Source organism: Mustela erminea, chromosome 1 (genome assembly GCF_009829155.1).
Source record: "Mustela erminea isolate mMusErm1 chromosome 1, mMusErm1.Pri, whole genome shotgun sequence".
Lineage (NCBI taxonomy): Eukaryota > Metazoa > Chordata > Mammalia > Carnivora > Mustelidae > Mustela > Mustela erminea.
In genome coordinates this window covers 211,464,983-211,692,418 of record NC_045614.1, presented here as the reverse complement: position 1 = coordinate 211,692,418, position 227,436 = coordinate 211,464,983, and the positions used below count along the sequence as shown (strand labels likewise).

Below are 227,436 nucleotides of genomic sequence, written 5' to 3'. Positions count from 1 at the left end.
CCACCTGTTGCTTTTTTTTTACTGTAATTCATTTTCTTTGTAAAAATTCCGATAATACGGAAATACAAAACACGAAGTTTACCCGGAATCTCTTCACCAGAACATATGAACAATGTGGTATGCATTATTAGTTCAGGCTTACTATATACTAAATATTATTTCCAGTACAGATTGTCTCGCCACTTGCTACAGTTCTACTTAGCATTTGTCAACCTTACCATGGTGCGGAAATGCTACGCATTCAGTAGAAACTGTAATTGGGGGGCCCCTGGGTGGCTCAGTCAGTGAAGAGTCTGCTTTTCGCTCAGGTCATTATCTCGGGGTTCTGGGATGAAGCCCAGCGCTGGGCTCCGTGTTCCGTGGGGAGCCTGCTTCTCCTCCTCCCTCCGTTACCCGACCCAAGCTCGTGTGCTCTCTCTCTCTCTCTCTCCATCTGCACTCTCTCTTTTAAATAAATAAATAAAATCTTTTTTTAAAAAATAACTGTACTTAGAATTTTGGATTTCGCTCTTTTGCTGGTGTGAAAATTAATAAACAGAAATCTCACTAAAGTGGAGTTGGGAGTTTGCACAGGGTGACCTCTCCTGCCCTACCAGTTTCACCAATTGCAGACCCAACAGGAAGAGACGGACTTGACATTACCTGGACTTGACCTTGGTACTACTTTAATATCTCTGGGGGAAAGAAAAAGCACTTACCTTGTCTCTTACAACCCTGAAACACCTCAGCCAAGAAGCCACTACACTTTGAATTCCCAATTTACCGCAGTGGACTTTTTAGTTTAAAACCGTCTTCTCAACCTACGTCTTCTCTCCTTAAGAAAGGTTACCTCCCCTTTATTCCCTTGACCTGACTCTGGATTTTGCTGCAACTTGTTTGTCTCCGATTACAGTTCTCTTTTATTCTTGAGTAAGCCCATTTTTGCTAGTAAAATAACTGGCGGTTTTTATTTTATTTTTAAAATTAGTACTGGGCTAGCAATATCCGGTATGATCCTCTCTCGTGTTCCTGGGTAGCAGTAAGCTGTAGATCCCAATCAGCCATGCTATCAGAATGAACAACCTATATACACTTAGAACCGTCGCACCCAATCTGGTTTTCACTTTCAGACAGTATTTAATAAATTACACAAAATACAGGCTTTGCATTAGATAATTTTGTTGGACTGTGAGCTAACATAAGTGTTCTGAGCACATTTAAGGTGATGCTACGCTAAGCTATGATGTTCAGTATGTTGTATTAAATGCATTTTTTTTCTTTTTTTTTTTTAAGATTTTATCCATCCATTTGACACACAGAGAGAGATCACAAGTAAGCATAGAGGCAGGCAGAGAGAGAGGGGGAAGCAGGCTCCTTGCTGAGCAGAGAGCCCAATGCAGGACTGATCCCAGGACTCTGAGTTCATGACCTAAGCCAAAGGTAGAGGCCCAACCCACTGAATCACCCAGGCGCCCTAAATACATTTTCAACTTAAAATACTTTCAGCTTATGATGGGTCTATTGGAAGGTAACTCCATCGTAATTCGAGGAAGAGCTACATGAATGAGAAAATGTTTAGGGGCGCCTGGGTGGCTCAGTAGGTTATGCATCTGCCTTCAGCTCAGGTCATAACCTCATGGTCCTAGGATCAAGCCCCACATCAGGCTCTTTGCTCAGCGGGGAGTCTGCTTCTTTTTCTCTCTCACTATTGCTCTTGCTCTCTCTCTCAAGGAAATAAATAAAACTTTTTAAAAAAATGTTTTGTTGTCACTTTTGTGACTCACCATTGGGCCAATGACATAATGTGAAATCACCTAAGTCAAAGTGCTGGTTAATACCAATCGTAATGCCCTGGACTGGATAATTTCTTGGTTTCCTCCAGCGTTGAGATTGTTAGGTAAGAAGCTTTGTCATCAATTCTTTTTTTTTTTTTTTAAGATTTATTTATTTATTTATTTATTTGACAGACAGAGATCATAAGTAGGCAGAGAGGCAGGCAGAGAGAGAGAGAGAGGAGGAAGCAGGCTCCCCCCTGAGCAGAGAGCCCGATGCGGGATTCGATCCCTGGACCCCGAGATCATGACCCGAGCCGAAGGCAGCGGCTTAACCCACCGAGCCACCCAGGCGCCCTCTCATCAATTCTTTATTGAGAGCTTTCTTCATGTCTGTCAATATCAGGGCTCTAAGGGCGCAGTGGTGAACAAAATAGAAAACTTAACGATCTCAAGGCTGTGTTTGTTAAATTGTGGCCCATTTGTGAGTTGTGAAATTGATTTGATGAGTCTCTATTACGCTTTGTGAAAATCAAAATAGAATTTTAATAGTATAGTGCAATGTCAGTCTAGGGCTACATCCGGCTTCTTATTAGCTATTCAGTAAATTACTTTCATTTTGAGACGGGATCAAGCCTGGATTTTGTGGATGGGCCCCAGATGCAATCCCAACTGTCTTTATGAAACAAAGGCAGAGGGAGATGGGATCACAGATTATTTGACCTCTGCATCAGAGAGAGACTTGAAGATGTTATGCTGTTGGTTCTGGAAATATAGAAAAGGCCTTGAGCCAAAGAATGCAGTTCTAGAAGCCAGAAAAGATCAGGAAACTCCATTCTAGAGACCCCAGAGTCTACAGAGGAGATAACTTCAGCCCAGTGAAACTTACTTCAAACATCTGGCCTCCAGAACTGGAAGAGAAGCAATTTCTTTTGTTTTAAGCCACTAAGTTTGTGATAGTTTGTTAGAGCAACAAAAGGCATAAACAATATATTCATGTACAAGCAAGTACTACCTAAACATCAACTCTTTGCCCCCTCCCCCTTTTTTTCACACAACTGAACACACTGTGGAATTCTATGTCCTCAGGGCTTACTCATATGGAAAGAAATTTGAGGCAAACATGTATAGGCTAAGCTTACACCAGGTTGGTATAAAAGGGGATTTTATAGGAAACTAAATGCCCCACTACACCCCTCTGGTGATTGTATCAGACAAACCGAAGCTTGCATGGAAATCTTTATTTTAAAAAAGTCAAAGCTGACTTGAGTTGATTTTTTCAAAAGGATTTATTCATTTATTTGAGAGCGAGAGAGAGAGAGCATGACCTCAGCCCAAACCAAGAGTTTGTTGTGTAAGCCACCCAGCCTATGGTATTTCTGTAATAGCAGCCCAAATGGACAAAGGCAGGGAAAGAAATTTTTTAAAGTCCATACCAGGGTTGAAATATTAGCCACCTAAACAAAACCTCCACCTGATCTAAATCAACACAACGTGAAATCTGTTTGTTTTTACCAACTTCTGCTGTTATACATCTTGAGTTTTTCGTACAACAGTGTAAACAGTGTATCATGGAGATCTTTCCTTAACCACATAAAGAGCTTCCTCACATTATTTTGCAACCTCATAACATTCTTTTTTTTTCTTTTAAGTAATCTCTGTGCCCAGTGTGGGTCTCAAACTCACGACGAGATCGAGTCATGTGCTCTGCTGAGCCAGCCAGGCACCCCAATAACATTCCATTTTATTGATGCACTGAAACTTCTTCAGCCAATCCTTCTGCTGGTGGGCACAGATTGTGTTTACACTTTTGTTATTATCAATAAGATGACAATGAAAAACTTAAATCATTTTACACATATGTATGTATATCAAATAAATTCCTAGAAGTAGAACTGTTGAGTCAAAAGATACATCCATTCATAGTTTTTTTTTTTTTTTTTAAAGAATTTATTTATTTATTTGAGAGAGAGACAGTGAGAGAGAGCATGAGAGGTGAGAACGTCAGAGAGAGAAACAGACTCCCCATGGAGTTGGGAGCCTGATGCGGGACTCGATCCCGGGACTCCGGAACCGTGACCTGAGCCGAAGGCAGTTGCTTAACCAACTGAGCCACCCAGGCGCCCTCATTCATAGTTTTGATAGAAACTTTGATAGGAGCCAAATTTCCTCCACAGAGCTTGTAGCAATTTATATTTTTTACAGCAATGTAGAAAGGATCCTATTTCCCCTATTACTAGTATCTGCTGAAATGGTCAGTGAAAAATGTTTCAGAGCAATTTTAATCTTTCCCTCATAGTGTAAGTCCTTTTGTAAATTGGGCACCTTTTTACATGTGTTAAAACCAGTTGTTTTTTCATGTGTGTAGAACTCCCTGTTCATACTTTTTGCCCATTTTACTTTTCTTTTTCTCTTGATAGGAGTTCTTTGAGTATTAGAGAAATTAGCCCTTTGTAATAGGAGTCTCAAATATTTTTCTCAGTCTGCCATTTGTATTTTACTTTGCTCATGATTTTTGTTAAGCAGAATTTTAGAAGATAATGTATATAGTCAAAATTATTGAACTTTCTCTTATGACTTCTGGAATTTATATTCATCTAAGAAAGATCATCTCCATTCTTGGCTTATATAGACGTCTTCTCTTGATTTCTTCTAGTATTTTTATGGTTTTTCCATGTTTTCAATCATTGATCTGTTTGGAATTTATTTTGGTGAAAAATGGGAGGTATACATCCAATTTATTTTCTTTTTTTCTTGGTTACCCAGTTATCTGTATACCATTCATCAAATAAGCCGCCTTTCTTTCCCCCTATTGATTTGAAGTGTCACTTTTATTATATACTAAATTCTTCCTCATATTTGTGTCCATTGAAGGGCTTTCTGTTTTGTTCTATTAATCTTCTGTTCACTTCTGCACTGGTACCAATTATTTGGTGTTACAATATGTTTCAAGATCTACTCAATTTAGTTCTCTTTTTTTTTTTTTCAGAAAATTTATGGCTACTTTTGTCTATTTTTTCCATATAAATTTTATTTTATTTTATTTTATTTTTTTAAAGATTTTATTTATTTATTTGACAGAGAGAAAGTACAAGTACACTGAGAGGCAGGTAGAGAGAGAGAGAGAAGGAAGCAGGCTCCCTGCTGAGCAGAGAGCCCAATGCAGGACTCGATCCCAGGACCCTGAGATCATGACCTGAGCCGAAGGCAGCAGCTTAACCCACTGAGCCACCCAGGCGCCCTTTCCATATAAATTTTAGAATGCGTTTTCCTGGTTCAAAAAAAAAAAAAAAAATCTAAGTGTTGCTTCTGAGGGGATTGCATTACATTTACAGATTAATTTAGAATTCACAACTTGATGTTGTTGGATCTTCCCCTTCAAGACCTAGTAAGCCTTTCCTTTCACTCCCAAGTCTTTACTCCTTTGGAAATTCCAAGGAGTTCTTATAAAGTTTTTTCCCCTGAATATTTTATTTTCATTGTTTTTTTAAGTGGGATTTCATCTATCTCATAACTGGTCATTTAGATAGGTAGATAGATATAGAGATGTTGATCTCAAGAAACTGTCTTATGTGCACATATAGATAAAAATATATAAAATCCTATTTTTAAGTAATCTCTACATCCAATGTGGGGTTCAAACCCACAACCTCAAGATCAAGAGTCACATGCTCTACTAACTGAGCCAGCCAGGCACCCCTTGATTTGTATATATTAACTTTTCATTAAGTTTGATTAGCTTTAGGTTGGTTATGTGCTTCAATTAGCCACAAGCTCCACTTCTCAATCATAGCAGACAATTTGTCTGTTTCCTGAAGGATTTAGATTCTGTGACAATTAGATTGTTAACCTGGCTTAGAATCGGAAACAAACATAAAACAATTACAAGGGTACTGTGGAAGAATAGACAATTGCGTGCTTATTAGTTAAGATGGCCTCTCGACTCTAACACACAACACAAGGAGCTCTCTCCATACAGCTCGGTAGTGCCCAGGCTCAAGTGTTCACCCTCCAGAGAAGACAGTGGTGTTTTGTTGTCAAGGGTCCAGTGAGAATGGAGGATAAGCCCGGTGAAGACAGAAAACGCAGTCTTCACACATTTTTTGGGTGGGTTGGGCTGACTGTATGGAATCAGGCAGTTCAAGGACCTGCGGGGAAGAGTGGGGAAAACAAACCAACCCCAGCATCCTCACGCGCCAATGGCGGGTGGTCAGTGAGACAGCATGAGCCTCAGGGAGGTGGGTACTAGAGCGACGGAGGGTCTGGGTTTTGGGCCAAAAACCCAGTGTTTCCTGAGCCCCCAACTGTCTAGTCCTAGAAATTATTTCACTCAAACTTGGGTTTACTGGCCTTTCTTCCTCCCCCAGCACCATCTTTTTCAGAAAATCAAACTTTTATGTTTTTCATTTAGTTATCTCAGGCCACTTGTATATGCCAGACCCCAAAGGAACTGAAGATACCGGCCCTGTCTCTTCCTCACAAGGGGCGCTGGCCTTGTAGCCGGCGATGGGTTATGTCATCAGTACTCACTTTACTAGGGCCTCGCTGTGACGAAGTGCCTCACTGTGCATGAGGACCCGTGGAAAGGAGCAAGACTGAGGAGTCGGGGTGTCAAAGACTGGCCCCCGCATATTCGTTAAATAAGCGACTTAAGCGGGACTTGTTGGGTGAAAAAAGAGGAGATAGTATCAAGCAGTTGGAACATGATAGAAATGCAAGAGATGAGAAACGCTGAGCGATGGGAGGAGACAGAAGAGAGGCGAGGCCGCCAGGGCCCGAGTCATTACTACAATCTCAATTTAGCGTAACATGTTAGTGACTTCTTTTAGAGCCAAAATGTTGAAGGGCAATCTTCTCCTTAATTTTCCACCTCCCATCTGCTTCTGGTTGACTTTGAGGGGGAAATCCTGAATGAGACAGATGTTTGTTCATTACATAAGAGGGAACCCCAGCTGTCTCCCATGGCTTCACTTTAAACTAACAGTATTTTTGAAGAATTGTACTGTATACAGAACCTAAAATTTACCACTTTAACCCTTTTTTAAGTGTACAATTGGGTGACATTAATTTTACTCACATTGCTGTGTCCCCATTACTACCATCCATCCCTGGAGATTTTTCATCTTTTTTTTTTTTTAAACATTTTACTTATTTATTTGACAGAGAGAGAGAGAGAGAGAGAGAGAGATCACAAGTAGGCAGAGAGGCAGGAAGGGAAGCAGGCTCCCTGCTGAGCAGAGAGCCCAATGCGGGGCTCGATCCCAGGACCCTGGGATCATGACCTGAGCTGAAGGCAGAGGCTTTAACTCACTGAGCCACCCAGGTGCCCCAGTTTTTCATCTTTCAAACTGAAATGCTATACCCATTAAACACTAACTCCCCATCCCCCACCCCCAGCCCCTGGTACACACCATTCTACTTTGTGTCTCTGAATTTGGCTATTTCAGGTCCATCCTGCAAGTGGAATTATACATTCATCCTTTTGGGACTGGTATACTTAACATAATGTCCTCTCAAGGTTTGTCCATGTTATAGTATGTGTGAGAAGTCCTTCCTTTTTAAGGCTGAATAATAATCCATTGTGAGTAGAGACCACATTTTGTTTATCCATTCACCTGTCAATGGACACTTGGGTCATTTCTGAAGGACCCCAGGTCAGAACTATAGTATAGCCTATAAGTTTTAACATTTTTTTTTAAAGATTTTATTTATTTATTTGTCAGAGAGAGAGCGAGCGAGAGCGAGCACAGGCAGACAGAGTGGAAGGCAGAGTCAGAGGGAGAAGCAGGCTCCCTGCGGAGCAAGGAGCCCGATGTGGGACTCGATCCCAGAACACTGGGATCATGACCTGAGCCGAAGGCAGCTGCTTAACCAACTGAGCCACCCAGGCGTCCCTAACATTCTTTTTATAACCAGCTTATGCTAACTAAGAAACTGTGGCCAGCTGACCATAGATAAGGGAGTCAGCAAGCAGCATAACAGGATAACGAATAGCAAAAATCTGTGTTTAACCCAGCTGTTTCTGGCTTCTGTATAATAATGCTTCTAATGCTTTGCTAAGAAATGAAAAATTGCTTAAACCCTCGCTCGCTGTGTAATCAAATAAAGTTATACCCTTCCCCTGTTAAGAATTTCCCCTACTACTAAGTAAAATTGATAAGGGTTGTCTCCCGTACCAAGGCCGGAGACGTGCGGTTCAGCACGTATACAGATAAAGGTTAGAAACGTGCAATTCAACACGTACCCTCTACTGTACACTACCTGAACGGTGACTGGCCAGAATGTATGGTTGGCTACCTGTGTGTAGGCCTTGCTGTAATGCTTTTAAATTACTGGCTAGAAAAGTGAGGGCTCTGATGTAATGGACTGTAAAATTCTATATTAAGTCACTCCCGAAACAGATCGGGGCTCTCAAACACTGACCCATCCCTCGCGGATTTCATGGTCAAGTGTCCCTGGGAGTCCGAGCATGCCCGAATAAAATCCTCTTGCTTATTGCATCCAGTGGTCTGTGAGTGCGTCCTTGGGTGCGGGTCCTCTAGGGTCTTCCAATTTCCACCTCTTGGCTGTTGTGGAAATGCTGTGAACATGGGGGTCCAAGTATCTGATGAGGAGGAGGCAGGAGGCTGGCTGAGGACAAAGCAAAAGCTGGCACCTTGCACCCCCTCTCCACCCGATCCCCTCGGTAATAGCTGTGACATTCCTTAGGCACCCCTGGCTGCCCTAAAAGAAAAACAAAGTTAACTTGCAGAGATCACAACCCTGCAAACAGGAGTCTCCCTCGGTCTACAAATGACCTAGTGATTTACAACAAAGAAGCTTTTTTTTTTTTTTTAAGATTTTTATTTATTTATTTGACAGACAGAGATCACAAGCAGGCAGAGAGAGAGGAAGGGAAGCAGGCTCCCTGCTGAGCAGAGAGCCCAATGCGGGGCTCTATCCCAGGACCCTGGGATCATGACCTGAGCTGAAGGCAGAGGCTTTAACCCACTGAGCCACCCAGGCACCCCCAAAGAAGCTATCTTATCAATAGCCCAATTTCCAGAGACAAATAACTCAGTTCCTCAAGCCCTAATGTCGCCCTCCCCTCCATAAAAACTGAAGGAGGCTGAGGCAGAAGAAAATGTAAATAAAGTTAAATTTCTTCTAAACCTAAATCTCACTAACAAGGACTCTTGATAGGAGAAATGTGAAACTTTATCTCTAAATCTCCAAGATGGTGTCAGCAATCATTCCCAAGCATATGACCCACTGATATACACCTAAAGGGTCTCAAGAGAAGATTCTTATTATTGGTAATAAATAACCTTTTTCCCAGACAACAGCTAGCCCCTCAAGGTCGTGGAGACCTTGCTTCCAAAATTCCTGAGAGACTAACATCATCCCCTTTGTCCTCACCTACCCAACTCCTGTGTATATAATCAGCCCCTCCTCAGGATAGCGGAGCAGCATCTCTGTCTGCCCATGGGTCCTGTCCCCGTGCTTTAATAAGCCATCTTTTTGCACCAGAGACGTCTTGAGAATTCTTAGTCGTTGGCTCTGGACCTCACCCCACTGAACCTCACCTAGGTTCTAGAACTTCATCATCTGAGACCCTGCTTTCAGTTTTTTTTAGTGGCATTTCTGGATCATATGGTAATTCTATTTTTAGCTCTTTGAGGAAGTACCTTATTCTTGTCCCAGACTTACAGTATTTTAAAGTGTATTTCCTTCCCACCTTGGCTTAAAAGTGGACTTCCCTGATTTAGATGGAGAACCACTTGGAAGGAGCTCCCTATATGGGAGTATTAGTAACCTAACAAGCTCAGCTTGCTAGTTTCCTCTTGGCTTCCTTGAAAGTAACTATATTTGTGAATAAACTGCTCTGAAAACTAGTGTTTCTCTGAGAATGGTTCAGGGAGCTTCCTGAAAATTCCTGCGACAAAAACAACTTGTGACACAAGCAAATTCCTGAGTGTCATCCCATCTACTGACCCAGACGCTCTGGGGAGGAGGCTAGGCATTCTGCAAGTTAGCCAGCTCGCCAGGAGGGTCTCCTGCACATCCCAGGGGGAGGACCCCTGCTAAGCATAGTTGCTTTGCTGGATTCCAACTGTAACGGATTGCTGACCTTGGGATACTCATACCCATTCTCAAAAATGCTGGAAAGGGTCCCCTTCACTCTGAACTTCAGAGACAGCACCGAATCTGGCTGAAGAGGATTGGATAGTCTGGAATGATTACTACAGGACTTAACAAAATATGGACACACGATCGCACGCGCACACACACGACACTCCTGTAACAGTCACAGAAGCCCAGCTGTTCCTTCATGTAGAGTGGGGAAACTCCTTAGTTGGTCCGCATCCTGGCCCCAATCATACTTTCTTCTTTGAAGATGTTGGTTTTGCGTGTTCACTGGTTTGCCTCACTGACCTGCAGGTAATACCTTCTTGCAGGTCTCACACCGAAGTATTTTATTCCAGCGGCACAGAATTCTGTCCAGTCTCCTGGGTAATCGGTCAAAACTTTTAGGTACAAACTTCATCAACTACTTCCACAAATCTAGCTACTTGTACTCCTGATTTAAATGGGCATAATGTATACCTAGTGGGCAATAAGGTTCGTTGTCCTCTAAAACACATCTCACCACACCTTCAAAGCTAGGAGTGGTCTTGTACCAGCTGGCTTTACAGGAAGTGATAAATAGGCGGGGTCGTTTCAGAAACTGCCTTCCACACGTTCCCAGAAAGGAGCAGCCACCTCAGGGATTTCCTGTTTCACTTTCTCAGCGCTGAGGTTGAGAACATAGGGCTCTAGAGGGAGACAGACTTAGGTTTTGTTTCACTTAGGTTTTGTTTCCTGGCTCTGCTGAACTTGTAGAATGGGGTAAGCCCCTACTTCCTAAGGAGGTGGTAAGAAAGAAAGAAAAGGGTTTGGGTAACACACTTGGCGCCGTGCCTGGCCCCTGGAAAGCGCCCTAGCAGCGGGGATGCTGTCATCCCCAGGCACACACACGTGCCACTCTCCCATCAACACCCCCTGCGGCTCTGGGTGTCCAACTGTTAGAGCGCCCTTGTGTTCCACTTTGCTGTGGCCGCCCTTGGCAACCCCACCTCTCCCAGCACACTCCCTGCCCTCAGTGCAGTGACTAAGAGCTAAACACAGAGCACCAGCTTCCTCTGGGAGGAATGGAGTCAGTGCATTGGCTCCAAAGTGGGGTGCAGAAGGGCCTCTCTTGGGAGGTAAAAAGAAGATACCCCAACTGTTCATCTTGTTTTTCCTCATGTTTCCAGACATTGGGGTGGGCAGAGTCTACTTTTTTACTGATGCCTGCATGATCAAAACTGTTTATAGATCATAAAGGCAGCCTGGAGATGGTAAGTTGCTATGACCCTAAGATACACTTACAGTCGGTATTCCCATTTTATAGCTGACAAGGCTGAGGCACAAAGTTTTGCCCAAGCTAGTATGTGGGAAAGCTGAGTCACACCCAGGCAAGTTGGCTTTGGAGCTTCCACTGTCAGCTGCTTAGGTACCGCTAACGAAAGACTTAGAGGTACATCATGTTTACGAGACTTTGTCGGTGTTCTAGGAGAAACACAGGGATGTTGTTGAATCCCTGTCTTTTAAGATTTCCATTTAATAAATAAGGATTAAATGACATATATTTTCAGAAACCATTAAGCTCTTTTAGATATAGGGAAGAAAAAAAATGAAAAACAAAATTTGTAAATCTAGGTACAGATACAAGAACTGCCTTCCACAGCATAATAGCTGATGACATTGTTAGTTTTGTTGTAAATTTTGATATATGAACATATGCACTCACCTTGGTGTTAACTATTCATCAGCCGATGGCTATTTCCTCACAATCTGAATTACAGCTCACTCACAGTGTAAATTATGCAGGATTTGGAAGTCTACACTTCAATATTTAAAATTTCAGTGACCAAACTTGCAAGTTTTTAAAGATATCCCCTTAGGTGTAAAAAACCGTAATTTTCACACACATTTGGATGAATACCCATGTTTCCAGTGGTGCTTTTTTTTTTTCTCTTCAGCCCTTATTTAGGTAATCAGACGGATATGTGCTCCCCAAATCCTAGACCGGGGATAATGTTGTGAGCTGCTTTGGCACCGCACACACACCATTAAGTAGAAGAATGTTAGGAGGAACTTAATGTTGGTTGCATCCCAGAACACCCTGGTTTACAGAAAGGATGGACCTGAGAGCACGCACTGGGCCTCGTATGCACCCTCTGGGCGGGAATGAGACTCCACGCAGTGCTCTGGAGGCTGAAACCGGGACATGAGGTAGGCAAGTCTGGAAGGCAAAGCACGCTTGCTGGCAGAGTGGAGGCTCCCACAGCAGAGCAGGGGCGCCAAGCCAGGACTCTGAATAGGGTAGCTGGCAGAAAGACAGAGGCTGGGAAAGAGTGGGGTGACCTGCTGCCAGGCGAGAGGAGTCTGTGCTGAGAAAGGGATTATTTTAATGAAAAGGGATGTCTACAAAGTGGGAAAAAGATCCCAGAAAGGACAGCGTATGAGGGAAGAGTCCAAAGGGTCAGTTTCCCTGACAGTAGCTTCAGGCATTAAAGGCTCCACGATGGAAAGTGCTGGCAAAGCAATTAACTGTATACAACTAAGGTTCCAGCCATTAGAGTTTTGAAAACTATGTATTTCTTTCGAAGCTGGATGCACTGTGATTTTCTCATGTGATTTTAGAAAAAAAGTTCATTTATCATCTCTGTATCCAATGTGGGGCTTGAACGCCTGTAACCCCGAGATCAAGAGTCACATGCTCCACCGACTGAGATAGCTAGGTGCCCCTTAACATGTGATTTTTTTTTTTTTATGATTTTATTTATTTATTTGAGAGAAAGAGAATGTATGCAAGAGCTGGGGGAGGGCAGGCAGAGGGGGAGGGAGACGGAAAGAATCCCAAGCAGACTCTGCTCTAAGTATGAAGCCCGACCTGGGGCTTGAACTCATAACCCTGAGGTCATGATCTGAGCTTAACCAACTTAGCCACCTACCATGTGCTTTTAATGGGAAAGAGTTAAATACACTGTGATATCTTCAAGCCCTCAGCACTGCTGAAGCCAATGGTAATGGCAATTATTATTTTCAGAAAATAACATACTTTGGTTTTAAAATACGGTATGAAAATAAATGCTTTAAAGGACATGAGTGAAAGGTTGAAAGTAATATTCAACAAGTGTAAACTTTTAGGGAAATAGACTGACAGCCCATATATCTACATTGACAAAGAAAACAACTCATTACCTTCACACTTCATATTACAAATTTTGTGCTAGCATCAGATGATATATTATTTTATTTTCTTTACATAAATTGAGGAAGAAACATACAATCAGATCCAAATATATTACAAGGCATTTAGGGAGGTGTGTTTTGTTGCCCCACAGAAAATTATCTGAAATCGACCTTCAAAATTGAAATAAACTTATTTAAAAGCACTATCCCGGCTCTTTTCTTGTTTAGGATATATCCTGGTTTTCACAGCAATATCAGTAAACGGATTTGAAATTCTGTCTTACGTGGTTAACATTCCAGATGTTCCAAAAAATCATACTCAACACATTCTTCTAGTTGTTTCAAGACCCTTGGGCTATCTGTGACAGGAAACTCCAAGACCGGAGGTCCTTGGGTATCAGCAGGCAGTTTACTCTGGGTTTTAAAAGCACAACTGAGAGTCTGGAAGAATGGCACCAGTTGCCTGATGCTGGAAACAGAATGCTGGCGCAGAAGGGGGAATTCATTCTTCATGGTGATCTCATCAGAACTGCCAATTTCCTGCAAAAAACAAACAACAACAAAAAAACACCACCCAACCCTGTAAAGATGATACAGCTTTGCTAAGTGTTAGAGATGCAAGTGAGGTACACGCGGGCTGCAGACCTAAGCAGTGGGTTCTTTAGGAACATTCACTACCAGTACTCATGGCAGTTTCCAAATGAACTCAAATGCTGGTCTTCAACTGACATTTTCCACCCCAGTCAGGCTCCAGACATTTTTCCTACAGGCCTGTCCTCAGCATAATAAAGGGACTCTGTGTATAAAACTTTCACGGATCCCGATCCTGTCATCCAGGATGATTACCTCGGCAACTGGGATGAGAAAGTGACATAAAAATGAGAAAGTAAAGATGGGATTTCTACCACCTCCAAGTTTTAACACTCGGATCAAAGAACTTTAGAAAATTATTCAAAGTCATTCAAGTCAAGCGGCGCGTGAAGGACTTCTCTCGCTGCCTAGATTTGTCCCTTCTGCCACAAATATAAATTGCAAAAAGGAAGACATTTACCCCATATTTTAGTTTTAGAAGTTCCAGAATCCTAACAGTGTGGGGTTTGCATTCTTGGTGACTCTCCTCAAGATCCGACAGGAAGGCAGGGCCCTCTGTGTCCACTTCTGGAACAAATGCCCACCTGTAACTGGACACAAAAACAACAAAACCTTTTTTGGCTCAGAGCCAACTTCAAAAAGATTTTTAAACAGTTTTCTTGAGATACAACTCACACACCGTACGATTCACCCCGCTGAAGTGTATAATTTAGTAGCCTTTCGTTTATTTGCAGAATGGTCTACCCATCACCATAATCAACTTCAGGATGTTTTCATCGCGTCATGAAGAAGCCCTGCTGCTCCCTTTACCATCAGCGCTCCGTCCCTTACGCCCCTTCGTCTAGGCCACCACCCACCTATTTTCTGTCTCTGCATATTTTCTTTTGTTTTTTTTTTTTAATTTTTTTTTTAAAAGATTTTATTTATTTATTTGTCAGGGATAGAGGAAGAGAGAGAGCGAGCGAGCACAGGCAGAGAGGCCTGGAGAGGCAGAGGGAGAAGCAGGCTCCCTGCCGAGCAAGGAGCCCAATGTGGGACTCGATCCCAGGACGCTGGGATCATGACCTGAGCCGAAGGCAGCTGCTTAACCAACTGAGCCACCCAGGCGTCCCTCTGCACATTTTCTTATTGGGGACAGTCATATAAGCAGAATCACAGAACACGTGGTTCTTTGTGACTCCCGTCTTTCGCTTCCCATGATGCTGCCAAGGTCCGTCCATGCTGCAAGGACACGTCCGTACTTCATCTCTTTTTATTGCTGAATATTTCATTGTATGAATACTTATACATCGATGGACTTTAGATTTTCTCCACTTTTTGCTTATTAAGAATAATGCTGCCATGCATACTCATATATATCAGAACCCACTTAAAAAAAAATCTTTCTTCCTTACAGCAGGTTTAGGTTCACAACACAATTGCCTGGAAAGTCCAAAGACTTCCGAACTAGCAAAACCCCCAACAGCCTCCACCAGAATGGTACGTCTGTAACCATCGGGGAACTGACATTGACTCACTGTTATCACCCCAAGTCCCGAGTTCAACTTAGGCCTCACTCTTGGTGCACATTCTCTGGATGTAGATAAATGTCATGACATGTAGCCACTGTTAAGAGTATCAAATAAAGTAGTCTCCCAGGCCTAAAAACCATCTGTGTTCTGATTCCCTCTCTTGTAACCCCTGACCACCTTTTCACTGTCTCCACAGTTTTGCCTTTTCCAGAATGCCACAGAATTGGAATCATACAGTCTACAGCCATTTCAGATTGGCTTCTTTCACTCTGTAGTCTGCTGTAAAGAAGAATCCACATTGTAACCACAAACATTTCTACATGATTACTCTCTCTAGGGGGATAGGACAGAGAGAAGTGGCATCTGGGGCTGGGCATGAAATTAACCATATGAGCAGCTGTGTTAAGCCTACAGGAAATGTAAGCCAACAGATGCAAAGTGAGCTGGAGACAGTGTTCCATCTATTTAATTAGAAACAAACGGATAATGAAATCTACACAAATGCAGTGAGGACCACCATTCCCCAACTCTTATTTTTTTTTTTTTTTAAAGATTTTATTTATTTGACAGAGAGAGATCACAAGTAGAGAGAGGGGCAGGGGGAGGAAGAAGCAGGCTCCCTGCCTAGCAGAGAACCCAATGCGGGACTTGATCCAAGGACCCTGAGATCATGACCTGAGCTGAAGGCAGAGGCTTCAACCCACTGAGCCACCCAGGCAGCCCCCACCTCTTGTTTTATAAACACTCAGTAGTGAAACCTCCTGAACAACCACCCCCCACACACTCCCCGAAACCCATCCATAAACACTACTATGAGCCAAATTCAGGAAACCGCAGGTGCTGTGAGCACTCTGAAACCTGGTCTTCTCCTCAGCCATTAGAAAGCACTACCGGGGCTTCCCATACACGGGTCACAACAAAGTAAAAGTGCTGACAAGGAAAGTCACCATTTCAAAGAGGACACATGGTCTTATCTGACTTACATTTGAAATAACGGCATCTTGTCAGGTGGAAAAGAAAGTGCTGTGTCCAGGAATTTGCAAGCTGATAAATATAAGACCAGTTCACTCGGGGGTATCTCCCCCACGGAGGGCCCATTTCCATCAGCAACTGAAACTTTCATTCTGTTGATTTTATTGCTGTTTCTATAAATTTGCAAAGAAACTCTTGTTACAAATTTGTTCACATACGCTGTAGTCCATCTGCCTGTGCAAGGTCCTTAAGGAGCCCTTTTCCTTCAAGAAATGGTCAAATAGCTGGTCCCTTCCCAAGTACTTCGAGAAAATAACACGGAGTGTTAGATAACTGAGCATCACAAAGTGATGTGCACCACTCACGGATGCACACAGACCCTCGCACAACTCACCTCAACGATTCATCATCGTCTCTCAGATCTTCTTCAAGCTGTATGAATATCTGAATCTTCAAAAGAAAACATAAATACAATTTACTATTTGAGAGAGATTAAACCGAGCTTAATGTTTAGAATGTATATGGCTGGGGCGCCTGGGTGGCTCAGTCAGTCAGGCACCTGCCTTCGGCTCAGGTCATGATCCCAGGGTTCTGGGATCGAGCCCCGAGTTGGGCTCCTTGCTCAGCAGGGTGCCTGGTTCTGCCTCTGCTCACTGTTTTCCCTGCTTATGCTCTCTCTCTTCATCTCTTTCTGACAAATAAGTAAAATCTTAAAAAAAAATAACAAAGCAAAAATATCAGCAACATGAGAAGATAACCTACAGAATGGGGGAAAATATTTACAAACCAAATATCTGATAAGAGGTCAACATCCAAAATATATTTAAAAAGTCATACAACTCAATAACAAAAAAGCAAATAAATTAATGTAAAAATGGGCAAAGGACTTGAATAGACATTTTTCCAAAGAAGATATCATGGCCCACAGGTCCATGAAAAGATGCTCTGCATTATTAACCATCAGGGAAATGCAAGACAAACAAACAAACAAAACCCCAGTGAGATATCACCTCACCCCTGTCAGAATGGCTAGCATCAGAAAACCGAGAAATGACAAGTGTTGGTGAGGATGTGGAGAAAAAGGAACATTTGTGCACCGTGGGCGGGAATGCAAACTGGTGTAACCGCCTTGGGAAGGAGGTTCCTCAAAAAATTTAAAATGGAACTATGCTATGATCCTGCAATTACACTTCTGGGAATGTATCAGAAGGAAAGGCAAACACCGTGTTGACGAGATATCTGCCTCCTCATGTTCACTGCAGTGTTAGTTATAAGACATGGGAAAAACCCAAGTGTCTATTGATGGATGAATGGATAAAGAAAATGTTGTAGATTATAGAGTATAATATTATTCAGCTATAAAAAAGGAGGAAATCCTGCTGTTTGGAACCACATGGATGAGCCTTGACAACATTATAATAAGTGAAATATATTAGACAAAGACAAATACCACATAATCTAATTTATATGTAGAATCTTAAAAACAAACACACCAAATTCATAGAAAAAGAGATCAGATTTGTGGTTATCAAAGGCAGGTGTGGGGGAGGGGAAATGGGATGAAGGTGGTCGAAAAGCACGAGCTTTCATTTTAAGATGAGTTAAGTACCAGGGCATCATATCCAACATGACGCCAACAGTTAAACTGCCGTGGGGTATATATAAAATCATTAAAAGTAAATCTTAAGAGTTCTTATCATAAGGAAGAAACATGTTTTTCTTTTCCTCTTTTTACATCTATGAGATGATCGAGATTAGCTAAACTTACAGTGGTCATCATTTCTCCATATATGTTAGTCAAATCACTTTGTACACCTTAGGGTTATATATTACTGTACGTCAATTATATCTTGGTAAAACTGGAAAAAAACAGTTTAAAAAACAGCAAATAATATCAAACAATTTAAATCAGTGGGAATAAGCTGATGGTTAAGAGATCAAATATGATTACAGAAGATAAAATATTCTCTATTTAACTAAAACCTATGTGCTACCAACTTGAAAATTTTCATATGAAGTTAGATACAGATGAAATAGTACATTATTCCTGAAAGAGAATTTTGAAAATATTCCTAAATATGTGTTCAGAATCTTAAAACATATCTTTATGACTAATTTATAATTAAATGTGAGTAAGGAAGAACTAAAATGTGTGGAGTATTTCAGAAATGCTGCTCTTAAAAGCCTACCCACAAACTTATAATGCTTTCTGAGATTAATGGTTGTTAATAGCCTTCTAAACAGCACTAAGCTTTTAATCTTAAATTTTTTTTGAAGATTTTATTTATTTGATGGAGAGAGGAGAGCTCAAGCAGGGGGAGAGGCAGGCAAAGGGAGAGGGAGAAGCAGACTCCCCGCTGAGCTACGGGGCTCCATCCCAGGACCCCGGGGTTCATGACCTGAGCCAAAGGCAGATGCTCAATGGACTGAGCCACCCTCAACCTTAAATATATCCCTATAAGATTCGGCTTCAAAGAAACTCACAACATAGATACAGTGAGCCTGTTATGGAAATCTATTATCAGTGAATGTGAACATCTGGCCAGGAAGTTCTTCAACGGAAATATGAGGGATTTAGGAAGGATAATTTTTGATTAGGAATCTTTAGTTATGTGAATTCGTGGTATGGTATGGTAGGTCAAGGTATGTGATGGTAATATTTCCAGTCATGGGTGTAAACTCTATAACTTAGAACTTAAAGGATTAATCTGCAGATTATGTAAATAACATCACCATAAATTACAGTTCACACCAGGAGCTCAGAGACATGATGACCTGACGTCTTCCCTCTAATTTGCTTTTGACTTCACTTGAGATGGCCCCTCCAACCAGATACTGGGAGGGCAAGCATTACCAGAAGATGATCTGACCCTCTCTTCACCCTAGAGGGACTAGATCTGAAAGAGCTCGCCTAGGAACTTTCCTTACCATAGTAGCAGGAAGATAGTAACTTACAGAGATTTTTACGTTTCTTGAATTTTACCTTCTTGACCTGTCCAATGGTGGTCAGTTGGTAACGTGTACATGTTACGCACTGTGCCTTAAAGTTTTATACTTTGTTTATACAAACTACAAAATTTCCCAGGGATGCATTAAATGGCTTTGTCTCAAAACAAATTCCCTATTTAACCAAGAGCTGACGATGTGCTACCAGCTTGGCTGAAAATGTCGCAGATAAAATTAAGATATAAATGAAACAGTATATTAATCCTGAAAAAAAGCAAAAAAAACCAAACAAACAAAAACAAAAACAAAAAAACCCTGCTTCAGCCCTGCTTCCAAGAGTAAAGTATTTGTACTTACTAATTCAGAGACCATTATGGGCCACAGTGAAGTCAGATGTTGGGGAGATATTCTTAGCAGCAAAACTCTGAAAAAAAGAAACATCTGAGCAGCAACTATGGATGTCTGTCCAACTCTGAGATTGTCTGTCAGGCGTTCTAAGGAAAGAAGATTTTCAAGATGTCACACAAATATGCAGTTTGAGGTTTCTCACTAGACAAAGAAAAAAAAAAACAAAACTGTATTTGTTTTGACCTTTAACAACAATGCAGCCTAAGAAATGGGTGCTGAGAGAATGTTTCTGCCGGCTCATTGACCAGCAGCCCTCTGCTTTATGAAGTGAAGCGGTTCATGGTAAGGGGAGTGAACCAACTGCGCTTCTGCCCCTGCCACAGCTGACCAAAAAGACATCAACCCCTGACTTAGCCTGGAAATCCACTGGATGACCAATGACCACTAAATGCTCTTCTGAGAATATGAAATATAAGACCCAAGAACAACAGAAGGTCCTTGGTGAGTGATGGTGTTCTAGAATCACAGAGGCTGGCTGGCCACTGACACCATATCTGGGAGTGAGGAGTGGGAAGTGGAGTGAGTGAATGAAAGGGAGAGGTATTCAGTGAAGTTGGTATTTCATGGCCAAGACTTCTTAAAAACTTGAATTCCTGTAGGGGAAGAAGGTGTGAGTTCCTCTAGCCCCTAATAGTCTTCCCACTTCTCCATGGAAGTTGTTTGCAGAAAGTGATTTCCCCCCTGCCATGATAATTTAAGGTTTCTTAGGAACATGATAAAATTGCTACAGCAAACAGCTGAACTACTGTCATGTTAGTTAAGATTAAACTATTTATGTAAGCTAGCTTAAATAGGTTTTTACGTCTTGCTTTTAAAAATACTCTTGACTTGGGCGCCTGGGTGGCTCAGTGGGTTAAAGCCTCTGCCTTTGGCTCAGGTCATGATCTCAGGGTCCTGGGATCGAGCCCCGAATCGGGCTCTCTGCTCAGCAGGGAGCCTGCTTCCACCCCTCTCTGCCTACTTGTGATCTCTGCCTGTCAAATCAATAAATAAAATCTTAAAAAAAAAAAAAACCAACTCTTGGCCGGGGTGCCTGGCTGGCTCAATCAGTACAGTATGTGACTCTTGATCTCAGGGTTTAAGTTCAAGCCGCATATTGGGGGTAGGGATTACTTAAATAGAAAGAAAAAAACACTCTTGACCAAATGAAGGATCAAGCATAACTCAGACACTTGACAGATATGTTGGCATTTTTTGCTTTTAAAATTCTTTTCAAATCATCTCTATGCCCAACATGGATCTTGAACTCGAGATCCCAAGATCAAGAGTCACACATTCTACTGGCTCAGTTAGTAGAATTTTTTAAAGAGTGGCATTTTTAAAGAGTGCTTTGGGTTTCTGGTTCTGGATGAGACGAATAAACAGATTACATCCTATTTCTCTAATAGCAATTAAAAAAAATAAACTGGAACAAAAATACATAAACTGCATCAGAAAACTGAAAAGCGAAGGGAAGGTGACCGGACCGGCTAGGATCCATGGAACTTAAGCAATGACCTGAAGGTGAGTTCCCGAGGGTTTTTAATTTTTTATTTTCTTCTGGCCTGGGCACTTGAGGAGATGGTAAGCTGAACACCAAAGTTTCAACCTGAATGAGAAAAGCCATCAAAAGACACAAATACAGAGATGGTAACAGAGGTTTATCAGGAAAGGATTTCAAAAAGATGTGGTCTAAAAATATTCCAATAATCAATTACGGACATTTGAAACAAATAGAAAATGTCAGCAAAGAAATAGGAGCTACAAAGAAGCGCCAGATGGAAATTTTAGAACTAAAAAGTAAAATAAAATCACTTTACTAGAAAAACCCTCAGTGGTGGGCTCAACAGCACACTGGAGATGACAGAGGACAGAGGGAATTTGAAGACGGAATCTGTGGAAATTACTGAAACTGAACAAAAGAAAGAAAAAAAGTGAGGGGGGTTAAACGAGCAGGCTCAGGGACCAGTGGACAACGAAAGATCTAACGTTTCAGTCACTGGAGTCCCAGAAAGAGGAAAAGGATATAGGCTGGGAAAATATTTGAAGAAATAATGTCCGAAAACATTCCAAATTTGGTAAAAGATGTACATCTACAGATACAAGAAGCTGAGTGAACTCTAGGAAGGATAAAACCAAAGAAATGATGTAACATTCAGTTACATAATAAAACGTGAAAAAGTAAAGATAAAGTCTTGATAGTGGTCAGAGGGAAATGATACATTACAGTAGCCTCCTCCGTCCCCATCTTATCCATGGTCCTGCTTTCTGAGGTTGACCCTGGTTGACTGCCGAAGCAGATGACCCTCCCTCTGACCTATCGTCAGGGGGTCAGTACTGGGCTCACATTAAACATCACATGCCTATGTCATTCACCTCACCTCATCTCACCACATGGCCACCCTTCTGATATTTTGAGGGAGAGAGAGATGACATTCATGCAACTTTCACTATAGTATACTGTAATAATTGTTGCATTATATGTGCCTGATTTATGAATTAAGTTAACCACAGGCATGTATGTACAGCAAAAAGCATAGTATATGTAGTAGTTGGTACTGTCCATGGTTTTAAGTATCCACTAGTAGTCTTGGAATGTACCCCCCTGTAAAAAAGGGGGGCTACTGTAACTAAAAAGGAACAATAATTTGAATGAGAGACATCCCTCAGAAACCATGGAGTCAGAAAAAAGTAGCGTATTTTTCAAGTGCTACTTGAAAAGAACTTCACCCCAGAATTCCATTTCTCATGAAAACATCCTTCTGGGTGTTTGGTCACCCACACCAAAAAGAAGGAAGATGAGATAAACCGTGTCCATGAAGGGAAACAGAGAGAACTTGTGGCCAGCAGACCGGTACTCAAAGAAACATCCAGAAGATATTCTTCAACGAATCAGAAATGGTTGGAGACGTGGAACATCAAGACAAAAGAGCAACTGAAAGAGCATTCCACGAGTAAAAAAGGACATTCTCTATCTTTCTAAACCATGCCGGAGGTTGAAGCGGTTTTGCTAATGGACCGCGCTGTGTGAGGTGTTACCAGAGGGGAAGCAGGGCGCACAGTCACAGGAACGCTTGGTACTGGCTGTGCAGCTGCTTGTCAGTCTTAATCCACTTTGAAATAGAAGGTATTTTTTTAAAGATTTTATTTATTTATTTGACAGACCGAGATCACAAGTAGGCGGGGGGAGTGGAGTGGGGGGGGGGGGAGTTGGGCAGTGGGGGAGGGGGCGGAGCAGGGTCCCTGCTAAGCAGAAAGCTTGATTCCAGGACTCTGGGATCATGACCTGAGCTGAAGGCAGAGGCTTTAACCCACTGAGCCACCGAGGTGTCCCCAAAACAGAAAGTATTATGGAAAAAGTGATTTGTACACATATCTCATATTGGTGCTCCAAAGAAAAGCTAAATTCATGAGATTATTCTTCAGCCAAGATCATCTATTTTAGAATCACGAATGTTCTTCAATCTCTAACCCTCCTTCCTTAGCTGAGTGATCAACCTTACGAACCCAAGGAGTTTCTGTGAGCAGAGAATGGGGGCGAGCCCTGAGCTCCTACTCTCTCTCCCTCTCAGAGTCATGACTTCCTTAGAATTGTTGGACGCTTAGATCCTGCTGTGGTCAAACCACACCACGCTGTTTGAGAAAGGCTCTGGTCTGTTCTTTTCTTGTTCTATACACCCAATACCATCTCTTTGGCTCTCCGGGCCTCAGCCACTTATTTTAAAGGTGTGTGATGGGAGACGGGGGAGAGAATGAACAGGTCTTTGGTCTCAGGGTGGGAAGGCACCAAAAGGACCATGTGATGCACTGGCCTACAGGTTCTCCTTTCTAGTTTCCTCCTCTTGCCTCCACTGAGAGTGGACTCAAGGCTGCCCTTTCAGACAGCGCCGAGCGGCCAGGAGCATACAGACCACAGACGCTGCACAGGCTCTTGAGGACAAGTGATTCCTGGTCTTCTCCTCTCCATGTTTTGTAGGGATGCAGTAAGGCTCGGCTTTGACTCTACATTCACTATCTTTTTTCTTTTTAAATTTAAATCCAATTTAGTTAACATATAGTGTATTATTAGTTTCAGGGGCAGAGCTCAGTGAGTCATCAGTTGCATAGAACACCCAGTGCTCATTCCATCAAATGCCGTCCTTAATAATGTCCATCACCCACTTCTCTCTTCCCCTCCCCGCCTCCCCTCCAGCAGCCCTCAGTTTGTTTCCTAGAGTTAAGAGTGTCTTATGGTCTCTGCACTCAGCCAAAGTCTTTGGAGGGCTGCCATCACCCTTACTGGCAATCCTGGCCACCATCTGCCTGAATCAGCAATACAAGAAAGGATCTGTTGATATCGGAACATTTGCTCTCACGTATTTCAAGTACTCGGGACTTTATTTTTTATTTATTTATTTATTTTTAATATTTTATTTATTTATCTGACAGGCAGAGATCACAAGTAGGCAGAGAGGCAGGCAGAGAGAGAGGAGGAAGCAGGCTCCCCACCGAGCAGAGAGCTCGATGCGGGGCCGATCCCAGGACCCTGAGAACGTGACCCACTGAGCCACTCAGGACTTTATGATGTGAAAATCTCCTTCTGTGTTTCACTGGTTAAAATTATGTCAGTTTTAGTATAAAGATATTTTATTATTACAAACATAAAATATAGTCATAATTAATAATTGTGAGAGCTGTTAATGTTCTGAACTGTAATAATTAAGACCTTTCAAATAGTTAATCAAGTGGGCATGTAAGCTGACAATTACTACTAATATCAAGAGTCACCTGGATGACTTGGGGAAGAGAATTTGTGAGCTGACAGATACATTTATAAATTTCTTTATATTTATATATTTACTTATGTATACATTGATTAATTGTAGGCTCCATGCCCAGTGTGGAGCCCAGTGCAGGTCCTGAACCCCATAACAAGACCTGAGCTGAGATCAAGGGTCAGGCACTTAACCAACTGAGCCACCCAGGTGCCCCAGCTGACAGATATTTATAAACACTTTTTTTTTTAAAGGGCAGAGCAAGAGATTGATGTCATAATTCTACCTGGAAATAACCCGAATGCCCTACACTGGTGAACTGGTGAGCTAGTCACAGAATGGATACCGTTCGGCAATAAAAACCAGTATATGCTGTTGATAAATATGGTATGGACGACTCTCAAAACACATTAGGGAAGTCAAAGAAGCCAGACGCAAAGGCTTGACCCCACCTAATGACATTTAGGATATTCGGGGCAAGAGGAAACTGTGAGAGGAAGGCAGATTAGCACTTGCTAGGGACCAAGGGAAGGGGATGACTTCCAAGGGGCTCCGGGGAACTTTCTGGGGTGATGGAAATGTTCTGCATGTTGGCTATGGTGATGGTTCCACGACTATATGTGCTTATCAAAATTCACAGAACTGTATACCCAAAAAGGTGACTTTTATTATATGTAAATTATACCTTAGTAAACCTGATCCTCAATAAAGAATTTACACCATAATTCTAATATTTGAAAAATTATTTGATATACTAGTTTTCATAATATTAAACAAAGAAATCCTTAAGAACTGTATTAATTTTATTTGATTCCATTCAGGCTATGAGTCTTAAAACACATTTCTATTTGAGAATTCTGTTGTATCTTGGAGAAGGGTGAATTGTGAATTTAGGCAGAATCCCCACTTCACCACCTGCACATTTTATGAGGGGGAAAAAAACCCTTTAAGATCATGTACAATAGCTGCAGTAGTTCATTTTTGAAGCAAAAAATATAGCGAGTACAAAAAAGAGAAAAACTGTTAAGGAAAGGGACTTCTCCTTCACTAGCTTCGGTTGGTGCTGTGACCTCAAATATCCTGACCACAGGTGCATCTAGCAGGAGGCAATGCTAAGAAAGTACTCAGACTTTCAGAAACTACCTAGGAAAAACTAACAGCATTATAATCGTTGATTTTTAAAATAAAGTTTCAGATTCACTGATAAATTTCCAGAGGTCTTCCACAAGCACTCATTTTAACACTCTGCCATCCGGCCCGAGCATGCTGTGGGCCACCCCGGTAGTTGCCTGAGCTGGGTGTCCATCCACGAGGGGGTGTGTGCTGGGGGTGAGGGTGGGTGCCCTTCTTACCTTGTATCAGAGGAAGGTAAAGGTGGTATTGATCAAGTTCTCCACTGAAGACGGCAAAAGCCTGGCGCTTTAGCAGCATGGCTTTCTGCTCAAAACTCGAGAAGAGTTTTAAAGAACTGCTCTGCATGTCTAGAATAAATACAGCCAATACGTTCCATTTAGTGAGAAAACCGCAATCAGAGGTAAGTGACAGGACATTCATAATCGTGTCATTTCTATCCTTCCTGGTGAAAAATCATGGTCCTAAGCAATCATCGTCTTGTGGTTATTACTGACATATTTATTAGGAAACGTAAATACTTCTTGAAGAACATTTAACAACAGAGCATTAGAAGAGGATACGAAGGACAGACAATTGCTCCTCATCAATTATGGTAAACCTATCACTACTTTCAAAGTATTCCCCCTGTGGTAAAGCTGTAGGGAAAGGTTGTCGGGGCCTTCTGGTCAATGCACTGGAACCGGGAGGCTCATTCGTGAGTCCTGACACATTAGGCACGTTACATTATAGTTTGCAGCTTAGATGGCATCGCTGAAGATCTGAGGGGAGTCCTGAGCTATGTGGTAAAGGAGGATTATGAGGGGATCGGGCCTTTAAAAGTGTGATTTATGTGCAAGTAACATGCAACTTACTCATTAGATCTTTAAACATTGTTTTCTCGTGAGTCAGAAGATGGTCAATAATGGACTTCCAACTGGATATTAAAAAAAGCAAAGTTAATTAAATATGTAAGGGATGACAGTCTGATTAGAGGCATCAAGAAAAGAACATGCCCCTTGAGATCTATTAAAACCTGTTTCCTGAAAAGAAGTTAGTGAAAGAAACAGGTTTTAATACAAGGGAAAGCTGAGCAAAAGCTCTTCATTTATAAACTTAATGACACAGGCGATGAATAACAAAGGAAAGAAATAATAATTCCCAGCTTAAGGTAAAAGAGAAACAGTTTTTTCAAGAGTTGCCCTTGTGCTGATGGAAAGTAGGAGCAGTGATATCAAATACGACTAATTTTCCCACTGGGCTCCCCAGAAGAGCAACAGCCTTTCAAGGTGAATGGCGCAGGACTGTGAGGAGTCGGGGGTGGGAGGGCAGCAGGGCAAACTCTGGCCAGTCGCTACCCGCCATCAAGGCCATTGATATATTCTCGTAACCAAAATCTGATGGGGGAGACCCACTGTGTGGTTCTGTTGACCTTCCAGGAAAGGGCGCAGGGAGTTCACCTCACATCTGTATTTCAGCAGCTATGCCGGGCCGGCTGCACAGTCTCAGTGAGAACTTGTGAAGCGTGTGCTGAGACGTGCGATAAGGACAGCACGGCGTCACCAGCAGGCTCTGTCATCTTAGCGCTGGAGTACTCCAGGGGACACTCGAACCCTGGATTGTGTGCTCCGGGGATAACGTGCTCTCGTAACCAAAATCCTTTTGATAAAAAATGCACCTCTATATTTTTAAAGCACCCAACCCCCTGCCATGAATGCGGTTAACACGCGAGCTTGTGACAGGGCCATCCTAGGATCTGGGCTGATGCTAACTGCTCCCATTTCAAGTAGGAGAATTATGTCCACCGAAACATTTTCTCCACTGGAGGATCTGCACCAGCCCTTTGTCAGAACAGCGTCTCTTACTGTGCACAGCAAGTGTCCATCTGAAAGAAAGCAGGGTCCAAGAATAACTCCAGGACTTCTTTCTTCCAGGCTCGCTTCGTATAGGCGTAGCCGCTCAGAGAGCTCAGCAGCTGAGCGCCGGCCCGGAAGCTGGGCGCGTTGTAGGCACTGAACACGGGTGGGGGGGGGAAAGGCTCAAGGTCAAAGAGCGCGCAAAGAAAGCCGCTTGGTGCCTCTCCCATACCCGACTTTGCTCCCTACGGGCAGGACACCAGGAGATGACAGTACCTGTGATTGCGTAAGTAAGGAAACACGTAATAAAGCAGGCGGGAGATCAAGGGCACCGCTTTCTCCTTCTCGTCACTTCGGTAAACCATGTCCAGGAGAGATGCCAGGACCTACCGGAGCAGGATCACAAGGAAACAGAAACCTTCTGAGGCCAGCGACCGTAAGAATTAGTCCTCGAGGGGCACATAACCCAACAAGACAACTCCCCGGGGCAGCTGGAGGCTGGGAGAGCTCCCGAGGCCAGCAGGAGCGGCAGCCAGTACTCGCTGGCCCAAGACCGGAGAGCCTGTGCCAAGCTCCGAGCCGGCCATCACACCACTGAGGGAGGACAGGTCACACGTGCACTGACCTCTGCCAGGAGAGACAGGGCCTGCACGCTGTACACCGACGGCGCAGACGCGGACACCATTGCTGAAGCAGCTGCGGTGGCATCTGCTGACAGAAAGATGCATGTGTGCTTCAGTCATGGCGGATGGGCCACCATTTCTGCCCCTGAGACATCTCACAGATGTGAGCGATGCACCCCAGCCTGCACACTGAGGCTGCACGTAAGTATCCCTTAGGGGTTCCTTTCTGTTGACATGTTCAACTTCAGGAAGAACCTGGGTACTGAGATCGCACAGATCAGCGCTGACTCACCGTCCTCCTCCCCATCCCTCTTCTCAGCATTGTTCTCAGAATGTCCACTTCCCCTCGGATGATCCGTCTTACCCTCTGGGCCTCTGACCCCCCACCTCCTCTCTTCCAGTCATCTCTTACTCTGGGTCACCCACTGTCACCACGACACTCTTGGACTCAGCAATTTCCCAAATCTCCACTTCCGGCCTCCCTCTCTGACTGCATCTTGCCCTTCCCGAACCCTTGCGCAGACCTCCAACCCTTCGGCCTGGCACCCTGACCGCCCACCAACACCTCCGGGTCTGTCCTTCTCGCCTCCCCACCTATACTATGGTCTCCCATCCACCTGGCCAACATCCTTGGCTCTTTTGCTGCTCTCTCCCTCTGAGGAACTCACCTGGAAAAATGCAAAGCTGGCTAAACCCACAGATCAGCCTCTGGAGTTTCTGTGTAGTTGAACGTTCCGGAGAAAACCAAACAACGATGTAACAGATCTCACTTTCCTTCATGACCGTGAATCTCAAAAAGGACCTGATGCTACCACATCGTCCCACCAGCCGTGCCCCGGCGGTGTGCTGGCTTTCCTACTCTGCCGCGTCATTCTTGCAGGCCTTTCCTCAATAACCATCAACACTCCCTTCTCAGCTGATAACCGCACTATTTCACCGAGACAGTTAATGGAAACGAAAGGGAACTCCCTCAGTTTGGCCACATCTCTCTGTTCTCTGCGCTGTCTCCTGTTTTGATGCACATGCTCCTGGCTCCTATGGAAGAACAGTAGTTCCATTTCTGACATCAAGCCTGGCCCCACGGCCATCGAGGGCTTTGCTTTCGAACTGTCCTTTCTCTCTTTGGTATTTATTTTTCTCTCTCTGCTGCACATATCCGTCACATACAAATACGCTCTGGTATACTCCAATTAAAAACAAGAACATAAGGGCTATTCTTTGGCCATTAGTTCTACTCAGTTACTGTCCTATTGACAAGTGAGCTTCAAGGAGTTCTCCGCATTCACGGCCTCCTCCTCCTCCTCTCCTAGCCTCCTCTCCACCCGCTCCAGTGTTCCCTCCCTCCTTGTCCCCAACCTCCATGTTGTCAAGCCCAGTGGGTCTCTGCCGCACCTTCCCGTTTCTCAGCAGCCTCCCACTGTGTTACTCCTCCCTCCGTCTGAAAGCACCCTCCTCTCATGTTTCATGACTCTGTGCTCTCTTGGTTTCTCTCCTACCCCGGTGACCACTTAAGCATCGTTTCTGGCTCCTTCTCTTTTTTTCTGACATCTCAAATGTAATGCTTGCAAAACCAAGCTCAGTTTCCTGTTCCAGAATGTTCTTATTTTGGTCTTCTCCCCCTCGATAAATTGTGTAAGCTAAAACCCAAAGTCATTCTTGATTGCCTTTTTCGTTAACCACCACATGCAGCCCATCAGCAAATCTGCTGGCTCTGCATCTAAGTCAGTCCACCTTTCCATCACCCCTGCCTCCGAGCCAGCAGTCTCTCACCCACACCACTGTGAAGCTAACTGGCCTTCCGTTTTCCTCTCATTTGATACAGCCCTTACTGCTCTTAGCAGCCAAACTGTTGTTTTCTAAAGACGGAGGAAGAGCCCGTCACTGCTTGAAACACTTTAATGGCTGCCACAGCGAGTGGGATGAAATCTAAGCTCCTGACCAGGCTCTCCTTAAGCCCAGCAACCCTCAGTTCCCACTCGGGCCCCTGCCCCCTGCTCAGTAAGCTCCAGCCAGGCTGGTCTCCGGCTTTCTGGCCCACACCCACCGCCAGGACTTGCCATCCCTCTGAGCAGTGCCCTCCAGGTCTTTGTGCAGCTGTCCCCTAACTTCTCACTTCTCGGAGCAACTGTCACCTCCCTGAGGACACACTCTGTAACATCTCCCTGCTCCCAGCTGCTCCTGCTAATCGGACTCTTACTGTCCTTACACGAAGAACCACCTGCAATTCTCAGGGTCATTTACTTCTTCTTTTCATCTTTAAAAAGCTTTCATTTTAAAGAACTTCAGATTTTCAAGAGCTGAAAGGTCCCTTTGTTAACGTGCTTTTTGCTCATCCTCTCCCCTGCTGCCCGTGCGCTGGGTGCCGAAGGGCCCGCACGCGGGACACCCCACCCGCGGACTCGGGGTGAGAAGCCGCACACCGGGGGCACGCACACAAACTTTAAATGGGGACAAACACATTATTTGAAGCCTCACTTTGTTTCATGCTTTCTATGGCCCATATGTATACACGTAATTTGTTTAAGTAAAACAAGGTCATGACCTAAACACTCAGGGTTTTTGGTCCTCTATCATGAGCTAATTAGGTTTTATAGAGAAGCTCCAAAATCACCTCCAGCTTTGGAATTCTCTGATTTCTTTAAACAAAAATAAGGTAATTTTACTCTAGCATTATCTCGAGGTCAAATGAAATCATTGTGCAAAAGCCAGGCCCAGTGACCGTGGTCCGTCCAAGCAGTCAGTCCAGCCACTCTGGTGGAGCAGTTCCAGCTGTACACCAGCACGTGGGGTAGAAATGACCCCGGGGAGTGAGCCCAGCAGAGGCAAGAGCCCCCTCCACAGCTATAAACACAGCCACAGCCTGAAAAGCCTCACTGCTGCTTTATGTCAGCAAATGCCAGGGCACTGCTTGTGGCAGCTTCATTACACAATCAAGGGTAATTATTTTTCTTACGCAAACCACAAAACTAGTTACCAAGCCAATACGGCAGAAGTAGCGGCCGGTGGACCACAGTCTGCCGAGTACGCCATCCTTCCTCCTCTTGGGGAGAGAAGCCCCTTCTGGTGGGGACTCGTTTCTCGAGGCTCCCGTGCACCAGCCCTTCCCTCTCCTCCTCCGGGTCGGCAATGAACCACCCGGGACCTCCGCCATGAGACCTGGTTCACCTGAGCCAAATGCCTGATTCCTGGTATGCCTAGAACTAGACACCAACGAAGGGCTTTTCACTTACAGGAGCCAAAGTGGTTTTGTTCTTTTGTTTCTATTATTTCTGCTACCTGTGAGAGAAAAGAGCCCTGACTTCTTGACTCTCTTTTGGTAAAGATCATAGACGTAGCTTTGAGCTGTTGCTGTAACTGTTGCTAATGACAATGAAAGACCCAGTAAAATATCACAAGACAGCTTTTGAACACTGCCTTTGTGGTGGGTACTGTACTATGTAGTTCCTATTGAACCTAAATGTAATTTTTGCCCTTGTGTTCGTAAAACGAAGAGCAAACTGGTTTACTCGTTTGGTGTAACCTATACTGGGACTGGGCACACGCTCCTGTCCCCTGGTTAAATAATACCGAGAACTAACAAAGACAGTTACTTTCTCCAAGATACACTTAATCCTGAAAGAACCACTGAAAACCGACGAAAACAGTTTACGTATCAAAACAGGCAGCGTGCTCGTCAAGAGGCACTTCAAGACTCTCACCCTGTGCTGTGCCCACCCATCCAAAGCTCTGCCCAATCCTGACCAGTTCCCCACCCTAAAAGATCTGCCACAAAGGACTCGGCCAAGGCCCTGCACCCTACAAAGGTCCTCCCTGAACTCCCCCAATGAGACGCTGCTATGACCCTGCCAAGTCTGTCTCTCCCTGCAGTAGATCTGATCACCTAAGTTCTGCTTCATCGGCAGATCTGTCCGGTGGTCTTCAGGGCACTGGCAATGAACCACCTCCATGGCTGCATTTAAGGCAGACTCCTCCAGAGCACCTGGTTGATCACGGCCCAAGTAGACAGAGGAGTCTCCCCTCAGTGTCTCCTGGCTGCTCTCCTCGGAAGCTGTAACTGAGAGCAAGGCTGGGGTGTGCCGAGCCCATGTGACCTCCACTAGAAAAACCTTCACATCCCGGGCAGTGACGAGGCACAAGGATCACTGAGAGGCATGGGTGTGTTAGTCATAAAGAAAAGACACAATCTAATGACTCTAACCACCTGACGACAGTTCGCTGGTTTACTGAATTTTCTTTCCACAAGTTCCATGAAAGAAAAACATACATCTCCATATTTTTTTATACCCCACGGATTTCTTTCACCTAATCTATGTAGATTATCCTGGGAAGCTACTTTCTTGGATTCTGATCTAGGCTCAGTGAGGGCTGCCATGGTAGCATACGTCACTCGGGGCTCTATCAGTGGAATCCTATTGTTTATTACACACAAATTATGTTGTAAACAGTAAAAACAAACTGTCTGCTTTTTTTTTTTAAAGTAGGTTCAGTGCCCAGCATGGATCCCAGTGCGGGGCTTGAATTCATAACCCTGAGATCAAGACCTGAACTGAGATCAAGAGTCAGATGCTTAACCATGCGAGCAACCCAGGTGTCCCCAGACTGTTTTACTTTTTTTTTTTAATTTTATTTGTTATTGGACAGAGAGAGATCACAAGGAGGCAGAGAGGCAGGCAGAGAGAGAGAGAGGAGGAAGCAGGCTCCCCACTGAGCAGAGAGCCTGATGCGGGGCTCGATCCCAGCACCCTGGGATCATGACCTGAGCCGAAGGCAGAGGCTTAACCCACTGAGCCACCCAGGCGCCCCCAGACTGTTTTACTTTTTTTTTTTTTTTTTTTTTTAAAGATTTTATTTATTAATTTGACAGAGAGAAATCACAAGTAGACGGAGAGGCAGCCAGAGAGAGAGAGAGAGGGAAGCAGGCTCTCTGCTGAGCAGAGAGCCCGATGTGGGACTCGATCTCAGGACTCTGAGATCATGACCTGAGCCGAAGGCAGCGGCTTAACCCACTGAGCCACCCAGGCGCCCCAGACTGTTTTACTTTTAAGGAAAAACCAGACCCCCTTGCAGTAGCAGGCAACAGGCATTGTTTTCTGATTGTCTCTGTACCTACCACACAAATCTTCCTCAGTATCAGATTCTTCTAGAGATATCTGAGGCTGGGCCTTCACTTCCAGGTTTCTGCTTAGCCAGCTGGTTTGTTCCAAGGAAGAGCCAGCAATGCTCCCTACAGCTTCTAGGATTTTTTGTGTGACTTCCTGAGAGTAATGGAGAGAAAGAGGAAAGGAGGTTAGCTCAGAATCTAAAAACGCCTACAACAGCACCAACCAGCAAAAACACAATGCAGGTCACAACTAGAACCACACAGATAAGATGCAGTTTCCAGGAACCACATTAAAAGATCAGAAGAAACAAGCTCCTAATGTTTAACTTCACATATCCAAAATACGATCAATGTGTAATCAATATAAAAATTAATGAGATTTCACACTTTTTTTGCACGAGGCCTTTGAGATCTGATGCCTGTTTTATACTATAGCACATTCAGTTCAGACAGGCCACATTCCCAGTGCTTAATAGCCACATGTGACTACCGGCTTCAGTACTGGCCACTGCGGGCACACCGCAGAGAAACGGCACCTGGGACATTCGTTTTCCAGTTTCTCGAGGACCACGGGTTCTTGCTAGAATTGCATCTTTCAATAACATACAAGAAACACAAAGAAGTAAGTGAAATGGACTCGAGGGCGAAGTGATGAGGGATCCGCATCAGGAGCACAATCAGCAGAGAAGCGGGTCACGTGGCTGTGACAGGGAGAGAAATGCTGAGCCCCTTTCTCAAGCCAGCATCACCAAGTGTCACCAGCGGAGACTGGCCGAAGGTCCTGGACATCTGAGAATCGAACCACCGACTTCCGCTGTGCTGGGTTTAGGCAGGAGGCAAGAGCATGTCCGCCAGCCTGTGGCCGGCAGGGGCGCACTTGAGGGAACTGCCTTGCCCTGAGCTTACGCAGAGGTGTGGTGTGGCTGACGGTGGTGTAAAGAGCAGGAAATGGGACCGAGAGCTCAGAGGAGGTCCCACTTCCCATGCAGTGAGTGATGGGGAAGAAGGGCAGGCGCCGCCTCGAAGCAGGGGTGAGGAGCTGGCATCAGGAGGTTGAGCACTGTGGGACAGAAGCAGCTGCAAATGAGCAGGGGCGAGGGGCACCAGCCATACCAGCTGCGCTAACACCGCGGCCAAAGCTATGCCCAGAATGGACTGAAGGGAGGGGTGTGCTGTGGGCAATGGGCCACAAAGTGGGACCTTGAGTTCGGGAAGTGCCGTCCAGGCACTGGTCACACAGCATCTGGGCTTTAATGATGCTTCTGTTGTGACAGCTGGAGGCTAAAGGAGACCCTGAGTTTCCTAATGACGCCCGACTGTGCTTCAGACAGAGCTCCAGTGGTTCAGCAGTGGGAACTGGACAAACCATTCACCAATGCCCGGGATCGTAAGGATTCGCAGAACTATTGCCAGAGCATAAAGCATACACGTCCCAGCTGAAATTGAAGCCTTGGCTCCCAAAATCCCTGAATCACTGATTCTCACGGTTGCACAATAGTGACTTCCTCACTCCATCGCTCTATTGATTTGTTGCCTTTCTACTCTAAGATTTCCCTTCTCCTAGGGTGAGTTTCACTCTGATTTTTCAGGATTTTTGAGATTTCCTACGAGTACATAGTACTTTAATAATGGGGAAAAGCAATGTTTGCAGGGAAGGCATCAGTATGGATGGAGTTATTAATGTAACGCTGCCGAGGCGGCTCCAGCCGCATCCGGTACCCTGAGGAGTGGGGCACCCTGTCATCCCACAGTGGACTGCTCAGGTCTGACATGAGAACTCAGGCAGGCGACTCTGCCCGGGTCTGTGGAGCCCTCTGAAGACAGTAACAGCGGAAACCAGCTGTGAGGACAAATGCGAATCTAAGAACGATTCTGCCCAGTGTTGCCGATCCACAGGCACGTCCTCTAAAGGTGGACACCGCTCCCGGAACGGGCACGTCTCCTGAACTTCTCACACACAGACCTGCAGGTCCTTCTGGTCCTTCTTGCTTTCCAGGTTGGGAGTTCTCGTCACAAAGTCGTTCAGCATGCTGTTGAGAGACAACCAGCTTCAGACTAAGAACGCCGAAGAAGCGAGGGGTGTCCTGGCAGAAACACACGGTAACATGAACACTGGGTCCCAATACCTGAGAAGCAGAAAGTATCCGGGGGGAGCTAGGTTCAACTGGACAGATTCCTTCAACACGCCCAGCAATGATGGGAAGTTCTCTTGCAAGGCTGTTACTGGGAGCCTGTTTTTTTTTTTTTTAAAAAAAAAAAGGAGAAACAAAACAACAAAAAAAAGAAAGAGGAAAAAATACCCAACTGTGAACAAGTCAAAACACATATTACAAGCACATTTTAGGATTTTAGGTCCGGGCAGTTATAAAGCAGAGGTAAGACAGAGTATCTGACTGACCTGTTTCTTTTTTAGATTAAAATATGCACAAATGAGATTTGTGTACTCGGGCAAGAACCCAGAGTGTGGAGACCAGAAATCCTGCCGCTGACAGGTCAGATGCTCCTGGTTTCCTGTCTATCAAATAAAGGCCTTGAACCAGAGGGCTGTCTGATCCCTTCGGCCTGTCCAGCTCGAGTATCTGGCCTCCCCAGTGCTGCTGGTACTAGTCAGCCCCCAGGTCCCAAGGTCACCCGTCAGGAAGCTCATCTTCGGCAGCTGTCACAGCGAGCCCGAGCTGTACAACATGTAGCAGCTCAGCCGCAGCTCAAGGGCCCTGGGTTCAAGGCCTGGTGCCTGACGTACCACCTCGGGAGTGACCTCAGCAGTGCCTCCTCTGCAAGGGGACGGTAAAATCCGAACCTGCTGCTGCTCCAGCAGCTCACGTATCACTCAGACCGCTGTGGCGGACGCCGCACAGCAGCTACCACCAGGAAAGACGTGACTGGCTCCTCTCTAAATCCCAGAGGAAGGAACTCGAACGATGCTTGGGTGAAGCATCAACAGCTAGTCTGAACTGCACCCCAGGCCCGGGGACTCCTGCCATTCTGATCCCCCTTGATCGAGCCTCCTGCAACCTCAGGATGCGGTGAATTCGAACCACGGAACGGGAACTGTGTTAACCAAGGAGCTCGTATCTGGTCGTCGGGCCACCTGACTGCGTAACTCCTGCCACACATGTGAGGACTGGGTGGCGTCCTTGAGAGAGGGGGCTCTACCCCCCACTTCCCCCTTGTTACTGCAACAGAGATGGCCCCACACAGTGGAGGGGCTGCGAGCTGTACCCAGATGTGCTGTGTAAGACCCGAGCAGCCTGGGAAGCTTGTTTTCCACCCGTGGGAAATCAAAAGCGCTAGTGAGCTCGGGACACCCAGGCAGAAGCCACGGGAAAACACTGAGGACAGCACCCGGAAGAACCATTTCTCCTTTTGCTAAAGGAAGTCTTTAACACATTTAACACTGAACATAAAATGTCTGACCTATAGCACCTGGATTTTATAAAGTCAGATTAGGTCTCTGCGGAAGGAAAAGTAAGATCATCAGGGTGTTCTCACACCTCAGGAGGAAACTAAGACCCTGTCAAGACATTTTCTGAACTAAGGCTCTCCAGCTGTCAGCAAGTACCATCAACGTTCCATTTAGAATCGCTGCGACGGCATGTATCATTGAGACGTGTTTGGGAAGGGCTGCATTACCTTTGGACGAAAGCGTAGCAAAACTGCAACACGGGGATATCCACAAGGGGTGCTTTCTGAAAATAAAAAGTGAAACCAATGACTCCAAGTTGGTAGGAAATGAGGTTAAAAAAAAAAAATTACAATACAAAAAGAAACTGAGTCTACATCCTCACCAAGCAAAGGTTTTTAAGCCAAAGCCTTTCAAATACAGTAACACGCGGGAATGCATCCCGCAGGTGTAACAGAACAAAGCTATGAGGCCCCCAAGCATTACTGACTTTCCTAGCAGACTTCCAGGGCGAGCCCACAGCAGGCTTTTAACAAGTATTCAGGGAAAAGATGGTGTAATAACTGAACCTCCCTGAACAAAAAGGTGGTGGCCGATGCAGACCCTCACCAGTGCGTGCAACTGGCTACAGACAAGAGACGGTAACAAAATTCTAATTCTTAGCTCAAGGAATTTCCTCACACTCAGGCCAGACAGCTTCCCTGAATCCCAAGTGGCTGCAACTGCTTAGAAACTGGTTTTGAAAATACATTTTCCCCTCCCTGCTTATAAGAAGTTATCTGTAGAGGTTATGGAACTTGAATTAATTTAACTAACTACAAAATGTAATTCTGTTATTTGCAGAGCCAAAAACCAGCCAGTCAAGCTAACTGAATTTAAATAAAACAAATAAATAAATAAATAAACCCAAGAGCCATGTGAGACCTAGTGTTTTGTTTGCAGAGGCTCCTCCTGGAGGCAGCCCGCTCTGGGGAGGCAGCCAGCACGACACCCGCAGGAAGGCACCACTAGCACACGGGGTCACTGACATTTGTCACTTGCTCAGGGTTATAAACACAAAGTCACTGCAGATCCGGCCCCTTGTCCCCGCTCCTCTCTTCAGGGTTGATCAATATTTATGTACAAGAGTCAAAGGCAGCAAGACCACCCGGCAGTCGTGGGAGGCCCAACAAAGGCCACGGATGTCTCCCACATGCACTGCACATCTGATTCCTTGTTCCATCCCCTGGCTGCACGGCTGGCCTATCCTCTTTCCTCAACAAGGACACAGCTAACTGGGGGCAGAAATAGTTTCACTACTTAGGATTCCTTACCACCGAAGCACACAGCTGATTTTCAATTTTGGAACAAAGGAAGGGGACCAGGGCCCTGAGCGCAACTGACTCTTTGGAAGCCATGACAGGCCTGCCACGCACGGACGTTTCTGCAGAGGCTCCCCGGTGCCATGTGCCAGGGGCCCTTTCGGAGGTGGCGTCCAAGGGAAGAGCTCTACCCTAAGACAGGGGAAGCTACAAAAACGGCTCAAGAAATTCGCCGTCAGTTTTCTCACTTACAGGTGAGATGTGGATGAAAAGATGGCTGATTCCCAGGTTCAGCTTTTCTTTGCCATCCCCAGTGTGATGACCCTAACATCCAGAGCTGTATTCCTTTTATTCATTATAAAAACTTTATATCGTGGTAAAATATATATACGTGGGGCTCAGACGGTTGAGCACCCAACCCTTGATTTCGGCTCAGGTCATGATCTCAGGGTCTTGGGATCGGGCCCTGCATCAGGAGAGAGTCTGCTTGAGGATTCTCCCTCTCCCTCTGTCCCAACCCCACTCGCACTCTCTCCAAAATAAATAAATCTTTAAAATATACCCCAAATTTGCCATTTTTCAGTGTCCATTTCGGTGGCATTAACATTCATATCATCGCCATCCATTGCGGCAACCATCGCCACCACGCACCTCCAGAACTTCATGTTCCCCAAAGGAAACTGTCCCCATTAGACAGGAACTCCTGTTCCCTCTCCTCCTGCCTCTGGCAACCACCTCGCCCCCTTCTGTAGAAAGTATGTAAGCAACAGGCTACTCCTGAGACTGCAGGTATGTGGAATCACGTTTTTGTGACTGGCCTCACTTGGCATGTCCTCAAGGTTCACCCACTGTTACAGCAGGTGTCAGAATTAACTTCCTTTTTAAGGCTGAATGATATTCCACTGCATGGATAGATCTCGTTCATTTATCCAATCATCCATCAATGGATACTTGGGGTTGCTTCTACCTTTTCACTATTTTGAGTAATTCTACTATAAACACTGGTGTACAAATACCTGTTTGAGTAAAACTCTGTTTTTAAATAATCATCTTGTCCACTCTACCAGTTTTCATTTAGGGAATTATTCTTATTTTTTTCCGAACAATTTTATTTTTAATTTTTTTTTCATTTTTTATTCTATTTTATTTATTTTTAAAGATTATTTATTTATGTGACAGAGAAAGAGAGAGAGAGAGACAGTAAGAGAGAGAATACAAGCAGGGGGAGCAGCAGAGGGAGAGGGAGATGCAAGCACCCCATAGAGCAAGGAGCCCAACATGGGGCTTGATCCCAGGACCCTGGGATCATGACCTGAGTCAAAGGCAGACACTTAACAGCTGAGCCATCCAGGCACCCCTATTTACTTATTTTTTAAAAAATTCTATTTATTTAAGAGTGTGTGCACATAGTGGTGTACATGAGTAGGGAGGAGGGGCAGATGGAGAGGGAGAAGCAGGGTCCCTGCTGCATGGGGAGCTGGACGTGCGGCTTAATCCCAGAACCCTGAGATCATGACCTGAGCCAAAGGCAACTGCTTAACCCTGAAGCCCCTTTCCTGACAATTTTAAATCATGTGATAGGAGGCAATTATTTCAAAGTCAAAATAAATCCCTGGTTTCTATCAAATTAAGTAAGAATAGCTTCTACACTTTCAATGAGGCACACTGCTTTGGTAAACACAAAAAGCTCTGGGGTGCCAGGCTGTCTCAGTCAGTGGAGCGTGTGACTCCTGATCTCAGGGTCATGAGTTCGAGCCCCACATTGGGTGTAGAGATTATTGAAGAATAAAATCTATTTAAAAAAAAAACAAGCTCTAACGGCATAAAAAAATGCTAAACCACAAAGTCCTCTCTGTTTCAAAACCACCCCACATGACTGGCAAAGGCCTCAAGGCAGCAAGGACTCTCTTGGCTGCTGTATAGAAGCGGAGCGGCACAACTCTGGGAGCTTCACGGTTCCATTCTGGTGCCCTTTACCCAGCACTGCTGCCACCGCGGCCACACGAAGCTCTTCCTTCTCAGAATGCCTCGGAGTCCTGTCCCCAGACCTGTACTTTTCACTTTTACATATAAATTATGCAAACTTTTAACCTGCCCTTTGACAAAGATGTTCCTCTTCTCTCTGAGCTCTGGTCAGGGCTCTCTTCTCGACTAGGCCTGTGGGGACTAGGGCTTTCAGCAGGACTGACTCCATGCCCTAACCTGAACAAACAGTGCTGTGGTTCTAGCAGCTCAAGGTGGGGTCCCTCATAATAACCACTGCCCCTTAAAATGCCTGCCCAAGAGAGCTCAAGGCTGCAAAACAATTTGCCATTTGTTGAGTCAACACGGGATAGGATCTTGACCTCCCTTCTCAGAGCATTTATTAAGAAAAGCATTATTATAAATCCTTCCTTTGGGGCGCCTGGGTGGCTCAGTGGGTTAAGCTGCTGCCTTCGGCTCTCAGGGTCCTGGGATCAAGTCCCGCATCGGGCTCTTTGCTCAGCAGGGAGCCTGCTTCCCTCTCTCTCTCTCTGCCTGCCTCTCCGTCTACTTGTGATTTCTCTCTGTTAAATAAATTAAAAAAAAATTTAAATTCTTCCTTTAAGAGGTACATGCATCTCCTACAACAGAAAATGTCTTTCTCAAGGACCTGGGAGACATCCTCGGACATACTGCCACTGAAAGAGACAGGGCCCCTGTGTCCCAGGCTCCTGGAGTGTAGGAGCCTGCCTGCCACCAGCCCCAGTCAGCAAACCCAGATGATCCACTCACAATGACCAAGTCCTCTCCACCCCGCTTTGGAATTTTCCACTCCCTGACTTTGCTGGAGACCCTGCTTGTTCACCCTTCGTGCTCCCCCGTTTTCCAGCTCAAGTACCCTGCTGCCCCTGCACAAACCAGAACTGAGGTCAGCTCTCTCCCCCAATACAGTAGCTACTGAACAAAGTCAGTCTTTGCCACCTCTACGCAGTATCTGGCTCTGCTTCCCCAGGATGCCCTTCAGGCTGCAGGTACTTGGTAAGAACCCATTCCTGGGCAGGGCGTGTCGCAGCCGGGGTGCACAGATGAAAGATGGGCCCGGCCTCCTGCGGCAACCACCTTCAAACAGGTGCACCGAAGCCCATTAGGCACACCTCATGGGGTCTCCCCCAAGCCCAGCAGAACACCTCCGTTCCCCTGCCCCAGGAAATCCAAGTTGCTCCTTCGACCTCTGCTTCCCTTCCAAACACAATTTATAAGGCGTGGAGACAGGCGGGTGCTGCGCGTCCATCCGGAAGATCCCCAGGCTTCCCACCTCATCCCCTCGGATTTGCGGCGGCCTCTTCACCACCTCCTTGGCCAGGTGCAACACCGTGTCTGTCTGCAGGGTGCTGAGTGCACAGATCAGGTCGACAAGGGTCAGCTGGGATGCACTTGCCGCTGGGACAATCTGCCAAGGCAAAAAAATAGCTCCCTTAAAGGTCACAGAGAGAAAACAAAAATAAGAATGGTGCACAGAAAATATTCTACAATAGCGGCCCCATGGAGAAAGAGCTTTAATCTTTTAAGTAAATATTTAAACAAAAATTGGGTAAAGGACTCTACTGGTAGGGATAAAGAGGAAGTTGAGCATTTAATCACAGGAACATAGTCAGCATCTGACATACATTAGGAATAACAGGGGCAGGCGATGATGGGGCAGTGGCAGCGGTATGTTTGAGTGCAGAAAGCATGTCATTTCATTTTTTTTAAAAAGTAATCTCTATACCCATCGTGGGACTCAAATTCACATCCCTTGATTTTAAGAAGTGGATGGTCTACTGACTGAGCCAGCCCAGTGCCCCTCAGAAAGCATTTTAGAAACAGACCCACTTAATTGGAAGGAAGCAGAGTGGCCCTGAAAGATAGCCCTGAAAGTACGAGGGCAGTAAAAGAAAAACCAGATAAACCAGGTTCTCAACAGTTGGTCTTGGCAGGAAAGCCCTGGTATGGGAGGTCCACTCTGGATGACGCAAGTCTGCATAATGTGGTCGCACACACTTGGAAGGATCAAGTTTACCACCAGGGAAGACCCCACAGGTGCTAAGCAGGGTGGCCTGGACCACCGACCTCTCGTGTGTCCTCAGGGACCAGGAGCCTACGCTGGGCACTGAGAAAGTGTCCAGGGGGTGGGACTGACCCTCTGACGGAGGTCTGAGATAGGAAACTAGAGCGTCAAGAGAGAACAAAGGAAGAGACCTATTTTTTTTTTTTATTTTGCAGAAATAAACCATGTCCCTGGAGGATTCAGTGATGGACCATTCGGTGGTTAAAGAACGGGTGAGTTGTGAACTGAAGTTATCTTTGGGAATAGGAATGGGAGGGTGTAAATCAGTAAAAAGCCTATGGAACCTGGTATGTCAATGTAGGTTCATGACTGGAACAAACATACCACTTGGGGGGGGTGCTGATCATGGGGGAGACCATGCACATGTGGGGTAGGGGGCATTTGGGAAATCTCTGTGCTTTCCCCTAAATTTTGCTGTGAACGTTAAGGCTGCTCTTTAAAAAAAAATAGTCTTGGGGAGTCTGGGTGGCTCAGTGGGTTAAGCCTCTGCCTTCGGCTGAGGTCATTATCTCAGGGTCCTGGGACGGAGCCCCACATAGGGCTCTCTGCTCAGCAGGGAGCCTGCTTCCCATCCCCTGCCTGCCTCTCTGCCTACTTGTGAAGTCAAATAAATAAATAAAATCTTTTAAAAATAAATAAAATTAAAAAAATCTTTTGAAAAATTTTAATAAAATCTTTTAAAAAGTTAAAAATTTAAAAAAAATTTTTAAATAGTCTTTAAAATAATAGTTTAAAGAACAGCTGTAAGACGGACTATAAGCAGGGAAGGATCCACAGGTTCTCACAGGAAGGATAAAGTACCATTCCTCGAGCTGGGTGGTGGGTTCACGGTGGTTTCTCTGATCTGTGGCACACACACACACACACACACACACACACACACACTTGTATGTGTGCTAATAATTACCACATTTACAAGGTTAACCAGAAGTACTAGGTATTCATTACACAGAAATCGGAGAGCCAGCCAGGGCGAGCTCCACTCCCCAACCTGGCCCGCCCACGAGCCTCCCCGGAGGCACAGCTGTGTTATCTGTGCATCTGCGTGGAGCGCTGCATGTTACACTCAACAATGAAGCATGGACACTGCATCAAAAACTCACGATGTACTGTATGGAGACTAACGTAACACAATAAAAAAAAAAACAAAAAAAACTAAAAACAGTGAAACCACTCCAGCAGTTTCCCCCGCCTGCCTCTGATGTCACCTTTGATGACAAGCAACTGTGGTATTTCTGGCAGAGTGAGTGAGTTCAAGTACAACTCTAAGTCTTAGACTCTACCTTCATCTTACTGAGACGTTTCAGCTTCTTTCTGCTCCACACTGTCGCGACTGCAGCTGTCAACTGAACCCCAAGATGGGCCGTCAACGGGTTCAAGAAGTCTAAAATTTTTTGTCGTATGGTCTAGAATGTGGGAAAGAGAAGAGTTAGGGCAGAGTAGTACCGGGGCTATCATGTTATACATATATTCCCAAACATGTTTATTTTTGTGGGATAACACACGACGAAAGAAATAATAAAACCACAGAGGAAGTTCTCTCACTTTGGTAGTTTTAAAGTAAACGGAAGAGGATCCCTTCGTGGCTCCAAGGAGATCCACGGGTCTCTTGTGAGTCTCTTCCTTTCTGAGAACATTCCAGAGAAGGGCCATGGTGTTGACAATTCGAGGCAACTCTTCCAGAATGGCATTCTTGGCATTTTTCAAACTGGTAGGATCGCTTACAGCGGTGGTCTAAAATTGAAAATGAATATGAGACTCAGCAGCGTGTGTGGCACTGGGTCCCTTCTCATGAGGCCAGGGCACGGGTGGGGTGGGGTGGGGTGGGGTTCTGGGCCCTAGCACTCCCCTGAGCAAGCCCCATTGGCCATGGTCCAGAAGCAACACGCTTCCTGTGCACATCAACCTGTAGCCTTCCTTTCTGGGCACCTGGGAGTCTGAGGTTCCACGTTAGACTCAAGTCATTCGGCCAAAGCGTTAGTTGCATTCAAAAATTTAATCCCCGAAAGGACAGAGCAACTGACAGCTAAAATGTCTTCAGATTGCAGATTTCACAAACACCGGGAGGTCAAGTAAAATATACACGTGAAAAAAGATGACATCTGGGGGGCGCCTGGGTGGCTCAGTGCGTTGAGCCGCTGCCTTTGGCTTGAGTCATGATCTCAGGGTCCTGGGATCGAGCCCCGCATCGGGCTCTCTGCTCAGCAGGGAGCCTGCTTCCTCCTCTCTCTCTGCCTGCCTCTCTGCCTGCTTGCGATCTCTCTCTGTCAAATAAATAAAATCTTAAAAAAAAAAAAAAAAAAGGCGACATTTTATCCCAAATGGGTTACTAATAAAACAACGGGCCATGGGAAGGCGCCTCAGGGAGTGCCTGAAGAACTAAACTACATCTGCATTACTTTTGCATATTTGTGCACACATATTTGCATACACGCTTGCATCATTTGCAAGCATATATTTCCATATATATTTATGTTCCTTACAAGTGCACGTTTCTTATTTGAACAGGTTATAATCCAATGAAGACAAAACAATATATGAAATTTGTCTGGAACTCACCTGGGGGGAAAAAATCTTACCTTTTTGTTTTGGTTGGGCTGTTCCAAAAGACAAAAATGACTAATGGTTGTCAGACCTTCCAAAAGAGTGAGTGGGTAATCCGGAGAAATGTTCTCCCTCTTGGAGGTTAAACTTTGGTGAAGAAATGAGAAACTCGTTCTGAGAATTTTGAAGAATGAGGCTATCAAGTTTTTAACCCCACCCCTACATGCAGAAACCAGAAAGCAAGCACTATCTTCAATAACCTGGGGCCCTCGTAATGAAATTGTGTTATAATAATGAGGGGCATCTTGTGTGCTACTTCACATTCATACAGTCCCTTTGGAAAAAATGTCTTAGGATGCTTTAGACTTTCTGTGAAGGTGATGCATGCTTTTATTTCTGTTTTGCAAAAGTTACGGAGAGTGGCTGCAACGCTCAGCTAGCCTGGGTATCTGTGTGGAATCAAAAACGAAGGACGGAAGCATTTAGTGCCGGGTTACCCCCTCCTGACAAGGCTAAATCAGCGTCTGATTAGGCTGAAAATTACCTTCCTCCAGGCTTCCCTTGCACACCAGCCACTCATCGCAAACACTGGCCTCAAGGTAGTCGGCACATATCACACGGTTTGCCATACCTGATAGACAGCTTCACGGATTCACTCTCATACTGCTTGACCAGCTCGTCCAAATTTTTGCAGATCTGGACAATGAAAGGAGTCACTGTCCAGCCCAGGGACTTTCCGAAGTATGGTAAGGAATGCGTGACCAGGCTCACCCAGGCCGGGTGCATGCCGTAGCCATAGGCCGGCTGCAGCCCCCGCACCACGGCGGCCACCAGCAGCCCCTGGGAGGTGAGCGGGTGGGGCTGCACGTACTGCACGGCGCTGATGGCCTGCTGGAAGTTCAGGGCCCTCCGCCACTCCCGGGACAGTTCCGGCTGACTGTCGGCCTCCTCTTGGACCTGGCCCAGGTGGTGTTCTAAGACAAAGAGCACCTGCAGCAGCTTCAGCAGCTCGATCTGCAGGGGGTGCTCGCTCCAGATCTGGTCCCGGCCCAGGTTGATGAGACTCTCCTCAAAGAGGCTCTCCTCCTGCGCCGCCCGGCCTCGCTCGGCGGTGGCCAGCCCGTAGCGCTTCTGGCTCGTGTACATGGAGGCGGACAGCGAGAGAAGGACAAACTCCTGAACTTTGCACCTCTGCAGCAAGCTGTGAATGAACTCCACGTTCTTCCCCTCGGCAGACTTGGCCATGGACACCAGCTGCGTCATTATTCTGATCAGCACCTCCACGCTCTTGACCTGCACGTCCCGGTTGCCGAGGACGTCTCGGTGGGAGACCTTCAGGTAACAAGGGTAATAGCTGCGCAGGAAACTGAGGCACAGGTAGGTGAGGAGCTCGATCAGCAGAGAGTGGGGACACACACTGGGGGACTGGGTCTGGAGCTTTCCATAGAAACTCTGGCCAACGAGGGCCTCCTGGTGGCGAGCGAGGAGGTTGGAGATGAGGTTGAGGTGCGCGGTGGAGCTGGTGTCCATGCTGGTCCTGGACACCGCCTCGATGAACTCCTTGGGGTTGGTTTTGAGCACGGCCTCTAACACTGAGAAGGCATAAAGAACTCGCCGGGAGTCGTAGGGCTGCAGGTAGAGCAGAATGTGCTTGAACAAGGCCTCAATGGTCTCCTGCCTCTCGCGCTGCTGCTTCAGCAGCCGGGACGTGCTGAGGGCCTGGAGCTCCAAGTCGGCCTCCTCGTCACTGGAGAACGACTCCGAAGCCTGGGTCTTGTCTGAGTCCACGCGTGTCAGGCTTAACTTGGCACCGGACTTGAAGCCTTCCGCCTGGAAGGCGGCCAGCAAGGCTGAGCGCCTGGGGTGAACCCTGCCGCCCATGGGGATGGGCGCACAGCAGCTCTCTTCGTTGCTCAGCTCCTGCGGGTCGTGGGAGGGGGAGGAGAAGGAGGATGTGTTCTCGCTGTCCGTGTGGGCAGAGCTCGTGTCTGCAGACTCCGTGTGCTCGCTGCTGTCCGGGCCGCTGCAGGCCGTCCTGTCGGGAAGGTCCACGTAGTAGGGAAGGTCATCCTCGCTCAGCTCGCTCCCAGGTGGACACTTCTCTGGTTCCTTCTCCACCTCGGCCCAAATGGCCTCACGGTCCACGGTGGTGAACTGGCTCAGCGGCACGCCTTCTTCGGAGCTGCCTTCCTGAACCTCGGGCGCTCCACAGGGCTCTTTGAAGGGGGTTTTCTTCCTGTTAAACCAACGGTGCAAGTCTTCTGAAAATTACAAAATGACAAATGACTTCAGGACAGAAGAGGGAGCTCTGATAAGTTAATTCTAGAATGATCTTTATCTGAAACCCAGACAGAAAGATCGATGTTAATAAAATTCCCCCATAAAACTACAACGCCAGAGTCTACATCGTATTACGGACAGAGGCAGACCAAGTAAAAGTGAACGGGTCTTTTAAAATGTTCAGGGCATCAGAGAATATTGGCCACACTATCACAGAAAATACAAGTATTGCAACTTTTACGGGGAGGGTGATTTAAAAAAAAAAAAAAGCATATTATGTTGTTCCTTTCAAGAAATGAGTTTCCGGGACGCCTAGGTGGCTCACTCAGTTAAGCCATTGCCTTCAGCTCACGTCATGATCCCTAGCTCCTAGCATCGAGTCCCGCATCCGGCTCCTTGCTCAGCAGGGAGCCTGCTTCTCTCTTTGACTCTGCCTGCTTGGGTGTGCTCTCTCTCTCTATCTCTCTCTCTCTCTCTCTCTCTCTGACAAATAAATAAATAAATAAATAAAATCTTAAAAAAAAGAAAAAAACAAAAAGAAAAAGAAGTGAGTTTCCTTTTAAGAAACATATCCCACAGAAATGTCAGGTTTTCAAAGCAGGAAGGTCCTCGGTGAACCCTCACGTGTGAAGACAAGCTGGCAGGTGAACAAAACGTGACAAGACTGAGACAACTTACAGCACAAGCTTGCCACGGAGGACTACTGGGGTTTTTCAAAGACACATCTGTGTGTACTGAAATGAAGCAATGTGCAGGATGTATTTAGTAAAAGAAGAAAACCCAAGCCACAGAGCCAAGCTGTGCTGAACGAGCTCCCTTAGAGGACAACACCTATAACACGCAGCTCTGAAAAAATCTGGAAGACTGTCCACGAGCCACCAACAGGACCTAGTCCTCTCAGCGAGCACTGCAGGGGACTTCCGTGCGTGGTTTGACCTCCTTATTACTCCAATTGTTAAAATAAGCATGTAAGTACTTCTGTAATCAGAAAATATGCAACACTTTAAAATATTCGGGTCTCCTCAAAACGGAACACCACCCAGAAAGAAGTCTTTGGTAGGTACCACCAACCCGATCTTTACAGGCAGCTCTCTGCAAAACTATTCTGTGAGCGTCAAGCAAGATTAGGGAAGAAAGAAGAACAGACATTAGAAATACATGAGCTGGGGCTCCTGGGTGGCTCAGTGGGTTAAGGCCTCTGCCTTCGGCTCAGGTCATGATCTCAGGATCCTGGGATCGAGCCCCACATCCGGCTCTCTGCTCAGTGGGGAGCCTGCTTCCTCCTCTCTCTGCCTGCCTCTATGCCTACTTGTGATCTCTGTCAAATAAATAAAAAATTAAAAAAAGGAAGAAAGAAAGAAAGAAAAAGAAAGAAAGAAAGAAAGAAATACATGAGCTGCCTAAGGCTCACGGTGATGTTTTCAAAATAGGTATCTACAGGGATAGGGTGGGGGGTAAAGCAGAACTCTTCTGGTAACTTCCAGGGGAAGGACAAGGCAGGGAAAAGACATTTTCTCCTATTAGGGCCACAGCAGGAAACATGGGTTAGAGGAAGCAGCAGGAAGTGCCCTGAGACTTTGAAAACTGGGACGCGCGGTGTTAGGACTTTCTTCTTAACGCAAAGGAACTCTAAAAGAATTTAGCTGCCATAAATGATAGCCAAACTTTGAAGAAGGTGCTTTACTTTCTTGTAACATGGAATAACAGAATGCCTTTTCTTTGAGAAGGCAGCCAACTTTCCTTCCTAAAGGAAAACTAGGGGTTCCAGTTTGGGTCAGGGAACCTTGTAAAGAGAGGAAGTGTCTCAGAAATGACTGCTTATGGGGGTGTTAGGCTACTTCTCCCTGTAAGATAAGACTGGTGCAAACAGAAAATTTACAGCCCGGTGGGCTCAACAAGCTAAGTCAAAACTTGTGAAGTCATCACTGAGAAAACGGCAGGAAGTCATAAAACACCGCTACTGCATTAGACATGTTAGTTCATGAACTGCGCTAGGCGCTAATCACCCACATGTAATGTGCTCATCGGGTTTATTTTAGGCTCGTTTCTCTTCTTCCTGCCTATATTCTACTAATTTGCGCTCAAGATGCCTCTGGGAGTGCCCGGGTGGCTCAGTTGGGTAAGCCTCTGACTCTTGGCTTCAGCTCAGGTCATGACAGAAAAATGAACAGGCAGAAAAGAAACCACTCACCTTGGGTGTCGAACGTTCACTAATAAAAAAGTTATGTTTTAGATACGTATAACTGACCACATGACATGGAAATTTCAACTTCTTGGTCGTTCATAGCTGGAGGCAACCTCAACTACCCCTCGATCTAAGCAGGGATCTGTAGAGAAGTGTCAGCCTAGCCAGAACTGCAACTCTCGTAAGCGGAGGCACACTGGGAGACACTGGGGGGGAGGGTCTGTTATTCTTTCCTTCTGCCTTAGGTGCACTTGAATTGTTTTCAGTAGCAGAAGAATAAAAAATGAGCTATTTTTATTGGAACATGGGTTACTGTATCTTTTTTTATAAAAAAAAAAAAATCTGATTTTTCAGTGAAAACAAACCCACTCCCTAGCATTTCTAAGTGCTGGTTTGTCTGCTCCTCACATTTTAAGAGTCCTTACAACTTTACAAAGTGCCCTCATACTGCCAGTATCCGGCCAAACCACTGAGCAGGGCTAAGTGCCTCGACTGTCCCCCTTGGCAGCTAGGGTCTAGAGCTGGGTCCAGGGGTCCTGGAGCCCCTTCCCTTGCTCCCGCCCAGGGACACTGGGGACACAGTGCTCCCCGGGTGTCCTGAGAGGTGTGCTCACCTGCTGTGTTCTCCTGCTTGAGGCAGTGAATGGAGGTCCTCTGGGTTTTGGGCTGGAGCAGGAGCAGGAGCATGGGTTCCAGGATGCGGGCCACATCCCCCAAGGAGAGTGCGCGCACCAGCCAGCCCTGGGCTGCTGCGCTGATGGCGCCGTCCGTGCAGGCCAGGCTGTCCAGCACGACGAACAGGGATCTGTGGGTGGGAGGGGTATCATGGGGCCAGCATCTGGCCATCCCATGCACCAGGCTGCCCCTGGGGAGCTTCATCCATGCTGGGCCCAGAAGACCCAAGCAGATAAAGACAAGGGGATTTCCACCCTAGAATCACCGGAGGACCTTTTTAAAATCCTGATGCCCAGGCTTCACCCCAAATTGATTAAATTGGCTATGGGGGTGTCCCCCCACCATCAGAATCAGCTGGCATTTCTCTAAGGGTGTGTGTCTGGCCCCACACCTAGTTTTGGAAACAAGGAAGGGGATTTTTTTTTAAGTGCAACAGACTGTACTGCAATAAAATTCACATCTCGAGCACACGGTTGATGACACTCAAGTGCCCACACTCGGTGCAGCTACGGCCCGGATAAAGACCCAGACTACTCCACTTCCCTACGAAGGTCCCTTCACAAGGCACCATCTCAAAGCTGCTCAGGTGATTCTGCTGCATGGGCCTCCTGCCCCAAGACCAAATTTAGAAAATCCCTACTACACATCCACACAAGTCTGGCCTGAAGTCACTCAGGGAATCATGGGAATTGTTTGCTGGGCATCCGGAAAATGGGGTCATGCTATCCATTTCACACGCTTTCCCCTCCCGGCCCAAGACCCCACCCAGGAACCTCGGCAAAGTCTCCTTTGCATTAAGAGTAACGTACCCCTGAGGACCACCTTACCTGTCAAAGGAGCGATTGTGAGATGTCACACGACTGCCCTGGGTCTCTCTCGTCAGGTGCCAGATGACAGAAAACCTAAACAGAGCTTCCAGTCTCGTTCCCTTGATGAGGAAATAAACAGCGTGAGGCACCTACTCCTCTCACAGTGCACTACAGTCACAGCAAACCCGCCTTCAGTAACACACACGACTTAACAGAACGACGGCCACGTCAGCAGCGGTGCTGGGCCCTCGGGGGTCTCACGTGGCCCCGGGGAAAGGAACCGGCACCCTCTCCTCCCGGACATGGTAGAGCACGTTCTCAAGACTCCACATTAGCTCATGTCCAGGGTCAGACCTGGGCCTGTGGTCGAAGATCACAAGACCACGAAGAGCACGGTGTTCTCACATACCTCAGACGTGCCAGGCCCAACTGGCTCAGAGCACAAGGACACAACCACCAAGAATGGCCAGGGTGACATATTCTCTATGACTGCTTACTTCACCAGTAGCTCTAGGATCCCTGCAAACACTCAGGATTCTGCAAACATCATGGGAGTTGGGGGAGATTTCCCTGATGGTCTTAATATGGACACAACCCATATTTTTAGGACTCTAAAGGGGATAGCCAGTCCTTCTGAAGGCCTCCCAATCCTGAGATCCTGTAACACCTCTGCTTCGTGATTAGGATGACCACTGAGCCCCGGAAGGGTTGAATATATGTAAGTCTGCCCCAGGCACGTACAGGGATGGGTGGCCTGGCAGTTGGGATCTTTGCAGGACGGAGATGACAGGCTGCAAAGACCTACCTTGTCAGGGTCCAGGAGGGCATGGCAGATGATGTCTTCACAGATGTTGGCCGTCGGGGCCAGGCAGTGCAGCCGGTAGAACAACTCCACACAGGTGATGTGATGCTCCCGGGTCTCCTTGTTCAGCTGATTCCAAAGCACACGAGCCACCCTCTGGGGCAGAAGGCAGAATGTGTGAACAGAGGCAGCGCCCATGCTTCCTCCTTGTGCCAGTCCAATCCTAGCCCCGAGGAACTGGGTCCTCAATATACAAAGGACTACCACTAACAAACAAAAGGAAGCAAACCAAACCCCAAACCAAACCAAACCCTCACCAGGTGACATTCCAGGTTAAACTTGAAGGTGTCTCTATACCCAATATGGGGCTCAAACTCATGACTCTGGGATCGGGAGTCACATGTTCAACTGACTGAGTTAGCCAGGCATCTGAAAACTACTCTTTTTAATTTCTAAGCAAGCTCTATGCCCAGTGTGGGGCTTGAACTCATGACCCTGGGATCAGGAGTCATGTGCTCTATCAAACGAGCCAGCCAGGTGCTCCTTGAAACGTGGAAGTTTGACCTTGTAGCTAAGCACACTGCAGCTCTCGCCCAGGTATCAGCATTATTTCAGGGAAGAAATCAACTGGAAGCAAGAACCTACTGGCTGACATATCCTTTCGACAAGACAAGCACACTTGACCAAGGCTTACTACATGCTGTTACAGGGGTTTCCAGAGCTGTGGCCTCCAGGAAGTGTGGTGGATTTGCACTGGTCACCAGTCTCGAGGCAGACACACTCACAGCACCTTACCACCTAGGGCTGGCTTACACTGGTCACCATGCGGTACTGACGAAGAATCATGGCTTTCTGCTTTAACTCCACAAACCTGTCCGTTCCCATCACTGTGCACAGTGCCATGGCAGATGCCCAGTTCATTTTCAGGTCACAAATCACACCCAAATCAAGCCCTCCACGTCCTCAGCCCTGATCTTAGCTCTTTAAACCTATGGGGCCTGGAGTGGCTACAGCCCCTCCCAAAGTCCCAGGGAGCACCCAGGAGTGGGGGGGGGCGGGGGCGGGGCTGACCCAACCAGATGAGACTCAAAGGGAAGGACCCACTTCCAGAAGGGAATTTCTGAAGGTATTCTTCCAGGTCATGGGAAAAGACCACGCATCATAAACTGTGGTATTTTATAAATACATCTCAGATCAAATGACGCTTTTTGACCCATTTATTTCTATTTGACAAAACTATCTTCTCTGTTAGATCAAATTAACCATTGACTGGCTGGAGCTCCTAACCATTATTTTCATTACTTTTTTAGTCTAAGGGAATATGACCAATTACCAAATTGCAATGAAACCTGATACAAAACTTTTAATTAAGCAGAATAATCCCCTTACTTGTCATCCCTGGGGGCAAATTTATGCGGAAGAAACTCCTTTTGGGAGGTTTAAAACCATGTTTTTTGAAGGGTTAGGGAGCTGATGTTGATCACAACACACACCCCTGCTCCTTGGTGGTGTTGGGCTTCTCAATCCCTACGTTCTGAACACTTTCTTAGTGAACTGAATTCTGCCATTACCACCTGATTGGGAAGGTCGGGGCGCTCGTGGGATAGCGGACCTTATTCTCTGCATGGTGGGCAATGCAAACACTGGCATGTGGGCTCTTCTGTGGGAATGAGCAGAAGATCAGTGGAGCCCGAGAACAGGGGCAGGGCCCGGCTGCTGGTGTGGGCGGCTTCACTGCCTCCCGACGTGGGAAGCAGCCAGCCAGTGCTGTCGTTCTAGATGGCTTTACACTCTGCAAAGTGCACTCCATGCCCGGCGAGTGGTAAGCACTCAGATACGTACCAAATATGACTTAAAATAAAAATCAAGGCTTCAGAAAGAACTCAGAAAAGCCTGCCTTCCAAAAACATGACCAAGGGTACATCGTCAAAACAAGAGTGTTTAATGCAATCATTGTTATTCTATTAACAGCTTTCCGAAGACTCACAGACTAAATTCTTCCTTCTGTTCCATTCCCTGTGCCTTATGACACAGTGACCCCACGCTGCTCAGATACACGCGGGAGCAAGGAAGGACTAGCCCAGTCACTGCTACTGTATCATAGTGACACTGTTCTTGCTCCGAGATCTACACGGACTCAACTCTGGAAAGAAAGGGAGTGGCTGTGGGATGAGATGCCCAAGCTGAACAGCAATCAAATGAGGCTCCACCAGGACCTAGCCCCGCAGATGGGGTCTGAGTGCACAAGTTAGTCTGGCTGTGTGAGGAGCTCCGTGAACTCTTCCAGAAAAAAACTACCATAACTGATGAAAATTATTAAAAAAAAAAAAAATCACCAAACCCACAAATCAAACATTTAGAGTTTCTGGAAATTATCCTAAGGGCACTCAGGAAATAAAGAAACATTTATTCAAGAAAATCTACTAAATTCCAGTAAAAGCAACAAGTCTGTGGCAGCGGAACTGTGACCCTATCCACCCCAACTCAGCCCAGCTTGGTGTGACAAGGAACGTGACTATCCACTCCAGGTGGAGTTCCCTCCCCGCAGCTCCCAGTCCAGGGCTCTGCATCTCCGAGGAAGGGGCGGCATTTCACACCTCTTCCTCACTCCCGGGAGGACGCTGTATCCAGACACCGCAGGCCAGGAGTGCTGGAGTTCCCATCGTTCTCACCCTAGCCTGCTTGTGTGGGGATGTGATGTGCTCCAAGAAGCAAGCTCAGACAACTAGAGCCACCGCTCCTGTTGGGAGATCTCCCTCCAAGAGAAAACAGGTAACGGTCTCAGTTCCCAGCTCTTCCTGAGCAATGGCCATGACCCAGAGAGCTCCCTCAAGGAAAGCGTGAGGAAATTCAAACCTAGGAGTGCTCTCAAGAACAGTGGAATTCTGTAGTAAGTAATTACCACAAGCCCAGTAGCCCCACAACAGCAACATGTTAAACCAGAGGCCAGCTTGTTTACCAGAAGTAACTGGGACAAGAGATAGCCAGGAAGAACCCTCGTGGGTAAACAAAACAACTCACAATCTGGCCTCCAAAAATGATCTGACTGTGGAGTAACATAGGCCTGTGGGCACTGCTGAAAACACGAGAGCAGGCAGCCAGGCAGCAGTTCGTGGGGCCTAACGGCTGTGTGTGATGGTGACAGAGACAGCCTCACAGAGAGAGCAGGGAAAGAGACGGTCAGTGAGAACCCTGCTAAGACTGCCCTCAACGCAGGGGACCGCACATCCCTCCAGAGAGCAGCGCCAAAGGACTCACACGGCGGGATAGACGGACTCACCAGTCTAGGCAAGTCACCAAACAGTGAACAACAGATGAGGGCAAAGTAAGATGGGGGGGGGGTGGTGTCAGAATACAGTAAAGCTGCTATGATACACTATCTCAAATGTCCAGTCTTCCAGATGCCTGGGTGGCTCAGTGGGTTAAGCAGCTGCCTTTGGCTCAGGTCATGATCCCAGCGTCCTGGGATGGAGTCCCACATCGGGCTCCTTGTTCAGCAGGGAGCTGCTTCTCCCTTTGCTTCTGCCTGCCACTCTGTCTGCCTGTGCTCACTCTCTCTGACAAATAAATAAATAAAATCTTAAAAAAAATAAAATGTCCAGTCTTCAACAGAAATAGTAAGACATACAAAGAAACCGGAAAATCCAACACTCGCACAAGGGAAAAAAGTGAGCAGTAGAAGCTATCTGTGAGAGCAAACAGGTGTCAGATTTATTCAACAAAGACCTCAAAGTAGCCACTGTATGTGTGCTCAAATACTAAAGGAAACCATATTTTAAAAAGTAAAGGAAGGCATGATTTCTCATCAAGCAGACAATATCGACAATGGCTCAGTCAGGTTAAGCGTCTGCCTTCAGGCTCAGGTCATGATCTCAGGGTCCTGGGACAGAGTCCTGCTTTGGGCTCCCTGCTCCGTGGGGAGCCTGATTCTCCCTCTGCCTCTGCTGCTCTCCCTACCTGTTCTCTCTCTTGCTTGCTCTAGTCAAAATCTTGAAAAAAAAAAAAAAAAAAAAAAGAAAAAAAAAGAAAAAGAAAAGACTGAATAAAACGCGAGGCACACAGATATCACCGGAACATGCAGAAACATACTTGTGTGGAGCGGCACAGAGGAGGGAGGCAGGAGCTCAGGTCCACCGGGGGGAGGCTGTGGCCCAGGTACAGACCGAATCCACAAGTCAAGGGCCAGGAATGGAGATGGAAAATGGTAAAAACAAAAAAGCCCCCCAAAACCAAAACAACAACAACAACAACAACAACAACAACAACAACAAAACCATATGGAAATTCTGGAACTAAAAGTATAATAACTGAAATGAAACTTTCACCCCTCGGGGGGCTCCATGGCTCATCTGAATGGATGGAAAGAAGACTCGGTGAAGAAAATGGACAGAAATGATGCAATCTGAAAGACAGAGAGAAAAAAGAATGAAGAGAAATGCACAGGGCCTGAGAGGACTGTGGGCCACCGTGAAGTGCAGCAGCACACCCACGGACGGGAGTGCCGGGGGAGGAGAAACAGAAAGGAGCAGGGAAAATACGTGCAGAAATAACAGACAAAAACTCCCCAAATTTGATAAAACAACAACAAAAAAACATTAACCTACATATCCAAGAAGCTTGTGTGGAGGCCAAGAAAAACAAGGCTGTACCTACCTCCAGTCTAGCCCTGACATAAGTACAGCCATCTTGGCAAAGCGGAGGCTGGCACCTTGCACCCCCTCTCCACCAGCCCCCCTCCCCTCAGGGGTATGTGTGACATTCCTCAACCAACCCTAGCTGTCCTAAAAGAAAAACAAATAGTTAACTTGCAGAGATCACAATCCTGCAAGAAAGGAGTCTCCCTTGGTTTACAAATGTCCTAGAGATTTACGACAAAGAAGCTATCCATCAATAGCACAATTTCCAGAGGCAAATAACTCAGTTCCTCAAGCCCTAACGTCACCCTCCCCTCCATAAAACTGAAGGAGGCTGAGGTAGAAGGAAATGTAAATAAAGTTAAATTTCTTCTAAACCCAAATCTCACTAACAAGGACACTTGATAGAAGTGTGAAACTTTATCTCTAAACCTCCAAGGTAGTGTCAGCAATCATTCCCAAGCATATGACCCACTGATATACATCTAAAGGGTCTCACAAGAAGATTTTTATTATTGGTAATGAATAACCTTTTCCCAGAAAACAGCTAGCCCCTCAAGGTCCTGGAGACCTCACTTCCAAAATTCCTTAGAGACTTACATCATCCATAACCCCCTTTGTCCTCACCCACTGCAAAGTCCACCCCTACTCTGCCTTTAAAAACTCTGACTGTAATCTGGCTCGGGGTCCAAGTCCCTACCCCACTGTGCCGGGTATACTTGGGCCCAAGCTTAAGCTTGTCAAATAAACCCTCGTGTGATTGCATTGGTGCTTGGCTCCTTGGTGGTCTCTCAGACACGAAAACTCAGGCATAACACTTGAAGCATTCGTAGTAGGATACACTCCACACAATCCAGAATGGGCATAACACAATGAGATGCTAACAGACAAAGATGAAGAGAAAATCTTGAGGGCAGCAAGAAGAAAACCACTCATCAGTATAAGGGAAACCTAAGAAGATCCAGAGCTGCCTTTTCATAGAAATGCCAGAGGCAAGACAGTCAGTCACGTATCCAAATGGTGAATCCCAATGTGAGTTCAAACATTCACATTGAGCATTTGTTACGGGATTATTGAAAAAGTGCTGTTGGGGCATCTGGGTGGCTTACTCAGTTAAGCATCTGACTCTGATTTCGGCTCAGGTCATGATCTCAGGGTTATGAGATGAAGCCCCGAGGTGGGCTCCGTGCTGGAGCCTGCTTAGGATTCTCTCTCTCCCTCTGCTTCCCAGCCACCCTCTCCCCTGTGCACCAGGCACACATGCTCTCTCTCTCTCTCTCTCTCAAAAAACCTGCTGCTTTACTTAAATATTGTATATTCAAGCATATCTGGTGAAGGAGCAGGAGGCTGGCTGAGGACAAAGCAAAGGCTGGCGCCTTGCACCCCCCCTTCACCCGCTCCCCTCCATATGTGTGGCGTTCCTCAGGCACCCCTGACTGCCATAAAATGATAAATGGTTAACTTGCTGAGATCACAATCCTGCAAGACAGGAGTCTCCCTTGGTGTACCAATGTCCTTGAGATTTACAAACAAAGAAGTTACCTTATCAATAGCCCAATTTCCAGGGACACAGAACTCAGTTCCTCAAGCCCTAATGTCACCCTCCCCTCCATAAAAAACCGAAGGAGGCGGAGGTAGAAGGAAAAGTAAATAAACTTAAATTTCTTCTAAACCTAAATCTCATTAACAAGGATGCTTGATAGCAGGAATGTAACATTCCACCAGGAGACTCCCAATTGTCTTTACTTGATAGTAACCAGGCCTTCAATATCCTGATAGTGCTTTTATCCCATGCGTGGGCTAACCGGCCAGTTCTGCTTCTGTAAGATTGCTTTGTCTGCTTTCGCACGCGGGTCCCCTGACCCAATCCACTGACGCCAAGTATGCCTGTTCAAACTATCAATCAATCAGCTCAGCCCCACCCGAAACTTGTTCGTATCTGTCTATAAAAATCCTGCACCGACCCAGCTCCAGACCTCTGGGCGTTATCAGCAACGAGCGGCGCAGAGGTCCAGGTTCGAACCTGCAATAAACGACCCTTGCTGACTGGCTTTGACTCACATCTCTGGTGGTCTTTTAAGGTGGGGGTAATACTCTATTGGCATTTCATCTGGGACTGATTAAAGTATATTTATTCTTATATTCTAAGTTTCGAAAGAACAGAAAAAACCTAACCAAGAACACTGTACCTAGTAAAACTATCTTCCATAAAAGGAGAAATAAAGGCATTTCCAGATAACAAACACTGAGTGAATTTGTCGCCAGCAGACCTGTCTTACAAGAAACACTGAACGAAGTTCTGGGGTGGGGGGCGGTGAGAGGGATGGGCACGAAGGACGCACTTGATGAAATGAGCCCTGGGTACTGTTTGCTGGGTTTGTGTATCACTAAATTCCACCTCTGAAATTCTTAACACATTATATGTTAATTAACTGAATTTAAATTTAAAAAAATCAGAACAAACACTAAAGGAAGTTCTTCCAGGTGTAAGCAACTGACCCTAGATAGTTAATCAAATCCATACAAAAAGCACCAGTCAAGGTCATTGTGTAGTTCTAAAAAGACAGCTTAAATGCCTATCTCCTTTCTGTCAAATGATTTTTGGGAAAAGACTGAGTAGGGCACCTGGGTGGCTCAATCAGTTAAGTGTCTGCCTTCAGCTCAGGTCACGATCTTGGGGTCCTAGAATTGAGCCCCCTGTCAGGTTCCCTGCTCAGTGGGGAGCCTGCTTCTCCCTTTCCCTCTGCCTGCCATTTCCCCTGCTGTGGTCTCTCATTCACTCTCACTCTCAAATAAATAAGTAAAATCTTAAAAAAATTTTTGTGTAAAATGCAAGGCACACAGGCATCACTGCACTATTACTAGAACATGCAGAAACACACAACTCCAAAAATATACTGAGAAAAACTATTAGAGCAATTAAAACATTACACAGAAAAATATCCATTTGCTGGAAAAGAAAACTGTAAAGGAAGGATAACAAAAAATAGGGAAAACACCAAGTAAAATGGCACACTTCTGCGACTACAGTAAAAACCACTGAATTGTATATTTCAAGTGGGAGACTTGTATAGTAAGTAAATTTTATCTAACTACAGCTGTTATTAACAACAGCAACAACAACAATAAGAAACAAAGCCGAGAGGTGGCCCCAGTTATGTGACCTGCTTGGGAAGAGCTCATCCCAAACAAGAAAAAGGCAGCTTGTTTCTTTCTTTCTTTCTTTTTTTTTTTTTTAAGATTTTATGTATTTATTTGACAGACAGAGATCACAAGTAGGCACAGAGGCAGGCAGAGAGAGAGGGGGAAGCAGGCTCCCTGCTGAGCAGAGAGCCCAATGTGGGGCTAGATTCCAGGACCCTGAGATCATGACCTGAGCTGAAGGCAGAGGCTTAACCCACTGAGCCACCCAGGTGCCCCAAGGCAGCCTATTTCAAAGGCTTTCAACGCACAGGCTGTTAGAACCTGAAGGGAAAGTAGAGTTTCTATATCTCATTCACCCATAAATTATATAAAATATCTCTTCCCAAGTGCCAAAACTTTCCAGGGTGTCTGCAGCCCCATCCCCGCAGGTCCCAGTGAGTGGGCACGTCCCCATCTGCCCCACATGACCTCCTACCCCTTGGCCCCTGTCACTGCTGCGTGGGCTGGAGAAGCAGAAGGCGCTGACCCAAGGGTGCCTCACTGACAGACTAACAGCCCCAACCTGTTAGCTCAGGCTTGTGGGAAAGGTATATGAGCATCATTAGCTATAGGAACCAAACTTGAGGGTCATGAGGCAGACTGAAGGTCACGTGGCAACCAAGTTGTTAGGTGACCCCTGGACACCCCCTCGGCCAAGCGAGGTGCAGAGGGAGCAGTCTTAGGATCTTAGAGCCCCCAGATGAGACCCCATGAGACCCAGCTGGATTGCGCTCTTGACCTTTGACATCTGTGGGCACTGTCTCTATAAGAAACTTGACTTTTTGGGCGCCTGGGTGGCTCAGTGGATTAAGCCGCTGCCTTCGGCTCAGGTCATGATCTCAGGGTCCTGGGATCGAGTCCCGCATCGGGCTCTCTGCTCAGCAGGGAGCCTGCTTCCCTCTCTCTCTCTCTCTGCCTGCCTCTCCATCTACTTGTGATTTCTCTCTGTCAAATAAATAAATAAATAAAATCTTTAAAAAAAAAAAAAAAAAAAGAAACTTGACTTTTTCTCACGAGCTCACCACAACTGCTTTTAGCTTTTTTTGCAATTAAACGAGCCCTATCATATATAGCTTTAAGTGATTTTACTTTGTCCCCTCAAAGATGGACGCAAGACCCGCTCACCATCTTCAGGAATAATCTTCTCTAAATTTGACAAGAACTAAGCTTTCCTTGAGGTGAACTAGTTTCAAAGCCTTTACCCTTATAAATTAGAGCACAGTCTCTTCTTCCATATATTTATATATAACTTAACCATCCTTACACATGAAGTCCAGTCAGCCTAAAAGTGAGCAGAGCCAGAAACTGTGCTGCAGCCTGAAAGAGAGGGACAGACAAGGCGGGCACAGGTCTTGAGCAGCCCTCTGGGGCTGTAATCAGAGCCGCCATATCCCTGTGACCACCACGTCGCAGACAGCTTTGAACAGAAGGCTGGGAAGAGGGTCTCGCCCACCTCCGTCCAGTGGGGCATACCTGATAGAAGTCGGTCTTCTCTGCGAGGACTTTCAGTATCCCTGGAGGAATGGGAGGGACTGTCACCATCTGCAGCTTGCCGAAGAACGGGTTGTGTCCAGAGCTTTTGTAACGTTTCATCTTGTCTTCGATGACAAGCGCTAGGGACTGGGAATGGTTGATCACCTCCAGCAGGGTGGAGATGGCCACGTTCTGGAGGAAGCAGTCGGTCACACAGCAGCTGACGGTCATGAGGGACCTCAGCCAGGACGGGAAGCTGCAATCGCCGGCCCCTGCAAGGAAGCCAGTCAGAAAGACAGAACCATGTGATGATGGCTCGCTGTGTGCAGATTCGGAGACCCTCTGAGAGCCACAAGTCAGGCGGCCAGCAGTGTGACAGTAACCTTCTGGTGGTGCCATGATTATCAGTAATCACTCGGGGCCAGAGGACAAAGGACCCTGAGTCTGCTTTCAAAAGCTTGTCAGGTTATTCGACTTCTGAAAATGTCAGTCTCAGGGCTTTGAGATGACTCAGAGCGCCTGCCTTTTATTTATTTATTGAGGAACTTACATATACTGGAACTCATGTTAAAAGTTGCTTTTAAATTTACATGTAGTAAATCCACATTTGTGGGTATCGAGTTCAAAACATTTTTTAAGGCTCTCCTGATGGCAGGACACATGGCATCAAAGAGGCCCAGAACAGGGGTGTCTGGGGGGCTCAGATGGATAAGCCTCTGCCTTCAGCTCAGGTCATGATCTCGGGGTTCTGGGATTGAGCCCACATCGGACTCCCCGCTCAGCAGGGAGCCTGCTTCTCCCTCTGCCGCTCCCCTAGCTCATGCTCTGTCCCTGTCTCAAATGAATAAATAAGATGTTTTTAAAAAAAAAGAGGCCCCAAATAAACTGTGGACTTCAATTCTAAGTGCCGATCCTCAAGTACAGCGTCATGTGCGGCTAATGACTCCCGAGGAAACTGCAGAGGAAATTAACTGATGACTTTAATAAGAGGGGACGGCTTGGTCCCGTGTTCCTACCAACTTCATCACTTCTTTCTTGTTTTCCACCTTCCTCTCTTTTAAGAGTTCACTGCCTGCTAAAGATTGTAATTGTGTCTGCCCCAAATCCGTATGTTGAAGCCCCCATGCCTAACGTGCTGGTATTCAGAGGTGGGGCCCTTGTGACGGCATTAGCACCCCCATAAGAACAGACGCCAGTGAGATGCCCCCGTGCCCCCAGGATGTGAGCGCCCTGTGAGAAGGTGGCCATCTACAAACAAGGGGAGAGCTCTTATCAGAAACAATGCTGGCACCCTGATCTCAAACTTCCAGCCTTCAGAACTGTGAGAAAGAAATTTCTGTTCCTTAAGCCATTCAGTCTATGGTTTTCTGTTACGGCAGCCTGAGCTTCTAAGACACCGCCTGTTATGGGGTGAATTGTGTCCCCCTGACTCCCCAAAATTCCTATGCTGCAGTTATAAGTCCCTTCAGGACCTCAGAATGTGACCTTATTTGGAAACAGGGTTGATGAGGATGTAATGAGTTCAAACAAGGTCATATTAGAGTGGGTCTCAATCCAAAATAACTGGTGTCCTTAAAAAAAGGCAACTGAACACAGGACGTATAGACCACACAAGGGGAAGCCATGAAAAGACTGGAGTTATGATGCCATGAGCAAAGGAACTACCAGAAGCTAGGGAGCGGCTGGAACACATCCTTCTGAACCTTCCAGAACAGCCCAGGCAGTATGCTGATCTCAGACTTCTGCCTCCAGAACTGTGGGGCAATGCATTTTTGTTGTTTAAGACACTTAGTGGTACTTCATTAAAGTAACCTTAGCAGACAAACACAAATCTTTAACGACCAGTCTCATGAACTAGTCTATTTACTATTTATCATGAAGCACCTTTTACTTTCCAGGCCTCTTAACAGGCTTTGCGGGACTCCTCAAGTTTAAAAATACGGTCCCAGCCTCACCAATCTGCCATCTTTAAGAGGCAAGTCAAAAGCACACACCACGAACGACAAAAACACACACGGCAGAGAGGGTGTGGGCCACGTGACGGGACTCCTGAGGGCGGACTCCAGGGGGGCAGCCCTCTCACCGGGAAGCTGGAAGAGTGCTTCGCAGAGCCGCTCCGTCTCCTCCTCGGACAGGTAGACGGGGAAGGTGGCGCAGTCCAGCAGCAGGTGGCAGGCGGCCGCGAAGGCTTCCCTGCAGCCCTCCCGTGAGCTCCCCAGGTCAACAACCACCTGCTCCACAGCCCAGTCCTCCTCCTTTTTTTGGCCGGGGCTCCTGGGCGGAGGCGATGGCAGCTCTGCACTTTTTGTCTTAAACGGAGACCCCCGAACTGTGAACAAGTCTGAAAGCATCTGCTTAAACTGGGGCACGCTGATGGGCTTCGTGTCCCACGGGTTCTTCCTGTCGGAGTCGCTGCCCGCTGAGCACGGTGGCCCGTCCTCGTCCCTCCGGGCCGCGGACTCGTCACACTTGTTCTCTTCTCCGGACCCTGCCAGCTGTGCTCCAAAGATGTTCTTGTGCGCAAAGTTGGCGATCAGCTCCTGGATGCAAAGGAACGTCCTCTGCATGCTCCCACCCTTCTTCCAAACATCGTCTTTCTCCGGAGAAACCCTGGGGACCCTCAAGTGCTCCGAGAGCTCTGGCGACGAGGCACTGAGCCCGATCCCGCTGTCTTCAGATTTCAGGGGAGGAAACGAAGCATCTTCGTCAGCCGGAATCACTGCCTTTGTGTCTATAATCACTTCACTGTTTTCACCTTTTACTGGACTCTGTGGGAAAAAAAAAAAGGAAATTTGTGTTGTACACATCTCGTAAGGCCAAGGGATTCAAATACCAGCTGAATCGGGCAAATCATGAATAGGTTACTTCCAGTTTTTTGAAATCCTAATTTTCTACACCAAGAGAACCCCTGTGTAAAAGTGTATAATACAATGAAGAAGGCACAACAGGGGAAAGAAGGGGGGGCAAGCCCAAAGAGGAGGCTGCTGGGCCCCACACTCTCCAGGAAAGCGGGCTTTGAGCCCACTTTGTATTATTTATTTAGGTTCAAGGTTCAAAAACGTTATTTAAGAAGAGTTTCTGGCATATTTAAATTAAAAAACTGAATGAGGATGTCAGGCTGAGGGCAAAATAAAGGCATGAAGAAATAAAATGAAAGCAGAAAGCCAGAATAAAGTGTTTACTCATGTACATATAAGTACCCCTCCACCGACCTACTGGGGAGTGTGTGAGTGTGTGTGAGCGTGCGTACGCGCGCTCCATCACTTTTTCTGAGGGATGACACTGTGATCTTTAATCAGTCAACCTCTCCTCTTACACTGCTAACGTCATTAATATCCCATTAAATTTAAAACATTCCAGCATTTAAACCACTGTGCTCTACAGGAAGAATGAAATAGTCCACGCTTTGTGAAACATCGATAATTATGTTTGAAGACACATGCTTAAACTTTGTATCTGAAATCATTTAAGGGACTTTTTTTATTAGCTATTACAGCTAGGAAAAAAAAACAAAAAAGGACTAACTCTGGAAAGGGAGTTAACACCCCCGTGCAGGCCCAGCCCCGAGTGCTGGGAGCAGCTCCCTTTCTGGGTGTCCGCCGCCCAGTCAGCCTGCGCTCCAGCCCGCAGCTGCACTGGACGGGTGTCAAGGGCCGAGGTTTCAAATCTTTAAGCAAAGTAGAAAATAAAAATAACCCAAAGACTGCAGGCCCCCAGCTCCTGACTGGTTACCGTCTTTTGGGAGCACCGTTTGGCAGGATCTGTGCCAATTTATTTTTTTTTTATTATTATTTTTTAAGATTTTATTTATTTATTTGACAGAGAGAAATCACAAGTAGACGGAGAGGCAGGCAGAGAGAGAGAGAGGGAAGCAGGCTCCCCGCTGAGCAGAGAGCCCAATGCGGGACTCAATCCCACGACCCTGAGATCATGACCCGAGCTGAAGGCAGCGGCTTAACCCACTGAGCCACCCAGGCGCCCCAGATCTGTGCCAATTTAGAAGGCGCACGTATCTCTCCAGTTTGAAAGGAAATGGGTTTGACTGCAACCCACGGAGAGGGACTGACCCTTCAGAGAAACCTGCAACCACGAGCCAGCTGTGCAAGGAAGCTTAGCACAGCGCTGCCTGTAACAGTGAAAAGCCAGAAATCACCTAACTGCCCTTGAGAGAAGCCCGGAAGCCATGGGGAAGCCACACCTAGACTATCGCACAGAAGTCACCCAAGAGTAAGAAGCTTCTACATAAACCGGTATGGAATGAGGTCCCCAAAACACTGTTTGAGAACCAGAGCAAGTCAGAGAACACTGTATGTTATGGGTTGAACGTGTCCCCTCAAAAGATGAATCAGTCCTACCCCCGCTACTTGGAAATGTGACCTTATTGGAAACAGGCACTTTGCAGATGGTCAAGTCAAAATGAGCTCATTAGCGTGGGCCCCAATCCAACATGACCCATGTCCTTACAAAAAGGAAATCTGCACACAGGGTGGGGATGAAGACAGAGCAGGATGCCGAGTCCACAGCAGGGAGACCCCAGAACCTGCCAGCACCACCAGAAGCAGGGACAGAGGATGGAGCCGACTCCCCCAACCCTCCCCAGAGAAAACCATCCCCGCCCACACAGTGGCCTCAGACTTCTGACCTCCAGAACCAGGAGGCAGTAACTACCTCCCATTTAAGTCCCTCGGTCAGTGGTACTTTGTTACTGCAGCCCAAGTAAATAAGCATCTCACTTATGTGTCTAAAAGGACACCAACACCACACAAATACACACACACACACACACAGAGCAAGGTCTGGACAAACCAGTACTGGAATCAAACCAGTACCTGCAGTGGGGAGTGGCGGGGGTGATCAGCGGAAGGGGGGTGGTCAGCTTCCACGCTAAAAGCTTCTGGGAAGCGTCTGAGGATTCTAGAAGCAGATTTTAGGTAACACCTTTACATCCTCTGGTCTTCACTTCTACCCTAGCCCACCCTAATTACTTCCCACTCCCAGGAAGTAAGCCAAGCCCAGAGAACCATGTCCGCTCCCCAGGGCTGTACCGTGCTTCCACTCGTGGGCTCCATGTCCAGGTAGGAAGGTGGCATCTGGACCTTGCTGAGCACTTTGAAACACGTCTTCAAGGCTTGGGTGAGCTCGGGTAAGCTCAACGCCTCCATCTCCTCAGCCAGAGGCTGCACCAGGCAGCCCAGCACCTGAGGGAGGTACTGGGTTTGCACTTCAGAGTAAAGCTCCTGTGGAAAACAGACATAAGTTTAACTACTCATGTTTCCAATTTCTGGTCAGAAAAAAAAAATGGTGCCTTAGAAAGTCCATTTTTTTTTTAAAGATTTTATTTATTTATTTATTTGACAGACAGAGATCACAAGTAGGCAGAGAGGCAGGCAGAGAGAGAGAGAGAGGGAAGCAGGCTCCCTGCTGAGCAGAGAGCCTGATGAGGGACTCAATCCCAGGACCCCGAGATCATGACCTGAGCCGAAGGCAGCGGCTTAACCCACTGAGCCACCCAGGCACCCAGAAAGTCCATTTTTTAAAAAGATTTTATTTATTTATGAGAGAGAGAGTGAGAGTGAGCGGGGGTGGCGGGTGAGCAGAGGAACAAGCAGACTCCCACTGAGCAGGAAGCCCGATGTGGGGCTCCATCCCAGGGCCCTGAGATTGTGACCTGAGCCAAAGTCAGACGCTCAACCAACTTAGTCACCCAGGTGCCCAAGTGTCTTTACCTTTCTTAACAGAAAATCATTGCCAGGTTTATTTCTATATAAGGAAATTAGTTTCCTTTGAGAAAATTAGCCAACGGCACAGTTTTATGTAGAAATACCTTTAATCCCACTCCTGAAGAACCGAGGTTCAGGGTGAAGCCAAGTCATCTCTGCTGGATAAAACTTCGGCTTAGGTCACTTACAACTGGCTCAAAGTTATAACCTTTTTTATTTTTTTAAAAAGATTTTATTTATTTATTTGACAGAGAGAGATCACAAGTAGGCAGAGAAGCAGGCAGAGAGAGAGGGGGAAGCAGGCTTCCTGCTGAGCAGAGCCCGATGCGGGACTCGATCCTAGGATTCTGGGATCATGACCTGAGCGGAAGGCAGAGGTTTTAACCCACTGAGCCACCCAGACGCCCCTATAATCTCTTTTAAATAAGACATAAAAGGCATAGGAGATTACATTCAGCTACATCTTCCACGCCAAAACAAACACTGCAAGTGTGCATTTATGTGTACCCATTTTTCAGGAAGGTGAGGTTTATCAGGCCAAGGACACTAATGAGAACGTGAACAACAGCAAGCACAGAGCCGCCTCCTCTCAGCAAGGGGCCTTACCAAGGGGATAACATCCAGGAGGAATACCAAGAGGGTGCAGAGTTCTGACACCGTCGGGGGAGGGCTGATGCTTTTCCCAACAGGAAAAGTCCTCTTCGCTGGTCTACACAAGTCACAGGAAAGAAAACCAAATCAATTTTTTTTTCCTTTGAAAACTTCAAGCATTTCTTGTGATGTGCAAGCAAGTTACCCTATTTCAAACATAATGAAAGGCAGCTCTGTCACTCTGGTAAGTAAGCTCTAGTGACTAAAACTATCAGACATGGAGTGTCAGTCTGTGCCTTGAATTTGCGTGTCTCTGAAACACGTTCACTCAGACCTGAACGTCACCAGTTCAGATGAGGGCGGATCCAGGCCCAGGTGGGATGCCACACCCAGCGGATCTGGAGCTCCAGCAAGAGGAGGAATGCCAGGTGCCCCCCCAAACCATGTTCCAAGGGCAGTCTGGGTAGCAACATTCTATTCCTTGAAAAAAAAAAAAAAATCTGAAAAACAATGGCCAAGGGTATAATTTCAGTAATGGGTGTGTGTGTGTGTCTGGCATTATTTCTTATTCTTTCTTACATTTGAAATGTTTTGTAGTTGATTTTTCTTTTCTTTTCCTTCTTTTTTTTTTTCTTAAAGAAAGCATACCTTTGTAATTCTGAAACAGAAACAGGCTGACCAAAATATATTCCAGCTTCAGTTTAACACGGCCTTGCTGCTGCCCCTGGGTCCGGCTACAGGTAATTGATTCACCACAGACCTGAACGCCCACCAGGCCCTGGCTCTAGAGGACACAGAGGGTCACAGTGGGGAGCAGCTGGGAGGTCAGGCATTCCTGGGTTCCCGCCTCAGCTGGCTGCTAATTCCTGGGAAATGCCACACGATGGGCCTCTTGTCCCTGGGCGCTGACTTTCTTATGTCATCCAAATGTCTGCTTCTCTTTGGGGTGTCCTGAGGAGCTAGTGAGTATACCTGGAAGGCTTTCAGGCCAGAGGAGAGCCCACAGCAAACAACAAGGAAAACTTCGATTGAGTTGCCAGGTAGGGAAAGAACAGTGACAGCAAGGAAGTCTAACCGTGTGACTCAGGACAAGACAGGGTCTGAGAGATGACACTATTCCTCACGCTGTGAGAAGAGGGACCTGGGACAGGCTGACAGGGAAGCATGCGGTTCCCCAGAGCGCACCACAGTCCACAACGGCAAGGTGGTGCAAGTCACTGACCAGATGAACGGTGACAAATAGCTGCTCATGGCAGCTTAATGCTTTTATCTGACCAGTGATACAGAAATTTCAGTAAGAATTTAAGAAGACTAATGATTTTAAAACCATGCACTCTAGTCACAGAACCACAGATCTCCACCCCTTTAAACAAATGAGCTTCCGGGAACACGCGTGCAGATGTATCTGGTCAATGTAATGAGAAAATGCAGAAGGTTTTCTCGACTTAGAATTAATAAATAAGGAAGCTCCAGAATTATGGGGCACAGAGTACCTGAGGCTTCTTACCGGCAATGTTTTTTTATTCTACAACAATTTTAAGAGAATTATTTCCCATCATGTGCTCAGCACAGACCACCCAACCTGAGCCACGTTAACAGCTATGAAACCACAAAAGCCTCTTGAACATTCCATAATCCCAAACTGGATACTTACCTAAAGCAGTCCTCAAAACACCTGGTCATATAGTCCCAGAGAAAGTCTGTGCTGAGGGACGTGATCAGCAAATTCACTGTTTTAACAATCTCGGAGGCATTTCTGTTTTCTTTTATTGCACTGTAAAGGAAGGCAGATGCTCATGAATGCAGTTGTGAGAAGCCGTCTACCATGAGAACACCGTGTCTAAAAAACTGTATTTCGTTTACTTACTTCTAGAGAGACAGACAAATCAAATAAAGGTAAAAATGTTATTGGCCTGATATAGGAAAGAGTTTGCATAACGCCATCCTAAACAATATTTACATTGTATAAACAATATTTACACTGAGGCATTCTCTTAGGAGTAAGTATAAGAGCTACTGTGAAAAGAATCTGGTAAAGGAAAGCAGTTTTAGCCCATGTGTGAGGCCTTAGATACCCTGCTGGTGAAATAACATGGTACACCCGTTTGGTCAGTCGGGATTTATTTTAAACCAGTATAAATCCTTACTGAGGAGCCTAAGGCAAAGTTACGCTCCACTGCAGAAGACAGGAGAGCTACCCACAACTTGCATTTAAAAAAACAGGCAATGAAATAGCTAACGTAATTCCATCTTTGTATATTATTTAGAGAGCGAGCGAGAGTGAGCGAGCGTGCAGGAGCTGGGGGAGGGGCAGAGGGAGAAGATCTGAAGCAGACTCCCTGCTGACCATGCAGCCTGACACGGGGTTGACCCCATGACCTTGAGACCATGACCTGAGCCAAAATCAAGAGTTGGACACGCTTAACGGACCCAGCCACTCAGGCAGCCCCGGAATTCCACCTTTAAAATAAAAGACATACAACTATCGATTAGTGTATGCATTCCAAGTCTGCAGAGAAATGAAAATGTTTCATGTGTTCCTCTCAAGGGCAGTGGGATTGTGGGTGATATCTTTTTTTCTTGATACCTTCAAATATCAGTATGTTCCACAAATGGCATGTATTACTTTCACATTCAGAAAAATAATAATTCTAGGAGAAAAGAGCAAACACTCAGAACTCTTGGTACATTCACAATTGAGAAGCCAGAGAAATCTTCAAATAGATTTATATTTTCAATATACGCAATGCCAATTCAGGCAGAAGGAAATTACATCAAGGATAAAGTAAAAAGGAAGAGACTGTACTGTCTTAAAAGTAACAAAAGCAAGGGGCACCCAGGTGGCTCAGTCAGTTGAGTGTCTGCCTTCGGCTCAGGCCATGATCCTGGGGTCCTGGGACTGAGTCCCGTGTGGGGCTCCCTCCTCCACGGGGAGCTTGCTTTTCCCTCAACCCTTTCTCCCCACCCCACCACCAGTCTAATAACTAAAATCTTTAAAACAAACAAACAAAACAAAGCAAGAACAAAACCCGGGGTTGAGAGAAAACCACACGTTCCAAGACAACACCCCTGCCAGGTCCTGAACCCCACATGCTCTGCCTTCGGGGTCCTGCAGCACATGTCCTCAGGGAGCCCCTGGCTGGGTGTCCCCTCTGCCGCTGGACCCTGGTTCCACCTCCCAATCTTCTCTCAGCCCCTGCCGTCCTCCCTTTTATTATTTTATTTATTTATTTATTTTTAAAGATTTTATTTATTTATTTGACAGATAGAGATCACAAGTAGGTAGATAGGCAGGCAGAGAGAGAGAGAGGAGAAAGCAGGCTCCCTGCCAAGCAGAGAGCCCGATGCGGGACTCGATCCCAGGACCCTGGGATCATGACCTGAGCCGAAACAGAGGCTTAACCCACTGAGCCCCCCAGGCGCCCCCATCCTCCCTTTTAAATCCCCACATGGGGACACCAGATCCAGCTGCCCTTAAACGGCTTGTGCACCTGCCAGTAAATAGGGTCTGTACAGCCCAGGCTGGGCAGAGACTAGCTCACATGCCTCTGACGCCAGCCAATAGGAAACAGGCCATTCATGGTGACGGACTCAAGAGCATCAGTTATCTTCATGGCTGGTGTGATCCCTTGCGTGCCCATGTTCTCAGCCCCAATAATTTCTAATAAACAGCAAGGAAAAGAGACTCGTACCATAAGGGAGTGGGGAAGAAGCATGAAGCTGGGGGCAAACCCATACCTTACTAGCGAGTTTCCACTCTGGGTATAACTAAGTTTAAGATCGGAGCCGAGCGCATCTCCGCAGTAAGAATAAAAGGCCCGGATGACTTCGAGAAACAAATCCCCAACCACTCGAGGGCCTGCAGTTAAAACAAAAACGGTCAGAGAAAGACGAACAATTCATGTTTACAACAGTAAATGACACAGGTGTGAAAAGAGAGAGCATAACTGCACACACAATTTCATTGTCTAAAATGCTCAGAAACTCGTTTGACAACGACAACTTTAGCTGGGGAATACCATCCGTGAAAATGGCCAATATTTTTGTAGTGCTTACCACGTGCTGGACACTGTTCTAAGCATTTTCTATCGGTTAAACCTTATTTACTCCTTCCAATAGCCATAAGACCAGGGACTGCACTGCTGCACTGATGACAGATAAGGGACAGGCACCGAGAGGTGAAGAACTTATCCAAGCCAGACTCTGTCTGGGGGAGCCAGGATATGTGCTCAGGGTATGTAAGTGTGCACAAACTGCTTGACCAGAGTAGGACCACTTTTCTATTTTACATTCTTTTAACATTTTTTTACATTTTTATTTATTTTTTTAAGATTTATTTATTTTGGAAAGAATGTGAGCAAGCACAGGGGTGGGAAGAGCAGAGAGAGAGAGAGAGAGAAACCCAAGCAGACTCCAGGTTGAGCACGAGTCCAATGCAGGGCTCAATCTCATGACCCTGGGATTGCAACCTGAGCCAAAACCAAGAGTCAGACACTTAACCAACTGCCCCAGCCTGGTACCCCTATTTTATTTTATTTTTTTAAGTAATCTCTACACCTAGCCTGGGGCTCGAACTCATGACCCTGAGATCAGGAGTCACATGCTCCACTGACTAAGCCAGTCCGGTACCCCTCCAAAATCTTTTTTTTTTTTTAAATTTTATTTATTTGACAAAGATCACAAGCAGACAGAGAGAGGGGGGGAAGCAGGTTCCTTCTGAGCGGAGAGCCCGATGTGGGGCTCGATCCCAGGACCGTGAGATCATGACCTGAGCTGAAGGCAGAGGCTTTAACCCACTAAGCCATCTAGGTGCTCCCCACAAAATCTTTTAATCATGACCTGGTATCCCACAAAAGAAATGCCACCACTCCTGGAGAGCTTACTAAATGGCACAAAAGAACAGAACCAGCTGCAGGTTAGGGAAACATTCCTACCGATCAGGCAGGTGGAAGGCAGCTAGACCTTCTGCTGCGTCCATAGCAACCACCGGGCACGGAAGGGAGCGACCTCTCACCCGTGTGTTCAACGGAGGACAACTGGATCGAGTCAGAGGAAACGAAAGCTCTGTCAACGTGTCTGTGTTAAAAAACAGCCAGCAGATCGAGCCACTCTTTTATGCTTCTTTTTTCACAAAAACAGAGGATGTGCCTCTGAGAAAACTTTTTTCAGCGAAAGCCCCGCATATATTTTATCTACAGTGCGAAGATGCTGAATGCGTTTTACAAATGAAGGCAAGTTTGTTGCCGTGACTGAAGGAGAAAATGAGGCAGCGCGGGACGCCTGGTAGCAGAACAAGGGCCGCCCTGCCCCTTCAGCTCTACTTCTGTATAATCCACTCCTCTGCCTCCCAAGTATGTCTTCCCTGGGACAACGAAAGGGACAGACAGGAAAATCAGACGGCTGGATCGCGCAGGAGGCTGCCATTCCTCCCCGTCTGGAAACGCCGACCTGGAGCCCAAGATGGCAGCAACTCTTCACTCGGCTCACTGAGGGTCAAGGTCAAGACATAAAACCCTCAGCCTCCAAAATACGGTTACATTTTTTCTTTGGTCATTTCCCCAAGTTATGCAGGAAGCTCCCAATACACTTACAAAGCTCACTTCATTTTTTAGTGGAAATCGTGATTTCTCTGAGCTGCAGTCACTCCACACAAAGAGGCAGAGCCATCGCCAGTGGACTGAGGTAGCAGAGGAGGGGAGGGACAGGGGAAGGGCACAGGGCAAGCTCGGGGCACTTAAGGCCAGAGTTGGGAGGGACAAACACTTCATGCTTTGAGTCTGGCCAAGAGCAGCTAGAGCTGTACATGTCACGGGATATCACGGGATACAAGGTCATCCGTGTTCCATGACCGAGCGTCTCGGGTGTGGTGGGTCTGCGTGCAGTCAGGTAAGCAGCTATGCCCTGTCAGAGAGCTTAGGCTCCAGAGTCAAACAGACTGCATTTTAATCTCAGCTCCCAGGCAGCCTCTGGCAAATCACTGACTTTGCTCAACCTTTGTCTTTCCATCTGTAAGATGGGAATAGTGAGAAAACCCACTTCAGGGTTGTTGGACGCAAAAAAATGCTCAAAAAATGTCAGCTGTTATGATTAACAACAGTAAAAACACATGAGGACCTCAGAGTCTCCCTTCCATATAACTGGACTGGATGCCTTCCCCCCCCTTGCATCCCTAGAACCTAGCATCATCCCTGCCACACAGCAAATGCTCCATGCCTGTCCCTGAATGAATAAACGGTCTCCAACCTCCACCCCAAGAGCAGAGGGAGAAGGGACCTCAATAAAGCCCTCGATTCTTGTTCTCTGCAAACAGCGACCAGGCAGTGTCCAAATCCTGAGCGCTCAGACGACAGCATCAAACTTGAAATCTCAGGGCTCCTGGGTGGCTCAGTCAGTCAAGCATCTGCCTTCAGCTCATCCCAGGGTCCTAGGATGGAGCCCCACGTGTGCTTCTCCTTCTCCCTCTGCCCCTCCCCACACCTGTGCTCTCTTGCTCTCTCAAATAAAATCTTTAAAAACAAACAATAACAGGGTGCCTGGGTGGCTCAGTGGATTAAGTCACTGCCTTCAGCTCAGGTCATATCTCAGGGTCCTGGGATCGAGTCCCGCATCAGGCTCTCTGCTCAGCGGGGAGCCTGCTTCTCTCTCTCTCTCTCTGCCTGCCTCTCTGCCTACTTGTGATCTCTCTCTCTCTGTCAAATAAATAAATAAAATCTTTTAAAAAAAACAAAAAACAATAACAAAAACCCCCTTAAAATCCTATGGAGAAGCTGGAGACCCATTATGGTGTTCAAGTGACTGGATATTAAGATCTTTAATTTTTTTTTTTAAGATTTTATTTATTTGGCAGAGAGAGAGCACACGAGCATGAGCAGGGGAGGGAAGCAAGGGGAGAGGGAGAAGCACGCTCCCCGCTGAGCAGGGAGTCCGCTGTGGGGCTCGATCCTAGGCCCCGGGATCATGGCTTGAGTGGAAGGCAGACACCTACCTGACTGAGCCACCCAGGCACTTTGGATATTAAGATCTTACTGTGAATGGATATCGGAGCAATTTCTACTCTTTAAGCAAGGGAGAGAAGGTCATTTTTTCAGCTGAGGCTCACAGGACCACAGTGTGTATCAGGAGACCCTTTAGGAAATGGAGTCTAGTTCAGCTCTGTTCATTTGGCAGAGGAACAGCCTGAGGCCCACATGGCAGAAGTGCCTGCCCCGGGTCACAAGGCAAAACGAGGGAGGAGGGTCTCTTACTCCCTTGAAAATAAAATCAAAGCTCACTTGAAGCCGGATATTTGACAGAAGGAACATTCTCGCGAAGTCAGTACAGTATATGCTCTGTTCGCACACGCCAAAATGTGCATAGCAGGAGCTCAAAGGACTTCTCTAACAAAAGTGCTCACGTTATTGTGCAAAACTCGTAAGCGGTGCCTACATATGACCACTGAGCACATAACCGGGCTGAAGTACTTCAAGATTTGGAAGTTCTGATGGAATCACACTCAAAATAACATGCTGATGTGTCTCGCACAGGCAATCCACATCGGGCTCATGACAGTGACCGCGCTTCGCACATTACCTATTTCCGGCTTGTCGAGCAGACTGACGAGGACTCGGAACGGCTTCAGGTACGCGTGGTGACGTTCCTCTACGTCGGCGTCTGAGAACTTCTGGTGCAGTATTTCAGCTAGACCCTGTTTTGTTTTGTTTTTAAAGCCACAGATCAGGATATTGTACACAGCACAGTTTGACATTACTGGTTGTTCTACTTGTAAAAACTCTGGGATAGAGAGAAAACCAGTCACGCAGCACGGAATGAGCACAGAAAAGGTTTCCCCACCGTGGATCCAGGACATGCCCCATGTCTGCTCTGAGGTCCTGCCCATCAATTCACAGAGGAATCATGACCAGGAATGTTCTAGACCGGGATCTACTTTGCAGAAAGGCTCCTTTACCTCAACTAAAAGATCCTTGGAATATCTTTCAAAAAAATACGAGGACTGGTCTTCGTAAGAATTTGAGAGCTCGGATTCTGGCACAATGGTATTTCCTTTAATATCTGAACCTATAAAAGAACAAGGATCATGAGCTGTTAACAAGATCTAAAATTTTAAAGTACATAATCCTGCGCAAAGGATTAATAATCATGCTCCAGCATTTTTAAAAATAGAATTCCTCCAACAGAAAACCAAATTCCAATCTGGCAAGACTAAGTCACATTTTCTTCTTTTGAGAAAAATGTGGGGGTGCTAAGGACTCCACTTCAACAGGCATCAATTTAGTTTGTCCCGAGAATTCACCCTCAGTGTCTTTGATTGTCTGATTACAAAGATCTAAAGGCATGAGGATCAGTTTTTAAAACCAGCGTCTGTATGACAGTATGTGAAACCAAGCTGTTCTCACATATATGCCCTTATTTTGAGCTTTGGGTAAAGACCAAGGGAGGGCAACTCATGGTATAAGGAGAGAGCGTGGGCTCTGAGGCTGAGGCTAACAGGCTAGACTCAGCACTGGACTTGGATCCTGGGTCCTCTCTATACACAGCAAGTCAAGGTCAACCAGAACAGAGCTGATCATTTAGTAAAATCATCCTTTTGATAAAAATGCTTAAAAAGCCTGTAAATATTCTTCTTGAAATCCTTCATAAACTTCTATGCAATGGGTTCTGAAAGTTCTGTGTCTAGGGAGAAAAGAGGAAAGAAAGGGGAGAGGGAACTTTCTGACTCTGGTGTGAGAAGACCCCCATGTTGAGGGTTATAAACTTGGTGAAGCAGAAGATTTTTTAGGGCAGTAAGACTACTTTGTGTGGATGCTGTCCTGGTGGACACACGCCCTCGCACATCTGTCTACACCCACAGAAAGCACACCAGCAAGAGCGAGCCCTGATGGAAACCAGAGTCTGGGTGATGACGTGCCAGCGCTGCTTCATCGACTATGACAAATGTGCCGCCCTGGTGGGGGGAGGGAGAACCTGGGGGAAGCTGGGAACTCTCTGTACCTTCCTCTTAAGTTAGATGTGAACCCAAAACTCCTCTTTAAAAAGAAAAAAAGCTATGGAGTCCTTTCATGGTCGCTTTGTATACAACTTCTGCTCAGGAACATGAACGTGGGAATTTATAAAATTCAGAAAGTGCTCGCCTCCTAGCCCTGTGGTTTCCTGGACTCTTGTCCCTATGAAGACTTCCAACCAACAGTCAGGGGCTCTTATTCTACAAGTTTACAGGCTGTCTGCAGAAATAGAAACCTGGGTTCTCAAGCTCTCCCCTTAAGTCATCCAAATGTTTTCCAAAACTTGATGTCAATGCCACAGACATTCCCATCCAGGCCAAACCTCCTTTTACACAAAATCTGTAACATTTGTGGGTCTTCTCTCACACCCCCAAACCCATGAGACTTTTTTACAGCAACAGGCTTCTACTTGAATAAGGTTTAGCTACAATTTTTTTTTTTTTTGGTGGTATTTCAAGCTTCTTAAAATGGGATTCAATGTTCAATATTCAATAGATATCCCACTTACTTACGTCCCTGTTTTTAAGTGTAATACCTGTAACATAAGCCAAGCTACAGTGCAGGCAGAACTCAGCCGACCAGGCCCTATTTAATCAGCGTGTTATTTTTCCATATCTTATGATTCAGAAACGTTATCACCAAGATTGAAACTTGTTCCAAAAATCAGCACTAAAAGGTTTCATGTTAACTTTGACTTTCACTTATTGGATACTGCTCAGGACCTAGTAACCACGCATAAAGTCTTCTGTTCAGAGACATGTCTCTCCTCAGTAGGGTCTGGGTGGCCGCTGACAGGATCTGCACGAGGTCCGATCTGAGCAGGGGAATGGCTCTCTCACTGGAATCCTGTTGGAGGACAGAGAACACTTTACTGCAAAGGGATGATGGAACAGAGTACTGGCTTTTGGACACGTGGTCCCCCTTACCAGTCTACAAAGCTTTATCTTAAAAAGAAAGTTCTCAGAAGGAGTTGGATCTTTGCAATGCCCACGGCCAGAAGCCATGCAGTTTTTGCTATGGAAACATCCTCCTCAAAAAAAGGAACAAGGACTGAAAAATTGTTTTGGCTGAAAGCAAATGGTGATCACAAAGTGGCTCTGAGGTCCAACCCACCTGCCCCATGTCCTCAGGAAACACCAGGGACTCCCGCGGAAGAACACAGGTGACTTACCAGACAGGTATAAAATGGAAAGAAGAACAGAACAATTTCCAGGTTATTTCTTTGCACCAGGACATTTGAGTCCAACAGTGAGGCACACAGAGACTTTACCTGTAAACGATAAGACAGCATGAACATTTCACTCCCCAGACATTTAGCAGTACTTGGCAGGCTACTGCTTACAGTCACAGAAATGAGAGTAACTTCTACTGGGAACCTTGAAACCACTGTGGGAAGCCAGGAACTGAACAGTCAGGCGTCAGTGTGAGAAATGAGGGTTCCAGCCCTAGACCCTGGGGGGCAACTCGTGCTGGAGGAGGTCATGGACAAGACTACTTGTCCTGTGGAGCTGGCGGCGCCTCACCCCCTCCCAGATCCTGGAATGTGCACTCTGTTTGCCCTGCCCACTCAAGTTCCCAAGGGACATAGCCTTGCGACAGAGATGTGGTGTTGAGAACACCTGCGCGATATACGTTACTGAGCCCAGTTAAGGCCGCTACGTAGACTTTTAAGATTTGGCAGGTGGGTGTGGAATTGTATGGACGCAGGTTTCTGGTGATGAGGGAGCAGGAGGCTGGCCGAAGACCAAGCAAAAGCTGGCACCTTGCACCCCCTCTCCACCCGCTCCCCTAGGTAATGTATGTGACATTCCTCTGGCACCCCGACTGACAGAAGCAAGAAACAAATAGCTAACTTGCAGAAATCACAATCCTACAAGATCACAGTCTCCCTTGGTTTACAAATCAATAGCCAGAGGCAAATAGCTGAGTTCCTCAAACCCTAAGGTCACCTTCCCCACCATTAACAAAACTGAAGGACCATGGTGAGGTATAAGGGAATGTAAATATAGTTAAATCTCTTCTAAACCTAAATCTCACTAACAAAGACGACTGATGTGGATTGATTACTACGACATCCCACCAAGAATCTCCCAACTATCTTGATGTTAATGGCTGGCCTAAAGACAACATTGATCAAGCCTCAAGGCCTCCGGTATCAGGGCATCTTGTAGGCCCTCTTTAGCATATGAAAACTCGTTGAAACCTCCCTTCTCCTCCCCTTCCCCCAACCACAAGATATATATCCTGCCATCCCTCACAACCCTGGACAGCAGCTCTTCCTGCCCACGGGTCCTGTGCCCGTGCTTTAATAAACCACCATTTTGCACCAAAGATGTCTCAAGAATTCTTTCTTGGTCATCGGCTCCGGACCTCAGCCCACCGAACCTCACCTAGGTTCTAGAACTTCATCACTGGGATTTGTCCTGCATAACCAGCCACCCTGACCTGCACATACACAGGTAGGTCAAAAAATGTGTTTGAGACTCATACCGCATAGGTGACCCGGGGATCCTGGTTAGTGGACATCCGTGGGCCTCCCAGTCAGAACGGGCCCTTCTGGTCTGGACGGCAAGAGCTGTGAAATTTGGTTTGCCTCCCCTCCTGCTCCAGGCCGGGGCGCTCCCCCAGAATGGAATCCCGAAGGGGAGGCAAACACACCCAGCCCAGGCTCCTTGAAGATGTAAAGGCATGACAACAGGAATACAGCTCGCTCCAAACTGTACGGAGGTGAGTAACTGTTTAACTTCAGACCCCTGTCATCTGCCCTATGGGGATGGTCAGTTGGAAGTCCCAGCTGACGGGAGGACGCTCCGCCCGAGCCTCTCCACCGGGACTCCGGCCTGGCTGTCTCCACAGGCCTTCCCCAGCTAGAGAGGCCGGCTGTGGTAAGGACCCAATGTGATGGAACTCTGTCTTACTCTCATTCACTGCTTACTACTACTGCCCTCACCTGTGCACAGATGTCCCTTTTCTTCTGTTTCAATTAGATTTTTATAGTATCAGTAAAATGGTTTTTTTCCCCTTCAAAACTGAGAGTACAGCTGCTGTGAATCTTTTCTTCAGAACAGACGTGGAGCTCTACTGGACCTGTGGCCACCCAAGACAAGCCTCTCTAGTTCTCTTGCTTATTCGACTGGCCGCCTATGGATCTGGAGCGGCCGGCCTCTCTCCTTGGTCTCTCCCGGCCTGCCTCCTACGCGGGCCAGTTTTAGGTGATACCCAGAAGCCCCCAAGGAGGCTGGAAATGGCCAGTGCGACACCGGAGAGTCGGTTAGCTGTGGGCCTCGCATGTTCCAGCTGAGACCTGGAGGGGCTTGGACCAGAGGGTGAGATTCTAAGACCTCAAATTCCATGATCCTAGAAAGGAATGTCTTTCAGTTCCAAAAAGAACTTCTGGCTAACCTGAAACTCCAAAGACATTCTGTTAAATGGATTCCAAACCAATTCAATACACATTTTGTGTCTTTTCCAAGTGTAGAGACACAGGATACAGAAGAGCCATAAGAAAAACGCTAATAAAAAGCTATGAGAATTCTAAGAGGGGAGGGAAAGATCTTTCAACTGGGGGAAACAACAAAACTCTGAGAAGGACAGGGAAGATGTGTGTGGAGATGGTGGAGAGGAGATGGGGGGTGAGTGCAAGGAGCGAGGTGGCCTCACAGACCTACAGGCGCGCCTGGGCAGTCCATTCAGGGGGGCAGAAGGCCTGAAGGGAGGGCAAGGCATGGGTAGGTTGGGAGAGGACTTAAAATAGAGGGTGGTTGGGTTATAGACATTGGGGAGGGTATGTGCTATGGTGAGTGCTGTGCAAATGCATAAGCCTGATGATTCACAGACCTGTACCCCTGGGGCAAACAATACATTATATGTGAATAGAAATAATTTGAAAAAAATACTCTCAAGTTTGGACTTTATCTGTAGGCAAGAGGAATCCAGATATCTTTCAAGCACAGTGTAGACAGGAGCGAAGCTTTGCTTTAGCAGAGGACGGGTTGGGGAGGAGCCTGTCGGAAAATTATGGCAAAGTCCAAGCAAGCCTCTGAAACTGAAGGAAGAAAGGCCGTGAAAATGGAGAGGCACAAGCTGTTAGGGTTTACCACTAGGTGGCGAAAGACTGCAGGCCATTAGACACACAGGACGGAAGTTTGGGGAGAAGAGAAAGATCCAGCAGGGTCATGAGAAGGGTCGGGCCTGAGGACGGACACCGGAAGCGCCCTGACGATCTCGATTTGAGAGAGGAGAGGACGACAGCTGGAGCAGGACGGAGAGACGGTGACCGGGGGAGCAGACGCTGGGCTGGGTGACAAAGGCCACGGAGGAAGCAAGGTTCTAGCTAAAGCAGCAGACTCTGCGAGGCCCCTGGGGCACTGCTTATAACTAACCGTACTGGCGGGGCCTCCAGAAGGGGCCTCTTTAGGGGCAAACATGTATCTGTCTACGTAAATTGTTAATGCATATGTGAAAAACAAACACCCCAGTCCGGGGTTTATCCTGCGTACGGACGCCTCGTCTTGCTTGGCAGCTAAGCGCACATACTCTGATGCCTGGAACACCTCTATTTCCCTGCTGCTCTCCACTGATGCCCGTTTGCAGCCCCAGCTGACAGCCTGTGCACGAGGAAGCCGTCCCCGTGAGGAGCAAAGCACCCACCGTGAGCTGGTAATCCGTCCCCAGCATGTACTTCTGCTCCTTGCCCGGCGAGTCCCTGCTGATGTGGCCCACCACAAAGAGCGAGGCGGGAAGGCGGATGGCCGGGCTCACCAGGACGCTCCCCCAAAGGGCAGCGTAAAACACCTCTTTGCCGACCACCAGGGACAGCCTCAGGAGCAGAGCGTCTGTTCTGTGGACAAGAGATACCGACTGTAAGGGCTTGGTCCCAGCAGCCACCGCTCGCTCGGCTCTCCCCCCGCTCTTTCCTCCTCATTCTGAGTGGCTGCCATCTCTCGCCTTTCTGTTCTGTCCACCTGCTGGCAGTCACTGAAATGGAGTTTGCTCAAACAAACGTGGCCCCGAGAGGTTCAGCTTCGCAGCCCACGGGAAGCATCCGGCTGGTCGTGTCCCCGCGGCACAGAGAGACCCATCGCTCTCCGGCCTCGCTGTGGATCTGCGGGGCTCAGAGGAGGGGATGCCCCAAGGGGTTGGTGCGACTGACTGGAGACACATGATAATAAAGTTCCCCCCACCTGAGCACAGCTGGGGACATGTGACTTCAGAAGCACGGGGGACAACATTCGCCTGGGCCCCCCATCCGACACAAATCCGTAAAGCCTGTCACTCTGCCCACAGCACACCCCTATGTCGACTTCCGCTCTGGGAAGTTCTGCTGATGCCGGACATTTCTTTGTCCCTTATCTCCATCCGGGTCTCTGTGTGGGTCTCTCTCCCTTGACCTGCCATCAGCAACTTCATGTCCATCCCTTAAGAGAAGCAGCGTCATCAGCAGATCCGGGCTTGTTCTTTCCACAGATACTGACCAAGGCCAGGCTCCCCTCCCTGCAACCCCACCCCCGCCCCGTGGCCTGTGTGCAGCTGACGAGGGCACCTTCCCTGTTAATAAGGAAAATGGCTTTACCAGGCCAATGACAGCTCCTGTCAGTAAAACAGCAGAAGCAACCCCCCACAAAGGGCTTTCACTGAATGAGGACGAACTCCATTCCAAAAGAGTTCCGTCCCTCACATCTCTCTGCGAAGACACACAAACATCACAGAAGAACAGGCCAGTGTGACGCAGTGGGCTCCCCGGGTTCCTGGAGTAAGGCCTCTGTCGTCCAAGCCCTGTGTCTGCTTCCTGGCATTGGTCCCTAGGACGCGTGTACTGTGTGCATGTTAGCTGTCGGCTGTGAGATACAGAAGTGAGGGGAAGACGTTCTGAGCAGGACCAGAGGGGCTCGTGTAAAACTCCGCACAGGCAGACAGTCAGTGCTCGGGCCCCACCGCCGCCATGACCAGCGGGTCTGCGCTGTCTGCTGATGAGCCCTTACTCCAGGCGACTGGCGGACACGCAGCTGGCGTGCAAAAACACTGTGAAGTGAATGCCACCCTTTCCCCTTTATTGGGACTCAAATCGTGTCCGGCTTACTTTTCAATTATCGGTCCAGGGTATACAAAGATTTTTCATACAAAAAAATTATCTACTATCATTTTTTTAAAAGATTGATTTATTTTTATTTATTTAAAATTTTTGCCAGAGAGAGCACAATCAGGGAGAAGCAGGCTCCCTGCTGAGCAAGGAGCCCAATGGGGGACTTGATCCTAGGACCCTAGGGTCATAACCTGAGCTGAAGGCAGCCACTTAACCAATGGAGCCCAATGCAGGGCTCGATCTCATGACCCTGAGATCATGACCTAAGTTGAAATCAAGAGTAAGGCACTTAACTAACTAAACCACCCAGGCGCCCCTACCTTTTTACATTAACAGCGAATTTTGTTCTCTTTAGAACTAGTCTAAACTTTTTTGTCTCATAAAATACTTGAATTTTACTGTGCAAATGATGCACAGTATCATCTTTACAGAAAAAACAAAACAAAACTGAAGAGGCATGAGTTAACAGCCAAATGTTTAGGAAACACACACAGAAGGGTTTAGTGGCTAAAGATACCCACTGCTCTCCTACTGAGGCTGAGCAAACAAATACAGCTTGTCGTACCCAGCTCTGGAAACAGAGGAGGTGTAGAAGGTGGGGCCTGTGGGTCACTGTCCCCTGGGCAGACAGATGTCCCCAGGCTAGGCAGATTCCTACAGAAGGAGATTAACTGAGAAGGCCCCCAGGAGTGCTTCCCTCTCTCCAGGATCCCTCTCAAGGGAAGACTGATGCTTAGATAAAACCCACTGCAAACACAACAATGAACGCACTAATATCACGTCTCCCTTTGCTCAGAACAGTGTATTCCCAAAGTCAGTTCCATGGAGCACTGATGCCACGAGCTGTTCCACAGACAAGAAATCTGGGAATAGCCACCTCAGCTATCCCTTCTTCAATATTCAGAGCGCACCGGCTAGTTTTCTTTATTTAAAAAATGCAGCTTGAGTCTCATTTTATCCTAAAACAAATTGATATTAAAGCCTGAATGATGCTGTGGTTCACAAAAGGGCAACCGTGACGCGACTCGGCTAGGGAGGGCGCAGTGGAGAGAAGATAACCGGGATGAGTCAAGTAACGATTAAATAAGAATCACTCTTACCATCTCAGATGTGAAGCTCCAAGATTCCAAAACTAGCAGAGCCCAGGGCTTGAATCTTTCTATTCAGAATCAACCAGCAACCTCCAAACCCCTCGTTTCCATCCATCCTGTCCCACCCTGGCTGGCGGGCTCCGGCCTCCCGCGAACACCAGCTTCCTCAGACACCGACACGCTCTCCTCTAGTCAACAGACAGCAAGGGACACAGACTGCTTGCCATGAACCCAACTCCGGCCCTGTAGCCACTTGCCTGGTGGACAGTCCTGGAAAGCCAAACGGTCACTGGACAAAGAGCTAAAACAGAGCTTTGGGCATGAGTGTCCAAATGAGCTCAACATTGACAACAGCATCCTGTCCAACACGGGTCAGGTCCGTGCCCAGAGGGGCAAAAAAATTCTAGAGCCAGCAGAGCTCATCATGCTGTCTGGATCGACCAAAAGAAAGGTCACTAAATATGTTTCTAGGTGCCTGCGTGGCTCAGTCAGTTAAACATCTGACTCTTGATTTCGCCTCAGGTCACGATCTCAGGGTCCTGGGATCCAGGCCTACGTTGGGCTCCGTGTTCAGCGGGTGTCTGCTTGAGATTCTCTCTCTCCCTCTGCCCCTCCCCCTGCTCCCCTGAACGTCCGTGTGCTCTCTCTCTCTCTAAAATAAATCATCTTAAAGATACATATGTATGGGGCGCCTGGGTGGCTCAGTGGGTTAAAGCCTCTTCCTTCGGCTCAGGTCATGATCCCAGGGTCCTGGGATCGCGCCCCGCATCGGGCTCTCTGCTCAGCAGGGAGCCTGCTTCCTCCTCTCTCTCTGCCTGCTTCTCTGTGATCTCTGTCTGTCAAAAAAATAAACAAAATCTTAAAAAAAAAAAAAAAAAAGATACATATGTATGTTTCAACTATTTCAACTATTTAATTCAGGTTTTCTCAACCCAGACAGGATGGACTTGGAAGCCAGATAAGCCTTCATCATAAGGACAACCACGTCACTGCAGGGAATCTTAGTGCTAAATGCCAGCAGCACCTTTTCTACCCCCTGGTAACAGCCCAAAGAAAGATGCCAAATGTCCCTGGGGGACACAAATTATGCCAGCTGAGAATCGCTGACTCACACTTTTGCCTCCGTACAGACCTCTGAGAACAGTCACCTTTCCCCCAAATCCTCAGGAGAGGATTTGGTACTTTACGGTACTTTCTTCCCACTACTCCTGCTTCATCAGTGCAGCAAAACACAGCTGTGAAGCTACTTCAGGGGCACTTGAAAGACGACAGTCTGGCCAGGATCCCGGCAGGCACACAAGGGTTAGAAAGCCAAGGTGAAGCATTAGTCCTAACACTGGCCAGAGTTTCCGTTCTTAGGGTTCATGGACACACACAAGCCAGGAACAACTCCAGGAACCTGTGAGTCACTGGGCCTAACTCAGTCCTCTGCGTTTGCCACCAGTGGGGCATCAGGTCCCTCCCTTTCCCATCCCGCACAGTTTGCTGGGGGTGTCTGCCTTTGCTCCTGAGCACTTAGGGGAAAAAAGAGTTCTGACTTCTCTCAAAGTAACGCGGACACAGAGACCAAAGACTCTGGAGCAGTCATCCCAGTCACTGTGCCCATACACACCCACTCAGAGATCTAGAACCCTCGACCAGCATCCACCTCGGAGAGCTGATAACGAACGGCTTTGGAGCGCTGCAGACACGGGGCCCGCTTTTCTCTCATGGCTCCATCTACTCGGTGATTCATGCAACTCTACTCAGCTCTTGGTTCAATGTCAAGAAATCTCATCAAAAAAAAATCCAAGTGAAGCAACTTTAGCAACTGTTCCATCGAACCCTCATTGATCAACTAAGAGAACACATAAAAACACCCCAACTATTTACACTCTTCTGGCGTGATTCATTCTTACAAATTAAAAAGAAACTGCAATACAGTTTGGGAACTGAAGTGTTCATCTGTCAGATGATGGAAAAAACATTCATATACACACATACACGGATCTTTCTGGGAACGAGGAATGGGCCAGAACTTCTAGGAAGAGCCTGGGACTAGAAGTCAAGAGACAGAGCTGGTAAGGGTCCTCTCGCCGACTCCTACGTGACCTTCCCTTCATTCCCTCCGCACACCTACCAATCCTGCGTGCGGCCATAGGGCTTACAACAGAAGGGACACCGACTCTGCCTCCTGAGAAAGTGCCTCCTACCAACCCCACCCACTTCAAAGGTGGACTCTTCACTGGGAAGCGGGAAGCCACAACACGCTTTATGTGAAAGCCTGAAACGTTCGAAGTACAAATTTTTGGTTAGGTTTATCAAATTCTACCACAAGTGCTCATGACCTAAACGTACCTGTGGTCACTAGCCACGATCCCTCAAACCACTCTCATTCTCTGACTTCTCTGAATTAGGGGAGATCTGCAAACAGAACTCAGATTGATTCCTCCATTCCACCCCGGCCCCCCACACCCCCTGGGTCACAGATGAAATGGCAGACAAAGGCAGTGTGGCTGCCTCTGGAATGGTGTCATCAGACGGAAACTTCTGCAAGCACAGAGGTTTCTGCCTCCCAGTCAGGCTGCACATGGGTTCTTAAAGCAGGTCCTAGTAACAGAGGTGAATCACAGCACTCAGAATGGTTAATATGATGGGAGGGAGCTCTTATGTGATAATTCCCCAGAGAAACAGGATACTGTGTATACCCAGTAGTCTGAATGAAATTATGCTTTCTTCTGCTCCTAAGCATGACCAAAAATTACCCCTGCATGAACTTTTATGAGTACGAGCTTTACAAATTAACGCAAAGTACTGCTGAAACTTGTCAAGCTATTCTGCTCAGCATCGCCGTTGCAAGCCCCAGCCATCAGTGAAGCGTGGCTCTGCCTTGACTAAGAGGCAGCCTAGTGTGATGGGAACAAGGAAGACTTCGGAACCTGACCCATGTGGCTTAGGATCCCTGCTCTGCCACTCACTGACCATGTGACTCTGGGAAACCTTCTCACTTTCTCTCACCCGTGACCAGAGGCAATTCCCAGGACGACACAGTATTTGGTCAATCGGGGACCAGCACAGCAATGACAAGCATCAAGCTGACTTCCGTGCCTTTCCCTCTGTAGCTCCTTCCCTGCTTCTCCCAAAGCGGCGGCATCACACGCAAGCCGCAGAGCCGGATGAGACCCACCTGTCGTAGATCTCGGAGCCCTCCTCCAGGCCGGGCAGCAGGCCCACAATGAAGGCCTGGAGACTGGGCAGGAGCAGCTTCTGCAGCGGGAGAAAGTATTTCTCATACAGGCCGAGCAGCACGGGCCTCACCGACATGGCCGCGTTCGCCAGAAGAGGAAACAACCCACAGCTTTGGGAAAGAAGAGAGAGGAGGGGTAAATGAGACACGGAATCGGAAGTTTGGGACAATCACCCAGCCAGAGGGAGCTTTCAACAACAGCCAGCAAGCCGTTGGGGCTGCAGACGCTTGCCTGTCACAGGATGGTCACAGCGGACTGTCCAGTAAGGAGGCAGCAGGTTCAGAACACACTTAAAGAAAGGCCTGGGAGGAAGTGCTCCAGAGGTGATCGCAGCTTATCTCCTGCTGGCATCCTGACCAGGAGTTGTTGCTCACCACTCCCTATTTTGTTTGTCATTTTCTTATCTTACGAACTGAAATACGGTTATTCAGGTACAAATGGTAATAACGTAATATGGTAGGGAAGCTACTATACCTGTAGAGGAACAAATCCTTGGCCAGCCATTTGGTCCCCACAATTTTGAAGATAATCTCATAGGTTTCTAGGGCTTTTAGGTGCACACCGCTGGGCAAGGCAGGATGCAAGCACTGAGCTAACCTCTTGCTGATAATGAGCCGTCTTGGCAATAAGGAGTATCTCAAGTTACTCTGAAGGGCCTAGAAAACAGGAGGCAGAACATGAGGAAGAAGGCAGCAACATTTACCACGTAAAGTAAACCTGCAGAGGTTGGAAAGACACGAGCAGACGCAAAAGGAAGACAGAGGGCTTGCGCAGGGAACAGCAGGAGGGCCGTGAGCCAGGCTCCGGGGACATGGGTATTAGCAAAGCCCCTAGCAACACTGGAGATGAGGCAGGCACCAGGATCAAGAGCAAGGGAGACCCTGTGACCATCGGACCCGCTCCTCGGTCACACATGGAAACCTGGGTACCAGAGAGGGCTCCTGTCCACACATGAGGCCAAGCAGAACACAGACTGTATCAGGGGACGTGACCCACCCACCCCCATCCCTAAGACGACCCCTGACTGCGCGCTGGGGAGAAGAAGAGGTCTGAAGAATCCCATCGCTCCCCCAGCGCAGCTTCACAGCCAGGGGGCTCTGAGTGAGGGTCAGCCCCAGAAGAAACTGGCGGCCCCCCTCTCAGTCATGACTGCAGGCATCTCCGGCAGCTGGTGGTCCTGCTGCGTGGGAAGGACCCCGGCCCGCAGGAGCAATGCCGCTCTCTGCCAAGAGGCAGCCACAGGGCTCCTGAGCCAGGCCTCAGCAGCCAGAGACCAGCCTCGTCTGCGCCGAAGCGGCCTGGGTACCTGTGGTACCTGAGGAACCCGGTCCGGAGAGTGAACAGGTCACTGCCGTTCTGCACAGCCTCGAGCGACCGCGGGCTGAGTGCTGTGGCGGGGTGGCTCCTCATGACTCAATCTTGAAACACAAAGTGTCTGTCATTATGGAACAGCTGGCAAATATTTGCTCAAAGCCTACAGGGTGAAGTCCACGCGTCTTAAAAAGCCACTCAGAGGCCTCCACGGCATGACTCCTGCCCGCTTTGCCTCCCCTGCCCCCATCTCTTACTACCTCGGCTTCGAACTCTGCAGAGACACAGATCCGTGTGTGAGTCCTGCCTGTGCTCTCTGCCCCCTGCCCAACCTCCTTCCTGTCCACCTGGCTAATCCTCCCCAAGGAGACTGAGCGTCCCCTTCCCTGGAGGCAGAATGGTCCCCGCCATCCTGCATGTTTAGTTCCTCCTGCCCTGGGCTCCATGTGCACATCTGTCACCAATTTACAACCCTGTCCTAATGATTATCAGCTCGGGGCTGACTCAGGCAGGGAGCAACTTGAGGGCCAGGTCTTTTGCCTTCCCCTCTGTGGTTTTCAGCATTCTGCACAGAGCCTAAAACAAAGCAGGCCTTCTGGAAGAACAGAAGATGTGCCAACTGCATTCTATCTGTGTCTACCAACCGCTGGCCCTGGGCCATATGGTCTTAGGGCCATGATATCTTTTTCTTCATAATCAAAGAAAATGATCCTGTCCCTAACACATGCACTGAGTTTATGCAGGAAGTAAAAGGAAAGGAAGGAAAATAATATATTTTTTCATCAGAAGCCTGTAGTCTAACTGAATTATCAAATTCAATAAACCCATATCTCGGAAAAAAACCCATATAAGTAAAGGTCATCCAGAAATACCTTAAAACATTATATATAAAAGTCTCATATTTTAAAACAAAGGGAAAGCCAACAAAATAATTTCTTTTAAGATTTTATTTATTTAGGGCGCCTGGGTGGCTCAGTGGGTTGGGCTGCTGCCTTCGGCTCAGGTCATGATCTCAAGGGTCCTGAGATCGAGTCCCGCATCGGGCTCTCTGCTCAGCAGGGAGCCTGCTTCCCTCTCTCTCTCTCTGCCTGCTTCTCCATCTACTTGTGATTTCTCTCTGTCAAATAAATAAATAAAATCTTTAAAAAAAAAAGATTTTATTTATTTATTTGAGAGCGAGAGAGGGGGAGAGAGGGAATCTCAAGCAGACTCCATGCTGAGCACAGAGACCAACATGGGGCTCAATCTTACAAACCCTGAGATCGTGACCTGAGCTGAAATCCAAAGTCAGGCACTTAACCAACTGAGCCACCCAGGTGCCCCCCAAATAATTTTTTTTTAAATGTGCTCCTGTCAAAACAAATCCTGAGGTAAGCCAAAACACACGCTGTAACAGGGGATAAGAACAAAGTGAGATAGCTTTGGTGGAGGGGACGTGAATGTGCCAAATGTTCAGGAAACTGCGTTTCGTTATGCACGTTTTTGAACACGTAGAAAAGCAGGTGCAACAGCAACATCAGCCTCACTGGGCTTCAACGAGCATCAGCTGCCAGCCAGCCCTGAAGAAACCATGTCTGTGCCTCAACTGGCTTATCTATGCGGCTGTGGACTTTCTCTGGGGATTCAAGAGCAGGAGAGAGGGCCTCTGTCTTCACCTGCAGTAACTGTTTTTGTCAAAATCAAGCACTTGCATTTTTTTCCCCTAAGATTTTATTTATTTGAGAGAGAGAGAGAGAGTATGAGCCAGGGGAGGGGAGAGGGAGAAGCAGACTCCAGCTGCGTATGGAGCCAGACACTGGGCTCGATCCTAGGACCCTGAGATGATGATCTGAGCTGAAGTTAGATGCCTAACCAACTGAGCCACCCAGGCGCCCCCACGCACTTGCTTTTTAAGTCACACCCACTCTGGTATTGTTCAGCGTATTCCAAGGACTCCTGCTGTTTGATGTGGAAAAGTCAGGGCACACTCACCGTGGTGGTCATCTGGGACTCACCAGCGTTTGCCTTCCTCGGGCTGTGCATGTCCATATCCCATTTCTCTGCCCTTTTGACCCTCTGCAACATGACCAAGTCTGGCCAACGAGATGAGTAGAGCAATAAAAGTTGGTTAAAAGCCAACTCAAAGCTTGTTGGGTTCCCTTTGCTTGTTGGGTTCCCTTTTCTTGACTCTAAGATCATGGACATATGGGTTGAGCCAAAGCCCCCCCGCCAGCCTGGCTCCCTGAGAACCTACAGAGCAGAAACCACGTGCTGACCCACTGAGGCAGAACTCAACCACGTAAAACTCACTGAGATTAGGCCTTGTTTGTTACCATGGCATAACCCTCTCTATCCTAACTAATAAACCTCTTCCCACATAAATGCAATTACAATGAACCAAAACCATCCATTCCAAATCAATGAGGCTGCTTGCTATTTCTTTCTCATTTGAGTGTGTCACTTAATTTGAGAAAAGACATAGGAAAAGAAACATAACAAGTACTGAGGCTGTGACCAGTGAACGTGGAACAGGTTATTCACTGTTTGCGGTCTGTGTTAATCCACGAAAACACAGCACGTCTGAGAAAGGGACTTAGTGCTGTTGAGGGAAAGACAGAAAGAAGGAAGCTGTTGGATCTGAAAATTCAGCAAAAACAAAGGATATAAACAGACTATACTTAAAAGAACGAGAAGCTGCTTGTTGTTCCTGGTAAGAAAAATGCAATTAAAACTACAAGAAAATACCATTCTCTTCACCCATCAGACTGTCAAGCTAGATCAAAGCACACAAGTTCAGGAGCAAAGCAGAGCTACCGAGAGATCATGAGCTGAGTTTTGTTCCTCAAGCTGAGTCAGGATGTGGCCAGACAGACTTTGGGAGCCTGCTCCTTGGGGCAGTGGGAGAGTCAACCCTTCTGCATCGTTTTCACCACTAATCACGGGGCTAAAATCATGGCTAGGTCATGATGGTTGTGCTAACCCACTTCCCACAGAGCCAGACTTAACAGGTGCTTCCACACTGAGGCTAGGCAAACGAATGAGAGATATTATAACACTGGTTTAATAAGTGAGCTTGGGGGTCAGAGCCGGGCATTCCAGTCCTACCACTTGCTTGTTCGGCAAGTTCTTTCAACTTTCCAGCTACCGTCTCCTCGCGGAGTTGCAAGCACCAGATGAGACACCCCATACAAGCAGTACAGCAACGTCTGGCACCCAGGAAGCAGCCAGCAAACACAACCTCTTACCATGACAAACTGAAAATGAAGGACAAGACTCCCAGAGATGGAGAGAAGATGCATTTTAAAACAATCCACTGAAACCCAATCGTTTCCAGATAATATCTTTATTGGCCCAAAAGCAAACAAGGACACTAGTTGGGTGTGTTGAGGAAGAAGGGTGAGAAATACATTGAATCAGAAAAGCAAAGCTCCGACTGCTCTATGTTTGGAGTTAAGATGCCTGCAGACCCAAAATATGAAAATCCCAAGAGACACTGTAGCCGAGGAGGAAATCGGCACCCACGAGATGGAGTTGGGGAACGTGAAATTTCCTTTTAAGAAGAAGGAAAAAATAAATAGTAATTAATATTTATCATTAAAAGGGAAAATAAGATATATCCTACATGATATTTAAGGAAAACTTCTAAACAATATTTTGCAAGTCTTTTTTTTTTTTTTAAGATTTTATTCATTTATTTGACAGAGAAGACAGGGAGAGAGAGAGTGTAAGCAGGGGGAGTGGCAGGCGGAGGGAGAGGGAGACACAGGCTCCCTGCTGAGCAAGGAGCCCAGGACCCTGGGATCATGACCTGAGCTGAAGGCAAACGCTTAACTGACTGAGCCACCCAGGTGCCCCAACATTTTGCAAGACTTAAAACTGAAGATTAGAATCACTATTGAAAATGCTTTGCCTGGGGCATCTGGGTGGCTCAGTCGCTTAAGTGTCTGCCTTGGGCTCAGGTCATGATGGTGGAGTCCCGGGACTGAGCCCCCAAGGTGGGCCCCTTGCGCCATGGGGAGCCTGCTTCTCCCTCTCTTCCCCACTTGCTCATGATCTCTGTGGCAATCTCTGTCCGTCTCACTCTCTCAAATAAAATCTTAAAAAAACACTGCTTTGCATGCAGTGCATCTGGAGCAGTCTGGAAACAAAGGATTCCCCCCGAAAAGAGCTCCTCCTCCCCCAGAGCGACAGACTTTATGCAGGAAATGAGGCTGGGAGTCCTATTTAAAAACACCTTATGCGAGCAGGGAATGTTTTTCCATCTCTTTGTGTCTTCCTCAATTTCTTTCACAAGTGTTTTGTAGTTTTTAGAGTACAGATCCTTTCCCTTTTTGGTTAGGTTTATTCCTAGGTATCCCATGGTTTTTTGTGTAATTATAAATGCGACTGACTCCTCAATTCCTATTTCTTCTTACTGTTTGTGTATAGAAATGCAACTGATTTCTATGCATTGATTTTATATCCTGCCATGTTGCTACATTCCTGTATGAGTTCTAGCAACTTGGGGGTGGAGTATTTTGGGTTTTCTACATAAAGTATCATGTTGTGTGCGAAAAATGAGAGTGTGACTTCTCTGCCAATTTGAATACTTTTTATTTCTTTTTGTTTTCTGATTGGGGAGATTAGGAGTTTTAGTATTATACTGAACAACTGTGGTGAGAATGGACATCCCTGTTGTGTTCCTAATCTTAGGGGGAAAGCTCTCAATTCTTCCCCACTGAGAATGATAACTGATGTGGGTTTTTCATAGATGGCTTTTTTGATATTGAGATATGTTAAAATATCTATGGGCATTTTTTAAAGAGCTGGGAATCCCAAGTCCTAAAATTTGTATGGAACCAGTTAAGACCCCAAATACCCAGAGGAATGTTGAAAAAGAAAACCAAAGCTGGGGGCATCACAATGCCAGACTTCAAGATTACAAAGCTGTAATCATTAAGACAGTATGGTACTGGCACAAAAACAGACACATGGATCAATGGAACAGAATAGAGAGCCCAGAAATGGACCCTCAACTCTATGGTCAAATAAGCCTTGACAAAGCCAGAAAGAATATCCAGTGGAAAAAAGACAGTCTCTCCAATAAATGGTGCCGGAAAAATTGGGACAGCCACATGCAGAAGAATGAAACCTGACCATTCTCCTACGCCATACACAAAGACAAACTCAAAGATGGATGAAAGACCTAACTGTGAGCCAGGAATCCATCAAAATCCTAGAGGAGAATCCAGGCATCAACTTCTTCAACCTCAGCCGCAGCAACTTCTTGCTAGATAGAGGCAAGAGAAACCAAAGCAAAAAATGAACTACTGTGACTTAAGATAAAAAGCTTCTGCACAGCAAGGAAATAGTCAACAAAACTAAAAGGCAACCTACAGAATGGAAGAAGATATTTGTAAATGACATTATCAGATAAAGGGCTCATCTCCAAGATCTATAAAGAACTTATCAAACTCAACACCCTCCAAAAAACCCAAATAATCCAGTCAAGAAATGGGCATAAGACATGAACCGACCTTTCTCCAAAGACATCAAATGGCCAAAGACACATGAAAAATGGCTCCACATCACCTGGCATCAGAGAAATACAAATCAAAACCACAATGAGATACCACCTCATACCAGTCAGAATGGCTAAAATTAACAAGTGAGGAGACAACAGGTGTTGCCGAGGTTGTGGAGAAAGGCGAACCTTCTTACACTGCTGGTGGGAATGTAAGCTGGTGCAGCCACTCTGGAAAACAGTACGGAGGTTCCTCAAGAAGTTAAAAATAGAGCTACCCTACAACCCAGCAAGTGGTCTACTAGGTATTTACCCCCAAAATACAGATGTAGTGAAAAGAGAGGGCACATGCACCCCAATGCTCATAGCAGCAATGTCCACAATAGCCAAAATGTGGAAGGAGCAGAGATGCCCTTCAGCAGACGAATGAATAAAGATGTGGTCCATATACACCATGGATTATTACTCAGTCATCAGAAAGGATGAACACCCACCATTTGCAGCAACATGGGTGGAACTGGAAGGGATTATACTAAGTGAAATAAGTCAATCAGAGAAAGACAATTACCTGGTTTCACTTATACATGGAATATAAGAAACTGTGCAGAGGATCATAGGGGAAGGGAGGGAAAACTGAATGGGAAGTCATCAGAGAAAGAAAAACCACGAGAGACCCTTAAGTGCAGGAAACAAACTGAGGGCTGCTGGAGGTGGGAGAGGGGAATGGGGTCACGGGGGATGGGCATCAAGGACGGCACACGATGTGACGAGCACTGGGTGTGATACACAACTGATGAATTACTCAACACTACATCTGAAACTTAATGATGTACTCTATGTTGGCTAAATGAATTACATTAAATAAATAAATAAATAAAGCGAAACAAACACCTTCTGGGTGAGCAGGAGTAAGTAGCATCCCACCGAAGTGCCTGAAGGAGAACCTAAGCCAACTCCTGGTGGCTTTAAGGAAACAGTGGCCACCGTGAAGGTTCCCACTCTGGCTCCCCCAAATTCTCTCTTTGTAAGACTTTCCCTTTAGGTTCACTGAGGGCTAATGCATGGCCTTGAGGGGACGATCTCTGTGTTTTCAGGGCAAACTTAAAGGGGAAGGAGTCATCCGATGATTCATTCCTCCACTTTGGCTGCTGAAGATGCAGAGCTCAGGGTGGTGGTTCGGCCATGGTGGCTTTCTTCTGCCAGCCACCACTGACTCAGATCTCCTCCGCTTAGGACCTATCGACTCAGGCATCCCTGGACATGAGAAGTGCTTGGCCCATGTGGCCAGCCCACTTTTAGGATGTGAAAAACACTTCTCAGTAGGAAGTTGGAGGCTTTCTGCTGCATCCTTTCTGAGAGTGAGATCAAGCCAGATGCCCAGGGCTGTCACTGCTTTTGAAAAAGAAAATGTTCTATTTAGAAGAGACCTGGCCTAGGAGGTTTCAAAACGGAGTGCTGTGCACTGCTGGTGGGAATGTAAAATGGTGCAATCGCTGTGCAAACAGGATGGTGGCTCCTCTAAGGATTAGGGGTGCCTGGCTGGCTTAGTCGGCAGAGCACGTGACTGCTGATCAGGGGGTCATAAGTCAGAACCCCACACTGGGTGCAGAGTTTACTTAAAAAATAAATAAAGGCGCACCTGGGTGGCTCAGTGGGTTAAAACCTCTGCTTTCGGCTCAGGTCATGATCCTGGGGTCCTGGGATCGAACCCCATGTCCGGCTCTCTGCTCAGCAGGGAGCCTGCTTCCTCCTCTCTCTCTGCCTGTCTCTCGGCCTGCTTGTGATCTCTGTCAAATGAGTAAGTAAAATCTTTAAATAAATAAATAGGGGCACCTCGGTAGCTCAGTCAGTTAGGCCACTGCCTTCAGCTTGGGTCATGATCTCAGGGTCCTGGGATCGAGCCCCATATCGGGCTCTCTGCTCAACAGGGAGCCTTCTCCCTCTCCTTCTGCCTGCCGCTTTGCCTACTTGGGCTCTCTGTCTGCCAAATGAATCAATAAAATCTTAAAATATAAATAAATAAATAAATAAATAAATAAATAAATAAAATTGTTTTAAAACGATGAACTATTTGACTTGTTTACCAAATGACTGTATGATCCAACAATTCCACTTCCGAGCCCATGTACAAAAGCACTGAGACTCAAACAGGTATTTGCACACCTGTGTTCACAAAAGCACTATTCACAATAGCCAAAAGGTGAAAACAACCCAAACGTCAATGAATGGAGCAATAAAACGTGGTCTCCACATACAGCCGAGTGTTCCTCAGCAGGAACGAGGAAGGAAATCCTGAGGCACACGACCATATGGATGAATCTCTAAGACACCGCAGGCAGTGCAGTAAGCCAGACGCAAAAGGACACACACTGTATGATTCCACTTACACGAAGTCCCTGGAGTCATCAAAGGGACAGACCCAGAAAGCGGAACAGGGGGAGGGGACCAGGGGCTGGGGGTGGGGGTGGGGAGCCTGTGTTTAATGGGAACGGTCTCAGTTTTGGATGGTGGTGCTGGTTGAAAGACAAGGAAAACACACTGAACGCCATGGAATAGTACACTCGTAAACAGTTAAAATGGTAAATTTTATGTGTATTTTATCACCCAGAAAGAAAAAAGAAATGAATGCTGTGTTTTACCCAACTGGTCCTGCAGCTGAGCTGCAAGAACCATGAATCCTTCCTTGAGTGACGCTTGTTGGAAACAAACTGAAAACTCTTTCCTCACCAGAGAACAAAGGGACTCCTTTTGATAAATCCTGAAGGGACACAGGGACTGGGTCCAGCCTCTCCTGAGTGTGAGGTTTTGGTGTTTTTGTTTTGTTTTCGTTTTTAAGAGAGAGAATATTTGTGGGGAGCCTGGGTGGCTCAGTGGGTTAAGCCTCCGCCTTCAGCTCAGGTCATGATCTCAGGTCCTCGGATCGAGCCCCGCAACGGACTCTCCGCTCAGCGGGGAGCCTGCTTCCCTCTCTCTCTCTGCCTGCCTCTCTGCCTGCTTTTTGATTTCTTTCTCTCTGTCAAATAAATAAATAAATAAAATATTTAAAAAAAAAAAAAAAAAAGCAAGAGAATACTTGTAAGTGAGCAAGGGTGGGGGGGGGGGAGGGGAAGGGATAGAGGGAAAGGGGGAGAGAGAGAGAGAGAGAGAGAGAATCCCAAGCGGACTCTACGCTCAACGCAGGGCTCCATCTTACCACCCTAAGATCACAACCTGAGCTGAAACCAAGAGTCCAATGCTTAACTGACTCAGCCACCTGGGTACCCCTGAGTGTGTCTTTAACCCCTAATTAGCAAAATAGCCACATTAACGGAGTCCACCTTCTAGCACTTAAAAACTCCTGATTTCCTCTTTACCCGCTTCTGGCAGTTTGAAAGCTGCCGAGACTGGGACCCCGGTGTGGGTCAGGGAGGGCCACCCTGACGCTGCCTTGCTCTTGCCAGCCTCTATCCAGGCAGTGTGCTCCTCTAGCAGGAAAAGCCCTGGAAACTTCCAGGGAAGTTTCATTGTTTGGGTTGTGTTTTTCTTGGAAACCAGAAACCCGAGTAGGCTTAACGGACACATTGAGAGATACAGATATAAAAATATAGTGTATTTTTACATTACATATACAACACATGTGATAAATATGGCATAAAAAATGATGTATACTTAAAAAAAAAGATGAGAAATGTTCTTCAGCTACAGAATAAATACTTCAAGGAAACTCATAAATCTGGAAGGAAAAAATGGCCATGTTTTTGAAATCATTTTGAAAAATGCTAAACAGGAAGGAAAAGCAGAAATAAACCTTCCTTCTTTTCCTCAAGAATGAAACTCTTTCAAAAGCATTCCTTCAGCTAATACAAGATATAATAGTTGGGACCTTGTTGTATGCATCGGCTCAGCAGGCTGACCTGAAAATAAAAAATCTATAAAACCCAAGTTTGAAAAAGAAAGGTCTGAACCACATCCGAGCTTGGTTAATAGAGACCAGAAGTGTCTCGCTTTGCCCCATCCACGATAATGTCTGCGCTGCACTTTGTTTTCCTCTGACATCACGCTGGCAGGACTGAGCATGACGCAGACTGGTTCTGTATGAGAAACAGCGTTAAAAATTCCAAAAGAGTAGGCCACAGACGCAGAAAGTACTTTAATACACTTAAAAAATGTTTAAAGAGACATTTAACAATACGGGCAGGGGGTGAGTTATATTTGATCTTAAAAAGTTCCCAGAAGAGATCGCCCAAACCTGCTCTTCCCGGTGAGAACACTGACGTCCAGGTGCTCGTCTACAAGGAGACACAAGCGAGCCCGTTCAAAAGCCGGCCCTGCATCAAGCAAATGGTAAAATACCAGCAGGCTTTCCTTCTGGAAGGTGCTCATCTTTAAAAGGCCGTTCGTTTCATGCCACAAAACCGAGCCGTACCGTGAGTAAGGCTGGCCAGGTGACACAAGCTTGAACGCTCATTAAATACTTACCAAGGGACACCAACGGTGCCCTTCAGACAGAAGGAACACAGGACAGACGCTGAGGAATAACAAACTGCCGGGACTTCCCACACGAAAGTAGGCCGAGTCCTGAAGGCGGAGATGGTGAAGAGCGTCATGTCCTAGCTGCGATGGCAGTGACTCAGCCACCGTGCCGGCCGGGGAGGAGGACGGGGACGGCGAGAGACAGAAGCAACAGGCGAACAGGCACGACAGGGAGTTGGGATTTCACAGAGAACCCACGAAGTTCGCTTCTTTTTAACTGGGGGAGTGACCCCTGTACAACCCCTCTGCAAAAGAGAGCTTCCTTCCTAACACGGTCCCCGACGGAAACACGGCTGTGTGGCACTGACAAGCCAGCGGACCGCCGAGGGCACACCTGCCGAGCAGTGACCCCGGGGGGTTGTCACCGCGCCTTACAACACGCACATCCCACGACCTCAGCTTGCAGCAGAGCTGCTGGCAGGGCACCGTGTTCTCGGCTTCACCCGACCTTCCACACAAGGTAGAGATGCATCAGAATACATGTTCTGGTTTTAAAGATGTCTCACAATTAATTTTATTCCTTTTGGATCCGTTCTATCTCGCTGCCGGAGCCAATACTAACTCACAGTTTCTGAGCAAACACCACGCTGCCTGCCAGGAGCCCCACCGAAGGCTGAGCACACACACTGCAGGAGGATGGCAGCCCCAGGCCAGGACAGGGCGGCGACAGCAGGCCGACCCGGGGCTGCCACTGACCAGGAATCCACAAGCCCGGGGCTGCCACCTCGGTGGGACAGTCTGGGAAGCTCATTTTTCTCAGCTGAACCGGAGCTGGTTTTGCTATGGAGGAACGTGTTGCTGGTCAAACTTATGACAAAGCAAAGTGGGGGCAGGGGACATGTGACAGCACAGTCTGGGAATGAGCTGACCTGTGGCCCGGTCGGGGCACCACCCTTCCTCAGCTGTCCAGCCCAGCACAGGTTTCCTGAGCAAGGGTACCTGGTCATTCAGGCGAGACTCGAAAGGAGCTGAAACACCGGGGTATTCACGCCATTCCCACTTGCCCAGGGCATCCGGATGCACAAGGAATGCATGTGTCTGTATGCGTGTGACACGAACACTGGGTCCAGGCTCTCGGTCAAGAGGACTTGGGAATCTCCACGCCGGGTCAGAAAACTTCTTAAAACACGACGGGGGTGCCTCAGTGACTCAACTGGTTAAGCACCCAACTCTCCATTTCGGCTCAAGAACTCATTGCTGTGGGATGGAGCCCTGCTCTGGGTGTGGAGCCTGCTTGAGATTCTTTCTCCCTCCCTCCAGAAACAAAAAGCCCGAAACAAACCACCACATAGCATTGCTGCCTCACAGAAGGCAGCGGCAACACACATGTCCAAAGACTGACTGCTCTTTATTTTTCCTTGTGAGTTTATCACAACATCTATTGTAGAAACCACTCCCTCTTACCACCAACAGCAATTTTCTCTATCTTCCCACACAGAAACTTTAGACGGCCGGCTGCAGGACCTTCCAGGCTTCCAGACTTACGTCGCGTTCTTTTCCCGCCGCAGTGCAGGTCCTGGGCCCTCCCTCCCAGCCACGCACCTGCACGTGGGCCTGCAGCGCGGCCGTCTGAGCTGCACACCTTACGCCGAACCAGAAAGCCTCAATGAGGCTTCCCTCAGCGTCCTCCCCAGGAAAAAGGTTGAGCAGCACCAACTTCGGAGGATTATAGGTTTGAGAGACAATGAGTAACAAGCTCGTAACACGGGCTCACGAAAGGGCATCGTTCCTTGGGGACTATGAGCAAGAGGGTGGGACGATGGACGGCGGGGAGGAGGTCAAGGCAGCGGAGCTCGACAGCGAACCACATAAAAGGAAATGAACATGTGGGGCAAACATGCCCTTCAGGACTAAACACGGACACATGCGTGATGCAGAGAATACTAACATACTTAAGAATTTGTAACCGCAAACCAGAAGATCTCATAAAAATGAGCATATCATTAAGATACTAAATGACTTGCTGTCTGGACACACCTTCTTCTCTGCCTTTTTTTTTTTTTTTTAAGATTTTTATTTATTTATTTGACAGAGAGAGAGATCACAAGTAGGCAGAGAGGCAGGCAGAGAGAGAGGAGGAAGCAGGTTCCAGACGGAGCAGAGAGCCCGATGCGGGGCTCGATCCCAGGACCCTGAGATCATGACCTGAGCCGAAGGCAGAGGCTTAACCCACTGAGCCACCCAGGCGCCCCTTCTTTTCTGCTTCTTTTTTTTTTTTTTTAAAGATTTATTTATTTGACAGAGAGAGAGAGAGATCACAAGTAGGCAGAGAGGCAGGCAGAGAGAGAGAGGAAGGGAAGCAGGCTCCCTGCTGAGCAGAGAGCCCGATGTGGGACTCGATCCCAGGACTCTGAGATCATGACCTGAGCCAAAGGCAGCAGCTTAACCCACTGAGCCACCCAGGCGCCCTCTTTTCTGCTTCTTAAATGTATTTTAACCCACATACAAATGATATATTTAACAAACAAACCAAAAGCCTATTATATGGAAACCAACTTGTTAAAGTTGGAGCCAGAAAAGCCACAAGAACATCTTGGGGAAAGAGTCTCACTACAAATCCCAAACAGGCTTCAGTCCTGAAAGTTCTTCGGGTAGAACTCAATATTCTTTAGAATTCACACCCAGAAGAACAGAACTGGCACACTCAAATGAGACGAAATGTTATCTCCTCCTGCCAGAGCAGGTTTCCCGAGCTCTCCGGAACGGCACTTCCCAATCCTTGGTGTTGAAGCAAAGTGGGTCCAGAAGGGCTGTGTGCAGCTTGGGGACACCCTCCCCGAGCGCTCTGGTTCTGCCAGCCCACAGAGCCTCAGGCATGCCCTGGGAGCTGGGATCACGGGACCTGCACAGGCAGCAAGGGTAATTCAGAGTCAGGGTTGGGAAGAGCGAACACACCTCTCCAACCCGCTCTGCCTGTTCGCTCTCATCTGAATCCGACCTGTGGTTCTCCTCCTCCACGGTTCCCTTTGCTTCCCCGGCCCTGAGATAAGCTACCTGGACAGAAGCAGGCAGCAGTTAAAGAACCATGACGGGAGGAAGGAGGCTGCTGACAAGGTACCCAGGAACTGAGGCAGGAAAGCCTGGCTCGCTCAGATCTGTTCAGGCCCCAGAGGGTTCCGCTCTCCAGAACCCAACAGCTCTAAACGGCCCGGAGCACCCAAAACCAAGAGGCTGAACACACGGCTGGCATAGAGCAGGCGTTGAAGGAACACTACCTCCTCAGAAACACAACGGGGCTTGTGAGGACGAAACACAACGGGGCAGTGAGGACGAAACCAGGGCGCGGAGACAAAATCCTTGCCGTTTCTCTGTCCGCGCCTTATCTCCAGCCAGAACCACGCCAAAGCAGGTGGTGAGGTTACTGACCAGCATGGCACATGCAGCATCTTTTAAGGACAAACACCTTTACTGTTGAGAAACAAGTGTGTCTGCTTCTGCCCACAGAGGAAACGGGTTCCCATGGATTAAGGGTGGTCCGACGTTGTGGACTCAGTTACCAGGCATCGGGCAGTAAAGCACAGCACATCCAGCTACACAAATCGAAATGAGGAAATGTATCACCTCACAACCAAAAGTCTAGAGCAGTGGTTCTCAGACTGTGGCAGTTCTGCCTCTGGGGGACCCTGGACAATGTCTGGAGGCACTACAGAGGGGGTTGGGGGTGGGACATGCTATTGGCATAAAGCAGACAAAGGCCAAGAGGCTGATGAACATCCTAGAAGGCACAGGACAGGACTCCCTGCCCCATCATTGAAGGTCAACAGTGCCGAGGTCAAGCGACTGGTGTGGGGAAGCACAGTCCTGTGTTTTGCTGATTCAAGGGCTCAGTGATATCCTAAAAGGACAAGCCTTTGTGTGCTTACATGCTCCTCGTGGTGAGTTGACTTCTCCTTGGCCTTTTCCTGCTGTGGCCTCAGACGTCTGCTGCACATCAGGCATTACATGCTCCCACGATTAAAGAGAGGAACAAAAAAGTCAAGTGTTTGTTCGTTTCCTGTCTCTCTGTATTAGAGGAAACCCTTTCCAGAAGTTAGCTGGCCACATCTCATAGGTCAGGGAAGGTCACATGCCCATGTCTGAGTCAATCCCTGCCAAGGAAAACAGAATTCCTGGGAAGAAGTCCGAGAACAGTCAGTAACTTACTGCTGAGGCTGGGAGATGGGCGCTCCCCCGTGCGGTGCTTTACCACCCGATCCCTAAGACGGAACTGAGAAGGCAGAGGGTGAACAGCGGGGTAGACAACCAGCACGTGCGGCTCAAGCTCAGAAGTGATGAGCCTGAACGTGACCCTCTCACCTTCTCTTATCCCACAACATCTGCATTATCGTACCTTCCAGCAGATTTATTTCCAAGGCCCATCTCAGGCACTGGGACAATCAGTTTGAGTAACATCATCACCAAAAGCACGTGAATAAAATGTTAAGGCAGAAACATGTGGCTTTGAGAAAAACAATTCAAGGGGCGCCTGGGTGGCTCAGTCATTAAGCGTCTGCCTTGGGCTCAGGTCATGATCCCAGGGTCCTGGGATGGAGCCCCACATCGGGCTCTCTGCTCCGTGGGAAGCCTGCTTCTCCCTCTCCCACTCACCCTGCTTGTGTTTCCTCTCTCACTGTGTCTCTCTCTGTCAAATAAATAATATTAAAAAAAAAAACCAAAAAAAAAAACAATTCAACAACCTACGGACTGATAAGGTAATGAAATGGCATACTTTCTGGCCATATAATGGTAAGAAGTTGTTTAAGGTAGTAAATAAAGACTAAACCGATGTCTCAGGGGACAGCAATCCGATGGGCCTGCAGGGCTGAGATAATCATGAGACAGGAGGGGCCCCCATAAAATCAGCGCACACCACGTGGGGGTAGGGACTGCGACGTCCACCAGAATCACGATCCCCGCCTCTGTGGCAGAGGTGGGGGCCGGGCCCTGGCTCCTCCGCCACAGAATATTCTTCTCCCTTGAAGACATGCCTGGAGGAAATGTGTGCCATTAAGATCTATGCACGCTCCTATATGCTCTCCCCGCTTCTTGTGGAACAGAACGGCAGCGAACAGAGCAACTCTGGAAGCCATGTGTTAAAAATGGCAGAGTCCCAGGCTTGAGTCTCCAGAATAACCATGGGGAAGAGAGCTGCCCAATCTGGAACACCAGGCTGAACAGAGAGAGGAGCGAGCAACTTCTACCTTATTGGTGGCCCTGAGTTTGTGGACGGCTTTGTTATAGCAGCTGACTTTACTGTAACTAATACACTGCAAGTATCATCATTATTTAATGCCATTCCAGAAAATGCTAGCAAAATACCAGGAAAAAAAAACACACAAATTCAGTATATTGATTGATGATACCTATGCTTGTCTAGCCACAGAACTCAAAACCATCAGCTGAAAAAAAACTCAGAAAGAAATAAATTCACGAAGATGGCTAGTTTCCAGACTCTGTAAATTAATCATTTTGTCCATATCAACAACAAGTTCAAACACAGAGTGGGAAATAAACCCATTCACAGCAGCAAAATACATATACAGAATGTACAGAGAATCGAAGAGGGAGAGGGAAAAGCAGGATCCCTATTGAGCCCAATGTGGGGCTCAATCCCAGGACTCTAAGATCATGACCTCAGCCAAAGGCTGATGCTTAACCCACTGAGCCGCCCAAGCACCCCTCTAATCTGCAGTCATTTAAATGGGAAATGCAAAAGCCCCAAGAAGCTACTACTACACTCACACTAAAATGGTTAAAATAGAGACTGCCCATGCCGAGTGTAGGCATGAATATGGGATAACTAGAGTTCCCGTACACTGCTGGAGGGTTATAAAATGACACAACCACTTTGGAAAACGATCTGCCAGTTTTTTAAGAAGTATGTATCTATCTACTGGAAGCAACCCAAAATGTCCATTAATAGGAAAATGGACAAATAAGTAGAATATATCCATGGCTTCCTACTCAGCAGTAAAAAGGAATGAACGATCCATCTACACAACAGCCTGGCTGACTCTCCGACTGGTGTTGCCGAGGGACTGATGCCAGACCAGGAAGTAAAGGGTAGATACTGTATGATTCTGTTTATATAAAATTTTAGAAAATGCAAACTAGCAGATCAGCAGCTGCCTGGAGATGGGGGCAGAGAGGGAGGGGAGGGAATTTCTGGGGGTGACAGATACATGCCCATAATCTTCGACGGGTGTTGGTTTCACAGGTATATACAAACATCAAACTCATCAAATTATACACTTTAAGGGGCGCCTGGGTGGCTCAGTGGATTAAGCCGCTGCCTTCAGCTCAGGTCATGATCTCGGGGTCCTGGGATCGAGTCCCGCATCGGGCTCTCTGCTCGGCAGGGAGCCTGCTTCCCTCTCTCTCTCTCTCTCTCTGCCTGCCTCTCCATCTACTTGTGATTTCTCTCTGTCAAATAAATAAATAAAATCTTTAAAAAAAAAAAAAATTATACACTTTAAGTATATGTAGTTTACTGCATGTCTGCAAAGCTGTTTAAAAAAAAAAATTTAAAGACCATTTAAAAAAGATAAATGAGGTAGATGGGTGATGGATTTTGGGGAGGGTATGTACTATGGTGAGTGCTATGAATTGTGTTAAGACTAATGATTCAGATCTGTACCCCTGAAGCAAATAACATATTATACATTTAAATAAATAAATAAAAATTTAAAAAGATAAATAAATCGGAATGCCTATCTTTGGCTCGCGTACAAGCTTGAATATAGGCGTTCATATTCAATCAGCTGTCCTTTTTTGAAAAATAGCAAAGTTTAACTTAATTCCTTCTGTATTAGTTTGCTGGAGCTGTTGTAACAAAATGTCACAGACTAGGTGGCTCCGACATCAGAATTTATTTCTTACAGCTCAGGAGGCTAGAAATCCAAGATCAAGGTGCTAACTAACTCGGTTCTCTGCCTGGTTTGTGGACGGCCACCTTCTTGCTGTGTAAAAACATGGAGGAGAAACATCTCTCCACCTTTCCCTCTTTTTTATAAGGCCACCAATCTACTGCGCTAGGGCCCCACCCTAATGAATGACCTCCTTCAATCTTAATTACTTCCTGAAGATGTATCTCCAGATATAGGCACACTGAGGCTTAGACCTCTAACATACAAGTTTGGTAGGGTTGGGGGAGACATAATTCAGTCCATAGTACCTTCCTTAGCACGGCCTGATGTGAAATTTCTAATTTCATAACTTTTGGACAGAATATATAAAACGTAAGCAGACAACAAGCTCTTTCGTTATCCATAAGCTTGATTCTGCTAGACGAGCTTTTTCTTCCCCAACATGAGCTTTTGCCATTAGATTCCCAGTAGAACAATTCACCTGCCCAGATCTGGACTATTTCTACCCCTCCAGCAGATCTCAAAGTTCAGCAAAAATGTCCTCTGTTCACCTGTAAAACATATACATTACCCTCGCTATAAACTACTGAAAGCATACCAGTCTCCTGATTTCAGCAGAGAAATGTTCTTTCAAAGGACCATGTCAGCCTTACGCGGACATGTCTGAGTGGCTCAGAGCGAGGCAGCTCCCACAAGCCCGAATCAGCAACACCCTTGCTGATCCTAAGCTCCCTCTGGAGAACGTGGGACAGGGCAAGAAGCAATAATGCCACCTGAGCCCTAACGCATCACCTACCAAGAGGAGGAGGATAGAACAGCAGCAAAGGACTTAACAGCCCCTGCCACAGTAGGACGGGGAGTTCCCTCTGACTTTCTATTAGCTACGTCTGCTAACTCCCGGTGCCAAGAATATCAGCGCACTGCCAGAAGCAAATGGGCCTGGTGCTTACCACTGTCCTGCAAAGAACCAGTTCTACTTTGCTGACACATGAAGAATCAGTAATTGCCACAGACGACCTTCCAATCTCGTCCCTCCCAGAAGGCATTCAGGACACATCTAACATCACACTAACATCACACTAACCTGACCGCTTCTACCCTCGGGGTCACTGCCACAGGCAGCAGCAGATGGCTGGAAAACGACTAAAACAATTGCGCCAAACTGAGGTACCACGCTCTCACAGGCGGCCGCTCACAGTGAGGTGACAAGAAGGAACCAGGCGTCACATAGGCTCAGAGCCACAATGTGAAATCAGTGAAGGCTGAGAGGGGCTCAGGTGCTGCCCCACATCACCGGCTAGAGGGAGTCTGGTCCAGGGGATCAGGAGCAGTGATTTAAACTGTATCTCGGGGCGCCTGGTGGCTCAGTGGGTTAAAGCCTCTGCCATCGGCTCAGGTCACGATCTCAGGGTCCTGGGATCGAGCCCTGCATCCGGCTCTCTGCTCGGCGGGGACCCTGCTTCCTCCTCTCTCTCTCTCTGCCTACTTGTGATCTCTATTAAATAAAATAAATAAAATCTTAAAAAAAAAAAAACTACATCTCAATGAGTAAGTAAAATTAACCGCATCTCAACAGAAAGAGGAAGAGGTTGGGGAGGAGGACATAGACGCATGGGAAAGGCCAACTGGAAGGACAATACCCTCCCCACAAAAAGATGCCCCATAACGAAGCCCCCACAAGAAAGCTGGTGCAGACCTTGTGAGGTGAAGTCAGATGGGACACGAATCATCGGTGTTACGGGCTGAATGTCTGTGTCCTACAGTACATTGGAACTGGGAAGTGGGGTCGGGAGGTAACTGGGTCATGAGGGTGGAGCCCTCAGGATTGGGATCAGTGCCCTTATAAAAGGGACCTCGCCGTGCTCCCTGGCCCCTTCTGCCACATGAGGACGTAATGGAAGGACAGCCATCTGTGATCCAGGAAGCAGCCCACAAAGACCCTGAATCTGCCGGTGCCCTGATCTTGACCCCAAGGCTCCAGAACTGTGAGCGAGGAAGGCCTGCTGTTCTGCATCTGGTCCGGGGTACTCTGTTACAGCAGTTCGCACAGACCGAGACAGTCAGAAAGTTCTTGGCACACATCAAATCACCACACAAGCCAGAACTGAAGTTCTTCACAATGCTGCAGGGCAGTAAGAACAAGATCAAAGAAGTAATGCTCTACCATTCCATAAGGGGTGTGATGGAAAACCATCTGGGATTCCATCAGAAATGAGCTTTTTGAAAAAACTGGTACATGGAGAGACAATCTGCACTTCACTGTCAGACCCTGCTACAGGCTAAATCATGTCCCTCAAATTCCTGTGTTGAAGCCCTCACCCCTAGCACCTTACAATGTGACCGTATCTGGAGACCAGGCCCTTGGAAAGGCAATGAAGATAAAATGTCACAGTCTAGGTGATAGGACAAAGGGAGAAGGCGGCCACCTATAAGGCAAGGTGAGAGGCCTCAGAAGAATCTGCCAGGACCTTAATCTGGGACTTCCAACCTCTGGAACTGTGTGGAAGTTAATTTCTGTTAAGTCACGTGTGTGGGATTTTGCTGACAGCTTAGCCAAATAATACAGACCTCAGATTAAAGAGGCTTTATCTGAATACTATCTAATACAGAAAAGTAGCTGATTAGGGATAGGGTAAACATCAGGATCCAGCTCAGACTCATTAGCTTTTCAGGTAGAAGAGTCCTGACGCGGAAACTGTAGACCAGAACAGTTCACCTGGTCTCCTATCTCCAGCCCATTCTTCCAGAAATAACATAGCGCTAACTCTGAAATGCCACGAGAAGGCTCTGCGTTAACAAGGAGGTGGTGTCCTTAAGTGCTAAGACTTGAGAAGCTAAAACTAACAATACCCAGCACCTCCTATTTCTCTTGCTATTCATGTCACCTGCTTTCGTCACTTCATGAAACAGCACGGTGCTAAAAAGCAGCAGCCAAAAAAGGTGATTCGTTTAAGACCATTATGACATTTTTAAAAAAGGAGTTTCAGGGGTGCCTGAGTAGCTCAGTGGGTTAAGCTTCTGCCTTTGGCTTGGGTCATGATCTCAGGGTCCTGGGATTGAGCCCCCCGCATTGGGCTCCGCCTCCCCACCCCCACCTGCCTCTCCGGCTGCTTGTGATCTGTCAAATAATAATAAAATCTTTAAAAAAAAATAAAAATAAAAAGGAGTTTTAAAGATAAGGTTTTGTTTTTTTGTTTTTAAGAATTTTATTTATTTATTTGAGAAAAAGCACGGGCAGAGGGGAGGAGCAGAGGGAGAAGCAGGCTCCCCACTGAGCGGGGGTGGGGGGAGGTTGATCTCAGGATGCTCAGATCATGACCTGAGCCGAAGGGAGATGCTTAACTGACAGAGCCACCCAGGTGCCCCAAAGATAAGGTTTTTAAATGCACAGAGCTCATTCATTTCTACTATCCTCTGTTTCCATAATCAAAGTTGTAACCCAGGCTTGGCAAGTGGTTGGATTCATCAGGACTCAACATATATTTGTTAATCAAAATCTATCTAAAAATAATCAGCAGAAGATGATGGCTTGAAGTCTCAGATAAACAATTAAGCAAAAATTACCCCATTCAGGGGCGCCTGGGTGGCTCGGTGGGTTAAGCTTCTGCCTTCGGCTTGGGTCATGATCCCAGGGTCCTGGGATCAAGCCCCGCATTGGGCTGTCTGCTAGGCAGAGAGCCTACATTCCACCCCCACCCCCCACCCCTGCCCTGCCTGCCTCTCTGCCTACTTGTGATCTCTGACAAAATAAAAAATAAAATTAAAAAAAAAAAATCTTAAAAAAAAAATTACCCTGTTCATGTTGCTATACCTGAAACCCATAAAAAGTAAACTTTTCTCCAATAAATAAAATTCTGAAGAAGATACCGAAAGTTTAAAAACTGATACAATTAGAACTCATAGATAGTCTAACAAACCAAGACCTCTTGGAGCTCAGTTTTCTCATTTGCCAAGAGTTGAGCTAGATGAGCCTTCTGTTCTGTCTACAGTTAATCTTTTATAGCCAACAACCACCTACCTTAATTAAAAAGCATCTTGACCTAATCTTATTATTAACCTACAGTATTGTTTCTATTTGCAGTATAAAGATCTTTTACTAATTCATCACTAATCTACTCACTTGAATTTCCGTGTACATGTAGGAGTCTAAGAAATCTGACCATTGCCGAGGCCTTAACCTCCTTATTCACATCAACTCTCACTGTGTTCCTGAACACAGAAGCTGTGAGTCTCTCAGGAGTGAAGTAACTGCGGACACTGACACGGGGCTCGCTCCACCCAGCACCTTCCCAAATCCTCTGCCCCAGTACCTCCGATCTGGCTGCACAAGGTGTCCACTGCCGCCGCAGCAGGCTCACTGCCCCCCGCAGCCAGAGGGATGCTTCCGGCAGGGAGGCCGCCGGCACCTTGCTCAACGGCTCCTCCTCCCTTGCGAACAGGAGCGTGTGACCTGCCCTGGCTCCCTCTCCTCCCTGCTCTCCCATCACCCCTCCAGCCCAGCCACACCCGCCCCCTACTGTCCCTTGGACACAGGCCCATGCCCCAGATGGTCTCCCCGCCAGCTCGCTCACTGCATCCAGGCCTCTGCTCAAATCTCAAATGACACGTTATCAGAGCCATCTCTGTCTGAACTAAACACCACCTTCTTCCTCCCTACCCTATTTCCCTGGCCCGCTTTATTCTTCCTCAGCGTTCTGCACCTGATGTCACATATTTATTGTCTGTCTTCTGCCAACAAAGCCTTATGAAAGTTGTGTTCAGTGTCACATCCCCAGCCCCTCGGTGTTCAATATGTCTTGGTCTCACCACTGATTCAGTCTGCCAGGCTGTGGTAACACGGCACCACACGCTGGACGGTGTAAACAACAGAAACGGGTTGTCTCTCAGTTCTGGAGGCCAGAAGTCCGAGATCAAGGAGCCAGCTGGTTGGTTCCTTCTGAGGACTTAAGGGGGAATTTGCTCCAGACTGCTCTTCTTACTTCCGGCAGTGTGCTGGCAATCTCTTGTGTTCCTAGCCTTATAATCACATTGGCTAGGTCTCTGCCTTCATCTTCACATGCTGTTGTCCCTCTATGCATGTCTGTGTCTGTGTCCAGACTGCCCCCTTTCGGAAGGACTCCAGTCAGAGTAGAGCACGGCCCACCCTGACGACTTCACTTTAATTCGATGAGCTCTGTAAAAACCCAATCTCTAAATAAGGTGACACTCTGAGACACTGGGGGTTAGGACATCAACATATTTGGGGGGGGCACCTGGGTGGCTTAGTGCGTTAAGCATCTGTCTGCCTTTGGCTTGGGTCATGACCTCAGGGTCCTGGGATCGAGCCCTGGATCTGGCTCTCTGCTCAGAAGGAGGCTGCTGCCCCCCTCTCTGCCTGCTGCTGTGCCTACTTGTGATCTGTCAAATAAATAAATAAAATCTTTAAAAAACACCATATTTTTTTTTGAAAGACACAATTCAACCTGTAACAACCACCTAGTAGCCATGAGACATCGGGCAAGTTAATAAACCTTCATTGGTAAAATGAGTTTTAGTAGTTCACTGCACCTGCTTCATGTGGATAATGAAGACAGTGCCCCTGACATCAGAAAGGTGTATCCCTGCCCCCATATGTGAGCCACGCAGATAGTGACCTGAATAAAGCCCCAGAGCATGGGCTTGGAGCTCTCTCTGCACTTGCTGGCTCTCATCTTGCAGAAGTCGCTTAGTCTAAGACCAATCTCCAGATATGTTATATTATAAAATAATGCACATCAAGTTCTTAGCACATGGCATGCTCTCTAGGAATGTCAGCTGTCATAGGCAGGGCTGAGGCAAAGATGGACAGTGTCACCTCATCCCACTAAATGTCTTGCAAATTTTTTTATTCATCACTTAATCATACATAGAAACAGAAAACAGGAAGCTCCAGCACAGAAAACATAGTAGTAGCATTACACAGAATTGGGTACCCACCATAATAAAAAGTTGTCTTTTTAAACTTTTATTCAATATCACTCATAACCAACTGCCTACAGACATCAGATGGGGACATCGACCAGACACCTCACACTAGCCTGTCCCAAAGTGAACCTCTGGTCTCCCTGCCCGCCCCATGGAGCGGGCTCCTCCCTGGGCTTCCCCCCATTGCATCTTGTGGCTTCTGGGCGAAGACCTGTGAGTCCCACTTGCCTCTTCTTTTTCTCTTGTAGCCCAAGTCCAATCCATGAACAAACTGTTATATCTTCAAAGTATATTCAAAATCGAAGCCCTTCTCCACTGGCCCACCTATGTTACCGCAACAGCTCCTAAATGGTCGCCCTGTTTCTGCCTTGCCTGACCCCACCCATTCTCTACCCCCTACAGAGAAGCTGGCACCTGCTCTAGCATACTAAGACAGGCCATGCTGCCGGCTCAGCTGCTCTCCAGGGTACCTCCCAGCCCTTGACTCAGGGGCCACTGTCAGACTCCAGTTTTGTAGGACCTATGAGATTGGATGCCCTCTCCTCTATGGCCTTGTGTCCTATACTCGCCCCATCCCTTGCTTGCTTTGTGACCTCACCGGCCTCAGACACACCAGATCCCCTCCACTCGGTCAAAAGGTGCCTCCTCCGCAAGGTCTCCCATAAAGACCCTTTTTATATGCATCCTCAACACTCACCATCCCCTTCCTGCTATCTACCATCCCGTATATTTTGTTTATCTCCCAGCTTTCCCCTGGTCCCCATGTGGGCAGGGTCTTGTTGCTTTTGCTCTCTTCTGTGCCCTGATGCCTAGGACAGATACTAACACATTGTAGGGACTCGCATAGCTACTGAATGCACGAATAGCTAATGCTTTTAAAGCTCCTCCAAGAAGAGTTCATCTGTACTTGATAACCAGCATTTTTTTAAAAGATTTTATTTACTATCTGACAGAGACACAGCGAGAGAGGGAACATAAAAAGGGCAAGTGGGAGACGGAGAAGCAGGCTTTCCTCTGAGCAGGGAGCCCAATGCAGGGCTCAGCTCGATCCCAGGACCCTAGGATCATGACCTGAGCTGAAGGCAGAAGCTTAATGACTGAGCCACCCAGGCGCCCGATAACCTGCATTTTATTTTATTTTTTATTTATTTATTTTTTTAAAAGATTTTATTTATTCATTTGACACAGAGAGATCACAAGTAGGCAGAGAGGCAGGCAGAGAGAGAGAGAGGAGGAAGCAGGCTCCCCGCGGAGCAGAGAACCCGATGCGGGACTCGATCCCAGGACCCTGAGATCATGACCTGAGCCGAAGGCAGCGGCTTAACCCACTGAGCCACCCAGGCGCCCTAACCTGCATTTTAAAAGGTGGGTTAAGATGATTAAACATTTTAGGAAGTTTTTCAGGCATATCGAAAGTGGGCTTGTTTAACAGAATACCTCATGGATTGCACTGACCAAGTTTATTATTTTAGCTAGCTCAAAATGTGTATGTTCCTAAATAAATCGAAGACGTCCAGTGTTCATAGACTTGGAAGACAATACTGTTCACGTGGCAATACTCTCCCAAGTGATCCACAGAGTCGCTGCAATCCCTATGAAAATCCCACCTGGCTTGTTGGGAGAAACTGACAAGCGGATCCTAAAATGCATATGGAATTTCAAGGCACCGAGAATAGCCACAACAATCCAGCACAATAAAGTTGGAACAACAAAGTGATTTCCCCATTTCAAAACTTATTACAAAGCTACATAATCAAAATGTGTGGAGCTGGCCTAAGGAAAGAGATCAATGGAAAAGAAACGGAAGTCCAGAAATAAGCCATCTACTTATGGCCAACTGATTTTCAACAAGGGTTCCAAGGCCCTTGGGAAGAGCAGGCTCTCCAACAGGTGGTGCTGGGACAACTGGATTTCCTGCAAAAGGTTACACTCAGAGCCTCACTTCACACCATGCATACATATTAGCTCAAAATGGTTCAAACGCCTGAATGTAGGAGCTAAGACTATAAAACTCTCCGAAGAAAATATAGGGGCAAATCTTCATGATCTTGCATTTGGCAATGGTTTCTTGGATATGACACCAAAAGCACAAGCAACAGAAGAAAAAGCAGGTAGCTTGGGACTCCATCAAAATTAAAAACTTCTTTGGAGCCTGGGTGGCTCAGACAGTTAAGCATCTTTTATCTCAGCTCAGATCTTAATCTCAGGATCATGAGTTCAAGTCCCGTATTGGGCTCCACGCTGGGTGTGGAGCCTACTTAAAGAAAAAAAAAGAAACAGAAACAGAAATTTAAAACTTTTGCATAAAGGGCGCCATCAAAAAGGTAAAAAGACAACCTAAGAATGGGAAACAAAAATTTGCAAACCATATATCCAGTAAGGGGCTAGTAACCAGAATATGTAGAGAACTCTTACAAATCAACAACAAAAAGACAAACAACCCAGTTTAAAAAATGGGCAAAGCATTTTTTTTTAAAGATTTTATTTATTTATATGACAGAGAGAGATCATAAGTAGGCAAAGAGGCAGGCAGAGCGAGAGGGGAGGGGAAGCAGGCTCCCCGCTGAGCAGAGAACCTGATGCGGGGCTCGATCCCAGGAATCTGGGATCATGACCTGAGCCGAAGGCAGAGGCTTAACCTACTAAGCCACCCAGATGCTCCAAAAATGGGCAAAGTATTTGAATAGAAATTCTCCAAAGAAGATATCCAGATGGCCAATAAGCCCATGAAAAGATATCCAAATTATAAGTCACTAGGGAAATGTAAATCAGAACCACAATGAGACAGCATCACGACAGCTATCATCAAGATAAAAAAAAAATTGTGAAGGGTTAGTGAGACTATGAAGAAATGGAAATTCTCGTTCATTGCTGGTGGCACGAGAAGCAGCGGAGCCTCTGAGGAAGCAGGCTGGCAGTTCCTCAAGAAGCTAAACACAGAATTAACATGTGACTCTGTAATTCCACTTCTAGGTCTATACCCCCAAAGCAGTGTAGACAGGTGTACGCAAACTTGTACACCAATGTTCACAACAGCACTGGTCACAACCAGCCAGAAGGCAGAAACCCAGATGTCCGTCAACAGATGACTGGATAAATAAAATGTGGCGTATCCACATAATGGAGTATTATTCAGCTGTAAAAACTGATAGAGCACTGATACACGCTACAACATGGAGGAACCACGAAACACTCTAAGTGAAAGAAGCCAGACACAGAAGGATACTGTGCGTGTGCATGTATATGAAATGTCCAGACACAGAAAGTCGATCCGTGGTTGCCAGGGCCTGGGCAGGGGGAGATGACAGGGTTTCCGATTGGGTTGGTGAAAACACTCTGGACTACATGGTGGTGATGGTCGCTCCACATTACGAATGCAGGAAAAGCCAGGTGACCATACACTCGGAAATGGTTAAATGACAAGTTCTAGGTTTTGTGGGATTTTACCTCAACAACAAAAATAACAAGCACACCCCCTCCCAAAGTAAGCATGCTATTTTTAGATGCCAGGAGAGTCAAGTACTAAATGAAACACTGAAACACCCAGAAGAACTTGAATATGCCCATTCCAGCACTGCTCCCTTTCCCCTAAAAAAGAGATCCACCTTCATGCAAGACGTGATGGCGCTCTTCAGCTTGCAAATTCCTGAGCTCTACAGCCAAAGAGGTCTCAAGCTCTTAGGTGCTGTTTCCCCACCTCCGTCTATCCCAGGCAGGCCAGCCGTGACACTCGCATGTGGTAAATAAACTTGTGAGAGACCGCGCAGCTTCCCGGCCACTACCCATCGTAGCTGCCAGCCTTCCTCATGCCCTCCCCGCATTCCCCGAGGAAATAAATGGAGAACTTTTTTCTCTTCATTAGAAGACCCCAGTGTGTGTGACCTCGTGAATGGAGATCTGAAGAGGAGGCATGTGCATCTCCCAAGTCCCCCATGGCACTGGGGTTCCAAAGTCAGATATTCTAGGCAGGAGGCCCGGCCAGGCAGCGACAGAGCCCGCGAACAGGGTCTTCAAGCCCAATCCTCTTCTACCCACAGTAGAAGCACTGGGCATTACTAGGTTGTCCTCCTGGGCAGGATGGAAACATTCAGTGGTCCCATCTAAAGAACACCAGGTCAAGCATGCACGGGACCAGTTTTGGTCTTCCTAGACCAGACTCTTCTCTCCTCATCCAAACATGTTCACAATTTCTGGACAGATTTCAATATTTAGGTCATCCCTTGGTCTTCCATGAGTTACCCATCAGCAGTCAAATGGCCAAAAAAGTAGACCAAAGAAGAAAAAGTCATAAAAGTCCTAAGTACTAAGAATTACATGAAAGATAATTCATCCTTGGGGCACCTGGGTGGTTCAGCCTCTCTTGACTTCGGCTCAGGTCATGATCTCAGGGTCCTGGGATCGAGCCCTGCATTGGGCTCCAAGCTCCGTGGGGGATTCTGCTTGGGATTCTCTCTCTCCCTCTGCCTCTGCACCTCCCTCCACTTCCTCTCTCTCAAATAAAGAAGTCTTTAAAAATAAATAAATAAATAAATAAATAAGATGATTCATCTTTGAATAACTGGTCAATTTTAAAGTTTATCTTATTTAGATGTAAATATAGTGGAGAAAAACACCATTCAGCTATTCCATTGACTATATCTACAATATAATTCTGCGCCCAGAAAAAAATGCAAAGCTGGAAAGAGGTAAATATACTGACCAGGTTAACAGCAGGCAACTGGAATCACAGAATTACAGGTAGATATTCTTATCAGCATTTTCTAATTGTTATAATCAGCATGTCATGTAATAATAAAAAGAATTCCTTGAGATAATAAAAAGACAGCTGTGTCCCCACCTCCAGGCAATCTAAATATTCTACACCCCACATACCTTGTTGAGCTTGCCCAGCGAAGATATAAGATCCGCCCATTCACTTGAGGACTCGAAATTTCTTAAAGCCTTTTCAATCACCGAGGCGTAATTTCTGTATCTGTAATCATTCAGGAGTTCCTGCTCTTCTGGATCCATCTTACATTCTCACAGTGGAGAAAGTATCTAAAAGCGAATCAAGAAAGAAATGAGGGAGCTACTCAAGGACCCCGAGCCTTCCTTCCAGCCCAGAGCTACAGAGGACACGTGTCCACAAACACTCCCGTGCACAAACACACTCAGCGATGCAACTCAAATATTTAGCAAGGCTCCTGGGCCAGGCACTGTGGTAGATAAAAGATAAACAGTTCCGGTCCTCTTGGATTCTTATGGAGACAAATGGACAGAGCAGAAAAGCAGCAAAAATGCCAGGATTCCTCTTAACTGACCAAATTAATTCTAGGAGTGAAAAGTACAAAGCCGCTCACTAAATATTGTTGCCTGCTGGTAATTCCGAATGCAAGTGGCCCTTCCTACAGTAGGGCATTTATAAAAGCTAAGGAAAAGGGGCGCCTGGGTGGCTCAGTGGGTTCAAGCCTCTGCCTTCCGCTCAGGTCATGATCTCAGGGTCCTGGGATCAAGCCCGGTATCGGGCTCTATGCTCAGCGGGCAGCCTGCTTCCTCCTCTCTCTCTGCCTGCCTCACTGCCTACTTGTGATCTCTGTCTGTCAAATAAATAAAATTAAAAAAAAAAAAAAAAAAAAAGCTAAGGAAAAGCAGGTCAGTGCTAGTAATCAGAGCAACCTCTAGTGATCGAATCCTTTACAACTAGACTATATCAGAGGATTGGGAATATTCTAGAAGAAAATCTGATAGGGAAGAAAGAAGTTTAAAAAATAAGGATGTAAGAATGCACTGTCTGACATCAGTGTTGCCAGAAATCCACCAGGTGCCTGTTCAGTAACTAAGCTCCAATCCCCCATAAATCCCCGCCAGCCAGCCACTGGGCTGACAGTTTCATGCCTCCTCCAAGCGTAGAGCCTGGATGTGGGGTGGCGACGTCAAGGCCAAAGCAATCACCACTTTATTCTTCTTGCCCTTGTATATTCTTTGACGGATTCTTTTGTTTTTTTTCCTGTGGCTAGATGCATTCATTATGTATGAACCACTGCAGCTATTATAAAGCCTAAGACCGATATGGTCTCATCCCGGCGCCAACAGCAACCATTTCCTCTTTTTATCTCCAATGTGACAAAAGGAAACAAAGAACAGCACGGAATGCTGCACTCATTTGACTTCATGAAACTATCTGTCATTTACATGTGACGATGGACGCAATACGAGTACATGCTTATGTCGAGTTTTGTTTTTATTCCCTTATTAACAACAACAAAAAAATCTGTAGGTCAACCTACTAGTTTATTCAAACAATAATGACTGTGAAATAGTCCACAAGATATGGAAATGTTCAACGGTTCCCTTGGTCTGGCACCAAGTTCCATATTTTGGCATTTTCTCAAAAGGGACGCCTTGGGGCTCTGACTTGCCCTCCTTTAGTCGTCATCTGATTAAGATCTACTCGAAGCGTGGCAGGCATCTACCCTGAAATTCCTTGTCCCCTTCTCCATACTAAGGGAACCCGAATTTTGCTCAAGGTAGTGCTAACAGCCCTCCACCTCCCTTGCAGCTGGGTGGCCACACACAGCTCTAGGCAACAAGAGGTCAGTAGAAGCTGGTGGTGGGGCCTCCAGGAAAGTGGTTTGAAAGGAGGTAGACTCCTCTGACCTGGCCCATTACTCCTGCCCATCTTTCTGCCTGGAACAAAGGTTTGATGTTGGAGGTGAAGCCACGTGTGGCAAGCAAGAGGAAACAGCCGAACTTGGTGCGTGACTTTTGTGGGTAAGTGGGAAGACAGAGCGGCTGAGGCCACAGATGACTTTAAGAAGGCACCATGTCAACCCTGAACTTGATGTTTTCTGCACAGAAGAGCTGATCTAAGTCACTGTGCAATCAAGTTTCCTGCTACTCACAACCAAACACAATCCTGATTGACATACGAGGCTAATATTTCACTAGTACATAGTCTGAAAAGACAATAAAATACAGAGCAACATGGTATCATTAAACACACTGAGAATGCAGTAGTTAGCTAACCAAGTTGCATGTCATCAGGCAGAATGGCAAACACATCATAGATGAAAGAAACTGAACTATAGGTACAATGAATCTTTCATTTATTGAATCTTTCATTTATTGGTCATGGTGAATTTCTAAGAATCCCACGGTATCTGCTACTTCACTTTCTGGTCATTCTGGGCCCATTCCGATCTGCCCGAAGCCACCACAAATTTCAAGTTTCCAGTGTCAATGGACTTTTTACCTAGGACTATGCAGCAGACCATTCCCTCCTTCCCGAAACTGCCTCCTTTCAGCCCGTACCCTCCCCTGGCCCTGCCAGCCCTGTGCCTCTCCTCTGCTCCTCCTCCTCCGCAGGCTAGTCCTCCTCCACCCCGTTTCCAGACACTGCGACTCCCCGGCACCAAGCTGTGTCCTCCTTCTATCCTTGGTCATCTCCCCATTCCTACAACTCGCAGATACCATCTTTCTGCTAATGACCCACCGATTTATAATGCCTGCCCAAATCTCCCCCTGAGGTCCAGATTCACGCAAATACCTACTTGCCTCATTTGCCCAGATGTGGCACAGGTGTCTCAAACTTTCGTCCCAAACAAACAAACATCCCAAACTTTCGTCAACAAAATAAGGTCTAGCCATATAAGGACCCAAGTACTGATGTATGCGACAGTAAGGGTGAACCTGGGTAATACATAACATAGTGGAAGAGGCCACACACTGTATGATTCCATGCACATGACATGTCCAGGACAGGTGAATCTGTAGAGACGGCAAGTAGATTAGCAGCCGCCTAGGGAAGGGAGGAGTAACAAGGAAGAACTGCAAATGGGCACAGGAACTTCCTGGGGTAATGGAAATGTGCTAAAGCTGAATCATGGCAATGGTCGCACAACTCCGTAAATATACTAAAAATCACTGAATTGTACGTTGAAATCAATGTATAGACTTATGGTCTATAAATTACACCTCAGGAGGCACCTGGGGGGCTCAGTCAGTTAAGCGTCTGCCTTCAGCTAGAGTCATGATCCCAGGGTCCTGGGATGGAGCCCAATGTTAGACTCCCTGCTCAGCAGAGAGCCGGCTTCTCCCTCTCCCTCTGCCCCTCCCGCACTCTGGCTCATGCTCCCTCTCTCTCCCTATTGAATAAAAATCTTTTTAAAAAATTACACCTCAGTAAAGTTGTTTCTTAAAAAACCCTACAGTCTTGGTTCTACCTGCTCAGTGCTCCTTCTCCAGTCTTCCTTTCCTCAGAAAGTAGCCCCACCATTCTTGGGACCTCTGACATCACCCTGGACTCTTCCTTCTCTTCCCTTGCCTCACTCAACCCAAGTCCTGCTTTTCTTCTTCTAAAACACGTGTGGACTCAGTTGCTCTCCATCTCCGCCACACCACTGTGCGAGCGTCCCCCACCGGCTCGCGGACACTTCTGTTGCTTCTCCTTCGCTCTCGCCCCTCTCCAGCGCATTTTCAGAGCAGTCCAAGAAGACTCTTAAAACATAAATCACAGCACATCTCCACCATGTTTGACTCTTCCCATTACGCTTACAATAATCCAAACTTCCCCACCCCATGGCCTACAAGGCTCCAGCTACTTTTCCCTCCGAGGCACTCCCTTGTCCTAAAACTGATTCAGTCTATCACAGAGCCTTTGCACATGCTGCGGCTCTCTGGGAAAATATACTGTACTATGTGTATGATCGTACACAATAAGATACCCGCTGGTTCCTGGGAAGGCCTCTTTTTCTGAAATAATAGCCTTTATACTTTTTTTTAAAAAGATTTATTTATTTTTAGAGACAGAGAGAGCATGTGTGCAAGCAAGAGGAGGGGCAGAGGGACAAGGAGAGAATTCTCCATCAGACTCTGCACTGAGCGCAGAGCCCGACTCAGGGCTCCATCCCACGACCCTGAGATCATGACCTGAGCCAAAATCAAGAGTTGGTCGCTTAACCAGCTGAGCCACCCAGGCACTCTTAGCCTTCCCACCTTCTAAAAATATTAAAGGATGGCAATGAAAGATGTCAATTTATTTTCCCTGTAAGATGTTACTACATCCAAATAGTCCATAATTTACAACATCTCTGAACCACTGCAAAACTCCATGCACAGTCTTCGTCATATCTAAGCACTGGGCAAAGAAACAGGAAAAAAAAAACAAAACAGGGTTCCACTTTCATTGTTCATAACATAATACAAGAGGAAATACCTAAACACATGATTTCAATTTCAGGTGACACACACAATGACAGAAAGTGTCCTGAGTTCACACTGGCAAAAGGAAAAAAGACAGAGGAAGCCCAACTACCGGCAGACGAGAGTGCTCAGACTCAAAGTCTGGGCAGCTAGTTAGCACGAAGAGAGCCTTGGGGCACCTGGGTGGCTCAGTTGGTGGGGCGTCTGCCTTTGCCTCAGGTCATGATCCCAGCATCTGGGCTTGAGCCCCATAAGGGACTCCCAGCTCAGCGGATCTCCCTCTACCTCTGCAGCTCTCTTGCTGGCATGTGCTCTCTTTCTCTCTCTCTCAAATAAATAAATAAATCTTAAAAAAAAAAAAAAAACAAAACCAAGAGAGAGAGCCTTCATCCGCCATAGTTTGTAATTAGGAGCTGGGGTGGCAAAAAGGCACCACTGCATGGCAAGGAAGGTTTTGGCCAGGTCAGAGCAGGTAACTGGAGCAGTTCAATGTTATGGTTGGCTACACGAAGAAAGTACTATTTGTTTAACTAAAAGCACAGATGAGAAGTTTATAAGTAATAATTCAAGCAAGCTCCTTTATTTCAAAATATGAGGCATTCAATACTATACTACTAGGCAAGTCTTCCGGGTGGGCTTGGTAAATACAACATTATGCATGCATTTATCTTTCGCAACACACAAGAATCTTATGGCATGGGTATTATCTTGAGGCTGATCAAGAAGGGTATATTGGGAATCAGGCCTCCCCTCCCAAAATTGCCCAGGGCCCTCCAAAACCAACCAGCAGAGTTAGGAATCCAGCTCAGGTTAGCACAATGGCACAGAGCCTTTTACTATATTATGCTACAGGTAAAATGAACAGTTCAGCCACTAAATAGCTCTTACGAAAACGCTCTTGCAACCTATCCTGAATACCCTTCCTGTGAGAGGCTCAGCCAGTAGAACCAATAGAGTTCCACAGCCTACTAACAATTCCATACACAAAGGAGTAATCATATCTGCTCCAGTATATTTGAGCAGATATACCCGCCTTAAAATGGAAAATGCCAGCAAGACATCTTCCATCTCATCCGTTCTCAATTTCTTAGAAAAACAAGCTTGGGCGAAAAATCAACTGCCAGATCAGAAGGAAGTCGATCGTAAAGATGTTTATACGAAGGAACACGTGAATTAGATGAAAACAGAGTGAAAAATCACAAACAGCCGCCCTCTCACCAGCAAGAACATTAGATAATGACATAGCCAAAAGCACGGAAACTCTTCTGCCATTGGTTTAATCAACTCTGGGGCACATTATTTTGAATCTGGTCTTTCAGAGTGGTAATTAAATTGCAGTGGAAACATTTTAAGACACTAACGAGAACAGGCGTTGGGGGGGGAGGGGAAGGCCTCCATCACCTTACCAAAAAACCCTTACAGAGGTTTCTCCAAATACAGAGCGACTGTCCCAGGTTCGGGAAACACCTGCGGGTAACAGTCTCCATCAGCAGCCGCCCTACGAGTTGCTAAAGACCCATCCACCCGGCAGCAGGCGGCGATCCTGCAGACGCCCGGAGCGGGCGGGGAGGGCGCGCGCACTGCGGCTCCTATCCCTTCTCCTGGGGACAGTCTGGGAGACTCTAGGGTCTTCCTTAACGGGAAAGCCCTCGGTTTACAAACGTTTCTGTCCCTAGCCCCCCGCCGGGACCAGGACAGCGCAAGCAAACAAAGGCGCGGCTTGCCGTCGTCCGCCGGCGGAGGTGAGGGGAGGGCGGGCGGTGACCCACCTGACCTCCACCTGCCCGAACGCAGGCCGCGCGGGGCTGGCGAGGGCTCGGCCGCACTTCCTCTGCCGCTGGGGTCCGAGGGGACCCCGCCCTGCCCCCCGGGCTGCCCCTCGGGGGTCCCGGGCTGGAGCCCACGCCCACGCGCGGCCTCGCCGGGGCCGTCCCCGCACTGCAGCAGTGCCCGCCGCGGGCCCGGGCCGCGATCCGGGCGCCCCCCACTCGCCCCGGAACCGCCCCCACGGCGCCGCTCGAACCCTGCGCACCCTGGGGAGGACGCCCGCGCCGCCTCGTCGCTCCCGGGCCCGCGGGAGGAGACGCCCCGGCTGCCCTGGCTTCGCCCGGCGGCCGAGGGCGCGGGTGCGGCTTACCCGCGACAGCAGCGTCCCTTGTCGGCGGGCGCGCCCACGTGCGGCGCGGAGGAAGCGGCCGGGCCGTGGCAGGTAGAGCGAGCGGCCGCAGCAGCTCAGCCGGGAACCGGCACCGCGTAGGAAGCGCCGCGCCCGAGCCCGAGCGGCCGCGGCCCCAGGCTGAGGGGCGGGATCGTGAGGAGGGCCCTCGGCGTGGGGGGCGGGGCGGGGCCGGACGGGGCGGGGTCAGGGCGGGCCCTCAGCGCGGGGGCGGGATCAAGGGAGAACCCTCGGCGCGGGGGCAGGGCCAGGAGGCGGGCCTTTGACCCAGGGGGCGGGATCAGGAGGCGGTACTTCAGAGCGCGGGGGGCGGGCCCTGGACGACGGCTTTGGGGCTTGGGGCTCTAATCCCGAGTCCTCCACAGCTTCCGGGCGGTGGGCGTCGCTCTCAGCTGCTGGAGCAAACTACCGCCCTCGCAGCGGGGCTGCTCCGGGGAAGGCCTGCGCTGGTGGGCGGGCTGGCTCCGACTCTCACCTGGGGCTCCCCCGACACACCCAAACGGAAGGGGACAGCAGTCCGTTTATCCCTGTGTTCCAGGAGGGGCTTTGGAGTTACAGCCGAGAACCGTGGGTCCGAGAAAAGTGGGGCCGATGGCATCCGACTCACCCCATTCTTTTCACTGGGACCACACCCAAACCCTCGATGAGGAGGTGAAATGAATCCTTCTATACACGCTGGGGCCCTAGGAGGTCCCGGGGACCTGGTTAAGTTCGCCCCTGCCCCCAGAGGCCGCACCCTTCTGGCCCTTGGCATCAGAGGCAAGGGAATTAATTCGTGGAATAAGTTTCATTATGTGGGTTTTGGCTCAGAAAGGAGCCTTCAGTCAACTCTATAAAGAGCATTGATATTTCCAGATAAACCCTAACCCCATCCTGCCGTCGTCAGGAGCCTCGGGACCTGGACGGTTCAGACCCACCCAACCTGGCCTGACAGCTGCAGGGCCAGAGGCACCTTGAAGGGCTGGAGTCAGGCAGAGTTCCCTTGTGCATCCTGATTGCACCAGCTGGGGCTCCCAGCCAATCAAAGCAGCCGCACCTGTTGGTGGAGGTAGTAATTTCTGCACAGGCCTCTGACCATTTAACCCTTGACCGTTTAAGGAATTTTCAGATCTAGTCCGGTTTTCCTAAAAGCTAGGCCGTCGTGAAAGACTTAGGAGGTGGGAATGGGAGGTCCACAGACACTTCGACGCTGTACACAACATTTCGTGTATATGTTTCTGGAAAAGGGATTAAAGTTTGTAGCAGATTCCTAAGGGGATCTATCACTGCCCACAAATCACCAAGAATTTTTTCATGGTTTGGGATGCTGGGCCAGTCCCTGGCCTGCCCAGGCTTCTGATTCTGATTCTGATTCCATCTGCATGTGACATATGCCAAGTGCACCAGATGTGACTCTTCTGATGGCCAAGTTTAGCAGTGGTCTTAAAGTAGAAGCACAGGAAAGCTAAAGGATGGAGCATTTACTAGGAAAAAATTAATTTCATGAAGCTGATTTCCTGATGAAGATATGACAAACTCTATTTTTACAAAAACAGCTGCCAAAGAGGTGAGGTGGGTTTTTTTGTTTTAAGTTCCTCAAACCCTAGCCACACTCCACACTGTATCTAATAATGAAAGAACTGCTTATACTCCCCACTGAAAGAGAGAACCAGTCTATTCATGTCAAAACCACTATGTGTAACTTTTTCCTGATACATTAAATAAAATAAAATGCATGCCTTGTATTTGTCACCTTTTGCTAAAGAATTCCAGGTGTGTGGAAAACTCATTTAAATTAATTTTGACAGATTCAAGTATCATAAACCCTTAAAAAAAAAAGCCACTACATGTGTAATCAGGATTGACAGTAAATGTACAGCATTAAGATTCGAAAGTTTATTACCACATGAAATCTGTTTCCATGGGTCAAGTTGTCACTCTTAAAAGTCTCCTAGGCTGTGCTTATCTGTTCAAGACATATAAATAGAGCCCGTTCCTCACATAATAACACACTAATCAGAGCATCTCAGATTTAATTTGAACCAGAATCCTTACTCCTTCTGATAATAAAGAAGGGTTATAAATCAGACGTGACATTCTCTGGCTCAGGTTGGCCCATCAGTTGGAGAGATTGGCTGGGTAAACACATTTTGAGTTTCTATATGCGAATCCTGGTGATCCTCTAACTCCGTCTTTTCTATAAACTAGACTCTCCACCACCCCATCTGGACAGAGTCCTGTGTGGTTCTGTGTTTGATGCTGTGCCCACTTTGTGGCTGACTTGCAGTAACAAGGAAACCTTTGTCAGGATAGTCATTATCACCGGTTTCATCTCCACACTACATCACTGTTCAGGATCTTGGTCTGACACACTCTTTGCTGAAGTTCAGTAGGTGAGGGAGAAGCCCAAAGGCCAGACCTAAAGCTGATACTATGTGTGGGTTTAACATGCCTGTGTCAACCTAGAAAAATGTGTCACAGAGAAGTTGGTTTGGACAGAATCACTGGCTCCCTTTGGTGTCTCAAAAACACACAGAATGGGATAATCCACTTAAAATACGCTACACTGAGGGGCGCCTGGGTGGCTCAGTGGGTTAAAACCTCTGCCTTTGGCTCAGGTCACGATCCCAGGGTCCTGGTATCGAGCCCTGCACCTGGCTCTCTGCTCAGCAGGGAGCCTGCTTCCTCCTCTCTCTCTCTCTGCCTGCCTCTGTCTCTCTGCCTACTTTTGATCTCTGCCTGTCAAATAAATAAATAAAATCTTTAAAAGAAAATGGAAAAAAAATACGCCACATTGAAAAACCGTATTTCATTTACCTATTTTATGGAAAAGTTCACACAGAGGCTAAGTGGGAAATCTAATAACCATTTGGCTTACAAAACACTTGAATTTGGGGTGCCTGGGTGGCTCAGTGGGTTAAGCCTCTGCCTTGGGCTCAGGTCATGATCTCAGGGTCCTGGGATCAAGCTTCGCATTGGGCTCTCTGCTCAGCAGGGAGCTTGCTACCCCCCACCCCCTCCTGCCTCTCTGCCTACTTGTGATCTCTCTCTCTGTCAAAAAAACAAAAAAAAAAACAAAAAAAAACTTGGATTTGATGTATCATCTCCCCTAATTTTTACACCCAGGGAGTTGCCCTGGTCTCTAGACTCGTAATATTGAAGCACTAGTAACATTACTAGAAATAATATGACAAGCACTAGTCACCAAGAAAAACCAAGGAACTTGCTGTTAGATAATCCTGGATATGATCCTGGCTCTAGTCTCTTAGCTCTGTGATCTTGGACAAGTTAATCGACTCTCCAAGCCTTTTTTCCTTATTTGAAAAATGATATTAATGCCTATCTCAAAGGACGCTGTAAGAAATACCTAAAACAACACAGGGAAAATATTAAGCATAACATATGGCCTAGTATGCCATGGTTCTCAACTCTTTTAATTCTTTTTCTTTTTTTCCTTTTCATTCTAAACGTAGTTCTTTTTTCACTACAACACACCATGAACCATTGTCATGCACATGTATTAGATTCTTTTCAGTTGCAAGCAGTAACATAATTCAAAGTAGCTTACGGAATAGGAATATTTCTTTTAAGGATTCAGGGAGCATCTCCTCGAATCTGATCTCAGAAACAATCTGAGGTAAGGGGCCACTGTGTGGGGGTGGGACAGTTCCTCTTGGGGCCGCTCTGTAAGTGCGTCTCTTGAAAATTGGTTTCCTCTTTTTCCAGCCACATACTTGGTTCCCTCTGCACCTTAGACAATGTGGGGTGGGGCAGGGCCACTCACAGTAACAGCTCTGAGTGTTCCCTGATCCAGTCCAGCTGGTCCTTCTCTTTAGAAGACAGACCTACAGCTGGAACCGTCAACAGAGGCTAGCAGGGCAAAGTCACCTTGTGGCTGTTGTAGCTCCAAACATGGGAGGAAGCAGTGGGAGGAGGGTGCTGGGCAGTCGGCCCATAAGGGTCAATCTTTCCATAAACATGAGACCTGCTGTTCTGATCAGCAGCTTACAATTAAGGGTCTTCTAAGCGGGTACACACTGATCCAAAAATGTCAAGGTGATGCTTGGCTAGAGACCAAAAAGGGAGAAGAAATAAAAGGAAATGGCCTGTTTACTTGTGCATTTCCTGTCTGTGACTCCATTAGGCAGAACCTGAAAGTACTCCGTGGCCCTGGTGCCACTGCTTATCATTGGCAGGGTTCTGGAAGCTGCCTATGGAAGGAGACCAGAGTATGACAGACATCGAGGAAACATACCAAAAGCCATTAAAATGTTTTTAGAGCCAGACAAGAAGTCATTAAAATGTCTTGAGAGCTATGGTCCTGGACAAATATAAGAGCAAGCTGGATTTAATCAGGCAAGATAGAGATGGCTAAAGGAAGTGAGATGCATTTTGAGAGGGATTCAGATGTCCCTCCACCCAAAGTGGATAAAGCAGTGAGGTGTGGGTTGTCAGAGCTAAATGACACTTTGCCCTACTGACATCGGTAGGTTGGAGAGTCCAGAAACACTTTGCATGCTGGGATAGATCAGAAATAATGAGGTTACCTGCAGAGTCCTGGTTCCCCCAAATAAACCTTGAGCATTTCCATACTGTGCGGCTTCTCAGAAGGAAGATAGTCTTACCCCTTATTTCCTCAATGCTGTCTCAGGTGATATGACATGATCTTTGTGGTTCTAATCAAGTGACAACACTGCTGTATCTCATGGTGAACTTCCCATCATAAACTTGGTAAATTTGTGGTTTCTTTCCTTTGTAGTTTGTCCGTTGTGCACCTGTTATGTTTCTGTTGTTTGGCTAGCCATTCCTTTTAAGGTCTTCACTTCCTAGCTAACGTTCTTCACAACTATACTTTTCTTTCATAAGATTCTTTAATTTCCAAGTCCTTTTCCTACAGTGTATAACCAGAAGCCAGGAGGCATATTACAAAACCAATCCCATTTGAAAGCAGTGGATGTGGAGTTGCTTATCGTCAGAACTACAAAAGGGGCTCAGGGAGGCATCTGAAGAGTCACCCTGGGCTGTAGCCCAGAAAGCAGCAGGAATAGGTCAGGGAGAAGGTGTCTGTACGTGTCAGAGCAAAGAGATGGTCTGGGCAAAGTTGCCTAGGCAGGAACAATTTGAAAGAAGGTGCAGAGCAACTTTGCAAACCTTCTGGCAACACAGAATGCAAAACCCAAGTGAAAACTTCCCAGTCCGGAAGAAATCATACCCCAACGGAAAAAAGGACATTCTGAGTCTTTCAAGCCATACCGCTTCATAAGAACCAATGAAAATATGCTCAAATATAATGAAACAGAATGTGATACAAAGTAGGATTGCAGAACTATGGACACGGGATAAATCACATCCTTAGGGAGTGAACACCGCTGAATCGTGGAGGGATGGCTGGAACACGGCTGGAACCTGCTCCACAGCCCGAGAGCTCTTGCTAGACTAGTGGTTCTCAAACTGGGTCCCAGCACCAGCCCCACTGGGAGCTTGTCAGAAATGCACATGCTGGGCCCCAACCCTGGGCAATCTCCGACACTGCAGAACCACTGCAGAACCTAGACCAGGTTCTTCGCCCTTTCAGGCCAGAGTTCGGACATAGCAAAATTGCTCAGTATGATTCTAGAACAAGACACTTTCTCCCAGGGAGATTTGTTTGTTTGTTTGTTTTTAAGATTCTATATATATATATATATTTTTTTAAAGATTTTATTTATTTATTTGTCAGAGAGAGAGCGAGTGAGAGCGAGCACAGGCAGACAGAGTGGAAGGCAGAGTCAGAGGGAGAAGCAGGCTCCCTGCGGAGCAAGGAGCCCGATGTGGGACTCGATCCCAGGACGCTGGGATCATGACCTGAGCCGAAGGCAGCTGCTTAACCAACTGAGCCACCCAGGCGTATTTGACATAGAGAGATCACAAGTAGGCAGAGAGGCAGGCAGAGAGAGGAGGAAGCAGGCTCCCTGCTGAGCAGAGAGCCCGATGTGGGGCTCCATCCCAGGACCCTGGGACCATGACCCAAGCCGAAGGCAGAGGCTTTAACCCACTGAGCCACCCAGGCGCCCCCCCCCCCCCGGGGAGATTTTAATCAACATTCCCCAAGGACAGAAACAGAAGCAGACTACAGCAGAATTCATTCATTCATTCCGCAAACATTTATTAAGCACCAAAGCAGACCTTCACCAGTTTTGGACAACTCTGTCATGGACTAGCTGGCCATGAGGCTCAGTCGCATCTGGGGGCAACAGGGCCAAGTAGACAGGGGTGTCGGCTCCCTCCTCCACCGTCCTGGGGCCATGAGCCCCTCCCATGTCCGTCTTCACCCACCCCGGGCAGCATGCATTCAGCAGAATCCTGTCCCCTCTTCTCTCCTCATCCAGACGCCGGGCCAAGATTCTCGATAAGACCGTGACCCCCAGCTTGGACACCCCATAAGCCGAGTTGGGCCAGCCTTCCCTGTCATGCACTTCATTGTTTGTGTCCTCCACAAACTTCTTCATGAGGTCCACCAGGTCCTCCTCCGTGAGCGTCTCACACCGGAACTTCTTCTGTAGATCTGTGCTGCAATTCTCAAGAGCTTCTGAGCCCTCTAAACTACTAACATTCACCACCCTGCCTGAAACAGAACAGTAGAAACACGGAAGCATGTCACACATAAACAATACCCTACATGTAACTGATTCATACGGCAGATTTAACTGCCGATTAAAAAAAAAGAAAGAAAGAAAGAAAGACTCTAGAAGGCACCAGTGGGTTTTGACCTTATTTCGTGCTCTTCCCCCAAAGGGAAGGATGCATTCCCATCAGCAACAGGGGCTACAGAGCAGTATTATTCATCAGGTGAGGAGGAGGTAAGTCTTTAGTGAAATCACCAGGTGCTTTTATAAAGACATCCTTCTGCACCCACAAACACTCCAGGTACCTGTGAGCTTGCTTTCCTAGAGACGGCACCCTCACCCTGAGGATTAAAGCTATTTCTTGGTTTGCACAGTTTCCTAGGGCCAAGGGCAGCCACCTCTTTATTTCCAAGTACCAGAAATCAGGGTGAGGTAATGCCTTGTCTATCCTTAACGATGGCTACTTTCACACGTGGAGTGGGTTGATTCTCCAACCCAGTTTTGATTTTCATCACTTTTTTTAGCCCATAGCCAAAAAGTAAATATAATGTAATTAATGAGTTAATATTCATAGTAACAACAACTCACAGCTACTAAAGACACTGTTAGGTCTATTAAAAAAAATATGCAGGCCTCAAACTATAAGATAATTTGAAGTATTGGTGGAAATTCCCCAAACCAGTAAATGTGTTAATTTATACAGTTCATCCAACATCAACCACCACCACATTTAGGGAGTTCTTTTCTTACATATTATCTCGAATCCACTTACTGTGCATCCAACAGGATAATCAGATATATATATTTTTAATTTATTTGACTGAGAGAGAGAGAGATCACAAGTACACAGAGAGGCAGGCAGTGGGGGGGGGGGAGCAGGCTCCCTGCTGAGCAGAGAACCCAACGTGGGGCTCGATCCCAGGATCCTGAGATCATGACCTGAGCCGAAGGCAGAGGCTTAACCCACTGAGCCAGCCAGGCGCCCCCAGATTTTTTTTAAAGTAGGCTCCAGGCCTACTCAGGGAGCATGGAACCCAACATGGGTCTTGACGAACTCACAACCCTGAAATCAAGAGTTGGACACTTAACCGACTGAGCTACCCAGGTGTACCAGGTTTATTGGATTTTTCTGCATTTTCTGAGTGGCATGCATTCACCATGGAGATGAGGCGGGAGTGGGGCTTTGTGGGGGTGTAGTACATTCTACTGGATACCTTGTGGACCAACCCCACAGAGATGACCTCACTCTATCTTGGACAGGAGCACCTCACTTATCTCCAGGTAACTAACACTGTTCAGTAATTTTCTCCTTCTCTTGTAGTACGTATTTCTTTACCAACTTAAAAAAAAAAGATTTTATTCATTTATTTGAGAGAGAGAAAGTGAGCAGGGGGGGGGAGAGAGGAGAAGAGGGGGGAAGGGCAGAGCGAGAAGGAGAAGCAGCCACTGCAGAGCAGGGAGCCAGACGTGGGGCTCAATCCCAGGACTCCGGGGCCATGACCTGAGCCCAAGGCAGACACCAACTGAGTGAGCCACCCTGGCACTCCTTCCAACTTTTAACTGAGAAATTTGAAACCTATAGAGAAGTTGCAAGAATAGTTCAATCAACACCCAAATAGCCTTCACCTAAGTTCCTCAATTATTAACACTTTGCCACATTTGCTTTCTCTTAACTGCAGACAAATATAAAACTTTGCCCTAAACATGTTAGCACAGATATGGTTAACAAGAGTATTACTTACATAACCACAAGAGTGATGGCACTCAAGCCCTTTATCATGGTACATAACTATTATCTAAAGCACAGTTCATATTCAAAGGACTCCAGTTACCTCCATAATCTTCCTTTTACAGGTTTCTTTGCATCCAGACTCCCATGGATTATTCAGTAGTCTATGTCTTTAGTCTACTTTTTAAAAAGATTTATTTATTTTTAAAGAAAGTGGGGGGTTGGGGGGCAGGGCAGAGGGAAAGGGAGAGAGAATCCCAAGCGGACTCCACACTGAGCGGGGAGCCCAATGTGCGGCTTGATCGCCGACGCTGAGATCAGGACCTGAGCTGAAATCAAGTGTCGGATGCTTAACTGAGCAGCCCAGGCACCCCTCTCTTTAGTCTATTTTAATCTAAGTAGTTAACAATGGTCTTTTTGAAGACTCTACGCCATTATTTGTAAACTTGGGTTAGCATTTTTTTTTTTTAAAGATTTTATTTATTTCTCAGAGAGAGAGACAGCACAAGCAGGAGGAGGAGCAGCAGACTTCCTGCTGAGCAGAGAGCCCGATGTGGGGCTTGATCCCAGGACCCTGGGATCATAAACCTGAGCCGAAGGCAGAGACTTAACCGACCGAGCCACCCGGACATCCCAGGTATGATTGTCTTATAATCAGATTCACTTCAAGAGGCTGGCCGGGAATACTACTACTACTACTTTGATGACGTGCTCTTCATTACTTTCTAAACGACCTTGTTCTTAATCACCTGGATGCCACAAGGAATTGAATTCAAAAGGAAAAGGAGAAAAGCAACACCAATTACAGGAGCCACTCCGTGCCTTTGGTGGAAATGAAAAGCTTGTAAGAGGTGTCCTCTCTGATCTCAGGGGATACCTCTGGGAAAGGCCAAGGGGCGACTGTCTTTACAGCCAGATGGTTCCAATCAGCCCTAAGAAAGGCTGCACCCACACCCCCCTTTGCTGAGGGCCGAGGGGGCCCGCTGGTCCAGAAACCACCCCACCCTCTTTCTTAGAAAATGTGCAAGTAGCTCCCCCTAGTGGGAAAACACTTGATTAACCTAGTTCCTCAGAATCTTAAATGAGAAAGAGGGACGACTTTCTTTAAAGATAATGTAACATTAAATAAAATGTGGCTTTTAAGTCAGTTTTGTTTGGGGGAGAAAGTGATTCTCTACCAACCAGGAGGCAATAATCCTCAGCTTTTTGCCCTCCAGGTGAACGCTGAGTTTTACCGAAAAATCATGAATATTCTGTGTGTTGTAAACCAGTCCAGTTTGGGAATTGCTATTAGAAGGTTGTTTAAAGCCAGTCATCACTTGCTCGGGTTGTTGCCTGAGCCTCACCCTCCCCACAGCCACCTTTTATCCTTCAAAAAGGCTTTGTGTGCAATCATTTGGCGTTATGATCCTTCCCTTCCATGGAACTAATTATCCTGATTTGATTGAGGGGCGAAGTCAGGAAACCTGAATACTGTTTCCAGTTCTGTGACTACCTGTCTGTGTTCACATCTTTTTTTTTTTTTTAATATTTATTTATTTATTTGACAGAGAGAGAGAGAGAGAGACCGACCACAAGTAGGCAGAGAGGCAGGCAGAGAGAGAAGGGAAGCAGGTACCCCACTGTGCAGAGAGCCCAATGCGGGGCTCGATCCCAGGACCCTGAGCTGAAGGCAGAGCCTTAACCCTCTGAGCCACCCAGGCGCCCCTTGTGTTCACATCTTTGCATCTCAGTTTCCGACCCAGGAATGTAAGGTTTCTTTAATACCGTGCAGCTTTCAAATTCTAGGATTCTAAAGCCCCTTGAGAGAACACTTCAGACATTTGGTAAAAGGCACACTTACAATGGAATACTATGCAGCTATAAAAAATAAAGCTTTCTGTCCTGATCTAGAAAGAGTCCCAGATAGACTAAGAAAGCACAGCAGCAAACTTTATACTTAATGTTCTCTTTGTGTAAAAAAGAGCAAAAAAATATGCATTTAGATTTGCATTAAAAAAATTCCACCGTGCGGGCATGCTTGGGTGGCTCCGTCAGTTAAGTGTCCAAGTCTTGATCTCAGCTCAGGTCTTTATCTCAGGATGATGAGTTCAAGCCCCAAGATGGGCTCCAGAGAGTCTACTTAAAAAAAAAAAAAAAAAAAAAAAAGAACAAAACAAACCTCCATCCTCTTGGCCCTGGGCACTCACCATCTCCATGCACCCGGACCCAAGGCTTTCTTCAGCCAGTACCTGCTACTCTGCCTGTTGAGTGGGAGCTCAACCCACTAGGAAAGGATAAAGGGAATTGCCTGTAGAGGTCGGGGATGGGAACTGGGCAAGTAGGGGCAGGAGTTCCGATGCAACTCTCACCATGCATCTTTTTAGATTTTTTTTTTAAGATTTTATTTATCTATTGACCAGAGAGAGAGAGAGAGAGAGATCACAAGTAGGCAGAGAGGCAGGCAGAGAGAGAGGGGGAAGCAGGCTCCTTGCTGAGCAGAGAGCCTGATGTGGAGCTCGATCCCAGGACCCTGGGATCATGACCTGAGCCGAAGGCAGAGGCTTAACCCACTGAGCCACCCAGGCACCCCTCTTTTTAGATTTTTTAAGATATTTGCACGAGAGATCATCTTTCTTCAAAATGTTAAAACTGAGAAAAGCACATTTTTATTAAGCAGTTATTTTAATTAAAAATGCATGCATAACAGGAGAAGCAAAGCAATTCTAGACACTGCTCCTTCTAGTCTGACTGGTTGTCTGAGATTTGGAAGCTTTTTAAATGTATTATTTGTTTCAGGCGTACAGATCTGTGATTCATCAGTCTTATACAATACCCAGCGCTCATTAGGACACATACCCCCCCCAATGTCCATCACCCAGTTACCTCACTCCTCTACCCCCGCTCCCCTCCAGCAACCCTCAGTTCGTTTCCTATGATTAAGAGTCGCTTCTGGCTTGTCTCCCTCTCTGGTTTCGTCCTGTTTCATTTTTTCCTCTCTTTCCCTAGGATCCTCTGCCTTGATTCTTAAATTCCACCTGTTAGTGAGATATATGATAATTGTCCAACAAAAGGACATTTCTTTTTTTTTTTAATTAATTAATTTATTTATTTGACAGAGAGAGAAATCACAAGTAGGCAGAGAGGCAGGGAGGGGGGGGGAAGCAGGCTCCCTGCTGAGCAGAGAGCCTGGGCTAGATCCCAGGACCCTGGGATCATGACCCGAGCCGAAGGCAGAGGCTTTAACCCACTGAGCCACCCAGGTGCCCCCAAAAGGACATTTCTAATAAGAACCACAGAGTTCTTCTTCCTAAGAGTCCCAGTTGCCTTTCTGGAGGAAGGGAGTCCTCACGGAAGCCTTCTCTGCCCCCGCCACCCCTCCTCAACTATAGTCTGCTCTACTAGACTCAGTGCTCTGTGGTCAGGATCCTCCCTGTCCACGGTGCTTCCCACTGTGTACCCAGCACCCTGGGTTAGGGTAGGCCCTCCAGTATTTGTGGAAAAAGTAATGAAAAAGTCGTAAAGGTTATTGACTGAATACTTGGGCGTGTGGCTAAGATACTCTGTAATAAACTTCTATGGGAGGTTCTGCATCAGCTTGAGGAAGTGAAGAAAGAAACATGGGGAAAGTCACAAAAATGCTTAAAAAAAAAAAAAAAAAGAAAAGAAAGAGCCTTCCCTCAGACCCCCAAAGAAGCTAGTGTGGCCCCACAACCCTGGGGAGCTAAGAAGGACCCTCTGAGGCTGCTCAGAGGCCAAGAGGCCCTTGGGGACTTCCCGATTATTCTAGGGTTGAGTTTGTGACTTGGCCCCGAAGAGCTTTGCCATATACATATGCCGTTTATTTTTTATTTTTATTTTTTTAAAAGATTTACTTATTTATTTGACAGACAGAGATCACAAACAGGCAGAGAGGCAGGCAGAGAGAGAGAGGGAAGCTGGCTCCCTAACAGCAGAGAGCCCTACGTTGGGCTTGATCCCAAGACCCTGGGATCACAACCCCAGTAGATGGCAGAGGCTACACTGAGCCACCTTTTAAAGCTGAAATGTGCAGGTGAACGCTTAGGAGAAAACAGTGCAGTTTTCTGTGTCCCCCACACAGAGAAATGGCATCCCTAGGTCACTCCTGAAGGACAGCCCCAGTGCCCACTTCTTGTCAAGGGATACAACTTGACAATCCACGTGGTTGGACTTACCATGAGGTTTTATTATCGGCAGTAATTCGATGCAGACATTTCTTGTGGCAAAAAAGTTTGTCTTCAGCGTTATGTCAGCTTGAATGTAGAAGGGTGTTGGATCGTCGGCTTCCAAAAAAAGAAGGAAACAAAGTCACGCATTACCTCCTGAAAGGTACACGACAGGCGCATCTTATCTCTAACTACAGGAAAAACAAGCTAACTTTAAAAGGATTTTTAAACCCCTAGGTCGGTAGTTCCCAAAACTTCAGGCAGGTCTCTGAAGCACCTGCAGGGCGGGTTAAAACACAGTGTTCTGGGCTCCACCCCCCGGAGTTGGGGATGGAGAAGATCTGGGGTGGGGCTCCAGAATGTGCATTTCGAACGCGTTTCCAGGTGACGTGGCAGCTATTTGGTCTAGCCCCACTTTGGGAATTCCCGGCTTTCCCCGGCCGCTGCTCAATCCTGACCGGGTATGGGACGCACCTCGGGATTCTGTTCAAACGCAAACTGTGATTCAGCAGGTGTGGCAGGAGGCCTTAGCGCAGGTGCCGCTCGTGCACGGCCCACCTGGTGGAGGGGGCGGGGGCTTCCAGCCGACGTGCGTTCCAGGAAGCGGAGCACCCAGCTACCAACCCCTCCACCGGCCGCCGAGGTCTGCTGCAGCAGGGGTCTGCCCCTTCCCGCCGGCGCTCGCAGACAGCCCGCAGGCTGACCTGGAGGTGCGGATGCACAGCCTCGGTGAGGGGTCAAGACCGGGGCGGGAATCAGTCGAGGCCTCGCACTAGTTGTGTTTTGTCTCTTGGGTGTCTCTTCCCCACTAGGTTGGTAAATGAGGTTGGCCTATTTCTACCCCAGCACAAGGCAGCTCAACTAATTTTCTCCTTGGAGCAACAGAGAAAGTAACCTCCTTGACTTTCCCCCCCCTCCAAAGATGCTACTTAAAACCCCACTTAGAATGTATGTTTGATGACAACCCTAAATGCCCGGGGGAGGGAACAAGGCTCGCTTCCTTTCTGCCTGAGCCTATCAAAGCTCTCCATTAAACAAAATCTCAAGTCCACTAACGTGCTAAGTGCGCGCCCATCGTGTCTCCGCGATCATTTCCTGTCCCGAGCAGATGCCTCCGGGCATCTATGAATTCACCCTTTCAAGGAAAGCGAAAGCCCGAAGTGAGCTCGGAGACCCCTCGCAAAGAAATTTTTTTCTTTTTTTTTGCATTAGACAGAAAGCTGATGAGTTTAGCAGGGCGTGGCCCCCTCCCAGGAGGCCGGTTTTCTGGCACACTTCAACAGCAGACCGCTCGCGGAGGGCCCTGGGCTGCGCCCCGCCCGCCCTGCGCGAAAGCGAACGGCTCCGGCGACTCCGTGGAAAGCGAACCAACCGCGCGAGGCCACTGCCGAGAGCTTACGGAGAAGCCCGCGCTGCGCTCCGCGGTCATTCGAGTAGGCGAGTGGGGGTTGCCTGTGGCTCTCTGCCCCGAACCCGTGGCGCGCCCAGGGACCCACCGCCGACTTACGCTTGAATGCGATGCCCGCGTTGTTGACCAACACGTTGAGGCCCCCGTACTCCTTGCGCAGGAAGTCGCGCAGGGCGCGGATGCTCTGCAGGTCGTCGATGTCCAGCAGGTGGAAGCGGGGACTGAGGCCCTCGGCCTGGAGCTGCTGCACCGCCGCGCGGCCCCGCGCCTCGTCCCGCGCCGTGAGCACCACGTCCCCTGAGAACTGCCGGCACAGGTCACGCGCGATCGCGAAGCCGATGCCCTTGTTGGCCCCGGTCACCAGCGCCACGCGGCTGCAGGACGACATGGCCGGGGGAGGCACTTGGAGAGCGGACCGGGCTGTGGGCCACCGGGGAGCGCGCTGCAGAGACGCGGACACAGAGAAGCCACAGAGCCCTGAGTTCTGGGATCCAGTGCTGCGACTTCTAGAGAACGAGGCCCCAGCCCTTGGTCCCTCCCCTGCGAGGAGTGGCGGTCTGTTCCCGAAGGTTTCGTAACGGCCCCCTCCCGGGCCCGCCCCTTCCCTGGAGCTGCGCGCTCTGGATCCCGCCCCTGAGTCGAGCGGTGGTCTGCGGGGCGGGAGCGGTGGTAGTTTTTCCCAAAACCGAAGCGGGTGGTGATGAGTCGATGGGTGCTGGAGATGCATTGCATTTGGATCGAAAAAACTATTTTAGGAAAACCCCTAAAGGAGAAAAACAAGGGCTGAGTAATTTTCTTGGGCGTGCGCCTACCATCCACTGCAAAATGAAAATGTTTGCCGTTTCCTCAAATGCGGTGAAATTATTTAGACACGGTAACTGCTTCTATGGTCATGGTGCCCTCTTTTTGCTTAAACTCAAGAAAGAATGAGAGAAAAAAGGTCCAATGAGTGGATTCACGGGTGGGGGTAGGGTTCATCTTTGGGTGTGATTCCCAACGCGCCCCCAAGTGGGAGGGAGTGTTAATGAAGCTCTTGCTGTGTGCCAAGCCTCTTATTGGAATGTTTTTACTTAAACCTTACATAACTCCTGTGGGTGCCAAGTGTCTGAGTTTTAAGTTGTCCAAGGAGGAGGGATATCGATATATTTTTTCCTCCCAGTGAAACCTGTGCATCCACAAAGTTCAAATGAAAATGAATCTCCAGGTGTGTCGAGGTCTGCATAGGCAATTAGGGCCCCCCCCTTCTTTAGCCTAATCTGAAGGTGTTTGATTAGTGACGCTTAAATTTATGGAGAGCTGGGACTTCATTATGACTCAGCTTTTCTCAAGCAGAGCTGGCTAAGCTGCTTGCCTCTGTCACTGTGACTCCAACCTTCCCCAAACCAACAAGGGCGGTCAAGAAGTGGGCTTCTCCTGGGTGGTCCCCTACTGTGGCTCAACCTGCAGGTTTTTCCCCCCTCTAAAAATTATGTGGAACTTTATTTTAAGGAGGTAGGGCTATTCTGGGTTTCTACTTCTTTTTGAGTGAGCTTAATTCGTGGTTTTCAAAAAATTTGTTTATTTCATTGAAGTTGATTGTTTTGACATGAAGTTGTTCATGATGTGCTCTGACTAGTCCTTTTAATATTGGTAGTGACGTCATCTCCCTTATTCCTGATATTGGTCATTTGTGTCTTTCATATTTTTTCTCCTGCTCTGCCTGGGGAAAGGTTTATTGATTTTATGGGTTTTTTCCCCTTCTCAGGGAAACATCTTTTGGTTTTACTGATATTTTTTCTCTATTTTTTTCCAGTTATAATTTTATTCTAACCTTTATTTCCTTTCTTTTGCTCACCTTGGGTTTTGTTTACTTTTTTAGTTTTTCACCATGGATTCTAAGGTCATTAATTTGAGATCTTTCTTCTTTTCTGTAGGTGTTAAGGGCTATTAATTTCCCTTTATTTATATTTATCTTTTTTTGAAAGGGTGGGGGAAAGAGAGAATCTCAAGCAAACTCCATGTTGAGGTGGGAGCCCAATGTGGGGCTCGAGCTCGTGATCCTGAGATCATGACCTGAGCCAAAAAAAAAAAAATCAGATGCTTAACCAGCTGAACCACCCAGGGTCCTATTAATTTCCCTTTAAGTACTGCTGTTGGTAGCATCACATAAATATTCATATGTTGACTTTTCAATTTTAATCAGTTTAAAATACTTCCTAATTTGCTTATTGATATCTTCTCTGGCTTGTATTTAAAAGTTATTTTTAAAATCATTTTTAAAAAATATTTTATTTTTAAGTAATTTCCACACCCAACATGGGGCTCAAACTCACAATCCCTGAGATCAAAAGTTGTATGCTTGGGGCACCTGGGTGGCTCAGTGGGTTAAGCATCTGTCTTCAGCTCAGGTCTTGATCTTAGGGTCCTGGGATGGAGAGCCACAGGCCTGGCTCCCTGCTCAGTGGGGAGTCTGCTGCTCCCTCTGCCCCCTGCCCCTTAGCCCTTCTTCTGCTCATGTGCACATACTACCTCTCTCTCCCAAATAAATAAGTCTTTAAAAAAAAAAAAAAAGTAGCACGCTCTACTGGCTGAGCCAGACAGGAGCCCAGGAAGTGTATTTTTAAAAGTTTTCAAGTATTTGGAGATTTTCCAGATATCTTGCTGTTATTGATTTCTAACTTGATTCCATTGTAATCAGAGAACATACTGTTGTAAGACCTGAATCCTTAAAGAGTTTTAAAAGCTGGGAGAGAGATATTAAAGCATGTTTTTGTGCAAAGGTAATAATCTCAAGGGGAGGTAAAAATTGGTGTTGGAGGGGCGCCTGGGTGGCTCAGTGGGTTAAAGCCTCTGCCTTCCGCTCAGGTCATGATCCCAGGGTCCTGGGATCAAGCCCCGCATAGGTCTCTCTGCTCAGCAGGGAGCCTGCTTCCCCCACTCTGTCTCTCTCTGCCTGCCTCTCTGCCTTCTTCTGATCTGTCAAATAAATAAATAAATAAATAAAATCTTTAAAAAAACAATTGGTGTTGGAGAGAAAGGGAGTAATTCAAGAACAAATATATGGGAGGCAGATGCCTTTGGAATCTAGGGCTTAGGTGGGGGCTTGTCACTGGAAGCAGGCACTTCTTGTAACAAGAGGAAAGCAGTGTGTGGTCATTCTTTTTTTTTTTTTTTTTTAGATTTTTATTTATTTATTTGATAGACTGAGATCACAAGTAGGCAGAGAGGCAGGCAGAGAGAGAGAAGAGGAAGCCGGCTCCCCGCTGAGTGGAGAACCCGATGCGGGGCTCGATCCCAGGACCCTGGGATCATGACCTGAGTGACCCAGGCGCCCCATGTGGGGTCATTCTTGAAGGCATTATTTTTTCTTTGAATCGGCCATTGGAAGTCATCAGCAAGAGGTTTCAGTCTGGGAGATTTGAGAATGTAATAGCCATCTTGTGGAGTGTTGAAGGTGAATGTGTTAGGGAACTAGGCGGCACTAACTAGTGGCGCTGGGCCCCATTTGTGATCCGTGGTCATTAACACCGAGACAGCATGATCAGCTTCCCGCAATTCTCCCACGTCCCCCCTCCACCCCGCAGCCCCCCCCCCCCCCCCGCCCCAGCGTGTCTAGCTGCTAGTATAGGCTGGGAATGATGGTGAAGTTGAGAGCTGGTGCTTTGGCAGGCACACAGGGTGTTTGCAAGGGAAGGGTGGTAGTGTAGGACTATGGTCTCAAAGGATGGAGGAAGGCAATTGAGGAAGTTGGAGATTTATAATGAAGGAAAAATATTAGGGTTGATGGAAGGGGAGGACTCTGAAGGCAGGACACCTTTGGAGGAAGCCAGGTCCTGAGGCGTCAGTGAGGGGCGCTTGGAGATGGAAGTCGCAGAGGCGATGTGGATGTGAATTCTGTGAAGTGGGGAGGGAAATCTCGGTGTGATGGAGGTCAAGGGACTGGGAAGTCAAGATTCTGGATGGTTTCTGACCTCATCAGAGATGAGAACAGACATAGAGAAGAAGATACCGAGCCATGTGCTGGCCTCAAGGCATGTACCCTTCTGCTGTTGCTGTCTCGAAATTCTTGATTGTTTTTAAATAAGAGTCCCTCATCTTCATCTTGTGCTGGGCCCTGCAAATTATGTAGCAGGTCCTTGTCACCCCCATGAATGAAGGGGTGTGATGAGATTGGCTTGAAGGAAGTGTGTCCTTTATAGCAACAGAGCCCAAGTTCTCCGTGTTAGAATCTCCTGGGGATCTTAAAATAAAAACCAAAAACCCCAGAAAAACAAATACAGAATCCTAGCTCCATCCCCAAACATTGTGATTTAATAGGTCTGGGGTGTGACCTAAGCCCTGGGACTCTTAAAAGCTCTCCTGGTGAGCCCACTGTGCAACAAAGGTTGGCAGCCATTGGGTTCGAGTAGCAGAGTGGGTTGATTGGTTAAAAGCGACATGATCTTCAAAAAAGTTGGTGTTTTCAAAAGAGAGAAGCTGAGAAAAGCTTTGGCACAGGTTATCATGGTAGATAGACTAAGCAATGCTCTTAGGAGTTCATGTCCTAATCCCTAGAACCTTGAATGTTACTTTACTTCACTGAGACCAATCACATCACATGCAGATGTGATTCAGTCAAGGCCCTTGTGATGGGGTGATTATCTTGGATTATCTTGGTGGGCCCAGTGTAGTCCCAAGGGTCCTTAATTACATTTTATTTTATTCTTATGATTTAGTAACCTCTACATCCAATGTGGGGCTTGAACTCACGACCTTGAGATCAAGAGTCACATGCAAACACTAAAAAGAAATAAAATAAAATAAAATGAAAAACAAACAAACAAACAAACAACAACAACCAATCATATGCAGTACTGACTGAGCTAGCCAGGTGTCCCTGCCAACCGGTCCTGGCAGGGTCCTTATTAAAGGGAAGCAGGGAGCTCAGAGCCAGAAGAGATGAAAGATAAAACAGAGGGCAGAGAGGGAAATTGGGAGAGGCTGTACTGCTGAATCTGAAGACCAAGGAAGGGGCCAGAAGCCAGGCAGCCTCCAGAAGCCGGAAAAACCAAGCAAATCTCCACCCGGCCCCCATCCCCAGCCTCCTGAAAAAATGCAGCTCTGTTGACATCTTGACTTTAGGGCATACTGCCTCTATGACTGTAAGATGATAAACTTGTGTTGTTGTAAGCCACCGCGTTTGTGCTGGTTTGTGCTGGCAGCCATTGGAAAGGGATAGAGTTTTCTTGGAGGATTCCTGCCTCACCACCTCCAGAATGTCAGGAAAACACCCTTCCCTGGTACCCAGCACAGTATCACACAAAAGATTGGCATCTAGAACACATTCTTAAAGAAAAGGACTGGTCTGGGGAAAAAAAAGCTTTGATGCGGTTCCTGAAGATTGAGGAAGAATGAATAAAAGGGAACAAGACGCTTGACATCATCTGTTTCGTGGAAAACTTGAGTCGGTTGGTGGTCTGTGTCAACCAAAAGCAGCAGTGAAGGGCAAACCCTGGGCCTGATCCAAGTGGCCATCATTTCAGTAGCTGTGGGTAAACCTATTCCGAAGAGTTAGGGGTTCTGGTGTGTGTGTGTGTTGTGTGTGTGTGTATGTGTGTGTGTGTTTACAGCTGTGATTCTTCTTCAGCTGCCTTTGCCCTCGGGCTACTATCTCTTCGTGTTTCTTAAATCATTAGGGTCAGAATCAAAGTATTCCCCAGCAGCATGGTGTGTCCGTGGTTCTGCTCCAAAAGGCACGTTTTCACCTGGGGGACTGGGTGTCCATGGCATTCATTCATCTGCGTCCCTCTGGGGAATATTTGAGTATCAGTTAGGTTCCAGGCACATTTAGGAATGAAACAGTAGGGGGAAAGCGTCCTGCCCCCATGGAGCGGCTCTTAGCTTTGCTGCTTCCTGGCTGTGTGATCTTGGTCAAGCCTCAGTTTGGCCGTTTGTAAAATAGGAGCAATTACAGTGCTCAGTTCTTAGGACGGGTATATGGGTTGAATGACAATATTATAAAGGTGCAAATGGGAACCCTTTAGACTTGTTTGCTGTTATTTCCTCCAGCAAGGGGAAGCAGACAGTCCTTTAAAACCCACACATCCGAGCACTTACAGGTCCGTATTGAGGTCTGGCTAGAAACAGGAGCGGTGCTAGGCATGGTCACAACTGCTGACACTGCTTTGCTGGAGGCAGGTAGCAACGTAGGCAGAGGTAGGAGATGAGGAGAACCTGCCTCCAGCCTTGGCTGCAAGGAAGTCCTAGTGACTCCCTCGGCTTCTCAGAACACTTGGGGTGCTGAAGGCAAGCCTGGGCAGGAATGGGGCCCATTGTCTTTCTGGAAGCAAGATTAAGGTCAGATTCCTGAGACCAAGGAAGAAGTCAACGCAGTTTGGTAACCACTGGCCTCCTCCTCTTCATCCCTAGGTCTTCAGCCCTGCCCTTCCCAGGAGTGCACGGCGAAGTGGTTCGGTGCAGGACCGTGGTGCTGTTGAGTGCCAGGTGGGCGGTGGGGAGGGGGGAGGCAAATCCTGGCAGCGCTGCAGTGCCCCCCCCCCCAAAATCGCCTTCCTGTCCTCTGTCCTCTGTGCTGTGCACCTGCCTGCGGACCATGGGGTCATCCCAGGTCCCGGCAAGGTGTGACCAGGCAGGCAGGAGGCAGGTTAAGCAGGTGTGGGATGGCTCTATTTCTTCTTCTTCTTCTAAAAAAATCATATATGTATATATATTTACTGTTGTAAGGAACACGTAACATAAGCTGTAGCCCCTTAACCATTTGTAAGTGTGCAGTGTAGCAGCACTGACATGTGCATATTGGGGAACAGGTTTTCGTCTTTTGTAACTGAAACTTTGTACCCCTTGAACAATTCCCTGTTCCCTCCTGTCCCCCGGCCCCTCGTAACTGCATTCTACTTCCTGTTTGTACACATTTTTTAAGAAAGATTTTACTTATTTATTTGACAGACAGAGATCACAAGTAGGCAGAGAGGCAGGCAGAGAGAGAGAGGAGGAAGCAGGCTCCCCGCTGAGCAGAGAGCCCAGTGCGGGGCTCAATCCCAGGATGCTGAGATCATGACCTGAGCCAAAGGCAGAGGCTTTAACCCACTGAGCCACCCAGGCGCCCTGCTGTTTGTACACATTTGACCACTTTAGGCCCTCCTGTAAGTGGATCAGACAGTTTTTGTCTTTTTACAATTGGCTTATTTCCCTTGGCATAATATCCTTAAGGTTCATACCCATTGTGGTACCTGGCAGGGTTCCCTTTTTTTTTTAAGATTGTGTAATACTCCGTTGTACGTATACATCACGTTTTCTTTTCTTTTTTTTTTTTTTTTTTTAAGATTTTATTTTTTATTGCACATGCACACAGAAGTGTGCACAGGAGTGGGAGGGAGGAGTAGAGGGAGCAGCAGGCTTCCTGCTGAGCAAGGAGCCTGATGCGGGGCTCAATCCCAGGACCCCTGGATCATGACCTGAGCCGAAGGTAGACGCTTAACCGAATGAGCCACCCAGGCATCCTGCACCACATTTTCTTTATCTGCCAGTAGACACTTAGGTTGCTGCCACCTCTCGGCTGTTGTGAATAACGCTGCGGTGATCTCGGGGGTGTACATTCTGCTTGCTTGAAGGCCTCCAGGATGAAAAGTAGGTCTTCAGACTTCCGGTTGAGTTTTCTCTTGACTACATTATTATCTGGACCAGGACCAGGGCTGGTGCCACTAGCAGGTCCATTCAGGTCTTGTTTCTATTAAACTACCTAAGACTCAAGGGATCCTATCCTTTTTCCAGCTTTACTGAGCTCCGGCATAGAACATTTTTTTATGATTAAAAATAGTTCTTCTTTATTTTTCTTTACAGAAAACATCACGTTTTTGTCCCCCCCCCCCCCCAGCGTTGTGGAGGTATGATGGGCAAGCAAAAATTGTACATATTTAGGTGTACAGTGAGATATTTTAAAAGGTATACAACGTGATTTAATATACATACACATTTTTAAAGGTATACAGTGTGATTTAATGTACATACACATTGTGAAATGATCATCCCAATCAAGTTAATTAACACATCTGTCCCCTCACATATAGCCCTTTGTTTTATTTTTGCTTATTTTTTCTTTTATCGCTTTTTTCCCCAATATTTTTAAAATTTAAATTCAATTAATTAACATACAGCGTGTTACTAGTTTGAGGTGGAGGTCAGTGATTCATCAGTGCTCTCTAACACTCAGTGCTCGTCATGTCGTGTGGCCTCCTTAATGTCCATCACCCAGTCACCCCATGCTTACTTATTTTTAAAGATTGTATTTATTTATTTATTTATTTATTTTAGAGAGAGAGAGGGAGGGAGAGAATGAGCGAACCAGAAGGGCAGAGTGGGAGAGGGAATCGAACCTCACGCAGATTCCGTGCTGAGCATAGAGCCTGATGCTGGACTCGATCTCACAACCCTGAGATCATGACCTGAGCCAAAACCAAGAGTTGGACGCTTAACGGACTGAGCCACCCAGGCGCCCCAGTAGCCTTTTGTTTTAAAAGCCCTAGCATGAGGTGCCTCCTTAGCGCAGTAGGAAGCGCGTCAGTCTCATAAAAGCCCTAGCATGTGCGAGGGATTCTACTAAGGCCTGTACATTGTATTGTCTCATTTGCTCCTTTGTGTTATATTTTACCCATTTACATCCTTTATGTTGTCTTATTTACCCCTCGTACCAACCTGTGAATTAGGCACCATTCTTATGTCGACTTTACAGGTAAGGAAACTGAGGTATGACGTGCAATGAACTTGTCTAGTACTGTATTACAGACCCTATACCAGTGGCTATCAGCTACCAGTGATTTGGGGTCCACCCCCCAGGGAACATTTGGCAATGTCTGGAGACAGGGTTTGGTTGTCCCATGATGTTGGGGGGTATTGCAGCTGGCATCAAGTGGGTGGAGACCAGGGATGCTGCTACACACCCCACTATATGCAGGACAGCACCCTCAGTCCTGTGCCTGACAACGATTACCCAGCTGGAACTGTCACTAATGCCCAGGCTGAAGAACCCTGCTGTGTACAAGGGATCTACTTTAATCCCTACAACAACTCTGGTGAGAAAGTCGAGGTTCACAGGGGTGAACTCAACCACCCAGGCGCCCAGCTGGTCAGGGGCAGACCTGAGGGTTGAAGCTGCATGTGTCTAATTCCTAAGCCAGTGGTTTTAACCACAAGGGTAGCCTGCTCCAAAGGTGTTGGTATGCTACATTTTAGGGATGGAGAAGAGGAGTGGGCTTGGGAATTCGGATGTGGGGACACTGTCATCAAGATGCAGCTATCACCGTGGGTGAGCTACAACTTGGGGTCTTCTGTGGGAGCAGTGTTGAGCGTGGGGGAACTGTGTTCCTCCTTGACACCAGGGGGAGGGTACATCAGCACTAGGCACCTTCTGATGGGAGGAAGGCATCCCATAAATGGATTTGGTTGCAGACTCCATCCATCCATCCATCCATCCATCCATCCATCCATCCATCATCCATTCCATGTTTCTTGAGCATTGACCCTGTGCTTGGTGCTGGTGATATGATGGCAAAGCAACTTGGCTGGCCCATTGAACATAAATATTCAAGTGGGGAGGTGGACAATATGCCAGCCAACAAACTCCTAGATTAAGTAGAATGTGATTAGCACCTTGAAGGAGATAAATAGGGTGCTGAGACCAAGGATAGGGGGTTGGTAGGTATTTTACATGGGGAGTCAGGGAGGCCTTCCTGTTGTGGGACCATGCTGACCATTTGAAGGCTGGGCAGGAGCCAGGGGAAGGTGACTTCAGCCGGTGGGAATGGTGAGGACAGAGATCATAAACCTGACATGTTCTAGCAACACACAGAGGCTAACCTACAGGGCTTTTGAAAGCACCAGTCTGTGGCTCTGTGCCAGGCTATGACCTGGTAAGGAGCTTACTCCAGAGTGCACAGTATGCAGTGCTTAATTCAATGAGAAAGTCTTGCTGTGAAGAAAATGTCAGTAGACTCTAGTAGCATGTTTTAATGATGTCTCCGATCAGCATTCTGGCCCAAGCGCCTCATCTCATCCCAGACTGGTTACATTTTGTAGAAAGGAGCTGGTGTGAGGGCCACACGCTGAAGGAGCAGATGGATTTCCAACCAGGTCCCTTCAGTCTGTCCAGGTGGTCACGGTCCTGTGTCTTCCAAAGAGTGTTCCCCAGCCCTGGGTGGGCACCTGATAGAACACTGGGAAGTGACATCCCCAGAATGATGCTCAACAGTGAGACATGGGACATGGTGGATGATCTCCCCACCTCCTTCACTCTGAACTGGGGTCACTTGGAGGTATGTCCTCACAGAGGGTCTCCAGCGGAGCTGAGGCCAGTTGTTCACAGAGGTAATCCACTCTTTAATATGCCTGGTTTCACTTACCCACTCCTTCACCACGCTGCCTGGCATCTTCTCTCGAATTATCTACTTGAATCAAAATCCTTGTCTCAAGGACTGCTTCTGGGAAGCCCCTAATGGGGAGTGTGGCTGCACCATAATATGCAAAGGGCAAATGATGGCAACAGAGGTCACATAGCTGTGCAGGACAGATCATGCAAGACTTTGTTGACCGTGGTGAGGTACTTGGACTCTCCTCTAAGTATGTGGGTGCTACTGAAGAGCTTAAGCAAGGGGAGGTATTACTTTGATCCACTTATAATTCAAAAGGCTCCTTGGGTTCCAGTTTGTGTAATGGGTTGGATAGAGCAGGAGTAGAAGCAGTGGACCAGTCGGGACACTGTTTGCAGCCGTCCAGGGAGGATCTGGTGGTAGCTAAGGGGTGGTGGTCCAGATGGAGGCACATGCATAGGTCTGAGATCTATTTTGGGAGATAAAACAATAGGACTTGATGGTATGTGGACTATGCAAAGAAAAGTCAAGAATGACACCTTGATCACTTGATTCCCAGTGCGGGTTGAGAGAGCTGGGGGGATTTTAACCCAGGAGACACTCAGGAAGACTGACGTGTAATACTGTGTAAGTTTAAAGTCTGAAACATAATGATTTGGTGCATGTATATAGTGTGGAATGATCACCATGCTAAGTTTAATGAATGTCCATCACCTACTTAGTAATATTTCTTCCAGCGATGAATCTTTTTACCATCTATTTCCTAGCAACTTCAAATATACAAGACAGTATTGTTGACTGTAGTCAGTATGGTGTGCCTTGCCTTGCCAAGACTTGTTCATCTTATAACTGGAGGTTGTGAGGTGGTCTCTCACAGTTTTGATTTACATTTTCCTGATGATGAGTGATGTTGAGCACCTGTTGGTACCTGTTTTACGTACCTGTTAGTCATTTGTATATCCTCTTTGAAAAATGTCTATTCAGATCCTTTGCCCATTTAAAAAAAAAAAAGATTATTTGTTTTTTAGTGGGTTTTTTCTTTTGCTATCGAGTTGTATGACTTTTTAATATACTTAAAAATTTTTTTAAAGATCTTATTTATTTATTTGACAGGTAGAGAATACAAGTAGGCAGAGCAACAGGCAGAGGAAGAGGGAGAAGCAGATTCCCCGCTGAGCAGGGAGCCTGATGTGGGACTCGATCCCAGGACCCTGAGATCATGACCTGAGGCGAAGGGAGCCGCTTCACCGACTGAGCCACCCAGGTGCCCCAACTTTTTAATATACTTTTGTTATTAACCTCTAATTGGTTATAGGATTTGCAGGTATTTTCCCCATTCTGCAGGTTGTTTTTTCATCTTGTTGATGGTTTCCTTCGCTGGACAGAACATTTTTATTTTGATGTATTCCCACTCATTTTTTGGTTTTGTTTTGTTGTTTGTGTATTGGATATCATATGATAAAATATTCCTAAGATCCATGCCAAGGAGCTTTCTTCCTACTTTTCTTCTTATGGTTCCTAGTCTTACACTTACACACTTCTAATCCTTTCCAAGTTAATTTTTGTGAGCGGTATAAGATGGGAGTCTAGTTTCTTTTTTTTTTAATTTGACTATCTAATTTTCCCAGCACCATTTAAAAAAATTACTTTTATTATTATTTTTTATTACGTTAGTCACCATACAGTATGTCATGAGTTTTTGATGTAATGTTCCATGATTCATTGTTTGGGTAAAACACTCCGCGCTCCATGCAATACGCGCCCTCCTTAATACCCATCACCGGGCTCACCCAGCCCCCCAGCCCCCTCCCCTCTAAAACCCTCAGTTTGTTTCCCAGAGTCCACAGTCCCTCATGGCTCCTCTCCCCCTCTGATTTCCTACCCCCTTCCTTCTCCTAATGTCCTCCGTGCTATTCCTTACATTCGGCATATCAGTGAGACCATATAATTGTCTTTCTCTGTTCTGCTCGACTGACTTCACTCAGCATGATCCCCTCCAGTTCCATCTCCAGCGCTGCTTTTTGAACAGAAAACGTCTTTTCTCCACTGGGTATTCTTGGCTCCCTTGTCAAATAGTGTATGCCTGGGTGTGAGGACTGTTGTTGGGGACACCATGGTGGCTGTCCCTGTGGTTTCAGGGCTCGGTGCTCAGAGGGACTCAGGGAAAAGGGATGCTGCCTACTAGAAACATCGTAGTCTTGGAGTAGGACCTTCTCCCCACAGTGTGGTATGAACCGGCGTAGGTGTGGCGTCTGAAAGGCCGGGCTCCACGCCCGAAAAGGGAATCACCTGTGCCCATGCTTGGCTGGAGAAGTTTCGGAAGACCGGAGATCTTTAGTATCCATCACAATGGTGAGTCGCCTGAACTAGGAGGTGTGGGTCTAAGGTCCTTAGCTCTGTCCTTGGGACCTACCTCACTGCTTGTTCTAGAGCGGAATTGCCAAGGTTGGGAGAAACCGCCATTCTTGTACATTTCTGGGGCATATGTAACAGAGTATTACCTCCTGCCTTTTTTTTTTTTTTTTTAAGATTTGATTTATTTGACACAGAGAGACACCGAGAGAGGGAACACAAGCACGGGGAGTGGGAAAGGGAGAAGCAGGCTTCCTGCTGAGCAGGGAAGTGGAGCTCAAACCCAGGACCCCAGGAACGTGAACTGAGCTGAAGGCAGACACTTAACAACTGAACCACCCAGGCGCCCTAGGCCCCGCTTTTGAAATTAAGAATATGCATCGGAGGGGGAGACAAACCATGAGAGGCTGTGGACTGAGAAACAAACTGAGGGTTTTGGAGGGGTAGGGGGTAGGGGGTTGGGTGAGCCTGGTGGTGGGTATTATGGAGGGCATGTATTGCATGGAGCACTGGGTGTGGTGCATAAACAATGAATTTTGGAACAATGAAAAAAAAAATATGCACCTGTTCCGGGAAGGGAAATTGTTGGGGGGAATTAACCTACAGATACCCTCTCCTAGGTACAGATACCCTCTCCTAGAAGACAGCAGGGCAAGGACATTTTTTAAAAAGCTCCCAGCCAAGTTGTTGCAAAGGTTACAGATTATCCAGCAAGATGGTTGTAATTTTTGTAAGTGATAAATTATAACTTATTTACCATCATTAAAAATGTGTAAGTGTTTGGGCACCAGTGGCTCAGTGGGTTAAGCCTCTGCCTTCGGCTCAGGTCATGATCTCAGGGTCTTGGGATGGAGCCCCTTGTGGGTGGGTGGAGGGGTGGGGGGTGGTCTCTGCTTAGCAGGGAGCCTGCTCCAACCCCCCCTTCTCTGCCTGCCTCTCTGCCTACTTGTGAACTCTCTATGTCAAATAAATAAATAAAATCTTAAAAAAAATCAGTGAGTGTTTAAAAAAAATGTAAGTGTTTAAATTGTCTGAACACTATAAGGCATTTTCTGTAAACTTCAGTAATTATCCTGGGCTCTGGTTTACGTGTGTGCAGGACATGCTGGTAGACAGCCCCCTCTGGTGGTCAAGTGGCCAAACTTCAGGCATCTGGGTCTGTCTCCTGTGGCTGGCACATCAGGTACCACAACCACAGAAATGTGAAACCACAGAAATGTATTCTTTTACAGTTCTGGAGGCCAGCAGTGCAATATCAAGGTGTTGACAGGCCATGCTTCCTCTCAAGGCTCTAGCGAAGACTCCTTTCTTGTCTCCTCCAGCTTCTGGTGGTTGCCGACCATCCTTGGGGGTCTGTGGTTTGTGGCTGCGTGGTGCCAGTCCCTCCCTCTTCTCCTGGGTCGTCTGCACGTGTCCTCTTCCCTTATGATCAAGACACCAGTCGTTGGATTTAGGGCCCTCCCTGATCCAGCATGACCTCATCTGCACTCATTACATCTGTGAAGACCTTCTTTCCAAAATAAGGTCATGTTCGGTGGTTACAGGTGGACCTGAATTTTTAGGGGACACTATTCAACCGCCTACCGAATCTTTCCTTAACCGTTCTATTGATTCATTTCAATGAACCTAATGAATGGCTTAGTCCTGAGCTGTTTATCACTAATAAGGATTCTTGCCTGCAAACAGAACGCTAGTTTTCTTTTGCCCTAATCTGTTCTGATACCCACACTTTTTTCCTACCTCCCTGGGGGTGATAGCTGCTATCTTTACTGTTGTTTTTGTTATGAGGTATTAGGTATCTCTGGTACCTCTAAGGAGCTTAATTGGGCTCTTACCTTTCTCTTTCCCCCCTTGCTCCCTGGCTTGTAAAATAAAATGACAGCTGATCAGCTGAGTTCTTGCCCAGAGCCAGTTGCTGCTTTTAGTACTTCACACCGCAACGCATCCCGCTGTCACACAAGGCTCGCTACATCGTGGAGTCAAGCTGGGGGGAGCCCTTTTGAAAGTAAACTTTATGGGGAGCCTGAGGGGCTCATTCAGTTGGGCGTCGGGTTCTTGATTTTGGCTCAGGTCAGGGTCTCAGGGTTCTGAGATCGGTTCTGCGGTAGCTCCATGCTCAGCAGTGAGTCTGTCGCTCTCCTTCCCCTGCGCCCCTACCCACTGCTTGCACAGGCTCTCTCTCGCTCTCTTGCAAATAAATACGTACATCTTAAAAAAAAAGACTTTAAATCATCTAGGTAGTCACACTGATTTTCTTTCAGAGCTGTCTCTGCTTTCTGTTCCTTTTGGTTTCAACTGGGGATGGCTACACTCAATTATCCATGGTCTACAGAAGAAAAGATTCTTTAGCAATCATTCTCCAGACCTCACATTCCTTGGAAAAGAATCTTTGTGCGGCTGTCAAAAGATATATTTATCTCCTGCTCTTTGGCAAGTCTTGTACTTTGAACCCTCCCTTTTTAGAAAAGCAGCTTTGAGATATAATTCACATACTGAATACTGTACCCGTTTAAAAGCCTACACAGTTCAATGGTTTTTAGTATGTTCACAGAATTGTGCAGCCATCACCACAGTTTTGGAACATTTTTGTCACCTGTCTGAAAGAAGCCCTATACCCATTAGTAGTTCCACCCATGCCCCCAGCCCTAGGCAACCACTAACCTAATTTCTGTCTATAGATTTGCCGATTCTGGACATTTCATTTGAATGGAACCATGAGGTGTGTGGTCTTTCATGACTGACTTCTTTGACTTAAGATCATGTTTCAGGCTTCATTTGTGCTGTACTGACTTTTGAAGTTCACACTTAGCAAGTCTGATTCTTGATAAGATTTTTCTGTTTTTGAATAAACATTTTATTTATTTATTTGAGAGAGAGCACAAGCAAGGGGAGTGCCAGAGGGAGGGGGAGAAGCAGACTCCCTGCCAAGCAGGGAGCCCGAAGCGGAGCTCGATCCCAGGACCCTGGGATGGTGACCTGAGCCAAAGGCCTGGGATCGTGACCTGAGCCAAAGGCAGATGCTTAACTGACTGAGCCACCTGGGTGCCCCTTGATAAGATTCTGTAATGAACTTTTAGTTCATAGAAATATTTATCTTTAAAAGTATTAATTGGGTATAATAAAGGTGATACAATAAAGACATTATAGACTTTATGGCTTTCAAAATAAATTTTTCAAAAGTACACATGTGAATATTTTGTCAGTTTTTCAGAGTTTTACATAAAACATTTTAATATCTGATTTGCTCATCTATGCTTAGTTTTTTAAAAAAATGGATTTGTTTTAAAGTGTTCTGAAGAACTGGCTGATGTAAAATATTTTTTTGTTTTGGAAATATCAAATTTGTGAAACTGTCAATGTCTTCAATCCCTCAAATACTTTGTATCTAAATAGAATTTGACAGATATAGTTCCCCATTACCAATTTTAATTTTAAAAATTAAAGCTACGAAAATTAACAAGTCAGGAAATGACAGATGCTGGCGAGGATGCGGAGAAAGGGGAACCCTCCTACACTGTTGGTGGGAATGCAAGCTGGTGCAGCCACTCTGGAAAACAGCATGGAGGTTCCTCAAAAAGTTGAAAATAGAACTGCCCTATGACCCAGCAATGGCACTATTGGGTATTTACCCTAAAGATACAAACATAGTGATCCGAAGGGGCACGTGTGCCCGAATGTTTATAGCAGCAATGTCCACAATAGTCCGACTATGCAAAGAACATAGATGTCCATCAACAGATGAATGGATAAAGAAGATGTGGTATATATACACAATGGAATACTATGTATTTCTATACTATGTATAATACTATGTAATAGTTCATCAAAAGAAATGAAATCTTGCCATTTGCAACAACGTGGATGGAACTAGAGGGTATTATGCTTAATGAAATAAGTCAGTCGGAGAAAGACAACTGTCATATGATCTCCCTGATATGAGGAAGTGGAGATGCAATGTGGGGGGTTTGGAAAAGAATCAATGAAACAAGATGGGATCGGGAGGGAGACAAACCATAAGAGACTCTTTAATGTCATGAAACAAACTGAGGGTGGCCAGAGGGCAGGGGATAGGGAGAGGGGGGTGGGATTATGGACGTTGGGGAGGGTGTGTGCTATGGTGAGTGCTGTGAAGTGTGTAAACTTGGCGATTCACAGACCTGTACCCCTGGGGCTAGTAATACATTATATGTTAATTAAAAATAAAAAAAAATTATTTAAAAAATGAGGTCACATATGTAGGAAGGATGAGTCGCTTTAATACAAAAGACTGATAAGGAATTCCACGGAGCATCTGCAATGTCATCAATCAATCATCTGCTGGAGAAACACTTCTAAGCCTATTTAACAACTTGGAATGTAACACCTCTGAATAACTTCCTGCACTTAATGAAGAAAATCCTTACTACTCTAAATTTGCATACCACAAAATAACACCAGAGTTGTAGAGTGGCTCTCATTGGTTTTATCGCTAGTACCGAAGTCACGAAGGGCACATTTGTCCCCATATCTTTGCCACTGAGTATTGTAAAACAGTTGAAAGTAATTTAAATGCCATATAAAGTCTTTATGGAATTGGATATTGGTTCAAAAGACAAATGGGAAAGTACCCCAGAAAGGAATTTGGATCTGGAAATGAGGAAGGGAATAGGAAAATTTAGCTTGTTTGAAAATAGAGAAGAGTTGCTGAACTGAATTCACAGAAAGGCATGGAAAGGGGCATAAGTTGAAACCAAGACCTATCAGATGGCTTTTCAGACGTGGTTTTGTTTCCAGTACAATTACTTACAATTGGTGTTCATCCATTGCATTTCTCTTCTCTCCCCTTTTCTAGAACTGTGAACATGGTAAGACTTAATAAATATCTATTAAATAAAAAAAAATAAAGCTATGGTTTAGCAACTTATTGCTGCGTAAGTTATTACTACCTAAGTTATTGCTGAATAAGTTATTACTCCAAAATCCAGTGGTTTCAAATAAGAAACATGTATTTTCTCACAGTTTCTGGAGATAAGGAATTTTTATTTTTTTTAAGCAGGCTACAGGCTCAACACCGGGTTTGAATTCACAACCCTGAGACCAAGAGCTGAGATCAGGACCCGGATGCTCCGCCCACTGACACTGGCCCCCTCCCAGCCACTCCCATGGAAATAAGGAATTTGGATGTGCTCACTAGGTAGTTCTGGTCCAAGGTCTCTCATGAGGTTGCGGTTACATCAGGGGGGCTGCAGTCATGCAAAGGCCTTCCTGGGGCTGGAGGATCCCTTCCAAGGTGACTGACTCATTGGGACTTTGGTTGGAGGCCTTGATTCTTAGCCAAGTGGACTCTTCATAGGCAGCTTGAGTATCTCCCACACTGGCGGCTGGCTTCCTCCACAGTGAGTGATCCAGGAAGAGAAAGAAGCCAAAATGTCTTTTACGGTCTAGGTTCACAAGTTGCAGGTCATTACTTTGACATGTTGTCTGGGCACACAGATCCACTCTGATCCAGTATGAGAAGAAGCTACATGAGGATATTAATAATAGGCAGGGATCGTGTGACAGTCTTGGCTGGTTGTGCTGGAAAGGTCATCTGATTCCCCAGATTGACATGGTCCAAAAATGATTTGAAGTTGCTCATTAGGCAGTAAATATTAGGTCAACTCTGGTGTGGTTAAAAAAAATTTTTTTTTTAAAGATTTTATTTATGTATTTGACAGAGAGAAAGAGGACAAGCGGAGGAGGCAGAGGGAGAGGGAGAAGTAGGATCCTCGCTGAGCAGGAAACCAGATGTGGGACTTGATCCCAGGGCTCCAGGATCATGACCCAAGCCAAAGGCAGACACTTAACCATCGAAACCACCCAGGTGCCCAGCTCTGGGTGGGTTTTAGCTGGCCTCTGAACACTTGAACTTAAGAATATTGCACAGAGGGACGCCTGGGTGGCTCAGTTGGTTAAGCAGCTGCCTTCGGCTCAGGTCATGATCCCAGCGTCCTGGGATCGAGTCCCACATCGGGCTCCTTGCTCAGCAGGGAGCCTGCTTCTCCCTCTGCCTCTGCCTGCCATTCTGTCTGCCTGTGCTCGCTCTCTCCCCCTCTCTCCCTCTGATAAATAAATAAAATCTTAAAAAAAAAAAGAATATTGCACAGACCACGTGGAAATATATTTTATATGTGCGCATATATATGAATGTATATTGGAAAAGTTTGCATTTTTAAAGCAAAACTGCAGCTTTTGAAAAGGTATCGATACCATGTACTAGCAATCACTAGTCTGATAAAATTGAATCCTGAAAAAGAATTAGACAGTAGAGTAACATCTGTACCTGTTTCAGGAGAGGCTTCCTGTTACTTTAGAATAAAGCTGTGCTGAGTCCAACATGGTAGCCGCCAACGACAAGCAACTACCAAACACTTGAAATCTAACCAGTCCACGTGCAGGTGTGCCATATTAAAATTAAAGACTTAGTTAAGAAATTGTAAATGACCTCACTAATACTGTTCATACTCATTACATGCTACAGTGATGGTATTTTGGTGGTGTTGGGTTAAATACATTCAAACTCATTTTACCAGCTTCTTTTTACCCTAAGGAAGCTACTACAAAATTTCAAGTTACATGTACGTGGCTCACGTTCTATTTCTTTTGGGGATTGCTGATTTGAAATGGAAACGTTGGGCTGGACTTAAAATCCTTTGGCAGGATCACAAGAAAACATTCATCTGTGAATAAAAATATAAGCTTCTAGATTTAGAGAATGGATCATTTCCCTGAACTCTGCATGAAAGCGATTGAATTATCTGAAACATGGTTAGGGGCAAGAACAGAGAATTTTTGGAAAATGGGGAAACAGTCTCCTTTTTGTTACTGCCTAATTATTATTATTATTTTTTTAAGATTTTATTATTTGAGAGAGAGAGAGAGAAAGCAAGCAGGCGTGGGCACTTAAGGGGCTGAGGGAGAAGCAGACGCCTTGCTGAGCAGGGAGCCCAAAGTGGGGCTCCATCCCAGGACCCCGGGATCGCAACCTGAGCAGGACCTGAGCAGAAGGCAGTCACTCAACGGAATGAACCATTCAGGCACCCCTGTTACTGCCTACCTGTGCAAATGAAGCTGTCCCTCAGTGGTAAGTGTAAAAAAATGGGAAGAGATCTACTTGAGAGAGTCGTCTTGGTCAGGGAGTGCATACACGCTGGGTCCTCATTATTCATGAACCCCTGTATGGCAGTTTGCCCCCTCCCTAGGATTCATCTGTAACCCCCAATGGCTGCTCCCAAGGCTCTCACTGTCGCTGCAGATGTGAACAGAGTGGCAAAGTATTTGAGTCGTCTGAAGTGCAGGTTTCCAGCTGAGGTAAAAAAAAAAAAAAAAAAGACTCCGCCTTCTTGTTTCTTCTCTCGTACTGTATACAGGTGTCCTTTTTGTGCTTTATTTATTGACCTTTTGTCCCCCACATGTCTGTGCTTTTCATTGGCGATTCTGCTGTTGGAAATGGCCCCGCGGTAGAGCCGCAGTGCTGTCTAGTGTCCTAAGCCCAGGAAGGCTGTGATGTGCCTTATGGAGAAAATCCCTGTGTTAGATAAGCTTTCTTCAGGCAAGAGTTTGTGGGAAAGGAAACATAATTGTCCCTCTACTATTCTGGGTTCTTAGGTGAGACCCCTGTAATAAACAAGAGAGGAGCAAATTGTTTTGTTTGTTTGTTTATTGCCGTGTAATTTGCTTTGCTCTGTCTCTACGGAAGACTGGTTCACACATAATGTTCCCTGAGTTTCAGGTACGACAAGTCTAGAGTTGTGTTGCCGCTAGTGTCCCTGCCGTCTGTCACCACAGGACGCTATTACAGTACTGCTGACTATATTCCCTGTGCTGTGCCTTTTATCCCCATGACTTATTCACTCTGAAACTGGAAACCTGTACCTCCCATTCCTGCTCGCCCATTTTGCTCGCCCTCCAGCCCCTCCCCTCTGGCAACCGGCAGCGTGTTCTGACCCCTGATGGGTCCTGGTTTGTTTCTTCGTCTTGTTTTTCAGATTCTACGTGTAAGTGAAATCGCATGGTAGTGTCTTTCTCTGTCGGACTTTTTTCACTTAACACAATACCCTGTAGGTCCATCACATTGTTCCAAATGGCAAGATTGCTCCTTTTTTACAGCTGAGTCAAACAGAAGCTCATTAACACACCACCTTATGTATAGGTGGGAGCTATCCAGGGGACTACGAGTAACTCCCTCGTGGCTCAGAACTCAGGATTAAATGCCAGCTTCATAGGGGAAGGGTTGGGGATATAGGTCTCGTGGGCGATAGTAAACGATTTTTAGGAAAGCTAAAAGGGCCCTCAGAAGACTAGATTGGGGGGTGCCTGGGTGGCTCAGTGGGTTAAGCCTCTGCCTTCGGCTCAGGTCATGATCTCAGGGTCCTGGGATCGAATCCCGCATCGGGCTCTCTGCTCAGCAGGAAGCCTGCTTCCCTCCTTCTCTCTCTGCCTGCCTCTTTGCCTACTTGTGATCTCTGTCAAATAAATAAATAAAATCTTAAAAAAAAAAAAAAGAAGACTAGATGGGAGTTTGACAGTTGGAGCAGAGTGTGTCTGGGTGCGGTGCCAACTTTTAGTCTCTTGTCTCCCTGCTGAAGGCACTTCCAGAGGGGACTGATGATGACCCTGAGGTCCTTTGGAGGAGCTGTCTTCAGGCAGAGGAGGGAGATCGGTGTCTCCCCTGCACCTGCTGTTTTCCAGCACCTTCGGCCCAAAGTAACTGGTGTTGGGGTGGTATATTCTGCGGCCCTTCAGGTTTTGGTGCTGTCGGCTGTGAGTTTAATGTTAATGAATGAGCAGTATGGTCCGTGCGGAGAAAGGAATAAGAAATGTGCAGACCTGTACGGGACGCTGCTCTGAAAAGTGCTAACCTGAAAAGTACTAACACCTGTAGAGTGTGACGAGCGAAGAAGGCAGAAGCGGCTGAACGTGTGGACGTATGAGATGACTCTTCTTTAAAAACAATGAAAAGTTGCAGTGGAAAGCATTGTTGGGAGGCTGAAAACCAAAGAAATTTACAGTCATGTTACCCGGTGTCAGGAGAACGGTTACGCCCCTTCTTGGCTGGCTCACGTGTCTCCAGAGAAAAGGGTTGTGCATGTCTGTGTGTGTGTGGAAGAGCAGGTTTTCATTGTTAATGAAACTGGCTCATTTTGCAAGGTTGGCAAATGAATCCATATAACACAAATGGCCTTTGGGTTGAAAATGTTTTGAGCAGCCACCTGACCCTAAGAAACAGCAATCTGGGGTTCTTGGGTGTCTCAGTCATTAACATCTGCCTTTGGCTCAGGTCGTGATCCCGGGATCCTAGGATCGAGCCCTGCATTCGGCTCTGCCAAGCAGGGAGCCTGCTTCTCCCTCTCCCACTCCCCCTACTTGTGTTCCCTCTCTCACTCTCTCCCTGTCAAATAAATAAATAAAATCTTAAAAAAAAAAAGGAAATAGCAGTCCAGTAGATACTAATGCAGTGTTTGCAGGGACTCTACAGAGCGTCACTAACTACTCTGAGTAATGGGAATCAACCCTTTCATGCACATAGCCCGTTTATTTTTACTGAATACATACATAAATAAGCCCTACTTATTTTTTTTAAATCTTTTTTTTTTTTAAGATTTTATTTATTTATCTGACAGACAGAGATCACAAGTAGGCAGAGAGGCAGGCCGAGAGAGAGGAGGAAGCAGGCTCCCCACTGAGCAGAGAGCCTCTTGCAGGGCTCGATCCCAGGACCCGGGGATCATGACCTGAGCTGAAGGCAGAGGCCCCAACCCACTGAGCCATCCAGGTGCCCCGCCCTACTTATTTTTAATAAATAAAAAATTAATCGAAAAAACGAATTTTCTCGCTTAAAAAAATTTAAAAGATTTGAGAAGTGTAATATACATTGAAAATTTAATATCTTCCTTAGTGTTTTATATTCTTGTAATTATGTAACATTAAGAAAATATTGGGACACCTGGGTGGCTCAGTCAGTTAAGCTGCTGCCTGCGGCTCAGGTCGTGATCCCAGGGTCCTGGGATCGAGTCCCGCCTTGGGCTCTTTGCTCATCGGGGAGCCTGCTTCTCTCTCTGCCTCTGCCTGCTGCCGTGCCTGCTTGTGCTCTCTCTCTCTCTCCCTGACAAATAAATAAATAAATAAATAAATAAAATCTTTAAAAAGAAAAAAGAAAGAAAAACTGTAATCTTTTCTATCAAGGCGCAGTGTAAATGGCCTCCTTGCCTCCAATTCACTTCTGTTTGTTATATAAACAGCAGCATATCCGTGTGCTATATGAGAAAAACTAGGAATTACGACATCACAAACTTATTTAGAACTCACTTATATGTGACTCAAACAGCCTCATGACCATCCTTAACAGAACTGATAAATACCCATTAAAAAGAATAAAGCATGGGGCGCCTGGGTTGTTCAGCTGTTAAGTATCTGCCTTCGGCTCAGGTCATGATCCCAGGGTCCTGGGATCGAGCCCCGCATCGGGCTCCCTGCTCCATGGGAAACTTGCTTCTCCTTCTCCCACTCGCCCTGCTTGTTTTCTCTCTTTTGCTGTCTCTCGCTCTGTCAAAAAAAAAAAAATCTTAAAAGAAAAAGAGTAAGACAGCTCTAAATGTAGTGAAATGGAAATAGCTTTAAAATAGACTAGATGAGAAAAGCATAGTACAATAGAGTGTGTACTATGGGATCGAATCCTGCATCGGGCAGCAGATTATCACAAACTCAGTGGGTTAATACAACACAAATTTATTATCTTACATTTTCATAGGTGGGAAGTGTGACACAGGTCTTGACTGGGTTAAAATTAAGGTGTTAGCCACTGCAGTCCCTTCTGGAGGGTCTAGGGAAGAATGATTTATTTATTTATTTAAATAAGATTTATTTATTTAAATTCAGTTGAGGGCATGTGATATGACAAGCACGGGGTGTTATATGCAATTGGTGAATCAGTGAACATTACATCAAAAATTAATGGTGTACGATCATTAATAGTTGGCTATTCGCATTTATTTATTGATTTGAGAGAGGGAGCACTAGAGACTGTGCAAGCAGTGGAGGAGGAGCAGAGGTCGAGGGAGAAGCCGTCTCCACCCTGAGCAGGGAGCCCAACTCGGGGCTAGTCGACCCCAGTGCGCAGAGATCATGACCTGAGCTGAAGGCAGAGGCTTAACTGACTGAGTCACCCAGGCACCTCTACTTGTTTTTATTTTGTTTTATTTGCCTTCTCCAGCTTCTAGGGGCTGCCTGCATCCCTTAGCTTCCTACGTCTTCAAAGCCAGCAATGTTGCATGCCTGACCATTCTTCCATAATCATATCTGTCCACAACCTAGAATTCTCAGCTTTAAGGATTAGTATATGATAACATTGGGCCCACCTGGATAATCTGGGGTAATCTCCCCATCTCAAAATCTTTAACCTGAATGATACCTGCAAAATCCCTTTTGTCCTGTAATCTGTTCACAGGTTCTGGGATTAGGATGTGTGCCTCATGGGGAGAAGGCATTATTCTGCCTGTAGTATGCACCTCTGTGTATAAGAAATATTAATTTAAACAGGCTATCTGTATCTTTCATTTGTTTTGATTTTTTATTGGTGTGTCTATATTTATTTAAAATAAGTGAAGAAAAAATCTAAAGGTCTTTTTTCCCATTTATTTATTTTTTATTATGTTCTGTTAGTCACTGTACAGTACATCATTCGTTTTTGATGTAGTGTTCTATGATTCATTGTTTGCCTGTAACACCCAATGCTCTGTGCAATATATGCCCTTCTTTTTTTGGGGGGGGGGTGCTTTATTTCTTTAAGAATAAAATAAACATTTTATGAATTACTAAAATTTCTTAGTGTTTTTTTGGCAAAATTTTGGCAAAATTTTATGTTTTTTATTTGTTTTATATTCCTTTTAAAATCAACATTTATCTAGGCTGTAATGTTTTTTTTTTAATTTAATTTCTTTTCAGCATAACAGTATTCATTGTTTATGCACCACACCCAGTGCTCCCTGCAATCCGTGCCCTCTATAATACCCACCACCTGGCTCCCTCAGCCTCCCACCCCTCGCCCCTTCAAAACCCTCAGATTGTTTTTCAGAGTCCATAGTCTCTCATGGTTCACCTCCCCCTTCAATTTCCCTCAACTCCCTTCTCCTCTCCATCTCCCCTTGTCCTCCATGTTATTTCTTATGCTCCACAAATAAATGAAATCATATGATAATTGACTCTCTCTGTTTGACTTATTTCACTCAGCATAATCTCTTCCAGCCCCGTCCATGTTGCTACAAAAGTTGGATATTCATCCTTTCTGATGGAGGCATAATACTCCATAGTGTATATGGACCACATCTTCCTTATCCATTCGTCTGTTGAAAGGCATCTTGGTTCTTTCCACAGTTTGGCAACCGTGGCCATTGCTGCTATGAACATTGGGGTACAGATGGCCTTTCTTTTCACTACACCTGTATCTTTGGGGTAAATACCCAGTAGGGCAATTTCAAGGTCATAGGGAAACTCTATTTTTAATTTCTTAAGGAATCTCCACACTGTTCTCCAAATTGGCTGCACCAACTTGCATTCCCACCAACAGTGTAAGAGGGTTCCCTTTCTCCACAGCTTCTCCAACACACGTTGTTTCCTGTCTTGTTAATTTTGGTCATTCTAACTGGTGTAAGGTGGTATCTCAGTGTGGTTTTAATTTGAATCTCCCTCATGGCTAGTGATGATGAATTCTCTCTCTTCGCAGATGACATGATACTTTATATGGAAAACCCAAAAGACTCCACCCCCAAACTACTAGAACTCATACAGCAGTTCCATAATGTGGCAGGATACAAAGTCAATGTACAGAAATCAGTTGCTTTCTTATACACTAACAATGAAAACACAGAAAGGGAAATTAGAGAATCAATTCCATTTACTATAGCACCAAGAACCATAAGTTACCTGGGAATAAACCTAACCAAAGAGGTGAAGGATCTGTACTCGAAGAACTACAGAACACTCATGAAAGAAATTGAAGAAGACACAAAAAGATGGAAGACCATTCCATGCCCTTGGATTGGAAGAATACACATTGTTAAAATGTCTGTACTACCTAGAGCAATCTATACTTTTAATGTCATTCTGATCAAAGTCCCACCAGTATTTTTTAAAGAACTGGAGCAAATAATCCTAAAATTTGTATGGAATCAGAAGAGATCCCGAATGGTAAGGAAATGTTGGAAAAGAAAAACAAAACTGGCGGCATCATGTTACCTGATTTCAAGCTTTACTACAAAGCTGTGATCACCAAGACCACATGGTACTGGCATAAAAACAGACACATAGACCAGTGGAACAGAGTAGAGAGCCCAGATATGGACCCTCAACTCTATGGTCAAATAATCTTCGACAAAGCAGGAAGAAGTATACAGTGGAAAGAAGGCAGTCTCTTCAATAAATGGTGCTGGAAAAATTGGACAGCTATATGTAGAAGAATGAAACTCGACCATTCTCTTACACCATACACAAAGATAAACTCGAAAGGGATAAAAGACCTCAACATGAGACAGGAATCCATCCGAATCCTAGAGGAGAACATAGGCAGTAACCTCTTCACTATCAGCCACAGCAACTTCTTTCAAGATATGTCTCCAAAGGCAAAGGAAACAAAAGCGAAGATAAACTTTTGGGACTTCATCAAGATCAAAAGCTTCTGCACAGTAAAGGAAACAGTCAAGAAAACAAAGAGGCAACCCACGGAATGGGAGAAGATATTTGCAAATGACAGTACAGACAAAGGCTGATATCCAGGTTCTATAAAGAACTCAAACTCAAAACAGATAATCATGTCAAAAAATGGGCAGAAGACATGAACAGACACTTCTCCAATGAAGACATACAAATGGCTATCAGACACATGAAAAAAATATGTGCCCTTCTTAATACCCATCACCAGGCCAACTCATCCCTCAACTCCCTCCTATCTAAAACCCTCGGTTTGTTTGCTGGAGTCCATAGTCTCTCATGTTTCATCTTCCCCTCTGATTTCCAACCCCCCTTCATTTTTACCTTCCTTCTAATGTCTTCCATGCTATTCCTTATGTTCCACAAACAAGTGAAACCATATCATAATTGTCTTTCTCTGCTTGACTTATTTCACTTAGCATATCTCTTCCATTCCCATCCATGCTGATGCACAAGCTGAGTATTCCTTTCTGATGGCTCAGTAATGTTCCATTGTATATATGGACCACATCTAAATGGGCATCTAAGAGGCCATCTTGACTCCTTCCAATTTGGCTATTGTGGACATTGCTGCTAGGAACATTGGGGTGCATATGGCCCTTCTGTTCACTACGTCTGTATCTTTGGGGTAAATACCCAGTAGTGCAATTACCAGGGTCATAGGTAGCTCTATTTTTAATTTTTTGAGAAACTGCCACACTGTTTTCCAAAATGGCTGCACCAACTTGCATTCCCACCAATAGTGTAAGAGGTTCCCCTTTCTCCACAGCCTCTCCAACATTTCTTGTTTCTTGCCTTGTCATTTTTTGCCATTAACTGGGTAAGGTGGTAGCTCAATGTGGTTTTGATTTGAATTTCCTGATGGCTAATGGTGCTGAATATTTTTTCATGTGTCTGTTAGCCATTTGTAGGTCTTCTTCTTTTTCTTTTTTTTTTTTTTATTTGTAGGTCTTCTTTTGGGACTTTTTTGACTTGATTACTTTTCAGGTGTTAAGTTTGAGAAGTTCTTTATAGATCTTGGATATCAGCCCTTTGTCACGTCATTTGCAAATATCTTCTCCCATTTCATGGGCTGTCTCTTTGTTTTGTGACTTTTTCCTTTGCTGTGCAGAGGCTTCTTATCATAATGAAATCCCTAAAGCTCATTTTTACTTTTGTTTCACTTGCCTTTGGAGATGTGTCTTGAAAGAAGTTGCTGTGGCCAGTGTCAAAGAGATTACTGCCTATGTAACCTCTAGAGGAGACTCTAGGATTTTGAGGGATTCCTATCTCACGTTGAGGTCTTTTATCCATTTCGAGTTTATCTTTGCATATGGTGTAAGCAAATGGTTGAGTTTCATTTTTTTGTATACAGTTGTCTAATTTCCCCAGCACCATTTATTGAAGAGACTGTCTTTCTTCTATTAGATATTTTTTCTTGATTTGTTGAAAATTATTTAATCATAGAGTTGAGGGCTTATATCGGGGCTCTCGATTCTGTTCCATTGCTCTATGTGTCTGTTTTTGAGCCAGTACCATGCTGTCTTGGTGATCACAGCTTTGTAATATAGCTTGAAATCACACAATGTGATGTTCCCAGCTTTGTTTTTCTTTTTCAACATTTTCTTGGTGGTTCATGGTCTTTTCTGGTTCCATACAAATTTTAGGATTGTTTGTTCCAGCACTTTGAAAAATGTCATTGGTATTTTGATCAGGATGGCATTGAAAGTATAGATTGCTCTGGGGGGCTTAGACATTTTAACAATGTTTATTCTTCCAATCCATGACCATGGAATGTTCTTCTATCTTTTTGTGTCTTCTTCAATTTCTTTCATAAGTGTTCTGTATTTGCTAGAGAATATATCCTTTACCTCTTTAGTTAAGTTTATTCCAAGGTATCTTATGGGTTTTGGTGCTATTGTAAATGGAATCGATTCTCTAATTTCTCTTTCTACACTTTCATTATTAGTGTACAAGAAAGCAACTGATTTCTGTGCGTTGATTTGTATCCTGCCACATTACTGAATTGCTGTATATCTAGTAATATATGGGTGGAGTCTTTTGGGTTTTCCCTATTAAGTATCATGTCATCTGTGAAGAGAGTTTGGTTTCTTTGCCAATTTGAATATTTTATTTCTTTTTGTTGTCTGATTGCTGTTGCTAGGACTTCTAGCATGATGTTGAACAGTAGTGGTGAGAGTGGGCATTCTTGTCATGTTTCTGACCTTAAGGGAAGGGATTTCAGCTTTTCCCCATTGAGAATGATATTTGCTGTGGGTTTTTCCATAGATGGATTTTATGAAATTGAGGAATGAGCCCTCTATCTCTATACTGTGAGGAGTTTTAATCAGGAAAGGATGTTGTATTTTGTCAGTTGCTTTTTCTGCATCAGTTGAGAGGACCATGTGGTTCTTCTCTTATGACTGTGTTCTATCACATTATCGATTTGTGAATGTTGAACCACCCTTGCATTTTAGGGATAAATCCCACATGGTTGTGGTGGATAATCCTTTTAATGTACTGTTGGATCTTGTTATCTAGGATCTTGTTGAGAATCTTAGCATCCTTATTCATCAGGGATATTGGTCTGAAATTCTCCTTTTTGATGGTGACTTTGCCTAGTTTGGGGATCAAGGTAACACTGGTTTCATAGAATGAATCTGGATGTTTTCCCCTTTTGTCCTTCCTTCCTTCCTTCCTTCCTTCCTTCCTTCCTTCCTTCCTTCCTTCCTTCCTTCCTTCCTTCCGTCCTTTCTTTCTTCCTTTCTTTCTTTCTTGAAACAGCTTCAGGAGAATAGGTATTATTTCTTCCTTTAATGTTTGGTAGAGTCCCCTAGAGAATCCATCAGGTCCTGGACTCTTGTTTTTTGGGAGGTTTTTGATCACTGCTTCAATTTCATTACTGGTTATTTTGTCTAATCAGGTTGTCAGTTTCTTCCTGTTTCAGTCTTGGAAGTTTATAGGTTTCCAGGAAGGCATCCATTTCTTTTAGGTTGCTTGATTTATTGGTATATAGCTGTTGATAATAATTTCTGATGATTGTTACTATTTCCTTTGGGTTAGTTGTGATCTCTCCCCTTTCATTTGTAGTTTTTTATTAATTTGGGTTCTTTCTCTTTTGTTTTGGGTAAGTCTGGCCAGTGGTTTATCAATCTTATTAATTCTTTCAAAGAACCAGCTTCTAGTTTTGTTGATGTGTTCTATTATATTTCTGGTTTCTAATTCATTGATCTCTGCTCTAATCTTAATTATTTCCCTTCTGGTGCATGGGTTAGGCTTAATTTGCTGTTGATTCTCAGTTCTTTAAGGTGTAAAGATAATTTGTATATTTGGGATTTTTCTTTCTTTCTTTCTTTCTTTCTTTCTTTCTTTCTTTCTTTTTTTTTTTTTGAGTGAGGCTTGGATGGCTATCTATTTCCCCTTTAGGGCTGCCTTTGCCATATCCCATAGGTTTTGGACTGATGTGTTTTCATTCGCATTGGTTTCCATGGATTGTTTAAGTTCCTCTTCGATTTCCTGGTTGACCCAAACATTCTTGAGCAGGATGGTCTTAAGCTTCCAAGCGTTTGAATTTCTTCCAACCTTTTTCTTGTCATTGAGTTCAATTGAGTTTCAAAGCATTGTGGTCTGAGAATATTCAGGGAATCATCTCAATCTTTTGGTATCGGTTGAGATCTGATTTTTGACCCAGTATGTGGTCTAATCTGGAGAAAGTTCCATGTGTGCTCGAGAAGAGTGACTATTCTGTTGTTTTAGGGTGGAATGTTCTGTATATACCTATAAGACCCATCTGGTCTAATGTGTCATTCAAAGCTCTTATTTCTTTGTTGATTTTCTGCTTAGGTAATCTGTCTGTTGCTGAGAATGGAGTGTTAAAGTCTCCTACAATTAATGTGTTATTATCAATATGTCTCTTTATTTTGGTTAACAAGTGGCTTCTGTATTTGGCTGCTCCCATGTTAGGGGCATAGATATTTACAATAGTTAGATCTTCCTATTGGGCAGACCTTTTAAGAAAGATATACTGTCCTTCTGTATCTTTGACTACAGTCTTTAGCTTAAAATCTAACTTGTCTTATATGAGAATTGCTACCCCAGCCTTCTTTTGTGGTCTGTTGCATGAAAGATGGTTGTCCATCCCTTCAGTTTCAGTCTGGATGTATGTTTAGGTTCAAAATGAATCTCTTGTAGACAGCATATGGATGGGTCCTGTCTTTTTATCCAACCTTCAACCCTATGCTCTTTTTTTAAAATTATTTTTTTCTTTTATTTATTTTCAGCATAACAGTATTCATTATTTTTGCACCACACCCAGTGCTCCATGCAATCCATGCCCTCTCTAATACCCACCACCTGGTTCCCCCAACCACCCACCCCCCCGCCACTTCAAACCCCTCAGATTGTTTTTCAGAGTCCATAGTCTCTAATGGTTCACCTCTCCTTCCAATTTCCCTCAACTGCCTTCTCCTCTCTAACTCCCTACGTCCTCCATGCTATTTGTTATGCTCTTTTATGGGAGCATTTAGGCTGTTCACATTGAAAGTGATTATTGAAAGATATGATTTTATTGTCATCATGTTGCCTGTGAAGTCCTTGTTTCTATAGATTATCTCTATATTTCTGTTCTATATCACTCTTGGGGTCTTTATCCTTTTACGGGACCCTCCTTAATATTTCTTGCATGGTTGGCTTAGTGGTCATATATTCTTTAAGGTTCTGCTGGTCCTGGAAGCTCCTTACCTCTCCATCTGTTCTGAATGACAGCCTTGCCAGATAAAGAGTTCTTGGCTGCATGTTCTTCTCATTTAGTACCCTGAATATGTCTTGCCAGCCCTTTTTGGCTTACCAAGTCTCTGTGGACAGGTGTGTCCCCAGCACACACCTACCTTCCTTCCTTCCTTCCTTCCTTCCTTCCTTCCTTCCGTCCTTTCTTTCTTCCTTTCTTTCTTTCTTGAAACAGCTTCAGGAGAATAGGTATTATTTCTTCCTTTAATGTTTGGAAGAGTCCCCTAGAGAATCCATCAGGTCCTGGACTCTTGTTTTTTGGGTGTGCTGGGGACTAGGCATAGACTCACAGACTGGTAATGGCAGAGAAAGGACTTTAGGGCAACTCCCCAGACTGAAACCTGGTGCTGCAGGGGCACATGTGTGAACTGGGGGTGGCTAGTGGTTTTAGAAGTACAAAGATCAGAGACATGTCTGGTCCTGGAAGCAAGGGTTGGAAGTGCTCCTGTGGGTCCCACAACCCAGGATGCTGTGTTTTTTAGCAGCACAGACAGAAATAGAGACATTGTGGCCTGGAGAGCTCACTTTAGAACAGACTGTGATCTCTCCATTCTGAGACAGAGGTTTGGATATGGTCACTTCTGCTCTGACTCTCAGAAGTGATGCAGAAAGCCACCAGGGAAAGCCGCCAGAGAACAAAGGCCCCCAAAACCGGTTTTCACTTAATCCATCTCCCCCCACAGGGGACAGGGCAACTCTGCCCAAACAGGGTTGCCTGAGTAAGAGTATGGCAGTCACCTTCCCCAGAAGACAGGCTGGAAGAATAAGATGCCGACAACCCTAGGGACCCTATAAAACAAGTGCATCTTGCTTGGCTTATGGTCAATAATTTGGACTCTTTACATTCCCTCAACCACCACTCAACAGAATGACTAAGAGAAGGAACCCCTGACACAAGAAAAATTCAGACACTGTGACCTCTGCCACAGAACTAATGAATATGGATATAAGCAAGATGTCAGCAATAGACTTCAGGGTAACAGTTATGCAGACAATAGATAGGTTGGAGAAAACCATTAATGGCAACATAGATTCTCAAAAGGTGGAAGTGAGAGCTGATCTGGCATAACTTAAAAATGCTATCAATGAGAGCCAATTTAATCTACATACTCTGACAGCTAGGGTAAATGAGGCAGAAGAACGAATTAGTGATCTAGAAGACAAACTGATAGAAGAGAAGGAACAGGAGGAGGGCTGGAACAAACAGCTTAGAATCCACAAAAACAGAATTAGAGAAATAAATGATGCCATGAAACATTGCAATGTCATAATCATTGGGATCCCTGAGGCGGTGGAGAGAGAGAGAGAGAGAGAGAGAGAGAGAGGAAGAGAGAGGACTGGAAGATATATTTGAGCAAATCCTAGCCAAGAACTTCCCTAACCTGGGGAATGAAACAAGCATTCATGTCCTAGAGGCAGAAAGAACACCTCCCAAGATCCAAAGAGAATAAACCAACACCCAGGCATATAGTAGTAAAACTTGTAAATCTTAAAACCAAGGAAACCATCTTAAGGGCAGATTGGGGGAAGAGATTCCTTACAAACATGCCTAGTCCCCAGCACAGGAGGCTTTTGAGTTCTGGCAGCACAGGTTCCTGAGAGCTCCCCGCTTCTGTTTATCTTTCCCTATCTGCCAGCAGAATCTCAGTTCCCCACTTCACACCTCTAGACCAACTGCCTAAGATATTCTGTTGATATAGGTCCAGATACTCTTCTTATATCTTAGACTGATTTTGTGGGTGTTCAGAGTGGTCTGGGAGACATCCAGCTCAATTCAGGGGTCAGTTGAAGAAGGGTCCCTACTTCTCTGCCATCTGGTCCCTCTCTCCAAATTTAAAGGTCTTAAACTGCATGGTGGTTCATCAATATTGTATTGTATGTCTTCTGTACATATCTTAAATACTACTAAAAAAAAAAAAAAATTCAGGGCACCTGGCTGGCTCAGTCCGGAGATCATGCAGCTCTTGATCTCAGGGTTGTGCATTCAAGCCCTGTGTTGGGCGTAGAATTTTTTCTTTTAATTTATATTTATTTTTTAAATTTCTTTTCAGTGTTCCAGAATTCATTGTTTATGCACCACACCCAGTGTTCCATACAGTACATGCCCTCCATAATACCCACCACCAGGCTCACCCAACCTCCCACTCCCCTCCCTGCCAAAACCCTCAGCTGGTTCCTCAGAGTCCACAGTCTTTCATGGTTCATTTCCCCTTCCAATTTCCTCCAACTCCCTTCTCCTCTCCATCTCCCCATGTCCTCTGTGTTATTCCTTATGCTCCACAAATAAGGAAAACCATATGATAACTGACTTTCTCTGTTTGACTTATTTCACTTAGCACAATCTCCTCCAGTCCTGTCCATGTTGATCAACTTGGGCATAAAATTGATTTAGAAGAAAAGAAAAGAAGAAATAAAAATCCAACTGCTTCTCACCACTAGGATTGTCACTAGATGGCACCTTCTCACTTTTCCTGGTATGACCTGGTCACAGGGTTTTCACCTTGCTTGTGTGTTCATCTTGATCCCCCACAGAGGTGAATGATAAGGCTTCAGCACACAGACTAGTTGTATCCAGTTTCACTGGTTTCTTTACAGTCCCATTAAATTTGAAGCCTGTTTCCTCCCCCACTGTGAAATGGAGTTATAATACCAGCTCATAGAAGTATTATGAGGACTATACAAGAATATCTCTAAAATGCATGAACATCTCTCAAAAGGCACACCTAGTAAGCACTGGATAACTGTTAGCTATTAACATTAACATCCACCTCCCTGGTTAATGAGTTTCCCCAACAACTTTCCTAACCATGCCTCAGTTTACTAGTCTTTGGATGCCTTCAATGCTTGTTCTAGGTAAGAAAGAATTGTATCTTGCATTTAGCTTTTTGTGAAATACCTTATTCTAGAATCACACTGATTTCCTCAAACAGGGCCAACTCCACAAGCCCAAGATGCATATCAAATAAAGTTAAGGTATACCAGAAATCTATGACTCTTGAAAACTGATCTCTCAGTGAATACCTTAGGGGTTATGATACAATTAGCAGATATTAGTAAACTCATCTTTTATGAAACCCAAACTAGCACCACACACATTAAAAGGATGTTTTCTCAAATGTGGCTCCCTATTTTCCAATCAGAAAATAAAATTTTAAAAAACCTAAAGAGCTCTATTAAGATCCCAAATTGAAGGGGTGCCTGGGTGGCCCAGTGGGTTAAAGCTTCTGCCTTCAGCTCAGGTCATGATCCCAGGGTCCTGGGATCGAGCCCCCCATCGGGCTCTCTGCTCAGCAGGGACCCTGCTTCCCTCTCTCTCTCTGCCTGCCTCTCTGCTTACTTGTGATCTCAGTCTGTCAAACAAATAAAATCTTAAAAAAAAAAAAGATCCCAAATTGAAGGCAAAAGCAAAGGTAAAACACATAGTAGGTGCTCAAAAAATGCTACTGCACCCTGTTCTGTGGGGACGGTTGGTGGTGTTCTCCCACCCAAGCCTCTTATTTTTAGAAGCCTCAAGATAATGCCGTTAAATGGAAGGGGCTGTATGCTAAGTATAGAAACAGATATATTGAAAGAGATTTTATGGATTTAAGAGTCATGACCAAAGGTGTCTTTGGAATATTCGCTGCCACATATCCCTGGAAGGGGCAGTGAAATCTGCATCAAGAAAGGGGGTTTCCTGGGGATAGCTCTTGTGTGGATACAGGGTATCACTATTTTAAATTTTTTTGAAAGATTTTTGTGTACTTATTTGGGAGAGAGTGAAAGTAAGCAGTAGGGTAGGGGGAGAGGGAGAGGGAGAGAAAGAACCTCAAGCAGACTCCCCACTGAGCCTGGTTCAGGTTTTGATCCCAGGACCTGGAGATCCATGACCTGAGCCAAAACCAAGAGCAAGATCCTCAATGGACTGAGCCATCCAGGTGCCCCATGGGTGTCACTATTTTTAGAGGCATGCCAGTCTCTAGGCTGTCCCTGGGAGGACTTGGCTTATCCGTTCTGTTTGACTCTTTAAGCTGATACATAGGAGGGTAGGCTGGGCTTCACAGCACCCTAGACGAATGTGCAGTGATGTTAGAAATGCTCTAGGAAAAGGTACTGATTGTGCTGCAGGCTGGTTATGGAGGCAAATTCCTTGTGGGTGGCAAACTCCTGGGCCAGTTAGAACAGAGTCTGAGCCAGCAGCACAAAGAGCTTAAAGAAGGTGACCTGGAAGACTCCAAGAAGGAGGCTAACTCTCACTGCAAAGGTCACTGTGCCTGGGTTGGTGATAGCCTGATGGTCATGGGGGCAAGTAAGACCAGAGCAGTGGGCAGAGGCCCCTGAGTGGTGGTTGTAGGGCTGGAGAATCTGACTATGCATGTGGGGAAGTGAGGCAACGTGAAAGACCCTTCACAATGGCCAGCACAGCTGGGACCTGCACTTTATTTCTGGGTTTCATTCCTAGAATCTTCTTGGTACCAAAGACCCTGATCTCCAACTAGTGCTGAAAACATGAGCCTGCTTGGCATGAAGACCTGAGCAGAAGGACTCCTTGGTGCTCTGGTCTCTGGGGAATTAGGTGCTGGAGATAGTGCCAGGAACTTAAGAATGGTCATCTTTATTCCCAGTTTAGCCTGTGCATCTTGATGGGGCAGAGGAGCTGGCTTAGAGTAGCAGCACACCCCAGTTCTGTGGTGAGATCCCCCCCCTACTGGGAAATCAAAGACTTCTTGCTCCAGCTAAAGCTGGCCACTGGTGGCCTCTGCTTGATGTTCTCTGGGTAGGGAGCACCGTGCTCTCAGTGTGGAGCTTCTTGTGAGGGACAATTGCTTGAGAGGCTGAGATATCCCAAAAGGTGGTCTTGACAGCATCCACCTAAAGTGGCCTTGGAATTCAGATCAACTACCTGAATTTTGTTGTTGGGGTACCTGCATTGAAGATCTTGAGTATAGAAGATCCTGATTTGTAGGATGAGGTTACACTGTCCCAAATGCAATGCTGTAACTATGGTATTTTTTGGACCAAAATGGCAACAGGCTGGGTCAGGAGTCCTTTGGGGCCCACAGCATTATTCTGAACCTGCAGTTCATATTGGTCAAAAAGCACGAAGAGTTCTATAATTTTCCTTGTCAGGTTTTCTGCACCTTGTAGTGAATGGGTGTCTACACCATTAGGTAGTCATCATAAACTGGATTAAGAACTGTGTTCTCCAAAATCAGCAACTTGAATCCTGCAGGATGTATGTTCTTGCAAACTGCCTCCTGCATTTGTGCCTTCTGTTTGAAATTTTTGATTTTCCTCCTGAACACCAGAATGGTTTCCCCATGTTTGGTCATCTTCTCTATCCTGGAGGAGATGTAAGTTAATGCATAGATGCTAAGGATTTGAGAAATCTCAGGTTTTTGTTGGAGAAGGTAATTGAGATGGTGTGACCACTGGTTGATGCTCTAGCCATACCTGGGCTGTTGAAGTCCCCTTATTCCTCACCTGTCCTGGCATGCTCTGTCCTACCATCCCCATAGTGGGAACTGTTTTTAAGGACATAGCCTTGAGAGAGTAAAATGTTGTAGGGACCATCTGGACTGTGCATGTGTCTGAACCCAGTGAAGGCCTCTGTAAACTTTTAAGTGGTGGGCAGATGCAGAGATCTACACATCTTAACAGCCACCCAAGTCAAACCTTGTAAGTAAGTTCCCTTGCTTTTTAAACTTGCCACCTGCCAATCTGGCCACTGGCTCTTTCTTTGATCTCGCCTCTCTTTGATCTCTCTTTGCCCTCTATGAATATAGAACCAATACTTTCTTAGAAGCTGTCTGCTTCTCTGTCCTTCACAATTATCATTAAAGACAAACCTTGCCAAGGGCTTGGTTGTATTTCTAGTAGTAGCTGTCCTTCAAGGCTTTTAGTGTGAAATGGATGTGCATGAAGGTCAGTAGTCCTTAGGACATGGGATTGGGGTGGGAAATATTCTAGCAGCATCAAAAATGAGAACAATGATGGCAGTTTCAGACCCCACACCATGTTGCCTCACACCACCTCCAGTGAACTTGCTACCTCTGATGCTTCTTCTCTATGTTTCCCCCTTGTGTCCTCCTACCACCACCATCACACACACACACACACATACACACACACACACACACACATCACCTGCCCAGGAAGCAGGAAATATCACATGCGAGAGAGAGAGAGAGAGAGATAAGAACAGTGACCTCGAGAGGTACTTTTTGAAGTCATAGCTTTTAAAAAATCTATTGTAGTAATTTATTGTCATATCTTCTACTTAATGTAGGTTTTCAGTGGTGATTTATAATCTTATAGTTTCAGTAGTTTTTTTTTTTTTTTCCTTCAGCACTACTGGTGGATGTGTCATACCTCCATTACTGACTGGCTTACTGCACTTATGCTTTTAAGTTTTGGGTTGCATATCAGGTCTTGCTAGAGAATGGGAAAGGTAATGGGATATGCAATCTGAGAAAACCACTTCTTCATTCTTATACTCCCCATCCCAGAATTGCTGGCAATAAGCAGTGTGGAGGAAAACAAGTTCAAGGGAATAAAAAGTCTTATTTACCTTTTTCTGGTTATTACCCAAGGATCTGTCAAAGAGCCCATATGAAACCATCAGAAAAATCTGCAGTTACTAAAAAAACAAAAAAACAAAAGCTTAAATTTATCAGAAACTTGCCAGGCAAGGGAGCCACTGGTTGAATGAATTTCATCTAACAGCTTCCCCTAGGGTCTTGAACTATTGAGTTTTATAAGGTTTTGTTTAGATTCTTAGTCAAAGGAAGAAATTAGAAGTTGAGATCTAAAGTGGAGTTGGTCAGAATTTATAAACTAGAAGAGTTGTGGAAATAGTTTGTATCTGAGTAGTTTTTTTCTGAGCTGATTCTTTGGAAACATATGAGCTCATCAAGCAAAACTTTGCTCAAGCTGTTTCAGCTTAAAGTCTTTCTAGATTTAGTTTGTGGTTTCTGTATAGTTTATCTGGTTGGCAAGAGATAAGTGCTTCATCTTCCTTGCAGTCATACTTTTTGGATACTACCTCAACCATGTCTATGGGACAGACCACATCCTGGACCATGTGATCAAGCTAGCACTATACCACTGGCTTAAGTACTTAGTCATGATGGAGGTCCCTTGAGTTTCAGTAGATATTGTACTTTGCTTCTGTCAACAAGATTGTTTGATAAAACAGCAGCTGTGTGGCAATATTTAATGTTCTATGGAGTCAGATATTTGATTGTGTGACACTGAGAAATACTTTGCTGGTAGTCTACTTCTAAACCAAGTATGTGCAATTTAAGCCAAGAAAACAGATTTTACCCCAATTTGAAGAGTTTGTTGAACAAGATATGAGATACTATCCAGATTACTGAATTTTCTAATATCTTTCTTTTCTAGATATCTTTAATTAACTCTAAAGATCAAAGAAAGCTTCCATAGAGATGGAAGAACAGCATTCTTTCTTTAAGATGACATGTGTTCTGCCTTGAGAAGGCTATAATATGTCTAGAATGAATATGTTTTAACCTACTCTCTGTCAGTCTTAGAAATTTTTCAGGTAATGAGAACTTTAGCTTTAGTGGCACTGTCTGGTTTTGCTGTCATTCCTTGAACCACAGCATGTGGGGTTTTGGCAACACTTTTGGGACCTTCTTTAAAGTTGAAATGGATATTCCTGAGGACAGCATAAAACAGCCTAGAATTTTTCCTTAGAGGTTAAAATTTGAGGTTTCAAATTGAGGCTCATGTTTTCACCTTGAATTAAGAGGTCTAAAGACTGATTTTTTAAAAACTTTTTTTTTTTTTAAAGATTTTATCCATTCATTTGAGAGAGAAAGAGAGAGAGATTGAGACTGAGTGGTGGGCAGGGAGAGGGAGAAGCAGGCTCCCAACTGAGCAGGGAACCCAGTGCAGGACTTGATCCCAGGACTCCGAGATCATGACCTGAGCCAAAAGCAGATGCCCAATCGACTGAGCCACCCAGGACTTTAAAAAAAAAAAAAAAAAGATTTTATTTATTTATTTGATAGAGAAAGAGAGAGATCACAAGTAGGCAGAGAGGCAGGCAGAAAGAGAGGGGGAAGCAGGCTCTCCGCTGTGCAGAGAACCCAATGCAGGGCTCGATCCCAGGATGCTGAGCTGAAGGCAGAGGCTTAACCCTCTGAGCCACCCAGGCATCCCTTGTGTTCACATCTTTGTGTCTCAATTTCCTTCTCTGTAAAATGAAGACCTAGGAATGTAAGGTTTCTTTAATACTGTGCAGCTTTCAAATTCTAGGGTTCTAAAGCCCATCAAGAGAAGACTTCCAGATACTTGGTAAAAGGCACCTTTGCAATCCCAGGACCCTGAGATCATGACCTGGACCGAAGGCAGAGGCTTAATCCACTGAGACACCTAGGCGCCCCAAGACTGCTTTTTCTTAAGAGGGAAAATCAGAGGGCCAAATGGACCCAGAAGAATATCAGGGAATTTCCTCATAGTGGGCATCAGTTTATTGAGATGGGAAGTCTCTGTCTAATTTGTCAGCAGGAGCCAAACAAATTTCTTTCTTTTCTTTTTTTTTCCTTTTCTTTTCTTTCTTCTCTTCCTTCCCCTTTTCTTTTTTCCTTCCTTCCTTCCTTTCTTTCTTTCTTTCTTTCTTTCTTTCTTTCTTTCTTTCTTTCATTCTTCTTTCTTTTCTTTTCCTTCATAGGACAAATCCATTATCAGTGATTGGGGGCCATCCAGTGACCCACTATTGACCAAAATACTCCTATGAGGTTGTCTGATTGCATCCTATAGCTTTGACACAAGTCAAAAAGTGTAGCTGAGCATCAGACAGTGAAATACACAGTCGAAATCAGCATGTAAATTCATAGTTAAGGAGACCAGCTCTTCCTTGTAGGAACTCTATAAGAGATGAATCTTCTATTTGCATAATTTGTCTCTTTATCTCTTAGCAAGCTCTATAAATAGCATTGGTGTTTTGATCTAGAAGGTGCTAAAGAAGGCAGCGGACAGGTCTATGACTAAAGAAAGTGATTTGGGTAGCATTAAGGATAGGATGGTATTGGGATTTAATACCACAGAAAATAAGATATGACTGTTTGTCCAAAGTCCTGGATCAATCAATAGCTTCGTCTGTTGGATTTCTCTATCAGATTCCTGTAAGGCATGATAAATTTTCTTTGTATCGCAATTTGCATTACAGGCTTTTATGTCTTTAATTTCTGGTCTGTGAGGGTACCATGAAATTTCAAGTTACATGGATCAATCTGTAACTTAGAGTTCAGCTCCAATAATTCTGCTAATGTCAGTGGAATTCTTTGTCCTAAAGCAGTCCAGAGTTCCTCAATTTGGAGTTAATTTAAACATTAAGGGCAGTGTGAAGTTAATGTCTAAATTAACTTTGACCTGATTATAAATAGCAAGGTCTTCAGGAATTTCAAGGGAAAATCTCTGAAAGTTTATTTCATCTAGCAATTCCATTGGCATAGAGTTTCTCTCTTAAATGAGGAGATGAGGTACCACAAAGAAAGGAGGAATGTCCTTCCGTTAAACTCCAAAAGTGATGACTATGTGTTTGGACATAGGATTTGGGGATTGGTTGGCTGGCCTCTACCTCTGAAGTGGAGGTTGTATGTTAGTCGTAGGTTCACTTTTGTTTGGTAGTATCCCTATTGTAGTCATTTCCTGTGTTTGCCATAATAAATTGCCACCAACTAGGTGGCTTAAAGCAAACAAACAAAATAATCTTTCAGTTTTGGAGGCTGAAAGTCTAAGAGCAGGGCACTGACAGGGCCATGAAGACTCTGGAGAAAAATCCTTTCTTGCCTCTTCCTAGGCTTTGGTGACTGTCAGCAATTCTTGGCATCCCTTTGGTTTGTGGAAGCACCACCCTAATATCTGACTCTGTCGTTACACAGGATTCTCCCTGGATATCCTCAGTGTCTTCCTATGGCCTTCTTCCAAAGATACTAGATTTTGTAGGGCCCACTCAATTCCAGCATGACCTCATGTTTACTTCGTTGCAATGGCTTGGTTTCCAAACAAGATCACATTCACAAGCTCAGGGTAGACATGAATTTTTTGACGACCCTATTGAACCTAATATCCACATCGATCATGAATTTGTGTGTTTGTCCTTTATATTTAGATAAACGTTTCCATGTGAACTCAAAGGTACAACAGGGCATTGGATGCTTATTTTTCTGTTTTGGTATCTTAATTTTCTCTTTTTAGTTCATGGATAATACAGGATAATTATTTTTCCCATCCCACCTTTTGCTTACAGTATCTGCAAGTACACTTTTTTGGGAATCTCCTTATTTATGGTCCTAACATTTATTTCTATGGGAAACATGTCATTGCTTATTTTTATTTTTTTAAAGATTTTATTTGTTTATTTGAGAGAAAAAGAGTGCAGAGAGAGAGAGAGATTGTATGCATGAGTGGGAGGGGGGGAGTTGGGCAGAGGGAGAGGGAGAAGCAGGCTCCTCACCGACCAGGGAGTCCAATGGAGGTTTGATCCCAGAATGTTGGGATTATGACCTGAGCTGAAGGTAAACGCTTAACTGGCTGAGCCACCCAGGTGCCTGAGACATGTCATTGTTTAAGTGGGAAAACCTTAAGTTTATTCTGAGTTTTATTCTGGGTTTGATCTCTTCCACTCTATAAGGGTTTTTCTGGATGCTATAGTTGAGGGAAGGGGGTTACTTTCCACTCTAATTTGCTTTTGCTAGTCAAATAGGCTATTAAGCTTTTCATTCTTTGACGAACAATAAAATTAGGACTACACTGAAACTGACCCCAGCATTTATGCTAAGTGTTGCTTAATAACCTGTCTTTGAATTGACTATACTTTCATCTTGTCTTGTTTGTAAAACTGAGGAAGAGTCTACCTAGTCAATCTTGACAGGGAATGTGTCTGATGTGAACTTTAGGAGAGATTCTGATAGCCTTGCCGACCCCATTGGCCGTCCTAAGGAACTCAGGGTTCCGAAAATTCTCTGTGGTCTTATCCTAGTGAGTCTTTTTCATCTGAGATTTGACATCTAAGGAGTCCACCAGTGTGCATATGACTGTTTTGAATTTCTCAGTAACATGTTAAGATAGTCATTGACAGCTATGAATTCTGACCCAGACAGTGGTTTCAAGTCTGCTTTAGGGTTTCCAGTTGTCTGACTTTAAGGGGCTATTGAACCCAAGGTGATTCAGGTAGATGAGCAGGGCAATAAAGGGAGTCAGAGCCAGGTCAAGAACAGAAGGGAGAGAAGACATGTGTATGTGAAGAGGGGGAAAAGGTAGATTTATACATGTTTTTTCCCACAATAAATCTAATCACACAGTTTTAAGCTTTTAACCTTTTTTTTAATTAACTTTGGCTAAGTTATATTGTAAAGGTCCAGTTTTGAATCTCAATTTCTTCTTGAACTTACCCATACCAATCAAAAGTGTTGACCAATAATTTTAGGGGTTTTGTTTTGTCTCTTTTTTAATGTACCTCTTAGATGACCAATTTTTGTCATATCAAAAATTCACCAAAGTAACCACTGCAAATTCATATGACCTTTGGTGAAATTATGACATATTGCACAGAAGCAGAGGTTGGGATTAAATGAGCATCCATGTAGCCATCCAGCTCTCTTCCAGGAAGAATTGTAGATATATTAGTTAGCAGGTGAATCCATGTGGAACTGGCTATCAGTCAGCAGAAAGTGTTGTTTCTGTAACCCATGTCCTGTGCCCCTCCTCCTGAAGCTGAGTCATTTCCTGTTATTGAAATGATAAATCAATGGCCCTGGAAGATGGATTAGGTGAGAAGATCTTTCTAGAAGCAATTTCTTACATGTCGACCAGACTAAAGAAAGCTCTTATAAAGTTTTGGTAGGTGATTCAAGGCAGAGTGTCTAAGAAAGGAAGTCAGACTAATAAGACCTTTTATTCATTTATCCTCAGGGCCAGTTTAGAGGTAGACTTATCAGACCTATGTGTGCCCCCTACTCTAAGAGCTTCCTCTTACAGACAGAAAACATGACAGGCAAAAAGAACAAAAAATGGTACATAAATGCTTTGTCAGATTTCCAACAAGGAATTTGGATAGAAATGTACTGGAAGTTGAATAATTCCTGAAGGATAATGATTGAATTTAAAATAATCTCAGCTAGGGAGTTCAAGGAAAAGGAATGGGAACTCAGACTTAATGTTGAAAACTCACTGGCTGTGACAGTTGAGGACCTCAGATCAGGGTACTCAGGGGGTGTTAGGATGTGGGTCTTGGGCCAAAATGAGAGGAGTTTGGCCAGATATCACTGGACCTCCATGTCTATTAAAACTCCCCATAAAAACACCAGGAGAAACTTCTGTGATTTAAAAAAAAAAAAGGGTGCCTGGGTGGCTCAGTGGGTTAAAGCCTCTGCCTTTCGCTCAGGTCATGATCTCAGGGTCCTGGGATCGAGTCCCGCATCGGGCTCTCTGCTCAGTGGGGAGCTTGCTTCCTCCTCTCTCTCTCTCTCTCTGCCTGCCTCTCTGCCTACTTGTGATCTCTCTCTGTCAAATAAATAAATAAAATCTTTAAAAAAAACAAAAACAACAATAAAACAAAAAACCTCACAAGCTGGGTTTATTAGAAATTGTCAGCCAAAAGTACCACCGACCAAATGAATTCATCAAATTATTTCCTCAATAATTTGAGCACTTGGGTTTTATAATAATATTGTTTTGTTTCTTTGTTTTTAATAAGGGATTAGTCATGAGGGTTTTAAGGCAAGAGTTACTAAGACTGGGATCTTGCCAGGGATTGATAAGCATTTGTAAATTAGATCAGTTGTTGAAATAGTCTGTGTTTAAACAGTTTACTGTTTATAGTCTTATCTTACTGGAACACAAAGCCAAGCAAGCTGTTGCTGAGAAGCTTGGGGCTCTGATGACAGAAGTCAGAGATATTCTGGCTTTTTTTTTCAGAATTCCAGAACAAGTTACAGAACAATTTTGTAAATTGCTTTTGTTATATCACCACATTGAATGCATGGTTCTACCACCAACCTTTTTACCGTGAATTACATTACTCAACCCGTATAGCACAAAGCCTCTCTTGTTCCCACTTCTTCCCCCTGATCTCTTTCCAGATGATGGACATTTGTTTAGGTCCTGCATTCAGGAAACTACACTGGTCATTGATGGCCAAGAATCAGTTAGTCCTCCGGTAGTTGTTTCAAAGGCGCCTGCTCTGGGACTGAGGTCCATGTGGTAGCCTCTCCTTTCTTGACCTGCCTGAAGAGGTAGCAGTGTCCTGTATCACTCGATAGCATGTTCTGTGTGTACGGAGAGGTAGTAACCCTATGACAGAGACCAAGGACACTCACAGAAGAAACATAATTGCTGATTGTGTGTGTTCCTTTGCTGAAGGCAAGGAACTTTCTGAACTCCTTGTTCTTCAATATCAATCCTTGGGTACAACCTGTAATCCAAAGGAGAGGTGCTGGAAAGAAATGCAAGAGGTTTTTACCTGAAGGCTCTTTAGGGTAATCTGCCAGAATTTATATTGAGTCACAAATATGGCCAAGCTGCTAAATAAACAAAGAACACGTGTATCTTCTCTAGAAACTGAGAGTGCCCAGTACTGGAAGCACCTTGATTTCAGACCTCCATCCTCCAGAACTTTGAGAGAATAGATGGCTGTTGTTTTAAACTACCCAGTTTGTAATCATTCATTATGGTAGCCCCAGAAAAGTAAAACCCTTCCTTGACTCTTCTACCTTGTGGCTGTGGGTATTTCTTTCCTTGTGGCTACATCAGTCTGCTTACTGCATCCATGGTCACATGTTTCCTCTTCTTCCTCAAAACTTCCTCTGCCTCTGTCTATCACAGAATACATGATGACATTTAGAGCCCAGCAAGATAATCCAGGATAGTTCCTTTGCTCAAAATCCCACCTTAAGGGCACCTGGCTGGCTCAGTGGGTTAAGCCGCTGCCTTCGGCTCAGGTCATGATCTCGGGGTCCTGGGATCGAGTCCCGCATTGGACTGTCTGCTCAGCAGGGAGCCTGCTTCCCTCTCTCTCTCTCTCTGCCTGCCTCTCCATCTACTTGTGATCTCTCTCTGTCAAATAAATAAATAAAATCTTTAAAAAAAAATCCTAACTTAAACATCTTTTGAAATATAGAATATTATTTATTCTTTTGCCATAAGTATTAATTAATTCAGAATATTGAGAGAAAAATGAACTGATATGGGATGTGTGTGCGTGTGTGTGTGTACACATACATAAAGGAAGAGAGGGAAAGGGTGTGTGAGATTTATTTTAAGGAATTTTAAAGAATTTCTCACAATTATGGAGGCTGGAAAGTCCAAAATCAGCAGGTAGACCAGTAGGCTGGAGACCCAGGGAAGAGTGGATATTGCAGCTTTATGTCAAAAACAATCTGAAGAGTAACATCAGCAAGGTGGAAGAGTAGGAAGTCCCATCCCTGGTTTTCACACAGAAACACCAATTTGACTGAAGTCCAGAATCTAGTTAATACTCTGAAGTCCTCCAGATGAGCACAAAACTGAGAGGAGCTACAGTGAAATGAGCAAATGGAGAAATGAGTGTCCTCTGGAAATGTTGGTTTTAGACAGGGTTGGAGGTACTTGAGGTAGGAAGGGAGGACATCAGGTGCAAGTGAAGAGGCAGGAAGATAAATATGTGTGCCTGGAGATCTTGGAATATTCTAGGTAGATGACAGATTTTAGGGGTGCCTTATGAATTGCAGGTAGTGAAGTTTCCACTAGCCTGACTAGATCACTCAGAGAGAAGGAGAGAGGAATACTATATTGTAGACTGGCATGTCCAGGACCTTGTGGAAATCAAACAGGAAATCAAGCAAGGCATAGATGCTCTGCAGGGTGTCGATGTCCAGCAGGTGGAAGCATGGATGTTAACACCATGTCTCTAGAGAACTCACACAGGACATATGATGGTGAAGTAGTGCCTAGTTGGGCCCAGTCACCAGTGCCACATGCTAGGCTGAGTGAGGTAATGGATATGTAGAGCAGACATGGTGGGTCATTGGGGGTGCATGCTGTGGGGGCCTGACCACTGCCAGATGCCAGTAGAACTGTGTTCTAGAATCCAGTGCAGTATCACTTCTCGGCCTTTTGGCTAAGATCAAGTGAAGTGTAGAACCCAGTGCAGTGACTCTGAAAACCCAAGACTCCAGCTCTGTCCTCCCTCAAAGTAGGGCCCAAATGTTCCAGAAGGTTTCCTAGTGACCCTACATGAAGTCTGTCTTTACCAGGGATGTACCCTGACCACAAGCAGGACTCTATCCTCTCAGGATCTTACCTCTGAGCCAAGCAATGGTGCACGTTGGGCTGATTTGCTCCCCCAAACAGAGGTGGTTGGTCATGGTTAATAGGGGGTTAGAGATTCATGGTAGTTGAATGAAAATTATTTTTGGAAAACCTCAACAGAAAAAAAAAAGGTACATAGAGATTAACTTGGGAATGTGTCCTTCCTCTGCAGAATGGGAATGGTTGCTTCCTTCTAAGATGCAGTGAAATTGCTTGCACAGGGGAAGTACTTCCAAGGAGAGAGATCCCCTTGCTTTCTTAGAAGAAACTCGAGGAGGAAATAGAGAATTAGGTCCTGGACTGAGACTTGGCTGTGGGCAGGGCTCTCCCTCTCCGTGATTCCAGGGGCCACCAAATTGGAGGGGAGCATTATGAAGCTCATTGTGGACCAAGGTATTGATTGGAATGTTTGATTGTACAATAACATTGTAATGTTATTTTATTATAATAATAATTATTATTATAAGTATTGAGGAAAAGAGATCTTTACGATACTAGGATACATTTCCAAACTAGTAGTAGAGATGTTACTGTCTTGTCCTAGACATTGACATTCCTCATGGGTCAGTTTAGAATTACAAGCAAATAGGTGTAAGGTGGTATCTCTTTGTGGTTTTGATTTGTATTTCCCTGATGCCTAATGATGCTGAATATTTTTTTCATGTGTCTGTTCATGTCTACTGCCCCTTTTTCAACTAGGTTATTTGTTTTTTGAGTGTTGAGTTTGAGAAGATCTTTATAGATCTTGGATATAAACCTTTTATCCATAATGTCATTTGCAAATATCTTCTCCCATTCCATGGGCTGCCTGTTAGTTTTGTTGACTATTTCCTTTACTGTGCAGAAGGTTTTTATCTTGATGAAGTCGCAACAGTTCATTTTTGCTTTTGTTACCCTTGACTTTGGAGATGTGGATGAAGGGGAGCCCTCTTACACTGTTGGTGGGATTGCAAGTTGACACTTTGGAAACAGTATGGAGTTTCCTCAAGATGTTAAAAATAGAGCTACCCTACTACCCAGCAATTGCACTACTAGGTATTTGCCCACAAAGATACAGATCTAGTGAAAAGAAGGGATACATATGCTCTAATGTTCATAGCAGCAATGTCCACAATAGCCCAAACTGGAAGGAGCTGAGATGCCCTTCAACAGATGAATAGATAAAGAAGATGTGGTCCATATTTATAATGGAGTATTACTCAGCCATCAGAAAGGATGAATACCCACCATTTGCATCACCATGGATGGAAATGGAGGTGATTATGCTAAGTGAAATAAGTTAAGCAGAGAAAGTCAATTATTATATGGTTTCAGTTGTATGTGGAACATAAGCATGGATGACCATAGGGGAAGGGAGGGAAATCTGAAGGGGGGAAAAATCACAGAGAGAGATGAGCCACGAGAGACTATGGACCCAAGGAAATGAATTGAGGGTCTCAGAGGGGAGGAAGGTTGGGGAGGGGCTAACAGGGTGATGTGTATTAAGGAAGGCATGTGTTGTGATATGCACTGGGTGTTATACACATATAATGAATCACTGAACACTACATCAAAAACTAATGATGTACTATACGGTGGCTAACAAAATGTAATAAAAAAAAGAATTACAAGAAAAAGGGAAAATTAACAGTGCTATTAAATGGCAAAACTTGTAAAGAAAACCCCATCTTTAAATAAAGAGCTTTCCCTTATGTCAGGGGCCATCAGCTTTCATTGCCATCAGCTGAAGAGTCCTTGTAAAGAGTGAAAAATAATCATGAGAGGAGAGGAGTCTGTAGCACATGAATGCTTCTGTGAGGGGAGGGAGAGGGTGGGCATTCAGTGAGCCCATGGTGAGCCGGGCTTGGTGCAGAGCCATGGCTGTGTCAGGTCCCACTACAGGGACTCCTGATGGTGGACACTTTGCACAGCCATTGTTTTCAGCCTGTCCAACTCTATCAGTTCACTTACTCCTCACAGCAGTGCTATGAGGTATCCCCCATTGTACACTTGAGGAGACTGGCATACAGCAACATGTGGCATTTTGCCACAAGGTCACCCAGTAAGGTGGCGGAGCCAGGACCTTTAGTTTCTAGATGTTTGTGTTCACTGCTTTCCAAGAGGACAGAATAGTATCGTGGACACCCATGGATTCACCAAAGTAACCTCAACAATGATGAATATTTCCCCCCGCCATGTGTTCACCTTCTGTTCGTATTTTGCTGATCCATGTTAATGTTACAAACTTGGTGACCCTTTATCCCTACTTCAATAACACATTCACCTTGAGGAGATCTGACAATCATTCTTTCATATCCATTGAAACCAATCCACATTCACTTTCCCCCTTGTCTCAGCTTGTCTTATGGATGTATCTTAAGCACCCACTCCCATTTCTTTTTTTTTTCTTTTTTATGTTATGTTATGTTAGTCACCATACAGTACTTCATTAGTTTTTGATGTAGTGTTCCATGATTTATTGTTTGCGAATAACACCCAGTGCTCTTTGCAGTACATGCCCTCCTTAGTACTCATCAACAGGCTAACCCATCCCATCCCCCTACCCTCTGAAACCTTCAGGTTATTTCCCAGAGTCCGTAGTCTCCCATGGTTCATCTCCTCCTCTGATTCCCCCCCTTCATTTTTCCCTTCCTTCTAATGTCCTCCATGCTATTCCTTATGTTCCACAAATAAGTGAAACCATATGATAATTGTCTTTCTCTGCTTGACCTACTTCACTTAGCATAATCCCTTCCAGTTCCACCAATGTCATGTAAATGGTGGTGGGTATTCATCCTTTCCAATGGTTAAGTAATACTCCATTATCAATATGGACCATATCTTCTTTATCCATTCATCTGTTGAAAGGCATCTCAGCTCCTTCCACAGTTTGGCTATTTTGGACATTGCTGCTGTGAACATTGGAGTGCATGTGCCCCTTCTTTTCACTACATCTGTATCTTTGGGGATAAATACCCAGTAGTGCAATTGCTGGGTCATAGGGTAGCTCGATTTGTAGTTTTTTGAAGAACTGCCACACTGTTTCCAAAGTGTCTGTACCAGCTTGCAATCCCACAAACAGTGTAGGAGGGTTCCCCTTTCTCCACATTCTCTCCAACATTTTTTGTTTCCTGCCTTGTTAATCTTTGCCATTCTAACTGGCATCTCAATGTGGTTTTGATTTGAATTTCACTGATGGTTAATGATGATGAACATATTTTCATGTGTCTGTTAGCCATTTGTATGTCTTCTTCGGAGAAATGTCTGTTCATGTCTTCTGCCCACTGTTTGACTTACTTGTTTTTTGGGTGTTGAGTTTGAGAGGTGCCCACTTCCATTTCACACCTCTTAATTATTTTTCCCCCAGTGAATTTGAAATTTAAAGAGACAACAGGGGATGTCTATCCTTCATGGGGTTGTCCATGTTATAGTGGAGTCTGATAAAGTATGCTGGGCAGGGAAATTCAGCCCCATTCATGAATTAATATATCATCTGTGGCGACTCTCAAGCTACAACAGCAGATTTGAGTTATTCCAACAAAAACCATTGGCCTGTAAAGGCAAAAATACTTACTATCTGGCTCTTTCACTGATGTTTACAAAGTCTTGAGTTAAATTGTCCCTTCTCTTGACATGGTTTAGGGTCTGTTGGAGTTTTAGACTTGTTGGCATGAAACAATTTGTACATATCGGCACTTAGATTGTTTATTCATCTATAATGTTCATCCATTATTGACATCAATTCTACTTTCTCTCTTTTTTAAAAGTTTATTTATTTATTTATTTATTTATTTCGTAGTGTTCAATGATTCATTACTTGCATATAACACTCAGTGCTCATCACAACACGTGCCCTTCTTAGTATCCATCACTGGCTACCCCATCCCCACTCCCCCTTCCCCTCTGAAACCCTCAGTTTGTTTCCCAGAGTCATACTTTTTATTTTATATCACAGAATAAATCTCAGAAGACTTTACAGAATTAGTAGCCAATTCAGTGTGAGTACCCAATAGGGATGGTGATTTTTTTTTTTTTTTTTTGGTAAGGCTATTGTTGATGGTGTAAGAGTTGTTTTGGTCAAATCATGGCAGATATTAAATGGGGACCCATGAAGGGAACTGAGAGAGGATTCCCCATTTTTCAACTTTCTTCTCTATAATCATCTCTCCCTGAGGTTTCTCAGCATCTGAGGGCAAAAGGGCCAAGTAGACGGGGATCTCTGCTCCTTCTTCTGGGCTTTTGATGGCTTTCGGTCCACCCATGTCTGTTCTCACCCACCCAGGGCAGCAGGCATTCAGGAGTATCTTGTCTCCTTTCCTCTGCTCGCTCAGTTTCCTGGCATGGATTCTGGAGAGGACCACGATGCCCATTTTGGACACTCCATATGGGACTTCTTGTGTATCAGGCCAGCCCTCCTCCTTGTGCACCCCATTCTTTACGTCTTCCACAAACTTGTTCATGAGCACCCCCAGCTCCTCTTCTGTGATGGTCTCACTCATAAACTTCTGCTGGAGTTCTGGACTGCAATTTTTAAGGGCTACGAAGCTCATTATGCTAGCCATATTCACCACCCTGCCTAAAATATAACACAAAGAGTCATGAAGAATGGCATGCCTGAGAGTGATAAATACCAAAATTGCTAGTATTTTATTCATTTGGGAGCCAATTACCAGTTTGCTATGAGTGTTAATGAAGACTGCCTCTGTAAATGAAGGCCATGATACAGATTTGAGCCTTGTTTTACCCATAATGTCTCAGAGGATGTCAGAAAATGACCTCCTGGGACTGGGCAGTGCCCAGATGTTCCATAAAGAAAAGATCATGCCTTGTATAGGAACATGCTAAGCAGAGTGTAAGGAGGCACTCCCTGAAGTTCTAACTAGAGAACCGCTTTTCCTTATAGGTCCTCCTTGGACCACCTGAAGATCTTGTGGTCACTTGTTTAGTCCTCTATTAACAAGTGTCTATTAACCAAGAAATGGCTGATCAGTTTACTGATGGCATTCGAAGGTGAGCAGACTGCATTGGGTTAGGGAGGCTGTCACTCTGGGGTGGCCAGGTAAAAACAAATCACCTCGGTGGACTGAGTTGCCTGCTTTTTTCTCTAGTTTTGGGATTACATATCTTGGGAGCAGTGACAGAGTGCCTGGAAATATGGTCATGGAAAGGGGCAGTGGAAAGTGACATGTTAAGGAGATGGTATAAAAAGAAATGAAGTCCATGCTAGCATAGGTAAACCTTGAGAACATTATCTGAAATAAAGAGGGCAGTCACAAAAGACCATTCTATATGATTCTGTACATGAATGTATTCGAAAAGGAAATGCACAGACAGAAAATATATTTGTGGTTGCTTGGGAGAGAGGAATGGGTTGGGCTGATGACAGTGTGCTGCTAGTCTTGAAGCAGTGATGGTTCCACAACTCTGCCCATTACTAAAATCCCGAGTTGGATATCTGAGGTAGGTGAAGTGTGCAATACGTGAACTGTATCTCAATAAAGCTGTTAAAAGATAAAGCAATGACATACTTCCTACTAACTCTTTTTTGAGAATATCATTAGCAATTGTAACAATGAACTTATAGTGACATGTATAAGTAAATGGTTTACTATTTTTATATATTTATTAAATTATTTACAGATTTATTTATTTATTTTAGGGAGAGTGTGAGCGAGAGAGCACTGAAATAATGAGCAGGGTTGGTCAATGGAAGATAGAGAGAGAAAATCCCAAGAAGAGTCTCTGCAGAGCATAGAGACCTGAGAGTGATAAATACCAAAATGTGGACTCAATTCCACAACCGTGAGATCATGACCTGAGCTGATGATACTAAGAGTTGGTGACTAGTCCCACTGAGCCACCCAGGTGTTCCTATTTTTATGTTTAAATGAGTATTTTCAGCATTATAGAAAGGTTGAGACGGGACACCTGGGTGACTCTTTCGGTTAGTCTGGCTTTAGCTCAGGTCATGATCCCAGGGTCCTGAGATCAAGTCCCACATTGTGCTTCTTGCTCAGTGGGGAGCCTGATTCTTCTGCTTGTGGTCTCTCTGACAAATAAGTAAATAAAATAAAAAAGAGAAAGTTTATGAGATCATACCAACAGTAAGAGATTCAAGAAAATTAGAAAGCTCTCCTTTTTAATGTAAATATCCAGGAAGGACAGTCATTGTCACTTAACTCTAAGCTCCCTCTCACTAAGGATTGGCAGTGCCAGGAAAGTTCAGTGGAAGAGAGAATGACTGGCACTCTGACTCTCATGAAGTGGTGTTTAGAGAGAATGAAAATGAATGATAGAAACTATCTTAATGTAACAGTCTTCTAAGACGAACACCTTTAAGAAAGGGGTCCTTTACTCTAGTCCTTTGCTTCACCTACAAGATGTTAAGTGTGAGGTTCATGGAACCTATTTCTCAAATGTTTTAATGAGTACTGCTATAAACTATTGAACACTATGGAAGAAATTGAAGAAGACAGAAGGAAATGGAAAAACAGTTTATGTTCACGGATTGGAACAACATAGATAGTTAAAATGTCTATACTATTCAAGTACTCTACATATTCAATTACTATCAAAATAACACCAGATTTTTCAGAGAGCTAGAACAAACAATTCTAAATTTGAATGGAACCAGAGAAGACTCCAGATAGCCAAAGGAATGTTGAAGAAGAAAAGCCAACTGGGAGGCATCACAATTCTGGACTTCAAGCTATATTATAAAGCTGTAGTCATCAACAGTATGGAACTGGCACAAAAAGAGACACATAGATCATTGGAACAGAATAGAGAACCCAGAAATGGACCCTCAACTCTATGGTCAACTAATCTTCAACAAACCAGGAAAGAATATCCTATGGAAATGAAGGAGTTTCTTCAACAAATGGTGTTGAGAAAACTGGACAGCCACATGTGGAAGAATGAAACTGGAACACTTTCTTACACTATACACAAAAATAAATTCAAAATGGATGGAGGACCTGGATGTAGACAGGAATCTATCCAAATCCTAGAGGAGAAAGCGTGCAGCAACCTCTTTAACCTCAGCCACAGCAAATTCTTACTAGACACATCTCCAGAGGCAAGGGAAACAAAGCACAAATGAACTATTGGGACCTCATCAAGATAAAAGCTTTCTGCAGAGAGATGGAAAGAATCAACAAAATGGAAAGGTGACCAATGGAATGGGAGAAGAAATTTGCAAATGACATATCTGATAAAGGGTTAGTATCTAAAATCAATAAAGAACGTCTCGAACTCAACATGGCAAAAATAAATATGCCCATAAGAAATGTGCAGAGGATAAGAATAGATGCTTTTCTGAAGAAGACATCCAGATGGCTAACAGACACGTGAAAAGATGCTCAACATTACTCATCATCAGGGAAATACAACTCCAAATCACAATGAGATACCACTTCACACCCGTCAGAATGGCTGAAATTAACCACTCAGGAAAGAACAGATGTTCGTGTGGATGGGGAGAGTGGGGAACACTTTTGCACTGTTGGTGGGAATGCAAACTGGTGCAGACACCCTGGAAAGCAGTCCGGAGGTTCCTCAAAAAGTTAAAAATGGAACTACCCTATGACCCAGCAATTGCACTACTAAATGTGCTCATCCAAAGGATACAAAAATGCTGATTCTTAGGGACACACGCACCCCAGTGTTTATAGCAGCACTATTAACAATAACCAGATTATGGAAATAGTACAAATGTCCATCAATTGACCAATGGATAAAGAAGATGTGGTATACATATATATAGAAGCAATGTTACTCAGCCATCAAAAAGAACGAAATCTTGCCATTTGTAACAACGTGGTTGGAAGTAGCGTGTATTATGTTAAGCCAAATTGGTCAGTCAGAGAAAGACAAGTGTCATATGATTTCACTCATACAAAAAAAAAAACCAAGGGACGCGTGGGTGGCTCAGTTGGTTAAGCGGCTGCCTTTGGCTCAGGTCATGATCCCAGCATCCTGGGATCGAGTCCCACATCGGGCTCCTTGCTTGGCGGGGAGCCTGCTTCTCCCTCTGCCTCTGCCTGCCACTCTGTCTGCCTGTGCTTGCTCTCGCTTCTCTCTCTATGACAAATAAATAAATAAAATCTTAAAAAAAAAAAAACACCCAAAAAAACCCCCCAAAAACCAAACAGATGAACGTAGGGGAAGGAAAGGAAAAATAAAATAAGATAAAAACAGAGGAGGCTAAGCATAAGAGACTCTTAAGTATAAAGAACAAATTGAGGGTTGATGGGGGGGTGGTTGGGGGATGGACTAAATGGGTGATGGGCATTAAGGAAGGCACTTGTTGGGATGAGCACTAAGTGTTATATGTGAGTGATGAATCACTAAATTCTATTCCTCAAACCAATACTACAGTATATGTTAACTATAATTTAAATAAAAAAATTTTAGTGAGTTCTTCTCAGATATATATTACTTACCACTAGATTTATTTTCAAAAATATTGTCTGCCTGTCTCACAATAGGAAAAATACATATTCATGATTCAAAAGTGCAAAAATAAGACAAGATGGGACAGAGGGACCCACACTGGGTAACTGGTATACCAGAAAGGCAGCTGCCTTTACTCACAGGGGCTCAGGACCATTTTCTCATGTACCTGTAGTGGAGATAGTAGATGGAAAAACTCTCTTAACTTTCTGTAGACTGTTTGTAACGAAGTCATGCCTTGTTTTCTATTCCATATTGTCTATCTCAGGAAGTCTAGAATCAGCTGTGAAAATATTGGCCTGTGTTATAAGTGAAACCTGATGGGGAGTCAAAAGTTCTTGTAGGTGAATTCCTAGATGTGGATGCTAGAACCAGTCCCTCTTCCCCCAGCCTGTCCCACTTAATTACCACATTCCCCAAGGGGGCAAAGTGACCAGCCGGGCCTTCTCCGTAGAACTGGGTGAGACTATAGACCCTTCAGGACTGATAGCTCAGGACATGAAACAGTGGGGCAGAAAACGGAAATAACTTGTGGAGCTTCCGTAGCAAAGACTCTGATCCAAACAATTTTGTCTTCTAGTTACTCTCATGGCTTTCAAGAGTCATTTCAGGGACTCTGAACTAGAATGCACACACCTGTGCTCTAAGAACTGTGTGGGCCATCTTGTTGTCCTTGTGATAAGTGTGTGTGTGAAGGCATGTGGGTGTGTGAGATGTGTGTGTGTGTGTGTGTGAGAGAGAGAGAGACCTTTAGTGCTGTAATTTCCCCACCCAATTCCTCTAGTGGTTTTTCAGAGTTCTAGATGTAGCAAAGCAGCTTTTCAAATGACGATTGAGAACTTCTTTAAGGTTTCCTTTGTAAGTGTAGCATTGACAAGTCTGTATTTCTTCCTAGTACTTTAGCTAATATCTGATGAACAAGAATTTTCAGATTTGAAACATTTGCTTGACTCCTTAGACATGAGTATACCTTAATATCTTTTTGAAATAAATGTGTAGTATAATTTAAAGAGAAAAGGGAAAGACAGTAGTAAATGGTCTTAAATAAGTGCATATTATAATTTAAAGAGAAAAGGGAAGACAGCAGTTAATTACTTTCAAATTCAGGAGTAAGAATTTGGAGGATGGGCTGGGAAAGCCATGGAATGTGGGATGGAATGTACATGGCCTAGACACTGATTGCCTGGTGGTGGCAATCAAGAAGGTGGTGGGCACCTCTTATTATTAGTGTTATTTTTTTGGCTCAATTATTTCAGCAAAACTCTTTTTTGAAGGAAGAATTTAAAAAGAAGAAAAATCAACATCTGCTATCCCGCATAGTCCTTAGGCTCACAGTTCTCTTTCATTTTGTCCTTCCATGCCAATAAAAAAACAGAGCAAACACAGGGCTCCGGAATGTGTTCTGCACCCACAGAGAACTGGTGAAGTCATTCAAGATTGTCCTTCATGTCTTAGGTTGTGAAGTATAAGAGAGAAGGGACAGTATTTATTTGCTTTCGGTTATCCTAGCTAGGATTTCTCCCAGATAGTGTCCCCAAAGAGGGTAAATTCCTGGTAACATGGCTGCAGCGGCTGGCATCCTCCCAAATAATGGAAGAACTCCCCTGTTTCAAAAAGCAAGAAAACCCTACGTTCACACTGAGAATGTAGCCTGCATTTCCATGTCCATGAAGTCCAGTTTCCCTGAGGCAAGAAGAGTTGTTTGATTAGAGCCTGCCTTAGCGAATGCAGAAGAGCACTCCCTCCTCATTCTCGTCCAAGGCTAACACACAGCAAGCACCAACACTGCTTGGTAGGTGAGAAGAATTTCTCAGCCAGAAGTCATCTTTGCCTTCTAAGGGAATACCTGTAGGATGTGTGGTGGCACAAGGAACTCCACCCCACTCAAGTGTTGTGGTGAGTAAAGGAGTCAGGTGACATCTGAGAGCTGCCCTTTGAGATGCCAGTGAAGCCAGTGAATGCTAGAAGAAGCAGTAGAACTTTCCAGGACAGAAGAGGAATTGGGGGCAGAACCGAGGGTCAACTGTACCCGCATGTTTTTAATTCAAGCCAGAATATTAATCTTCCTAAAAGTGTCAGCTTCCCTCTTAATGAGCGTAGTAAAAGGGCTGTGCTTCCCCCATCACGTTTTCATGGGGTGAAGTATTATAGTAGTTGACAACCAAGGAATTATGGCAGTTTGTTTTGTGCAGAGCATTGAACCAGGGGAAGGGGAGTTGGTGGGCCTGGACTTTGGCAGGTCTGATGACAGAGATGCCTACAAGTGATGCTCAGGCTTGGGCTTTGCTTCTGAAGATCTTTTGGGAGGAGTGAGCCCTCAGAGAGTACAGAGAATGCTCAGAGAGGAAAAGACTGAAGAAGCAGGGTGTCTTAGGAAGGTTGAAATAATCCAGAAATGACAGCTGAGTGTGTGATGGGGTTTGTGACCAGGTTGTGTGTGGGAAATGATAAGTGTTTTGGAAATGTAGATGTTTAGATGGCGGTGCAGGATGGGTGCTGGAAGGGTGGGATTTGGGGAGGGGCAGGGGGCATCCTGAGGAGAAGGAGAGGCAGGAAGGGAACTATGTGTGTCTGGAACTCTGGGATTGTTTTAGGTAGGTGACAGATATTAGCGGGACCTGAGAAGTTCAGAGAGTGTGGAGTCCACTAGTCTGGATAAAATCCCTAGGAGAGACGGAGAGGGAGAAGAAAGTGTTCAGAAAGGAATCCTCGGGGATCTTCTCTTGTGAGTGGCACCGAGGCAGTAAAAGGTCTCTCTGAGGAGTTTTTTTTTTTTTTTTTTAAAGATTTTATTTATTCATTTGTCAGAGAGAGAGGAGCGAGAGTGAGCACAGGCAGAAGAGTGGCAGGCAGAGGCAGAGGGAGAAGCAGGCTCCCCGTCAAGCAAGGAGCCTGATGCGGGACCCGATCCCAGGACACCGGGACCATGACCCGAGCCGAAGGCAGCTGCCCAACCAACTGAGCCACCCAGGCGTCCCTCTCTGAGGAGTTCTGAACGATGACTGGAAGGAGAAGACAGAGCCTGCTGTGAAGGACCAATGAGACAGAGGACACTGCTGACTGTAAGAGTCCTGAGGCAGAGGTACACTGTCCAGGTTGGGATTTGGTAATCAGGTTCAGGGTGTGGCTGAGCAGGGAGAGGAGCCAGCATCTGTAGATGAGGCCAGAGAGGCAGGGGCCAGATCACTCCCGAAACACCATAGCTTGGGGCCCTCATCAGGCTCACCTTGGGGTTTCATTAGAGGCAGGAGTTCTGTGCACACATCTTGGGTACCAAAGAAGTTTGTTTTCATGGTCACTTCTGCTTGAATATGCAAGGGTGTGGTGTCACCAGCTGTTAGGGGAAGAGGAGAACAGATTAATAAATAATAGCCATCTGAGAACATTCCATGAGTGACAGTAACATTTGTTTTTTGTACATGCAATCTGGTGAATTCTCATTGATGTCTGCGTTACTGAACTCTATTTTCCCACTGTGTCGTATCTGCTGTGTTAATGCTGTGTAGGTTGGTAAGTTGGCATCATTCCAGGAGGCTAAGGGAAGTGTGCCCAGTGGGATTTCTGTGTATATTTTTTCCCAATGTGTTATTTATTAAATTTAAGTTAAACATTAACTGTGGGGGCACATGGGTGATTCAGACGGTTAAGCATCTGCCTTTGGTTCAGGTCATGATTTCCAGGTTCTGGGCTGGAGCCCCATGTCAGAATCTCAGCTCAGCAGGGAGTCTTGCTTCTCTCTTTCCCTCTGCCCCTTCCCCTGCTTGTAGTCTCCCTCTTTCTATCTCAAATGAATAAAGAAAAAAATCTTAAAACAAACAAACTAAAAACCCAACAGAACAACTGAAGAAAAACATTAACTGAATGGCTGTGATCCAAACCAAATGAAACATACAAAAATCTCTGTCAGGTCCCTGAGATTGATTCATGGCTAAACCAAGGTGCTTTGGTTGGAAAGGCTTGCAACCCGCGGAGGCTTCTGTTCTCCCTCTGCGTCCAGTATGACCTCCTTCTGTAGGGAGACCCTTCTAGATCTTATTGGAGCTGTGGCCCCCACAGTATTCTTTCAGGCACCAACCCCAACCCATCCTTGGTGGTCCCCTAAGGGAGGTTGGTGCCCTAAGTGTTCCTGTGTCCTTACGCTTGAATATGATGCCCGCGTTGTTGACCAGGACGTCCAGGCCCCCGTACTCCTTGCGCAGGAAGTCGCGCAGGGCGCGGATGCTCTGCAGGTCGTCGATGTCCAGCAGGTGGAAGCGGGGATTCAAGCCCTCGGCCTGGAGCTGCTGCACGGCCGCGCGGCCTCGCGCCTCGTCCCGCGCTGTGAGCACCACGTCCCCTGAGAACTGTCGGCACAGGTCACGCACGATGACGAAGCCGAGGCCCTTGTTGGATCCGGTCACCAGTGCCACTCGCTGGGATGATGACATGGCTGTGAGGAGAGCAAGCAGTACCCTCTGTGGTGAGGTAATGTGCTGTGGGGTACGCGGAGGGCTGGTGGTGCTGAGGTCTAGGGCAGTCAGAGATGCCAGTAAACATGTGTTCTAGTCTTCAGCATTGTGGCTTTTAATGCCCAAGGCTCCGCCTCAGTCCCTCCATAGAAGGAGGGGCCAAATGTCCTAGAAGATTTCCTAATAACACTATCCCAGGTCTGTCCCTCCAGTAGCTGCACCCTGAGCCCAAACTAGACTCCACCCTATTAGGATCCCTCCTCTGAGGCAAATGGTGGTTCAGGTTACAATGAAATGCTCACCAAAATAAAGGTGGTTGGTGATGGGTTATCAGGGGCTAGAGATTCATGGTAGTTGACCCAAAATCATTTTGGGAATACCTCAAAAGGAATAAAAGGAGTAGATAGTCTTGGGAATGTGTCCTTCCTCTGCAGAATGGAAATAGTTGGGTTCTTCCAAGGGGTGGTGAAATTTCTGGCATAGGGAAAGTGCTTCTGAGGCTACAGGTCCCCTTCTATTCCTAGGAGAAATTCAAGAAGGAGAAATAGAGAATTTGGTCCTGTGGCGAGACTTGGCTATGGGCAAGGCTCTCCCTCTGCATGATTCCAAAGGTCTCTGAGTGTAAGGGGATATTTATGAAGCCACTATGGGCTAAGGTATTGATCAGAATGTTTTGATTTAATGGTCACATATCTCATTTGCCTCAACTGCCCACTTTTTGAGTTCAGTTTAAGGTCATAGTTAAAAAGTATTTTATATAATTAGGTCTTGCTTTAAAATATCAAGGAGGGGCACCTGGGTGGCTCAGTCATTAAGCATCTGCCTCCAGCTCAGGTCATGAGCCAAGGGTCCTGGGATGGAGCCCCGTATCAGGCTCCCTGGCTCCCTGTTCAGCGGGAAGAGTGCGTCTCCCTCTCCTACTCCCCGGCTTGTGTTCCTTCTCTCACTGTCTCTCTCTCTGTCAAATAAAAAAATAGTATATCAAGGGAAAAAGACCTATGACACCTCAGAGTACTTTTGCAAATTTATGGTGAAGATACACAGTGTTGTCCTAGACATTAATATTCCTCATGTATCAATTCTGAAATGCAAAGAAAAAATTAAATGCATAATAAACAGGGAGGAGGTTTTCATCCCATTTGAAGTGAAAAACTTCTTTTTATTAACATAAAATGTATTATGTGCCCCAGGGGTACAGGTCTGTGAATCATCAGTCTTACACATTTCACAGCACTCACCATAGCACATACCCTTCCCAATGTCTGTGACCCAGCCACACCATCCCTACCCCCCCAACTCCCAGCAAACCTCAGTTTGTTTCATGAGATCAGGAGTCTCTTACAGTTTTTCTCCCTCCCGATTCCATCTTTTTTTAAAATTTAATTTAATTTTTAAAAAATTTAATTTAATTTTTTCAGTGTTCCATGATTCATTGTTTATGCACCACACCCAGTGCTCCACACAATACGTGCCCTCCACAATACCCACTACCAGGCTCACCCAACCTCCCACTCCCCTCCCCACCAAAAACCCTCAGCTAGTTCCTCAGAGTCCATAGTCTTCTCATGGTTCGTCTCCCCCTCCAATTTCCTCCAGCTCCCTTCTCCTCTCCATCTCCCCATGTCCTCCATGTTATTCCTTATGCTCCAAAAGTAAGCGAAACCACATGATAATTGACTTTCTCTGCTTGACATATTTCACTCAGCCTAATCTTCTCCAGACCCATCCATGTTGGTACAAAAGTTGGGTATTCATCCTTTCTGATGGAGGCATAATATTCCATTGTATATATGGACCACATCTTCTTTATCCATTCATCTGTTGAAGGGCACATTGGATCTTTCCAGTTTGGCAACTGTGGCCATTGCTGCTATGAACACTGGGGTACAGATTGTCGTTCTTTTCATTGCATCTGTATCTTTGGGGTGAATACCTAGTAGTGCAATTGCAGGGTAGGGTAGCTCTATTTTAAATTTCTTTTTTAAAATTTATTTTAATTTTTTCAGTGTTCCAAGATTCATTGTTCATGCACCACACCCAGTGCTCCATGCAATATGTGCCCTCCATAATACCACCACCAGGCTCACCCAACCCCCTCACCCCCTCACCTCCCAGAATGCACCTGATCTTGTCTGACCTTGGATGCTAAGCATAGTTGGGCCTGGTTAGTATTGGATGGGAGACCACTCGATCCCATCTTATTTCCTTTATTCCCACCCTAACCCCCATGACCCCCTGTACTGCCTCTCAAATTCCTCATATCAGAGAGATCAAATGATAATTGTCTTTCTCCGATTGGCTTATTTCACTTAGCATGATACCCTCTAGCTCCATCCACGTTGTTGCAAATGGCAATATTTTGTTTCTGTTGATGACTTCATAGTATTCCTTTGTGTATATATACCACATCTTCTTTATTCATTCATCTATTGGTGGACATCTAGGTTCTTTCCATAGTTTGGCTATTGTGGACATTGCTGCTATAAACACTTGGGTGCATGTGCCCCTTCAGATCACTACATTTGTATCATTAGGGTAAATACCCTATAGGGCAATTGTGGGGTTGTAGGGTAACTCTATTTTAAACTTTTTGAGGAACCTCAATACTGTTTTCCAGAGTGGTTGCACCAGCTTGCATTCCCACCAACAGTGTAGGAGGGTTCCCCTTTCTCCACATCCTCGCCATCATCTGTCATTTCCTGACTTCTTAATTTTAGCCATTCTGACTGGTGTGAGGTGATATCTCATTGTGGTTTTGATTTGTATTTCCCTGATGCCGAGTGATATGGAGCACTTTTTCATGTCTGTTGGCCATCTGGATGTCTTCTTTGCAGAACTGTTTGTTCATGTCTTCTGCCCATTTCCTGATTGGATTGTTTGTTCTTTGGGTTTTGAGTTTGCTAAGCTCTTTATAGATTTTGGATACTAGCCCTTTATTTGAAATGTTGTTTGCAAATATCTCCTCCCATTCTGTCAGTTGTCTTTTGGTTTTGTTAACTGTTTCCTTTGCTGTGCAAAAGATTTTGATCTTGATGAAATCCCAATAGTTCATTTTTGCCCTTGCTTCCCTTGCCTTTGGCGATGTTCCTAGAGGAAGTTGCTGTGGCTGAGGTCGAAGAGGTTGCTGCCTGTGTTCTCCTCAAGGATTTTGATGGATTCCTTTCTCACATTGAGGTTCTTCATCCATTTGAGCCCATTTTTGTGTGTGGTGTAAGGAAATGGTCCAGCTTCATTCTTCATTCATTTGAGCCCATTTTGTGTGTGGTGTAAGGAAATGGTCCAGCTTCATTCTTCTGCATTCTTCCAATTTTCTCAACACCATTTGTTGAAGAGGCTGTCTTTTTTCCGTTGGACATTCTTTCCTGCTTTGTTGAAGATTAATAAACCGTAGAGTTGAGGGTCCATTTCTGGGCTCTCTATTCTGTTCCATTGATCTTTGTGTCAGTTTTTGTGCCAGTACCATACTCTCTTGATGATTACAGCTTTGTAATAGAGCTTGAAGTCTGGAATTGTGATGTTGCCAACTTTGGTTTTCTTTTTTAACATTCCTCTGGCTATTTGGGGTCTTTTCTGGTTCCATATAAATTTATAAATTTGTTCCATTTCTTTGAAAAAAATTGATGGTATTTCGATAGGGATTGCATTAAATGTGTGTACTGCTTTAGATAGCATAGACATTTTCACAATATTTTTACTTCCAATCTATGAGCATGGAAAATTTTTCCATTTCTTTATATCTTCCTCAATATCTTTTATGAGTACCCCATAGTTTTCAGAGTATAGATTTTCCTCTTTGGTTAGGTTTATTCCTAGGTGTCTTATGGGTGCAATTGTAAATGGGATCGACTCCCTAATTTCTCTGTCTTCTGTTTTGTTGTTGGTGTATAGAAATACAACTGATTTCTGTGCATTAATTTTATATCCTGACACGTTACTGAATTCCTGTATGAGTTCTAGCAGTTTTGAAGTGGAGTTTTTTGGGTTTTCCACATAAAGTATCATCATTCGCAAAGAGTGAGAGTCTGACTTCTTCTTTGCCAATTCAGATGACTTTTATTTCTTTTTGTTGTCTGATTGCTGAGGCTAGGACTTCTAGTACTATGTTGAATAGCAGTGGTGATAGTGGACATCCTTGCCATGTTACTGACCTTAGGGGAAAGCTCCCAATTTTTCCCCACTAAGAGTGATACTCGCTGTGGGTTTTTCATAGATGGCTTGATGACACTGAGGTAAGTACCCTCTATGCCTACACTGTGAAGAGTTTTGATCAAGAAGGGATGCTGTACTTTGTCAAATACTTTTAAGCATCTATTGAGAGTATCATATGTTCTTGTTCTTTCTTTTATTAATGTATTGTATCACATAGATTGATTTGTGGATGTTGAACCAAACTTGCAGCCCAGGAAGAAATTCCACTTGGTCATGATGAATGATCCTTTTAAGGTACTGTTGGATCCTATTGGCTAGTATTTTGGTGAGAATTTTTGCATCCATATTCATGAAGGATATTGGTCTGTAATTCTCCTTTTTAATGGGGTCTTTGTTTTGGGATCAAGGTAATGCTGGCCTCATCAAATGAGTTTGCAAGTTTTCCTTCCATTTCTATTTTTTGAAACAGTTTCAGGAGAATAGGTATTGATTCTTATTTAAATGTTCAGTAGAATTCCCTGGGAAGCTGTCTGGATCTGGGCTCCCCACTGGTTATGGGTCTTTTCAGGTTTTCTATTTCTTCCTGGTTCATTTTGGTAGCTTCTATGTCTCTAGGAATGCATCCATTTCTTCCAGATTGTCACATATGCTGGGGTATAGTTCCTTATAATATGTTCCTATAATTATTTATATTTCTTTGGTGTTGATTGTGATCTCTCCTCTTTCATATACAATTTTAATTAATTTGGGTCCTTTCTCTTTTCTTTTTGATAAGTCTGGCCAGGGGTTTATCAATCTGATTAATTCTTTCAAAGAACCAGCTCCTAGTTTCATTGGTTTGTTTTACTGTTCTTTTGGTTTCTATTTCATTGATTTCTGCTCTGATCTTTATAATTTCTCTTCTCCTGCTGGGTTTAGGTTTTCTTTGCTGTTCTTTCAGCAACTACTTTAGGTGTAGGGTTAGGTTGTATATGTGAAATCTTTCTTATTTCTTATTCTCTGAGAATAAGAGTAAATCTTGTATAGTGATATACTTCCCTTACAAGAATGCCTTTGCTGCATCCCAGATATTTTGAACAGTTATGTGTTCATTTTCATTTGTTTCCGTGAATTTTTAAAATTCTTCTTTAATTTCCTGGTTGATCCCTTCATTCTTTAGTAGGATGCTCTTTAGCCTCCAGGCATTTGAGTTCTTTCCAACTTTCCTCTTATGGTTCACTTCTAGTTTCAGAGCATTGTGGTCTGAAAATATGCAGAATGATCCCAGTCTTTTGGTACTGATTGAGACCTGATTTGTGACCCAGTATGTGATCTATTCTGGAGAATGTTCCATATGCACTAGAGAAGAATGAGTAGTCTGTTACTTTGGGATAAAATGTTCTGAATATATCTGTGATGTCCATCTGGCCCAGTGTGTCATTTAAAGCCGTTATTTCCATGTTGATTTTTTGCTTAGATAATCTATCCATTTCAGTAAGAGGGGGTGTTAAATTCCCCTGCTATTATTTTATTATTGTTGATGTGTTTCTTCGATTTTGTTATTAATTGGTTTATATAATCGGCTGCTCCCATGTTAGGGGCATAGATATCTAAAAGTTTTAGATCTTCTTGTTGGAGAGACCATTTAAGTAAGATATAGTGTCCTTTTTCATCTCTTATTATAGTCTTTGGCTTGAAATCTAATTTGTCTGATAAAGGGATTGACACCCCAGCTTTCTTTTGATGTCCATTAGCATGATAAATTGTTTTCCATCTCCTCACTTTCAATCTGGAGGTGCCTTTGGGTCTAAAATGAGTTTCTTGTAGACAACATATTGATAGGTATTTTTTAAAAATCCATTCTGATGTCCTGTGTCTTTTGATTGGGGCATTTAGCCCATTTACATTCAGGGTAACTATTGAAAGATATGAATTTAGTGCCACTGTATTCCCTGTAAGGTGACTGTTACTGTATATTGTCTCTGTTCTTTCTGATCTATGTTACTTTTAGGCTCTCTCTTTGCTTTAAGGACCCCTTTCAATATTTCCTGTAGGGGTGGTTTCATGGTTGGAAATTCTTTTAATTATTGTTTGTCCTGGAAGCTTTTTATTTCTCCTTCTATTTTTAATGACAGCCTAGCTGGATATAGTATTCTTGGCTGCATATTTTTCTCATTTAGTGCTCTGAATATATCATGCCACTCTTTTCTGGCCAGCCAGATCTCTGTGGATAGGTCTGCTGCCAGTCTAGTATTTCTACCATTGTGTTACAGACCTCTTGTCCCGAGCTGCTTTCAGGATTTTCTCTTTGTCTCTGAGACTTGTAAGTTTTACTATTAGATGATGGGGTATGGACCTATTTTTATTGGTTTTGGGGGGTTCTCTGTGCCTTCTGGATTTTTTTTTAAAGATTTTATTTATTTATCAGAGAGAGAGGGAGAGAGAGCGAGCACAGGCAGACAGAATGGCAGGCAGAGGCAGAGGGAGAAGCAGGCTCCCCGCCGAGCAAGGAGCCCGATGCGGGACTCGATCTCAGGACGCTGGGATCATGACCTGAGCTGAAGGCAGCTGCTTAACCAACTGAGCCACCCAGGCATTCCTGCCTTCTGGATTTTGATGCATGTTTCCTTCCTCAAATTAGGGAAGTTCTCCACTATAATTTGCTCCAGTATACCTTCTGCCCCTCTCTTTCTTTCTTCTTCTGGATCCCAATTATTCTAAGATTGTTTCATCTTATGGTATCACTTTTCTCTCAAATTCTCCCCTCGTGGTCCAGTAATTGTTTATCTCTCTTTTCTTAGCTTCTTTATTCTCCATAATTTGGTCTTCTATTTTACTAATTCTCTCTTCTGCCTCATGTATCCTAGCGTAAGAGCCTCCATATTTGATGGCATCTCATTAATAGCTTTTTAAATTTTAGCTTGGTTAGATTTTAGTTCTTTTATTTCTCTTGAAAAGGATTCTCTATTATGTCCTATGCTTTCTTCAAGCCCAGCTAGTATCTTTGTAATTGTCATTCTGAATTCTAGTCCTGCCATCTTACTAATGTCTGTATTGATTAGATCCCTAGCACTTGGTACTTCCTCTTGTTCTTTTTATTTTTTTTGAGGTGAGTTTATCTGTTTAGTCATTTCATCCAGATAAGAATATATGATTGAGGGAACAAAATTCTAAAAGGGTTACAACGACCCCAGAAAAATATGCACTAACCAAATCAGAAGAGACCTGAAACTGGAGGAGATGAGAAAGGAGAGAGAAAATAGATGATCAGGCTGGTGAACATAACAGAGCCACACACTTGATTTTGGGTATATTTTGGACTGTTGGAAGAATCTTCCTCCCAAAATTTTGAAGAAAGAAATAAGGGTAAATCCGATGAACGAATGCTATATGATTGTAAAGATGAAATTAAAAGCGATTTTAAAAAAGGAATTGATAAGATAAGAAGTTGGTTAAGAAAAGAAAGAAAAAATTAAAAGAAAAAAGTAGAGAATGTGGTCAGGTGGAAGAGTAGAGCAAAGCCATAGACTAGATTTAGGGTATATTTTGGTTTGTTAGAAGAAACTTATCCCACAATTTTAAAGAAGGAAAAACTTATATGTATACAAAACATAAGGGTAATTACAATGAAGGGATAGAATATGAGTATAAAAATGAAAAGTAAAAAATATTTTTGAAAAGGTATTGATAAGATGTTGGTTAAAATAGGAAAGAGGAAAATTTAAAAAAATAGAAAAAGAAAAAAATAAAGAAAATTAAAAAAAATTAACTTTGAAAGACTAAAATATCATGGGAAGAAAACCATGATTTCTATGTGCTGTATTCCCCTAGTGTTGGAGTTTTGTATTCTCATTGATTGGTAAACCTGGTCTTGACTGGATGGTCTTGCTGATCTTCTGGGGGAGGGGCCTGTTGCAGTGATTCTCAACTGTCTTTGCTTGAGGTGGAACTGCACCTCCCTTGCCAGGGGCCAGGCTAAATCATCTGCTTGAGTTTGCTCCCGGGAGCTTTTGTTCCCTGAAAGCTTCCCCTACAGCTTTGGAGGATGAGAATGAAAATGGTAGCCTCCCAATCTCTGTCCTGGAGGAGCTGAGAGCTTGGGCCCCCCTCCTCACTGAGCCCTCAGAGAAAAGCAGTCAATCACTTCTGTCTTTCTGGTGTCTGGCTGCACTCCGGGCTCACCTGGCCTATGACTGAGAATTTCTATCTCTGGTGCATGGCTGCATTTGGAGTCTCTAAACCCAAAAGGTTCCTGCAGCATGCTCCTGTGCTGCTCCTCCCAGTAGAGGAAGAAGGGGGTCTCCCCAGATCTGCCACTTGTGGGATCCCTGCTTGAACAGCAGTGGTCTGATTATGCCTTGGATCACAGTTTAAGGTAACCCTGAGCTGAGAGCCCACTCCTTGGCTCTATCTCTACAGCTGGCTTCCCTGCTCCAATACCTGCCACACTCTGCCACACTCAAGCACCCCCAGTCTTTCTGTGACCCTGAGGGTCCTGGGACCACATTGTCCCAGCAAGTGTTCCACCCTCCTCTTAGCCACTGGAGTAATGTCCCTCATTAGAGACTTCTAAAGTTTTGATTTTGTGCTCCGCTACTCTATCACTTGCTAGGAGCTGTCTGATGAAGGCACCCTTCTCCCCTGCAGTCTATCTTCCCCTATATCACCTCAGATTCATGTCTCCACACATCCTAACTTCTAGAAAGTGGTTGCTTTTCTGTTCATAGAAAGGTGGCTCTTCTTTTCTTTGATTCTCTGTTGAGTTTATAGGTGTTCAGAATGGTTTGATAACTAGCTGAATTCCTGGCACCAGATGAAATTTAAGCCTCCTACTCCTCTGCAATCTTGCTCCTCCCCACTATTTTATGTTATTTTTTAAAAGATTATTTATTTATTTGACAGAGAGAGAGAGGAAGATCACAAGTATGTAGAGACCAAAAATAGGCAGAGAGAGAGGGGGAAGCAGGCTTCCTGCTGAGCAGAGAGCCCAATGTGGTGATCAATCCCAGGACCCTGAGATCATGACCTGAGCCGAAGGCAGAGGCTTAACCCATTGAGCCACCCAGGTGCCCTTATTTTATGTTATTTTTAAAAAAGATTTTATTTTTAAGTAATCTCTGCACCCAACTTGGGCTTATAGTTACAACCCTGAGATGAAGAGTCCCAAGATAAACCATTTGAGCCAGCTGGGTGCCCCAAAGGAATCCTCACTTTCAAAATAAAAAAAACTAACCCCTGCTTGCATGGGCCCTCAGTTTTCAATTCCATCACCTTGTAAAAGCCCTTGTAAAGAGTGAAAAATAATCATGAGAGGAGAGGAGTCTGTAGCACATGAATGCTTCTGTGAGGGGAGGGAGGCGGTGAGCATTCAGTGAGCCCACAGGGAGCCAGGCTCGGTGCAGGGCAGTAAGAACTTCTCCTCAGAGCCATGGATGTGTCAGACCCCACTACAGGGACTTTTTTGGTGGACACTTTGCACAGCCATTGTTTTCAGCCTGTCCGTCTGTATCAGTTCACTTACTCCTCGCAGCAGTACTGTGAGGTGTCCCCCATTGTACACTTGAGGAGACTGACATACAGCAACATATGGCATTTTGCTCAAGGTCACCCAGTAAGGTGGCAGAGACAGGACCTTTTAGTTTCCAGATGTTTGTGTCCATAGCTTTCCAAGAGAACAGTGGAAAGAATAGTATTTTGGAACTCATGGATTCAGAAAAGTAGCTTCAACCATGATGAATATTTTCTTCTCTTTATGTGTTCACCTTCTGTTGATATTTTGCTGATCCAAGTTAATGTAAATGACCCTTTATCCCTACTTCAAGAACACATTCACCTTGAGGAGATTTGATAATCATTCTTCCATATCCCTTGGTACCAATCCACGTTCATTCCCTTGTCTCAGCTTGTCTTATGGATATACCTTGGGCACCCAGTTCCATTTCACACCTTGCAATTTCTTTTCCCTCAGTGAGTTTGATTTTTAAGGATATATTAAGGACACTTAAGGATATCAATGAGAAGGATAGACAGAAGATATCTATTCTTCATGGGGTTGCCATGTCATAGTAGAGGCTGATAAAGTATGCTGGCCAGGGAAACCTAGCCCCATTCATATGTTGATATATCATCTGTGTTGACTTTCAAGCTACAACAGCAGATTTGAGTAGGTCTGCAGAGACCATTGGCCTGCAAAGGCAAAAATACTTACTATCTGGATCTTTCACTAATGTTTACCAAGCTCTGAGTTAAACTGTCCTTTCTTGACCCACCTCAGGGTCTGTTCCTTGAACTTAGTGTGCTAAATTGTGATTTTTGGGATGATTGCCATGTAAACACTCTGCAGACATGGACATTTACTTAGAATTGTTTATTTGTGATGTCCATTAATTATTGTCATCAATTCTACTTTTTTCCCTCTCATAGCACGGAATAAATCACAAGAAACTTCACAGAATTAGTAGCCAATTCAATGTGAATACTCGGTAGGGATAGTGATTCTTTTTTTGTTTCTGTTTTTTTGATAAGGATATTTTTGACAGTGTAACAGTTGTTTTGGTCAGTCATGGTGGGATTTGAGATGGGAGCTATGAAGGTAACTGATAGAGGGGTCCCCATTGTTCAACTTTCTTCTCTATAACAAATGCCCCATGAGGCCCCTCAGCATCTGAGGGCAGACGGGCCAAGTAGACAGGGGTCTCTGCTCCTTCTTCTGGGCTTTTAGTGGCTTTAGGTCCTGCCATGTCTGTTCTCACCCACCCAGGGAAGCAGGCGTTCAGGAGGATCTTGTCCCCTTTCCTCTGCTCACTCAGTTTCCTGGCATGGATTCTGGAGAGGACCATGACACGATTTTTGTCACTCCATAGGCAGTATCAGGCCAACCCTCCTTCCTGTGCACGCCTTTCTTTGTGTCTTCCATGAACTTGTTCATGAGCCCCACCAGTTCCTCCTCTGTGATGGTCTCAATTATAAACTTCTGCTGCAAGTCTGGGTTGCACTTTTTAAGGGCTATGAGGCTTATTATCCTAGACACATTCACCACTCTGTCTAAAATAGAACACAAAGAGTCACAAAGAATGGCATGTATGAGGATGATGAAATCCAAAATTGTTAGTATTTTGTCCATTTGGGAGACAATTATCAGTTTGCTATCACTATTAATGATGACTGCCTCTGTAACTGAAGGACATGATTCAGTTTTTTTTTTTTAAAGATTATTTATTTATTTATTTATTTATTTATTTGACAGAGAGAGAGATCACAAGTAGGCAGAGAGGCAGGCAGAGAGAGAGGAGGAAGCAGGCTCCCCGCTGAGCAGAGAGCCCGATGTGGGACTCGATCCCAGGACCCTGAGAACATGACCTGAGCCGAAGGCAGCGGCTCAACCCACTCAGCCACCCAGGCGCCCCCATGATTCAGTTTTGAGCTTTGTTTTACCCATAATGTCTCCGACAATGTCAGAGAAATGATCTAATGGGACTGAGCAGTGCCCAGATGTTCCATAGAGAAAAGAATGTGCCTTGTAGAGGAACATGCTAAGCAGAGTGATAGGAGGCACTCTGTAGTCATGAGTAGAAAGCAACTTTTCCTCATTGGTCCTCTTTGGGACCATCTGACGATCTTATGGTTACTTGGGCAGTGCTCTATGAATCAGTGTCTACTGAACAACAAAGAGCTGATCACTTAACTGAGGGCGCCTTGAAAGTGTACAGACTGCATTAGGCTTGGTATGCTCTGGGTAGGTAAAAATGAGTCACCTCAGTGGGCTGAACTGCATACAGGTTTTCTCCCTGGGGTTTTTATTGGCTCAGAAGGAGTAACTAATGTCCTGGCAATATGGTCATAGAACGGAGCCATGGAAAACAAATCTGTTAAATGAATACTATCAAAGAAATGATGTTGGTGCTACAACATGCATGAACCCTGACAGTGATATTCAAAATTAAAAAGCCACTCATTATGTGATTCTCTGTCCGGAAAAGGAAATGTAGGGAGAGAGTATAGATTGATGGTTGCTTGGGGTAGGGGGAATGAGAGTATAGATTGATGGTTGCTTGGGGTAGAGGGAAGTTATCAGAGGGCTGATAGCTGAGGGCCCAGGATCTCCCTGGGCTGATGACAGTGTGCTAATCTTGAAGCAATGATGGTTCCACAACCCGGCCCCTTACTAAAATCCATTGAGCTGGATACTTGTAATGGGTGAAGTGTAGGATATGTGAATTGTATCTCAACAAAGCTGTTAAAAGTGTAAAGGGTTGACATAACTCTCACTTTTTTGGAAAATATACTCTTTTTTTGGCACCTGGGTGGCTCAATTAAAGCCTCTGCCTTCAGCTCAGGTCATGATCCCAGGGTCCTGGGATTGAGCCCCGTGTCGGGCTCTCTGCTGAGCAGGGAGCCTGCTTCCCTCCTCTCTCTCTCTGCCTGACTCTCTGCCTACTTGTAATCTGTCTGTCAAATAAATAAATAAAATCTTTTAAAAAAAGAAAATATACTCTTTTAAAAAAATATAGTTAGTATTTATAGAAATGAACTTATATTGACACGTATGAGTAATTGTTTACAGTTTTTATATTTAAATGGATATATATTTTTAATATATTTTTCAAAATAAATCTATAGTATAATTTAAAGGGAATACAAGGACAACAGTTTATCACTTTAGAGAATGTATCCTTTAAATTCAAGATTAATGAATTTAGGGGAAAGGGAAGGAAAATCCATGGAATGTGAGATGGGATATATATGGCCTAGATATTGATTGTCTGGTTACGATCAATGGTGGGCACCTTGTTGTTGTATTATTATTTTTTTTTTTTTGCAGATCAATTATTTTAGTAAAGCTTTCTTTTTTGAAGAAAGAATTTAAAAAGAAGAAAAATCAACATCTGCTATCCTACATAGTCCTTAGGCTCACAGTTCTCTTTCATTTTGTCCTTCCATGCCAAAAAACAGAGCAAACACAGGGCTCTGAAGTGTGTTCTGCACTGACAGAGAGCTGGTAAAGTCATTCAAGATTGTCCTTCATGTCTTAGGTTGTGAAGTATGAGAGAGAAGGGACAGTATTTATTTGCTTTCGGTTATCCTAGCTAGGATTTCTCCCAGATAGTGTCCCCAAAGAGGGTAAATTCCTGGTAACATGGCTGCAGTGGCTGGCATCCTCCCAAATAATGGAAGAACTCCTCCAAAGGCAAGAAAACCCTGCTTCCACACTGAGAATGTAGCTTGCATTTCCATGTCCATGAAGTCCAGTTTCCCCGAGGCAAGAAGAATTGTTTGATTAGAGCCTGCCTTAGCAAATGCAGAAGAGCACTCCCTCCTCATTCTCGTCCAAGGCCAACACACAGCAAGCACCAACACTGCTCGGTAGGTGAGAAGAATTTCTCAGCCAGAAGTCATCTTTGCCTTCTAAGGGAATACCTGTAGGATGTGTGGTGGCACAAGGAACTCCACCCCACTCAAGTGTTGTGGTGAGTAAAGGAGTCAGGTGACATCTGAGAGCTGCCCTTTGAGATGCCAGTGAAGCCAGTGAATGCTAGAAGAAGCAGTAGATCTTTCCAGGACAGAAGAGGAATTGGGGGCAGAACCGAGAGTCAACTGTACCCGCATGTTTTTAATTCAAGCCAGAATATTAATCTTCCTAAAAGTGTCAGCTTCCCTCTTAATGAGCGTAGTAAAAGGGCTGTGCTTCCCCCTTTCTCATGGGGTGAAGTATTATAGTAGTTGACAACCAAGGAATTATGGCAGTTTGTTTTGTGCAGAGCATTGAACCAGGGGAAGGGGAGTTGGTGGGCCTGGACTTTGGCAGGTCTGATGACAGAGATGCCTACAAGTGATGCTCAGGCTTGGGCTTTGCTTCTGAAGATCTTTTGGGAGGAGTGAGCCCTCAGAGAGTACAGAGAATGCTCAGAGAGGAAAAGACTGAAGAAGCAGGGTGTCTTAGGAAGGTTGAAATAATCCAGAAATGACAGCTGAGTGTGTGATGGGGTTTGTGACCAGGTTGTGTGTGGGAAATGATAAGTGTTTTGGAAATGTAGATGTTTAGATGGCGGTGCAGGATGGGTGCTGGAAGGGTGGGATTTGGGGAGGGGCAGGGGGCATCCTGAGGAGAAGGAGAGGCAGGAAGGGAACTATGTGTGTCTGGAACTCTGGGATTGTTTTAGGTAGGTGACAGATATTAGCGGGACCTGAGAAGTTCAGAGAGTGTGGAGTCCACTAGTCTGGATAAAATCCCTAGGAGAGACGGAGAGGGAGAAGAAAGTGTTCAGAAAGGAATCCTCGGGGATCTTCTCTTGTGAGTGGCACCGAGGCAGTAAAAGGTCTCTCTGAGGAGTTCTGAACGATGACTGGAAGGAGAAGACAGAGCCTGCTGTGAAGGACCAATGAGACAGAGGACACTGCTGACTGTAAGAGTCCTGAGGCAGAGGTACACTGTCCAGGTTGGGATTTGGTAATCAGGTTCAGGGTGTGGCTGAGCAGGGAGAGGAGCCAGCATCTGTAGATGAGGCCAGAGAGGCAGGGGCCAGATCACTCCCGAAACACCATAGCTTGGGGCCCTCATCAGGCTCACCTTGGGATTTCATTAGAGGCAGGAGTTCTGTGCACACATCTTGGGTACCAAAGAAGTTTGTTTTCATGGTCACTTCTGCTTGAATATGCAAGGGTGTGGTGTCACCAGCTGTTAGGGGAAGAGGAGAACAGATTAATAAATAATAGCCATCTGAGAACATTCCATGAGTGACAGTAACATTTGTTTTTTGTACATGCAATCTGGTGAATTCTCATTGATGTCTGCGTTACTGAACTCTATTTTCCCACTGTGTCGTATCTGCTGTGTTAATGCTGTGTAGCTTGGTAAGTTGGCATCATTCCAGGAGGCTAAGGGAAGTGTGCCCAGTGGGATTTCTGTGTATGTCTCTTTGTAATTTGTGTTTATTACAAAATAGGTTGAACATGCACTGAATGGCTGTGGTCCAAACCGAATGAAGCTTGCAAAAATCTCTGTCAGGTCCCTGAGATTAATCCATGGCAATGCCATGGTTCTTTGGCTTTAAAGATTTGCAACCCCCAGGGGCTTCTTCTCTCCCTGTGCCTCCAGTCTCGATTTTTCCCACAGGGAGGCCCTTCTGGATCCTACTGGAGCTTTAAGCCCTCCAGTAGCATTCAGAGATCATATCCAGCCCACACTGGAATGTCCCGTAACAGAGGTTTTCAGCCCTAAGTGCTCCTGTGTTCTTACCCTTGAATGTGATGCCTGCATTGTTGACCAGCACATCTAGGCCCCTGTACTCCTTGAATTTTAGTCCAACTCTAACCATTGCATCATGATGTGACGCAGGGCATAGATACTCTGCAGGTCGTTGATGTCCAGAAGGTGGAAGCGGGGATTCAGGCCCTTCGTCTGGAGCTGTTCACTGCTGCCCGGCCCTGTGCCTCATCCCATGCCATGAGCACCACAGAACTGCTGGCACAGGTCCTGCACAATGGTAGAACCAATGCCCTTGTTGGCCCCTGTCACCAGTGCCACTCACAGGGACAATGACGTGGCTGCATGGAGAGCAAGCAGTGCCCTGTGTGGTGAGCCAATTTGCTGTGGGTCTATCACTGTCAGAGATGCCAGTAGAAGTGTATTCTAGGTTGTAGCACTGCAGGTCCAAGGCCCCGCCTCTGTCCCCCCATTGAAGAAGGGGCCAAATATTTTAGAAGTTTTCCTAATAACACTATACTAGGTTTGTACTTCCAGCAGCTGCACTCTCAGCCCAACCCAGAGTCCACCCTCTTAGGTTCCCTCCTTTGAGGTAAACAATCGTTGGGGCTGGACTAAAATTCTCACCAAAGAAAAGTGGTTGGTGATGGTCATAAGGGACTAGAGATTCACAGTGGCTGACTGTGGAGAGCCATGCAGCAGGAGCAAGGAGTCATGTACTAAGCAAGGCATAAGAGGCCAAGGCTGTAGATAGTTTGCCTAAGGAATGTGAGCAGATGCAGGGAGTCACGTACTAAGCAAGGCCTGAAGAGTGGGAGGAGTGAGAGATTAACCCAAGGACTGTGAGTGCATTCGCGGGTGACGTTTGATAGATACCAGGAGTCAAGGGAAAGGCGCATGATCTGTAGAACAAAGAAAACCTATGGAGTCACATACGTGCTCACGAGCACGATGCGTGCACATAGATAGTCCTTCTGATTGGTAGTTTTGTTAGTCGTGGTATACTCTGATTGGATATAGTTCGCACTTGGTGGAGATATACTTGGGGGTCTTAGACTGGGGGGGGTCCCCGGCTGAAGATTGTGAATAAAGAAGTTTGCCACTCACCTCGCCTACGGGTCGTTCTTGCGGGTCGAGAGCGACAGCTGACCAAAAATAATTTTGGGAAAACCTGAAAAAGAATAAAAGGAGTAGATAGATTTTCTTGGGAATGAGTCCATCCTCTGCAGAATTGGAATGGTTGGGTTCTTCCAAAATGCAGTGAAATATCTGGCATAGGGAAAGTGCTTCTGAAGCTACAGTTCTCCTTCCTGTCTTAGGAGAGACTCAAGAGGGAGAAATAGAGAATTTGATACTGTTCTGAGACTTGGTTGTGGGCAGGGGATGTTTATGAAGCCACCATGGACCAAAGTATGATTGGAATGATTAATTTAATGGTTACATAATCCCTTCTGGCTTAAGTGCCTACTTTTTGGTTGAGCTTAAGTCACAGTTAAAATTATTTTATATAATTAGGTGTTTTAAAATATCAAGAAAAAAAAGACCTATGTGACCTTAGAGTATTTTTGCAAATTTGCAGTGGAGATCCTATGTCTTCTTGTAGACGTTCATATTCTTCATTTGTCAGGTTAGAAATGCAAATAAGGGGATGCAAAGAAGGCAGAGGAGTAGGAACTCCATTTCAGGCGGTACCCTGAATTGAACTGGATATGTGCCGGACCATTCTGAACACCTATGAAATCAGCCCGTGATGTAAGAAGGTATATCTGGATCTCTACAAACAGAATATCTCAGGCAGTTGGTCTAGAGGTATGATGCAGGGAGCAGTGATTCTGCTGGCAGATATGGGAAGATAAACAGAAAGGGGAGGGAGCTCCTCGGATTCTGTGCTGCTGGAGCTCAAAGGTCTCCCATGCTGGGGACAGACTTGCAGACTGGTAGCGGCAGGGAAAGTACTTTAGGACACGCCCCCCCATCCCCCAAACTGAAACCTGGAGTTTCCAGGAAACTGTGAACTGAGGATAGCTGGTGGTTTTAGAAGCACAAAGGGGAGTGATGTGCCTGGACCTGGAAGCAAGGACTGGAATTGCTGCTGTGGGGGTGCACAACCCAGGTCCCTGTGGTTTTTGGCAGTGAAGACAGAAATGGAGACAGTGTGGCCTGGAGAGCTCTCTGTAGAACAGACTTTTTTTTTTTTTAAATTTTATTTATTTATTTGACAGAGATCATAAGTAGGCAGAGAGGCAGGCAGAGAGAGAGAAGGGGGAAGCAGGCTCCCCACTGAGTAGATAACCTGATGTGGGGCTCGATCCCAGGACCCTGAGATCATGACTTGAGCCAAAAGCAGAGGCTTAACCCACTGAGCCACCCACATGCCCCTAGAACAGACTTTTGAGACAGAGATTTGGATATGGTCATTTCTGCTCTCTCAGAAGAGATGTGGAAAGCCTCCAGCGAAAGTCACCAGAGAACAAAAGTCCCCAAAACGTGATTTTCACTGATCCTATCCCTCCCACAGGGCACAGGGCAACTATGCCCAAACAGTGTTGCCTGAATAAGAGCATGGCATGCCCCTCCCCCAAAGGACAGGCTGGAAGAACAAGAAGCCTGCAACCCTAAGTACCCTGTAAAACAGGTGCATCTTGCTTGGGTTGTGGTCAATAATTTGGACTCTGTACATTCCCTCAACAACCCCTCAACAAACTGGCTAAGAGGAGGAACTCCCAACATAGGATACACTCAGAGACTGTGATCTCTGCCATAAGACTATTGGATATGGACATAAGCAAGATGTTGGAAATAGACTTCAGTGTAAAAGTTATGCAGACAATAGCTAGGATGGAGAAAACCATTAATGACAACATAGATTCTCTAAGGGTAGAAATGAGAGTTGGTCTGGCAGAACTTAAAAATGCTATCAGTGAGATCCAATCTAATCTAGATACTTTGACAGCTAGGGTAAATGAGACAGAAGAATGAATTAGTGATCTAGATGACAAACTGACATTAAAGAAGGAACAGGAGAAGGCCTGGAACAAACAGCTTAAAATCTATGAAAGCAGAATTAGAGAAATAAATGATGCCATGAAATATTCCAAAATCAGAATTATTGGTATCCCTAGGAGGGTGGAGAGAGAGAGAGGACTAGAAGAAATATTGGAGCAAATCGTAGCCGAGAACTTCCTTAATCTGGGAAATGAAACAAGCATTCGTGTCCTAGAGGCAGAGAGAACACTTCCCAAGATCAAGGAGAATAAATGAATGCCCAGGCATGTAGCAGTAAAACACTAATCTTAGAACCAAGGATATCATCTTAAGGACAGGTCAGGGGAAGAGATTCCTTACGTGCAAAAGGCGGAACATCAGAATAATGTGAAAATTGTCCACAGACACCTGGCAAGCCGGAAAGGGCTGGCAAGACATATTTAGGGTACCAAATAAGAAGAACATGCAGCCAAGAATTCTTTATCTGGCAAAGATGTTATTCAGAATGGATGGAGAGATAAGGGGCTTCCAGGACCAGCAGATACTGAAAGAGTATGTGCCCACTAAGCTGGTCCTGTAAGAAATATTAAGGGGGGGGGCAGTTCTATAAAAGGAGAAAGGCCCCAAGAGTGATATAGAACAGAAAAATACAGAGATAATCTATAGAAACAAGGACTTCACAGGCAACATGATGACACTAAAATTGTACCTTTCAATAATCACTCTCAATGTGAACAGCCTAAATGTTCCCATAAAAGAGCACAGGTTTGCAGACTGGATAAAAAGACAGGACCCATCCATATGCTGTTTACAAGAGACTCATTTTGAACCTAAACATACATCCAGACTGAAACTTAAGGTATGGACAACCATCTTTCATGCCAATGGACTGCAAAAGAAAGCTGGGGTAGCAATTCTCATATAAGACAAATTAGATTTTAAGCTAAAGACTGTAGTCAGAGATACAGAAGGACACTATATCATTCTTAAAGGATCTATCCAATAAGAATATCTAACAATTGTAAATATCTATGCCTCCAACATGACAGTAGCCAACTACATAAGCCAACTGTAAACCAAAATAGAGGCATATTGATAATAATACATTAATAGCAGGAGATGTTAACACTCCACTCTCAGCAATAGACAGATCACCCAAGCAGAAAATCAACAAAGAAACAAGAGCATTGAATGACACACTGGATCCGATGGACCCCATAGATATATACAGAACATTCCACCCTAAAACAACAGAATACTAATTCTTTTTGAGCACACATAGAACTTTCTCCAGAATAGACCACATACATACTGGTTACAAATCAGGGTTCAACTGATACCAAAAGATTGAGATTATTCCCTGCATATTCTCAGACCACAGTGCTTTGAAACTGGCAAGTTTCAACCACAAGAAAAAGTTTGGAAGAACTGTTTGTTTGGAAGAACACTTGGAAGCTAAAGATCATCCTGCTCAAGAATGGTTGGGTCAACTGGGAAATCAAAGAAGAAATTAAACAATTTATGGAAACGAATGAGAATGGTAACAGTCAGTCCAAAACCTATGGGATATGGCAAAGGCAGTCCTAAGGGGGAAATACATAGCCATCCAAGCCTCACTCAAAAAAAAAAAAAAAAAATCCTGGATACACAAACTAAGATAAACTCAAAATGGATAAAAGACCTCAACGTGAGACAGGAATCCATCAGAATCCTAGGGGAGAACATAGGCAGTAATCTCTTCGATATCAGCCACAGCAACTTCTTTCAAGATATGTCTCCAAAGGTAAAGGAAACAAAAGAGAAGATGAACTTTTGGGACTTCATCAAGATCAAAAGCTTCTGCACAGCAAAGGAAACAGTCAAGAAAACAAAGAGGCAACCCATGGAATGGGAGAAGATCGTTGCAAATGACAGTACAGACAAAAGATAGATATCCAGGATCTATAAAGAACTCCTCAAACTCAACACACACAAAACAGACAGGCAATCATATCAAAAGATGGGCAGAAGATATGAACAGACACTTCTCCAATTAAGACATACAAATGGCTATCAGACACATGAAAAAATGTTCATCATCACTAGCCCTCAGGGAGATTCAAATTAAAACCACATTGAGATACCACCTTATACCAGTTAGAATGGCCAAAATTAGCAAGACAGGAAACAACATGTGTTGGAGGGGATGTGGAGAAAGGGGAACCCTCTTCCACTGTTGGTGGGAATGCCAGTTGGTGTAGCCACTTTGGAGAACAGTGTGGAGATTCCTCAAGAAATTAAAAATAGAACTTCCCTATGACCCTGCCATTGCACTCCTGAGTATTTACCCCAAAGATACAGATGTAGTGAATAGAAGGGCCATCTGTACCCCAATGTTTATAGCAGCAATGACCATGGTTGCCAAACTGTGGAAAGAACCAAGATGCCCTTCAACGGATGAATGGATAAGGAAAATGTGGTCCATATACATGATGGAGTATTATGTCTCCATCAAAAAGGACTAATACCCTACTTTTATAGCAACATGGACGGGACTGGAAGAGATTATGCTGAGTGAAATAAGTCAAGCAGAGAGAGTCAATTATCATATGGTTTCACTTATTTGTGGAGCATAACAAAAAGCATGGAGGACATGGGGAGTTAGAGAGAAGGGGGCTGGGGTAAATTGGAAGGGGAGGTGAATCATGAGAGACTATGGACTCTGAAAAACAATCTGAGGGGTTTGAAGTGGCGGGGGGGTGGGAGGTCGGGGTACCAGGTGGTGGGTATTATAGAGGGCACGGATTGCATGGAGCACTGGGTGTGGTGAAAAAATAATGATACTGTTATGCTGAAAATAAATAAATGGAAAAAAAAAAAAAGAAAGGATGAATACCCAACTTTTGTAGCAACATGGACAGGATTGGAAGAGATTATGCTGAGTGAAATAAGTCAAGCAGAGAGAGTCAATTATCATATGGTTTCACTTATTTGTGGAGCATAACAAATAGCATGGAGGACAAGGGGAGTTAGAGAGGAGAAGGGAGTTGGGGGAAATTGGAAGGGGAGGTGAACCATGAGACTATGGACTCTGAAAAACAATCTGAGGGTTTTGAAGGGGCGGGGGGTGGGAGGTTGGGGGAACCAGGTGGTGGGTATTAGAGAGGGCAGGGATAGCATGGAGCACTGGGTGTGGTGCAAAAACAATGAATACTGTTATGCTGAAAAGAAATAAAAAATTAAAAAAAAAAAGAAAAAATTATAAATAAAAAAATAATAAAAAAATTTTAAAAAGAAAGAAAAGAAAAATCCTGGATACACAAATTATGTTTACACCTTAAATAACTGGAGAATCAACAACAAATTAGTCTAAGCCATGCAGGAGAAAGGGGAATAATTAAAATTAGAGCAGAGATCAATGAATTAGAAAGCAGAAATACAGTAGGATACATCAACAAAACTAGAAACTGGTTATTTGAAAGAATTAGTAAGATTGATAAACCACTGGCAGACCTATCCAAAAGAAAAGAGAAAGGTCCTAAATTAATAAAATTATGAATGAAAGGGGAGAGACCATGACCAACACCAAGGAAATAGAAATAATCATCAGAAATTATTATAAACAGCTATATGCCAATAAGTTAAGCAACCTAGAAGAAATGGATGCCTTCCTGGAAACCTATAAACTTCCAAGACTGAAACAAGAAGAAATTGGTAACCTGAGTAGACAAATAACCAGTAATCAGATTGAAGCAGTGATCAAAAACCTTCCAAAAAACAAGAGTCCAGGACCTGATGGATTCCTGGGGAATTCTACCAATTCAGAAAAGAAATAATACCTATTCTCCTGAAGCTGTTTCAAAAAATAGAAGCAGAAGGAAACTTCCAGACTCTTTCTCAGGCTACCATCATCTTGGTCCCCAAACCAGGCAAAGACCCCATCAAAAAGGAGAATTTGAGACCAATATCCCTGATAAATATGGATGCCAAGATTCTCAACAAGATAGTAGCTAATAGGATCCAACAGTACATTAAAAGGATGATCCATCATGACCAGGTGGGTTTTACCCGAGTTGCAAGGGTGGTTCAACACTTGTTCTATCACAACCAATGTGGTAGAACACATTAACAAGAGAAGAGAGAAGAACCACATGGTCCTCTCAATTGATGCAGAAAAGGCATTTGACAAAATACTGCATCCTTTCCTGATTAAAACTCTTCAGAGTGTAGGGATAGAGGGAACATTCCTCAATTTCATAAAGTCTATCTATGAAAAGCCCACAGCAAATACCATTCTCAGTAGGGAAAAGCTGAGAGCCTTTCCCTTAACATAAGGAACATGACAAGGATGCCCACTCTGGCCACTACTATTCATCATAGTACTTGAAGTCCTAGCAACAGCTATCAGATAACAAAAACAGAATGCATTCAAATTGGCAAAGAAGTCAAACACTGTCTCTTCGCAGATGACATGATACTTTATGTGGAGAACCCAAAAGACCCCATCCCTAGATTATTGGAACTCATATATTCAGTAATGCGGCAGGATACAAAATCAATACATAGAAATCAGTTGTTTTCTTATACACTTAAGTGGAAAATAATAGGTCATTATCAGCCCATCTGAAGGGAAAAACTTAAAATAAGGACCCTACCCTTGCTTTTAGGGTCTCCCACCTTTCATTTGGGTGAGGCTGAAAATCCTTGGTGAAGAGAGAAAAATAGTTCGTAGAGGTCCCTTTCCAACAAGCATGTTCTTGTGAAGGGAGGCATGTGGTGAGGTTCAATGAGGCCCACAGGCAGCCAGGCTTGGACAGGGCAGTAAGAATCTTCTTGTCGCACTGGTGTCTTGGGCCTCACTCACTGTCCATACCCAAACCATACTCAATTTTCTCCATTGTCTCAGAGCACCCTATGGATGTATCTAAGTTCCTTCTGTCATTTCACGCTTGGAAATTGTTTTTTCCCCAATGAGTTTGATATTCAGAGACTACAGGGGATATCTTCCGTTCATGCTATACTAGAGGCTGGCACAACAGGCTTCATGTCACATCCAACCAAGCTCATTGGTTTGTATATTGTCTGTGCTTACTTTCATGCTACAGCAGCAGAGCTGAGGAGATCTGACAGGAGTGTGTCACCTGCAAAGCTAAACCTACTGCTATCTGCCTCTTTGTATAATGTTTGCTTACCCTTGAGTGAAACTCTAACTTCTCTTCATTTTATTCAGTGTAGACGACTTCTTAGCTGGTTCAGCACATAAAGAGTCTGCACAAATCAGCATTTATAGAGAAACATTTATTCATGTCTGCTGTTCATTATCTCATTGATTTCATTCTGTGCCTGTATCACAGAAGAAATCAAAAGAACCTTCCCTGAATTAGTAGCCTCCTGAAATTGAATACTCAGCAGGGATATTTTATACCTTTTTTGCTGTGGTTAGGGATATTACTGATACTGGAAGAGTCCTTTTGGTCAAAGGAGGGGGATTCTAAGGGGCTCCATGGACAGAGCTGTGAATTCAGCTCACCATTGTTCAACTTTCTTCTCCATAACAAATGCCCCATGAGGCCCCTCAGCATCTGAGGGCAGAAGGGCCAAGTAGACAGGGGTCTCTGCTCCTTCTTCTGGGCTTTTAGTGGCTTTAGGTCCTGCCATGTCTGTTCTCACCCACCCAGGGCAGCAGGCGTTCAGGAGGATCTTGTCCCCTTTCCTCTGCTCACTCAGTTTCCTGGCATGGATTCTGGAGAGGACCGTGACGCCGATTTTTGTCACTCCATAGGCAGTATCGGGCCAGCCCTCCTTCCTGTGCACGCCTTTCTTCGTGTCTTCCACGAACTTGTTCATGAGCCCCACCAGCTCCTCCTCTGTGATGATCTCACTTCTGAACTTCTGCTGCAGCTCTGGGCTGCAATTTTTCAGGGCCCGCAGACTCACCATGCTGGACACGTTCACCACCCTGCCTGAAATAACAATACATAACGTTGCATCGAAAGGCTCAAGAACGACAAATGCCAATTTCACCAAGACTTTGTACAGAAAATTTCCACTGAGACTTTATTAATTTGCTATGCGCATCCGTGAAGACTGCCTGTATGTGTGAAGACTATGATATGGTCTTGGAAATTGTTACACCCGAGACGTCTCTGATGAAGTCTGAAAAATTCTAGGGGGAGGGTACTGAGCCTATGTTCCATAGGAAAAATGGAAATACTGTAAGGAAGAACATGGTTAAGGAGGATATAAGGAGACACTCCTTGCATTCAAGAGGGGATTACCTCTTTCTCCCTAAGGCCACCTTTGGGACCACCTGAAGATCTCATGGTCACTTGGGGAGTGGCCTCAAATAGGTCTGTACAAATAAGGAGCTGACCGGTGTAAGGAGCACAGATCCAACTGGTTTGGAAGGCTGCTACTCTGTTTGAGGATGATAAAAACAAATTGGTTTAGTGGCCTGCCTTGCATGGTGATTTGTCTATGATGGAGTTTTTATGAACTTGGGCGTGTGTTATGGCCTGAGAATACAGTCAAGGAGAGAGGCAGTGGAAAACTGGGGGACTGAAGGAAGTCCGTAGAGGGCATGGCCTATGGAAGTCCCTATGGCAATTTAGGGGGCAGAATAAAGTTGGACAAGTCAATGCCCCTCAGAAGAACCCCTTCGAGGACTGGAATGGGAGTGGAACTAGGAAGTGGATATCCTGGTATGCCTTTATGAAATGGCCACCTGGTCCCTGAGAGGAGTGGAAATGGGAGAGGTGCAGAAACGCAGAGCTGGAGTAACTGTTGACATAGACTCTGCACCCTGTGAGCAACACGCCCCCCCCCACCTCCGGCAAAATCTAAGGACTCTTCCATTTCTCAGCAAAAGAGACAAAGACTGGAGATAGTTATGGGAGAGATTTCCCAAGGGGAAGGCCTTCCACATAGGTGGCAATTTAGGTTGAAGGTACTAGCTTGGGAGGCTCCAAACAGGTGGTCCGGACAAGTCAAGGCACTGTTTCTGGACCAAGCTTTGGAGAAACCCAGAAGAAGATGCCAAGGCTTAAGCAGTATAGCAAGATGAAGACAGAAGATGCTGCAGAAATTTGTCCTAAGGCGTTATCATTTCTGCCGGCCAAGCAATACATTTTCATATGCAGAGAAGTGGTTCCACAGAGAACTGCAACAGGCATCTGAATCCTTGGTTGTCTTCAACACGAGATAAAGGTATGTGGGGCTTAGACACATTCATGAACATGTACTCACACTCAACATGAGGCGGGTGGGTGCCAAGGGACAATCCCCACTGGAGAGATTCTCCTGCTTCCCTGGGGATACTGGGGAGAGGGTATCGGGGAGGGGCCGACTTGACCTCACCATTCTTCCCCACATCATCTCAACTTCCTTTTCTTCCTGCTCTTACCATGTTCCCAGGACGAGGGGTGCAAGTATGGGAATGGAAAGCAGGGATAATCTCTAATCAAGAAACCATGTAACTATAGCTTTAAATTTCTATGTCAGAATTCCTAGGGGCATAATGGAGTGGATTGTGCCTTCCCCATCTGGGAAAACTGGAGGGACAGTGAACATAGCTGCATTGTGCAGCGGCTGAAACAACCCACTCATTCTAGACTTGTGCAGCCTTCTCCTATAGGAATGGGAGTGGTCTGGAGGGAAGGCACTCCTTGGACTAGTATCATTGCAGGTCGTCAGGACCAGCCCAGAGGCTGAACTTGATGTCCCTTTGAAAGGTGAATGCGGATGGGCTATCAGGTGGAAGAGAGAGGTGGGGGAGGGAGGAATGAGGATAAAGGCATGAACAGTGGTTTAGGCAACAAGAGACATCCAGTATCACAGATGTCCCATCTGCACGGAGACGTACCTCTGGCCTGTGGCCATCATTAGCTCTGCACATGTGAGTGTGCAGGCCTTCTGCTGGCCATGGGGAAGGGTCTTGCACCCAGGCTGGACAGGGTCTGTGAGGGCATCCTGAGGAGAAGGAGAGGCAGGAAGAGAAATATGTGTGTCTGGAGCTCTGGGAATGTTCTAGGCAGGTGACCGATGTTAGGGGGGCCTGAGAAGTTTGGAGAGTGAGGCGTCCACTAGTTGTAGTAAAATCCTGGGTGAAAGGGTTGTGGGGGGGAAAGGGTCCAGGAAGGAATCCTTAGGGAACTTCCCCTGTGAGTGGCACTGAGGGAGTAAAAGGTCTCTCTGAGGAGGATCTGAAGACTTCAAGGATAAGACAGAGGCAGTTGTGAGGGACTAGCAGGACAGAGGGCACTGCTGACTGTGGGCCAAGTGTGTAAGGGTCCTGAGACAGAGGGTCCAGTTGGAGACACAGCAAGGAGGCTGGTGTGGCTGAGCAAGGAGAGGGGCCCGGGTCCTGTAGAAGAGGTCAGAGAGGCAGGGGCCAGATCATTCCCGAAACACCACAGCTTGGGCCCCTCATCAGGCTCACCTTGGGATTTCATCAGAGGCAGGAGTTCTGTGCACACATCTCGGGTACCAAAGAAGTTTGTTTTCATGGTCACTTCTGCTTGAATATGAAACGGTGTGGGATCATTAGCTTCCCGGGGGGAAAAAGAGAGAAGCAGCATTAGTAGGAGCCTTGTGGGAAAATTCCAGAAAATGTTATATATTAAAAAAGTACATGTGAAATGTTTTGAATTTTGTGTAAAGCTGGCATCTAGGTATCAGTATCCTGCCACTGACAATTTTCGCATTTGATAATGCTGTAGTCGTATAAAACGGCACCATTGGGGAAGGCTGGGCGAAGGTGTGGGATCGCCTTACCAATTTGTGCAGTTTTCTAGTTTATTACAAAATGCAGTAAAAATAAGAGAACTGCCCTAAAGTCCGATCTGACAGAAACTTTCTGACAACTTGGGAAAAAATCCCCAGTAATCAGAGGAACACAAAGGTCACTCAGGCTGATAAGCAGGGCAGCTGATAAACGCGGCAATTTCTGTTGGACTTTGCCTGTGTCCCAATGCTGTCCCTCCATCCCCCCCCCCCCCCGCCCTAAGGAGCTATTTTGGAGGCCACAGTCATTAAAAGCGAGATCTCCTGGGTTTCCCAACAGATGGCGTCCACCCCTGGTAAGAGGGGCTCCGGAGGTCCACCTCCCCTCCTCGTCTGCATGCCCTTACTCTTGAATGCGATGCCCGCGTTGTTGACCAGCACGTCCAGGCCCCCGTACTCCTTGCGCAGGAAGTCGCGCAGGGCGCGGATGCTCTGCAGGTCGTCGATGTCCAGCAGGTGGAAGCGGGGACTCAGGCCCTCGGCCTGGAGCTGCTGCACGGCCGCGCGACCCCGCGCCTCGTCCCGCGCCGTGAGCACCACGTCCCCTGAGAACTGCCGGCACAGGTCACGCACGATAGCGAAGCCGATGCCCTTGTTGGACCCGGTCACCAGCGCCACTCGGTTGACTGACGACATGGCTGTTGGGGGGGGCGCACGAAGTACAGGCCGGGAGAGCCGTCAAATGGAATTTGTGCGCGCGGTGCCCCGGAGTTCACCGGCAGGCTTCGGCGCGCCTGCGCGAAGCCCGAGGTTGCCAGGGGCTGCGGGGCCGGACGCGCCCCCTTAGGGCGTGGCTTCCCGGGACCGCCCCCGAGCTGGTGGAGAATGGGTAGGGCTGCTGGGTTGATCTGCAAAACTGGCGGTGGGTGCCGGGGCTCGTCTGACGACTGCCCCGCCCTGCAGTGGGGGTAATTCTTCTATTTCGACGAGTCACTCACTGTTTAGATCTAAACTGAAGCTTTGTTCTTGGTTCTCCAAGAGTTTTCCCTCGTATTCTCCCATTAAACTATTTGCGTGTGCACTTGAAGAAATAGCGTATTTGTCTAGACTTTTTTTTTTTTTTCTTCTTTCTCCTGATGTTTAAAGAAAATCTCTTGAACTGAAGTCTTTGGAACTACAGTTATGGAATAAGCTAGGAGCAGCATGGCAAGGGATCATGTGTGTGTTGTGTTGTTTTCTTAAGTACGAGAAAGCAAATCTTGCTAATCCTTGTATGGTTTTTACATAATAGTGGGGAACATTCACTGATAAGTCACAGGATTACCTCCCTAGTTGTTTGCAGGCTCATCAAGTTACGTGTCAAATTACTTAAAAGGTCCTGCAGGGTATAGGTGGGAGGGGGGATTTGAAGCCCTTTCTCACACTCTAACTTGTCAGGGTTCATCTTATTTTCCCAGTTTCAAAGTGAGGAAATGGATCCCCAGAAACTTCGAGAATTAGTTCAGTGGTGGGAAATAATTTTTCTTCCTCTTACTTCCTATTTACCCAGAGGAATAGGGGACTATAAAAAAATCAAATCTCGTTTTTGTACCGTCCCTGTAAGGGAGTCACAGCCACTAGTGGCTATTTAAATGTAAATTTAATCGAAATAATATAATTTAAAATTCAGTCTTTAGTTGCCTTAGCTATATTTCAAGTGCTGAGTAGTCCCATGTGTTGTGGACGCTGTATTGGACAGTGCAGATCTACAGTATTTCCATCACAACAGAAAGTTACAAGCAACGCTTTAGACAGACTCCAATTATGCTGTAATTTCAAGGTGGGTTTCCAAGCAGCTGCAAAAAACAAAACTGACAAAACAAAACTAACAATCTGGGCAAGACCCCGGCTTTCTTTGACCTAAATTTCTATTGAGATAATTGCAGATTCACATGCAGTAGCAAAAAGGAATACAGAGACTCCTTATACTTTATCCAGATTTCCTTTATGGTAAGGTTTTGCAGCAGTATAGTACAATATCCTAATGAGGATATGGACATCAAAACAACCCACCAATCATATTCAGATTTCCTCAGTGTTTCTTGTACTTACTAGTGTGTGTATTTGGATCTGTACAATTTTATCAATGTAGGTTTGTCTGTCCAGCACTGTAGTCCAGATATAAAACATTTCTATCAGCACAAGGACCCCCAGTGTTGCTTTTTTATAGCCAAACATCTCTCTCTTGTCCACCCTCCCACTCCATTGCCTGGGAACCAGTAATCTGTTCCTTATTTTATTTTTTTCAAGATTTTATTTATTTATTTGACAGAGATCACAAGTAGGCAGAGAGAGAGAGAGAGTGAGAGAGGAAAAAGCAGGCTCCCTGCTGAGCAGAGAGCCCGATTCAGGGCTTGATCCCAGGACCCTGAGATCATGACCTGAGCCGAAGGCAGAGGCTTTAACCCACTGAGCCACCCAGGCGCCCCAAATTTTTATTTACTTATTTATTTTAAAGTAAGCTCTGTGCCCAATGTGGGGCTTGAACTCACAACCCTGAGATCGAGAGTTACATGCCCTATCAACTGAGCCAGTCAGGTGCCCCTGTTCCTCATTTTAAAAATTGTTTTAAAAATGTTACATAAATGGCATTGTGCAGTGTAACCTTTGGGGATTTTTTTTTTTTTTTTTTAACTTGGGATAACTAAGATCTTTGTTTTGGATTTTCTTTTATCTAAGTGTGTACTTGGTGGGTCATTTGCTGGCCTCTCTCCACATTACGTGCTGCTTTCTTCTATAGCTGGGTTGAGCCAGTGTTAGAAGGAATGAAATTCACTAAAAGAGCCATTCACAGATAGCATATGGTATGCAGGAAACTGGGCATGGTGAGGGCCTGCTGTTTCAAAAGGCAAATTCCAAAAGGGCCGTGAATCATATCTTCTACCTGATTTGTTTATCCTTTTAGTACTGATCCCACAAGACTTTACAGGTCAATGAGGCAGGACACTCAAGAAAATGCAATACATAAAATATCATGGAGAAGTAAAAATTTAGCATATGATGAAAGTGGTATTAACAATTATGGGATTAACAAAAAATTATTGCAAAAATGGTAGTGGGGAAAGGGAGTGATAATTGCATAATGTCCTCAGTTAATTTCTAAAATGAGAAAAAAGTGATGTCTTACTTTTTCAATTTACAGTTACATAAATGAAACCATAAAACAGGTAAAAGAAAATATAACTAAAATTTGTGGGAAAAGGACTTTGTAAGCATAAGAACATGAGAAGAATCACAAAGGAAAGGACAGATTTAAGCATGGGGAACATTCTGAAACTTTTTTTCTTGAAAAGCATGCTAATTTAAAGCCAGTGAATTAAGCAGATAACTTTTAATTTTTTTCCTCCCTGTCAAATTTGGGTCTTGGCCCTGGCGGTGTGTTTGTGAAGCCCCTACCAACTTCCATACATAGCACCTTGTCTGACTTCTGAACAACTTGAGAAATGAAACAAAAGAGTAAAGTTGGAGGCCCCAGATCTCTGTAGTATGAGCTAGCTTGGAAGATACTGCTTAGTTGTGAGTCAACTCTGAGATTATCCTGGGTGCTATATGGAGAAGGGATGTTTATCACATCCTTTAACTTGTGGAATAAACACATCTTTACCATCCACTGGTTGAAAGCAGCCATTTTTTTTAAAGATTTTATTTATTTATTTGACAGAGAGAGATCACAGTAGACAGAGAGGCAGGCGGAGAGAGAGAGAGAGGGAAGGGCGGTACTCGATCCCAGGACCCTGAGATCATGACCTGAGCCGAAGGCTTAACCCACTGAGCCACCCAGGTGCCCCGAAAGCAGCCATTTTATTTGCTTAAGAGTACCCAGTTCTTTGGTATCTGTTAACATAAAAGATGTAGGAAAACAGTACTGTTAAATGACAAGTTACTCAGCTCTCAGGCCCTTCTCTTGCCTGTGATCATTTACACTCATAGAACTCCACTTGGCACCGGCTTTTCTTCTTACATATTTTGCTTGTTTAGGATGTTCAACAAGCCTTCTTAAAAGGGTAGAGCATTGTTTTGATTTGCAGAATGAAACTGTAGCTGAGATGCATAGTAGATATGTAACTCTCAGCAATTAATTTTGTTAAAGATAAATAACACTGGATACTATTTAAGGTGGTAAGAACAGAGTTCATCAGTAATATACTATTGAAATAGGGAAGTGGTTCCAGCATGAACTGAACTCAACTTGGATTTGTACAGAGGTGGCTGAGTGTTTTAAAGAGAGAACAGGGAGTAGGGATGGGAAATGGAGGGGCTTGAGCAGAGTCGGAGAAATGAAAAATTATAGAGTGGGTCAGTGCAAATGTCCTTAAGCCAGCTGTGTAGGCTATGCAGAGACTGGGAGACAGAGGCCCTATCTTTTCTGATGATGATATTTCAAAGGAATGGCTTTTAAGTCCTTGAGAAAACACTACTGAGTTGTAGGAGTCAGATTGTAAATCGTTTTAAGTAAATGCTCTAACAAATGGTGGTGAAGGGCTTATTATCAGTTGTTGGCTAAAACAAATAGTAAACTCTTTTTGGCAGCCTTGAGTAAGTTAAAGAGGGCTAGGGTCATCTTAGGGATGCAGCTTTGAGCTCTCAGAAACTGTTAGTGTTTGCTTTTTAAAAATATAATTTTAATGTGTGTGTGTGTGTGGGGGGATGAAATCAATGTACTGCGTTTGTAGATTTTATAGGTCAAGACCGAGGTCTAGTTCAGAGGAAAGCTCAGAAGAGTCTGGCTAGAGTTTCCTCAAGGAGAGAATTTTTGCCAATTCCTATCTAGAAAATGGGAATATGCGTTATTTTCCTCCCTCATAAAAGGAAATAGTGTCTCTTTGGATCTTTTTAATCCTGTCGTGAATTCCATTTGTTCGAGGATGTGATGTTTGGAGCTGCAGCAACTGTCTTGACACTATGAAGAAACAAACTAATAGGCGAGTAGCTAACTTCCCAAGAATGGCATTGAGGAAAATTAGATGACAGCATTGAATCATAGGTCCAAATCTGGAGCCAACTATTTCCAGTTCCCCCTTCATTTTTCTTTCTTTCCTTAAGAGAGAGCATGTGCTTTAGCGGTGCGGGGTGGGCAGAGGGAGAAGGAGAGAGAGAATCTTAAGCAGGCTCCCTGCTCAGCACAGAGCCCAATGTAGGGCTCCATCTCACAACCCTGATGTCATGACGGGAGCTGAAATCAAGCGTCAGATGGTTAACTGAGCCATTCAGATGATCCCTATCTCATTTTTCAATAAACTTAATTTTAGAATATATTTGTTGAAAAGTTGCATATGTAGTAGAGAATTCCTCATCAAATTCGCCTTATAATTAACATCCATTATTTGTCACAAGTAAAAAAGCAACATTCAATAGTAGTATTAACAAAGTTGCGTGCTATATTTCGATTTTACTAGCTTTCCCTCTAATATCTTTCTTCTATTCCAGGACGCTCTCCAGAATACCACCATTACGTGTAACTGTCTTGTCTCCTTAGTTTTTTGTTTTTGTATTTTTTGTTTGTTTATGAGCTTCTGTGTTTGCTTGTTTTTCATGATTGTGTCAAAGTACGTGGTTCAGCGTTTTTGGGTTTGTCTGATATTTTTCTCAAGAAGAACTGGAGTTATGGGTTTTGGGGAGGAATGCCATAGAGGTGAAGTACCCTTCCTATATTTGGGGAGCACGCTTTCAACATGATTTATCACCGTTAATTCTCATCACCTGACCAAGGCACTATCTGCCAGGTTTCTCCACTGGAGTTAACTTTCTTCCCTCTTCACA

General features: G+C 45.4%; 4 protein-coding genes and 1 pseudogene across 10 annotated transcripts; all 5 read right to left on the bottom strand.

Annotated features, from left to right (window-relative positions):
- Nucleotides 1-13,027: 13,027 nt before the first annotated feature.
- Nucleotides 13,028-121,523, bottom strand: DOP1B (DOP1 leucine zipper like protein B). 7 transcript variants are annotated; one of them, XM_032354608.1, is made up of 37 exons: nucleotides 121,340-121,521; nucleotides 114,895-115,059; nucleotides 86,404-86,585; nucleotides 85,869-86,039; nucleotides 80,180-80,369; nucleotides 76,701-76,799; nucleotides 76,252-76,375; nucleotides 74,476-74,585; nucleotides 74,100-74,214; nucleotides 70,269-70,389; nucleotides 68,185-68,304; nucleotides 66,546-66,648; nucleotides 65,265-65,456; nucleotides 62,303-62,987; nucleotides 60,220-60,491; nucleotides 50,933-51,085; nucleotides 50,146-50,246; nucleotides 49,258-49,448; nucleotides 44,810-46,439; nucleotides 44,214-44,325; nucleotides 43,180-43,368; nucleotides 42,918-43,040; nucleotides 40,843-40,977; nucleotides 36,495-36,550; nucleotides 34,988-35,092; nucleotides 34,825-34,891; nucleotides 32,871-33,015; nucleotides 27,763-27,848; nucleotides 27,414-27,523; nucleotides 27,147-27,293; nucleotides 26,157-26,218; nucleotides 25,524-25,652; nucleotides 19,388-19,524; nucleotides 16,479-16,534; nucleotides 16,096-16,257; nucleotides 14,062-14,191; nucleotides 13,028-13,550 (listed from the first exon to the last, which is right to left on the bottom strand). In XM_032354608.1, exons 2-37 carry the CDS (start codon nucleotides 115,030-115,032, stop codon nucleotides 13,299-13,301), a joined length of 6,900 nt encoding a protein of 2,299 aa, XP_032210499.1. In that variant the 5' UTR covers nucleotides 115,033-115,059; nucleotides 121,340-121,521; the 3' UTR covers nucleotides 13,028-13,298. The 7 variants fall into 7 exon arrangements, 6 of the variants coding, with proteins under 6 accessions (XP_032210499.1, XP_032210516.1, XP_032210505.1 ...); XM_032354625.1 differs by having other exon boundaries at nucleotides 27,763-27,845; XM_032354614.1 differs by lacking the exon at nucleotides 121,340-121,521 and adding an exon at nucleotides 121,235-121,333.
- A 5,954-nt stretch (nucleotides 121,524-127,477) lies between these two features.
- Nucleotides 127,478-135,860, bottom strand: LOC116597205 (carbonyl reductase [NADPH] 3). The gene is made up of 3 exons (XM_032354595.1): nucleotides 135,365-135,860; nucleotides 133,867-133,974; nucleotides 127,478-127,961 (listed from the first exon to the last, which is right to left on the bottom strand). The coding sequence occupies exons 1-3, from the start codon at nucleotides 135,651-135,653 to the stop codon at nucleotides 127,525-127,527; spliced, it is 834 nt and encodes a 277-aa protein (XP_032210486.1). The 5' UTR covers nucleotides 135,654-135,860; the 3' UTR covers nucleotides 127,478-127,524.
- A 49,779-nt stretch (nucleotides 135,861-185,639) lies between these two features.
- On the bottom strand, nucleotides 185,640-194,729 carry LOC116597201 (carbonyl reductase [NADPH] 1-like). The gene is made up of 3 exons (XM_032354580.1): nucleotides 194,312-194,729; nucleotides 193,400-193,507; nucleotides 185,640-186,295 (listed from the first exon to the last, which is right to left on the bottom strand). The coding sequence occupies exons 1-3, from the start codon at nucleotides 194,598-194,600 to the stop codon at nucleotides 185,814-185,816; spliced, it is 879 nt and encodes a 292-aa protein (XP_032210471.1). The 5' UTR covers nucleotides 194,601-194,729; the 3' UTR covers nucleotides 185,640-185,813.
- Nucleotides 194,730-205,333: 10,604 nt separating this feature from the next.
- On the bottom strand, nucleotides 205,334-217,814 carry LOC116592574 (annotated as a pseudogene).
- A 383-nt stretch (nucleotides 217,815-218,197) lies between these two features.
- LOC116597191 (carbonyl reductase [NADPH] 1) lies at nucleotides 218,198-222,451 on the bottom strand. Its single transcript, XM_032354574.1, has 3 exons — nucleotides 222,045-222,451; nucleotides 221,354-221,461; nucleotides 218,198-218,879 (listed from the first exon to the last, which is right to left on the bottom strand). The coding sequence occupies exons 1-3, from the start codon at nucleotides 222,331-222,333 to the stop codon at nucleotides 218,443-218,445; spliced, it is 834 nt and encodes a 277-aa protein (XP_032210465.1). The 5' UTR covers nucleotides 222,334-222,451; the 3' UTR covers nucleotides 218,198-218,442.
- Nucleotides 222,452-227,436: the final 4,985 nt, after the last annotated feature.

What these genes read in the sequence shown, in the direction of transcription:
- DOP1B (XM_032354608.1), bottom strand. Translation starts at nt 115,032, where the DNA reads ATGGATCCAGAAGAGCAGGAACTCCTGAATGATTACAGATACAGAAAT. An exon ending in TCCTGGATGTTATCCCCTTG is followed by an intron (nt 65,457 to 66,545) that starts GTAAGGCCCCTT and finishes TGTTTTCCACAG; the next exon opens with GAGCTTTACTCTGAAGTGCA. An exon ending in AAGATGCCGTTATTTCAAAT is followed by an intron (nt 14,192 to 16,095) that starts GTAAGTCAGATA and finishes TTTTGTGTCCAG; the next exon opens with TTACAGGTGGGCATTTGTTC.
- LOC116597205 (XM_032354595.1), bottom strand. Translation starts at nt 135,653, where the DNA reads ATGTCGTCCTGCAGCCGCGTGGCGCTGGTGACCGGGGCCAACAAGGGC. An exon ending in CGCGGGCATCGCATTCAAGC is followed by an intron (nt 133,975 to 135,364) that starts GTAAGTCGGCGG and finishes TTTTTTTGGAAG; the next exon opens with CCGACGATCCAACACCCTTC. An exon ending in GCCGATAATAAAACCTCATG is followed by an intron (nt 127,962 to 133,866) that starts GTAAGTCCAACC and finishes GTTCTGTTTCAG; the next exon opens with GCAGGGTGGTGAATGTTAGT.
- LOC116597201 (XM_032354580.1), bottom strand. Translation starts at nt 194,600, where the DNA reads ATGTCATCATCCCAGCGAGTGGCACTGGTGACCGGATCCAACAAGGGC. An exon ending in CGCGGGCATCATATTCAAGC is followed by an intron (nt 193,508 to 194,311) that starts GTAAGGACACAG and finishes TTCCCCTAACAG; the next exon opens with CTGGTGACACCACACCCTTG. An exon ending in GCCTCTAATGAAACCCCAAG is followed by an intron (nt 186,296 to 193,399) that starts GTGAGCCTGATG and finishes GTTATATTTTAG; the next exon opens with GCAGGGTGGTGAATATGGCT.
- LOC116597191 (XM_032354574.1), bottom strand. Translation starts at nt 222,333, where the DNA reads ATGTCGTCAGTCAACCGAGTGGCGCTGGTGACCGGGTCCAACAAGGGC. An exon ending in CGCGGGCATCGCATTCAAGA is followed by an intron (nt 221,462 to 222,044) that starts GTAAGGGCATGC and finishes CCCCCCGGGAAG; the next exon opens with CTAATGATCCCACACCGTTT. An exon ending in GCCTCTGATGAAATCCCAAG is followed by an intron (nt 218,880 to 221,353) that starts GTGAGCCTGATG and finishes TTGTTATTTCAG; the next exon opens with GCAGGGTGGTGAACGTGTCC.